This window comes from Oncorhynchus keta, chromosome 36, assembly GCF_023373465.1.
Source record: "Oncorhynchus keta strain PuntledgeMale-10-30-2019 chromosome 36, Oket_V2, whole genome shotgun sequence".
Taxonomy (NCBI): domain Eukaryota; kingdom Metazoa; phylum Chordata; class Actinopteri; order Salmoniformes; family Salmonidae; genus Oncorhynchus; species Oncorhynchus keta.
Window position 1 is genome coordinate 16654746 of NC_068456.1, and position 231200 is coordinate 16885945.

Consider the following 231200-nt stretch of genomic DNA (forward strand, 5'->3'; position numbering starts at 1 on the left):
GGAGCTCTACCAGCTCCAGGTCCACTGGAAGCAGCCGCAAGTCCATCCTGACCTGCAGGTCACAGGACACCATCAATGAGGAGAGTGAAGCGGAGGACGAAGGAGAATCTGAGGAGGAAGGCAGTACCGCCAATGAGAGAAAAGATTCTGTGGAAGAGCTGAGTGACGGAGCAGCGTCCAGGAGGTCCAGCTTACTGTCTGCTGGAGAAGGGCCCAGCCGTAGTCCCGATGCTGGAACTCCCTACTGCTCAGACTCCAGCAACAGCCTGACAGAGGCCTCAGAGGAGACCTTTGGAGGACTCTCTCCCATCACAGAGGTGGACGAGGACGCCATTACACCATCTGAGAAATCTGACGCCAGTAGCCAGGGGTCAGCTGGTAGATCCCAGTTGGGAGCCACAGAGGAGACCTCCGATACCGATTCAGAGTCTGATGGGAACGCCACAGCCTTCTGAGGGACGAGTTGGTCAGCTGTGAAGTAAGATTGGCTGGAGTGGCCTCTCGCATGGGAGTGAAGATAATACTGTGTGCTTCCCCCTGAGTGCTTCATTCTCTCTACCGCTCTCTATCTCCTGGAAAATACTTCTTGCATGGAAGTGGAATGGGTTGTTCTATCTTCAGTTTGAATTCTCTTTTCAATGGTGTTGAATCACTCTTTGTGGCATTTTTGTATTTTCTCTTTCCGTCACACTTTTTGGTTGTGTTAGAAATGTTTCTTCAACCAATTGTACATTGTGTCTCTTTACTTATAGCCATATGATGACCAAAACGTAACACCGCAATGAACATGTTTACAGAGTTGTGTGTTTCCTATCCTGTTACTGTCATAGTTTTAAAATGACTTGTGCATTGATTGGCATAATTTTATCTATAATCTGTTTGGATGCATGATGTTTGCATATTTGGAAATACTATTTTATCTGTGCATTAACCTCCTCTTTCTCTCTCCATCTTTCTTTGCATATTTTATTCTCAGCCTGGAGTGAGAAGGAAGCGGATCAAGCTGGTTGTGGACAGGGAGTATGAGACCAGCTCCACAGGAGAGGACAGCGCTCCTGAACCCCAGAGGAACCGCCTGTCTAACATCAACAGCCACGCTAACATCAATGGGAACGTCTACTTTGCCCAGAACGGGACCATTGTGCGGACCAGGAGGCCTAGCCACCCCAACAATCTCAAGGTGGGCTCCCCGGGCCGCTTGGGAAAACAGTTTAAAAAAATGGACATGCTGACTGAGACTCAGGAAGAGAAGCTTCCTCTAAACAGCGTAGGGGAACCAGTAACAGGAAATGGAACAGGTGCACTAACAGGCATTTCCTCAACCGTTGACATTAACCTCAACACCCGGCCGTCCAGCGGGTCCCTGGGGTCCATCATCACGGGCCTTGACAGTATTGGGTCCAAATCCAATATTGCCAAGGCCCTACATGACAGGAACAGCAGGAGTAACTGTTGTGTAGATGAGCAGGAGTCGTGTGTGGACAACATGGCGTCGAAAGAAACGTTGACGTCCCGCAGTGACCACACGCTGTCGGATGAGGAGGAGCTGTGGATGGGGCCTTGGAACAGCCTGCACATACCAATGACTAAATTATGACATATGGACTGCTGAGAGTTTATATTTTTCTGTTGACAAAGTTGACCCTGCATTTAATGTGTTGAGATATGGGAGCAACAAATGATTGTATGCCTCTGCTGTATAAGCGCCAACCACTGTCCAAGACTAGCAGTGTGATTGCGCTAACAGTATTATTTCATTATTCTTATGAATGATGACTTTTGATATGGTGATGTTTAATGTGTCAAATACATATCCCTGATAGAGCTATTATACAATCGGTCAACTTGCTATGAAGCAATGCTTGTCTCAAAAAAATGTATGAAAACTCATGAATGGTGATTGGCATTATCCATCAAATGTACCTCGAGGACCTTTGTCTTGCTGGATGTTGCGCAATATGTTTTATAAGTATTTTCTGGATTTAGAGGTGAAGGATTTTTGGAGCCCACATACTTTATAATACAGATAAATATAATGATGATCATTAAGAAATGATATGTATTTTGCTAAAATTGCGTTTTATTTGTAAATAATGAAATATTCTGATTTTATTATTTTGTGTTTCAATCATTTCCAATATTTTGACGTCTTATCAGAAAGTTGATGGAATTATTGTTGTCTTTTACTATCAGAGTATGGGGGAACATTTGGACTTGTAACCAATGACATAGAAGTAATGCAAACATGTCTGTCAATATTTCAACAAAGAAATATGTTAATATTGTCATCATTTAAACTATTTTGTTTTTAACAGACATGTGTATCTACATGATGTGGTATTTTCAGTCCCTTATTAATTTGATGCAAAACCATTCTGTTTCAGAAATGTTCTAAATACATCAGGTCCCTGCAGATGGGGTAACACTACCAAATAATGTTTCAATCTCAACAATAAAGTTTTAACGTGCAATTATTTGGAGAACTGGCATGAATGAAGTAGCACAACATCCGCAGGTAACTCACGTCAAGACACAGGTATTGTGTAGAATGCTGTTTACAAAGGCCCAATATTGAACTCTGAAAAAGTACACTTTGAGTGACTTTGGCAAGGACATTTGAAATTCATCCCTGTGGTTTTCATTCAGTACACTCAATATCAATAGTTTTTGCTGTTCCCATTAGCTTGTGATCTGAAAATAAGTTGGCGGTATTTGACAAACTTCCTAACCTAAGAGTATTTTTCTGAAGCATCCTCCTTATCATCTTGAATGACTTGGGTAGGCAATTGTATATGATATTAAATGCTAATCATCTTTCATAAGCTTGACTTTCTACCTAAAAGTCATCTGCCAATTTATCTTCGGACAATTGGAATTCCAGACAATAAAGAGATGAGGTAATGTGGAGAGAGGACAGAAGTGGAAACATTGAGAAGATTGAGAGGTTAACCTCTTCTGATAACCAGGTGAATTCAGGTGAAAACTATGATCCCTTATTGATGTCACCTGTTAAATCCACTTCAACCAGTGTAGATGAAGGGGAGGAGACAGGTTAAGAAGGATTTTTAAGCCTTGAGACAAATGAGACATGGATTGTGTATGCGTGCCATGCAGATGGTGAATGGGCAAGACAAAATATTGAAGTGCCTTTGAATGGGGTATGGTAGTAGGAGCCAGGCATACTGGTTTGTGTCAAGAACTGCAATGCTTCTGGGGTTTTAACGCACAACAGTTTCCTGTGTGTATCAAGAATGGTCCACCACCCAAAGGACATCCAGCCAACTTGACACAACTGTTGGAAGCATTGGAGTCAATGTTGGCCAGCATCCCTGTGAAATGCTTTCGACACCTTGTAAAGTCCATTCCCTGACGAATTGAGGCTGTTCTGAGGGCAACTCAATATTAGAAAGGTGTTTTTATTAATGTTGTGTACACTCAGTGTATGTTATGTTTGGTGCTTTACGTGTTAGGGCATATCTGAGAATTCTCTAGAGTGTGCTCTATCCTTTCAGCCACAAGATGGCGCCTAAAGCTTTATAATGGAACAGATTATTGGCCTACATTATTGACAAACCATGAAATTACACTACACTACCAATAGAAATCATTTGGACTATCTATCTATACAAAACAGAAAAATATAAGTTATAATATGTTTCTATTTACCTATTCATGGACATTAAATATTTGTTGTATGTGCTGCCAATTTAGCCTGTATTTGTGGAATGAGTATTAACATAGTTTATTCTTATTGTTAGATTGTCTAGGATTGCTGCTTCTGTATAGCTGGATTCAATGCTGATCAATTCAATACACTGTGTAGTTGGATGCAATATGGATCAATACCAATACACTGCGTAGTTGGATGCCATGCTGATCAATACCAATACACTGTGTAGTTGGATGCAATATGGATCAATACCAATACACTGCGTAGTTGGATGCAATATGGATCAATACCAATACACTGCGTAGTTGGATGCCATGCTGATCAATACCAATACACTGTGTAGTTGGATGCAATATGGATCAATACCAATACACTGCGTAGTTGGATTCAATGCTGATCAATTCAATACACTGTGTAGTTGGATGCCATGCTGATCAATACCAATACACTGTGTAGTTGGATGCAATATGGATCAATACCAATACACTGTGTAGTTGGATTCAATGCTGATCAATTCAATACACTGTGTAGTTGGATGCAATATGGATCAATACCAATACACTGCGTAGTTGGATGCCATGCTGATCAATACCAATACACTGCGTAGTTGGATGCCATGCTGATCAATACCAATACACTGCGTAGTTGGATGCCATGCTGATCAATACCAATACACTGCGTAGTTGGATGCAATATGGATCAATACCAATACACTGCGTAGTTGGATGCAATATGGATCAATACCAATACACTGCGTAGTTGGATGCCATGCTGATCAATACCAATACACTGTGTAGTTGCTGTACTGTTGATTTGGAGGGCTACTTTTCACCACTAAGTGGAGACATACTATATCTGAGCTACAGGAATGATCAAGCAAATTAATTCAAGCATTTTAGTATCAAAATACTTCGCTATCAACAATTTAAATGAACTGAAGTGGTGGAAAAATGACCCAATTGTCATACTTGAGTAAAAGTATAGATACCTTAATAGAAAGTTACTCAAGTAAAAGGGAAAGTCAGCCAGTATAATATTATTTTGAGTAAAGGTCAAAAAGTATTTGGTTTTAAATATAAGCATCAAAAGTAATTGTAATTGCCAAAATATACTTAAGCATGAAAAGTACAATTAAAAGTATAAATCATTTTAAATTCCTTATATTAAGCAAAGCAGACCACCATTTTTAAATGTATGGATAACCAGGGTCACACTCCAACATTCAGTCATTATTTACAAAATATGAATTTGTGTTTAGTGAGTCCACCAGGCCAGAGGCAGTAATGATGACCAAGTGTTCTCTTGATAAGTGCTTGAATTTGACAATTTTCCTGGTTTGCTAAGCCTTCAAAATGTAACAAGTATTTTTGGTTGTCAGGGAAAATGTATGGAGTAAAAAGTACATTAAGAATGTAGTGAAGTAAAAGTAAAAGTTGTCAGAAAATGAATAGTAAAGTGAAGTACAGATACCTCAAAAAACTACTTAAGTACTAAAGTACTTTTACTTAAGTACTTTACACCACTGCAAAATGGTAGATGTATCTTTTGTTTAGGTGTGTTGGTGGGTGCGTAGGTCACAGTATTTAACTGTACTGTTTATGTGTTCATGCACATACATGTAGGTTATCATGTAGGTTATCATGTTGTCATGTTGTCATGTGTAACATGTGTTGTCATATTCCTCATGCAGTTCTGGTCTGTCTGAACATGTGATGTTTTCTGTATGTGCCTCAATGTTAAGAAACATCACGTTCCAGGGAATGTTTGAGATGTGAGCTGGTTTCGTTCCATGTTTTGTAAAGTATATTTCTACATGAACATAAATATAACTGAACTTAATTATGTTGGTCTGGTAGGAGGAAATGATTAAAAAAATACACTCACACCATCTCAGCTTGCCCTGCCCCAGAAAATAACTTGGGAATACAGAGATACGGAAAATGGAAGCTACTCTGGGCAGACTAATTATAGCAGAAATGATTTGGATATTGCTGTAATGTGTTTAAGAGGTACCTATTTCATATCTAGCTCCTTTCATCAGTAGCATATGAGACCCTTGTTAGACAGTTATGACTGCAGACCCCTGGTTAAACATCAGCTACTGCCACTACAGGTGGATCATCTGAGCAGTATAATTAGCTGAAATACTGTAATTAGTAAGGTGTTCAATATATCAAAGCACCAGGGTTCTTCTTCTGCTTAGAGAACACTGTCATAGGCCCATGAGTCAGATGTTTTTGCATAGTAGACATATCCAGCTAGCTGCTTGTGGCAACAGACAGTTTAAAAGTAGATTGTAGAAGAATGTGGTCGTTAATTGATTTCTTTTCTCACTAGAGGCGAACAGAAGTGTCTGAGAAGAAAATGGCTGCTGTTTAGTACAAATGCACTGTTACCTTGAGGAAGACAGTCAGTTCAACTTCAATGAAACCTACTGTAATGTTTCCTTGCCAGGGTTGATTAGTTTGTCCATAGGTTGCTCATTCTTCCATTAGCATCAGAATTGTTGTAGTTCTTATCTGGTTTTCCTCCTACTGTGAGATGGGATTTGTCAGAAGAGGAGCAAAAAGGGACAGGAAGATTTGTAACGTGTAATGTGATATTTGTAATATTTGTAATGTGGCGACTGGTTTCTTCCATCTCCCTGCATATGATTCATACAATGCTGATTGGTCGGAGGGTCCACATACTGGCCTAAAGACATCTAAAGGCTGAATCAGTCTCTTATTAGAAGGCAAAGATAAAAAACCAGTAGAAACATCAGTCCTCTAGAATCAGTGGTTTTACAATGCCAGGGCCTTGTCCAGTTGAATCAGTAGAAGTTAAAAGTGAGTTTGGGCTGTGAAATTAGCCTTAATTGAGTAATGGCAACAGATTGTCTCTCTTGCGTCATTTCAGTGTTTATAGCTGCCCTATTGTGGTTGTCATTGTTTTAACTGCCCAGAATGGGCAATTTATTCAAAGTTTGTTTACTTAAGGCTCTGGCCACCGCCGTTTATCTTCCTTTTAATGGTACGGATGAAAATGTTCACAATGTTGTTTTTCGTTTGTGATGTGCTATTTATTGGATTCCTTTGGCCTGTTTGAAGTAGGAATCTGATGCTCCTCCTCTGAGCTATTTAGAGAGAATGAGGTGCTTAGGCTGAGTAGATGTAAGTCCATCATCATCTCCTCATTTCCACTTGCTATTTAGGACCATGTCCTTCCAGAATAAGTATCTCCTGACCGCTGTGTGAGCTATCTGGGGACCTGTTTGTGAGTAATTTCAGGATATTAGGATGTCCCAATTCGTTTTGTTTTGACGTCTCACCAGCTCCATCGTCTCCTGTGTGTATTTCTGTTTGCCATTTCATATAATGCCATTTTCAAGGCAATTTAAAAAAGCTTTTTGGGGTTTTGGTAACTATATATTGTACATGTTGAGTACCTTATAATTTCTATGCTGCACATTGTTATTTTAGAAATGTACACAAACCCAAATAAAGGTTTTACTGACAGACAGGGGACACACTCGTGAACTCACACACACACACCCGCACGTACCCACACACAAGCACACACACACACACACGTGCAGTCAGACATGCTGTGCACTCCATGAGCTTGTCCCTAGGACATACCCCCAAAGGTTATATTATATCTGAAATGTTGGGTGTGTATTGAAGTACATGCTCCACTGTCTGGCATATCTCTAATGAAGGGGTGTACAGTATGGCCCATGATCTTGTTTTACATGCAGTATATATGCACCATTAGATACTGTACATTTCTCTCTTACAAGATGAGAAAAGTATGCCATCTTTTGCATTCAATATTCACTATAACAAACAGATCATCAGGTGCCAAACACACTCATGGCCTCCAGACTACTAAATCAGTATTTCCAACAGAGATGGACATGATTAGTTTTAGGCCACATTGTGATGATCAAGCCTGGAAAAAAATCAGGTCTAAAATAATCAGGAGTCTGAGAGGGCCACACGTCGCCAGACCTATCAAGACTGTGAAATTTCAGCACCCACGGTGTTAATGCATAATGTCAACCCAGTAGGTAGCCTTGTTAAAAAGCAATTAAGCCAAAATGATTTAAACATCATGTGGTTTGGCTATTGGGTAGCGCAGTGTTGTTTTCTTAAAATGAGAATTTGACTGTCTGCTCACATTTAAACCGCCATTTGTGTGAGCGTAGTTCTAACCACACTTTCTCACAACCGCCAAACCCTACCAAACCACAGACTTCACACACACACACACACGCACGCACACACACACACACACACACACACACACAAATATACACACATACAAATGTACAGACACACAAACACACACAAACACGTTCCCTCATGAAGAGTAATTGAGGGGTTTGACTAGTTTTTGGTGCATTAAAACAGTAGATGCTGTTTTAAATGGCTGGGACTGAGACACACTTGGTTGTCTGTGACTGGGAAAGCCATGGGTTATTGCTGACAGAGGACGTGGCACCCAATACTGTGTCTGTGTGGTTCCCTTTTAATCCTGTTCCACAGAAAGGTACAATGATGGCTATATTGTCATGTTTCTATTGGATTTGCATGGCATCAAGAAAAAAATGAGTGTTTGGATTAAAATGACTAAGATTAAACACTGATGCATTCTGTATAAACAACCAGAAGCCTTTGCATGCCAATTACTGCATCTGGACAAATACTGTATCACCACAGCCAGTGGAGAATCCTCGGAAAACAACCCATGTTTCCATAGCAACTGGTCCCATCCCATAGTATGTGATGATTTGCTATTACGAGTGCATCAGAATAAGTCTGCTGGAGTCTAACGATATAACTACTCCTCCTGTCTGACACAGCAAACTGCTTTTAGCTCTTGCCTTTCCAAAACTGAAAAGTAAAGTGGTGAGAGTCGTTTTTTTGCTTTTGGCAGATTATTACCCCACACTGCTCTGTGTGAATGTGCTCATCACAGCCAGACGGCTTGGATGTGGTTTGGAGTGTCTGTGTGGTCCGCTGCACAGAAGACAGACAGAGAGACGGGGGGAGGGAGGGAGAGACGGATAGACCCCAGCGCTACTTTAAGCCCTCAGTTTTTCCATCACCGCTGTCGCCACTACGGTGCTTGTAGTACTTTTGAGCAGAGCCAGGGGACACAGAGAGAGAGAGTGAGACAGAGAACAAGTTAGAGAGAGAGGGAGGGAGGGGGAGAGAGAGAGAGAGAGAGAGAGAGAGAGAGAGAGAGAGAACAAGCTAGAGAGAGAGAGAGAGAGAGAGAGAGAGAGAGAGAGAGAGAGAGAGAGAGAGAGAGAGAGAGAGAGAGAGAGAGAGAGAGAGAGAGAGAGAGAGAACGAGAGAAGGAGAGCAACGAAAGACCGAGAACGAGCTAGAGAGAGACTGTGAGAAGGAGAGACAGAGAACAAGCTAGAGAGAGGAAGAGACAGCGATCGAGCTAGAGAGAGACTGAGAGTGAGCGAGAAAGAAATTTAGAGAGAGAGAGAGAGAGAGAGAGAGAGAGAGAGAGAGAGAGAGAGAGAGAGAGAGAGGAGAGAGAGAGAGAGAGAGAGAAAGACAGAGAACAAGCTAGAGAGAGACTGAGGGACTGAGTGGGGAGCCACCAGTCTGGAGTCTAGTGGATGACTTATGAGGTTGATGGTTTGGTCTGGCGGGGCTGGGGCTGGGGTTTAATGGGGCTGGTGAAGGGGGGAGTGGAGGGGCGTTGAAAATAGCCTGGCCCAAGCCTGTGGTTGACTCCGAGCCCCCCACCCCTCACCACCCCCTGCCCATACACGTGTGGTGTTTATTTACGAGGCAGTTAACCGCGTCGCGGTCCCCGCGGTGGACTGACACTAGACGACAGCAGCGTAATGTCCTGCCCTTTAAACTCAGCCCTAATGGTTGCTTTAGTGCGAGGAGCAGGCACTGGAAGAGGCGCCTAAGTGTCTTTTCATGGGGGCCCTCTGAGTAACACATCAACTCGCACATCTATGGGCCACCGTCCAGGCTTTATGAGTACCTGCTTCTGTGGCTGTGGCGCCACTATTTTTAGGCACGGCTCTATGACGGGGATAGCAGGAACACGTAGGAGAATGTTATTAATCTGTTAGACTAATAGAAAAAATTACTTTTGGAGGTGAATGTCTTTTTAATATCAGTGACTGTGACACCTGTGACATTTGAATGGCATCTAGAGGAACAGGGATTTGAAACTGAGCCCTTTTAATGCTATGTTGGGGATGGCCGCAGTACACTTAGGTTGGGTACTGTTACCCAACCTGCAATTGTTTGGGTAACAGATGTGATCGTGCTTCGTAACCGCATTGTGTTTTTAAAGAAAAGATTATCCAACCGGTGATCCGAGTTGATTGGTGTTAATTCTGACGATAGACAAGCAAATTAGATGTGTAGGACAACAGAATATTGATGGCAGTAGATTTGTGATTTGTCTGTTTGCAAGGAAATAGCTCAATTAGCAAGGAGCTAATGCGACCATTACAATTAGAGCATGCTAGTTAACACACTCTTACAACAATAACATACAAAACCACATCCCAAGAAGCCCCCAATATCTAGCGGTCAAAAGTTTTAGAACACCTACTAATTCAAGGGTTTTTCTTTATTTTTTACTATTTTCTACATTGTAAAATAATAGTGAAGACATTGAAACAATGAAATAACACCTATGGAATCATGTAGTAACCCAAAAAGTTTTAAACAAATCTAAATATATGTTTTATTTTACATTCTTCAAAGTTGCCACCCTTTGCCTTGATGACAGCTTTGAATGAGTAGGTGTGTCCAAACTTTTGACAGGTACTGTATGTACATAACCAGTCAAAAGTTTGGACACACCTACTCATTCCATGGTTTTTCTTTATTTTACCATTTTTTTACATTGTAGAATAATAGTGGAGACATACAAACTATGAAATAACACATATGGAATCATCTAGTAACCAAAAAAAGTTGGGCTGAGTGTGAAACACTTTGCTTTCATGATAGCTTTCTCTCAACCAGCTTCACATGGAATGCTTGTTCAACAGTCTTGAAGGAGTTTCCACATATGCTGAACACTTGTTGGCTGCTTTTCCTTCACTCTGCAGTCCAAACCATCCCAAACCATCTCAATTGGGTTGAGATCGGGTGATTGTGGAGGCCAGGTCATCTGATGCAGCACTCCATCACTCTCCTTCTTTGTCAAATAGCCCTGACACAGCCTGGATGTGTGTTGAGTCATTGTCCTGTTGAAAAAAAACGATAGTCCCACTAAGCACAAACCAGATGGAATGGTGTTTCACTGCAGAATGCTGTGATAGCCATGCTGGTTAAGTGTGCCTCGAATTCGAAATAAATCACAGACAGTGTCACCGGCAAAGCACCCACACACAATCACACCTCCTCCTCCATGCTTCATTGTGGCAACAACACATGCGGAGATCATCCCTTCACCTGCTCTGCATCTCACAAAGACACCGGTTGGAACCAAAAATCTCAAATTTGGACTCATCAGACCAAAGGACAGACTTCCACCAGTGTTTCTTGGCCCAATCAAGTATTTTTTTCTTATTGGTGTCCTTTAGTAGTGGTTTCATTCCAGCAATTTGACAATGAAGGCCTGATTCACACAGTCTCCTCTGTTGAGATGTGTCTTTTACTTGAACTCTTTGAATAATTTTTTGGGCTGCAATTTCTGAGGCAAGTAACTCTAATGAACTTATCTTCTGCAGCAAAGGTAACTCTGGGTCTTCCAGAGTGGCCGTCCTCATGAGAGCCAGTTTCCTCATAGCGCTTGATGGTTTTTGCGACTGCACTTGAAGAAACATTCAATGTTCTTGAGATTTTTCTGATTGACTTATCGTCATGTCTTAAAGTAATGAACTGTCGTTTCTCTTTGCTTACTGGAGCTGTTCTTGCCATAACATGGACTTGGTATTTTACCAAATAGGGCTATCTTCTGTATACCACCCCTACCTTGTCACAACACAACTGATTGGCTCAAACGCATTAAGATGGAAAGAAATTCCACTTATTAACTTTTAACAAGGCACACCTATTAATTGAAATCCATTCCAGGTGACTACCTCATGAAGCTGGTTGAGAGAATGCCAAGAGTGTGCAAAGCTGTCATCAAGGCAAAGAGTGGCTACTTTGAAGAATCTCAAATAGACCATATTTGTTGGTCAGTTTAACACTTTTTTGGTTACTTGATGTCTTCACTATTATTCTACAATGAAAATAGTGAAAATAACGTAAAAACCTAGAATGAGTAGGTCGTCACGTCTGTGGAACTTGTTCAATTTATGTCTCAGTTGTTGAATCTTGTTATGTTCATACAAATATTTACACATGTTAAGTTTGCTGAAAATAAACGCAGTTGACAGTGAGAGGACGTTTCTTTTTTTGCGGAGTTTATGTACAGGGGCGCAACTTTCACTGGGGACACATTCGTAATTGCATTTTTGTCCCCCCCCCAGTTTGGTCATTGGAATGTGACACAAAACGAGGCAACGGTGTGCTTTTGGACCATGCGGATTCCTCCAAGTGGCCGGGTAGGCTGTTTGGAATGTTTATGTGACTGGATAATTTTTTTTTTCTAATGATAATGATGTCCCCCCACTTCTAAAACCAAAGTTGCGCACATGTATATGTATGAGTTTGCAAAACATTAATATTGAGTTGCCCCCCTTTTGCCCTCAGAACAGCCTCAAAAAAGCCTCAAAGCATCAACACAGGACTAAGATCGAATTGTACTACACCGGCTCCGACGCTCGTCGGATGTGGCAGGGCCTGCAAGCTATTACAGACCACAAAGGGATGCACAGCCGAGAGCTGCCCAGTGACATGAGCCTACCAGACGAGCTAAATAAAATGCTCGCTTCGAGGCAAGTAACACTGAAACATGCATGAGAGCATCAGCTGTTCCGAACGACTGTGTGATCATGCTCTCTGCAGCCAGTGTGAGTAAGACCTTTAAACAGGTCAACATTCACAAGGCCGTAGGGCCAGACGGAGTACCGAGACGTGTACTGTAGCATGCACTGACACTGACATCTTTAACCTGTCTGAGTCTGTAATACCAACACGTTTCAAGCAGACCAACATAGTCCGTGTTCAATAACACTAAGGTAACCTGCCTAAATGACTACTGACCCGTAGCACTCACGTCTTTACCCTGGCTGGTCATTGCTCACATCAACACCATTATCCCAGAAACCCTAGACCCACTCCAATTTGCATACGGCACGAACAGATCCACAGATGATGCAATCTCTATTGCACACCACACTGCTCTTTCACACCTGGACAAAAGAAACACCTATGGGAGAATTATATTAATTGACTACAGCTCAGCGTTCAACACCATAGTGCCCTTAAAGCTCATTACTAAGCTAAGGACCCTTGGACTAAATCCTGGACTTCCTGACGGGCCGCCCCCAGGTGGGAAGGGTAGGTAACAACACATTCGCCACGCTGATCCTCAACACGGGGTCCCCTCAGTGTTGCATGCTCAGTCCTCTCCTGTATTCCCTGTTCACTCATGACTGCACGGCCAGGCACGACTCCAACCCCATCATTAAGTTTGTCGACGACACAACAGTGGTAGGCCTGATCACGACAACAATGAGACTATAGGGGAGGAGGGGAGGAGGTCAGACACCTGACCATGTGTTGCAAGGACAACAACCTCCCCCTCAATGTGTTCAAGACAAAGTAGATGATTGTGGACTACAGGCAAAGGAGGACCGAGCACGTCCCGATTCTCATTTACGGGGCTGTAGTGGAGCAGATTGAGAGCTTCAAGTTCCTTGGCATCCACATCACCAACAAACTCGAATGGTCCAAGCACACCAAGACAGTCGTGAAGAGGGCACGACAAAACCTATTCCCCCTCAGGAGAATGAAAAGATTTGGCATGGGTCCTCAGATCCACAAAAGATTTTACAGCTGCACCATCGAGAGCATCCTGATGGGTTGCATCCCTGCCTGGTATGGCAACTGTTCGGCCGAAAGACACTACAGAGGGTAGTGCGTATGACCCAGTACATCACCGGGACCAAGCATCCTGCAATCCAGGACCTCTATACTAGGCGGTGTCAGAGGAAGGCCCTAAAAATTGTCAAAGACTCCAGCCACCCTAGTCTTAGACTGTTATCTCTGCTACCGCACGGCAAGCGCTACCGGTGTGCCAAGTCTAGGTCCAAGAGTCTTCTAAACAGCTTCTACCCCCAAGCCATAAGACTCCTGAACATCTAATCAAATGGCTACCCAGACTAATTGCATTGCCCCCTCTTCTACGCTGCTGCTACTCTGTTATTATCAATGCATAGTCACTTTAATAACTCTACCTACATGTACATATTCCCTCAATTACCTTGATGTTGTTATTTACTGCTGCTCTTTAATTATTTGCTGTTCTTGTCTCTTACTTTTTCTTAGGTATTTCCTTAACTGTATTATTGGTTAAGGGCTTGTAAGTAAGCATTTCACTGTAAGGTCTACTAGACCTGTTGTATTCGGCACATGTGACAAATAAAATTTGATTTGATTTAAGATCCTCTCAAGCTCTGTCTAAAAACATACTCCGCAATCTACACACAATACCCCATAATTACAAAGATAAAAAAAATATATATATTTTGGAAATGTATTAAAAACAAAAAAAGAAATAACTTATTTACATAAGTATTCAGACCCTTTGCTATGAGATTTGAAATTGAGCTCAGGTGCATCCTGTTTCCATTGATCATCCTTGAGATGTTTCTACAACTTGACTGGAGTCCAGCTGATTGTTTGGTCATGATTTGGAAAGGCTCACACCTGTCTATATAATGTCCCACAGTTGACAGTGCATGTCAATGCAAAAACCAAGCCATGAGGGCGAAGGAATTGTACGTAGAGCTCTGAGACAGGATTGTGTCGAGGCACCGATCTGGGGTAGAGTAACAAAACGTTTCTGCAGCATTGAAGGTCCCCAATAACACAGCAGCCTCCATCATTCCTGACCAAACTGAGCAATCGGGGGAGAAGGGCTTTCGTCAGAGTGGTGACCAAGAACCCGATCGTCACTCTAGCAGGGCTCCAGAACTTTCCAGAAGGACAACCATCTCTGCAGCACTCCACTGGTAGCTTCATTAAATAGTACCTGCAAAACACCAGTCTCAACATCAACAGTGAAGAGGCGACTCCCTTATGTTGGCCTTCTAGGCAAAGTTGCAAAGAAAAAGCCATATCTCAGACTGGCCAATAAAACGTAAAGATTAAGATGGGCAAAAGAACACAGACACTGGACAGAGGAACTCTGTCTAGAAGGCCAGCATCCCGGAATCGCCTCTTCACATTTGACGTTGAGACTGGTGTTTTGCAGGTATTATTTAATGAAACTGCCAGTTGAGGACTTGTGAGGCGTCTTTTTCTCAAACTAGACACGTGTACAACATGTACTTGTCCTCCTGCTCAGTTGTGCACCGGGGCCTCCCACTCTTCCTTCTATTCTGGTTAGTGCCAGTTTGCGCTGTTCTATGAAGAGAGTAGTACACAGCGTTATACCAGATCTTCCGTTTCTTGGCAATTTCTCGCATGGAATAGCCTTCATTTCTCAGAACAAGAATAGACTAACAAGTTTCAGAAGAAAGTTATTTGTTTCTGGACATTTTGAGCCTGTAATCGAACGCACAAATGCTGATGCTCCCGATAGACAACTCGTCTAAAGAAGGACAGTTTTATTGTTTCTTTAATCAGACCAACAGTTTTCAGCTGTGCTAACATAATTGCAAAAGGGTTTTCTAACGATCAATTAGCCTTTTAAAATGATAAACTTGGATTAGCTAACACAACGTGCCATTGGAACACAGGAGTGATGGTTGCTGATAATGGGCCTCTGTACGGCTATGTAGATATTCCATTAAAAATCAGCCGTTTTCAGCTACAATAGTCATTTACAATGTTAACAATGGCTACACTGTATTTCTGATCAATTTGATGCTATTTTAATGGACAAAGAAATATGCTTTTCTTTCAAAAACAAGGACATTGCTAAGTGACCCCAAACTTTTGAATGGTAGTGCATATACACACATATATATATATATATATATCTCAGGAAAGGTACTTAGTGAACTCGTACACATTGTAAATACGTAAAGAGAATGCACTATTTCAGAACTTGACCTACTGCTTGCATGTCAAATCATAAACATCAAATACATCTTTTTGCAGTGGGTAGTGGAAACATAACCAACCCTGTTAAAGTTGCTTGACTCAATTGGTAAAGAAGTCCATCTTAATGTTAAAATAATTTCCAGTCTCATCCTTGCAGTTCAGATCAGAACAGATTAATACAGCAATACATCTCTCCTTGTTATACCTCTGTAGTACATGTGAGTGTTTTTGGGCAAATCATATATCATACTATTATATGAGAGCAAATATACACTAAGCATAAAAATACCTGGGTAAACAGCACAAATAGGACTGCATACATTTCTGTGTGGGCCTGCCAGCCCACACAATTAAACTACTTCTGAGAGGAAGCGAAGATTATCCCTTAAACCTCTCAAATTGCTCAACCCAGTCTACCAAGGTGAACATGGTTTACTGTTTGATCAACACTGACAATCACTCATTGAAAATAATTCCAAACAAACATTTACTACCGTCTATCCATCTTTCTTTGGTTTGTATTTGCAGATTTGATAACATTGGATTAAATAAGTGTAAGCATAATGGTGGAAAAAAACCTTAAACCTACCAGAGGGCTAGGTGGGACAGAGAGAAAAGAAGGAGCACATTATTCGATTGGAATCCATTGACCCTTGGAGAACAGTCTCCTATGGTCTTCTTCTTCACATGCTGGTTCCTGGATTACTTTCTGTTTATGTACCACACTGTGCTCATCGTTGCTCATTGAAGGCTACACCTCCACCATACAAATGAAAGGACCATGAGGAGTCAACACAGACCAGATCACATTAATTAGTCTATGGGGTTTTCTCGTTTGGGCAAAAGGCCATCCTCCCGTCTTCCTTCCTCTGCCCTCTCTCCTCCGTGACCCGGAAACCGATAAGTGGTGGAGTGGTCAAGGAGTGTGTCAGTTCGTATGTAGGCAAACGGAAGATCTGCCCTCCTTGATAGCCTCCTTTTGGCGAGGATGCACAAGTGTCTCCTAACAGAGTCCTTCGCAGAAAGGTTTTGAAATCTGCCACACCCCATCTAAATCAGCTTTTGTTTTGTCAGAGGATAAAAACATGAACATGTTTAAAAACAACATTATACTTATTGTTTTATCTATAAAATGTCTTGCACAACTAACTTAATTTGTCTTGATCACTATAGAAATGTATTTTGAGACCCAGCCCACGGATGTAGATTTTTGGTCCAGTCCGGACCGGCCTTGATTTGACCCAAACAAAGACGTCTATGATTGGTTCAGATTTGGTCTAGACCGGTCTTTATTTGGCCCAAACAAAGAGGTCTATGATTGGTTCTTGATTTGGTTCCATTGGTTCAGATTTGGTCTGGTCCAGACTGGCCTTGATTTGGCCCAAACTGTGGCACAAATTTGGTGTTGTCTGGACCTGCCTAATAAATATTCCATACTTTAGTCTCCAATTTGCAATTTGCTAAGTGGAAAAAAAAAACGTTGACAATTACATAATGCTATCTTCATTGACATGTAGATGTAAGTGAAATTATGTACGGTTGAAATTTGGCCATGAGAAACAATTATTAAAAAATACAGATTTTCACCACCTGTAAAATACGTCTTTCATTTTTACTTCGGGAAAAAATGAACGTGTCATCAATGTCAGTAAAATTTTGCTCACTTGGTTGTTTCCCTGTTCATGGTCTTTTCCTTTTTCCGCTCTTTTTCTGCTTCAGCTAATTGTCTGAACAGACTTTGATGATGCAAACACAGATCGAGCTCTCCTCTTGTCTCCATCTATTCAACAATGGCCTCCCACTCACAGAGGACTCTAATGACAGGATGTGGCTGGCTCAGCTTGATGACCTCATCAGTCCTAATCTGTAGGGGGTGGGGGTCAGTTGGTTCATGGAGTAGGATGAAGTTACTCCTATACACTAATCTTAGGTCAGTTGTATGGTCATGTGTATTTTTCCCCTCTAGCGGCTTTGGTTAGGATTTGGGGAAGGAAAGCTGATCTGTGTCTCTGGGGAACTTGTCCCCTGAGTTTGGATCACAATGTTTGATGAGGCACCCTTGGTCTCACTGATGAGCTGCTTGCAGCCACTGTTCTCCAGACTAGTGACTGTGGTCTAGACTTCCTCCAATCCAAGAGCCAATCCATCCCAAGACAAACAGACACAGTGATTACAATTAAGCACTGCTATTAAGGGATAGGCTTCAGGCAGATTATGGGAAAGAGTTGTGGCTAGTACTTATATATTGCTATTGCAGAATGTTGATTTTCTCAAGGATGAGCGTGAGATTGACGTGTGGTCAATTGTATTTATAGTTAGTGTAACCACACAAATTATAATCTATCAATGGTGCAGGTAAAAAAATATGTCTCTGCAAGGGACAGTGAATCCAATAGCTCCCTATGTCTTTGGCTAATTAGAGAGACAGTGAAAACATTTGGGAAGAGAAACTGGAGGTGTCCCCAGTTCCCCAGGAGGGGGTTGTGATTGAGAGGATTAAGATTAGTGGGCGTATCCCTCTGAGTGACTGACAGTACAAAGTGAGATAGGGAGGGAGGGAGGGCAGGGCAGGAGTCTGTGTGGCGGACCAGCAGCAGTTTTACTCTTCAATCAGCCAGTTGAAAATTGCCACTCCTGTCAAAGTGGAGGTGTTTACTGAATAGAGGACAAGAGAGAAAAAGAGAGACGGGGGAGAGAGTTATGCAATGTGTTGTGTATGTGTGTGCATGCGTGTGTGTCTTTGAGTGTGCACGTTTGTGTGAGTGTACGTGTGTGTGTCTGTGTGTGCGTGTGTGTGCATGTGAGCTGAAGATGAGCTGAATTTGAAAGAGTCCACGGGTTGAAATAACATTAGGCTTGATAGGTTGGAATGAAGACAATTTCACAATGATGTTTCCTGACACAAAAACAAATGATGCATTGCTAAATATGGGTGAATTAAAAGTGGAGTGAAAATCTTCCAAGAATGCCTATGAGGAACCACATCAAACAAGGATTATAACTAAGTCATTGTTTGTGGTATTTTTTCATCAGTACTATGTTGGTACAGTCCCAATTTGTATTGCATGTCAGCAGTCAAGCCTTTTGCATCATGGTGATGATGTGACTCGTGACACTTTGCTTCTTGAAAGTTCAATATCTTGAAAACATGACTGCTGACATTCCCATTTTGGGACTGTATCAACAGAGGATTACTGAAAAACTTTTGGGTTGGTTTCCCTTTAACTTAGTAAGTGTGTACGAGGCAGTGGTCTGATAATCCAATACAGACAAGAAAAAATGAAAAACTGTCTCACATTCTAACAACGTTTACTTTTTTATGTTATTCCAGGAGAGTGTAACTGCAAGTAATTTTAAAAAATGATTTTCCACTTATTTGAGACCAAACCTTAGTCTCTGAGGACTGAGAAGTGATGACATGTGGCGTTGCTGCTGACATAACCTCAGTTAACCCAGAACGAAAATCTTGCGTAATTTGGATGGACCATTTATGTTGACGTAGTCTGCCCACAAGAGATTACAGCTAACACAGATTCTCTTTCCTGTGCCTTATCTGGATTTTATCTCTGTAGAGGAGGTGGAGGGGGGTTATTTGGGTTTGGTCATGGTTGGCATTGGGGGATCCAAGGACGTTATCTGGGAGAGCCCCACCGATGACCTAGTGAATTGTCTGGGGGTCCAAGGGAATCATTTTGGGAACTCTACCATGCCAATTATATTATTGCCGTAACCCTAACCCTAGCTTCATGTCCACACCCCAGCTCAACCCTAACCCTAACCTCAACTCTAACCTCTAGCACCTGTGCAATATACTACAGCTGTAGATAGCCTATATGTTTTTTTGTGCAATTTTTGCCTTCTAAGTATGAGATCACTTCATATTTTACTCAACACAGTTAGTACCCTAGCGCAGCCGGCATATCCTAGAACTGTATACCATCCAATGCCCCCTCCTATCATCCCATGCCCCTTCCTACCCGCCCAAATAGAGAAAGAGGATAATTTTATTTGTGGCATGGTTCTGACGTCTTCATAAATCAGGCTAATGGCAGGGTTGTGGTGCACCCCTGCCTTGTTTGAATCTTTGTTAATGCCATACACATGTGACCAATGACAAGCTTGTATATATCACCAGTCATCACCACTCGCTCAGCTGTAGGGGTGGTTAGTCGTCTGCTGAGATATAGGGCGAATGACAGACGTTGTGATATTTGGCTGTGGTCTTTGGAACCAGAGACAGGCTTGGATCTGTGTTGTAAAGTACTGCCATACATTTTTGACGTTATATAGCTCCCCTCACAGGCTGTGGAATTAGTTCTCAGTTTTATCATGACAATGACTTTTTCAGGTAATTTCCTGTCGACATGGCGTAGAGCAGTGGCTCCCAAACGTTTTATAGTCCCGTACCCGTTCAAACATTCAACCTCCAGCTGGGTACCCTAGTACCAGGGTCAGCGCACTCTTCAATGTGGATTTTTTTTCACCATCATTGTAAGCCTGCCACACACACACACATACACACACACACACACACACACACACACACACACACACACACACACACACACACACACACACACACACACACACACACACACACACACACACACACACACTGTACAATAAATGTATTAAACATACGAATGAGAGTGAGTTTTTGCCACAACCCTGCTCGTGGGAAGTGACAAAGAGCTCTTATAAGACCAGGGCACAAATAATAATATAATAATAATCAACAATTTTGCTCTTTATTTAACCATCTTACATATTAAACATTATTTGTTCATCGAAAATGGTGAACGACTCACCACAGCTTAATGAGAAGGGTATGCTTGAAGGGATGCTCATAATTTTGATGAAGCTCTCTTGTTCAGATATCGGTAAGTGGACTGGAGGCAGGGGATGAAGGGGATAACGAATCCAGTTGTTTGTGTCACCCGTTTCGGGAATGTAATTGCGTGATTGTGCACCCAACTCACTCAGGTGCTTTGCTATATCACATGTGACATTGTCTGCAAGCTTGAGTTCATTGGCACACAAAAAAATCATACAATGATGGAAAGACCTGTGTTGTCTTTGTTTCTTCGGGATCGGTGTCCCTTCCATGGGACGGTTGACCTAACGTAGGCTAATGTGATTAGCATGAGGTTGTAAGTAAGAAGAACAATTCCCAGGACATAGACATATCTGATATTGGCAGAAAGCTTAAATTCTTGTTAATCTAACTGTACTGTCCAATTTAACACAGCTATTACAGTGAAAGAATACCATGCCATTGTGTGAGGAGAGTGCACAGTTTTCAACATGAAAAGTTGTTAATAAACAAATAAGCATATTTGGGCAGTCTTGATGTAAAAAATGTAAAAGTCTAAAACATTGCACATACACTGCTTCCACCTAGTGGGCCAAATCTAAATTGCAGCTGGGCTGGAATAATACATTATAGCCTTTCTCTTGCATTCCAAAGATGATGGCACAAAAAAAAATACAAAAGAAAGGTTGTTTTTGTCTTTGTATTATCTTTTACCAGATCTATTGTGTTATATTCTCTTACATTCCTTTCACATTTCCACAAACTTCAAAGTGTTTCCTTTCAAATGGTACCAAGAATATGCATATCCTTGCAGTTACAGGCAGTTAGATTTGGGTGTCATTTTAGACAAAAAAAATGTTAAAAAGGGGCGGATCCTTAAGAGTTATTAATGCAGACAGAGAAGATCTCCAACTTCTTAATCCCAGCCTCAATTTTGTCCCGCACATGAATATAGTTGCGGAGAGTCCCTGTAATCCTAGATTCAGAATATTCAGGCAAGAAAAAACATCACCCAGATAGGCTGTCACGTGTGAGAAACTCGTCATCATACACGCGGTCAGACAAATGAAAATGATGGCCAGTAAAGAAAAATTTAAGCTTGTCTCTCAATTTAAAAAAAAAAATGTGTCAATACTTAACCCCTTGATAACCAATGCACTTCTGGATGTTTTAAACGTGTTACATGGCTGCTGCCCATATCATTGCACAGTGAAGAAACTACACAAGAGTTCAGAGACCTTGCTTCAACAAAGTTAACCATTTTCACTCTAGTGTCCAAAACGTCTTTCAAGCTGTCAGGCATTCCCTTGGCAGCAAAAGCCTCTCGGTGGATGCTGCAGTGTACCCAATTAGCGTCAGGAGCAACGGTTTGCACGTCCATTACCACTCCACTATGTCTCCCTGCCATGGCTTTTGCGCAATCAGTACAGATACCAACACATCATGACCACCAAAGTCCATTTGATGTCACAAAGCTGCCCAGTACTTAAAAAATATCCCCTCCTGTTGTCCTGGTTTCCAGTGGTTTGCAGAATAGGATGTCTTCCATCATTGACCCCCATAAACGTAATGGACTTATTACCAGGAGCTGTGCCAGGTCCGCCACGTCTGTTGACTCCTCTGGCTGTAATGCATAGAAATCACTAGCTTGTATGTGAAGCAGTAATTGTTTCAAATCATCTCTTGTCATGTCACTGATGCATCGTGAAACAGTGTTGTTTGATGAAGGCATTGTCTGTATAGTTTTTTGGGACTTTCCCACAGCATTGTCCTAGCCATATACGCAGCAGCAGGAAAAATGAAGTCCTCTACAATAGTATGGGGCTTGCCTGTCCTAGCCACTCGATAGCTCACCATATAAGACGCTTCTAGCCCCTTCTTTGTAATGGTATCTTACTAATTGAAAGTTGTCTCTATTTTTCAAATTGGCATGTTTTGTTTCTAAATATCTGTGCAAGTGTGAAGGTTTCATTGAGTTGTGAGATAGTACTTTAAACATATAATACACTGTGGCTGAGGAAAGGCACTACTCCCAATATAAGTGAACCCCAAATCAATGTATTTTTCACCATATTTGCGCCTCTTTGATAGTCAAAAGTCCTTGTCTGTTATTGGTGCGTTCCCGGGTAAGGGGGCAGTAGCTCTTCGACTGCATCAGATTCACAACTGTCAGTGTCCATGCTAGCTGGGCTAACAACAAATGTAGAATTACTAATGCTAGCATGAATGTGCTCATGGAAGCAGAACAACTTTTGTCGCCGACAGGTGCAGGTTTCGTAAATCAAAATCAAATCAAATCAAATTGTATTTGTCACATACACATGGTTAGCAGATGTTAATGCGAGTGTAGCGAAATGCTTGTGCTTCTAGTTCTGATAATGCAGTAACAATCAACGAGTATCTAACCTAACAATTTACAACAACTACCTTATACACACAAGCGTAAAGGGATGAAGAATATGTATATAAAGATATATGAATGAGTGATAGTACAGAACGGCATAGGCAAGATGCAGTAGATGATATCGAGTACAGTATATACATATGAGATGAGTAATGTAGGGTATGTAAACATATAAAAGTGCCATTGTTTATAGTGGCTAGTGATACATGTATTACATAAAGATGGCAAGATGCAGTAGATGGTATAGAGTACAGTATATACATATGAGAAGAGTAATGTAGGGTATGTAAACACTATATTAAGTGGCATTGTTAAAAGTGGCTAGTGATACATTTTTTACATCAATTTTCCAATTTTAAAGTGGCTGGAGTTGAGTCAGTACGTTGGCAGCAGCCACTCAATGTTAGTGGTGGCTGTTTAACAGTCTGATGGCCTTGAGATAGAAGCTGTTTTTCAGTCTCTCGGTCCCTGCTTTGATGCACCTGTACTGAACTCACCTTCTAGATGATAGCGGGGTGAACAGGCAGTGGCTCGGGTGGTTGGTGTCCTTAATGATCTTTATGGCCTTTTGTTTTGTGGTTGATGGAGCATTCTTTTTAAAGTTTTGCTATATGCACGAAAATGGTCTATTAGCTAGCTAGCTAACTTTAGCTTGCTAGCTGAGCCAGTCACACTTCATACGAAATTAATGGAATGGTAACCAGCAAGTGCACACAATGCTGAACACTAGCTAAATGCTTCCTCCATAAGCTAGCTATCTAGCCATTGTGGCTAGTAACATTATTAATAAATCACAATTCATTTGTTTTCACAAAGTGGCTGCTTGTTCTCACAATAGTCAAACCAAGTCATCTTAGTGTGTTAGCGAATGACAATGCTAACCAAGCTAGAAATTTGTAGTAGCTGGCACTGGGATTATGGGATAATGGAGAGTGAATTCTTTAAAAAATGTCATCATCTTGCTAGCTAGTTATCGAAAAATTATAGCTAGCTAGCCAGCAAACATTTAGCGCAGCTAGCTAGCTAACATAGGCTATCTAGCAAGGTCATCGACATGCCAAACAAAGCTCCAGAAAGTAATGATACTGCCACCTTCTGGCCTGGAGTATTTAAAAAAAGAAAAGAAAGAGTGACTGCTGACATTCTGGTCAAAAGTGCAGTAACACTTTATTTGGATAGTCCCAAGTAGATGGTTTGTAGATGTTCAGTAGATGTTCAATAACTGTCAACAACATTTCAAATAACTATCTACTAACCCTAATCCTAATCGTAAAACCTTATCCAAACCCCTAAACATAAACTTAACCTAACCATAGCCCTAACCCTAACCTTAACCCTAACTCTTATTTTAAACCTAAGCCTAACCATAACCATAACCTTAGCAAGCAGTTGCTTATCAACAGATCAACAGTTTGTTGATTTTTTTGACCATCTGTAGATGGCGCTATCCAAATAAAATGTGACCAAAAGTGCTAAGTACTGCGGTCGATTGTATCTCTGAGGTTTCTGTGCTCCTAGACTTGACCCATTGGAAACAAACCGCGTCTGGGTTCCACATTCCATCATATCTCTGCTGCATTCCATGGCCCCATTCAATTACAATATTAGATGACTGTTCCTCTAAGTTCTGGCGTCCCTTTTTCTTTCACTTTATCTCTCTGGCTTCTTCACACTACCTCGCTATTGTCCTTGTTTAAGATAAAAAGATATAGTTCATTTATTTAAAGGCTCCATAGTAGACACGTGCTGTCTGAAGTGGAGACAGCGACGGTTCATACAGCTGACGAATGTTGGAATGCGTTTGGTCTTATTTAATTTGCTGACATGATCAGACCACAGCGAGGCATTCTCAAGACGCTAGCGAGACACAACCTCAGACGATGGCTCTGAAGTTTGAAACACTCGCTAAATCAATATGGCAGCTTTTTCATTTCTCACAGAAAGCCACAGAAGTGCACATGCACAGACAGAACAGCGGCGTCACTAATATTAATGGCATATTAAAATATCTGTCCAGTAAAAATCTCACATTCAAAGTTATTTTCTGTTAACTCATACTCAAATAATGTTGTTGACTCATCATATACTTGTATTTGTGGCCAAAGCATAAATTGGTGGGGGAAAAAAACACATCAAAAACCCCACCTCAAGCTTGTATCTCAAACAGACTGTTGCAAAAATGCTTGCTATTTCCTCAATAGAACATGATGTCATGTAGGCTTATGGGCTGAGCTCGCCAATCAACTCGCATGAATATTTTTAATGACCGGTATATTCCAACACAGAAAAGCTGCTTTTTAACATAATTAAATAACTTTTTTGGAAGGAAAACTACTTTAACTCATTGTTGTTAATTATAGGTCATATTTAATAGAAATCTGGGAATACTGGACAGTTACTTTAAAGTATTGAAGCCACTTTGGTTGCTAATGCAGTAAATCATGTTTGGATACACGTTGCGTTTTCAGTCTAAGGGGAGCAGTGTTTACTCTGTGCGTCAAATGGATTTGTAATGCTTTCTAAGCTTATGGGTGCATCTCAACTCAAAGTGGCTCCCTTTCCTTCAGCATCGCTGATGTTACGTGAAACAACTGAACAAGTCCATACAGCAAAATTCAACATGTGAAAGCAAAATAAGCATGTACACCATAATGCTTGAACCTAGCCTTTGTTTTCAGACACTGTCTACATATATTTCACCAAGACAAGAGCTAGTAATATCATTGATGTGTCATGTTCATCCAAATTTTTTAGAGTATGTTTAATCTCTGTTCATCTCAAGTCAACCGTTTCACTGTACTTGTTCATGTCAAAAATAGGATAATGTCAGTTGGTAGAGCAATATAGATATTAAAACTGATTAAAATCCATAGCTGGCGAAGTCGCCAACGTTTTCATTAGGCCAACCACTAGAATACATCTTCATTCTCATTAATACATAGAGCTTACATAGAATGATATACTGTATAGAATAATGTAGTTTGTAAATGATTGAAATCCATGTCTGGTGAAGTTGCTATAGTTATCATAAGGCCAACCACTGAACTAATAATAAGTCTTAGATCTCTTTAAATATGGTGACACTGGTGACAAGGGGGACTCTGTGACTGTCACTGTTTCCAGCAGTCTGCTGTGCACTGCGTACCAGTCTGGATGTCATTACCCTAATGGAGACAGTAAATCATGACGCAACGTAAGGCCAATTTGTGGTGGGCGAAAAAAAACTGGCCCTGGGTTTATGGAGTCGTCGCTGACTAAACAGGGCCCATTAACACGTGTGTGGGAGAGAGTTGCAATAGCAGCTAGAGAGAGAGAGGGGGGAGGAATGGGGGTTTAATAAAACAAGCTATTTAAGTGATATTATGTTTTGTTTCATTTCAAAACTGAAAATATAAGAAAGACAAATAGCAATATTCATCAAAATAGACCTGGATCCATGGGTAAAGCCACTTAAGAGTATTGGGATTCATCTCTTGGTCTTTCAAGTTCTGTTGATGCCAAACCATTCTCCTTTGAACTTTATACGGTTGCTTGTACTTATTAGTGAACAAAATATCAGTAGGCGGTTTCAATACTTCACCTGTATTTATGACATTAATATAACTCTCCTTTCATCTAAGGACCAGATTGTACGAGGACACACTGACTCGAAAGTTTCCACTCCGATTGGAAGCTAAGCTAGTGAGTCAGCATCAATACAAGTTTTACAGCGATCATCTCCTTTGAGCCAGCTCTACAGACCCATCAGATAAACCAGGACCCCCTCACATATCATTTTACTTGGCCAGAGGGGATAAGACAAAGCTTTCTTTCCTCAGCCCTGTCTGTCAGGGAACCTCATCTCTCTTTGTTTGTTTTGGAACAAAATATGTTGCAGAAACACAAAATGTGCGACATGCAAAATGCGAGTCCTTCCAGGTTGAAAGGGTTGGAGCACCAGGGGGTAGGCCTTACTAAGAGATGTCAACTGAATGACACATTATTCATTTGTTATTGACACAATTATCTTCCCGGAATATCCAGTGTGATACAACATGCCACAGTGTTTGGGAACAGTAACCAATAGAATTCAGCATTCAACTAGGATAGACATGAACAGCACACAATATAAGCCATGGGTGCTATTAAATAACGTTTCAAGTCTCCTTTGCCGCACAAACCATGTATAAAGGGAGAAGAAGTCTCCACCACAATCTGCTGTGGCTGTTGCTGTGTTTTTGTCTCTGCTGCTCCACTTTTCTGTTTTAACCCTTTGAATCATCCTCTCTCTCTCTTTTCTCTCTCGCTTCTCCAGGTCAAATTATTCCCTGGCTTCACAGGGAATGGTTATGCGGTGGCTCCAGTAATGGAGCTGTAATTTTGTATCTGCTTTGATGTGCTCCCGTCCCGACCGTCGTGTTACCTGAAGTCTGCTCGGTTGTGGGATGGCTGGGGCTGGAGCAGGCTAGGCTAGCTCACGGCTCCCTGCAGCCTGATTAGATGTAATTGCTCCATTTTGTAGTGGTGCTCGTGTGGAGAGGGGAAGCCTTGTAATAAGGGAGATTGCGTGAAGGGTCCAAGGATCAGAGACGCCAAGAGGAGCCACAAGGAGATGATAGGAGACAATTCCACCCCTCCTGTCGCCTCCCTTGTCCTGAGCAGACCCAGTCATTACCCCCTCCACTCCTTTCTATCTTTCCCTCTCTCCCTAGTCTCTGGCACACAGCATGGTGCCCTGGGGTTGAGTCATCAGAACTGTTTTGGGGGGAAGACATGGAGAATGTAAGGCTGCTGTCACATAAATATTTTGCATTTGTCCTCATTGTTAATGGTCTGTGTGTATACATATTCTGGTTGTGTGTCTTGTATTGACCGCACACAGCTGCACTAATCTCACTCTATGAGGGTTTCGAATGAAAACTGTTTTACAGTAATTAACACCTACATTCGATTCCACAGATATAAACTCCCACTGATTTAGAAAGTTTAATTTTTATGGTCAGTGAATTTCATAAACTACTGTTTTAAACTATTAGAAGTGGCTATTTTGCAGGATTCTTATCTTGTAGGGTTCCACTTGAACTGTTGTAGGATTCTATGTCACCAAACTGCAACGTTTTAATAATCAGGTAGTGTGTATGTAGTATTCTCCATTGAATTCTCTCATCTAGCGTCACTGCTCTGCATGAGAGCTGGGATTCTTGGAATAGTTCAGACACTTCCGGGTATCCGTGTCTGACTCAGACACTTTGAGAGGTTCTGTTTAACCCTGACTCTGACTCTGAGGAACGACAGGAGACACATTCTTTACGGGAAAGAGGAGAGGAAAAGAGAGGAAATTACAGGCCAGAAGAGGATGACATGACACAGTGGGAGATGGAAGGAGGGAAGGGCGAGAGAGAGGGGGGAGAGACAGAGAGAGCGTCTGCTTGACCATGACCCTGTCTGATGAGATGAGAGGCTGGTTAGTTGTGTGAGCTGTGTCTACAGAGGTGACTCAGACAGAGGGATGTGCTAAGATTAACCTCTCTGTTTTAAAAAGGTACTGCAGACTGACTCCGCTGTTGGAGAGATGACATTCCTTCCTCCTCTGGCTCCAAATGCCTCTCCTGCAACAGGATGTCCAGTGATTCGCTCCCCTCCTCCTCCTTTTCCTCCTCCTCCTCACCCTCCATCTCCCAGTCTTTGGTGCCAGCTCGTCTGCCATTGGGCCCATTAAGGCTAATGCGACACAGCCTCCGGATCGCATTTCAGCCCAATATGAGCCACCCGTACACCCACCTCATCCCTCACTCCATCTACATCCCCTCATCTCCTCTCCTCCTCCTTGCTGACCAGGCCTGGCCCAGGAAGCACATGTCAGACCCGGGCTGACAGATCAATAAAAACACAGGATCCCAAAAGCCACCATTTTGTGTTTTATGATCCAGGAAAGCGTGCTGTAAATGATTTCTCTGCTTGTTAAAATAGTTTTATGAAGATGTCTGGAAAATGGGTTGGATGCTGCTGTTTCAGGAGGGATGGGGTAGGGGATGGAGGGATGAGGAGGAGGAAGGATAAAGAGGAGGATGATGGAGAGAAATAAATAAATAGTGGGAGGAAGGGGGCTAGGTGCAATGTCCCAGTCAATCCCTCCCTGTTTTACTGTCTGGAGAAGGATTCTCAGCCCAGAATAAAGAGAGGAGCAGAAGATCAAAAGGTGGACAGAGACAACGTGCGGTTGGATCACACACAGTGCACGGGCCAGTCTCTCTGCTGACCCCTTCTTATGTGGTTTCTATGAAACCATGCCCCTCAGCCACAGTGTTTCCATATAAACTAAAGCAGATTTTGCAAAAACTCTGAACACTGTACTCCCGTTTACCACTGTACTAATCGCTTTGCTGTCTTTGGATGAGTGCATCTTATGTGTCATCACTTCACTGCCTTCATATCACCCAGATTTTTGAAACACCACCATGTATAAATACCGTCATATAAGTCCTATTCTATTCCCATCCTCACTTTTCCAGAGTCCTAGTGCCCCTAAACGTATACCCTTACGCAGTGCAAAGTTTATTTCTCTAAACACTTCTATCATATACACAGCGCATGTGACGTTAGTTAGTGCATCACTCTACCAGGCTAATGAGGCGGTCCTCCTATTCAGCACTGGGGGCATCAGGCAATTAACCAGTTGCACATGGTGATTAGCTGTCTGCATGTTGAATAACATTTAGCTCCCAGTTCCACATTAGTGGCTTATGGAAGCTAAGGTTCATAATTATGTCATGAATTGTATATGCTTGATTCATAATTATAGAGTCTATGTAATTATAGATGTACGCTTCCTCTGCAACCTGTTGTGACACACATTGTGCAAACGTTCGTAATTAGCTCCGTTTGAGGGAGTATTACCTACCTTGGATGAGGGAGGATTCTAGAATGGTTCGGGAATGGAAATGTTTTAGTTGCTTGCTTTTGCCAAAGGTGGATGAACTAATATGGTTTTGAATTCTGTGTTTACCTGATGAGGCTTCACACTGCCTGCTCAACCCACATAATATCACACCTACCCTACTCCTGACATAGAACCATTACTTTCATCTGCCAAATGCTGTTTGATTAGTTATCATTTCTGAGAGGGATCCATTTTTATTTCTGGGTTGATACATTTATTACTATAGCCACGTCCCACCTACGCCGGTCACCCAGGCTCTTCATTCTCTCACAGCCCCATACTGCTTCTGGAGCCCTTTCCCACAATTCCGACACATTTATGCACTTCTAAGTAGTTGGTATTGCAAGGATCGGACCAAGATGCGGCGTGGTAAGTGTCCACGGTTTTTAACATGAAAAATTCAACACGAACACAAATACAAAACAATAAACGTGAACAAAAACGAAACAGTACCGTGTGGCGAACAAACACAGACACGGAAACAATCACCCACAAAACAACAGTGAAACCCAGGCTGCCTAAGTATGATTCTCAATCAGAGACAACTAATGACACCTGCCTCTGATTGAGAACCATACTAGGCCGAACACAGAAAACCAACCTAGAAACACAAAACATAGAATTCCCACCCAACTCACGTCCTGACCAATTAAAGCAAACAAATAACACAAGAACTAGGGTCAGAACGTGACAGGTATTCAGACTTACCTTATGCAGGTGCGTAACGGGCTTTGCAGGCGTGGTTAACTTGCGTGCTGAATACATTTAATTCAACGGCTGAAAACCCTCCCACTTGCTGGCAAACAGATTTTCTCATGGAGTTGTCATTCAACAGGATTTTCAGTGCATCTATCTTAAGCCAACCCATTTAAATATGGTGTTGCTTTATTGATTCATATTTTGTCGACAGGCTAGAATACATTGAGAGAACATAGGGATCAATGAATGAAAGCCATCTACATATATGCATATTTGTCTCCATTTAAGCACCAGCTGGTAGATGAAAATATTTTAGATTAATTAGGCTAATTTTCAGGTCAGGAAAGTGCGTATGAATCATTTTTTTTAAATTGGGAGAGCCTTTATGCTTAAAATATATTGATGAATCAAAAATAAAGTGGCTTGATTCCTCCTGAAAGTTGTCATACTCAAGTTCAATCCATAAAATATTGGAAGGTGTGAAAAATGTGTTTAATATGGGTTGAACAATAGTCCTATAGATCTACACTAATCCTCACTTATCATCGAACTGTATGACAAAGATCCAGTTGTCGTGAACCATGCATCAGGCTCTAGGCTCCAGGTTTAAACTGTTAGGTGTGGTCTGAGTTCCATAATGATTAAAATAGGCTACATGTCCCAAATTAAAATCAAATCAAATCAAATCATCGAATCACATTTTATTTGTCACATACACATGGTTAGCAGATGTTAATGCGAGTGTAGCGAAATGCTTGTGCTTCTAGTTCCGACAATGCAGTGATAACCAACAAGTAATCTAACTAACAATTCCAAAACTACTGTCTTATACACAGTGTAAGGGGATAAGGAATATGTACATAAGGATATATGAATGAGTGATGGTACAGAGCAGCATACAGTAGATGGTATCGAGTACAGTATATACATATGAGATGAGTGTGTAGACAAAGTAAACAAAGTGGCATAGTTAAAGTGGCTAGTGATACATGTATTACATAAGGATGCAGTCGATGATGTAGAGTACAGTATATACATATGCATATGAGATGAATAATGTAGGGTAAGTAACATTATATAAGGTTTGTTTAAAGTGGCTAGTGATATATTTACATCATTTCCCATCAATTCCCATTATTAAAATGGCTGGAGTTGGGTCAGTGTCAATGACAGTGTGTTGGCAGCAGCCACTCAATGTTAGTGGTGGCTGTTTAACAGTCTGATGGCCTTGAGATAGAAGCTGTTTTTCAGTCTCTCGGTCCCAGCTTTGATGCACCTGTACTGACCTCGCCTTCTGGATGATAGCGGGGTGAACAGGCAGTGGTTCGGGTGGTTGATGTCCTTGATGATCTTTATGGCCTTCCTGTAACAACGGGTGGTGGCGGTGTCCTGGAGGGCAGGTAGTTTGCCCCCGGTGATGCGTTGTGCAGTCCTCACTACCCTCTGGAGAGCCTTACGGTTGAGGGCGGAGCAGTTGCCGTACCAGGCGATGATACAGCCCGCCAGGATGCTCTCGATTGTGCATCTGTAGAAGTTTGTGAGTGCTTTTGGTGACAAGCCGAATTTCTTCAGCCTCCTGAGGTTGAATAGGCGCTGCTGCGCCTTCTTCACGACGCTGTCAGTGTGAATGGACCAATTCAGTTTGTCTGTGATGTGTATGCCGAGGAACTTAAAACTAGCTACCCTCTCCACTACTGTTCCATCGATGTGGATAGGGGGTGTTCCCTCTGCTGATTCCTGAAGTCCAGAATCATCTCCTTAGTTTTGTTGACGTTGAGTGTGAGGTTATTTTCCTGACACCACACTCCGAGGGCCCTCACCTCCTCCCTGTAGGCCGTCTCGTCGTTGTTGGTAATCAAGCCTACCACTGTTGTGTCGTCCGCAAACTTGATGATTGAGTTGGAGCGTGCGTGGCCACGCAGTCGTGGGTGAACAGGGAGTACAGGAGAGGGCTCAGAACGCACCCTTGTGGGGCCCCGTGTTGAGGATCAGCGGGGAAGAGATGTTGTTGCCTACCCTCACCACCTGGGGGCGGCCCGTCAGGAAGTCCAGTACCCAGTTGCACAGGGCGGGGTCGAGACCCAGGGTCTCGAGCTTGATGACGAGCTTGGAGGGTACTATGGTGTTGAATGCCGAGCTGTAGTCGATGAACAGCATTCTCACATAGGTATTCCTCTTGTCCAGGTGGGTTAGGGCAGTGTGCAGTGTGGTTGAGATTGCATCGTCTGTGGACCTATTTGGGCGGTAAGCAAATTGGAGTGGGTCTAGGGTGTCAGGTAGGGTGGAGGTGATATGGTCCTTGACTAGTCTCTCAAAGCACTTCATGATGACGGAAGTGAGTGCTACGGGCGGTAGTCGTTTAGCTCAGTTACCTTAGCTTTCTTGGGAACATGAACAATGGTGGCCCTCTTGAAGCATGTGGGAACAGCAGACTGGTATAGGGATTGATTGAATATGTCCTTAAACACATACCGGCCAGCTGGTCTGCGCATGCTCTGAGGGCGCGGCTGGGGATGCCGTCTGGGCCTGCAGCCTTGCGAGGGTTAACACGTTTAAATGTCTTACTCACCTCGGCTGCAGTGAAGGAGAGACCGCATGTTTTCGTTGCAGGCCGTGTCAGTGGCACTGTATTGTCCTCAAAGCGGGCAAAAAGTTATTTAGTCTGCCTGGGAGCAAGACATCCTGGTCCGTGACTGGGCTGGGTTTCTTCTTGTAGTCCATGATTGACTGTAGACCCTGCCACATGCCTCTTGTGTCTGAGCCATTGAATTAAGATTCCACTTTGTCTCTGTACTGACGCTTAGCTTGTTTAATAGCCTTGCGGAGGAATAGCTGCATTGTTTATATTCGGACATGTAACCAGACACCTTGCCCTGATTAAAAGCAGTGGTTCGCACTTTCAGTTTCACGCGAATGCTGCCATCAATCCACGGTTTCTGGTTTGGGAATGTTTTTATCGTTGCTATGGGAAGGACATCTTCGACGCACGTTCTAATGAACTCGCACACCGAATCAGCGTATTCGTCAATATTTCCATCTGACGCAATACGAAACATGTCCCAGTCCACGTGATGGAAGCAGTCTTGGAGTGTAGAGTCAGCTTGGTCTGACCAGCGTTGGACAGACCTCAGCGTGGGAGCCTCTTGTTTTAATTTCTGCCTGTAGGCAGGGATCAGCAAAATGGAGTCGTGGTCAGCTTTCCCGAAAGGGGGCGGGGCAGGGCCTTATATGCGTCGCGGAAGTTAGAGTAACAATGATCCGAGGTTTTACCACCCCTGGTTGCGCAATCGATATGCTGATAGAATTTAGGGAGTCTTGTTTTCAGATTAGCTTTGTTAAAATCCCCAGCTACAATGAATGCAGCCTCCGGATAAATGGTTTCCAGTTTGCAAAGAGTTAAATAAAGTTCGTTCAGAGCCATCGATGTGTCTGCTTGGGGGGGATATATACGGCTGTGATTATAATCGAAGAGAATTCTCTTGGAAGATAATGCGGTCTACATTTGATTGTGAGGAATTCTAAATCAGGTGAACAGAAGGATTTGAGTTCCTGTATGTTTCCTTCATCACACCATATCCCGTTAGTCATGAGGCATATGCCCCCGCCACTCTTCTTACCAGAGAGATGTATGTTTCTGTCGGCGCGATGCGTGGAGAAACCCGTTGGCTGCACCGCCCTGGATAGCGTCTTCCCAGTGAGCCATGTTTCCGTGAAGCAGAGAACGTTGCAGTCTCTGATGTCCCTCTGGAATGCCACCCTTGCTCGGATTTCGTCAACCTTGTTGTCGAGAGACTGGACATTGGCAAGAAGAATGCTGGGAAGTGGTGCGCGATGTGCCCTTTTTCGGAGTCTGACCAGAACACCGCAGCGTTTCCCTCTTTTTCGGAGTCGTTTCCTTGGGTCGCTGCATGCGATCCATTCCGTTGTCCTGTTTGTAAGGCAGAACACAGGATCCGCGTCGCGGAAAACATATTCTTGGTCGTACTGATGGTGAGTTGACGCTGATCTTATATTCAGTAGTTCTTCTCGACTGTATGTAATGAAACCTAAGATGACCTGGGGTACTAATGTAAGAAATAACACGTAAAAAAAAACAAAAAACTGCATAGTTTCCTAGGAACGCGAAGCGAGGCGGCCATCTCAGTCGGCGCCGGAATTATGATCCAGTAATGCTAGCTACCCTCAGGAACAACTACGCAGACGTGACAGAGGAAAGAAAGGTAAACGGAATGGAATTATGCAAACTGTAAGCTACAAATTCAAGAAAACAAACACTAGTGACAGAAAGTGACAGATCTAAATGCATGTGGGTATTACTGACGATGGCTCCCGTTAGTGGATAACATTTAACATGACACAAATTGTGGATTATAACCTGGGTGGTTTGAGCCCTGAATGCCGATTGGCTGACATCCGTGGTATATCAGACCGTATACAATGGGTATGCCAAAACATTGATTTTTTTCTGCTCTAATTACGTTAGTAACCAGTTTATAAAAGCAATATGGCACCTCGTGGGTTTGTGGTATATGGCCAATATACCACGTTGCGTGGTGCCTAAGAACAGCCCTTAGCTGTGATGTATTGGCCATATACCATACCCCCTTGAGCCTTATTGCTTAAATAAACCGGAGAAAATCCTAGGCACATAATTCTAAAGTGCATACATAAACTCAGAAGGTTCAGCCAGAAGCCTATAGCTTGGGTCTTCAAATTTCATCCTTGCAAATTGACAGGGCATACAATACCATTTTTGGAATAATGGCACAGCTATTTATCGCCTACTTCACAGTGGAAAACGGGCCACAATATATGTCATGTTGATATGATTTTCAGTTTGCTTCCATAAGACTGTTTTCACATTAGTCTCCAGGGATCATAAGGACAAATCATCTAAACAATTGCTGTGTATTTACAATACCCTTCTCCAAATGGATAACTCATTTACCTAGCTCTTCTCAATAACTCACCCGTTTATAAATTACAGTGCATGAAGAATTCTGTTTACATACTTTTTTCACTTGGAACCGGCAGGTTCGCACAACCTTATTCGTGGTTTCCTCAAGCGTAAAGGTGGTGGAATTGTGAGTGAATTAAGTCAAGGTCAGAATATTGCGTATCTGTAGACACACCAACGCTACACCTTCATCTCTTAGATCTCCATCCCAAACAAATAGGGGGTCAATAGTATGCTATTCTGATGCTTAAGTTCAAGGTCAGAATAAGCATAGAGAGAAAAGTGCATTAAAAGGGAATTACTTTCCACTTACACGAGCTGGTCGAAATCGGCCCCATGATGTGAGAAGTTATTGCTATTTAGCCTGAATCCACCTGGATACTTGATCTGATTGAATAAGGCCCTATTAGGCACTAATATGCCATAATTGGGCATGATTCCTCCAACAGAGTATGTCTTTAGAATAAGCCAGGTTCTATCCTCTTCCCCTCTTCCTCCTTTTCTTACTCGTCATCTCCTCTATTCTTGGCAGTCATTGAGAATCCTATTCTCATCTCATTGTAATGCAACATGGACTGTGAATATATGAACATGATATTTCACACTTCTGAATCTTGGCTAAACTTCGATGAGCGTTTATCTTTTCGCTCCATAGTGAAAGCTGTAGTAGTTGTGTCGAAGTTATTGCCATTGTTTGGACTATGAAGTGTAAAATCAGCATCAGATGTGGCTCATTTAATGCTCTGATCAGGACCATATGGTGCCATATTTTACTCAGCGGGATTCAGAAATCCTTCCCGTACAGCCTGTTTGCAGTTAAATTGTTTGGAGAACTTACAACAAGTGAGAGAAATCATGTCTTTTGGAATAACAGGGACACAGAGCAGGGGTGTGCTGTGAACAGTGGAAAGGACCACCCTCAGGCAGACTGTAAATTACTGTAAATGATTTTTTAAAATTGTAGTGAGCTCACCATGCTATTTTTAAAAGAGGGCAGAATAAAGGAGACCAATGAATATGGTACAGGTTTTGTATGAGAACTGTCTTCAATTGTTTATGTCTAGGGCCACGGGTTTTTCCTGATCATGTGAACTCAGTTGGAAAAAAAACTCTTGACCCCATCTCTCCTCTGGATTAACAAATAACATGCCACTGGAGGTAAATCAAGTTCTCAGAGAGAACAAGACGACCAATCAGAGTTAGACCTGGGGAACTCCAGAGCCTGTCAGAAGGTGCCCTCAGGATACACAGGCTTGTAATCTGTACCTTATTAAAGCAGATTAGTGTACATTTGTTTAGAGACAGCCCTGTTGTGTTCTGAGAAGGCCTATTGTACTGAGACTGCATGGAGTTCAGAGAGTAAAAATACAATGACAGCAAACATGCAAATGATTCCATGGAAAATTAAAATGTAATTTCTAATTAATGTAAGGTTGGATGGGGAGAGTTGCTGCACAGCTATTTTCAGGTATCTCTAGAGATGTTCGATCGGGTTGAAGTCTGGGGTCTGACTGGGCCACTCAAGGACATGCAGAAACTTGTCCCGAAGCCACTCTTGCATTGTCTTGACTGTGTGCTTGGGGTCGTTGTCCTGTTGGAAGGTGAACCTTCGCTCCAGTTTGAGGTCTTGAGCGCTCTGGAGCAGGTTTTCATCAAGGATCAAGGGTTCCTCCAGACGAGGCGCTTGGCAATCAGGCCAAAGAGTTCAATTGTTGTCCTTATGGAAGTTTCTCCCATCTCCACAGAGGAACTCTGAAGCTCGGAACCATCAGGTTCTTGGTCACCTCCCTGACCAAGGCCATTCTCCCCCAATTGCTCAGTTTGGCTGGGCGGCCAGCTCTTGGAAGAGTCTTGGTGGTTCCAAACTTCTTCCATTTAAGAATGATGGAGGCCACTGTGTTCTTGGGGGACCTTCAATGCTGCAGACATTTTTTGGTACCCTTCTCCAGATCTGTGCTTCGACACAATCCGGTCTCGGAGCTCTACAGAAAATTCCTTCGACCTCATTGCTTGGTTTTTGCTCTGACATGCACAGTCAACTGTGGGACCCTATATAGACAGGTGTGTGCCTTTCCAAATCATGTCCAAAAAATGTAGTTTACCAACGTTTGACTCCAATCAAGTTGTAGAAACATCTCAAGGATGATCAATGGAAACAGGATGCACCTGAGCTCAATGTTGAGTCTCATAGCAAAGGGTCTGAATACCTATGTAAATAAGGTATTTTATTTTTAATACATTTGCAAACATTTCTATACGATGTTATGTGTAGATTGATAAATATTTTTATTTTTAAAATCCATTTTATAATAAGGCTGAAAAGTAACAAAAAAGGGTCTGAATACTTTCTGAATGCACTGTATCACCACTCACTCATACAAAGATATCATGAACATTTTGCCATAGAGCAGGACTGGACTCCTTAGCCTAGATGGACCCAAGTCAACACTTTTGACTGTGTTTGATAGCTAAAGTCAATAATTGTGGATATACTGCTGTAATGGACTAAAATAAGATAATTATCAAAAGGAAAGGCTACATTCTAAAAAGCAGAGGTGTTATGCATAAGTACGTGCCAGCTGCAGCTCCCCTTCGGAATTCTGAGAATTTAGCATTTTATAAATACCTGAAACAGCTTTTTCCAGTAATCAAGTGCAATAATCATTATGCCTAATTTTATGTCAAAAAGTGTGGATATTGTCCTGCGTAGGTAATCTAAGCATAACTCTTTACCTGTTCAATTGTCATTTTAATGAATTATGCACTGTCACGTTCTGACCATGATTCTTGTGTGTTTTCCTTGTTTTAGTGTTGGTCAGGAGTGAGCTGGGTGGGCATTCTATGTTGTGTGTCTAGTTTGTCTACTTCTATGTTTGGCCTGATATGGTTCTCAATCAGAGGCAGGTGTTAGTCACTGTCTCTGATTGGGAACCATATTTAGGTAGCCTGTTTTGTGTTGGGATTTGTGGGTGATTGTTTCCTGTCTCTGTGTTCTCTGCACCAGATAGGACTGTTTTTCGGGTTTTGCCACGTTTATTGTTTTGTAGTGTGTTCATGTTGTGTTTCTGTTATTAAAAAACCATGGACACTTACCACACTGCGCTTTGGTCCTCTCTTTCCCAGGAAGAAAGCCGTTACAGAATCCCCCACCACAACAGGACCAAGCAGCGTGGTAACAGGCAGCGGTAGCAGGAGAAGCAGCCAGCATCACAAGACTCATGGACATGGGAGGACGAGTCGGACGGAAAAGGACCCTGGGCAGAGCCAGGGGAATATCGCCACCCCAAAGCAGAGCTGGAGGCAGCGAAAGCAGAGAGGCGGCATTACGAGGAGCAGGAGAGGCAGCGATGTCAGGATTTCGGGACATGGGAGCAGAATCTGGACTATACAACTTGGGAAGAGATAGACAGGTGGGCGGTCGACCCAGGGAGAGTCCTGGAGCGCTGCCTGGGATTCGATGGAGCAGTGCGAGGAAGGCTACAGGAGAATGAGAATGAGACGGCGCGATAGGAAGCCCGAGAGACAGGGGGGACAGGGAGAGTGTGGCAGAGTGGAGAGTCATACCTGAGCCAACTCCCCCTGTTTACCTTAAGGAGCGAAGTTGAGGTGTGCGTCTGAGAATGTTGAGGAGGTATTGGACAGAGGAGAGAGAGAGCTGTTGGATTGGCGTAGTATTCACGGCATTTGCCCTGAGGCGCGTGTCCCCAGCCCGGTACCAACAGTGCCGGCACCCCGCACCAGACTGTCTCTCCGTCCCATCAATACAGGTGCTGCCGCCTGTCCGGCGCTGCCAGAGCTTCCGCCCCTCAGATCTGAGGCGCCGTAGCCCCTCAGTCCAGAGGCACCAGAGCCCCTCAGTCCAGAGGTGCCAGAGCTCCTCTGTCCAGCACGGCCAGAGCCTTCCTCCTCTCCAGAGCTGCCAGAGTCTCCCATCTGTACAGAGCTGCCAGAGTCTCCCGTCTGTCCAGAGCGGCGGAGCGAGTTCTGTGCCATCTCTGCCCAGGGCTCGAACGCTGCCCATTCCCCCGGCCGGTCCTGGCAATAGGACCTCAGAAACCTACCCATATCCTGGTTTAATCTCTCCACCTGCCTGTTACTCTCGGGGTGAACACCCGAGGTAAGGCTGATTGAGACCCCCAGACGTTCCATGAATGGCCTCCAGACCCTCGAAGTGAACTGGGGTCCCCGATCAGATACTATGTCCTCAGGCACCCCGTAGTGGCGGAAGACGTGCGCAAACAAGGCCTCCGCAGTCTGTAGGGCCATAGGGAGACCGGGGCAGCGAGAGTAGACAGCAGGACTTAGAGAAATGATCCACAACAACCAGGATCGTGGTGTTTCCCTGTGATGGGGGAGATCGGTCAGGAAATTGATAGACAGATGTGACCATGGCCGCTGTGGAACTGGTAAGGGGTGTAGCTTACCTCTGGGCAGGTGCCTAGGAGCCTTACACTGAGCACACACCGAGCAGGAGGAAACATAAACCCTCACGTCCTTAGCCAAAGTGAGCCATCAGTACTTCCCAATCAAACAGCGCACCGTCTAACCGATGCCTGGATGACCAGAGGAGGGTGATGTGTGGGCTCAATAGATCAGCCGGTCACGCAAAGCAGACAGAACGTACAGACGCCAAGCGGGACACTGGAGGGGAGCGGGCACTGCACGCAACGCCCGCTCAATGTCCGCGTCCAGCTCCCACACTACCGGCGCCATGGGGGTGGGATCCATGGGGGTGGGATCCATCCTCTGTGTCATAAATCCGGGACAGTGAGTCTGCCTTCACGTTCTGGGAACCTGGCCTGTAAGAGAGGGTGAAAACAAAACGGGTGAAAAACATGGCCCACCAAGCCTGGCGAGGGTTCAGTCTCCTCACCGCCTGGATATACTCCAGATTGTGGTGGTCAGTCCAGGTGAGAAAAGGGTGTTTTGCCCCCTCAAACCAATGTCTCCACAACTTCAAAGCTTTGACAACAGCCAACAGCTCCCGGTCCCCCACATCATAGTTTTGCTCCGCCGGGCTGAGCTTCCTCGAGAAGAAGGCACAGGGGCGGAGCTTCGGTGGCGAGCCCGAGCGCTGAGAGAGCACAGCTCCTATCCCAGCTTCGGACGCATCCACCTCCACTATGAATGCCAAAGAGAGATCCGGATGGGACAGCACGGGAACCGAGGTAAACAGAGCCCTCAGGTAACCAAAGGCCCTGTCCGCCTCAGCCGACCACTGCAAACGTATTTGGTCCCCCCTTCAGCAGTGAGGTAATGGGAGCCGCTACCTAACCAAAACCCTGGATAAACCTCCGATAGTAATTGGCAAACCCTAGAAACCGCTGAACCTCCTTTACCGTGGTGGGAGTCGGCCAATTACGCACTGCTGAGATGCGGTCACTCTCCATCTCCTCCCCTGAGGTGGAAATGCGGTACCCTAGGAAGAAGACAGACTATTGGAAGAACAGACATTTCTCAGCCTTGGCGTACAGGTCATGCTCCAACAGTCGACGAAGCACCTTGTGCACCAGGGACACATGCTCGGCACGTGTAGCGGAGTAGATCAGAATGTCATCAATATACACCACTACACCCTGCCCGTGCAGGTCCCTGAAAATCTCGTCTACAAAGACTTGGAAGACTGATGGAGCATTCATCAACCCGTATGACATGACGAGGTACTCATAATGCCCTGAGGTCGTACTGAACGCCATCTTCCACTCGTCTCCATCCCGGATACGCACCAGGTTGTAAGCACTCCTGAGATCAAGTTTGGTGAAGAAGCGCTCCCCGTGCATTGACTCAATCGCCGTGGCGATAAGAGGTAGCAGGTAATTGTACCTCACAGTTATCTGATTTAGGCCTCGATAGTCAATACATAGGCGCAGACCTCCCTCCTTCTTCTTCACAAAAAATAAACTTGAGGAGGCAGGGGAAGTGGAGGACCGAATGTATCCCTGACGCAGGGATTCGGAGACATATGTTTCCATAGCCACCGTCTCCGCCTGTGACAGAGGATACACGTGACTCCTGGGAAGTGCAGCGTCTACCAGGAGATTTATCGCACAATCCCCCCATCTATGGGGTGGTAATTGAGTCACCTTCTTTTTGGAGAAGGCGAGAGCCATATTGGCATATTCGGGGGGAATGCACAAGGTGGAGACCTGGTCTGGACTTTTCACCGTAGTAGCACCTACGGAAACCCTAAACACCTCCCCGACAACTCTCGCAACCACCCCGTGAGAGCCCTCCGTTGCCATGAAACAGTGGGGTCATAACAAGCTAACCTGGGTAGGCCTAGCACCATGGGAAACACAGGAGAGTCAATGAGAAAGAGACTGATTCTCTCTGTGACCCCCCTGCGTCACCATGCACAGAGGAGCGGTGGCCTCCGTAATCAACCCTGACCCTAATGGTCGACTATCTAAGGCGTGAACTGGGAAGTGCATATCCATAGGAATGATGGGGATGCCTAAACTATGGGCAAATGATCTGTCAATAAAATTCCCAGCCATGCCTGAATCGATGAGCGCCTTATGCTGGGAATGCGGGGACAACTCAGGAAAATTAACAAACAAAAACATGTGTGCAACAGAGGGCTCTGGGTGAGAATGGTGCCGGCTCACCTCAGGTGACGCCAGAGTGCCCTCCCCACTGCCTCGACCCCTAGAGGAACCAACCCGGCACCGACCGGCAGTGTGACCTTTGCGGCCCCAGATGGTGCACGAGACGGAACCTCCTTAGGTCTCCTTGTGCCAACTCCATGGGCATCAGAGCGGTGATCCTGGGGGATGGAACCAACAGACCCCGATTTGGACGTCCACGTGTAGCCAGCAGGTAATCCAGCTGAATGGACAGGTCCACCAGCTAGTCGAAGGTGAGGGTGGTGTCCCTGCAGGCCAACTCTTGACGGACGTCCTCGCTGAAACTGCAGCGATAGTGGTCGATCAGGGCCCTGTCGTTTCATCCCGCTCCGGAGGCCAGGGTCCAAAAATCCAAAGCGAACTCTTGTGCACTCCTCGTCCCCTGCCGCCCTCGGGCGGGTGGTTGAAGACTGCCCAGAATCGACGGGTGAACTCCTCAAAGTGGTCCAGCACCGCATCTCCTTCCACCCACACGGCGTTGGCCCACTCCAGGGCTTACCCCGAGAGGCATGAGACGAGGGCGGACACCCTCTCACGGCCCAAAGGATGCGGGTGGACGGTTGCCAGGTATAACTCCAACTGCAACAGGAAACCCTGGCAGCAGGCAGCCATCCCATCGTACTCCCTGGGGAGGGTGAGGCGAATCCCACTGGAACCGGGTACAGGGGAGTGAATAGTGGAGGCCCCTGTTGTACTGGCGGAGGTGCTGGAGGAACTCTCCGTCTCTCCCAGCTGTCCATAGCTTGGACGACGCGGTCCATAGCGGCGCCGAGATGGTGGAGCAACGCTGTGTGTTCCTGGACGCGTTCCTCGATATCCATACAAGAGGCACCTGCTCCTGCTGACTCCATATTCGGGTGGGGTATTCTATAAGGGGTGCGTAACTGGTGGCAGGGAAGTCAGATGCAGGAGAGCAGAACTAGGTAATAGCCAGAGCAGTTTAATTCCAAAACCAACAGCATCAAAAAAATAACAACTTGGGTACAAAACCCGACGCGCACCAGTCAACATGTGCACAAGCACTTAAAACAAACAATACCACACAAAGAAATGGGGGGAACAGAGGGTTAAATACACAACACGTAATGAGGGAATGAAAACCACGGACCTCCCATGTGATGCAGTGGTCTAGGGCACTGCAGGCTCTGTCATGGCCGGCGAAGCACAATTGGTCTAGCGTCGTCCGGGTTAGGGAGGGTTTGGCCAGTAGGGATATCCTTGTCTCATTGCGCACTAGTGACTCCTGTGGCGGGCCGGGCGCAGTGCGCGCTAACCAGGTCGCCAGGTGCACGGTGTTTCCTCCGACACATTGGTGTGGCTGGCTTCCGGGTTGGATGCGTGCTGTGTTAAGAAGCAGTGCAGCTTGGTTGGGTTGTGTTTCGGAGGACGCATGGCTTTCGACCTTCGTCTCTCCCTAGCCCGTACGGGAGTTGTAGCGATGAGACAAGAGAGTAACTACTAACAATTGGATACCACGAAATTGGGGAGAAAAGGGGGTAAAATTCAACAACAAAAAAAAGAAAAAAGAAAAAAAGAAAACCAGGTGTGTGGGAAAACAAGACAAAACAAATGGAAAATGAAAATTGGATCGGCGATGGCTAGAAGACCGGTGACGTTGACTGCCGAACAAGGAGAGGAACCGGCTTCAGTAGAATTCGTGACAATAGGCCCACCGACTTGGGAGCCAGGCCCACCCTCTGGGGAGCCAGGCCCACCCTCTGGGGAGCCAGGCCCAGCCAGTGAGTTTTTCTCCAAAAAGGGGGTTTATTACAGACAGAAATATTCCTCAGTTCCATCAGCTGTCCAGGTGGCTGGTATTGCAGGTGAAGAACGTTCCCGCAGGTGAAGAAGCCGGATGTGGAGGTCCTGGGCTGTCGTGGTTACACGTGGTCTGCAGTTGTGAGGCCAGTTGGACGTACTGCCAAATTCTCTAAACTACGTTTAGGAGGTGGCTTATGGGCTTAGAGAAATAAATATTTAACTCTCTGGCAACAGCTTAAGTAGACATTCCTGGAGTCAGCATGCCAATTGCACACTCCCTCAAAACTTTAGACATCTGTGGTATTGGACAAAACTGCACATTTTAGTGTAGCCTTTTATTGTCCCCAACACAAGGTGCAGCTGTTTAATGATCATGCTGTTCAATCAGCTTCTTGATATGCGACACCTGTCAGGTGGATGGATTATCTTGGCAAAGGAGAAATGTTCACTTACAGGAATGTAAACAAATCTGTGCACAAAATTCGAGATAAATAAACTTTTTGTGCAAATGGAAAAATTCAGGGATATTTTATTTCAGCTCATGAAACAATACTTCACATTTTGCGTTTATATTTTTATTCAGTATATATATATATATACTGTATAAAAAACACACAAATGAAATTGTGCCCCTATGTGCATGACGCTTTTGCTGAACAGGCCTCCTTCCTTGTTTCCCATTTGAGAGGATTTAAGTGGGTGCACCAGGCCAGTCCTCACTTATCAGTGCTTATGCATCTCTGTTCATTCATGACCGCTGGAATCTAAGAATTGTTATATTGCTAACATCTATCAAGTCCTTTCAGACAAAGTCGTCATGAAGTCCAAGGAGAAATGCAAGGAATTAAGCTATTCAAAGTTATTGGGACACCGAGAGTGACGTTGGAAACAAGCGTCCACTGTTACCCCTTGGATACAGGAATACAGGACTACAGGAGTCTCCAGGACCTGAAACTATGTGTTTTGAATAAGCATCACAAGGTCAAAAAGGCAGGAATCTTAATAAAAACACTTTAAATAAGAGTAGAGCTCTCTCATTAGAGTGTTAATACATCATAGGGACTTCCTGAGCTAATAATCAGAGGACAGAGACTGCATGGGTCTGCTTCAGGATGTGTCTCGGCAGAGAGACAGCCAGCCCTGTAATACAACAGCTTCAATTACACTGCATCAGGAAAGGAGGACGTGATAGAGCTCATTCACAAAGAGAAGGACACGGACACAGAAGGAAGGAAGGAAGGAAGCAGTGCTGTGTGTGCGTGTTTGAGTGTGTCACCGTGAGGATGATTCACCTTCATTTGGAATTTTGGTTGGTCTTGGGGTGGTAGTCTACAGACATTACTACAACAAGTAGTCATTCTTGGAGTCAATGCCTTGACTTTCAATTAGGATTTCATCAAATCATAAATTCTGTTAACTTGAAATGACTGACATTTTAAACTACCCCCAATCTAACTACCCCCTGCCCTGTGAGCAGAGCCAGATAATTGCTTCCCTCATGCCTTAGAAAAGCTCCAGCAGGCAGGCTGTTGTTGGAGTTATCCTCAGGAGAGGAGCTGGAAAGAATGATGCCTTCAAACAGCACTAACAGCACAGGAACATCTGTTCAATCGCTTCCATTGATAGTAATCACAACTACCGGCAAACTGCTACATCTTATCCCCCGCAATTAGCAAAATACGGAACTTCTAAAACACCCTCTGGCTCTCTCTCTCTCTCTCTCTCTCTCTCTCTCTCTCTCTCTCTCTCTCTCTCTCTCTCTCTCTCTCTCTCTCTCTGTCTCTCTCTTCCTTCCCCTATCTCTCTCTCTCCCTCTTTCTCTCTTTCTCTCTTTCTCTCTCTCTCTGTGCTTTTGAGGGACTCTTCAGATGTTTATTCCGACTCTTGTTAGCCAACATCGGTTGTAGTGAATGCCCATTGAAGGAAACTATTTTGCCAAATGCCAAAGCCATTCACATTTTCTTCATATCCTGTCAGATAAGCCACCACAAAGGCCTCTCTTTTTTTCTCCAGCTTCCAAACAATTCTTAACATCTTGACATCCTCCTCTCTTCCTCCCCCTCCCCTCTTGTTAGGCTATAGAGTTGTAATGTCAGGAAGGACACACATTCCTCTGTACGTATTCACAGATCTCAGAGGAGAAGGGGACAGATGTCATGCAATGTCTCCAGCAGATCAGAAGGGGAGATGGAAAGGAAGGCAACAAGAGACAGAAGAGGCTTCAGAGAAAGAGAGAGAGTGGGGAGAGTGAAAGAGGAAAGGGAAGAGGCCAAGGAACGAGAGAGAAACCGGGACAGGGAAAGCAAGAGAGAGCAGTCTTGATCAAAGGTCTTAACCAAACATTAAAACACTGGCTCAGGCCTCTCCAAATGAGTTTTGTTTTCCAAAGGAATCAGCATCTAATGTATGTCAAAAAATGGGACTGCTGTAGCTCCTAGGGTCAATATGGATGAAGTGCTGACTGTTAAGTCTCAGAACACACAAAAAAGCATCTGTACTGTAAATGAGTTTATTAGAGTGCACCATGGGAGTCAACAATAGCACATTTTAAGTGCATTAAATTGATTGTAAATTACATGCAGAGCAGGACAAAGCTTGAGTGTTTAAACTGGCCTTGGTTTCAAAACCTCCTTTGTGGGCGCTTTTGGATGGCTAGCAGCTCGAACGCTCAATAAAACATACGCTTGGTATTCAGACTCACACAATTAGAGTTGAAATGGGGCAGCCAACGTGAAACTGAGGCGTTAACTGCAGTGGGCCCTGGCTTTTTGACATTCTTTTGTAAACGCTGTTGTTTTTGTCAACAAGGTTGTTTGGAAGGGATGGGAAACACCTGTGTACTGTGATCAGTCAGATGACACTCAGATGCTCTGGAATCTGTCTCTTACTGATAACTACATGTAATGCTGTCAGCATGTTGGACATCCAGTGATCAAAGCTATCTACCAGACCTTAGTGTTTTTCTTGGAACTGTCATTTTTAAGGTTGCTATGGGAATTTGTATCCTTCGTTGTCTTGCAGTGTCTTGCCCCTCTTTCCCGCTCATCCTCACTGTTTCTCCATCTTTGTCTGGGTGGATCTTGACCCTATACGACCGTATTTGTCTTCAATGTCTTCACTATACAGTCTCATATTTGGTATTTATCCATGTACGACTGTCAACATATACCATGTTTTTTAAGTTGCTTCCCATGCATACAGAAAATGTGCTAGATGTAAGAGTCCCATAAACAGTATTACATATGAGAGCCTCCTGTATGACTCCTATCAAAATGACTGGGATTCCTGTGGCTTGTGATTAAGCTGTTGCAAACCACACAGCCAAGAGAGAGAAAAAAAACAACATTTAAACTCAGACCCAGGGACTGGCAGCCTAGGCAACAACAGCGGCATATTAGTGATTATGCCCCGAGACAAAATGTCCGTAATTTGTGTGTAACCCACATTGAGGCAATTCTACCTCTCAGCACATGGTATTATGTCTGGAGAGGTTTTGGGGGTGCATTTACCAGTCCAATGTATTGCCTGGAGTAATCAAAATTACTTTTTGAAAACGATAAAACTGATGTGCTTTATGGCTGCATTATAGCTGTTGAGTATGACATATACCTGTACTAAATATGACTTGTGTTTAGTACACACAACAAACACATTAAGAATGGTCCTTTTAAGGTTGTTCAGCAGAATAAATTATTGTGATGGCCAGCTTTTCTTTCCATAAGCAGGTTTTTCCACCCTTGGACAACAGTTCCTGTGTTGTTGGTGGGCTACTGTAATCCATAATAACACCATAATTGGTGTTGCTATGTCTACGATTGCCCATGAGAATTAGCAAAGCAACCTGTTTAGAATGTCCTCTAAGTGTTTACATGGACACATAAGACAGCTACAGTTATTGCAAGTCCTCTTTTGACCAGTGGGACTTGGTCCAAAGGAAAGCAGAACCAATCTGTCTGGGAAGTGTTTCCATATGGACACAGAGATGGGGGCACATTCTTGTGGAAATGAAAGCCAGTCCTTTAATCTAAGAGACATAATCAATATATGATAAGGGTTCTAGCTGAAGGACAAGAGCAGTAGTTTGAAGATAACTAAAAGACAAGATTTGTGATAGGACAGAGAGAGTGGGGGCACTATGTTGAATTAAAACATCATGCACAAGGGTTCTGGTTAGCTCCTTGCTAATCAAGGGTTCTAGTTAGCGCCCTATCAGCTGCTTAGATCACTCCCTGCAGGCCTAGTGTTGCTTGTGTTTTTAGTGAACATAGGTTTATCTTCGAGGACTGGTAATTAAAGTTGTAGAGAACTTGTCCAGAGATCTGTGACAGCAGTTACGTAATTAGTAGACCAGTAGGACAGAAATTAATCGGCATGTTGGAGATTGCCGCACATCACTAAAATGTAATATGTGTTCAGAATACCAGTACTCCCTGCGACATCAGTATGTCATGTGATTGTTTATGTTTGTGAGGGAGACAGTGAAGTGGTGCGGTTTTGGATTGTGCTGACCACCCTGCTCTAAACAGATGTTTATCATCGTCTGAATGCCAAAAGCACAATTTAAATTAAATGGAACATTTGTGAGGCTGCCAGTGTTGTTTTGGGGTTGTCAGTTAAATGCAGGGTGCCACAAAATAGAAGAGCTCTTGAATGGAGATTTAATATGTGTAATGCGATGGTCAAATGCATGCACTGAGGAATGTGCTGATACCAACAATAGTAGTTAGCATTTTAACCAAAGTATTAATATTGCTTAATCACCATGTCTTTCTGAATTTCAGAATAGGTCCAAAAATATCACCAAGGATTCTGGAGGATTTGGTGCTTGGCTAAGAGTTGATGTGACTGTGTAGTTCGAGCCAAGGGAACGGTTTGGGGTTACTGGAGAGTTAAGACATCTCTGGGACAGCATCTGACATGTAGGGACAGTTTGATTCCAACAATAACTTATCTGAAATCTGGTATCAATTGGCCATTTGGGTGGCTACCTAGTAGCATGAGAACATCACAAATACTTGCAATGTCCACAACTTCTCAAATTGTGCCAACCATTCCCATCACCACCCTCAACAGGGGGTGGTATGCATGATCAGTGTAAATCCATGTTTCTCAGCCCAAGCTGCGAGTCCAGGGCTGAGTTAGTGTGATTTATGTCCTGTTATTCACATCAGTCGTGAGAGTGACAGTAATGTAAAGTTTCCCACCCACAATGGAGGAACACACACAGGCTGCAACCTCAACACAACTCCACGGCACGGCTGTGGGGTGTTCTCAGTCACTGTAAACCTGCAGAACAGTCACACAGCATGCAGGCCATCGGGGATCAGTTATGAGTAGGGCCCTGAGTTTGTACTGACTGTATGGATTTCACTAGAAATACTCTACATCTGTAGTTTGTGTTGGTCAGGTCATGTGGTCAAGTAAACCGTAGGGCCCTAGTTATGAGTATGATTCAACTAGTAAGGACTGTGAGTGAGGATGATGCTGAGTGAAATACAATGCTTATATTTTATTTTACGTTCATAGTCCTTGAAGTTCACCAAGGAAAGAGAGAGAGAGAAAAGAAGTCTTACGAATATCAGAATGTCAGAATGTCTGCTAATGGAGGTGAACTTGACTGTTTTAGGGGAGTGGACAGTCTATTGAGTGTTCCTTATGGCACCTCATCAAGTCCCCTCAGATGTTGGTGTGAACGAATCAACATTTAGACAACGTCCTAATATGCTGGAGATGACCCAGTGAGGATAACCCAACCTTTGATTTAACCCCCTGCCACTAACTCTGTCACAGCTTAGCCCACCAGCAGGGGCCAAGACAATCCAGTCCATTTACCCCTCACGGAGATCAAGGCACCAGATCACTGCCGTCTCCCTTTTCATTCTATTCTACCAAACTCTACCTTTGTAAAGTCCCCTCACGCAAATGAGATTGTGCTCCAACCCCCTTTTTTGAAGGACTTAAAGACGGTCTTTTGATGGCAAAACGAACAGGGGCATTAATAGGTAGGAGGAATGGAGGGAGGGAGCAAAGGAGTATCAAAGGGTTAGGTGAGTGCCCGAAAGGGGTTGGAGGGGGGGATGTAGGGACGGAGGGAATCGCCCCATCCCTGCCCCCCCCCCTCCCCCATCCCTGAGGACTGCACTGTAACGGAAAATGGTCATTTATATGGTAATTTGAGGTATTATCAACAGTAACAGTTTACTGCTGCATACTGTAAATGATGGTGAACTATGGGAAAATGTAGACGGGGAAAGAATTGCTGCATTTCGAATGGTACTGTATTTTCATTCCCAGAATACAGTACCATACTGTATATTTTTTGAGCGTCAAAAACCTTTTGACCACTAGTGGTGCATGGTATTGTTGTTTCTGGCTCACTAATTAACATACCTTGAGGCGTGCCTTGTAAGAGGCTATATTTGTTGTACCCCTTAGTGAGAATTTTATACCAATTTAACTGGTATGTGGTAGTCATGCCCCATCAATTTACAATGTAAAGGGGACAGATTGGAGTGGCAGCAAGCCTTAAACTTGAAATGGTTGAGCATTCTTCGATGTTCTATTTGTTTGTTTTGCCCTGGAGTCGCTGCCAGTCTGGAAGTTTTTACAGTACAATACCATCAATTCTATGGTATTTTGCTGTGTGTCATTACACAATGCTTGCTTTGATACTTTATTTAGATTACAGTAGTTGTACTGCAATATGAAATACGATAACTTAATTACCACTAGGTAATGTCAAACTCACAGCAACCCCTTTCCAGTGTGTTAATGGGACGATGGGGGAACCTCTGAGGCCATTGCTGTACTATTGTCTAATGGGATGCTTCCCCTTCGAGCTCAGGAGGCTGCTCTGGGGCTCTGCTCTTTTGATAATACCGGACTGACACTAGGTAGGGTGAGGAGTGACATTCCATCTTTTCTGATTTCCCTGGAAAAGGGAGAAAAGGAGGGAGAAAGAGATGTGAAGAGGGAGAGGCATGGGGATAGGTATTAGGGGGAGAGTGGGGAGATGGAGAGGCAAGGTGGGGAATTATATTGTTCCATGTGCTGGGAGAGGGCAAAGAGAGATGAGAAAGAGGGGGGGGGGGGTGAGAGAGGGAGAGGCAGAGGTATAGAGAAGAAAGTAAGAGAGAAAGAAAGTGTGATAGAGAAGGGGGAGGCAGGGGACAGAGAGACAGATAGGGGAGAGAGAGGGGATGTAGACAGACATCTCCTGTCGGTCGAAGGGTTTCATAATTTAATTTCCAAAACTCTGTTATTAAACAAAGTCCAGAGACATCTATTTCCTGTTTCAGGGGAAGTGCTCTCTGTCTCCTGTGAGCATACTGAATTAGCTATGGTCACTTGTCTACTGACAAGCATTTATACCGGTTTTTGCCAAGTATTGCATTTTTGACGATTCACACTACTTCAGGCCTTCCACAAATGTGTCTGTGTCACGGATGGATATTAACTATATGTTGCCATTGAGTCAGCTGTTCTGAACACTGCCACTCCACAGGTCTACTCAATTAGAACATTATATGACAGCATAGCTTTCATTTTTACTGAGTAATGACTCTTTTCTCTGTCAGTGTTGATTTTCCAGCATAGCTGCCATTGCAATTAATCTAATCTCTTTTTACATAGAAAAATGTACAAATAATGAGTAAATTATACGTGTGAAACAGCTTTGCACAACGTGGTTGTGGCTCGGAGAGACTTTATACAGCAGCATTCATGCCAGCTTTCTGGCTGCCAACAGAAAAGGTTCTGGATCAGGGATAATGTAGAGTAGGCATTTTTATTCCTAGCCCCCCCCCCGGAGCATCTGTTTGCTGTGTTTTGTCTGGCACAGGGGGCAGACATGGCATATTGGCTTATTATTTGTATAAACAATGGGCATATTGTTTGTTTGCAGTGTATGGGACCCATCTGTGGCCGAGCTGGAATACTGGCACATCAGGAAGAAAGAGACGACGAATTGAATCCACCTGAAGAACACAGGTGTATGAGACATTCGAAACTGAACATGTGCCAAGATAGCACTTAATAATATGCTTCCCTTGCTGACATAAATTAGAAAGCCATGAAAGAAGTTAAAAGCATCAAGTGCAAATGTGTTTATTGGAAATGGAGTGCTCAAATTACAATGTATGGCTGGTAGTTTCTCTTCAAGACATGTATGGTCCTTATATCAATGTCAAGACAGCCTCTGACATTTCACATGTGATTCAACTCAATGAAATCCATTTATCTGCCAGAAAAGGGTCCACAAATCACTAGAATATGCCTGCCCTTCCTGTTTCAAGTTTACTACATGTGTTGTTAAATGTCCTTTAGCATGACATCATCAGAGTGGGACAGACCTGAGACCACAGAGGAGGCGTCGGCCACAGATGGATGGAACACCAGCCTGGATCAAACCAGACACCCAGGGGCCCCCCAGGAGAGCCAGCCCAGAGCAGCGTTCTTGGGGTAGTACAGAAAGATGCCGAGCCTCCTGGCCGCCATATGAGGAGACCTGCAGACATCACTATGGCTAAGAGAAACAGATTGGGAAAAAATACATATGATTGGAAGTATATTATATTCCATGCTGTTCAATGGAACCAATGGATTCTAATTTGCCACGGCAAAAAGTTAGGCAACCAGCTGCATCACTGTAACATAACAAAAAAAAAAACATTACTCCACTTGAGATACTACAACACTACTAGTTAGTTATTACCATTATTTTAGGACTGTTATAACTGTGGGGGGAAAGTGTAGGTCCCATCATGGCCTTTGAGGAACAAGAGCAATCAACAAGACAGACTCACCTGTTGAGGGCAGTCTACGACACACCTTTTTGTACCCAATCCAACTTCCTCACGGTGTGAAAGACTCCATCGTAATCATTTTGAATTTGAATCAGTAGGACTCAATTGTTTTCGAATGAGACGGTTAAACACACAAAGCATTGTGTATGATGACGTGTACCTTTTTAATGACAAATTTCCCAGAGATAGGGAGAGTCCCCCTGTTGCGCAATCTCTCAGATAGTCACTGCGATTACGTCACTGAGATGAATAGTGTGCATTGTGCCTCTATATGGGGCACACCGTGCCAGCGACCAACAGTATGATAACACCTCCCTGGGATAAATGTTTTGATAAGAACTTGTTTTGATCAGGATCCACATTCCCCAGATACATGCCCCGATCATGTGACAGAATAGCAGGTATTATGCATGTGTACACAGCCTCATCTCTTTTGTATTTTATCTGTGATGCGTCTCACTGCACATTTGTTTATATAGCCTTGTCATGGATGTTTTGCAAACCTTTTAGAATAATAATGATGATTACACCGGCCACTTTAGTGGTGAAATGGTTTATTGTGCTTATCAGATCTAAAAGTGAAATAAGAGATTTGAATATAGCTTGAAAATAAACGCAAGTAGGCAGTGTGTTATTATAACTCAATAAAGATTTGGAATTGATATGGGGAAATTGAAAACACACATACACATAACTCAACAGACTTATCAATGGTGGCCATCATCAGTGTTATGGTTTTATGGTCAATTGAAATTACAATCCGAGTGCACGTCATAAACAGGAGCGGCGATTCTATGATCTTCTCGATAAGATCAATAAATGTTATGGTAATGTTTAGACTTCCAGATAACACAAGGTCATAATAAAGCCATCTCAAAGCCCTAGAAGCATAAGTGGTGTTTGGTTAGTATTTTACTCATGTATAATTTTCCACTCCTAGGACATGCGAGTGGGATGTGCGAGTGTGTGGTTAGCCTAATTATGAGTGGCTCTGCAGAGACACTGATTCCAGGAACCCCAGCAAACATGCTTTAGCTCATGCTGGAGCTTTATGATGACAATACAGGAATTGGCAGTCATTTAATAGGAGCATGGGCTACTTCTTGATGTAAAATACATCTGTGTGTTTGTCAGTCTGCCAACTGCCATGCACAACTGGGGGTTGGGTGCTACATTTGCAGTGGATATGGTGAATTACCCCCAAACAATGTAAAGAGCTTAAAGACCTGGGTCAAATCACTTCTGATACTGTATAAACATCCATCCTTAACCATCATAGTGTACTGTATATGGATGGCCGTGACATGAAAGGTTACAGAGGGCACTTTGCATGGTTACAAATCAAATGTTTCCCTTTTCCACCCTTTGATCCAAATCACTGGGATGTCAACATGGGAATCCGTCTGCTAGGCTGGGCCAGAAGACACAGTCGTTCCTTTGCCATCAATCATGTAATCCACATTGTCCTAATTAGAGACACGCAGGTAGAGTTTGGTCGATGCTTATATGTTATTGCACAAGTGCAGGAAATGCGGTGTGTCACTGCCGTGCAGTGAGCATGAAGAACACTTGCATTGCGTCACAGTAAACCTAAGTCGTGTGGTATCCCCATTTCATGATCCTTCTTTAGATTGAGTTAGATAAAGTAATTAGAGAGTAAGCTCAGCTAGCTGGTAGCTACATTATCTCTATGTTCTGTTCAGCTTCACATGAAGGCTAGGAGAGGTGTAATTAGAAGTTAGCCAGAAACACCAAAGAACCAAGGAGGACACTGGGATACTTATCATAAACTATTTTCTTTGGATACAGCGTTACTGTCTTTGTAGTCCCCTGCTGTAGTGTTTCTGTCTTTAATGACTAGGTGTGTTTTTTCTACAGGAAGCAATGCATGGCCCAAGGACTGTGCCGCACCACTATGATATTTCTCTTATGGTCAAGCCCCCATACAAAGTTATGTTGTTTTGTGATAGTTGATGTTACATTTGTGTGTGTGTGTGTGTGTGTGTGTGTGTGTGTGTGTGTGTGTGTGTGTGTGTGTGTGTGTGTGTGTGTGTGTGTGTGTGTGTGTGTGTGTGTGTGTGTGTGTGTGTGTGTGTGTGTGTGTGTGTGTGTGTGTATGTGTAAAAACCATGACCAGGATAGCTGGGCCAAAAATTCTAACTCTCCAGTCTTAACCACTGATTTGTGTGGACTGGGTTAGGAGTTAAATGCTACCAAGAGCATGCCTAAATAACTCTTGCTCTCCAAAAGGGGTGGTTGTTAGCTTGGAATGCTAAAAACATTCCCTACCCCCTATCTTTGGAGAGCTTGACTGAATCATTAAGCTGTTGGACATCATTTTGGGACGAATAGTCAAAAACTATTGGCATATGGGTTGTTTTGCACATTTCCCCCGGATCACAATATCAAATACTAGATTATTGTTAGACAACCATTGTAAAACAGACAAACATGCTTTTTTCTTGTAGAACTCGAGCAGCCACACTTACAACATGGGTCAGGTTACTATAATGTTTTAATAAAACAAATATCTTTACTTTTTTTTTTACAAGTAAATAAAACAAATATACATTTTACATTAAACAGTAAATAACAATATAAATCATATTGTGTACACATTTACAATATTGGAAACGAACCACGCAGCACTGTGTTCTTATTTATCATACTGGTGTTGACAGAATTCAATAGCTCAGTTAAGTACCACCTCCAGTATAGTATTTACAATACAGTAATTTACTGCAATAATCAAGGTTAGTTTCATAAAAAGAGAAACAAAACAACTCTGCCATTTTAAATGACCTATCGATCTTTCCAAGACACATCCAATGACAACTTCCTTATTCGGCACCCTCCAGCATCCAGGGGAATCAGATTGGTCCATTTTACACCATCGCATCCCTCTGAGCGTATCACTTTTCTCTGGAATCTGTTCTTCCTTTCCAGGTGGTGTGTGTGTGTGTGTGTGTGTGTGTGTGTGTGTGTGTGTGTGTGTGTGTGTGTGTGTGTGTGTGTGTGTGTGTGTGTGTGTGTGTGTGTGTGTGTGTGTGTGCGTGCGTGCGTGCGTACGTGCCAGCATCTCTGACAAATGTGTAGGTTATGGGCAGTGTGTCAGCATCTTAGGCAGTGTGTATGTTCAGGGTGTGTGTGTGTGTCCGCGTCTCTGGCAGGTGTGTAGGTTCCGGTCTGCGGTTCTGCTGACTCCGGGGTCTTTCTCTCCTCTCTCCGGTCTGCAGGAGAGACCACCTCCACAGTCACAGCGCTGGAACAGCTCCAGGCCATGGCCACCTTTCCTACGGTGACGCGTGCACACCTGGCCCTTCGTCAGCACCGGCTTACAGATACGAGACCAGAAGTGGCGTGCACAGCACAGACCCTCAGAGCAGTCAGAGGACCTCAGGCAGTTGTCACTTTCCCCACCTAGAGAAAGAGCGAGAGAAGAGAGAGGTAAATATGACGTGTTCTGTTGGAAACTCGGCAAAGGCCTCAAAGCTGGAATTTTTACAATGAAATGTTTTCTTTCAAACCCCTTGGCTTTGTGTTTTCAATGGAAATTTAGTCCGAAGTGGACAGTGTCGGGAGGACAAATCTATAGAATATTTTTGGGTAGTGTTTGTTGTGTGGGTGTGTGCATGTGTGCGTGTGTAATACACACCTACCTTTGACAGAATGTTGTGGTTGACCTTGGGGCAGAGGCAGTCTCTTGCCATGGTGTTCCATGGTGTTGTTCTGCCTATTCCCAACACTGGTAGTGACTACAGCTTCAGCATCTTGATCACTGGCCTGACAAACACCTGAGGGAAAAGGTACACTTATCAATAAACGCTAATAAAGTTTTCAAGATAATTACAATATCTCATGACACCCCAACATTCTTATCCATAAGTTATTGTTGTACTCCCAATACCTCTCTTACCACATCATTAAAATTCAATACAAGACATCCCATGAATTAAAAGTATCATCATCTGAAAATGGTTGAAAGGATAACAACATGTAACATGTGGATATGTTGAGCTCACCATTGATGCAGCGGTTCCCAGCGCAGCACACTGAATCCCTTGCGCACCGCTTCCGGATCTTTCGGCATGGGAGGCACGCGCCTCGGATATCATTGCAGAATTCATCGGTCCCACACTCATCATCATATGTGCAAATAAGCTAAGATAAATAGACATAATAAAATATGTATTTCCATTGGAACATAAATGCAGAACGCATTTCGGTAAAAGCTGTAACGTGTCCAACAAAAGTTTGGGCATTGGTTAGTGTTGGTATTACGCACAGCTCCTAGAGCTTTCTAGAAGGGTTTCTTACCTGCAAAGTGTCCACGAATGCTTTCTGCCTGTCGCTATCTGGTGAAGACGGGCGTGGGCTCGGGCTAACCGTGTCGTTGCCACCAGACAAGTTCTTGATGGCATTAGAGTTCAGTAAAACCGCCCCGGCATAAGCATCCCCAAGGTATCCAAACAGCATGAGATACACGGCCATAAAACGAAGCACTGACAGATGAGGCATACTTCTTCTTTATGTAAATTATCGGTCTTATAAATAAATCCGTCAAATGTATTGTTAAAAAGTCCGCTTAAGTCTTGTATCCTACCACAAAGTCTCAAGAGGTTGTTGTTAGTAGGGTATTTTGAGGTATCCTGACGCATGGCTCTGCGATTTTCTCTTTATACATTTGGGTCTGTATTTATTCCCGCCCCTCGCCGCACACAACAAAGGCGGAGGGTGGAATTTCAAAGGCACTTAAAATCCACTCCACTGTACGGAAATGGGCAACTGCCCCGCCAGGATTTCGGTTCACAATGTTTGTGTGATCAACAAGTCTCTATTGGGATTGCGCACATCACCTGCCTGGAGACCTCATTCTTTAAACGATACTTAATAAAGGATGCCATTTGGATACAGCTCAGGATAACTCCTGGCTTATTATGGCATTGTAGCCAATACCACATTTCTGTCAACTGGTTAGTGTAGCCAAATGTTGATTAAATTGGCACCAAAGTTATTTACTCACATTTCAGACAGAATAAGTTGTGGAGATGCTCAAATCCAGAACTTCTAATAGACTACGCTTGACGAGCAGTTGACACGGACCCTAAATTGCTTATTTTTGGTAAGATGGTCTGAAATCTATGAACCGTTCTGGCTCGCACAAGCCGCTCATGCAAGGCTATGTACTGTTTGTACATAGTCTGAAATCTGCGCTCATATCTCGCAAATATTGTGATTTAATATAGCATTTTTCCTTATTACCACATCCTATGATTGAACTGTATCTGTTGTCTGGACACATTCTCCCATTTTTACGCTCTTTTGGGAAAGTTTGGGACAGTGGAAGGGTCTTTCCTAAAGGCGCACTATTTTTCCTTTGACATTCAAGTCGCCTAACTGTCCTTTGGCTGTGTGTACACGGTGATTGGAGCTACTTTCCGTCGATTAACTACTTCATTTGATCTCTCTGATTGCAAAGGGCGCAATTATCCTCTAAGTGTGCTTGATTACACTAGCGGCGGACATCAATATAGGATATGCAAACCATTAAGGGGTGCGAAAGTTTACTGAATTAATGGGCTTCCGTGGAGAGGTCTTTCAGGGCTGACTGGCACATTGAGATAAAAGACAACTCTGATCTTTCATGCTTGCGATCAGGTTGCGCTTGGGAAGGACACAGGCTAAAATAGGCCACCAAATCGGACAGAGTGACTCTCTGCTCTTCCCATGGCCAGTAGCTCACTCCCACACAAATAGTCTCAAAAAGTTTACAATATATCCAGAAAAGGCACCAAAACAGTTGCTGTACGGGGTGAGAAAGCGAGGCCGTAGAGAATGTGCTTGCTTCTCTTGTAGGCTACATAAATAGTTTGTCACTTGGTCCCCATCTGGTGGTTTATAACTGTATAGACAATGAAGAAGCAATGTCGACATACACATATTGCCTACCTGAACACGAACACGAATTGGCGCTAAAGTATGTCTGGTGGTTTGGTTTGATGCTTTAGCTTTTAACCAACGTGAATGAACAAGAACCCCTTTGATAGGTTCAAGTGATCACACAGAGGTGACACACCTGTCTCGTGAGTCAATTCCAACTCTGTGAATACACTTTCGATGGGTCTGATTACTGGCATCTGAATATTTACGAACTAGATAAAACATCTCTGAAAAGCTTATAAGGTCCTCCTGTCAAAGCCTACAAGTTGCTTTCATTTGAGTCAGGCTACTTTGGGGTGAACAGGAAGATGCTAACCTTTTGCACACTCTTGTGGTTGTGGATGTTTCCTTCTCTATATTATTGACTTGGTGTTTTGAATAGAAAATGTTAATTTAACTTTAGATTGGCCACATGAAGAAAAGTATGAAAAGTATGTTGTATTGACTTTTTAAAGGGTGTACACGTGGCCCTCTGAAAATGCATTTGCGGTAGAAACATAACAAAAACACAAGGAAAATACACCAGGCAACTCGGATTGTAATGGTTGGGGATACACAAATCACTGGAAATTAAAGCAGTAAGGGTCTGTCAAATTGTGAATGACAAAGTGGTGCACAAGAAACTGAAATGTTTGCAATCTTTTCTATTGGTCTCTGCATCACGGCAATTAGAGTGTTTAAAATAAGTAATGCAGACCTAGGCTACGTGTTCTTGTCTGTGCCATATAATCTGGATTATTTGTGGCTTGGGTTGCAGATGCTTGTACATGAGTGAAGATTGAAGCAAAATTCCGATTATAATCTCTTGGGCCTTTGCAAACTCAGCACTTTTTTAAATAAAATAAAAAGATTGACAGCGCTAAGCATTCCCTCTCAATTTAACAAACCAGCTGTGCCGAAAACTGCTAATCATCTTTGCCATCTCTTTATCTGATTGAAGCGGTCATTCTAAGTGGTGGTTTATCCATCACATTGACATGTGAGTTTCTGTGCCCATTATCCACAAGCGTCTCAGAGTAGAAATCGGATCTAGGATTAGGTCCCAACCTGTCTATATAGTCTTATTCATTATGATCTAAATGAGAAACTGATCCTAGATTAGCACTCCTACTCTGAGAGGCTTTGTGGATAAGGGCCCAGGTCTCAGTCTTCAGGTGCAACGACCCACTATCATGTCCAAAGGAGAGTGTACACATAATGCAGTCAGTGTTTCTACTTTGTTTCCATACCATGTGCACTCAGGTTAGGCTACATATCCCTTAAATCTATATTTTTGTAAAGGGTGAAACGGTGCAAAATACTGTTTTATACAGACTTTCAGTTGTTGTCTACAGTGTTTTTATTTTATTGTAAAAAATATATATATATATATGTGGAAAGCAGCCATCTAGGAGACAGTGTGACAACAGATGTAATGTTATGAGTCGCTTACTGTTCATGCAGTATTGAAATGATGACATGATGTTAATTGGGATGCCATTGATTTAAGGCACTTGCATTGTTCTACTGATGATGAATGATTACTGGGGTTGGACAGTCAGGTACTGAACCACAAGTGTAGAGAAAATGATGAATGATTACTGGGGTTGGACAGTCAGGTACTGAACCACAAGTGTAGAGAAAATGATGAATGAATGATTAGCGTTACTCTTAAAACATAACCATGTTGGTTGTCCAGTCCACCAACTGTTTTACAAAAACGGTTTTAAAAACAGAGCTACTACAAAATATGACTGATGCACACTTCATACTTATGACAACAAGGAATGAATAGTATTCGGTTGCTGACTGTTCTTTTTATGTATGTATCATTGTCCTCTGGAGTTGACGTTGACTTGTATGACTTGAACTAAACAAGTCATACATTAAATTAAACAGACTGTCACTTAAGTTTACAAACCAACACAATTCTCTAGAGAAAGAAAGCAAGTGCATTACAAAGTAATCAAGCACTTTAATATCAATACACAGTAACAATAACCAGTGCTCATAACATTTCATCCATTCAAATTTAATTCAGCACCTGTATTTACAATAATGTAGAAAGGGCAGCACTGAAGGCATTCAAATTCCATTAGAACTGGTAAATTAAACTACTGTGGCGTGAAAATGGGACTTACCTATTTAAAGGGATGGTATTTATATTGATTGGTTAGCAACTACATGATGAAATAGCAACTCATATGATGTGAATGTCAGACATTTGCAATATGTAAGGTTGATGTTTAGCTAAGAGCATAGAGTAGACTTTCAAAATAAATCTTTATTATCTGATCGCTCAATGCCTGTGAAATGAAAGATGGTCCGAGGATCTTCACTGTTGTTGTTGTTGATGAAGTTTGTTAATAACAGCATAATAACAAATCGCTTTCCAGAAATGAGGGATGAATATGTGTGACTGATTACATTTGTAAGCAGGACATCTGAAAGGTCATAATTTTTCCATCAGAAGCACGGAACAAAAAGGTTGCTTTTTTTTAAAGCTAACTAGCTGCTGCATACAGTGTACATGAGTAAAGTAGATGAGTGTAGCAGCCTATGTGCATGTGTGAGAATGTAACTTCAAATAATATGTACATATACTCTGTGGTTCTAAAAGTAATATTAAGGACAAACAGTAACATTCTGGTTCGTCATGAGCACTTGGTACCTGTTTGGCTTGTCAGACTCAGTTTTAAGATCCTGTATCCCTATTGAGGAGGTCCAGGTACCAGATACTGTAGGTACTAGGTACTGCTGAGCCAAACCTCAGGAACCAGCTATAGTAATAGAAGTCTTGGAGAGAAAACAGGGTGCAGAGGGGAAGCCTTCCAAACATGGACCCAGCCTGTCTGTTTGTGTCTGTAGGAGCAGTGCAGGTCTGTGGCCGCAACAGAAAACTCATCTTCCACCCTATATATTTAACTTTTTTTTTATCGTTCCTTATAGTGTCCTTACACTCTCACATACTCACATATTGTACACACACTCAGTCTCACACGCGCACTCTGCTAAAGGAAAAGGCATTGTTTCAGCTCTAGGACTCTCTCTCTCTCTGTCTGTCTGTCTGTCTGTCTGTCTGTCTGTCTGTCTGTCTGTCTGTCTGTCTGTCTGTCTGTCTGTCTGTCTGTCTGTCTGTCTGTCTGTCTGTCTGTCTGTCTGTCTGTCTGTCTGTCTGTCTGTCTGTCTGTCTGTCTGTCTGTCTGTCTGTCTGTGTGTGTGTGTGTGTGTGTGTGTGTGTGTGTGTGTGTGTGTGTGTGTGTGTGTGTGTGTGTGTGTGTGTGTGTGTGTGTGTGTGTGTGTGTGTCTGTGTCTGTGTCTGTGTCTGTGTCTGTGAGAGAGAGAGAACACTGAGGATATGCTAAGTTCATTAAATTCTAGTCCCAGAGCCACATATAGCGAAGGCATATCGGTGACCCACAGCGGTTGTGGTCCTCTTCCTCTCTTCCCCCTCTCCTCTTCCTATTTATCACAGTCTTTAGAATGACACTACATCAGGAAGTAGGCCCCCAGGCCAATGACAGAAGATAATTTGGTATTGGGGGTGGGGGGTGACGTTTAAAAATCGTTGTCCCAGCCAGAGTTGTCATCTGGGGGAGGGTCTTCATTGTCCTCTGGGAAGCTGTCAAAGTTACTTGTGTCCGTCGATGATGTCACCTGATTGACAGACAAAGACAGACAGGGAATTGAACCACTTAAACTTCTTATGAAAGCAGCTTGCTGCTGAGATCTTTGTTTGTGACTTACATTAGGGATGATAGGGGGTGTCAGAGTTCCCTTCCGTAGACCTTCCCCGTTAAAGCCCTCGAACCATCTGGAAATGTATAGAAACTGTTGTTGTAAACATCAAAATGTGGAAAGATGAGTAGAATAATATGGCTCCATATCCATGAACTTACTTGTGTTTTTGGATGTCTTTAACACCATTTTTCAAGTTTCCCAGTCTTTCTGAAGGATTGTCCCTAACATGGACACATCATGGTTAAATTCTCTACTTAAAACCAAATTATATTAAAGGTCCAATGCAGCCATTTTTATCTCAATATCAAATATTTTCTGGGTGACAATAAATTACATTAGTGTGACTGTTTTCAATTAAAATAGTCAAAAAGTTACAAAAATAACTTCTTGTCAAAGAGGATTTTTTTCAGGAAAGAATTTTGCTAGGACTGTCTGGGAGTGGTCTGAGTGGGGACAGGAGAACTGAAAATGAGCTCTTACTGGCAGAGAGGTACAAAACTCTCTTTCTTATTGGTCTATTAACTAATTTACTGTATGTTGATGTCGCCATGTAAGGCCACAACTCCGACCCACCAAAACAGATTTCAGGTAGTCTTTTCAAACAAATCTTACACTAACAGGGCATTATCATACTTTTTACAAATTCACAGTATTATTCCAACCTCGTAGTGTGGAAATATATATAAAATACAGGAAAATCACGTTTTTGATTACATTGAGCATTTAAACAATAATTGTTGAGGGTGCGACTCACCTGCATAGTTTTTTTATTAAGTTGGCAGCGTTTTTGGTAATCTTCTTTGGAAACTCAATCATATCAATGCCCCTCAGGATGATGTTATAGGTCTTCATGGGATCAGGGCCAGAGAAGGGAGGGCTGGAAGACCGGGGTAGAAGTAGACGATAACATTTCTCCCAATCTAAATTGACATCTAGCCTTACACTTTAATTTAAGAGTAATTATCAGGTTTGTCTGTATACCTGCCGGTGAGGAGCTCAAACATGAGGATTCCTAGAGACCAGTAGTCGGCTGAGATGTCATGGCCTTTGTTCAGAATGATCTCTGGTGCCACGTATTCTGGTGTTCCACAGAACGTCCACGTTTTCTTTCCAAACCCTATCTTCTTGGCAAAGCCAAAGTCCACCTAAGCAAAGAACATGGGAAAATACATTCTTAGTTGCAACCTGCAGCGTTCATAGTTCAAAGGGTTAGAGGTTTAGGTCATCAAGCTTTGAAACCACAACGTGTGTCCCTTACTAGCTTGGCGTAGCCCCTGTGGTCGAGTATAAGGTTCTCTGGTTTGAGGTCTCTGTAGATGATGCCTTTGGAATGCAGGTAGGCAAATGCTTCCACCACACAAGCTGTGTAGAACCTAGTGGTGGAGTCCTCAAACGAACCCCTGGAGAAGGAAGTGACAATAATCACTAAAATAACCATAATATTTCAAACAAGCCCACATTGACCAGCTCTTCCACAGACTCACTGAAACACATGCGAGGCACAATGAAATTAGTTGAAATATTGGCCTGACACGCTGACTATGCCACTTTGCGTGCGCGAGCGTTGCAAAATAAATGTTTAATTTCATTCAAACTGGTCGCGGGTGTCAACGGGAGTCTGCGTAGCCAGGCGCTAAACTAAAACTTGGTTTTACTTTAGAAGCTTGACACGCTGCAAGTCCCACCTCTCAAAACTCTTTTCACGAGCATACTTACCCACGTGGGTGATTGAAAGATGAATGGGTAGAGAAAATCAAAAGAACTAACTAACAAAAATAAACTAACTAGGTTTCCCCTTTTACCTGTGGATTAATTGTCGGAGTAGAGAACACATGATTTTGTATGACTCAAAATGGGTTAAAATTCTACAAAGACACCGCAAAAATAGGACCATATGTGCATTTCAGGTAAAATAACAAAACAATGTTTATCTCCCAGGACAAATTAGCTAGCAACAGCAAGCTAGCTAAATGTCCATGAATGTTTCATGTGTGTTTTGATCTGTCCCCAAATTAATATAGTTGATCCACAGTTGGTTTTGGTATTTTAACCTGCGTGTCATGAATGAGTATGGTGGGGATAGACAAAAGCAACATGCGCACAATGGTGGTTCGGTCAAAGTATAACACTCACCGGTCTCTAAGAATGGTCCACAGCTCTCCTCCCAGACAAGCCTCCATCAGCATGTAGAGATACTTACTGTCCTTAAAAGTCCTGTACAGTCTGAATTTGAAACACAGAGCACAAGGATATCAAGACAGTAGTGAGGGGAGGGTGAGTCCTCTGCAGTTTCACTGTGAATTAAAAGTGTCTGTGGACAGGTGTTGCATGAGTGTCTCTACCTGACAATGAAGTCAGAATGGGCCTCCTGCATGATGAGTTTCTCAGAGCGGATATGCTCCTGCTGCCGCGTGTCCACGATGTGACGCTTCTTCAGGATCTTCATGGCAAAAGTCTTCAACTCATCACTCTTCAGCTGGACCTGTTGACACAGGAGAGAGGAGGGCACTGTTAGCTGTAGGCAACAGTTCAATAAGACATCAATGCAATTCAACGGAAGTTGCAGCTTAGTGTGGACTTCCTACATTTGTCTCTAGATTCCAGAAGACTGAACAGTCCCTTTACCAGTCAGAATGTTGAATTAACTGTCTGCTGAGTTCGCCCTTATGCCGTTGGAAATTATAGTCAAAATATCTGTAAGACAGTAGTATTAAACCGACTTCAATATGCAGGTCTCTGTGCATGGCTCTCATGGTTTGTTTGTTCATAATCTGAGGCAGGTGCACATCATGTAAATACATTCAGACGATGCATGCATATTAACCGCACTTGTGCAGGTGTTTACATGGTTTTGTGCACGTGCCAGGTGATGGAAATTGCAACGGCAGTACCAGCATTTTAAAAAGTCAGTTTTACAATACTTTTCTGTGGATATTTTGTCTCATGTTTTGCACATGAACCATTGAAGTGGACAACTGGCAGAGAAAATTCAAATGACAGCTTACTCAACATTTTGGCTACACAATGCTATTCACGGCAGTGTTCATTAAGCAATAGCTTGCTATTAGGTCCGGAGGCCGACATATGGCCGTTGTGGTTCCTACCAGCTCTACGCGGCCGAAGCCACCAACCCCCAGTGTGTCAATGATGTTGAAGTCAGGTAGATTGAGGATGGAGAAGAAAGCGTTCTCTGCTTCGTACCTGCAGGGACAGAAAACAAGGACATGTTAACTTTGAGGTAGTTCTTATTTTTTAGTTATTTTAATTCTACACTGATTAAAACATGGGACAGATGGTGGGATCTCTGGCCAATCATTGGCATTGATCAATTAACTAACAGGTAGAAAAAAACACCTGCAGTACACCAGACCTGTTTAATGTCCTGAGTCCTGACCTCTATCACAATACAGAACCTCTCTCTCCCCTGTCTGTTCCCATTTCACCAGAGACGGAGGGGGACAGAAGTCACATGCGATGACTCCTCTGGAACCAAATGGCTAGGCCTGTCACTCCCAGTGTTCTCTCTGGTTACTGTTTAATCCTGTGGGCCTTATCAGCTCAGTAGTGTGATCGAGAGGATCAGGACAGATAGAGGCCTGAGGATGAAGGGTCAACACCTTCAGCCTCAGATGCATGCCAAAACAATCACTGTGACTGTGGACTGGTTCATACTTTTCCATGTGAAAGGGGAGAGAGCAAGGACAGCAGCTTCACAGCGATTGCAAATATCACACCTGTCCAGCCACATTAACCCATACTGGAATTTTTCTTGGACTATGTGACATTACCAGGAAACATCTGGGCCCTAGTGATGAGCTCCAATCACAGACCTCCTTACTGGAGGGCAATTATGTTTATGATGATGACTCTGTTTGTGGTCTTCTCCACAGTCTCACATGTAGAAGGTGTTGTCTAGAAGGTGTTGTCAATGGAACCAACTCTGCCAGTTGGTACAACTGTCTGTCTGTCTGCCCTGTTTCCCAGAAAAAGGACATGTTTATCAGGGGCAGTGAGGCCCACTTGTCAATGAGCACTGAGCACTGAGCACAGATCTATTGGGCTTCACTAGGCTCTCCTTTCATCACTCCGGTCTACTCTACCCATCTCCTGGAACACAGCCCAGACTGCACTCAAAAAAGGGTGGCCCGTTTACAGCTCAGGGTGACTGACAGCTGACCCCTCTCCCTGTCAAGAGTTTCACAAGTCAAGGGGTGACAGCGAGGCCCACTTGTCCCTGAGCACTGAGTACTGAACACGGCTCTATTGGGCTTCACCAGCATCTCCTTTCATCACTCCCCTCTACTCTACCCATCTCCTGGAACACAGCCCAGACTACAATCCAAAGAGGGTGGCTGGCAGCTTTACCCCTCCCACTGTCAAGAGTTTTACCATTCAATGGTGATGGGTAAGGCCAAGATAGTTTCCTGACCAAGTAACCTGAGAAGGGAAGCGTTACAGCTCATTTCAGACCTACCTCAGTCAGAAGCTAATTTGATTGTAAGACGAGTTTATGACCACAAGATGGTGACGTTGTACCATTGTCATCACAGGTAAAGGAAGTTCAACGTAACTCTTATTTATGTGTAACCTTTATTTAGGTAAGTCAGTTAAGAACAAAGTCTTATTTACAATGATGGCCTATCCCGGCCAAACCCGGACGACACTGGGCCAATTGTGCGCCGCAGTATGAGACTCCCAATCACGGCCGGATGTCATTCAGCCTGGGTTCAAAACCAGGGACTGTAGTGTCGCCTCTTGCACTGAGAAGCAGTGCCTTAGACCGCTGCGCCACTCAGGAGCCCATTTCAGTAGTTGAGAATGGAAGAAAGAATAAATAAATTAAAATGTATAGACTTATGTGGAGGCTCCTCAGAGGAGGAAGGGGAGGACCATCCTCCTTATTGAATTTCATAAAAATAAAAATAGTAAAACGTTAAAAAAGTTATGCTTTTTAAATAAAACTATACTAAATATATTCACTTCACCAAATAATTGATTAAAACACACTGTTTTGCAATGAAGATCTACAGTATCCTCAGCAGCACTCAGTAGGGTAGCACTATCGTGTAGTCGGAGGACAGCTGTCCTCCTCTGTTCTGTCCTCCTCTGGGTACATTGACTTCAATAGAAAACCTAGGAGGCTCATGGTTCTCACCCACTTACATACAGTAGACTTACACAGTAATTATGGCAACTTCTGGAGGACGTCCTCCAACCTATCAGAGCACTTGCAGCATGAACTGACATGTTGTCAACCCAATGAAAGGATCCGTTTTTTTCACCTACTCAACAGATAGCTGATATGTTCTGCACTTAAGTCCACAAGCAAAGGGAAAAGGTGAGAGGAGGAGAGAGTGTAGATCGTTGTGACATGGAATTATGTATACTGTACAATGAGTAAAGTGATCATGCTGTTTTAATGTGGCTGCTATGAAAGTGAACTGTGTTCGCGTGTGATCAGTGGTGTATTCACTCCGCTGATTCTGTTGAAAAACGTTTCTTAAACGGAGCAAATTGAACGAAACAGGGATAAACATATAATATCTGAATTTGTCCAGAGAAACTTTCATTTGCAACTGTCGGACTAATGATTACACCCTAGATCAGCTAGATGCAGGCAACAGTGTGCCAGGCGGTATTGAATGTCCCTGTCTGTCACCTTGATTCATAAAAATTGACCTGTGCACCTACGCTGTAAGTTGTCAATCATAGGCTAGGCTGTAGCAACCTCATGATGGGTACAGGGAAAATTATAATATCATGTCTAGCCTAAACCTATCGATGTTACATTGAGATGGATGAATGGAATATGAATGACAGTCATCCAACATGATGTAATAGGAATACGGCCATGCTCATAAAAAAATGATCCTCTCATCTTAAAAGGCACAAACCGCCACTGATCGAACTGCAGAAAATTGCAGATATACATAAAAGCAATCAGTTCATCTATACAAGTGTGATGAAAAAATACACACACTAGTGTTAAGAGCATTGGGCCAGTAACCGAAAGGTCACAGGTTTAAATCCCAGAGCCGACTCAGTGAAAGAAAAAATACACTTAACCTTAATTGTAACTCTAGATAAGAGCATCTGCTAAATTACTCAAATGTATAACCCGCACGTGGGTCATTAAATATTGTGTGGATGACATCTAATTGCGATTTTGATTAGAAATAGCAATATTTAAACACTTGGCGAAAACTTGGTAATTCCATCAGACATGGTTAAAACAACTGTCAAGCCAGAAAGCATCACTTCTAAAGTGAAATACGATCATATTAATGCATACATACTGTGCTAATCTTTTCCAACATTGTTATAGGCTACATATGATAATATATAGGATTATTAACATTATCATCCAAATACACTCATCAGCCAGTTCATTAGGTACACCATCCCTTTCAGTTTATTAGGTACACCATCCCTTTCAGTTTATTAGGTACACCACTCCTTTCATGAAAATCGTTCACTCCTACAGACAGTGAGTCACGTGACTTGCTATGTAAAGCAGGCAGACAGGAATCTAGGCATTCAGTTACTGTTCGATTGAATGTTAGAATGGGAAAAACGAGTGACTTTGAGCGTGGTATGATCGTAGGTGCCAGGCGCGCCAGATACAGTACCTGAGAAACGGCCCCCCCTCATGGGCTTTTCGTGCACAACAGTGTCTAGACTATGGTGCGACAAACAAAAAACCTCCAGTCAGAGCCAGTCCTGTGGGTGAAAACAGCTTGTTGATGATATATTTTAATGTGGTCACCACAAATCTGAGGTAATTTCTGCACAACACTTGCATGTGGATGACATCGGTTTGCTTGTAGCCGAAATACTGCCATAGGCCGACTCTGAAGATGCGGCCTTTCTTTGGCATCAAATCGACGTTGTCATTAGCAGCACTCATGTTTCGATGCACACACAGGTCCTCACCAGCGTGTAACTGTGCAGAGTGAGAGAGCCTGCTTGTGATTGGTCAGCATCATCTGTGCATGTAGAGAGTGAATGAACAAAGACTAGCGCATCTCATTGGAGGAGGCACCATAGTCTAGTTTTTGTTGTGTTAAGGGATGGATAAAAATGTACAGAATGGTTACTTGGAGGAAAATGGGGGAGGGTCATGCTTTTTCAATTTCAGTTAAGGAGAGGGTATTAAAATCTAGTTTTTTAAATCTAGTAATTTGTAATTGATTAACTGTCAATATTTCTCACTGTTTTATAATTAGTTGCTTATTAGGCTATACTGTATATCGTGTGCCCAATGCTGTGACTCATCTCTGATTCTCCTCTGGGTGAGCAATATCAAGTGCGCCTATAGGTCATTTAGTGTGGTCTCAGTCAAATGATCCATAGCCTATAGGCTATAGGCTACGAAGTTCATACTCCTAGAAGCACAGAGCAAAGTTATATTTTTAATATATCTGCTGGGATGGTGTAAATAAAACTAGTCTGCATTACACACTGCAATGGATATTCCAACCCCGAGCCCCGGCCTGCTCTGCTCTTGCTGATCAAAAACCTTTTTGTGTGCTGCCTAACCAATGCTGTGTTGTGTAGACCTACAGCGGCAGTTCAGGAGGCGAGTCAAAGGCTTCTTCCGAAAATACATTTTTGATGTTGCGCACAGACTAGCCTATAGACTATGTTCTGAACAGTTTGAAAAGGAGAGCACAAAGTTGAGAAGGAGGACCAGAGGTCAACTTTGATAGCTTGCTACTACTAGAATTGATTTGATTAAAAACAATATGTTTCTTGACCATGATGTATTTATCAGAGTCATTGACCTCACAATAAGCCAAATTTGAGTAACTTACATCGATTGGGGTTCTAAAACAACACATCGGAAATACATCGGAAATGGACAGCTTATGGTGTTGAATACATCGGAAATGGACAGCTTATGGTGTTGAATACATCGGAAATGGACAGCTTATGGTGTTGAATACATCGGAAATGGACAGCTTATGGTATTGAATACATCGGAAATGGACAGCTTATGGTGTTGAATACATCGGAAATGGACAGCTTATGGTATTGAATACATCGGAAATGGACAATGGTGTTGAATACATCGGAAATGGACAGCTTATGGTGTTGAATACATCGAAATGGACAGCTTATGGTATTGAATACATCGGAAATGGAAGCTTATGGTATTGAATACATCGGAAATGGACAGCTTATGGTGTTGAATACATCGGAAATGGACAGCTTATGGTATTGAATACATCGGAAATGGACAGCTTATGGTATTGAATACATCGGAAATGGACAGCTTATGGTATTGAATACATCGGAAATGGACAGCTTATGGTGTTGAATACATCGGAAATGGACAGCTTATGGTGTTGAATACATCGGAAATGGACAGCTTATGGTGTTGAAAGTAGATGCCAACATGTAATGCCAACATGTTTCAAGCTGACCACCACTGTCCCTGTTCACAAGAGCTCCAAGGAAACCTGCTGGTCACGACACACATCAACACTATCATCCCAGACACCCTAGACCCACTCCAATTTGCATACTGTCCCATCAGATCCACAGATGACGCAATCTCAAGTGCACTGCCCTCTCCCACCTGGACAAGATGGGAAATAACTATGAGAATAATGTTAATATTTACAGCTCAGCGTTCAACAACATAGTCCACTCCAAGCTCATCACCAAGCTAGGGATCCTGGGACTAAACCCCTCCCTCTGCAACTGCATACTGGACTTCCTGATGGGTCGACCCCAGGAGGTTAGGGTAGGCAACAATACCCTCGCCACGCTGACCTACAACACGGGGGACCCTCAGGGGTGTGTGCTTAGTCCCCTCCTTTACTCCCTGTTCACCCTCGACTGTGTGGCCGCGTACGACTCCAACACCATCATCAAGTTTGCTGACGACACAACAGTGGTAGGCCTGATCATCGCCGACAATGAGTCAGCCTAAAAGGGAGGAGGTCAGAGACTTAGCAGTGTGGTGCCAGGACAGCAACCTCTCCCTCAATGTCAGTAAGACCAAGCAGCTGATCGTGGACTACAGGAGAAAGAGGGGAGAGCACGCCCCCATCCACATTGACGGGGCTGTTGTGGAGCGGGTCCTTGGCATCCACATCACTAAGGACTTAACATGGTCCACATACAGTACATGTGCACAGTCGTGAAAAGGGCACGGAAGCACCTCTTTCCCTTCAGGAGGCTGAAAAGATTAGTCATGGGCCCTCAGATTCTCAAAAGATGCACCATCGAGAGCATCTTGACTGGCTGCATCATCGCTTGGTATGGCAATTACACCACCTTTGACCGCAAAGTGCTACAATGGGTGGTGCATACAGTCCAGTACATCACTGGGGCCAAGCCCCCTGCCATCCAGGACCTTTATATCAGGCGGTGTCGAAAAACTGGCAAGGACCCTAGTCACCCAAGTCATAGACTGCTCACTCTGCTACCATCTGGCAAATGGTAACAAAGCATCAGCTCTTGGACAAACAGGCTCAGAGACAGCTTCTACACCCAAGCCATAAGAATGCTAAATAGCCAGACTGCTAAATAATCAATTAATGAACTATCTGCTCTGACTCTATCTTGCACTGACCCTATGCACACTCACGAGACTTTATATACACACCATGTACACACGCCCTCTCACACATACACACACACACTTGCTGCTGTTACTCTGTTCATTATTTTACTCTTATTATTATCTATCCGGATGCCTTGTCACTTTACCCTGCCTTCATGTACATATCTACCTCAAGTACCTTGTATCTCTGCACATTGATCTGGTACTGGTACTCCCTGTATATACTGTAGCTCCATTCGTATGTATTTTATTTAATTCCTCTTGTGTTAGTTACAAGTTATTTTGTAAGTTTTTTTACTCTGCATCATTGGGTAAGGTCCATAAGCAAGCATTTCACTGTAAAGTCCAGATCAGTTGTATTCGGCACATGTAATAAATACAATGCGATTTGATTTGATTAAATTGCCTACCTCCGTGTCAGTTTAGTTAAAACCAAAACTCATATTCAGGGGGTACGCCATAGGCCTACATTTCATTAAACAAAATGGGGCAAAGCACAGACCTTCCCCTTGTTAGCTTAAGATTTTGAAGAAAATAAAAATGGTTTATTACTGATTATATACATCTGATTATATAAAGTGATCTATAACAGAGCTTTGGTCCGCAAAGCTTTATCCCAGAAACAAGCTGTGAATACGCAGGAAAGACGTTACTTTCTTTGACATTCAGAGGCTGAGCTACAACCTTCTATAGCCGAGGAGGCAAAAAATAGACATTGCTTGGGAAATAATCTAATTCTGTCACTATCAAGTGATTAAGTGACTATTCACATTCTGTACAAAAGCCAGATAGCTTTTAGGGAAAAACTTGAGTGACCTTCTCTCGTTGGGTTAAGCCACAGAAGAAGAATAGCCAGCAGTTAATAGCCAGCCTACATTTTTTTGGCATCAGTAGTTCTACTCTGTCTGGGGTCAAAAGAAATGCCTAACTTTTGAAAGTACCATGCTCAGATTCCAAATTATGCTTCAGATGTAATTATTTGCAAACAGGGATAGTTTGGTTTAAAACAAGACACACTGATTTGGCATTGGAGAAATATGATAAGATGAACACATAGGCCTATCTCTCTGTCCATTCTTAGGCTGTCATTTCGGTCATTTTTGTGGTATTAAGAAATATTCTGCTGATATGTAAAATGACGTAGAATTGCATGACATTTTTATAAAAGTCAATTTTTTCTCGGACCTGCAAATACAACGATAGATTCATGCAATGCTTTTACTATAAAGGAGATCTTTCCACCCCTACTCTTGTCCACGGTCTGTGAACCCACAACCTTCTGGCCCACAGCCCTGTGTGCTATCAAAATTCCTGCGTTGCCATGTAATGCTTACAGGGCGAAGAACTGTTTCTAAAATTGCATATCTAAGGTTTTGGTCTGTCCAAGAAGGGCGGGTAAACATTAGACATCTTCTCCGCTATCCACTTTGTTTTAATTATTATTTTAGGTATAGGGGAGGGTCACTTGTTTTCTTTCTAGCCTTTATTATAAATAACATTCACTCTCTAACAGTGTCAAAGCAAGAAGAAAATCGCAGCCTCTTGCTATATGGACATTGCAATTGCAATTTCTATCTGAATTTGATTAATCGTGCAGTCCTATTTCAACCACATAAAATATGCATCCAAGCAGAACAAAAATATTTCCTCTATTTGCGGGTTAGGGTCGGGTGAGGGCCTCAGATTTTCACTTTATCACATAATAGTCGGACTGTTACGGAAGGGTTATCAGAAATTGCAGGCAGGTGAACAAACAGCTGATCCATGCACCACTTATACCCCCATTTCTTGCAAATCTGACAAAATTAATTTTGAAAGATGAGATCCTTTATGAGTTACAACAATAGAACGCAAGCATTTGTATTGTATAGCAGTGGTGGAAAAAGTACTCAATTGTCATACTTGAGTAAAAGTAAACATACTTCAGTAGAAAATTACTCAAGTAAAAGTGAAAGTCACCCGGTAAAACACGACTTGAGTAAAAGTCTAAAAGGATTTGGTTTAAAATATACTTAAGTTTCAAAAGTAAATGGAATTGCTAAAATGTACTTATGTATCAAAAGTATAAACCATAAGCAAACCAGACAGAACCATTTAACAAAAACAATTGACGGATAGCCAGGGGCACACTCCAACACTCAGACATAATTTACAAACTAAGCATTTGTGTTTAGTGAGTCCGCCAGATCAGAGGCAGTAGGAATGACCAGGGATATTCTCTTCAAAAGTGTGTGAATTGGACCATTTTCCTAATCAAAATGTAACAAGTACTTTTGGGTGTCAGGGAAAATGTATGGAGTAAAAAGTACATTATTTTCTTTAGGAATGTAGTGAAGTAAAAGTAAAAGTTGGCAAAAATATAAATAGTAAATTAAAGTACATATACCCCAAAAAACTACTTAAGTAGTACCTTCAAGTATTTTTACTTAAGTACTTTACACCACTGGTATACAACAACCTTGAATCCAACTGCACAACCAGGGATGGAAATATTGTTGAAAACATTACCAATGTATCATACTGGACACAATGCAGAAGATTGTACGGTGAGTTCCATGACAAAGACTCTATCCACTGTCTTACTGAGACGTGGGCCTCACTACAGTGACCAACACACAGTACCTTTCTCCATTCTTATCTCTTTCCAGGATGTAAGCAAAACAGTGAAACATTATTTATATTTTGTACACAAAGAATATAATCTTCTGTAGTCCCCCCCAATATAAGAATTTCAGTATGAGAGAGGCTGACATTTCAAATGTACCATACGAGGTACACACAGCCAGGTATGGAATTACTGTATGTACTGTTTATAATGACACGTTTAAACATCATACAGACTTCCAACAAAGAACATAATACTACCAAAATAATTACCTAAGGTGTAATAAAACAACTATATTTCTGACATTAGTAGATTAGCGAACAATAGACAGATAAGATCATAAATAATTATGTCATTCTTGTCTGTGAGTGTGTGCGTGCATGAGTGTGTGCCTGGCTGTATGAGTGTTTGCCTGCATGTGTGTATCTGTATATGAGTGTATATAATGTATCAAACACTCTAGCCTCTAATACCCCCTCCAAGCCCCCATCTATTGCTCCAATGCTTGCTGAAGAGAGAGGGAGAGTGCTTCCCAAAGTCCCCCATGAGATCTTCTGATGGGACACAGCTGCCAGTACCTCCATTTTCATCACATCAGGGACTGGAGCCTGGAACAGACCAGACCCTTTCTATACACGGTGTGTCCAAGCTCAAACACACACTCAAAACTAAGTTGTAGGTTTTGCCTTTGTTACTAAACTCTGGATAGAAACACCTGCTTAAGTGACAGAAATGAATACAAATGTTCCACAAACTTTGTGGTTAAGGGAGAACTACCACCCTTACTGCATTGAGGAAATAATCAAATGATAAACAAAAAGTGTAGTGTTGAGGAAAAGGCAACTCTCCCTAATAGCGAGAAGCTGTAGTCAAGATGCGGTTGCCGTGTGGCGCCCAGCCAGCTGTGGCCAATTAGACAGGTTCCATCTCAGTGGCGGTCTGATTCGGGCTCCTCAATTTCTCCTGGCGACCGGCTCCACGGAAGTAACGAACAGGAAAGGAAACTCCGGGAATACAACAGACAGTAGCGGGATGGTGAAAAAGTCATTTTAATCAGGGTGACAAAGGCACATATTTTTGATTTGACAGACAGAGGAATTAGAGTTGCATTTATTTGGTCTTGTGTGGCTCAGTCTGTAGAGCATGGAACTATCAATGCCAAGTGTTGTGGGTTTGATTCCCTCTGAGGTCACCCATAAGCAAATGTATCCACGCATGACTGTATGTCACCTTGGATAAAAGCATTATATTGGATATATGGATACATTATATTACCACAGAGGGTATGTAGAATAGGGATATACAATAATATAACACTAGATATACCACTGTCAACTCTCTCCGAGTGTTTTGGCTGGTGACAAGCTGACCCCAGTGTTTCACTTTGCTGACAGCTTTGCGGTCAGTCTGTCCTGTGTTTCAACCACAGTTCTGGTTTCTCCTCACCTTGTCTCACAACATTACCCTGCATTGAAATGGCATCTCTTTATGCCAACAAGAACATGCCACAGCACCAAGGTGCCCCTGTGCCAGGGTGTCCAGTGTCTGGTGCTATGCTCCTGTTCTCATGGTCACAGATAACATATTGGTTCCTCCAAGGGCTGTGGTAGAGGTTACGACCTTCACTTCCATGTCTGTCACCAGAGAATTGCGTTATGTAACAGACCGAAGGTTGACCAAACCACAAAGCCAAGCAAAGCCGGTTGATAGAATGATTAATGAGTAGACAGTGAAAGAAAGACAGGGGACTTACCTAGCCTTGGCCTCAGCATCCTCACAGCCTTTACTGGACACCTCCTCCAACCCTCCAATCAGGTGCTTGAAGGAGCTGCAACACAGGAAGTGAAAGAGTGTTTGTGAAACATCACTTTTTATAGGAGTTCAAGACATTGATCCATTGCATTGATGTCACCCTCCTCCTGAAATGACATTCAATAAACTGTAGTATCTTGATATATAATTATTGTTGTCTTCAAGTAATCACGTCAGTTGTCTAAATGACAAAAAGATTGCTAATTGGCGTTGTGTTTCATTAACTGTGGTGTAACTGCTCCAGCCCCTTGATAATTGTAATTGACATGACATACTTAATAAGCGGGTCTCCATGTACCCCTAGCCACTTATTCTCCATATGACTAATCTAGTGCAGCTGTGTATTGCATCTTTATAGTACCTATGAAAACTTTATGAATGTTAAATAAACCTTTGTAAGATTGTTGTTTGTTTGAAGTGGAAACCACTTGGTCTCAATTTATAATACCCAGATTCCCCACACATATCATCTCTGTTTGGATGTGCTTGAGCCCTAGACCCATAAATCCTTAAGCAAATATTGATGAACATGAAAATGAAGGATAATAATGATAAATGTACATTTCAATTGATATATTTACAACTGAAATACCAGCTTACAACCCTGGCTGCCAAGGCTAAATCCTCATGCCAAAATACTTACATTGTGACATGCAAACACACGCGCAAGCACACACACACACACACACACACACACACACACACACACACACACACACACACACACACAGTTGATGTCAGAAGTTTAAATACACTTAGGTTGGAGCCATTAAAACTTATTTTTCCAACAATTGTTTACAGAAAGATTATTTCACTTATAATTCACCGTATCACAATTCCAGTGGGTCAGAAGTTTACTACATACTGTACATTAAGTTGACTGTGCCTTTAAACATCTTGGAAAATTCCAGAAAATTATGTCATGGCTTTAGAAGCTTCCGATAGGCTAATTGACATAATTTCAGTCAATTGGAGGTGTACCTGTGGATGTATTTCAAGGCCCACCTAACTCAGTGCCTCTTTGCTTGATATGGGAAAATCAAAAGAAATCAGCTAAGACCTCAGAAAACCTCCACCAGTCTGGTTCATCCTTGGGAGCAATTTCCAGATGCCTTAAGGTACAACGTTCATATGTACAAACAATAGTATGCAAGTATAACCCCCATGGGACCATGCAGCCGCCATACAGTAAAACGAGTCCTATATCGAAATAACCTGAAAGGCTGCTCAGCAAGAAAGAAGCCACTGCTCCAAAACTGCCATAAAAAAAATCCAGACTACGGTTTGCGACTGCACATGGGGACAGAGATTGTACTTTTTGGAGAAATGTGCTCTGGTCTGATGAAACAAAAATAGAACTGTTTGGCCATATTGACCATCGTTACATTTGGAGGAAAAAGGGGGAGGCTTGCAGGCCGAAGAACCCCATCCCAACCGTGAAGCATGGGGGTGGCAACATCATGTTGTGGGGGTGCTTTGCTGCAGGAGGGACTGGTGCACTTCACAAAATAGATGGCATCATGAGGTAGGAAAATTATGTGGATATATTGAAGCAACATCTCAAGACATCAGTCAGGAAGTTAAAGCTTGGTCACAAATGGGTCTTCCAAATGGACAATGACCCCAATAATACTTCCAAAGTTGTTGCAAAATGGCTCAAGGACAACAAATTCAAGGTATTGGAGTGGCCATCACAAAACCCTGACCTCAATCCTATAGAATATTTGTGGGCAGAACTGAAAAAGTGTGTGAAAGCAAGGAGGCCTACAAACCTGACTCAGTTACACCAGCTCTGTCAGGAGGAATGGGCCAAAATTCACGCAACTAATTGTGGGAAGCTTGTGGAAGGCTACCCGAAACGTTTGACACAAGTTAGACAATTTAATTTAAAGGCAATGCTACCAAATACTAATTAAGTGTATGTACACTTCTGACCCACTTGGAATGTGATCTATACTATTATTCTGACATTTCACATTCTTAAAATAAAGTGGTGATCCTAACTGACCTAAGACAGGGAATTTTTATTAGGATTAAATGTCATGAATTGTGAAAAACTGAGTTTCAATGTGTATGTAATGTGTATGTAATGTGTATGTAATGTGTATGTAATGTGTATGTAAACTTCTGACTTCAACTGTATCTCTGCTGGAGTTTCCCTCTCACCATTATCCCCTAATTCTCATTATCGCTCTCTTTCCCTCCCTCTCTCTTCCCCCCTGCCACCGCTAACCTCTCTCTCATCCTGGCCCCAAACCCAACCCATTCTTGTTGACGCATATGGCAACATCAGGTTTATGGGTTCAATTCCCAGGGCCATTTGTACAAAAAAAGTTGCTTTGGATAAAAGCTTATGTTATATAAGATTCTAGACCAAATGATTAAAACCATTTCAGAATACAAGAGAAGGTACTGAGGTTTTGAACACTCACTCTCTGTCGATGACCAGACATGTAACGGCCTCTGCAGCGATGACGTTTGCTGTCCTAATGTCCTCCCTGCAACAGAACACACATACGGTCATTAGTAACACATATTACACAGAATACAGCAGCACCTTTTTTTATGAAACATTAACGACCAGGTATGTGTTTAAAATGACATGGAAAAATAGTTATTACACAATAAAAATGTTGTGTTCCACATTTTGATAAATCATTCCAACACTGCTTTTGATACGTTAGGAAACACAGACTTGCCATGGAAAAATGTCATCATAGGATTATCAAGCTTTGTGTTGACATATACATGGACATTAGTGACAGTAAACAGTAACAAAAGTAAAACCAGCTTCACTCTGTATTGTTAGTGACATCATCGATATCCTCTTCTTCCGAGGACTCGTCTCCCCAGTCGCTCTCAGAGTCTGAGTTGTCCCAGGACTCCATGGCCCCTCCAGTCTAACTAGCACGACCAGTCCACACACACACACACACACACACACACACACACACACACACACACACACACACACACACACACACACACACACACACACACACACACACACACACACACACACACACACACACACACACACACACACACACACACACACACACACACACACACTACCGTATCACTGAGAACACTCAAATCTACACTTACAGCTGGGAAGGCGAGTCCATGCAAGCTGTCTACACACACTTTAACATATCTCAGGGTCAAGTGAAGACCACTCTAAGACACACTGAAACCTAACACTTAATGCGGCAGCTGGAGGAGTCCATACAGTATTCCACTTCATCCAAATTCATAACAGGAAAACTCTGTTGGAAAAAGATGAGCATACACTAAATACTGTACTAAATACAGTACTGAACAAGTAAGGGATCAAGCTTTACTCCCGGTCGGTGAGAAAGTGTATCAGCATTAGAGCTGTTGACATGTGAGTCAAGTCACACTCTCGTGTCTAAGTAGGGGAGGAATGACCCATATGTTGAAGCTGCTACACAACCTATTTCACATGGACCGAGGTGACAAGCCCTTCTCATGCCATCTAGCCTCCTCATACACCCCCCTCCCCCCACCACCACTACCCATTTTCCAAACACACACTCCCTATCTCAAAAGGTCACAGCTGCAGGAAACGACAAGGGTTTCAGCAGTGGAAAAGAGAGGAGAGGAGGCAACCATTAAGGAGTGTTGTGGTAAAGATGGGCTAAAGAGGAAAGAGAGAGGGTTTTTCCTCACATGGGCATGCACAGGGCATGTGGAAGGAGGGAGGCGGGAGGCTGAAGGGGTTATTAATTTAACTAAATCCAGTCCCTGAGTGGGTCATCCTTGTACTTGCCATCAAACACCTGCTGGGTGTGAATTGGGACTATGTGCCAAATGTAGCCTCTCTGCCATTGTGCTACTGATGTCAACAGTGTTTTGGCAGATACACCTGCCTCTCAAGGTGACAGGGTACATTGCTTTTTCCATGTCGGAAGAAAGAAACCCCCAAAACACATACGCATGCACACATTCACACACACACATACACACGGACAAAATATATTTAGCTTTCTTTCTCAGATAATGAGCAGAGACCACAAAGAGACTGAGCTGCTAGCTGTTCACTGCTAAAGGGGCAATCTGCAGTTGCTACATCCATTTTTGGACTTAAGTTAATGACGTGATACCATTCATTCTTGAAAGATATCATTTATAAATGCCTCGTGAGCTTAGTTAAACTGTTGAACCCCATCAGAACCCAAAATATAATCCTGTTTAACTCCACTGTTTAATGAATGTCAACAAAATGAATGTCAACAAACACTGTATAGCCTCAAAACATGGTGACAACTATACTTTTATATCATGGATGATGGTCAGTCCTTGCATCCATAGCTCTGTCTATGAATATGATATCCAGTCCCATCCCTCGGATTTTTACATAAACAGTGACAGGGGAGGCTTTGTTATTGTTTCAACTCCGGATTGCCCATTTAAGGGACCTCCAGGGTTTCATATTAGAGGGGGATTTCCATCACCTGCTCTCCTCTTGTTGCTGGGGTAACGTTTTTGTTGATATTGACAATACTATTTCTGCTGTCTGTTAACCTCTGCAAACAATTGATTTACTCTGATCACTGCACACCTTCACAATTGCTTGTAAACACACACACAGAGACACACAGAGAGAGAGAGAGAGAGAGAGAGAGAGAGAGAGAGAGAGAGAGAGAGAGAGAGAGAGAGAGAGAGAGAGAGAGAGAGAGAGAGAGAGAGAGAGAGAGAGAGAGAGAGAGAGGGAGAGAGGGAGAGAGAGAGATAGAGAAGCCAAATGTAGCCTCTCTGCCATTGTGCTTCATTGTGCTGTTGTCAACAGTGTTTTGGCAGATATACCTGCCTCTCAAGAGAACAGGGTACATTGCTTTTTCCATGTTGGAACAAAGAAACCCCCAACACACACGTACGTTCGCACGCACACACACATAGATGCACCGGAGGGGATGGCTGCCATTTCACTGGCTCCAAACCAACTTTGCTATTTTGTTTGTTTTTTCACATTGTTTGTAACGTAATGTTGCTGCTACTGTCTCTTATGACTGAAAAAAGCTTCTGAACATCAGAACAGCGATTTCTCACCTCGAACTGGACAAAGATTTTTCTTTAATGAGTCCAATGCGAAGGACTTACTCCCTCCCGAGACCAGGCCCTTATCCCCATCATTTGTGTGAAGAAAAGACAGGGGACGGAGGCCTGGGTGCCTTGTGAGAATTAGTTGGCGAGTGAGTAAACCATCACCACCCTTGGTATTATTGACCAAAGTCATTGGAAAACAGACTGGATGATCTACATTTAAGAATATCCTACCAACGGGATATTAAAAACTGTAATAACTGTAATAATATGTTTGTTAATATGTAACAACGACACAGACTATATAGAGCTGACTGGCTGCTCTGTTTTTCGGCAAGACAAAGCAGCTACGTCTGGTAAGACGAGGGGCGGGGGTGTGTGTCTATTTGTCAATAACTGCTGGTGTGCGATGTCTTTTATTAAAGAAGTCTCGTGGTATTGCTCGTCTGAAGTAGAAAACCTCATGATAAGCTGTAGCCCACACTATCTACCGAGAGAGTTCACATCTATATTATTCGTAGCCGTCTATTTACCACCACAAACCCACGCTGGGACTAAGACCGCACTCAACAAGCTATATAAGGCCATAAGCAAACAAGAAAATGCTCATCCAGAAGCAGCGCTCCTCGTGGCCGGGGACTTTAATGCAGGAAAACTTAAATTTGTTTGACCTCATTTCTACCAGTATGTCACATGTGCAACCAGAGGGAAAAAAACACTAGACCACCTTTTCTCCACAAACAGAGACACATACAACGCTCTCCCTTGCCCTCCATTTGACAAATCTGATAATGATCCTATCCTCCTGATTCCTGCTTGCAAGCAAAAACTAAAGCAAGAAGTACCAGTGACTCGCTCAATACAGAAGTGGTCAGATGACACAGATGCTACGCTACAAGACTGTTTTGCTAGCACAGAATGGAATATGTTCGGGGATTCTTCCAATGGCATTGAGGAGTATACCACCTCAGTCACCTGCTTCTTCACTAAGTGCATCAACGACGTCGTCCCAACAGTGAGCGTACGTACATATCCCAATCAGAAGCAATGGATTACAGGCAATATCCGCACTGAGCTAAAGACAAGAGCTTCTGTTTTCAAGGAGTGAGACACAACAAACAGACAAAGTGTCAATACAAATATTGAATCCTACTATACCGGCTCTGACGCTCTTCGGATGTGGCAGGGCTTGAAAACTATTACGGATTACAAAGGGAAAACCAGCCAACAACCAGGACAACACCTCTCTCTCAATGTGAGCAAGACAAAGGAACTGATAGTGAACTATAGGAAAAGGAGGGCCGAACAGGCCCCCATTCTCATCGAAGGGACTGAATTGGTGAGGGTCGAGAGTTTCAAGTTCCTTGGTGTCCACATCACCAACAAAGTATCAAGGTCCAAACACACCAAGACAGTTGTGAAGAGGGCACGACAACACCTTTCCCCCCTCAGGAGACTGAAAAGATTTGGCATGGGTCCCCAGATCCTCAAAAAGTTCTACAACTGCAACATTGAGAGCATCCTGACCGGTTAAATTACCGACTGATATGGCAACTGCTCAGCATCTGACCGGAAGGCGCTAGAGGGTAGTGCGTACCGCACAGTACATCATTGGAGCCAAGATCCCTGACATCCAGGACCAATATAAACTCAGAAAAAAAGAAACATCCCTTTTTTATGACCCTGTCTTGCAAAGATAATTATAAAAATCCAAATAACTTCACAGATCTTCATTGTAAAGGGTTTAAACACTGTTTCCCATGCTTAACCATAAACAATTAATGGACATGCACCTGTGGAATGGTTGTTAAGACACTAACAGCTTACAGAGGTAGGCAATTAAGGTCACAGTTACAAAACCTTAGGACACAAAAGAGGACTTTCTACTGACTCTGAAAGACACCAAAAGAAAGATGCCCAGGGTCCCTGCTCATCTGTGTGAACGTGACTTAGGCATGCTGCAAGGAGGCATGAGGACTGCAGATGTGGCCAGGGCAATAAATTGCAATGTCTGTACTGTGAGACGCCTAAGACAGCGCTAACAGGGAGATAGAACGGACAGCTGATCTTCCTCGCAGTAGCAGACCACATGTAACAACACCTACAAAGGATCGGTACATCCAAACACCACACCTGCAGGACAGGTACAGGATGGCAACAACAACTACCCGAGTTACACCAGGAGCGCACAATCCCTCCATCAGTGCTCAGACTGTCCGCAATAGGCTGAGAGAGGCTAGACTGAGGGCTTGTAGGCCTGTTGTAAGGTAGGTCCTCACCAGACATCACCGGTAACAACGTTGCCTATGGGCACAAACCCACCGCCAGGACAGGACAGGCAAAAAGTGCTCTTCACTGACGAGTCGCAGTTTATATATATATACAGTGCCTTGCGAAAGTATTCGGCCACCTTGAACTTTGCGACCTTTTGCCACATTTCAGGCTTCAAACATAAAGATATAAAACTGTATTTTTTTTGTGAAGAATCAACAACAAGTGGGACACAATCATGAAGTGGAACAACATTTATTGGATATTTCAAACTTTTTTAACAAATCAAAAACTGAAAAATTGGACGTGCAAAATTATTCAGCCCCTTTACTTTCAGTGCAGCAAACTCTCTCCAGAAGTTCAGTGAGGATCTCTGAATGATCCAATGTTGACCTAAATGACTAATGGTGATAAATACAATCCACCTGTGTGTAATCAAGTCTCCGTATAAATGCACCTGCACTGTGATAGTCTCAGAGGTCCGTTAAAAGCGCAGAGAGCATCATGAAGAACAAGGAACACACCAGGCAGGTCCGTGATACTGTTGTGAAGAAGTTTAAAGCCGGATTTGGATACAAAAAGATTTCCCAAGCTTTAAACATCCCAAGGAGCACTGTGCAAGCGATAATATTGAAATGGAAGGAGTATCAGACCACTGCAAATCTACCAAGACCTGGCTGTCCCTCTAAACGTTCAGCTCATACAAGGAGAAGACTGATCAGAGATGCAGCCAAGAGGCCCATGATCACTCTGGATGAACTGCAGAGATCTACAGCTGAGGTGGGACACTCTGTCCATAGGACAACAATCAGTCGTATATTGCACAAATCTGGCCTTTATGGAAGAGTGGCAAGAAGAAAGCAATTTCTTAAAGATATCCATAAACAGTGTTGTTTAAAGTTTGCCACAAGCCACCTGGGAGACACACCAAACATGTGGAAGAAGATGCTCTGGTCAGATGAAACCGAAATTGAACTTTTTGACAACAATGCAAAACGTTATGTTTGTTGTAAAAGCAACACAGCGCATCACCCTGAACACACCATCCCCACTGTCAAACATGGTGGTGGCAGCATCATGGTTTGGGCCTGCTTTTCTTCAGCAGGGACAGGGAAGATGGTTAAAATTGATGGGAAGATGGATGGAGCCAAATACAGAACCATTCTGGAAGAAAACCTGATGGAGTCTGCAAAAGACCTGAGACTGGGACGGAGATTTGTCTTCCAACAAGACAATGATCCAAAACATAAAGCAAAATCTACAATGGAATGGTTCAAAAATAAACATATCCAGGTGTTAGAATGGCCAAGTCAAAGTCCAGACCTGAATCCAATCGAGAATCTGTGGAAAGAACTGAAAACTGCTGTTCACAAATGCTCTCCATCCAACCTCACAGAGCTCGAGCTGTTTTGCAAGGAGGAATGGGAAACAATTTCCGTCTCTCGATGTGCAAAACTGATAGAGACATACCCCAAGCGACTTACAGCTGTAATCGCAGCAAAAGGTGGCGCTACAAAGTATTAACTTAATTAAGGGGGCTGAATAATTTTGCACGCCCAATTGTTCAGTTTTTGATTTGTTAAAAAAGTTTGAAATATCCAATAAATGTCGTTCCACTTCATGATTGTGTCCCACTTGTTGTTGATTCTTCACAAAAAAATACAGTTTTATATCTTTATGTTTGAAGCCTGAAATGTGGCAAAAGGTCGCAAAGTTCAAGGGGGCCGAATACTTTCGCAAGGCACTGTAAACACACAGAGAGAGAGAGAGAGAGAGAGAGAGAGAGAGAGAGAGAGAGAGAGAGAGCTCTGAAATGTCCTTTAGAGCAGCACGGCAGAGACCCGGCCAGCGGTGTACATTTCCAGTCGAGCGTTTGAATTAAACTGGTAATTGGATGGTGATCTGGTGTCCCAAAGGAGAGGTTATGAAAATACAGGCTGAGGTGGGACCTGAGACCAGCACCAATCATATTGTTTCCCCTCTCTGTCAACGATGTCACACTCTTTAAATAAGCTCTCATCCTCTACTGAGCGTCCTATCAACCCACACACATGAACGCACACGCACAACACACACACACTCCCCCGAAGCACAGCACACATCGTCTGCACTGTTCATGGATCTACACCTCAAATGGGAGTTCATACAAGAATGTGACATCAGATACTATGCTGGCCTATTGGGGACAACAACTATGTTTTGAGGTACCTCTGTTCCAAGAACTGCCGATAAGTTTTATGTACATGATAGACTATAACCTAAAAGGAGAGTGGAACAATTTCTGTTGCACGTAAACATGCAGACGCGTGAAAACACGTGCGCAGGCAGACACACACACACTCCAGTATCATTGCTAAGAGAACAGAATGGGATTTGCAAATATTGTAACAAAAGATCAAAGTCAGCGTCTTGAGATGTAGCGTGTCCTTCATCACACACATATTGAGTTTCATAAGCATCGACACACACCATTAACCTCTGATTAAAAACCTAGCTTGAAGCCCCCTGGTCAAAAGCATTCATTGAATTTCAATTTGGGAGGCATGCTTGACCATCAAAGCAAACGCTGTGCGGGCCGCTTTTCTCAAGATGCCCCAGAGACAAAGAATTGTTGGTAAATGGTTACAATAATAAGTGGGCACTGCGTCCCTCAGAGGATACATACAGATGGCCTTCTTAGATATCCTTAGGGAGAATACAAGAGATAAGGAAAATAAACATGATTTTGAAGAAGGTTTTCCCTGTATCTTAAGAGTGATTTACAGCAAACAGACTTTCTAAACTCCATAAAATATTATTCTGAAAGTGTCGCTATGACATATTATTTTAAACAGAAATGTGTACCGATTCCTCTTCTGGGAAAGCTATGAATCCTATTATAATCAAATGGGTCAGTCCAATATACAGTATCATAAGCATGATCATCAGAAGAGCTGGATTAATATGACTCCAAAACTCTCATTTCACAAAGGAATGTTTCACTCATTACTTTGAAATGTGGGACACTTTCTTTCTTATATATCTGTTTCACATATCGTCTTCCAATGGCAGCAGAGCAGCAGTAGCCCTATCCCATATGTCCCACATACATTTTAATGATGTCATCTTACATCTCTTATGTTCATTAGCTTCAGATAAGGAATAGACCATAATATACTCAATTTGCTACACTGCATTTGCCATATAATTACCACCTTATGTATGCTGTATTAATATCAGACAAGGATCTTATATAACTGTTTGTGTGAGAAATATGACACGCAACTGATGATCTAGACTGAAATATATCTCTCACTCCAAACGGGTAGAGATTTCTCAGTGAATTATTGCTTCCACAGTAATTGGTTGTCTGCATTACTTCTAATCAATACATCAATATGCATTGTAAATGTTTTGCTTCACACAGGTAAATAGAGCTCAATGGGGATTGTTCCTCATTCAGTCACCACAAGATGGTGCTAGCTACATTCCATCTTTTTTACTCACGTGCAGTTTGTGTGTGTGTGTGTGTGTGTGTGTGTGTGTGTGTGTGTGTGTGTGTGTGTGTGTGTGTGTGTGTGTGTGTGTGTGTGTGTGTGTGTGTGTGTGTGTGTGTGTGTGTGTGTGTGTGTGTGTGTGTGTGTGTGTGTGTGTGTGTGTGTGAAAGGGGGGGGGATCTATGGAACGTTTGGTTCCTCTTTTGATATTATCAAACCCATCCAAGGCTGAAACGCACTGGAGACTAACCGGGTGATTCTCATGAAGCCCGTTTTAAACATGTCTGTAGCAAATTGAGTTTCAAAACCATGATCCATCTACAAAAATGAACTACCATTCTGAGGACTAAGATGTCTAGTTCTAAGTGTGTTATTTTAAATACATTTTACACCTTTGTCTGAATTTTGTATATTTTCACCCCAAATTCCCATTACTGAAATGCGTCCGGATTATGTTCTCGGGTCATTTCATACAATTTTAGTTATTTTAATATAACACAAAATATGTTGTTGTAGTTTGTCCATAAATCATTAAAAAATGTATACTAGTTGATAATATTTATTATGTACGAACAGTGTCTGTGGACATCTCATTCCGTAACATTTTTTCAAGTTCCTGTAAAAATTCCAATCAGTTTTTTTACAACGTTTTATTCATCCATGATGCAACATCTAGAGGAGTAGTAGAGGTTAAGTTAAGGAAACTAGGCGTATGTCGCGTGTCACTACTTCACAGGAGAGCTGTTTGAACATAAACGTTTTTAAATGCGTTTTTTATCAGAAATGCCTTCTCGAACATATGAACTTTCATGTGCCTTTATAACAAACGTGTATGCCATCTGCAAATACGAATAAAATTGATAAATTATGAGCCTAGTTGGTTTAGCCACAGAAAAAGTTAGCAACCTTCCCGCTAGCCATGATTGGCTGAGATAATAAGTGGGCTGGACATGCCGAGAGATGAGTTTGGATTGGTCTGCCATATAGCATGCTTCTGTCTATTTGAGCTGGTCAGTATGTCTAGGTAATCCTCTCTAATGCATGTCTTTAAAAAAAGTATTGCGTAGTAAAACTGCATAAGCCTAATGTCAAGGTAAAGTGTAGTGTTAGCTAGCTAAAGTTAGGTGACTGGCTCACTAGCTAACGTTATGTGTATGCTCTCCACTTCGTGGGGACCAAGTATTTAAATCAGTGCAATTCGAGGATGTTAGCTAAGGAGAAGGAGAAAACACCTCTCTCTGGATTAAATCTTCAAACTCTGGGCAACCATGGCATCCGACAGGAGACGTGTCCATCCATGATATATTTGGGTAAGATAGCCTAGCGAGCTACATATTCCCACGTTACACGTTTCTAATTTTGACAGAAAGTGGTTTCATTTCAAGTTAAAGTGTACTGTTAGCTAGCCAACGTTAGCTGGCTCGCGAGCTAACGTTATGTGTATGATCTTATTATTCATATCTCAGAGCCATTTGCTTGACTAGTTATAGCCTAATGTTAGTTAACTAACATTGAACCTGGTTGGTTAGCTACCTGCAGATTCATTCAAGGTAGTAAAGTCATGAGTTGGCATTATGATTCATTGTTTACTTAGCTAGCTACATGTCTAAACAAAAGACTCTCGTCTGAGTGTGCCAGAGTGCAGAATAACTGATGAATTTACGAACGCTGAACACCCGTTCAATATGGCCGGTGTCAGTAAACGTCGGCAAAAAAGCATAATTAAATTGTTGCCACAAGCACAGTTACAGTCACCAACGATCTGGATAACATGAAAACAGCCTAACCAGCTCTGCTAGAGTGAATAAAATGGTCAGAGTGGGGTGTTCTCTCATTTGTGTCTGGAAGTAGCTAGCAAGCTAGCCAATGTTACCCAGTTAGCTTGGGTGCTTGACTGCCGTTGTGAGGTTAAAATGTTCGGATCAACCCTACTCATCGGCCAGAGCGTCCAGTGTGTGCTCTGAACGCTCCGCGAGTGAAACGCTCACTATATACCAGCGGTCAATCTGACAGCACTCTGACCAACGATCTGCATAACAAAACAGCCTAACCAGCTCTGCTAGGGCAAGTGATGTTCAGTGAGCTGTTCTCTCATTTCTCATGTCTGGAAGTAGCTAGCACGTTAGCTTGGGTGCTTGACTGCTGTTGTTTGTACAGAATGCTCGGATCAACCCTTAAAGAGATGGGTGGGGCTAAAGCTTAAGGGGGTGTGAATGATGCTGAATGGGTGTAGACAAAGAAGAGCTCTCCAGTACCAGTACCAAAACATTCAAAGTCAATTTTCTAAAAAGTGAGTTTACAAGTTTATCAACTTTCAAAGCAAAATTAATACCTCATTATTCCTGTAGAGTATGATATACAATTTTGAGTCTCTACTTTTATCCAATATAAAAAACACAATTTAAAATAAGACCGACTTGAGCCGGTCGGTCACATATGCCTTCAGAATGAGGTTCTTATTCTCAAACACCCCGTTTACCCCACTTGGCCTTCTCATTACTGAAACAGCTAAAAAGCTCAAATTTTATACTTTTATTTGACATATGTCTTTTCAGTGTACATTTAACTCAGGCCTTTCATTAGAGGAGCAATGTTAAAAAATATATTAGAAATTGATTTGTGTATTCCTTTTTTGTACTGTTGCGGTAATGAGAATTTTGTGGAAATTGTGGTAAAATGCATAATGTGATCAAAAAAACATAATAATCATTATGAAATACAAGGTAATAAGGAATGAAAAGAAGGCTACGTCCGACATTGGAGTCCTTTGTACAGGTGAAGTTCATGAGTACATAACTACACGTAAATACAATGAAGTACATACTGTAAGTACGGTCTTACCCAATACATTTGCGGACAATGATAATGATGCATTGGATTTATACAAGCACTTGCCAGGTTCTCAAGGTACTTCACAATGTGTCAGGGAGGAGATCACTCAGGCAATGTGATGCATGTGGTTTATTGGGGGTATGCACATAACACAATTCTGATTTAGCCATTGCCACAGAGCACCTGCCTAGAAACACGAAGAGGAAAAGAGAATGAAAGGGAGAGAGAGGGAGAGCGAGATGGACAGGTAGAGAGAAAAAGAAAGAGAAATGGAGGAAAGACAAGGAGGGAAAAGAGAGAGAGAGAGAGAGAGAGAGAGAGAGAGAGAGAGGGGGGGGGGGGCAGGGCAAAGAGTGGGAGATAGAAGTGTGAGTAGAGGGCTTATCAGTCTTACCCATGCAGGGCCTTCTCTCCGAACCAGTCTCCTTTCCCCATGCTGCGGAGGTAGACAGGATCCCCGCTGGGCTTGTCTTCCCTGGTCACATTCACCTGGACAAAGGGGTGGGGTGCCACTTTAAATCCATAAGGGGGGAGTGAGCAGTTATACATTCTGAGAGAAGGGACCTATGGGACCATGAGCTGCACTGTAAGTACCTGAAACCCTTCTGTAATGGACATTTCTGTAACTGTATGGTTGACTAATCACTACATTATTCAACATCAAAGTGAGGTTAATGCAGAGCAGGGGTGATGGACATATCTGTGCATGCTAAATCTTTGTACATCTTTGATGGACATCTTGGTGCTATGGTCTGTGAGGAACCACTAACCAGGTCATTAGCTAGCTGACAACTGAGCGATGGAGGTCCAGCAGAAATGGCCAAAGTGAAGATATAGAAGGTCGTTTAACTTAATTAAGGCTTCTATCTTCATTCATAAGAAGGTTCTATTGCAGTATGACATCACATCCACCAGAAATACATAGCTAAATCTGAGTGAAATAGTGATAATTCAACTTTTAATATGACCTGGGAAGACAAAAAGGGAAAGAAAGACCCAGGAAAAGAAACACAAAGAGAGAGCGAGAGAAAGTGTGTGTGAGAGAAAGTGTGTGTGAGAGAGAGAGAGAGAGAGAGAGAGAGAGGAGAGAGAGAGAGAGAGAGAGAGAGAGAGAGAGAGAGAGAGTTTGTTCCACTAGTTGAGACAGATGGATACTGTACATCTTGATAATTTGAATGGGGTAAATCGTTGACCTTATTTGGCTCCCTGGCTGGGACAGAAGGTAACATGTCTGGCTGAGAGCCCTATATCAATAATGTTGATGATGATGAGGGTCTCACCATTCCCTTACTGACAATGAAGAAGGTGTCTCCTGTGGCTCCCTGTCTGACGATGTACTCTCCATCCTCATAGTGTGTCTGGAACCAAAGAGGAGAAGATAAGTGAGAAGGATGAGTCACCCAGACACCTCTGTCTAATACCCACTTCACCCCAGGGTGAGACACCTTGAACACGTTGCATTGGTGAAAAGGTTTCCCCTCAGTATTGTATCTTAGTTGGGGTGCAGAGTCCCCTGAAGCAACAATCCTTTGAAAGCACACACATATTTACACACATATAAGCACATAGGCACAGCCGCACATGTATGTGCACGCACGCACACTCACACATGCACGCTCCATATTCATCACACTCTCATTTCCTGTGTTTTCTCTTGATTTGAAAGCCTCTCCTTGAACCTCATACACACAGGTAGGTGTGTTAACCTGTAAAGACAGGATTATGTAACACACTGCCATTTAACCAGGCAAAGATGGTTGAATGTGGTATGTGAGAGTGAGTATCTGGCCTTTGTAAGACAAAGCTGTGACATTTAACCTGTAGAGGGCTCAGCCAATCAATACACTGTGACCAATGTGCCACACCAGACCAACTAAACACACTGCCCATGGAAACAGATGCTGACCTTTGTATATTATGGTCATCCAATCTCAAAACATAGAGGTTACATTGTCTTCTTGTTTTTCAGTATAGCAGTCAAATCCTGGGTGGTGTTCTAGCGATCTGCCCCAATATACACGTACCTGTTAGCAACAGGGTTTAAATGTGTGTGTTTTTTTCCTCATCCATCTAGACACACTATCCCATAATGAAAAGCCTAAACAGGTTTTTAGAAATGTTAGCAAATGTATAAATAAATCCCAAACTGAAATATCACATTTATATATAGGGCAGGTAATCAAGGAAGTGATGGACTCTTGATGAGTCTGACAACGCACAGATGTGCGTAACGATGGAGACAGGTGTGCGCCATAACGAGCAGCATAGTGAAATAGAAGCCGGAGAGGGAGCACACGTGACATCTTGTGTATGACACTACAAGCTTGGCATACCCTGTATTTGTTGAGTTTCTCCCATTCTTCTCCACAGATCCTCTCAATCTCTTTCAGGTTGGATGGGGAGCGTCACTGCACAGCTATTTTCAGCTCTCTCCGGAGATGTTTGATCGGATTCAAGTCCCGGGCTCTTGCTGGGCAATTCAATGATATTCAGAGACTTGTCCCAAACCCACTCCTGCATTGTCTTGGCTGTGTCCTTAGGGTTGTTGTCCTGTTGGAAGGTGAACCTTCGTCCCAGTCTGAGGTCCTGAGCGCTTTGGAGCAGGTTTTCATCAAGGATCTCTCAGTGCTTTGCTCCATTCATCTTTCCCTCGATCCTGACTAGTCTACCAGTCCCTGCCGCTGAAAAACATCCCCACAGCATGATGCTGCCACTACCATGCTTCACCGTAGGGATGGTGCCAGGTTTTCTCCGGGACGCTTGGCATTCAGGCCAAAGAGTTCAATCTTGGTTTCATCAGACAAGAGAATCTTGTTTCTCAAAGTCAGAGTATTTAGATGTATTTCGGTAAACTCCAAGTGGGCTGTCATATGCCTTTTAATGAGGAGTGTCTGGCCACTCTACCATAAAGACCTGATTGGTGGAGTGCTGCAGAGATTATTGTCCTTCTGGAAGGTTCTCCCATCTCCACAGAGGAACTGGAACTCTGTCAGAGTGACCATCACCTCCCTGACCAAGGCCCTTCTCCCTTGATTGCTCAGTTTGTCCGGGCGGCCAGCCCTATGAATACTTTGGTGGTGCCAAACTTCTTCCATACAAGAATGATGGAGGTCACAATGTTCTTGGGGACCTTCAATGCTGCAGACATTTTTTAGTACCCTTCTCCAGATCTGTGCCTTGACAAAATCCTGTCTCGGAGCTCTAAGGACAATTCCTTTGACCTCATGGCTAGATTCTTGCTCTAACATGCACTGTTAACTGTGAGACCTGATATAGACAGGTGTATGCCTTTACAAATCATGTCCAATCAAGTTGTAAAAACATCTCAAGGATGCACCTGAGCTCAATTTCAAGTTTCATAGCAAAGGGTCTGAAAACTTAAGTAAATAAGGTATTTCTATTTTTTATTTTATACATTTGCAAACATCTATAAAAACCTGTTTTCACTTTGTCATTATGGGGTATTGTCACGCCTTGGTCTTAGTATTTTGTGTTTTCTTTATTATTTGGTCAGGCCAGGGTGTGACATGGGTTTATGTTGTATTTCGTATTGGGGTTTTGTATTATTGAGATTGCGGCTGAGTAGGGGTGTTGTATGGGCTTGGCTGCCTGAGGCGGTTCTCAATCAGAGTCAGGTGATTCTCGTTGTCTCTGATTGGGAACCGTATTTAGGTAGCCTGGTTTCGCTTTGTATTTCGTGGGTGATTGTTCCTGTCTCTGTGTAGTTTCACCAGACAGGCTGTAATTAGGTTTCACGTTCCGTTTGTTGTTTTGTATTTTGTATCGTTATTTCATGTTTCACTTTTTCTATTAAAGTCATGTAACCACTACGCTGCATTTCGGTTCGACTCTCTTTTGACAAACGAAGAACGCCGTTACAGGTATTTCCACAAAATGTGGAAAAAGGGAAGAGGTCTGAATACTTTCCGAATGCACTGTATGTCTCAGTCTATCTCAGACAAATCAATACGACAGCACCTGATTGACATTAGAATAAACAGTACTTTGGTGAATACAACATAGTATTGAATGACACAGAGGGGCTCTCAGAAACATCATTTTAACATGTTATTTTGGTTTGTGTTTGGCAGTCAGTGTATGTCCCAAGCATTAGTCAGATGGTCTGTTATTTTTTTAAATGCATTGATTCATTTCACCACTGTAGTCACAAAGGTTCTCATTTTGTACGAAATGGCAAGCCTTATACACACATTGAATAACATGCACAAACAATATTATAGCTTTAAAATGAACTTTAATGATTGTGAAATAATTGTTGAAAGAAACTAAAATGGAATAGGAAAAACCTTAAGTTGTAGAGCGTGCATAGATTTTCATAGTTTAGCATAATTGATAGATTTTTCTGTCCTTGTGAAGTGAACACTTTATGGTCAACATTGGGACCACTTCATGGTCATTATCTACACACACACACACACACACACACACACACACACACACACACACACACACACACACACACACACACACACACACACACACACACACACACACACACACACACACACACACACACACACACACACACACACACACACACACACAGAGGAATGCAAATGCTACAGGCTTCTAAAAGCCTGCAGGACAAACTAAATGTAAAAAGCAGTTTCAACTGGAGAACATATCAAAGGAAAAAGGATAACAAATAGTTTAAATGGAGCTCAGTAGTGTAGTGCTAAAAAAATCATTGCTATTGCAATGTCAGAAGAAATCATATAACCTTTTACAAAACCACCAGAAGTCTGAAATAATTCATAGAGGAAACCGAAACAAAAAAGGTAAACCAGAGAACATGTACAATATATACATTCCTCTGGGCAAAAGTGGTGATCTGACCATCTTTGACTGGTGAGATTCCTCCAAAAATTTAAATTAGTCCTTCAAGAAGTTCAATTATATTTAAATTGTATGTGTTGTCACATCACATACAAGTTCATCAACACCATACCCAGTTGCTCAGAACTCTCAAACCTCCTCTGCCTTCAGCATAGCAAGAACATCCTCAACCCGTAGGCATCCATTATTTATTCACGCAATGCTCTTTTGTTTCCATAGAAATGTGTATCCTTGGCGAACACATTTCTGTACATAAAAGGCTTTCAAAGGAGGACCTACCTCCTCAAGGACATCAGCCAGCTTGCTTAGTATCTCCTCCGGAAGTTCATGGAACGTTGGAACACTGCAGGAAGAAAAGAGTCAGGAAGTCAAGGAAGAATAGGGATCCACAATGCTACAGGGCATTGATGCTATTAGACATATACACTGAGTTTACAAAACATGACATAGACTGACCAGGTTAATCCAGTCGAAAGCTATGATCCCATACTGATGTCACCAGTTAAACCCATTCAATCAGTGTAGATGAAGGGTAGGAGACAGATTAAATAAGGATTTTTAAGCCTTGAGACACAGAATGTGTACTGTATGTGTGCCATTCATTGGGTGAATGGGCAAGACAAAATACTTAAATGCCTTTGAATGGGCTATGGTAGTAGGTGCTAGGTGCACCGGGTTTGAGTGTCATGAATTGCAACAGAGCTGGGTTTTTCACGCTCAACAGTTTCCAGTGTGTATCTAGAATGGTCTACCACCCAAAGGACATCCAGCCAACTTGACAAAACTGTGGGAAGAATTGGAGTCAACAAGGGCCAGCATCCCTGTGGAACACTTTCGACACCTTGTAGAATCCATGCCCTGATGAAATGAGGCTGTTCTGAGGGCAAAGGTGGGTGCAACTCAATATTAGGAAGGTGTTGCTAATATTTTGTACACTCAGTATACGGTCATGTAATATCGGCAGCTTAGCCTGAATAGAGTTTCTGTTATTACGCTCGCTCATTTTTCTTAACGTTGGTGAAAGTATAATCCAGAAATGAACCTATATAAATACACTACACATTTACTATGTGTGGTTTTCTGTATGTGTACACACACACACACACACACACACACACACACACACACACACACACACACACACACACACACACACACACACACACACACACACACACACACACACACACACACACACACACACACACACACACACACACACACACACACACACACACACACACTCTGAGGTTGAAGAGGCTTGATGTTTGTTCTGTGCGTTTCCTTGCAGTCCTCTGAATCCTAAATCCCAACTGCTCGTTATCGACATGGTCTAAAGAAAACTGGCCAATGTTTATCAGAGGGGAGAGAAAAATAGCACCCAGGCATTGGAACAAAGGCTTTTATCTCTCTATATCATCTCTCTGTTTCTCCATCTCCAACTCCCTCTCGTTTTCCATGCTTTATTAAAGTAATCTGAACCATCTCGCCCCAGCACTGACTCCTGGTGCTGAATTTCCTCCATGGACCCTGGCCAGAAAATGGCTTGTCAGATAGTTCCTTACAATGGGAAACATATGTGACTTTAGGCCCCGAGCCGTGAAACAATTCCGGCAAACAAAAAGCCTCTGTTATGGAAAGTTATGCATCCAACGACTTAATTGGGTTGTAATAAAATGGTAAATTTGATCATCATGTTGTTAGGTTCAAAACTGTTCAAGTGGAATAGGATGGTGTTTACAAGTGTCTTTGTGTGTGTGTGAGGGTTTGCATGCACGTGGCTTAGACTCCAGTCTTCTAAAATGTCTCGCTGATTTTCATTCCCCTTGGCCCTTAATTGATCAATTCAGGTAATTGTCCCCAGTGTCCCCAGTCCACCTGACTGTGCTGCTGCTCCAGTTTCAACTGTTCTGCCTTGTTATTATTCGACCATGCTGGTCATTTATGAACATTTGAACATCTTGGCCATGTTCTGTTATAATCTCCACCCGGCACAGCCAGAAGAGGACTGGCCACCCCACATAGCCTGGTTCCTCTCTAGGTTTCTTCCTAGGTTTTGGCCTTTCTAGGGAGTTTTTCCTAGCCACCGTGCTTCTACACCTGCATTGCTTGCTGTTTGGGGTTTTAGGCTGGGTTTCTGTACAGCACTTTGAGATATCAGCTGATGTACGAAGGGCTATATAAATAAAATTTGATTGATTGATTGAGGTAATTGATTTGCTGGAAAATGGGTTAGCCAGGTGTTATCAATCTCTAATTGAATGGCAATGATAAAAAAAGGGTTGGGGTCAATTCAGGAAGTAAACTGAAATGCCACCTATTTTCAACAATTTCTCCATAAACTGAAAAGGAGAAGCTAATTATTTTAAAAATATATATATTTTTGAATTTAAAATTCAAATCACTTCCTGAATTGACTGACTTCAATTCTAATTGGCAAAAACCCTGTATGAAAAGCAGCCGTCACTCCAGGACCTGAATTACACCCCCTTGCTAACAAACTAGAACATCTTGGCTCCTGGACCATGTCTATGCATTTCAAGGCTGCGTTGAGACAATGACTTATCATTGACCTAAGCCCTGCTCAGATAATCCCTACCATTGTGTCGCTGAGTTGCTGCAAATGTACATTGTCCCAGGGGCATTGGCAGTCATCATTTAAGTAACCTAATTTAACTCCGCTGAATGCCTCTGTCTGAATCCTACGCTGTAATCATGTGCCTAAGAACCTATACTGTTAGCACTGAGGCGGTATGCCCTAGTAGGAAGTCAGTTTGGGGCCAACTCACCCTGCACTGAATCAGCTCAAACATAAATATCACTGTCATGTCTACCTCTCATAAGCCTCCCAGTAAATTCTAATCAAATCAAACTTTATTTGTCACATGAGCTGAATACAACAAGTGCACACCTTACAGTGAAATGCTTACTTACATACAAGCCCTTAACCAACAGTGCAGTTCAAGAAAAGTTAAGAAAATATTTACCCAATAAACTAAAGTAAAAAATAATAAAAAGAAACACAATAACACAACAATAACAAGGCTACACGGGGTACCGGTACAGAGTCAGTGTGCGGAGGCACAGGTTAGAGGTCATTTGTACATGTAGGTAGGGGTGAAGTGACTATGCATAGATAATAAACAGTGAGTAGCAGCAGTGTACAAAACAAATGGGGGGAGGGTCAATGTAATAGTCAGGTGGCCATTTGATCAATTTGTCAGCAGTCTTATGCACTCCGGTACCGCTTGCCGTGCAGTAGCAGAGAAAACAGTCTATGACTTGGGTGACTGGAGACTCTGACAATTTTACGGGCATTCCTCTGACACCTAAGAAACAAGGTTCTTGAAATCGAGAACTTGCCAGGAACAGATAATATTCATATACTGACATATATCTCTGAAACTCACTAAGATAATACCTTTGATGATACATGGTTTGAACATCTTCAGAAGAGACAGGAAAGCCAATGGTGGAGTTGTTGCCGTTTATGTTCAGAGTCATATTCCTGTAAAGCTTAGAGAGGACCTCATGTTGAATGCTGTTGAAGTTCACCTGCCTCACCTAAAGCCCATTCTTGAGGGAAGCTGCTGTAGACCACCAAGTGCTAACAGTCAGTATCTGGATAATATGAGTGAAATGCTTGATAATGTATGTGATATCAACAGAGAGGTATACTGTATTTTCTGGGTGACCTTAATATTGATTTAGTTTCATCAAGCTGCCCACTCAAGAAAAATCTTCAAAATCTAACCAGTGCCTACAACCTGATTCAGGTTATCAGTCAACCTAACAGGATATTTACAATGAAACACATCTTTACTAATGCTGCAGAAATCTACTTTAAAGTAGTATCCAAATCCATTGGATGTAGTGATCATAATATAGTAGCCATATCTAGGAAAACCAAAGTTCCAACAGCTGGCTGGAATATAGAGTATAAGAGGTCATATGAGTAATTTTGTAGTGTTTCCTATTTTGAAGATGTAAAGAATATTTGCTGGTCTGTGGTATGTAATGAGGAGAAACCAGTCACTGCACTTGACACATTTATGAAAGTCTTTATTCCAGTTACTAATATACATGCACACATTAAGAAAATGACTGTAAAAACGGTTAAATCCCAGTGGATTGATAAAGGAATTTTAACATTTTATGGGCGACAGGGATGAGACAAAAGGAATGGAAAATAAGTCCCATTGGCAAATGTACTGTAAATTGAGAAATCATGTGACTAAACTGATCAAGAAGAAGAAACTATACTATGAAACAAAGATAAATCATATATAGAATGATAGTAAAGCTTTGGAGCACCTTAAATGACATTGTGGCAAAAATGGTCAACTTGGCTCCATCATTCATCACAAAACCCATTGATATTGACAACCACTTATATTTTTTTCATTGGCAAAATTAGAAAATTTAGGCATGACATGCCAACAACAAATTCTGAACCTACACACCCATGCATAACTGACCAAATTCTGAAATACAATAATTGTAATTTTGAATTCTGTAAAGTAAATGTGGAAGAGGGGGAAAAAATCATTTTCTTGTTCAAACAGCCAACCAAATCAGCCTGTTACCAGCCCATAGTAAACTTGTTTCAAAATAATTGTTTGACCAGACACAATGCTATTTAAACAAATTAACAACAGATTTTCAGCAGAATTAAAGGGAAGGGCATTCAACATGTACGCACTTACACAAATGACTGATGATTGGCTGAGAGAAATTGATAATGAAAATATTATGGGAGCTGTTTTGCTTGACTTCAGTGCAACTTTTGACATTATCAATCATAATCTGCTGCTGGAAAAACGTATGTGTTATGGCTTTACATCCCCTGCTATGTTGTGGATCGAGAGTTACCTGTCTAACAGAACACAGAGCGTGTTCTTTAATTGAAGCCTCTCCAACATAATCCAGGTAGAGTCAGGCATTCCCCAGGGCGGCTTTCTAGGCCCCTTACTTTTTTCAAACTTTACTAATGACCTACCACCGGCTCCGAGTAAAGCCTGTGCGTCTATGTCTGCTGATGTCTCAACTCTATACACGTCATCTACCACAGCAAGTGAAATCACTGCAACACTTAACAAAGAGCTGCAGTCAGTTTCATAATTGGTGGCAAGAAATAAGTTAGATCTAAATATTTCAAAAACTAAAAGCATTGTATTTGGGACAAATCATTGACCAAACCCTAAATCTCAATCTTGTAATGAAAAGTTTGGAAAATGAGCAGGTTGAGGAGACTAAACTGTTGGAGTAATTCTGGATTGTAAACTAATGGGGAGAGGCCTGTCCATAATAAAGCGCTGTTCTTCTTTCTTAACAATGCTATCAACAAGGCAGGTCCTACAGGCCCTAGTTTTGTCGTACCTGGACTACTGTCCAGTCATGTGGTCAGGTGCCACAAACAGGGACTTAGGAAAATCGTCCCAGAACCGGGCAGCACGGCTGACCCTTAAATGTACACAGAGAGCTAACATTAATAATAAGCATGTCAATCTCTCCAGGCTCAAAGTATAGGAGAGAAGGACTTGTATTTGTGAGAAGTATTGACATGTTGAATGCACAGAGCTGTCTGTTTAAACTACTAGCACACAGCTCAGACACCCATGCATACCCCACAAGACATGCTACCAGAAATGTCTTTAAGGTCCAGAAAAGACTATAAGCGCACAGTACAACATAGAGCCATGACTACATGGAACAATATTCCACATCAACTCACTCATGCAAGCAGTAAAATCAGATAAAAAACGGATAAAAATAGACCTTATGGAACAGTAGGGACTATGAAGAGGTACACACACAGACACACACCTACACACACATGATAACATACACAATATACACATATACACGTATATTTTTGTTGTTGTAGATAAGTGGTAGAGTAATGGCCTGAGTGCACACACGTAATGGGAAATCTGTTGTGAAATGTAATGTAATGTTTTTAATTGTATATAACTGCTTTCTGGACCCCAGGAAGAGTAGCTGCTGCTTGGCAAAAAGAGGGAAAGATTGTGAAAGACAGAACAGGGGGACAATCAGAGGGACAGACAGCAGAACAGAGAGAGAAAGCAGTACATTTCCAATGCACCTCATATATCCTGCTTGATACATATGACACGCTCCTCTCCCTCCATCTTTTGATGAGGACATATTTTATCCCACGCTGTATGTCCGTGCAACAAAATTCTGCCTTTAATATGATAATAGGCTTCCCTGTCTTCAGCCCGTCTCCTCTGCCAAACCCTATGCTAATGCCAACGTCAGATAGAGAGAAGAAAGAGAGCAGGAAGAAGGGATAATAATTTTTCCGGTAGAGTGGGTACTTCCAGATGCGTAACAAACTTGAAGGAGACATTGGGCTCTATTTTAACAAACCAAATGCAATGGAAAATCTATTATCACTGGTGGTAGGGCTATGAGTCCTGGGCTGTGTAGGACATATTGTTGCTAAAAAAAAAAATATTGTGTGAATTAAGGCTTGGTTTTGATTAATTTACATTCTTTGGGTTTTTGATTAATTAAGAGGTCTCATGAGTCAAACCCTTTATGAAAGGTTTGACTAACTGTCGAATGCATTGGTCATGACCAAAAAACAGCCTTCATTGAGAGGAGGGGAAGCTTTGCTTGGTTTTTAATCAAATTAAACGAAATGTGAACAAATACTTGTTTTTATGTTTCTAAATACAAGGTTTACGGGAACAAAAAATAAAATTAATCTTGTTCCATGTTGTTACATTCCCCAGTTTCTGTGTTGTAGTTGGTGTATTTGCATGTGTGTATTTCAGTAAATGGCTTCCTGAAATCCCTCAAGCAGCTGATTGGTCGACTCCATGGCTAATTGGAGAGCTGACCCCGCCCCCTCATCAAGATGCAGCTGTCTCCAATTACCCATTCCTTCTGAAGCTATATAAAAGACTGTGTTCTGTTCAGATGAGAGATCATTGCTGGAAGATCATTGCTGGAGAGATTGATTGTGATATAGATTGTGATATAGAGAATTCAATTGCTGAGAGTGGTGTTGGTCGTTTTTCAGGGAGCTGAGGGTTATATAGTGTTGGTTGTTTCTCAGAAAGCGATTTGGTGTGTACTATGTTAGTTGTTGCTGAGGGAGCTGATTGGTTATGTCTGTTATGTGTCAATAGGACGCACTGTTTTGATTATTGAAATTGTTTGTGTTATTCTGTTTAATTTGTTCCCATGGGGGGAAGGCACCTAGGGAGTGCTTAGGCAAGAGTAGTATATTCACTGTCTAGGCACACTAGGTAAGACCTGGGCGGACCACCCCCTGTATTTTGGTTAGCGCACAAGGTGGTGCTAAGTTAGATAAGTAGTGACTAGGCAGGTAAGATAGGAGAGGGGGGCTTTGACATTTACTTTCTTTGCTTTGGTTCCGTCCAGCCCCTTTTCCCCATATTACCGTGTGAAGGAATAAATTCCTAGTAAGGGGTAAATTCTGCCTTTTGTCATCCTTACTCGCACCTACAGTCCACACCTCTTTCGCTTCACAGAGAGTTGAGTTGTAGCAGGGTGTTGCGTTCCCACTTCACAGAGGCGTGCGTAACACATGTGGTTGTCATGGCTGGACAGGCTGCACTTCCACTGTCAGAATCCATACCATAACCAACCAAGTTACTGCTAACACCAGCTTTTGGTTGGTCTTAAATATCCCCACCAGTGCTGCCTGAAATTGTCACTGGTATATGTTTTTATAAGGACACACCTCAGATACTGCCACCCCTCCTACCTCAGTGCAAGAGACTCATATAAGACAGACAGGTCAATTAACAAACCTGGCACTAGGGTTTGAAAACAGAAGGGCACCGGCTCTAACAGGTCGAAATTGCAAACAAGCATGCATTTGACAATTGCACCGGTTAACTATCATTATGTAACTGGATACAAATGGGGAAATGTGACTTCAATGTTAAATCACTTCAATGTCGCCAACCCTAGGTCGTATGAGTCTGGTATATTGATAAATAATTAAATGTTATAATGTAATCAAATCCAATGTTTTTCATCACATGCACTGAATACAACTGGTGTAGACTTTACATTGAAATGCTTGCTTACAAACCTTTCCCAATGATGCAGAGTTTAAAAATAATATCAAATAGTAACTAACAAAACAGGAATAAAATAAAATACATAAGAATGTAGCTATATACAGGGAATTTATAGTATTTCTGTTCCTCACCTTTTTAAAAAGTCCATGTATTCGGTGTGTTTGATCAGGCCCGTCCTCATCATAATAGTCTGAAAGCATTGTCGGTCGATGGCCCATAACTTCACATTGGTGAGAGCTGGAGAGGGAGAACATGGAGAAGAAAGGAGTGATCAGAATAGTCCGGAAGAAACATGGATACCAGGTCATGTTCACAATATAATGAGATATCATCATTAACCAGGTGTCTACTTGGACAACATGAGTGCACTTTTGAGAGAGATGAGGAGAGAAAGAACTTAAACCGGCCCAGGCTATCCCATAAGAACCCACCGCAGAAAGGCTATTAGAATGACTTCCATCACTGATGAATGGATTCATTTGGCTGACCATGTCTGTGCATGTTCATCTGTTTGTTGCTTTGCCTGTTTGTTCTGATCCTGACCTGTCTACTTGGATGTCTGTGTCACTGTAACACTGACTCCTCCTCTTCTAATCAGAACACACACAAACACCAATTAATTGACAAACATACACTTAAGGGTAGGCAAGATAACACACACACACCCACCCACATACTTCCAAGGAGCAACAGTTAAGCCCACTGTTTTCTGTGTGATCAAACACTGCCAGACCACAGGAGAGATTCTCTCATTAGATGGTCAGGCTCTTTTTAGTCCCAGTTAGATCAGTTTTCTTCACAGGCTGAAACTGTCTGCAGACCTTGTACCAACTAATGAGGAAGGAGACTGTGCATCCTTTTTTATTATTTTTATTTTACCACCTTTTCTCATCCAATTTCGTGGTATCCAATTGTTAGTAGTTACTATCTTGTCTCATCGCTACAACTCCCGTACGGGCTCGGGAGAGACAAAGGTTGAAAGACCTGCGTCCTCCGATACACAACCCAACCAAGCCGCACTTCTTCTTAACACAGCGCGCATCCAACCCAGGAGCCAGCAGCACCAATGTGTCAGAGGAAACACAGTGCACCTGGCGACCTGGTTAGCGTGCACTGCGCCCGGCCCGCCACAGGAGTCGCTAGTGCGCGATGAGACAAGGATATCCCTGCCGGCCAAACCCTCCCTAACCTGGCCAAAGCTAGGCCAATTGTGCTTCGCCCCACGGACTGCGATGCAGTGCCCTAGACCACTGCGCCACCCGGGAGGCCCACAATGCATCCTTCTTTAAGCACTAAATAACGAAAACACATTCCAAAAACCTATTTCTCTTGGGCCTAGATAACTCACAAACACGGAGCTGAAACACTGGTTAAATGGACGCAATATGGCAGATGGAAATTTCACAGTCTAGCAGAAGTCTTAGTGAAGCCACAGTATCACCCTTTTGTTGTCAGCTTTCCAGTACTATCAGGCTGCATGAAATCAAGGGATCCAACCTATGATTACTAGAGAACAGACCGCCATTCCAGACCTCTGAAACCCAAGCCTCGGAGAAGAGGGCTAGAAAATATTTTGGAGTAACATTCCTGTTAGGCGCTAAAGCAACAGCTGTTAAGAGGAGTGACGTAGTTGTGTAAACACAGAGCCAACAGAGTGCTACGGCAGTGAGTGGGCAATTCACAGGGCATGGAGAAATCAGATATTGAGAGGCCAGGAGCGCATTGCAGTGAGGGTAAGTGGGTTATTTGGAGACTTGACTAAATTGCAGTGAGACTTAGGGAGCTAGTTAGCCTGCAATGTGTGTAGATGAATGTCTTAATGCTTGTGGGCCGTTTAGCCATTAGCTCGACAGCGTACTAAAGCCACTCCAGACCCTGGGTTGACAACAGGCAGGGATGGAGGTGGAATGTGAAGGGTCTTGAGAAGTGTGGGAGTCTGGTAGTGAGGGAATTATATTGAAGCAGACTGAGAATACATGCATGATGCATACTGCATATAACGTACTAGCAAAAATGTGTGTTGATCTCTAAGCACACGCACCAACGCACACACAGGCACGCACCCTTGGGAGCTCATCCCTTAAAGAGATTGGAACAACACTATTGCAACCACAAAAAAGGTGTGTGATCAAGTCTGCTATGAAGGCTCATCAGGATTTATGTTCCCCACAGCATACAAAGTGTGATCTTTCAGCCACAGTCTCCTCTTCCTCTACCTTGTCCTTGACAGGCCCAGACATATTTCATTTTTTCTACTTTCACCCCTTTTTCGTGGTCCAATTGGTAGGTAAAGTCTTGTCTCATCGCTGCAACTCCCCTACGGACTCGAGAGAGGTGAAGGTCGAGAGCCATGCGCCCTCCGAAACACGACCCTGCCAAGCTGCACTGCTTCTTGACACACTGCTTGTTTAACCCGGAAGCCAGCCACACGAATGTGTCAGAGGAAACACCGTCCAACTGGCGATCACAGTCAGCTTGCAGGCGCCTGCCACAACCACAAGGAGTCGCTAGAGCATGTCGAGACAAGGAAATCCCAGCCGGCCAAACACTCCCATAACCCGGACAACACTGGGCCAATTATGTGCCGCCTCATGGGTCTCCGTGGCCCATACACCCCCCACACTTTCCCTATCTTAAAAAGGCAGTAGCTTTGCCCTGATAGTTTGTAGTTGTTTCCCCTCCCCCTTCTTAATCTGTCCCACTTGCTCTTGGGAAGTTTCCTGTTATCATGCTAGCAAGTAAAAGTGCAGTGATGCCACCATCCCTTAGAAGCACCTGTTCATAGAACATCTGTTCTGATTCATATTAGGCATCATCCAAATTAAAGAGTATTGTAAGGTCAATGTTTCCCTTAACATTATCTGGCTCTTTCCCTCTTTTACTTTCACTTGAACTGTTTCCCATACAAATGTGATCGATTGAGCTGTTGATTGGGATTATCACAAAGCCTGTGTGTAATCAAGGATGTGTGTAATCAAGGATGTGTGTAATCAAGGATCAGTTGATTTGCCTTGTGTCACCCTCAGGGAGAGAACAGCTTTGTTTAAGCCCTTATACATCAACTGAGGTCAGAGCTCTGTTTGTCAGTGGCTGGAGAGAAAACATCACAGAGCAAAAGGAGAAAGGATTGAACAGAATTACTTTGTCCAAAGTCACCAGAATAAAAAAGTATTTGAATATCTTTACAAATCTGAATGTAAGTCGCACCATTTATATACAAGCGGGGTGACTGCCAAAATGATTTGTAATGTAATTCAATACAATAGAATAATGTCAGTGTAACTTTGTTTTTTAATAGAAGGCAGCGAATAATTATATGTTTTAATTTGTGTACTGGTATTGTTCAAAGTTTTAAAAAAGAAGCACCCAAATGTTAAATCATCACACCATTGTACTCTCATGGTGAATGTTCTCTATGAAGTTGAAAATTACTCCAGTATCTTTGAAACACAGTCCCTCTCTGGTCCCGGGTGGCTGTGATACACAGCGCTGCTGCAGTTGCTTTGTAAAGCTGTATGGCACCAGGATTATAATGAGTTGTGACACCCCCTCATGTCAGTTTCAGAAGAACAAAGACAACCATGATAAAATACACATAAATAAGCAACTTTGTGAATATTCTTACACAGTTCAAGTCACATAATCCTGACTGTCCAATGGAGGGAGAACAATACAATAGCAGGGAGAAGAGACACACAGCATACATACAACTGGGGAGGGGAAACCGGGTTATATCCTTCCTGTTTGGCCCTGTCCGGGGGTGTCCTCGGATGGGGCCACAGTGTCTCATGACCCCTCCTGTCTCAGCCTCCAGTATTTATGCTGCAGTAGTTTATGTGTCGGGGGGCTAGGGTCAGTTTGTTATATCTGGAGTACTTCTCCTGTCCTATTCGGTGTCCTGTGTGAATCTAAGTGTGCGTTCTCTAATTCTCTCCTTCTCTCTTTCTTTCTCTCTCTCGGAGGAGCTGAGCCCTAGGACCATGCACCAGGACTACCTGACATGATGACTCCTTGCTGTCCCCAGTCCACCTGGCCGTGCTGCTGCTCCAGTTTCAACTGTTCTGCCTTATTATTATTCGACCATGCTGGTCATTTATGAACATTTGAACATCTTGGCCATGTTCTGTTATAATCTCCACCCGGCACAGCTAGAAGAGGAAAGGCCACCCCACATAGCCTGGTTCCTCTCTAGGTTTCTTCCTAGGTTTTGGCCTTTCTAGGGAGCTTTTCCTAGCCACCGTGCTTCTACACCTGCATTGCTTGCTGTTTGGGGTTTTAGGCTGGGTTTCTGTACAGCACTTTGAGATATCAGCTGATGTACGAAGGGCTATATAAATACATTTGCTTTGATTTGATTTGAACTGCATCTCCTGGGGAACACAGCAGAAAAAAGCATACCAACAAAGGGTGGAGGACAATTGTTCATATCCGACTCTAAGGACTATGAAAAAGAGTGCCAACTTGTACCGTTCTCATTAGGAACAAAAGTCCAGAGTGCCTGGGTATAGAAAGGATACTGAGTTTATGAACCTAGACTCCTATAGGCACTGTTTCACTCAGAAGTAAGGGAGAATTAGATAGTCACACTTTGAGAGTTAAAGGCCACACATTGTATAGTGGACTGAGGGTTTTCTACAACAGTCATACCCCACTATTATAATGGAGGATAGACTGACTGTATTTCTCTTCCTATCTTTCTCTGATTTTGCCTCTTTAACTCCCCCCTCGCTGTCTCTCTATCAACCCCCCCCCCCTCTTTCTATGAATCTCTCCCCTTTCTCTCCCTGTAGCCCCATTTCCCCTCATCATACTCTATAATTTTATCACTGTGGCATGGAAAGGCAAATGTGTTGGAATACTGAAGGAATATTAATTAACATGCATCTTTATCCGAACCTTCGGAGCAGCAGTGGTCATTAGGGTATTAGCTACTCTGAGAATTATCATAAGTCCCTCTCTGTAATTAACCTGATGATAGATAGGCAGCTCTGAGAGGACAGGGGGCTTGTATGTCTCAACTACTGCTGCTGTTGGGCACAAAATGTGGTCTGAACATTCACAATGAGAAGTGGCATGCTGTCATACTATTGTGGTGTACGACATGGAGGAGCTTTCTGTTGGTATACATGTTCATTCTCTTCATTCACTCTTACTTTGTGGCTCACACCGCATATCACCATCTTTCACTATTGTCCTCTCTTGTCCCTCTCTCTCAATTCAATTTACATTTTTAAGGCGCTTTATTGGCATGGGAAGCATTTGCTTACATTGCCAAAGCAAGTGAAATACAGAAACAAAAGTGAAATAAACAAAAGTAAACATTACACTCACAAAAGTTCCAAAATAATAAATTAATTTCAAATGTCATATTATGTCTGTAATGATGTGAAAATAGTTCAAGTACAAAGGAGAAAATAAATAAAGGTTGTATTTACAAAGGTGTTTGTTCCTCACTGGTTGCCCTTTTCTTGTGAGAGCAGATCCAAAATCTTGCTGTTGTGATGGCACACTGTGGTATTTCACCCAACAGATATGGGAGTTTATCAAAATTGGATTTGTTTTTTAATTCTTTGTATGTCTGTGTAATCGGAGGGAAAAATGTGTCTCTAATATGGTCATACATTTGACAGGATGTTAGGAAGTGCAGCTCAGTTTCCACCTCATTTTGTGGGAAGTGTGTTGTGTCTGTCTTCTCTTGAGAACCAGGTCTTCCTTTGGCAGCCTTTCTGGCTATGCTCACTGAGTCTGTACATAGTCAAAGTATGTACATAGTCAAAGATTTCCTTAATTTCGGCTCTGCATGCATTATTTGTTGCTTTACGTTGTACACAGGATATTTTTGCAGAATTATGCATGCAGAGTCTGAATTAGGTGTTTATCCCATTTTGTAAAATCTTGGTTGGTGAGTGGACCCCAGATCTCACAACTATAAAGGGCAATGGGTTCTATAACTGATTCAAGTATTTTTGCCAGATCCTAATTGGTATGTCAAATGTTATGTTCCTTTTGATGGCACAGAAGGTCTTTCTTGCCTTGTCTCTCAGATTGTTCACAGCTTTGTGGAAGTTACCTGTGGCGCTGATGTTTGGGCCGAGGTATGTATAGTTTTTTGTGTGCTTTAGGGCAACAGTGTAGATGAAATTTGTTTTGTATGGTCCTGGCAACTGGACCATTTTTGGAACACCCTTATTTTTGTCTTACTGAGATTTACTGCCAGGTCTGACAGAATCTGTGCAGAAGGCTTAGGTGCTGCTGTAGCTACTCCTTGGTTCGGGACAGAAGAACCGGATCATCAGCAAACAGTAGACATTTAACTTCAGATTCTAGTAGGATGAGGCCGGGTGTAGCAGCCTGGTATAGTGCCCTCGCAAATATGTTGATATACACTACCATTCAAAAGTTTGGGGTCAGTTAGAAATGTCCTTGTTTTTGAAAAAGAATCAAATTTTTTGCCAATTAAAATAACATCAAATTGATCAGAAATACAGTGTAGACATTGTTAATGTTGTAAATGAATATTGTAGCTGGAAACGGCTGTTTTTTAATGGAATATCTACATAGGCATAAAGAGGCCCATTATTAGCAACCATCATGTCTGTGTTCCAATGGCACGTTGTGTTAGCTAATCCAAGTTTATCGTTTTAATGGGCTAATTGACAATTTTGCAATTATGTTAGCACAGCTGAAAACTGTTGGTCTGATTAAAGAAGCAATAAAACTGGCCTTCTTTAGACTAGTTGAGTATCTGGAGCATCAGCAATTGTGGGTTCGATTACAGGCTACTCAAAATGGACAGAAACAAATACCTTTCTCCTGAAACTCTTCAGTCTATTCTTGTTCTGAGAAATGAAGGCTATTCCATGTGAGAAATTTCCAAGAATCTGAAGATCTGGTACAACGCTATGTACTACTCCCTTCACAGAACAGCGAAACTGTCTCTAACCAAAATAGAAATAGGAGTGGGAGGCCCCGGTGCACAACTGAACAAGAGGACATGTACATTAGAGTGTCGAGTTTGAGCAACAGATGCCTCACAAGTCCTCAACTGGCAGCCTCATTAAATTATACCTGCAAAAAACCCGTCTCAATGTCAACAGTGAAGACACGAGTCTGGGATTCTGGCCTTCTAGGCAGAGTTGGAAAGAAAAAGCCATATCTCAGACTGGCCAATAAAAATAAAAGATTAAGATCGGCAAAAGAATACAGACACTGGACAGAGGAACACTGCCTAGAAGGCCAGCATCCCAGAGTCGCCTCTTCACTGTTAAAGTTGGTGTGTTGCGGGTGCTATTTAAACTTTTGAAAGGTAGGGTGTGCAGGGTGAATACGTGGTCTGTTGTATGGTAATTTGGTAAAAAGCCAAATTGACATTTGCTCAGCACATTGTTTTCACCGAGGAAATGTACGAGTAACAATAATACAGGGGATTTTCCCAAAGTTGCTTTTGACTCATCCCACGGTAGTTATTGGGGTCAAATTTGTCTCCACTTTTGTGGATTGGGGTGATCAGTCCTTGGTTCCAAATATTGGGAAATATGCCAGAGCTGAGGATGATGTTAAAGAGTTTAAGAATAGCCAATTGGAATTTTTGGTCTGTATATTGTATAATTTCATTTAGAATTACCATCAACCTCACAGGCCTTTTTGGGTTGGAGGGTTTGTATTTTGTCCTGTAGTTCATTCAATGTAATTGGAAGATCCAGTGGTTTCTGCTAGTCTTTACTAGTTAATTATAAGATTCGCATTTGATCACGTATAAGTTTTTGCTGTTTGTTCCTTGTTATAGAGCCAAAAAAACTGGAGAAGTAGTTTATCCATACATCTCCATTTTGGATAGATACAGTTGAAGTCGGAAATGTACATACACCTTAGCCAAATACATTTTAAACTCAATTTTTCACAATTCCTGACATTTAATCAGAGTAAAGATTCCCTGTCTTAGGTCAGTTAGGATCACCACTTTATTTTAAGAATGTGAAATGTCCGAATAATAGTAGAGAATTATTTTTTTCAGCTTTTATTTATTTCAACACATTCCCAGTGGGACAGAAGTTTACATACACTCAAATAGTATTTGGTAGCATTGCCTTTAAATTGTTTAACTTGGGTCAAACGTTTTGGGTAGCCTTCCACAAGCTTCCCACAATAAGTTGGGTGAATTTTGGCCCATTCCTCCTGACAGAGCTGGTGTAACTGAGTCAGGTTTGTAGGCCTCTTTGCTCACACATGCTCTTTCAGTTCTGCCCACAAATGTTCTATAGTATTGAGGTCAGGGCTTTGTGATGGCCACTCCAATACCTTGACTTTGTTGTCCTTAAGCCATTTTGCCACAACTTTGGAAGTTTGCTTGGGGTCATTGTCCATTTGGAAGATCACGCTTTAACTTCCTGACTAATGTCTTGAGATTTTTCTTCAATATATCCACATAATTTTTTCCTCATGATGCCATCTATTTTGTGAAGTGCACCAGTCCCTCCTGCAGCAAAGCACCTTCACAACATGATGCTGCCATCCCCGTGCTTCCCGGTTGGGATGGTGTTCTTCGGCTTGGAAGCCTCCCCCTTTTTCTTCCAAACATAACAATGTTCTTTATGGTCATTATGCCATTTATGTTTCATCAGACCAGAGGACATTTCTCCAAAAAGTACGATCTTTGTTCCCATGTGCAGTTGCAAACCGTAGTCTGGCTTTCTAATGGTGGTTTTGGAGCAGTGGCTTCTTCCTTGCTGAGCGGCCATTCAGGTTGTGTTAATATAGGACTCAATTTACTGTGGATATACATACCTTTGTCCCTGTTTCTTACAGCATCTTCACAAGGTCGTTTGCTATTGTTCTGGGATTGATTTACGCTTTTCGCACCAAAGTACATTCATCTCTAGGAGGCAGAACGTGTCTCCTTCCTGAGCGGTATATGACAGCTGCGTGGTCCCATGGTGTTTATAATTGCACACTATTGTTTGTACATATTAACGTGGTACCTTCAGGTGTCTGGAAATTGCTCACAAGGATGAACCAGACTTGTGGAGGTCTACCATTTTTTTATGATGTCTTGGTTGATTACTTTGGATATTCCCATGATGTCAAGCAAAGAGGCACGGAGTTTGAAGGTAGGCCTTGAAATACATCCACGGGTACACCTCCAATTGACTCAAATGATGTCAATTAGCCTATCAGAAGCTTCTAAAGCCATGACATAATTTTCTGTTTAAAGGCAAAGTGAATTTAGCGTATGCAAACTTCTGACCTACTGGAATTGCGATATAGTGAAATAATCTGTCTGTAAACAATTGTTGGGAAAAATGAATTATGTCATGCACAAAGTAGATGTCCTAACCAACTTGCAAAAACTACAGTTTGTTAAAAATAAATTTGTGTAGTGGTTGAAAAACAAGTTTTAATGATGCCAACCTAAGTGTATGTAAACTTCCGACTTCAACTGTAACTATTTGTGTTGTTGTTTGTTTAGAATTCCAATTTTCCCAGAAGTGTTTGGACTCTATAGATTCTTCAATTAAATTGAGCTGATTTCTCACGTGCTGTTCCTTCTTTTTCCGTAGTGTATTTCTGTATTATTTTAGTGATTCACCATAGTAAAGGCTCAGGTTTTCTGGGTCTCTATGTTTTTGGTTGGATAGGTTTCTCAATTCTTTCTTAGGTTTTTGCATTCTTCATCAAACCATTGTCATTGTTGTTAATTTTCTTAGGTCGTCTGCTTGAAATTTTTGATTTGATAGGGAAGCTGAGAGGTCACATACACTGTTTAGATTTTCTACTGCTAAGCTTACACCTTCACTATTGCAGTCAAACATTTTGTCCAGAAAATTGTCTTGAAGGGATTGAATTTCTTGTTGCCTAATAGTTTTTTGGTAGATTTCGACACTACTTCCCTTCCATCTATAGCATTTCTAAATAGTATTCAGTTCATTTGACTTTGATGACTCCTGATTCAGCATAGCTCTGTTCAAGTAGAGTGTGATTTTGCTGTGATCTGATACGGGTGTCTGTGGACTGACTGTGAATGCTCTAAGAGACTCTGGGTTGAGGTCAGTGGTAAAGTAGTCTTGCCATGCCCTGATCTGTTTCACCTGTCCTTGTGCTTGTCTCCACCCCCTCCAGGTGTTGCCCATCTTCCCCAATTATCATCTGGGTATTTATACCTGTGTTTTCTGTGTGTGCCAGTTCATCTTGTTTGTCAAGATTACCAGCATTTGACCTGTCAGCGCATGTCTTTGTCCAGAAGCTTTTTATCGTCCTCCTGGTTTTTGACCCTTGACTGTCCTGACACTGTATCTGCCCTCCTGACCACTCTGCCTGTCCCTGAGACTGCCTGCCATCCTGTACCTTTGCTCCTACTCTAGATTATCAACCCCTGCCTGCCTTGACCTGTCGTTTGCCTGCCCCTGTTAAAATAAACATTGTTACTCCACACAGTCTGCACTTGGGTCTTACCTTGATACCTGATAGTCTACAATTTTACTGCCAAGAAATGAGCTATAGGTGTACCTATCAAAGGGGTTCCCTCGAAGCCTACCATAGACTATGTACATACCCACCGTCCGACAGCTGCAGGAGTTGGAGCCCATTTTTGTTGGTTATGTTGTCGTAATTGTGTCCATGGGTCATATGGTGGAGGGAATGCTGTCACCTCCAGGTAGGTGTTTGTCCCCCTGTGTGCTGTGGGATTCAGGTTCTTGTCCAGTTCTGTTATTTCGATTGCCACCGACTAGTACATTTCCCTGGGCCTGTAAATTGTCCTCTAGGATGGAGAAGCTGTCATAGTTAACGTATGGGGATTCTAAAGGGGGGATATATGTAGCACACATGATGACATTTCTCTCTGTGATAATTTCCTTAATTTCTAGCCAGATGTAAAATGTTCCTGTTTTGACTAATTTAATAGAGGGGTTAGGTCTGCTCTATACCAAATTAGCATTCCCCCTGAGTCTCTTCCCTGTTTCACACCTGGTAGTTTGGTGAATGGTGTTTTTATGTGGTTTAGGCCAGGACCATCACAGTAGGAGTGAGCAGAGCATGTTGAGCATCTGATACATACCTCTTAGGTTGCAGGATGGGGCTTGGGGTTGGGCCTGTTACTGTGCTCACGGCCTGGGTATATGTCTGCTGTCATGTTGAGGTTCTTGCCGCAGGGGCGAGGGGCATGGGGTGGGCAGAAGGGGCATAGGTCTGATATGGGGGGGCCTATATAGGATTTTATTTTATTTTTATTTTATTGAACCTTTATTTAACCAAGTAGGCTAGTTGAGAACAAGTTCTCATTTGCAACTGCGACCTGGCCAGGATAAAGCATAGCAATTTGACACATACAACAACACAGAGTTACACATGGACAAAACAAAACATACAGTCAATAATACAGTAGAACAAAAGAAAACAAAAAGTCTATATACAGTGAGTGCAAATGAGGTAAGTTAAGGAAATAAATAGGCCATGGTGGCAAAGTAATTACAATATAGCAATTAAACACTGGAATGGTAGACCGGTAGAAGATGAATGTGCAGGTAGAGATACTGGGGTGCAAAGGAGCAAAATAAATAAATAAATACCAGTATGGGGTTGAGGTAGGTAGATAGATGAGCTGTTTACAGATAGGCTAAGTACAGGTGCAGTGATCTGTAAACTGCTCTGACAGCTGGTGCTTAAAGCTAGTGAGGTAGATGTGAGTCTCCAGCTTCAGAGATGTTTGCAATTCGTTCCAGTCATGGGCAGCAGAGAACTGGAAGGAAAGACAACCAAAGGAGGAATTGGCTTTGGGGGTGACCAGATAGATATACCTGCTGGTGCGCGTGCTACGAGTGGGTGCTGCTATGGTGACCAGTGAACTGAGATAAGGCGGGGCTTTACCTAGGATGTGGCAAGGGTTGGGGTGGTCTTATCTGGTTCGGGTGTGGCTGGTGATGCTGTGCTCTGGGTGTAGGTCCTCTTGGCGTGGGTCTCTCGGTGCAGGTCCTTCAGGAGGGGGTCTTGCAGTTCTGGGAGGGTGTCTCGCTGGTCTCGGCGGGGTGTCCGTTGCTCTGTTGCTCCTGTGTGAGGTGCTGGGGCTACGGTTGAGGGTGATGTCCTTCAGGGTCCTGGCAAAAGTTAGGATTGCTACCTTGCAGAGGTGGACCTGGTCGTAAAGGCTTTTCAAGTTCAGGGTGGAGTGGTGGGCCAGGTAGACATTAGGTTTTGAGTCACAGCCTTGCGAAATGCTTGCATTCACCCGCTGCATGGTAGCAGGCTGAACGTATTTTCGTGGTTCCAGGGTGGAGATAACCACTTGTGCGTTGGGGAAAGTGGAAGTAGCTTTTTCAATCACTCCCTTGAGTGCTGAGGCCACCCTTTCCTCCTGGGCCCTCAGGTCATTTGTGCCGTGTGAATTATGATGTAGCTGGGGGACCCTAGTCTGTCTCCTGACAACAGGAGGCATGCCTAGTGTTTGAGCACCAGAGTTCAGCCACTTTGTGTTTCTCTCTCTCCACACCACACTTCCCTTAATCTCTCTCTTTCTCACTATCACCCCTCTCCACTCCTCCACTCTCCTTCTCTCTCTCATCTCAGGGGAAGATCCTAGGGCATTAACCGTAGGGCCAATGGAGTCTGTCTGAGAGCCGTAGGGTGTAAAAGACTGCTTGAGAGGCTTAATTTCCTCCCTCCCCAAAGTCATTAATAACTCCAGTCTTATTTGATTATATCTGCATGAGTTTTTAAGAGCGTGAGAAATTTTGACAGGCCATTTTGACCAGGCAAAGTAGAACAGAGCAGAAAACAACGCTAATGGAAAATAGAAAGCATCTTACTAACAATGCACACTGAAATGTTGGGCTATAGTCTCAAACAATGGATTGACTCTTTGCTGAACAATTATGGATGGTAACACTTGAACTGTAAGAATGTGTATTTTGAATCATTTGTGACCGAAAGATAACATATAACCTTTGATTTACTGTGAATGCATAGCTCCCACTTTCAGTGTCAAAAACTGGTTGCACTAAAACTTTATCATAACTTAAATGTGCTTGTTACTTTGTCACAGGTGACTGACTGAGTGACTAAATCAGAAACAAAAGGAAGACAATCTCCCTGCTGCAAATGTTCTCCCCATGTGGGAGAGAGGAATCTATGGCCCTAGAGTGGAGAAACTGCTAGAGAAAATGTGCCACTGTTCTTCATCCTACCACCACCCACACCCAACCACCATTTACCTGACTCAGAATACAAAACACTACTGTTCACCACCACATCACATCTAACCGTCTCTACACCAAATGCAAAAACTGCATACTGCACAATACATCCAGCTATCCAACTGATAATGTATGTCATGCACATAAGCTAGCTGTTAAAAAAGCTCTCCGTTTGGCAATGGTAACACTTTGTTCACTCAAACTGTATGACAATTAACACAGGAAATGATTTAGCCTGAGCTGAAGTGATACTGGCTTGCCCATCAGACATGTTAATCACACTGATGTTCCAACTCCATCAAACTAGTGACTATTTTTCTGGGGTAAGACCAAATAATATTGTTCTTGTACTTAGAGAAGTCACCCTTCGGTTCATGTAGTCAATAAAACACATTTAATGAACTCACAGGAAACTGAACTGGATGGTTAGTGTTTTCTCACAGTGTAGGAGGAATGTTGTTTTGCCCCGGAAACGACCAGTTGTCAGTGTTTGATTGAACAGGGCCCTGATTTTTATTACATGGTGGAGACATGGCTTCAACAACCCCACCTGTATAATATTAACAAGACCTCCAAGCCTGCAGTCATCATGTAACTTTGGAGATGTTTTGGAAGTTCACCATTAACATTTTCCCATTACCGGACCAGGTACTTGTCAATGTAAAGTCAGCGTTATCGTAGAAGCAGAGTGGCCCTTCTGAAAGTAGTTTGCAGCATGCCCCATGATTGCAGGTTTGCTAATGTTATTCATGGCCCAGGGATAACACATTACCTCACATCTTGTGACAACAAGATTGCCTTTCTTTTTTTTTCTTTTTACATTGCACAGTGAGTTCGGAATATTCTGGATATTGACCAAACCTCACTACCAGTAGCCAGTTACTGTTCCAATATAGAGGATTGTCAAATTAAAATCATTCCTCTATCTAAGGTATTTTTCTCTCAGAATCAGGGCCCTAGGTTATATCTTTTATAACATCAAATTAAAATGTTAAAGAAACACTTTCACCTGCTCAGTACTATAAATTGAAAAAGCTTGTACAGCAGCACACTGCATCCAGCTCAGAAGCTCTGGGGTTTTATACCCCTTTGCAAAAATATGTCAAGAAACTGACCAGGGAGCCTGGACAGTGACAGTGATTGGACAAGTTTGTGGCCACAGCTAAGAAGAATGAGGGAATTAATTAATGATGAGAAAGAAGTGGTTTGAGGGGGATGCGTGGTTTGAGGGGATGGGTGGTTTGAGGGGTTGATTGGTTTGAGGGGATGTGTGGTTTGAGGGGATGGGTGGTTTGAGGGGACCTGTGATCTGAGTACAGTTGAGATAGGCTGATAAGTGATTGACTTGACATTTGGTGTGTTGATAGCTAAAGGCCAAACTTACTGAGGTGCAAACTCTCCACATTTGCACATGCCTGCTATTAATAAAGGAAATGAAAAATGAGAGGTAGGACAAAAGTGCAAATGGGGTGAATGTTAAAACCAAGGCAAAGAATATCTGGTATCTATTATCTATCTTTCCATGGAAAAGATCTAACATAAGAAATAGCATATGACCTCATTGAGACTAACAAAAGGTCCCCAGGTGTCAGACACCAACCCCATATCGCTGTCTAAACACACGCACGCACACACACCTCTGACATCTGGGGACCTTTTGTTAGCCTCAACGAGGTCATATGCTATTTCTTGGGGGTTTAGGGTTAAGGTGAAAATTAGTGTTAGGGTTAGAATTAGGTTTACGGTTAGGAGCTAGGGTTAGTTTTAGTGTTAGGATTAGGAGCTAGGGCAATGTTTTGGGTTAAGGTTAGATTTTGGGTGTTAAGGTAAGGGTTCGGGTTAGGAAAATAGGATTTTGAATGGGACTGAATTGTGTGTCCCCGCAAGGTTAGTTGTGTGTGTGTGTGTGTGTGTGTGTGTGTGTGTGTGTGTGTGTGTGTGTGTGTGTGTGTGTGTGTGTGTGTGTGTGTGTGTGTGTGTGTGTGTGTGTGTGTGTGTGTGTGTGTGTGTGTGTGTGTGTGTGTGTGTGTGTGTGTGTGTGTGTGTGTGTGTGTGTGTGTGTGTGTGTGTGTGTGTGTGTGTGTGTGTGTGTGTGTGTGTGTGTGTGTGTGTGTGTGTGTGTGGCTTGGCCCTTACTTACAGAATGTGCTCTATGTCACCTGGGGCTGCATGGCAAATGGCCCATCAAAACACAAAGGACGATGCCCAAGGACTAGTCAGCCCTCCCACTCCGAGGGGCCAAAATGTAAATCTCTGAAACAGTATCCAGAGGACTGACTATTGAATGTGTGACCGAATAATACTATAGCATCCATGTCTGAAATCTATCTGAAACTTGTCTCCTAAAGAGGACTCTGAAGCTACAGTATATATATATATATCTCTCTGTGGTAACTTGTATCTCTGTACAGTGTGAACTCTGAATTACTCTGTGCAAAATGGTTTTATGGACCTCTCAAGAATTCTGTCTTATTTACATTGGTCTTATCCCCCACACAAGCCTTTACATGCTGTGACACCCTGTGGAGATATGGCCTGGTGGTCAGGTTAATGTCAACTTGGTATAGTTTGATTGGTCAATGGTGTTTGGTTTTGGGTTGAAACAGTTAGACCTTCAGATGTTCTAAATGGAAATAAATGCCTTTGTTATCTCTTATCCTGTAGCCAGTCCATGGAGGAAAGTTGCATGATCAATTCTAATTTCCTCTGGCCTCTTTATTCATATTTTGTCTTGTAAGTTAAAGGGATAATTAGGGATTTGGTGATTTCCTACTTACCCAGAATCAAAACGAACTCATGGATACCAATCCAAAATTAAATCTAGAATCGGCTTCCTGTATCGCAAAAAAAGCATCCTTCACTCATGCTGCCAAACATACCCTCGGCCTTGTCTCAGGATGGTAAGTTGGTGGTTGAAGATATCCCTCTAATGGTATGGGGGCTGTGCTTTGGCAAAGTGGGTGGGGTTATATCCTTCCTGTTTGGCCCTGTCCGGGGGTATCATCGGATGGGGCCACAGTGTCTCCTGACCCCTCCTGTCTCAGCCTCCAGTATTTATGCTGCAGTAGTTTATATGTCAGGGGCTAGGGTCAGTTTGTTATATCTGGAGTACTTCTGTCTTATCCGGTGTCCTGTGTGAATTTAAGTATGCTCTCTCTAATTATCTCTTTCTCTCTTTCTTTCTCTCTCTTGGAGGACCTGAGCCCAAGGATCATGCCTCAGGACTACCTGGCATGATGACTCCTTGCTGTCCCCAGTCCACCTGGCCGTGCTGCTGCTCCAGTTTCAACTGTTCTGCCTGCGGCTATGGAATCCTGACCTGTTCATCGGACGTGCTACCTGTCCCAGACCTATTATTTGACTCTGCTGGTCATTTATGAACATTTGTACATCTTGGCCATGTTCTGTTATAATCTCCACCTGGCACAGCCAGAAGAGGACTGGCCATCCCTCATAGCCTGGTTCCTCTCTAGGTTTCTTCCTAGGTTTTGGCCTTTCTAGGGAGTTTTTTCCTAGCCAACGTGCTTCAACACCTGCATTGCTTGCTGTTTGGTGTTTTAGGCTGGGTTTCTGTACAGCACTTTGAGATATCAGCTGATCTATATAAATAGATTTTATTTTATTTAAAACTGACCATCCTACCGATCCTCGACTTCGGTTATGCCATCTATAAAACAGCCTCCAACACTCTACTAAACAAACTGGATGCAGTCTATCACAGTGCCATCCGTTTTGTCACCAAAGCCCCATACTCTACCCACCATTGCAACCTGTACGCTCTCGTTGGTTGGCCCTCGCTTCATACTCGTCGCCAAACCCACTGGCTACAGATCATCTATAAGTCTCTGCTAGCTAAAGCCCCGCCTTATCTCAGCTCACTGGTCTCCATAGAAGCACCCACTCGTAGCACACGCTCCAGCAGGTATATCTCACTGGTCACCCCCAAAGCCAATTCCTCCTTTGGTCGTCTTTCCTTCCAGTTCTCTGCTGCCAATGACTGGAACAAACTGCAAAAATCTCTGAAGCTGGAGACTCATATCTCCCTCACTAGCTTTAAGCACCAGCTGTCAGAGCACCTCACAGATCACTGCACCTGTACATAGCCCATCTGTAAACAGCCTATCTATCTTCCTACCTCATCCCCATACTGTATTTATTTATTTATCTTGCTAATTTGCACCCCAGTATCTCTACTTGCACATTCATCTTCTGCACATCTACCATTCCAGTGTTTAATTGCTATATTGTAATTACTTCACCACCATGGCCTATTTATTGCCTTAACTTACCTCATTTGCACTCACTGTATATAGACTTTTTGTTTTCTTTTGTTCTACTGTATTATTGACTGTATGTTTTGTTTATTCCATGTGTCACTCTGTGTTGTTGTATGTGTCGTTTTGCTATGCGTTATCTTGGCCAGGTCGCAGTTGCAAATGAGAACTTGTTCTCAACTAGCCTACCTGGTTATATAAAGGTGAAATAAATAAATACATTTTTATGTCTCTGCATGCAGTTTGAAGGAAGTTGAAGATAGCATTATCGTTAGCTTAGCACAATTTCTGGAAGTCAATTGATATGTACTAGCCAGGTATGTACCAAAGCTGTATGGCTAGCACTTTTTACACTAAGTATTATTTACAAGTATATATACAATTATAATATTTTGAAGCATTTCTTTTTGTATAAAAAAATAAATATCTCAGAACTACGCATTTCATTCATCCGCTGTGATGGTGGGCAAACAGATAGGCTGTGTGCGAGTCTGAACACATTTGGCCAGCTGAGACAGCAGGACAGTGGCAGTTAATGAGTCCGCTGGATATCAAGTAAGACAAGTTTGGGAAGAATACATTAACAGAATGCCATTGCTTTTCCAAAGCAATAGTTTTACCTCGCAACCATGACTGAAGATTGTTGAAACTGCTGGAAGTACTTTCAAGCTATTAGCTATCTTACATTAAGTAGCTAGTCAGCTAGCCCACGTAGCTATTTAACTGTGGTGAGACATGCTACATCGATGGACTACTATCCCTTGTCCAATATGGTTTGTGTGTGTGCTGTTTGCAAAAACAAACCAAGGACGTGGTTGGTTAAAATGTTTCACAAATTTCCATTGCGGGATCCGGATCAATTTACACTATGGCTAGTTGCTCTGAATATAGGTAACAACACTCCAACCGATAACCTCAGAAAGGAACTAGTTTTCTCTGAAACATTTTAGATGGGGGACTTCATGGGAGGATGGAACTGACAAGCCGTTTCATGAGGTATACAGTGGTCCCACCAGTGGGCATTCTACACATGCCAGAACAAAGACTGGGACTAAGTGTGACATCATCTGATTGAATAGCAGCTCTTCTCATGATACAATGTGATAGGTTTGTCAATTTTCTGGTGGATACGCTGTCCATGTCAAGTAGCATGTGTCACACAAAGCAATTTGGATGCAATTTCTGTTGCAGGTGCAAGTTGGAAGTGACAACATCTCAGGCAAATTTGCTGGTACACGAAGCAACTCAAACGCAATTGAAATTGCATGCAACATCCTATCTTGTCATACACCACATCTTGGTTTCACTAATTATTCATTTATCCAATCATTTTGTAATTGTAACAGCATTTATAGGCTGTATAATTTAGATACCTAACTCGCTAGTGCAGTTTATGATGGACAATTATAGTTGAAACTGGATGGAGAAAGGTCTGGGTTAATTTTTAAAAATTACATTTTTTGATTGTCAGACCATGTACATACACCATGAGTAAACATACTATCTAGAATTCATTATACAATACATATTTGGCATGTCTCTTTTGACCCTGTTTTCAGCAGCACTGACAGCTGTGTTGACATGACAATTTATGTAAACTTTTTTCGACTTTCTACTGAAATTGCATACAGTCAGTTGTGTCAGTTGCTTGAAATAGGGTTGATTTCTATCTCTTACAATTTATCCAGATTGCTTAGAGTGACATAGTGTGACATCGTGTAACTGTAGAAAAATAACCCCACTAATGTCTCACTCTCCTCAGCTGGTCTCAGACTACTTTGTAGTGTTTGTGACAGTATCCAACAACCTGCTCACCCTGACAGCCTCCATTCTTTCACCACTTAATTTCCCAAAACAGTGTGCCGATAGCAACAATGCTTTTCCGTTGAACTCATGCCTATTTGTGATCAAATGTCATTTTCAGGATTTAAAGCGCAGGTTCAAGTCAATGCTCCATCACATCTGTGGAGTCCATCGCTGGGAAGAGGACAGAGTGGAAGAACGCTGTTACCATGGACAGCTAAGAGAGGACCAGCAGAGGAAGCCCTCTACTCAGACGACACTGTTCAAGCACACAGGTTTGTTCCCCATTGAATTAGCATGCATATCAAATGAAACACATAGACACTTTCCTTTTCACAGATGAGAAATGCTTTCTTAGAATCTACTGTGCTCTGATTTGTGTGAAGGTGTTCACAAGCTAAATACTTAGCACGTAATAACTATTTGGTACTAGTCATGCCTATGTTACTTCATGCTCCATCTAAGGTTGTCTCTCTTCTCTTTTACTATGTTTAACCAGGAACACGTATATGTTGAAATACTGTCAAAAGCGTCTCCACTTCAAAGACTACAGCATGAAAGCCCGAACCCAGTTGACAGTTTCGGACCACAATGAGAATCAGAACTGGAATAGAGGACAAGCCTCAACTGTTGCTGGTAACTATGCCATCAATGTTCTGATTTACACTTTAGCACTTCCTTGGTCATATTGGGATGGTAATGCAATCATTGGCCTGTCCAGACAGATCTATTCTAACAAAAGGCCAGGTGAATGCCCCTCCAAGATAATTTGGATGACTTGGGGAAAGTGTGGGGTTTCTTTGGGGGATGGTGCTCAGAGACACCCTTTTTTTCTCTGTGGGATGTGTGAAATCTCTCTCCACTGCACTTATCTGATCATTTGCATCCAACATGTATCTTGGAGTGCAATGTAGGAAACCAATAAGTGTCCTTGTGTTTTATATTGTATTCACTAGTTTATTTTCTTATCTTTCCTAATTTCAGGCAATCCAAGATACAGCATTGTTGACCCTAAACTCAAAACAGTGGATTGCCTGGCCAATATATCAGCACACCACTCAAGGATTCAGGAATGACCTGATGTAGCACGTCCTGCAGAAACGCATGGACAAATTAGTGAAATACTGGGAACCAAAATTCTGTGGAAGTGGCCGTCATCTGGCTGCCAACATAGCCCCATCCCAAAACCCAGCAAGGAGGTTATAGCAGCACACACATTAAGATTCAAGAACACTTGAGTGCCATTTTGAGAATGCCCTGTCTATATTGCTCATTATGTGCAGTGATTTACCTTCAGTATTGAAACGTTACTGACACAGTGATCTGACTGTTTTATTTAATACACAAAACTATCGTGTGACACTGTAATATACCACATATAGTTGCTAGTAACAAAACAGTTGGTACTGGTTCAAATAATGTAATTTATTACTATGACTCGACAGAATTGTAACAAAATAGAATGTAATGGTTTAGAGTGATTTGACAAAATGAGTTGGTTAGGCAATGTCTGGCTGTGAAGATGAGTCATTGTATTGTAATTACAATAGGCCCATCACATTCTCTGCCTCCATGAATCCCACATAGACACCTGTTGGCGAGGGTTATTTGCGGCGAATGGCACAAACAACACATGAAGCTCATTCAAGCACCGATAAGAAATCAACCTGTGTTGACTAAGAACACAAATTGTTTATTCACGAGTAGCTAGATAAAAATGATCTAATCACAAGAAAATGTTTGATTTGATCAGTTCAAAAACTGCAAAAGTGATCAATATATTATCTTTCTTACACTTTGTTAGTGTGTGCCGGGACAAGAAGAATAATGCCACTTACTCGATGGACAGCTTTCGGTCCAGCAGGTCTAGGCTGCTTCCTCCAATTTATTTCCGGGACATGGAAGGATGACTCTATACCACCACGATTGATGAACACAGAAAATTCCTTTGATTTGTTACACTGTCGAACGTGCGCTGCGTTCTTCCCTGGAGATATCAAGCCACCCAATCGATAGCAGTAACAAGTCCCACTCTGTGAAGCACAAACACTCATCATCCGTTGTCATGAGTTGTCATTTCCCGCAGTTGCACCACCAATCCCCCTTAGACCTGGCTCTCCAGTTAGCTTGTGTACCGGCTCCACCACTGATTCAGGCTCAAATAAATACGGCTCTGAATAAAAATGGTCTTCTTCTACCTCAAAGTCCGACATGATTTTTCAAGTGTTATGATGATTTGCCAATAAGAAAGAAAGTAAGCTAGGTAGCTATGTTAGCTACTACAGTAAGTGCCAACAATATTATGGTTCAAATAAAATATACTAATTGATAAAGAAGACAATATTTTTAAAGAAAAAACACTGTATAATCTTTAGAAATGATATCATAAATAGGACTGGTGGAGTTGTTACACATGCAGCAAACAAAAATATATGGAAATGTCTGCTCTACTCAAAATGACAACCAACTACTTGCAGCATTATCACAAAAATGGAAGAGGCAAGTGGAAGGGGGAGAAATTAAGGAACTTGTCTGTTGGCCCTGCAATTAAGACCAAAATTGGTTTAAAAAATTGTGATAAATACAAAAGTAGACCAGTTTAATTTTAGGACCGAAAAATTGATTACAAAATAGTTTGGAAGAGATTTTCGATGTACCGATTCCATGACACATGGTTTATGAACCGACACACAAAACAATGCTGGGTTCAAAACTTAGAGTTTTTCTTTTTACAACCAATAGAATGTTATATATGGGGGATACAACCATCCCAGCATTGTAGATTTTGTGGCAAAGAGACAGAATCATTAGATCATTTGTTTTGGTACTGTCCACATGTAGCTTGTTTTTGGTCACAGGTTCAGGAATGGCTGAAGAATTCCAACATTTACCTGGTGCTGCAAATAGCACTGCTGGGTGATTTAAAAAGTCATAGTCAGTTGATCAATAATATAATAATACTCTTAGCAACAATGTCTATCTTTAATTTACAATCTGTAGACACTATGAGAATATAAAGGTTCAGAACTTTGTGAAACATCACAGCCCAGTGGAAAAATACATTGCAAATAGAAATCAAAACTGGGTGGTCTTCAGAAATAGATGGGAAGAGTTGAGGGTAGCTGAAAGATGGGACTAAAAACAAACAAAAAATAACTATTGTAAAATATATGGTGTCCGTAAAATGTATATAGTATGTATACGCTGGAAGTAGAGACCTAAGTGTTGTTGTCCATTAGTTTACTCCAATTAGGGGAGGGGTGGTGGGGTTAGGGGTTATTTTAAAATATATATATTTACCAAAACAATATATGGAGGATTGGATATTATGCAGACAATGACATTGATGGAAGCCACAATCTATCTGCAATATAAAAGCTAATCTTCCCCTTAATTTTTAAAAATAAAAAACATTTGACCTGCATATACATATCTGGGCATCTAGATTGACGAAAATCTCTTTCAAAAAGCATGTTGGCCTCCTGAGTGGTGCAGTGGTCTAAGGCACTGCATCACAGTGCTAGCTGTGCCACTAAAGATCCTCTTTCGAGTCCAGGCTCTGTCGCAGCCGGCTGCGACCATGAGACCCATGGGGCGGTGCACAAGCGTTGTCCAGGTTAGGGGAGGGTTTGGCTGGCAGGGATGTTCTTGTCCCATCGCGCACTAGCGACTCCTGTGGCGGGCTGGGCGCAATGCATGCTGACACGGTCGCCAGGGGCACAGTGTTTCCTCTGACACATTGGTGCGGCTGGCTTCCGGGTTAAGCGGGCATTGTGTCAAGAAGCAATGCGGCTTGGTTGGGTTGTGTTTCAGAGGATGCACGGCTCTCGACCTTCGCCTCTCCCGAGTCCATATGGGAGTTGCAGCAATGGGACAAGACTGTAACTACCAATTGGAGATGATGGGGAGAAAAAGCGGTAAAAAAAATATATATATATTTGTAAATAGCGTGTTGATCATTTAGTTAATACATTTGCACTATGCTTTATTACAGACAATAGGTTCAGTACACATCACTGCATTCTGTATCAGAAAGTAGGCTGGCTCTCTTTGAAGTCTTGTAGACTGATGCATTACACTCTTTTTGTTTATAAAGCCTTCCTGAAAACACTTTCGCCGTACCTTACTTCATTGTGAACTTACAGACTTATGAGATACCTGAATCATTCTCAGGGATGGCCAACTCTGGAGATCCCTTCAAATCTTAGTTAGGTTAATCTGATTTGAGTTTTTTTGCACCTTACTTGTGGAGTAATCTCCAAGACTCTAAAAGTGGATGAATTGGTGCCTTTAGGGCAATTCAAAAGAATGATTGAGGAGCTTTTTACTGAAGAATGTGTTTGTTTTCTATGATTATGTTTTGCATTTCATGTATTGATGTGAATATTGACGTGTACAGTTTATAGATGTGTATATTAATGTGTGTTGTGTGTATTGATGCGTATACAGGGCTCATCTGTAAAACAGACCTAGGTCTCAGCATGACTTCCTGTCAAAATAAAGGTTCAATAAATACAAATATCTGAGAGTTTATTTAAAGAGCCTTTTCAGCCAGTCTCAGTCTTCTCTTTCTTCTCTTCAATTCTCAATCAAAACAGCGAACAATGAGAAAGCTTAGTAGCTGTGATGATTTTGCTTCCCACTGGTGCAGAGTGCAGAGACAATATTGTCCGTCCACCATAGACTGTTTCCTTGGAAAATAAATGGTAATTGTTTATTTTCCACGTCATTACAGAAAATCATCCAAACAATAATTCTCCACCAGGAAATCTATTGGAGTGACCTGGTATATTTTAGTCTGGTCGTTCTGAGAAAATCATACAGAGAACATGTTCTCATCTATTCATCAATAGATGCGTTATTCTAATCTGGGGCCACAGTCTTCTCATATCTGCTTTCACATATCTCCAACTCAATTGACTTAGTTCCGTCACATTGTCGATAGCCTGCGTCACATAGCAGGGTTGAAGAAAGGAAAGGGACATTGTGTCCAAGTCCTTGCAGCAGGACACTGAATGGGTTTGTTCATCAGCTCAAGAGGGAAAACTGCTTCAAGATTAGACCATCAGATGTTGAATACAAATAGACAAGTAGGTTTATTGATAAAGACTAATAGGTTTTTAGGAAAGCTTTTTTACCATTGCTACCACAACCGTTTCATGCATCTCTGTTGCCAAAGAAGATGTCATTCCTGGGTTGCACTTTAGAAGCACATCAATGTACCAGCACCTTCCTGAAATAACTCCAAAATGTACCAAACATTTCAGAGGGAGATATACACAGCGCCCACAGCAGCATTGTTTTGACCTGTGTGGGTCTATAGGTAATTTATGTGAGCATCTAAGCAATATGCATCGTTTCTCATTCCTCCTTCTAATAGCAAACCTTAGCACTGGATTAGCCGAGCCTCAACCGAGTACCAATAGCCACCAATGCCGCACCCCCGGGGCATATTTTCTCAGAGTCTAATCCATCAATTAAATATACAATTAAACTAAATATACTAATATACTATTTTGATTAGGCATGTTCTAAAGGAATAATCCACTCAAAAGCTATATTTTGGTATTTTTTTCATTAGTCCAATGTGATACCGTCCCAAAATGTTTTGCATGTCAGCAATCAAGTTTTCAAGATATAGGACGTTCACATCATCATGATGATGTGGCAAGTGACAATTAGCTTTTTGAAAGTCTTATATCTTGAAAACTAGATTACTGACACGCAAAATATTTTGGGACTGCATTAACAGTAGACGAACAAATATCGTTTTTGAGTGGATTATTACATTATGATGCCAAGAACAAATGTATTTCAAAATAACAGAAAAGCATATTTTGTCCTCCTAAAGCTGCTTCCTGTTTGTGTTATCAAAATACTAACAACGTCAGTGTGTTAAATAGACGTATTTAGGAAAAGTCAAGGACAGAGAGGGACATGACTTTTAAAATGACAGAGATATGTAAATGTTTTATTCACATGGCATTCAAAAGCCATCGTTGGCGGTTCTACTGTCCTACAAATTAGTTGCAATGTTTGTGTAGATAGAACGAGGTAGCTGATTCTCATAAGCCTCATCCTCTGACAGCTCGGGTACGACACTTCCCCCCCTGAGGCAAAGTGGAACAATCATCAAAACTCTGCTCCAAAAAAATAACCCTGGTGCCACAGTAACAATTCTTCTGGTTTTGGCAGCTTATGATGAGTGTCTTGGTGTAGTGTGGTGAGAGAAAGCATCCCACTCTTTACAGAAACACCAATGACTCTGACGAAGAAGTTTTCTATCTCAGCGGGGGCTACACGTCTGTAAACCCATGTGGGAAATAGCTCATTAAGACGAGCAACCAACCATGGTTCAAATCACCGTGAAAAAGAGTGAAATGCGAAAAGTTTGAGTGGAAACTTTGCATTCACTCTTGTTTCAATAGTGACTCAAAACACATTCAATGTTCCCTACGGTTTAGCTGTTCTTATGGGATACTAACAGTTTAATCCCAAAAATATGCACAGACACATGCACACAGGTGCACACGCATTCACAAACACACATAGACACACACACTTACCTTTTGTCTAGTTGAATCTTAATGATGACTCACATGTTATTTTCACTATCGTGTATTTCCCCGAGGGAGAGATGCTAGTTCATATTACCATGCCTGTTTCCGCATTCACAAATATTAGCATAGAAATGTCCATCAAACATTGTTTAAAGAGACAGCTGCAGGGTTATTCTCTCACTGTAATTCTGGAGGTCTCTTTCTCTCCCTGTCTTCTCTTTCTCTCTCCCTTTCCCTCCTCTCGTCCTCCACAGCGCACTCTTACTAGGTGAAGAGTGCCTGAAATCCTAATGCAGCCTCTGGCTCACATACATTTCTAAACCCTCTCAGATATAAAGTCATACGCAAGCACAGATCTGTATACGCACACACCATCTGCAGTCTGGCTAGGGTCTGAGTGACCTCCACTGTACTGATCACCCCGATCCCCTTAACCCCCTCACCTCTGTCCCTCCACTGTTCCCACGCAGGAGAGGGTTACCATGGCAGCCAATGGAAGCTGAGGGCTTTTGATTACCACTCATGGAGGATGTAAAAACATCTTCCTCCTCATCTTCACTTTCCATCTTGTTGTCTCTCACCATATTTCTGTCTGTATCTTTCTCGCTCCCATCTCTCATTTTAATTTACCTCTATATCTTTTTTTCATTGTCTGCAGCTCTCTGACCCCCTATCTCTATTTCTTTCTCTCTCTCTCTCTCATCTCTCTTTCGAGGGCAGACACACCAACATAAAGACTCCTGTGTGTGGTGATAAGAGATGTTTGTGACAAGTGGAGACACAAAAACACAGGACACCTCCTTCCGAGAGTCTGCCAGTGCTCTCCTTTCACTACCTCCCTCAATTCTGAGTGCCCTCTTCTCCACCAGAGTCCCCATTTAGTCACACTGCGGGAGAATATACAAATGTTTACAATATCCAAATTGCTATCGATTTCAAATAGCACTATCATTTCCTATAGAATGGTTAAAAACAAATGTACATCAGGGAGAAGACGAGCCCCAATCACACAAGCATTTACAAATTAGTGGACATGTGATTGAGTGGGACACATTATCAGTGATGCCTGCTTTAATCAAGTCGATATTAAATCATTTTACCCTCGCTCATACCTTAGCTCTTTAAGGCTAAAAAACATGATTAGTATTCTGGGTCAACCTCTCTGTGAGCAGAGCAGGCAGTCTGAGAAGGACAAGGAGAGGAGACAGTTTAACATTGTAACAGCTCGCTGCTGAAACTACAAGGTCAGTGTCATATGGAGGTTGACTATAGTCTGAAACTCACCACTCAACTGCCTGTTGACATGGAGAACATGAAATATGTTGTTTACACATGGATGTGGAAGTGTTCTGGGAAGTCTTTTTGTGGTTCATAACCAATTGTATAAGCTCTGCACATACATTAATGTGTGGTATACAGGGTTGGGTAGGTTACTTTCTAAATTTAATCGTTTACAGTTACAATTTACCTGTCCAAAATTGTAATCAATAATATAATTTTTGGATTACCCAAACTCAGTAATGTAATCTGATTACATTCATTTACTTTTAGATTACTTTCCCCTTAAGCAACATTAGAAGAAGACAAACATTATTGTTACCAATTAAACGACATATATTGTAGAATAATATTGCAGAATAATTCAACGTTAAAGTTTACATCGCTCAAATGTTACTTTATGAGTTGGTTATGTAGGCTTCTTCTAACCCATTGCTTTCTACTACGTATAATAATACGATTCAATTATATCTTTACATTAAAAACCAAAGTCTATCAGAATTTCAGTCATTCCAATAAATGGTATACCCCTTGATCTTCAAGAATAGGACTTGGAAATATGGAAGTATAGATTAGCGTAATTGTTTTACCTGAGCATAATCCCAAAACTAAGGATTAATTAGCCAGCCCTACTCTTTAGTTTATGATTTTGTCGTTATGGAGGACTAATTGGGCTCATTGATTTGAGTTGAAAATTAAATGCTGCGCTCATGGAATGGCATACTCAGCAAGAAACTAGAATGGTCCAAACACACCAAGACAGTCGTTAAGAGGGCACGACAAAGCCTATTCCCTCTCAGGAAACTAAAAAGATTTGGCATGGGTCCTGAGATCCTCAAAAGGTTCTACAGCTGCAACATCGAGAGCTGGTTGCATCGCTGCCTGGTACGGCAATTGCTCGGCCTCTGACCGCAATGCACTACAGAGGGTAGTGCGTACGGCCCAGTACATCACTGGGGCTAAGCTGCCATCCAGGACCTCTACACCAGGCGGTGTCAGAGGAAGGTCCTAAAAATTGTCAAAGACCCCAGCCACCCCAGTCATAGTGTTCTATCTACTACCGCATGGCAAGCGGTACTGGAGCATCAAGTCAAAGACAAAAAGGCTTCTCAACAGTTTTTACCCCCAAGCCATAAGACTCCTGAACAGGTAATCAAATGGCTACCCAGACTATTTGCATTGTGTGCCCCCCCCAACCCCTCTTTTTACGCTGCTGCTACTCTGTTTTTCATATATGCATAGTCACTTTAACTATACATTCATGTACATACTACCTCAATTGGGCTGGCCAACCAGTGCTCCCGCACATTGGCTAACCGGGCTATCTGCATTGTGGCCCACCCACCACCCGCCAACCCCTCTTTTACGCTACTGCTGCTCTCTGTTCATCATATATGCATAGTCACTTTAATCATATCTACATGTACATACTACCTCAATCAGCCTGACTAACCGGTGTCTGTATGTAGCCTCCCTACTTTATAGCCTAGCCTGTCTTTTTACTGTTGTTTTATTTCTTTACTTACCTATTGTTCACCTATTACCTTTTTTTGTACTATTGGTTAGAGCTTGTAAGTAAGCATTTCACTGTAAGGCTGTTGTATTGGGCGCACGTGACAAATACACTTTGATTTGATTTGATTTGAGCACAATTGAAAAGTGCTATTTACATTTGAAAAATGAATGCCATATGCTGCATTTGCTCTAGGCCTATTGTCATGTATATTCCATCTCCGGCGCACGAGGTCACCAGGCTGATCAATATTACACACAACTGTCACCAACATTACGCACACCAGCATCTCATCAGACTCACCTTATTTACTAAGATTAAATGTCAGGAATTGGCTAAGGTGTATGTAAACTTCCGACTTCAACTGTATGTCACTCCCTTCGGTTCTTTCCCAAAGCGTTAATTGTTTCGGTTTCAGTGTCTCGTGTCTGTACACTACTCGTGTTCCTTGTTTTGTTCCTTGTGTTATCTATTATTAAAGTCACTCCCTGTACTTGCTTCCTGACTCCCAGCGTACACGCTACACCTATTGTTTACATTTTTGTTGGTGACACTTTGATATGTTGATAATATGCAGCTGTTTAAAGGTCAAATCCACAGATGAAACAATAACAAAACGTCTGACCAGACTCTGTTCTGGTAAAAAGCTGAAGAATGGGCCTAGAGAAATGTAACAACTCTCAGATTAATAGACAGAGCTATGGATGCAAGGACTGACCATCCATGATATTAAAATAGACAGTAGTGTCAACAACGCAGCCACTGCCAGCTAGCCTACAAAGTCAACAACGCAGCCACTGCCAGCTAGCCTACTTCAGCAGTACTGTATCATTTTAATAATTTTAGTCAATAAGATTCTTGCTACGTAAGCTTAACTTTCTGAACATTCGAGACGTGTAGTCCACTTGTCATTCCAATCTCCTTTGCATTAGCGTAGCCTCTTCTGTAGCCTGTCAACTATGTGTCTGTCTATCCCTGTTCTCTCCTCTCTGCACAGACCATACAAACGCTCCACACCGCGTGGCCGCGGCCACCCTAATCTGGTGGTCCCAGCGCGCACGACCCACGTGGAGTTCCAGGTCTCCGGTAGCCTCTGGAACTGCCGATCTGCGGCCAGCAAGGCAGAGTTCATCTCAGCCTATGCCTCCCTCCAGTCCCTCGACTTCTTGGCACTGACGGAAACATGGATCACCACAGATAACACTGCCACTCCTACTGCTCTCTCTTCGTCCGCCCACGTGTTCTCGCACACCCCGAGAGCTTCTGGTCAGCGGGGTGGTGGCACCGGGATCCTCATCTCTCCCAAGTGGTCATTCTCTCTTTCTCCCCTTACCCATCTGTCTATCGCCTCCTTTGAATTCCATGCTGTCACAGTTACCAGCCCTTTCAAGCTTAACATCCTTATCATTTATCGCCCTCCAGGTTCCCTCGGAGAGTTCATCAATGAGCTTGATGCCTTGATAAGCTCCTTTCCTGAGGACGGCTCACCTCTCACAGTTCTGGGCGACTTTAACCTCCCCACGTCTACCTTTGACTCATTCCTCTCTGCCTCCTTCTTTCCACTCCTCTCCTCTTTTGACCTCACCCTCTCACCTTCCCCCCCTACTCACAAGGCAGGCAATACGCTCGACCTCATCTTTACTAGATGCTGTTCTTCCACTAACCTCATTGCAACTCCCCTCCAAGTCTCCGACCACTACCTTGTATCCTTTTCCCTCTCGCTCTCATCCAACACTTCCCACACTGCCCCTACTCGGATGGTATCGTGCCGTCCCAACCTTCGCTCTCTCTCCCCCGCTACTCTCTCCTCTTCCATCCTATCATCTCTTCCCTATGCTCAAACCTTCTCCAACCTATCTCCTGATTCTGCCTCCTCAACCCTCCTCTCCTCCCTTTCTGCATCCTTTGACTCTCTATGCCCCCTATCCTCCAGGCCGGCTCGGTCCTCCCCTCCCGCTCCGTGGCTCGACGACTCATTGCGAGCTCACAGAACAGGGCTCCGGGCAGCCGAGCGGAAATGGAGGAAAACTCGCCTCCCTGCGGACATGGCATCCTTTCGCTCCCTCCTCTCTACATTTTCCTCTTCTGTCTCTGCTGCTAAAGCCACTTTCTACCACTCTAAATTCCAAGCTTCTGCCTCTAACCCTAGGAAGCTCTTTGCCACCTTCTCCTCCCTCCTGAATCCTCCTCCCCTCCCCCTCCTCCCTCTCTGCAGATGACTTCGTCAACCATTTTGAAAAGAAGGTCGACGACATCCGATCCTCGTTTGCTAAGTCAAACGACACCGCTGGTTCTGCTCACACTGCCCTACCCTGTGCTCTGACCTCTTTCTCCCCCTCTCTCCAGATGAAATCTCGCGTGCTTGTGACGGCCGGCCGCCCAACAACCTGCCCGCTTGACCCTATCCCCTCCTCTCTTCTCCAGACCATTTCCGGAGACCTTCTCCCTTACCTCACCTCGCTCATCAACTCATCCCTGACCGCTGGCTACGTCCCTTCCATCTTCAAGAGAGCGAGAGTTGCACCCCTTCTGAAAAACCTACACTCGATCCCTCCGATGTCAACAACTACAGACCAGTATCCCTTCTTTCTTTTCTCTCCAAAACTCTTGAACGTGCCGTCCTTGGCCAGCTCTCCCGCTATCTCTCTCAGAATGACCTTCTTGATCCAAATCAGTCAGGTTTCAAGACTAGTCATTCAACTGAGACTGCTCTTCTCTGTATCACGGAGGCGCTCCGCACCGCTAAAGCGAACTCTCTCTCCTCTGCTCTCATCCTTCTAGACCTATCGCCTGCCTTCGATACTGTGAACCATCAGATCCTCCACTCCACCCTCTCCGAGTTGGGCATCTCCGGCGCGGCCCACGCTTGGATTGCGTCCTACCTGACAGGTCGCTCCTACCAGGTGGCGTGGCGAAAATCTGTCTCCTCACCACGCGCTCTCACCACTGGTGTCCCCCAGGGCTCTGTTCTAGGCCCTCTCCTATTCTCGCTATACACCAAGTCACTTGGCTCTGTCATAACCTCACATGGTCTCTCCTATCATTGCTATGCAGACGACACACAATTAATCTTCTCCTTTCCCCTTCTGATGACCAGGTGGCGAATCGCATCTCTGCATGTCTGGCAGACATATCAGTGTGGATGACGGATCACCACCTCAAGCTGAACCTCGGCAAGACGGAGCTGCTCTTCCTCCCGGGAAGGACTGCCCGTTCCATGATCTCGCCATCACGGTTGACAACTCCATTGTGTCCTCCTCCCAGAGCGCTAAGAACCTTGGCGTGATCCTGGACAACACCCTGTCGTTCTCAACTAACATCAAGGCGGTGGCCCGTTCCTGTAGGTTCATGCTCTACAACATCCGCAGAGTACGACCCTGCCCCACACAGGAAGCGGCGCAGGTCCTAATCCAGGCACTTGTCATCTCCCGTCTGGATTACTGCAACTCGCTGTTGGCTGGGCTCCCTGCCTGTGCCATTAAACCCCTACAACTCATCCAGAACGCCGCAGCCCGTCTGGTGTTCAACCTTCCCAAGTTCTCTCACGTCACCCCGCTCCTCCGCTCTCTCCACTGGCTTCCAGTTGAAGCTCGCATCCGCTACAAGACCATGGTGCTTGCATACGGAGCTGTGAGGGGAACGGCACCTCAGTACCTCCAGGCTCTGATCAGGCCCTACACCCAAACAAGGGCACTGCGTTCATCCACCTCTGGCCTGCTCGCCTCCCTACCACTGAGGAAGTACAGTTCCCGCTCAGCCCAGTCAAAACTGTTCGCTGCTCTGGCCCCCCAATGGTGGAACAAACTCCCTCACGACGCCAGGACAGCGGAGTCAATCACCACCTTCCGGAGACACCTGAAACCCCACCTCTTTAAGGAATACCTAGGATAGGATAAGTAATCCTTCTCACCCCCCCGTTTAAGATTTAGATGCACTATTGTAAAGTGACTGTTCCACTGGATGTCATAAGGTGAATGCACCAATTTGTAAGTCGCTCTGGATAAGAGCGTCTGCTAAATGACTTAAATGTAAAATGTAAATGTAAAATTATTGTTTTAATCGTGTTATGGAGGCTATACAGTGTTTGTTAACATTTACAATGTTTACAAACATTGGAGAAATACAAGCTCATGAGGCATAAGTTATATTCTTCATGAATCAATGGATATACAGTATATATATATATATATATATATATATATATATATATATATAGCAACTACAGACTGCCCCTTTAAGTCTATCAAAAGTGTGTTAGTTTGAGCATGTGTCCATTAGGCCTATGGATTTATTTTTTTATCACATTGAATAAGATTGCAGCTGCAAAAAAAGTTTGCAAAAGGGCATTTTTCACTGGCTGTCCACTGGTTTCAAAAACAATGATTGATTGGCGGCTTATTATTGGATTCAAATACACATTTAGATTTGTGAACTGCCATCCACAACAACCACAATCTGTAAGGCGCAAATAACTAAATGAGAGTGCAGCAGTGTGATTCACATAAATGCACTATGTAGATATCAATATTAAGTGATATCTGAATCGCCGTAGACTACACCACTGCTGTCATCCTTACCTCCAAGCTGTTATTCAAGTTGGATCATCTTTGGATGACAACAGCAGCCACACCATTTGAAGACATAGCTTGGACTGCAGCCCACAAAAGCCTATTCCTGCTCTTTTCCCATGATCCAACAAACACATTTGGTGTGTCATCATAGTGGTCTCTGACTTGTGGTCAGACTCGCTCAGGTGGAACAAACTTAAACTTGCGCATTTTTTCAATGCTGATTTGAATGTCATTGAGAAAAACAAAGTGTCAAAGATTTTTTTTCCCGCAAACATTCTTTCTGAATGTAAAAGTAATCCTCAAAGTAATCATCTTGTTTTTCAAAAGTATCTGTAATCCGATTACAATATTTTTGCTGGTAACGTAACAGATTATAGTTACCGTTTTTTTGTAATCCGTTACATGTAACGGTTGACATGTAATCAGTTATTCCCCAACCCTGGTGGTGCACATACCGTACATCTACAAACACACCAGGGTTGGGGTCAATTTGAATTGAAGTCAGTTGAAAAAATGGAAAAACCTTTGAAATAAAAAGCTTCTCCTTTTCAGTTTATTGAGAAATTGTTGAAAATAGATGCCCTTTTTACCATTATTGAATTGGAATTTCAGTTTACTTCCTGAATTGACTGACTTGAAACACAGACACCTGTATAGAAACACACATGTGAAGACACATACATTAACTTACTTAAACACACACACAGAGCCTCTCCCAGCCTCACACATACACAGGAATCTGCCACAGAATTCCAAACAACAAGTTTTATGATTTAAACAGTGAGTCCCTAGTGAAGCTACCACTGTTAGTAGAAAAGTTTCAGTGTTTAGTTTCATGCCTGTTCTCCTGAGGTCAAACCTGTAACTTCCAACTCCTGTCATAACAAAAGCCCAGTAATTTTGGACAGGGTGAACTGAGAGAAAGCCCAAGCAGGGAACGATGAGTCTCACTAAACTGTCCAAACCTACTAATATTTATCAGACAGACAGACAGACAGACAGACAGACAGACAGACAGACAGACAGACAGACAGACAGACAGACAGACAGACAGACAGACAGACAAGAGCTTGGTCATTCACTGAGGAAAGGCTTTTCATACAGCTCAACTCTCCAAACAATGGAGCCTCTAAAAATGACGACACTGCATTGCAGCCTGACAAAGGTTCATGTTGAGGTATATTTTGGTTTATGTGATCAAATCCACAATAGCTTAGAAAAAGGGTCAGGAATCAACATTACACAAGGATTACGGGTAGAGAGAAAATATGAATCATAGTATCATAATATCACTGGGTGAATTTCTCTTTAAAGTCAGAGTTTAGCTGGAAACACTGTAGAGTGGCAGATATCTCAAGGTCTGAGCTATCTTGTTCTGTACTGCACTGTGTTCTTCAGTGTTGTGCTAATGAGCAGGCTGGACAGCTTTTTCCTAAATGCCACTACCCTCCAGTTCTGGGGGAAAAGCACTGCATATTTTTGCAACATTTAGGCATGCATCTCTCATTCCTTTCCTTGTTCCCATCCTTGCTTTCTCTATCATTTCCTTACTTCTCCATCTCTCTCTCTCTCTCTCTCTCTCTCTCTCTCTCTCTCTCTCTCTCTCTCTCTCTCTCTCTCTCTCTCTCTCTCTCTCTCTCTCCTCTCTCTCTCTCTCTCTCTCTCTCTCTCTCTCTCTCTCTCTCTCTCTCTCTCTCTCTCTCTCTCTCTCTCTCTCCTGGTCTTGAGATGGTAACCTCTTTAAAACCATTCTTAAAGCCATTTGTCCTTAATAGGAGAGAAAGTGATGCATGACTTGTTTGCGTCCTAGTGGGAAAATAACATTGTTTACAGATATGACCCGCAGGAACTTATAAATCCTTTTCAAATGTGTCTAATAATTCTCCAGGGTCTGTAATGTGTAATCTTAGAGCATGGAACATACAATCAGAAACATATGAACTGAGAATAGCCCTGGAGTGATTTGGCTAGCTTTAAGAATTGTCTTCAGCTCAAATGTATTTGACTGTAGTCTCAAATCTATTCATATTTAATACTCAATGTATTTATATTTGATAAGCTGATGTTCCTTCAGTGTGTATATTTAATTATAAGTCTACATGATCGTGACAATCTCTCTCTCTCCTCTAACCCCCCTCCCTCACTGCCAGACCCAAATCTCTCTATCCTTACAGCATGGCATGTGATAATGAGTGTTAGACGTCAAACAAAGAGAGATCTCTGCAAACCTGTAGTCTGTACTTCAACATAGAGACAAACACTCTTGGATTTATGTAACACTTTATGTAGCGATGTATGTGGTGCTTTTCCAGATGCTCAAAGAGGCATGACATTGTAATTGAGTATTTCTTAAGAAAAGCCATCATCTATAATAACAGCACTCTTGTGAAACAGTTATTGTCCTCAACTTCGCATATTGCTTCATGATTATGCCATGTAATCCACAGATATGCAATTATGTTTCATGTTGTCGGTACATTTAAAGGAGGGAGGTGGTGGGCGGGTAGCAGGTTGGGTTTGTATTATGGAGAATCTTTATTGACAGGCTCATTTAACATCTGAAGAAATGCTCCTCAAATGCCAAGTCATAATTACACATGCAAATTATACTTAAAGGAGCGCACACTGGAATAATCCCTTTGAAGAACATGTACATATGCATTCCTAGATGCTTCATAATGGCAGCACAATGAATTGGTTGATTAGATAACATACACACACAAACTTCCTCATGCACCTAGATAAATTCAACAGGTCTTATGTGTGAGCAGTGGTTGTGGGAGACATGTGAGTGGGAGTGTAGGGAGTCAGGGGACTGTGATGGTTGAGACACTCTGTAACTGTTGTGTAGTAGATCTAATCCCTCAGATACTCAGCCCCAACCCTCCCTTAGAACTACTCACCATGGCAACAGAGCCACGAGATCCAACACTTTGGAGGAACCAGAGGAACAGATAGGAGGTGGCAGACTGACTGATAGCGTGACGGCCTCCTCACCTCTCATCTTTCCATTCCTCACCTATCTCACTTCTTTTCTGCCCCTCACCTCTCCCTTCTCATCACTTTCCCCCTCATGCCCTCCCCGCATCTCTCCTCTCAGCTCACCCTTCAACTCTCTCCCCCCAACCCCCTTCCTCCCATCTTTCTCCTCCAATCTCAGCCATCACCTCAGGGACTCTATATCCTTCACACCTTGGCCACTGCACATCCTAGGGGCCTTGTCACCAGCCACCACCTCATGAAAATCCATCAACTGTGTGAGTAATTGATTAATGAATCAATAGTTGTTAAGTTAAGTGATTTAAGGGATTTTATGTGAAGCTGACTGGGACCTGTCAATTAAACTGTTTCAGATACAACATTCTTCAGCTGTGGTGTACAAAGGTGTACAGTACGTGAGTATGGTGCAAACGTGTGAGAAGAGAGTGCTTGCATCCCCTGTAAATGTCCTAACACACAGTTCTATGTCGATCCCGTGTTATTCATATCCAACCCTACAGCTCCAGCCTGTACCCATTTCCTCTTTGCTCCATAAACACACATTCCTCATTCTGACACACTCTCATAACACACACAGGCTCACTGAAATATGGACACAGACTTAGAAACCTTTCTGTCGGTGTATGTATACATTCATGTGTGTAGGCCTGTGATGATAAAACCTGAGGTGAAAACTAAAGCACAACCATTAGGATAAAAAAAAATGGTGAGCTGCATGTCAAATGCACCACTTTGGGTGTTCTGAGCTACTCAACCAGAGTAAAATCCAACGTGTTGTGGCTAGAGGGCTGTTTCACCTTGACTGGAACAATGCTATCAGTGTGTTCCTTGCTTCTGCTAGTACATAACAGGGTGATTCCTTCCTATGTCTACTGAGGGTCCGGCAGGTCCTGACTGACTCCACATTGAGCTCTCTCTGTCTGTGTGTGTGTGTGTGTGTGTGTGTGTGTGTGTGTGTGTGTGTGTGTGTGTGTGTGTGTGTGTGTGTGTGTGTGTGTGTGTGTGTGTGTGTGTGTGTGTGTGTGTGTGTGTGTGTGTGTGTGTGTGTGTGTGTGTGTGTGTGTGTGTGCTTGCGCATGTGTTTGCATGTCACAATGTAAGTATTTTGGCATGAGTGTTTAGACAGCGATATAGGGTTGGTGTGTGTAGACTCACTCTTGACAGTTGCTGTCCTGGTACAGTTGTAGAGTATGGCCAGCTCTCCAAACACCTTCCCAGGTCCCATGGTGCACAGCTTCACACTCTCCTTTGTCACCTCCACCCTACCATCTGAAAAACACACACACACTTTTAATATTTCTGGAAACACACGTACAAATACACAATCTTAATAATATAACTGAAAATACAGTTATATATCCCTTGTACTTGACTTTGCACATCATCGCGGCCCATCTAACGAAGTACATCAGAGCAGGATGCTAATAAACTGATAGAGTAGAGGTTCAATCTCTGTATGGATCACATACTATTATCCCCTAATTTGCATGACTAAGCAGTAAGATACAGCATAAAGTAGACTGTGAAATCACACAGTTCACAATGGCTTGGCATTAAGCAGCAACAGTATGACAGATCAATATGAAATATTAAACCCAAACCAAGGAAATAGTTCAGAGACAACGGGTTATGTCCTGAAATTGTGCAGTTTAAGTACATCCTTTCTGTGTAATTGGGGCCTGTGATGGGTGATGGGTGTGATTGCCCAGCCTGTTTGTCTGTGATTGGAGCAGAGTATAGCTATTGTGTTTGGATGCACCTCATCACGGAAATATCCATACTCCGGAAGGAACTAGAGCTCTGATTGGGTAAAAAAAGGGGAATTGGGAAAAAATACTGTGGTGATTGGCAGGTACCTGATGAAAATAACTGAAGCAAAAGATTAGAGAGGAGGTGAGAAAAGGAGAATAGAATAGTGAGTCACATTCTGGAAGTTGAACTTTCAGAAGCTCTAGTCCCAAACACCTGTCAGAGTTTGTGATAATACAAGGATGACAGACATGCGTATTTGATGTACACATCTCACCACCTCCAAAAAACAGAACTTTCACTTTGCAAAACAATTACATTTATTTATTTTTTAAACGTACAACTTCTTTACTGCTCAGCAAGAACATGAGGTATGGACATAGGTGCGTGTTTTTGTGTGTGTGTGCATGTGTACAACTGCTAAAACTCTGTGTTCCACTTAACTCTTTGCACTGCCCTCCTTCAAAGCTCACTTTGTGTTACGACCTTTGTGTAAACTCATCCTCTTTCGCTAAGCAGACAGAGAGTCAGCTGGAGAAGAGGATAAACCAGAATGCTCCACCATAAAAAACACACTACCTCTTATATGTTAAGTTACCTATTTGGGGGGCTTTAAGTGGTTCTGGACTGGTTCCAACTAACATTTTGGTGTACAAAGTGCTCTGTGAATGCTCTCCACTACCACTCAGCAGAGTTGACTTGAAGTGTCAGGTTTCAGACCCCACATTTGCATAGGGAGTGACGTGTCATATTTTCTGGCCTATCCAGTCAAAGAATCAATTTGCTCTTCCTCTGAGCGATGGAGCTCAGTCTGGATGACAGTATATTATGCAAGGCGACAGTTGAGCGAATCCAAAAGTTGAGGGTTCATCTCGCTGTGATATTCTCAGACGGATTTAGTGCTCTCAACATGAAAAACATGGTTCCTCAGCAAAGCTCAGTGGATGTTTAGGAGAAAATACTCTGTCGTCAGTTATATGAAATGGTGGCAATGTTGTACCGTCACTAAGTATGATAATATTTATTTTACAGTTATAAGAGAGGTAAAATCTTATAGTCAATTCAATTTTATAATTTAAAAAAATAATTGCAGTCATTTCAAGCCCTATTGCCCCACTTTTGTTGAATAGGAAAAAAAATGTTACTTGTACAATATTTGTACAATGTAATTGAGCTTGTGTCCTCAAAAGTGAATACACCTCAGCAATGTGTAAATATTTTTACAAGAAAGGTGAGTTCCAGTGTCACGCCCTTGTCAAAGTATTTTGTGTTTTTCTTCATGTATTTGGTCAGGCCAGGGTGTGACATGGGTTTTTGTATGTGATGTGTAGATAGTGGGATTGCAGCTTAGTGGGGTGTTCTAGGTTAGTCTATGGCTGGCTGAAGTGGTTCTCAATCAGAGGCAGGTGTTTATCGTTGTCTCTGATTGGGAACCATATTTAGGCAGCCATATTCTTTGGTTGTGTTGTGGGTGATTGTCCTGAGTGTCTTGATGTCCTTATGCTGTGTTAGTTGACACAAGTATAGACTGTTTTCGGTTTTCGTTTCGTTTATTGTTTTGTAGTGTTTGTGTTTATTCGTGTTTACGTTGTGTGATTAAACATGGATCGCAATATACACGCTGCAGTTTGGTCCGACTCTCCTTCACCACATGAAAACCGTGACATCCAGACCTTTCTAAAACTAACAAATTATTGTTTATGGCCATCTCATGAAATAATTACGCTTCGCTATGTCTATTTAGGCAGAAATCAAAATTTTCCCGAATATTAAACACTGCAATGGGTTCACCCCGCGCTATCATTGCATTCTAATCAAACCGAAGGCTAGCCAACAAACCACCATGGCTCAGTCTGTAAGGACAGATGCTGGGAGACAAGAAGCAAGTACAGGGAGTGAACACATAATAGATAACCGACATAAAACAAATAAGGACAGCGTCTGGACAGGGGAATCATAACGACAATAAGGCTGACACGGGGAACAAACTGAGGAACAGACAGATATAGAGGGGACAATCAACAAAGTTAAGGAGTCCAGGTGAGTCCAATATTGCGGTGATGCACGTAATGGTGATGATAGGTGTAGATAATGATAATGCACCCTTGAGCGCCAGGGAGGGGGAACAGGCATGACAGTACCCTGCCCCCCTGAGCCTGACAGGCCGGCCAAGACATGGGAGTCGGATGAGCCAGCTGAGGTGTGGAAGCCCGACAAGCCGGCTGGGACGTGGGAGCCTGACGAGCCGGCTGAGGCGTAAAAGCCTGATGAACCGGCTGAGGCGTGGGAGCCTGGCAAACTGGCTAAGGCATGACGTGGGGTGGAAGCAAGACGAGCCAACCCGAGGAACCCCCGGTTTCTTCGGCAGCGGCCGCGGACCCGACTTCACCAACCAAAACAAAAAACTTGCTTTGTCTGCATTCTGCAAGGTCAGGCGCTGGGAGATGAGAAGCAAGTACAGGGAGTGAACATAAAGTAAATAACTGACATAAAACAAACACGGACAGCGTCTGGACAAGGGAAAAATTACGACAATAATGAGGAACAGACAGATAAAGAGGGGGCAATCAAGAAAGTGAAGGAGTCCAGGTGAGTCCAATATTGCCTTGATGCACGTAATGATGGTGACAGGTGTGCGTAATGATGGGCAGCCTGGTGCCCTTGGATGCCAGGGAGGGGGAGTGGGAACAGGCGTGACAATCTGTTGAAAACGCATAATATTCTAATGTCACTCCTGCACGCAACACTGCCTTTGTCCACAGTATATAAAACTCCCATTTAACCCCTTAGTTATTCTGATCGAACATATCAAACTCCCATTAACTCCTAAACACAGAGTTGCTACTTCTATACATAGGCTATGTAGTTGGCTATAAGAAGGACACATAGGTAGTTAAAAAAATAATCTGATCTGCTGGAAATGTGTTTTTTGCAGTCTATGGACCATGAAGGTCAAAATATTTATTATTATGCAGCGATGTGAGAAGACACTTGGACACCTGAACTTATAGGCTATATCCAGTGGATATAAAATGTCCACGTAAATTGGTACCCTAGCCTAGATGATAACATTCTATGCAGACAGGTGACAGGTGAATCCAATTCAATATTCTATGGTAATAGAAGCAGTCAGTCAGTTCAAACAGGGAGTATGTTTTGGGTGAGTTCATCTGATGACACAATGTATGATTACTGTGCGTTGTAGGCAAATAATGCATGCACTAGAACAGTGGTTCGCAAACTCGAGCGTGCATGGGTCAGCATTTCTATTATTATGTTTTAAAGGAACTCAGTCTGGCTTTAAACTTACTCTTGAACATTGTAATAGTAGAATGCACAAGGTGAAATTTTGAAATCGGGTAGTGCAGCATCAGTTCCTCTTGTCATGTTAGTCTTTGCATACCTTAATAAAGAGCTATTGATAACTTGTCAGAAATGTCCAGATCAACTAGCCCATGTCAAGCACTATTTTTTATAGGTTTTTTAGCCCATAGATATTGTTGTATTTTGTTTCAATCAAATATCACATGAATACACATCAGGCATGGAAAAATGTATAGAATTGCAAGAACATAAGCTTTAAAACTACAACATTTTCTTTGCACCCCATGACAAAATGTGTAGAATTATTTTTAAACCTGCAAAATTACCTCCACCACCAAGAGGGTTGAGAACACTTTGTCTCATGAGCAGTGCTTGTGCCCATAGAAACAGATATGGCATGTGTGTGCTGGGGGTGGCGCGGGATGTTCCACAATGATGGAAGGGTGGCGGAGAGTGAAAAGGTTTGGGAACCACACTCTAGAATACTCTTCAAGAATTCAACAATGAAATAATACCCGAGGGGTATTTAGTATTTAAGCAATAAGGCATGAGAACCTGGTGATTATCATGTAAAAATGCCTGAGTAATGTAATGAATACTCAGGGAGAAAAAGGTGTAGATTCACGCTCAGAGCGCGGTAGGTGTTTATTTCGCCTTCACAAGAAGGCAGGAATCGTTATCACAGGCAGGCAATGGTCATACACAGGTATGCAAACAGGCAGGTGGAAGGTGAACCTTACAAGTAAGGGCTGTTCTTAGGCCTGAGGGAAGGTCTGTTATTAGGTCAGGGTTCGAGGGCCTTAATGCTTTTATAAAACGGTTGCCAACATACTTATAAAAATATTCATGACATTTCATCAGTAAAAAGCATTATTTTAATGAGTACATTTGTTTTTGCATTCTGAAGTTGCTGGTCAAGCAGGCTGGTTGTTAGTTATTTTCAAGCCTCTTCACAAACAGGTTTCCCTAAAACAGGAAGCCTGGGGAAGTTCCATGGCAGAAATCAGCTAAAGAGGGGTGGTAACCCGGTGTAAATCAGTGACGCCTCGTAACACGTCACACCAATCAAATGCCTTGCTTGGGCGGAGCTCCAAAGATGCTCACCAGATTAGTGCTACAGGATCAACAGTGCAAATAATTTCAACAAAACAAGCACTGGTGACAATTTTTATTTTAATGTTTACAGCACGCTGGTTTGCACAGCATTTCTATGTTATTTCGAGGTGAGCTAAAGCTGCAGCATGAGGGGTGAAATGGTCTACAATGCTGGCCATATCAATATTTTTTGTTTAGATGTTTCTGAAGTGATATTTGTCTGAAAAGGCGACCATGAGGGACAAGAAGTAGGTAGCCACAATAGGGTTTGCTTTGGGAAAAATCAGCTAACCTAGGTGTAACTAATCATACCGTGTCTACTGGTATCATTTTAAATTGAGCTATTCTCTGCTTCAGATGACAGATGCCCATACAGCCAGCAATGCCATCAAACTGTAGGCCAATGGCTGCATGGACGATGCATCCTATATGATAAACTGGAAAATCGATTCACATAGCATATACTGTGAGAGAGTGACAATCAAATAAAACAGATTGGAGAACTTACAACTAGACAAAAGGAAGAATTTGAGAATACAACACAGAAACACAGACACATGGAATACATAACTGCACTTTATTACATGATTGTGTTATGTGATTAATCAACATCCACACTAGTTCATTTTGAATAATAGTTTAAACACTTCACTTCAAAGAAGCAACACTTCATCACTTCAAAATGTACAAATAAGCTAACTTGTATGTAAAGATTATGTCACACCCTGATCTGTTTCACCTGTCATTGTGATTGTCCCACCCCCTCCAGGTGTCGCCCATCTCCCCCATTATCCCCTGTGTATTTATACCTGTGTTCTCTGTTTGTCTGTTGCCAGTTTGACTTGTTTGTCAATTCAACCAGCATTTTTGTCTCAGCTCCTGCTTCTCCCCAGTCTCTCTTTTTCACACCCTCCTGGTTTTGACCCTTGCCTGCCCCTGACCCTGAGCCTGCCTGCCGTCCTGTACCTTTGCAGCACCTCTGGATATTGACCCCTGCCTGCCTTGATCTGTAATTTGCCTGCCCTCCTGCTGTAATAAACATTGTTACTTCGACACAGTCTGCATCTGGGTCTTACCTTCAAACCTGATAGATTAGACATCTTAGTGTAAACAGCAATATATAATTGAGTAGTAACAAGTAGGGTATTATTACTAAAGCATCATTTTAGGTGAACAAATAAACTCCATAACAGCGGTGGCCAACCTTGCTCCACAGATCTCTGATCTACTGGGTGAGCAGACTTCAGGTGTGTTATTGCTGGGCTGAAACAGAACCCTGCACACCCAGAAGACCTTGAGCAGGGTTGGCCTGCTGCAATTGTAATAGGTTGATACATTGTGTTTGATGTTTAATGTTTAAATGTATTTTTGTATATAACATGTGCTAACATAGGTAGGCCTACACATATAACCCATGGTCTAGGATATACCCTTAGTCTCTTGGGACATTCATTGAGACCTCTTTCTTCAGCTGAAAACAGGCTTTCACAGCTTTCCATATCTGAGGACAGAAAGCATCACAAAGAAGCAGGCTTCATTATACTCAGACAGCACTGAATATAACAGTGCCTTCAGAAAGTATTCATACCCCTTGACGTATTCCACATTTTGTTGTGTTACAGCCTGAATTGAAAATAAATTAAATATTTTTTTCTCACCCATCTACACACAATACCCTATAATGAAAAACTGAAAACATGTTTTTAAAAATGATAGCAAATTTATTTACAAATAAATACAGAAATATAATATTTACTTCGTAGAAGCACCTTTGGAGCAAAAGAACATTCAATGTTGTCTTGGTAAGCAACTCCAGTGTAGATTTGGCCTTGTGTTTTAGTTTATAGTCCTGCTGGAAGGTGAATTAGTCTCCCAGTGCCTCTCAGATTTTGCCTGTACTCATAGCTATATTCTGTTTCTTTTTATCCTAAAAAAACTCCCTAGTCCTTGCCGATGTCAAGCTTACCTATAACATGATGCAGGCACCACCATGCTTGAAAATATGAAGAGTGGTACTCAGTGATGTGTTGTGTTTGCCCCAAACCTATGGCTTTGTATTCAGAATAAAAAGTTCATTTCTTTTGCACATTTTTTGCGGTACTACATAATGATCGGACCCTTTTTAAAATGTTTTGCCTAAAATGACATACCCAAATCTAACTGCCTGTAGCTCAAGACCTGAAGTAAGGATATGCATATTCTGTGCAGAGACACAGCAGGGGTTCAAACTGTAGAATCCAGTTCCTACATTTGAATATAAAAATGTATTTTCTCAAACAAAACTATGCTACATTTTATCTCTGAGACCCTCAGGATGAAAAATCAGAGAAAGATGACTAAATGTCAGTACATTACTTACCTTCAGAGGTGAATGTATCAAACCAGTTGCCGTAATACAAGTTTTTTGTTGTTGTGCACTCTCCTCAAACAATAGCATGGTATTTGTGGGGGTTGGCAGATAGCCTAGTGGTTAGAGCGTTGGGCCAGTAACCGAAAGGTTGCTGGATTGAATCCCCGAGCTGTCAAGGTAAAAAAAATCTGTTGTTCTGCCCATGAGCAAGGCAATTAACCTACCTTTCCCCGGGCCCCGTGGATGTCGATTAAGGCACATCTCTGATTCAGAGGGGTTGGGTTAAATGCAGAAGACACATTTCAGTTGAATACATTCATTTGGATGACTGACTAGGTTTTTCCCTTTTCACTGTAATAGCTACTGTAAATTCAACAGTGCAGTTAGATGAACAATAATTTAAGCTTTCTGCCCAGATAAGACATGTATATGTCCTAGGAAATTCTCTTGTTCGTGCTAATCACATTAGCGCACGTTAGCTCAACCGTCCCGTGGGGTGGGGACCGATCCCGTAGAGGTTAAGTGACTTGTTGCAAATAGGATGAATGCTTTGGAATATTTTGTATTCTGTACAGGCTTCCTTCCTTTACACTCTGTCACATTATGTTAGTATTGTGGAGTAACTACAATGTTGTTGATCCATCCTCAGTTTTCTCATATCACAACCAATAAACTCTGTAACTGTTTTAAAATCACGATTGGCCTCATTGTGTCACTGAGCAGTTTCTTTCCTCTCCGGCAACTGAGGAAGGACACCTGTATCTTTGTAGTCACTGGGTGTTTTGTAAGTCGCTCTGGATAAGAGCGTCTGCTAAATGACTTAAATGTAAATGTAAATGTATTGATACACCATCCAAAGCCTAATGAAAAACTACCAATCAATGCCCTTCTTTGCAAGGCATTGGAAAAACCTTCCTAGTCTTTGTGGTTGCATCTGTGCTTGATATTCACTATTTATCGATGGACCTTACAGATAATTGTATTGTATGTGTGGGGTACAGATATGGGGTAGTTAAAAAATGTAACAATCCTGTGAACCACTATTATTGAACACGGAATGAGTCCATGCAACTTATTATGAGATTTATTAAGCACATTTTTACTCACATTTCATTTGGATTCATTTTGGTTCTACAAACAAAATACCACTGGGACATTATAGGATATTGTGTGTTGATCAGTGATCAGTACATTTAAATTCAGGTTGTAGCACAACAAAACAAACGTGGTACATGTGCAGGGGTTTGAATACTTTCTCAAGGCACTTTTTATTGCTATCATCTCTCTGCCCTCATAGTTTCCCCTCTATGGACTGGAGAATCTTTTTATAATGTCACAAAATAACCTTCCCTATCCAATACAGTAACCTACACTCTCCCTTTACTGACAGCTGAAGCTGCAATTTCACCCGTGTCCATGGCTGCTGTTTACAAATACATTTGGAAACTGTGTTTTTAATTGACAATGATTTCATCAACATTCGTAGCTAACGTTAGCTAATAGGAATTTAGATAGCTGATGACACTTAATTAACTTAGCTTAAAGTTAGTGTAACCAGCTAACCTAAGTTAACTTAACCTACAAAGTGGCCTACTGTAGCCAGCTTTAAAATCTTGCCAGTGTACTGTTCAAACCCTTTTTGCAATACAAAATTCTCCAGACCTCCAAGGGAGGCATGACAACGATGTGATTTGGAAGGTATGGCGAGACAAATTTTTTTCTCATGTTTTGACCAAGTCATTAATTCTAATCATTCTAGTCATTTGATGTTGCTATGCTAAACAAATAATTGGTGTGTAGCTAGCTAGCAGAAATCCAATGATGATGATAGACAAGAACTTCAATAAATAATGATTTAATAAATATCCAATAGGCTTACATAGGCGAAAATGAGCTGGTTAATGAATTCATGGAATTCTGAGTGTTTCCGGTTTCCATGGTGAATTATTAGTTTCACGTTCACTCTTGGACTAGATAGCCTACTGGCACATGAATGGTCGCATTTGTAAAATGATACATTGTTGCACAGGTATTATAGGCAGTCAGTTGGGGCGGCAGCGTAGCCTAGTGGTTAGAGCGTTGGACTAGTAACCGGAAGGTTGCGAGTTCAAACCCCCGAGCTGACAAGGTACAAATCTGTCGTTCTGCCCCCAAACAGGCAGTTAACCCACTGTTCCCAGAAAATAAGAATATGTTCTTAACTGACTTGCCTGGTTAAATAAAGGTAAAATTTAAAAAAAAAAATACAATCCCCAACTGTTGTAAATCAAATAGTAGCATGGAAAAATAATGTGCAGGAGCTTTTATCCCCAAGGGAGATGAGGTTTTTGAATTTCCTGCCTGGGCTGCTGTACAGTGTAATTATGACATAAACACATCATGGTATTTTGTGGCATATCAACCAATCATCCAGAATCCCCAAAAAACGTTTTATAAATGGTCACAAGGGCTACGATGCCTGAGCCTACTATCCGTTTTACAATAGAGAAAAAGTCTGCAGGTAAGACTCGTGTTTTGCAAAACATTATGAACAACTGCTCTTTTTATGACTTAGACTGACCAGGTGAATGCTATAATCCCTAACTGATGTCACCTGTTAAATCCACATCAATTAGTGTAGATGAAGGGGAGGAGACAGGTTGAAGAAGGATTTTTAAGCCTTGAGACAATTGTGGCAAGTGGATTGTGCACGTGCGTCATTCAGAGGGTGATTCGGCAAGACAAAATGGGTATGGTAGTAGGTGCCAGATGCACCTGTTTGTGTCAAGAACTGCAACACTGCTGGGTTTTTCTTGCTCAACAGTTTCCCGTGTATATCAAGAATGGTCCACCACCCAAAGAACATCCAGCAAACTTGACACAACTGGAAGCATTGAAGTGAAAATGGGCCAGAATCCCTGTGGAACGCTTTCGACACCTTGTACAGTCATTGCCCCGAATAATTGAGGCCATTCTTTGGCAAAGGTGGGTGCAACTTAATATTAGGAAGGTGTTCCTAATGTTTTGTGCACTCAGTGTATATAGACATGCAGGCATTATACATTTGTATCTTATAGTACTTTACCATTTACTGAATGGTTAATTCTTCCCGGCCAAGATGGTCCAGCAGCTTATTGTTGATCCAGTGTAATTTGTTGGGATTGTTCAAGCAGAACTACATGCATGAATACATGCTGATCTAATTAGCTAAAATCCACAAAAGTTGTTTGTTCAGTGAAATTCCATTAGCTCAGACAGATCACAAAAGTTGCTCTCTTCAGTGAAATTCCATACACACACACACACACACACACACACACACACACACACACACACACACACACACACACACACACACACACACACACACACACACACACACACACACACACACACACACACACACACACACACACACACACACACAGAGCCTATTCTTTCATCATTACATTCATTTGGACATTTGTTTTGAGGATCTGTTAAGAGGACGTGGTGTTGAGACACTGAGGTCATCTAGATCACTACGTCCATGCAAACCCAACGGCAGTGCTATTCAAATCCCATTCAAATAGAACTGCGCTGTGATGACCCCGTTCACTGCCTATGAGGACCATACTGTAGAACAACTGAACATCAGTATGTCCATTCACCACCCCAGTCACTGAATTACAGGTTGCGCTAGAGGGCCAATAAAATACTTGATATCTGAAGTGAAAATGCAAAGTACCATAAAACACTTATCTACAGTGCTAGCTAAATGTAATCAAGCTTTGTACTCATATTTTATTGGGGCACATCCCGTTCTCTTGCTTGCCTATTGTATATACCCTCATTAATGTGGGTTCACATTTTAATGTGAGTGATAAGGGGGACTTCAGGGCTCAGTTGAAGGCAGAGGAAACACTGGCTGCATTCCAAACCAGAAGCCTGCTGCTTTTCCTTTGCCCTTGATGACCGGGGTAAGAGATTTGGCCTCTGCTCCACCCTGCCTACTCCTAAACGGTAAACGACACAGGTCTATTATATCCATATATCCACCCTCGTCATCACAAGTCCGTTTGGATGAGTAATACAAATGGTTTAGTGCAAAGGGGAATGCTTAGTATACCTTGGGAAAGAGGAGACACTTGAGACAGTACCGTTTAAAATGGTTTGTAGCAAGGCCATTGTCTGGGCGCCATTCAGTGAAATTTCATGCAATGCTTATTTATTACTATAAGTAAACCTAATTTGGAAAAGCGTCAGTTCATTTCCTGCAGGCTATTAGGTAATGAATTTGAAGGAGTTTGAAGGGTCATCCATGGGGTACAGTGCAATTATTTCTTTATGACAGATTTTTTTCTCACAACACAACATCATGGACAGGAAATGGGGGAGGATTTGTCCCATAGAGGATAACACATAGCCACAGTTGACAGTCCCACTTCTATGCTCGGGGTAGAAGGTCCCCCAAGCCACAGATCTAGGATCAGATTACCCTTCCTCCGATGTGTAACCTTAAAATAATAACATCTACACACATCTAAGATCAGTTTATCAAATATAATTAGATTGAATATGAAATTTACATTTAGCAGATACTCTTATCCAGATTGAGTTAGAGGAGCAATTAGGATTAAGTGCCTTACTCATGGGCACATTGACATATTTTGATCTGGTCAGCTCAGGGATTCGAACCCCCTTTGGGTTACTGGCCCAATGTTCTTAACTGCTAAGCTACTTAATATGAAGAGATTTGAAACTATAGTCAAAGATAATTGAGCAGAAGATTGTTTCTGATTGTATGGGCCGTGCTCTAATTAAGTTTAGTCATTACAGACCCTGGTGAATGATTAGCCAACTTGGATAATGTTTTATAAATTCCTCCTGATCATATCTGTAACGTCAACAATGAACCATGTTATTTTTCCATTACACTTCAGCAAAGAAGTGCCATATAGAACCTAAAAGGATTCTTCGGCTGTCCCCGTAGGAGAACCCTTTGAAGAACCATTTTTGGTTCCAGGTAGAATCCTTTTGGTTCCAGGTAGAACCCATTTGGGTTCTATGTGGAACCGTTTCCACAGAGGGTTATTTTTAGCACGCTACGACATTAGTGGTTAGTGCCGCATATTATTGTGACATTTAAAGTACATTAATGGACCGACTTCATTTTCTTCCTGGCCCGGCGAATCAGAGCGCAGACATCGCTGAGGCTCATTTACCAAGGGGATTCAATTCCTCTGTCTATTTCAACATAGTGCCGGACGCACACACACAAACTCACACACACTGTTGGCATACTGAAGGGATGACAGGGTGACATTACATGCCGTGTTAACACATGCAACACGCTAGCCTATTCTAGCAAACATAAAAGATTTGACATGATAATTTCACAATTGTCAAATGACATGGGCATACAAAGGAACACAGCAGAGGGTGTATTTTATTTTACGCCTCAGGGCAGCCTAGATTTCATGCCTTTTGGGGCAGCTTCAGCACAAGGAGACTAAAAAACGGCCTTTTACCTATCTTTACCATGCTTGTTATCTCAAAAAAAGGGCTTGATTTAAGTGGCAAACCTGACTAATGGGCTATATTATTTTGAACATTCTGAAACCCTATTCAAATATGTTCTTCCAAGTACCTTGCCCTAACATCCAGAGCACGGGAAATGCAATTACCGAAAATACCATACAACAAAGGTCAGTGCTTCAAAGCTGGATATTTTCACATGGCGGTAATGACTGCTGCTCTCCATACAGCCATGATGTTTTGCAGCTTCCAACAAAGCCAAAAAAGGTCTTAATGCATGCTGAACCTGAGCAAAAAAAGAGAGAGTAAGCCAGCCAGAGCTCCATCAGTCTCTTCCCTAGACTAGAACATAGCCTACCTCACACACTCTAGTCAAACAGGCACATATAGACCCCCATACACACGCACACACGCACACACACACGCACACACGCACACACGCACGCACACACAGGCCACAGTCACCAGTCCCACTCATACTTTGGGGGTAGAAGGTCTCCTAAACCACAGCTCAAGGATCAGATTACCTTGCCTCCAATGTGTAACCTTAACCTTCTGGGTGTGAAAAACTAGCTGACCCTGTATCAATGGTTAGGGGAGGAGGAGAAGACATGGCCTCTAAAGATTATAGTTAGGAGAAGGATTAAGTCGCCCCTGGACACTGACCTTATTTCTGTATTTTGACCCTTATAGTTAAGTTTAGGATTGGGGGAGGGTAATCCTAGATCTGTGCCTAAAGCAAACTTCAACACTGGGAGGTTATAGAAACTCATGACCCACTTTTCAAAGAGGAGTTCAAGAAGCTTGAGGTTGGCACACATATACACACATGCAAACTTTACGAAGTGTAAATGTATCACCTTATTATTGAGGAGCTCTCAACAGCAGGTTTATACAGAGTGAGAGTTAAAGACTCAGGGATCTCGCACAAATGACTCATTAAGTCTCCCTCTAAAGCATATTCATCTAACCCCCGGACTGGGAATATGAATCAATATAGCCACCTGGGATAAATACTAAACATAGAGAAAAAGAAAGACGGGGGCTGACAGAAAGAAAAGACAGGAAGTGGATTGAAAGGGAAAAGTGGGACAGATGGATACAGACAGATATGAATAATAAGGACAAGGAAACATTAGGGTAAAAAGGGAGGAGGTCAGAGAGTGACAAAGAGAAGTTGGGAATGATAGGTGAAACGAGACCAGACAGTTCTCATTGGGTAGATGAAGGACGGAGGAAGACAGGAGGACAGAGAGAGGGGAAACAGAATTAGAGAGAGAGAGGGGGGGTTACTCTCTGTGTTGCTATTCTCAGTCTGTTTGGTCATGTGCATGTGTGTTCATTCCAGCAAGCAAATCAATAATAGCACATTGAATGGAACATATAAAGTTTATATAACCTGTCCTTTATCTTACCATGAACTCTTTCTTTCTCTGCAAAAAGCTTATTTTCTTTATCACACTATTTCTGAAATTACATTCATTTTTTTCTACAGAGCACAGATGTCATGCATATTTTACAAACTGCAAATTAACTTTTTCATTCATATATATATAAAGGAGAAAAGTGTATTAGAGAGAAAAAATAATATATTTTTCGTACCTCCTGATTAAATCAGCAATCCAATCTCAAGGAGAGGACACACACACACACACACACACACACACACACACACACACACACACACACACACACACACACACACACACACACACACACACACACACACACACACACACACACCTCAGAAAGTATTCACACTCCTGGACTTATTCCACATTTTGTTGTGTTCCAGCCTGAATTAAAATTGATTAAATTGAGATGTCTCACTGATCTACACACAATACCCAATCATTTAAAGTGGAATTATGTTTTCGAGATGTTCGTAGATTTATAAAAATTGAAAAGCTGAAATGTCTTGAGTCAATAAGTATTCAACCCTTTTGTTATGACAAACCTAAATAAGTTCAGGAATAAAAATGTTCTTAACAAGTCACATAATAAATTGCATGGACTCACTCGGTGTGCAATAACAGTGTTAAGCATGATTTTTGAATGACTACCTCATATCTGTACCCCACATATACAATTATCTGTAAGGCCCCTCAGTCGAGCAGTGAATTCCAACCACAGATTCAACCACAAAGACCAGGGAGATTGTCCAACTGCGTCACTCCAATCAAATACCATTGAGAGCATACGTCACTGACAGAAAATTGTTTGCATATCATTGTGTTGTTGTCCTCCGGTGGCTAGCTAGTTAGCTAAAATTGTCCCTTTCCTAAATTAGCCATGGATGGAGATAGGGGTTTTACTTAATTCTCCGTGTTGGCCACTGATTATAATGGCGATTCTGATCCAAGGGGGGGGCTTTACTTGGCTCAACTTTACTTGGCTTTACTTGGCTCTTGCGACTCCTTGTGGCGGGCCGGGTGCCTGCAGGCTGACCACGGTCGTCAGTTGAACAGTGTTTCTTCCGACACATTGGTGCAGCTGGCTTCTGGGTTAAGCGAGCAGGTATTAAGATGCGTGGCTTGGCGGGTCATGTGTCAGAGGACGCATGATTTGACCTTCGCCTCTCCCGAGACCGTTGGGGAGTTGCAGCGATGAGACATGATTCTAATCACACAAAAAATGGGACAAAAAAACATTGTCTCTGCCTTTAGGCCTATATATCATGGTTGCAAAGTATATAAAGTAACAGGTTATAGAACAAACAACGCAATTATCACAACACATGGGGGAGGGTTTGGCTTCCCCAGTGATTTAAATCGCTACTGGGATGGTGTATCAATACACCCAGTCACTACCAAGATACAGGCGCCCTTCCTAACTCACTTGCCGGAGAGGAAAGAAACAGCTCAGTGATTTCATCATGAGGCCAATAGAGATTTTAACCCTTTGACACATACCAACACAGAGGTGTGATCATTCTACAGTGGTCCCTGCAGCGCACACTCAAACCGGTGGGATCAGACTGCTTATTTAGAACGTCCAGCTACGATTGACGCAACAGTCAGCATTTGAGCAGGAAGAACAGTTTTTTTCACAGAACCATTTTGTACAAATAGTCCTTACAACGTTATGTCCTGAATGTAACCAGTTTATTGTTGGATGAAATGATCAGACATTCACAGAAGAAGCATAAGAGCATTACACAATCATCTAAACAGGAAAATGTAGGCTACATTAGTCTTAGTGCTAAGTGAGGAAAGATAAGACATAAGATTGACATAAGATTGACATAACATAAGCAGTCATATTTATCTAACTCTCAGCTGGTGTTCTAATCACACCGGTTTGAGCGTACACTAAAGGGATACCTAGAATGGCGCCGGAGGGAATGGCTGTGCTATTTTAAATTTTTTATTCAGTTTACTTAATTTAATTTAATTTGTACATAATGTTGCTGCTACCATCTCTTATGACCGAAAATAACTTCTGGACATCAGAACAGCGATTACTCACCTCGAACTGGACAAAGATTTTTTCTTTAACGAGTCCGACGCAAAGGATACAGTTGAAGTCGGAAGTTTACATACACTTAGGTTGGAGTCATTAAAACTTGTTTTTCAACCACTCCACAAATTTCCTGTTCACAAACTATATTGTTTTGGCAAGTCGGTTAGGACATCTACTTTGTGCATGACAAGTCATGACAAGTCATGACAAATCATTTTTCCAACAATTGTTTACAGACAGATTATTTCACTTATAATTCACTGTATCACAATTCCAGTGGGTCAGACATTTACATACACTAAGTTGACTGTGCCATATAGAAAACAGACTACAGTTTGCAACTGCACATGGGGACAGAGATTGTACTTTTTGGAGAACTGTCCTCTGGTCTGATTAAACAAAAATATAACTGTTTGGCCATTATGATCATCGTTATGTTTGGAGGAAAATGGGGGAGGCTTGCCAGCCGAAAGACACCATCCCAACCGTGAAACACAGGGGTGGCAGCATCATGTTGTGGGGGTGCTTTGCTGCAGGAGGGACTTGTGCACTTCACAAAATAGATGTCATCATGAGGGAGGAAAATTATGTGGATATATTGAAGCAACATCTCAAGACATCAGTCAGGACACTAGTGGAGAAGGTGGAACGTTTTAAGTTCCTCGGCGTACACATCACGGACAAACTAAAATGGTCCACCCACACAGACAGCGTGGTGAAGAAGGCGCAACAGTGCCACTTCAACCTCAGGAGGCTGAAGAAATTAGGCTTGTCATCGAAAACACTCCGCCTGGTACGGAAACTGCTCCGCCCACAACCATAAGGCTCTCCAGAAGTTAGTGAGGTCTGCCCAACACATCACCGGGGGCAAACTACCTGCCCTCCAGGATACCTACACCACCCAATGTCACAGGAAGGCCAAAAAGATCATCAAGGACAACTACCACCCGAGCCACTGCCTGTTCACCCCGCTACTATCCAGAAGTCGAGGTCAGTACAGGTGCATCAAAGTTGGGACCGAGAGACTGAAAAACAGCTTCTATCTCAAGGCCATCAGACTGTTAAACAGCCATCACTAACACGGAGTGGCTGCTGCCAACATACAGCCTCAAATCTCTAGCCACTTTAATAATTAAATATATTACTGCACAGTCGAAACTATAAGCACAAGCATTTCGCTATACTCACATTAACATCTGCTAACCATGTGTACAGTGGGGCAAAAAAGTAGTTAGTCAGCCAACAATTGTGCAAGTTCTCCCACTTAAAAAGATGAGAGAGGCCTGTAATTTTCATCATAGGTACACTTCAACTATGACAGACAAAATGAGAAGAAAAAAAATCCAGAAAATCACATTGTAGGATTTTGAATGAATTTATTTGCAAATTATGGTCTCTTGTCTTAAATTCTCTTGTCTTATACGGTGTCCTGTGTGAATTTAAGTCTGCTCTAACTCTCTTTTCTCTCTTTTCTCTCTTCTCTTCGAGGACCTGAGTCCTAGAAACATGCCTCAGGACTACCTGGCCTGATGACTCCTTACTGTCCCCAGTCCACCTGGTAGTGCTGCTGCTCCAGTTTCAACTCTTCTGCCTGCAACTATGGAACCCTGACCTGTTCACCGGACGTGCTACCTTGTCCCAGACCTGCTGTTTTTGACTCTCTCTCTCTACCGCACCTGCTGTCTGTATCTCTGAATGATCGGCTATGAAAAGCCAACTGACATTTACTGCTGAGGTGCTGACCTGTTGCACCCCCTACAACCACTGTGATTATTATTATTTGACCCGGCTGGTCATCTATGAACATTTGAACGTCTTGGCCATGTACTGTTATAATCTCCACCCAGCACAGCCAGAAGAGGACTGGCCACCCCTCAGAATCCGGTTCCCCTCTAGGTTTCTTCCTAGGTTCCTGCCTTTCTAGGGAGTTTTTCCTAGCCACCGTGCTTCTACATCTGCATTGCTTGCTGTTTGGGGTTTTAGGCTGGGTTTCTGTATAGCACTTTGTGATATCGGATGATGTAAAAAGGGCTTTATAAATACATTTGATACATTTTCTGGTAGGCTTGATTAACGACAACAATGAGACAGCCTATAGGGGAGGAGGTCAGAGACCTGGCAGCGTGGTGCCAGGACAACAACCTCTCCCTCAACGTGAGCAAGACAAAGGAGATGATCGTGGACTACAGGAAAAGGAGGGCCGAACACGCCCCGATTCACATCGACGAGGCTGTAGTGGGGAGTGTCGAGAATTTCAAGTTCCTTGTTCTCCATATCACCAACAAACTATCATTGTCCAAAAACACCAAGTAAGTTGTGAAGCGGTGACAACAACACCTTTTCCTCCACAGGAAACTGAAAAGATTTTGCATCGGTTCCCAGATCCTCAAAAAGATATACAGCTGCACCATCAATAACATCCTGACCAGTTGCATCACCGCCTGCTATGGAAACTGCTAGGCATCTGACCGTAAGGCACCTCAGAGGGTACTGCGTACGGCCCAGTACATCACTGGGGCCAAGCTTCCTGCCAACCAGGACCTATATACCTGGCGGTCAGAGGGAAGCCCAAAAATTGTCAAAGACTCCAGTCACCCAAGTCATAGACTGATCTCTCTGCTACCGCACGGCAAGTGGTACCGGAACGCCATGTCAAGGACCAAAAATCCCCTTAACAGCTTCTACCCCGAAGCCATAAGACTGCTGAACAATTAATGAAATGGCCACCTGGACAATTTACATTGACCCCCCCAATTGTTTTTACACGGCTACTACCTGCTGTTTATTATCAATGCATAGTCACTTTACCCCTACCTACAGTACGTGTAAAAATTGCGTAGACTAACCTGCACTCCTGCACATTGACTCAGTTCTGGTACCCCCTGTATATAGCCTCGTTATTGTTATTTCATTGTGTTCCTTTGTATTATTTTTTACTTTCGTTTATTTGGTAAATATTTTCTTAACTCTCTTGAACTGCATTTTTGGTTAAGGGCTTGTAAGTAAGCATTTAACGGTATGTTCTACCTACACCTGTTGTATTCGGCGCAAAAATGAATAATATGAATTAACTAATAGAAATTACTATTTACCATTCATCACATCACGGGTGAGCTCACCATTCAGCAAAGTAATTGAGTAAAACACTTTCTAGAAATCTAAAGTCATCAGACAATGGGTAGTTTGTGCAAGCCACCATGTTTGTTTTTTCATATCAACCAAAGATAAGAAGAGGAGACGAGATTAGTTTTTGCAGTATGCATGTTGAAGGGGGTGTGTTGTCTTCCATCATTCACTTCCAGAAGTTCACTCAAAAGACGAGTGAACCATCCCTTCATAATTTTGAATGTTCCATATGTGTTATTTCATAGTTTTGATGTGTTCACTATTATTCTACAATGTAGAAAATGGTCAAAATAAAGAAAAACCCTTGAATGAGTGGGGGTGACCAAACCTTTGACTGGTACTGTACAGTTGAAGTCGGAAGTTTACATACACTTAGGTTGGAGTCATTAAAACTCGTTTTTCAACCACTCCACAAATTTCTTGTTAATAAACTATAATTTCAACCAGTTTATGAAACTGGTTGAGAGAATGCCAAGAGTGTGCAAAGCTGTCATCAAGGCAAAGGGTGGCTACTTTGAAGAATGTTAAATATATTTAGATTTGTTTAACACTTTTTGGGTTACTACATAATTCCATATGTGTTATTTCATAGATCTGATGACTTCAATGTTATTATACAATGAAGAAATTAGTAAAAAATAAAAATGAACTTTGAATGAGTAGGTGTGTCCAAACTTTTGACTGGTACTGTATATAAATATGTTTTTTTATTCTTAATACATTTGCAAGAATTTCTAAAAACCTGTTCTCGCCTTGTCATTATGGGGTATTGTGTGTAGATTGCTGAGGATTAAAAAATATATTTTTAAAATTAGAATAAGGCTGTAGCGTGACAAATTGTGGAAAAAGTCAAGGGGTCTGAATACTTTCTGAAGGCACTGTATGCATATTGTACATCTAGCCATGGTGGCTTTACCAAGATTAGAAACCATTAAAAAACGCCTGTACTCTCACCAAGACGTTTGGAGTGGACAGGTAGCCATTGATGCAGAGAGAATGATTACATCAGGCTTGAGGGATATTAGGGAGTAAAGACTTACAAGTGGTGGATTAAATGCTAACAAAATAGGCGACTACTCATGCACTTCTTGGTGGGGGCATTGTCTTTCATTCTTCCAGGTGATTCTGTTTTTTGGTCCACCACATTTACCTTTTTAACACACAGTAGAGAGGGAGATTTGAAACTGTCTTCAGATAGGCTTTAGGAAGACAAGTTGAACTAATTTTTAAAAATTGCAGTACAGCAAATATGAATCAACTTTCAGATAACTCATTGAAATGTGTTTTTTTTCTGTATGTGTTATGGACTTTGTTATGGACTTTGTTGTATGGCTTCTTATCCACAGAGGGCCAGTGTGGGTGCAGGTTTGTGGAAATGGAAAGGGGATACTTAGTCAGTTTCACAACTGAATATATTCAACTGGAATCTGTCTTCTGCATGCATCAGAGAGGTGTGAGGGGCTGCCTTAATCCATGGCCAAGCAATAACACACCTGATTCAACTAATCGTGTCTAGATTCAAGTCTATGATTAGTTGATTAGTTGAATCAGGTGGTCGGCAATAACAAAATTCTAATTCCACATTTATCTCTATGGATATGATTGGACACCCCCCTGTTATGATTGCTACTTCTATTATGAATAGTATTGATCTGTTTATTTTATTAACTTTAGATTAATATAATCACATTTTACATAAGAAATGTCCGTTTGTAAGTTTTGAACATATGGAAATGAATTTAAAAGTATTATTTAAGAGATGGACTTATTTGGAAAACCCATGGGCTTAAAGGGTACACTTGGTACCCATTAAGCCCGATCTGGACATTTCACATATTTTATCAAATATTTGTATGTCTTAAAACATGCTGTAAGTAAAGACATTAAACTTAATTGGGTGGTGTTCTCTGAGATTCATTTAGAGCTTGAAGCCAGGGTTGTCTTCACTTCACTGAGTTGTGATAAATTGGTTTGTGTGCCTTTTAGAGAGTTGGGCTTGGTGCTCAATGGCAAGGTTGACTCCATGAAAACCTACATCTAACAACAAATATCCACCAATTACTCACATGTGTGTTTTCTCATCAGAAATGATTGTTTCATGTTTGTAAAATATTACTGTTCTCAGATTTTTAATTTATAGTTGTGTATGAAAATACGTTTGATTTTTTTACTAAATGCTACCATTATTGAGATTGTTAAGCTGCGCTGGAATGTTCATATCCTGTATATTTGAGTTTGATATGTGGTTGTCTCCCATACTGCAGCTATCTTATGATGAATAGACTCTGGATAAGAGCATCTGCTGAATGACTAAAATGTCAAACGTAAATGTTTTACATACAGAGCTCATATTACTGTTTTGTCACACCCTGACCATAGTTTGCTTTGTATACTTCTATGTTTTGTTTGGTCAGGGTGTGATCTGAGTGGGCATTCTATGTTTTCTGTTTCTGTGTTTGGCCTGATATGGTTCTCAGAGGCAGGTGTTAGTCATTGTCTCTGATTGGGAATCATATTTAGGTAGCCTGTTTGGTGTTTTGTGGGTGATTGTTCCTGTTTTGTGGGTGATTGTTCCTGTCTCTGTGTTTGCACCAGATAGGGCTGTTTTGGTTTTTCACATTTCTTGGTTTTGTTAGTCTGTTCATGTATAGTATCTTTATTAAAGAACCATGAATAATAACCACGCTGCGTTTTGGTCCGCCTCTCATTCGACACAAGAAAACCGTTAGTTTTGAATAATTATTTTTAAATATTGATGTATCATTTGACAGTTCTTTATTAAAAATGTAGTCATTTGTTATATTTGACTGTGCAAAACCTTGCAGTATTACTTATTTATCTGAGAGAGGCAGATACTGTCACACTCCTCTGACAAGGAGGAGTAGTAGGAAGGATCGGAGGACCAATGCGCAGCGTGGTAAGTGTTCATCTTGTTTATTTGCCTGAACAGTAAAATAACGAGAGAATGAACGAAACAAACAAAACAGTCCCGTGTGGAACAAACACTGACACGGAAAATGATCACCTACAACTCAAAAGTGAAACCAGGCTACCTAAGTATTGTTCTCAATCAGGGACAACGATTGACAGCTGCCTCTGATTGAGAACCATACCAGGCCAAACACAGAAATCCCAAATTATAGAAAAAGGAACATAGACTGCCCACCCCAACTCACACCCTGACCATACTAAAACAAAAACAAAACAAAGGAACTAAGGTCAGAACGTGACAGATACATAGCGTTTTTCTCAAAAATATAAAGTGATAGATTTTAAACAAATTGATGTCTCTCAATGAACAACCCCATGCCATGATAAAATCATTTTAAAAAACACACCAATCTCTTTCATCATTTCTTTAAACAATTCAAGTTCAGCTACACAAATACATCATTTATGACAGCGAATATCACACATAATAGTGTACAGGAACAAGTATTTGTCTTTTGGCATTTCAAGTCAATTGCATTGAGTCTATGAGATCAAGTAGCCTATAAGGTGACATGGAGGGGAGGGGATGGCAGGGAAACTAAGGGGTGTAGCCTATCACATTGATCAAATATGCATCATAGAATAAAAAGTGGAAAAAAAGTAAACACCTGCATCATTTTCTGATTGTTTTTATATTAGATTAATATGCAAACAAAAACTAGAAAAGGAAAAGTTAACCTCTTGAACCTCTGGGGGCAGTATTTCCTTTTTGGATGAAAAACGTTCCCGTTTTAAACAAGATATTTTGTCACAAAAAGATGCTCGACTATGCATATAATTGACAGCTTTGGAAAGAAAACACTCTGACGTTTCCAAAACTGCAAAGATATTGTCTGTGAGTGCCACAGAACTAATGCTACAGGCGAAACCAAGATGAGATTTCATACAGGAAGTGAGCCAGATTTTGAATGCGCTGTGTTCCAATGTCTCGTTATATGGCTGTGAATGCGCAAGGCGCAAGGAATGAGCCTACACTTTCTGTCGTTTCCCCAAGGTGTCTGCAGCATTGTGACGTATTTGTAGGCATATCATTGGAAAATTGACCATAAGAGACTACATTTACCAGGTGTCCGCTCTGTGTCCTCCGTCGAAACTATTGCGTAATCTCCAGGTGCGTGCATTTTTCCATTTTGTTCAGAGGAGAAACCAAACTGCCACGAGTGATTTATCATCGAATAGATGTGAAAAACACCTTGAGGATTGATTCTAAACAACGTTTGCCCTGTTTCTGTCGATATTATGGAGTTAATTTGGAAAAAAGTTTGCCGTTGTAATGACTGAATTTTCGGGGGTTTTTCTTAGCCAAACGTGATGAACAAAACGGAGCGATTTCTCCTACACAAATAATCTTTTTGGAAAAACGGAACATTTGCTATCTAACTGAGAGTCTCCTCATTGAAAACATCCGAAGTTCTTCAAAGGTAAATTATTTTATTTGAATGCTTTTCTTGTTTTTGTGAAAATGTTGCCTGCTGAATGCTAGGCTTAATGCTATGCTAGCTATCAATACTCTTACACAAATGCTTGTGTAGCTATGGTTGAAAAGCATTTTTTGAAAATCTGAGATGACAGTGTTGTTAACAAAAGGCTAAGTTTGTGAGCCAATATATTTATTTAATTTAATTTGCGCTTTTCATGAATAGTTAACGTTGCGTTATGGTAATGAGCTTGAGGCTATAATTACGCTCCCGGATACGGGATTGCTCGTCGCAACAGGTTAAGGAGAGCACATATGAATTGGGGTATATCAGCACAATATCAACTAGAGTGTCATAGGAAAACTTAAGGTATTTCACAACATTAACAATACAATCATGCGTCAAGCAAAGTTGACCTTTCGGAAGACTTAGAGAAAAGGAACAACAACAAAAATGCAAATGCTCTGTTATTTGACGTCTTTCAAAGGACTATGCATAAGCCTCAGACAGTGTGTATTATTTGCCAAAGTGTGTCAGTTTTTATCTGACTGGTTCTGAACGTGGTGGTGACATCTAAAACAGACCTTCAATCCAACAACTGAACTCTAATAGGAACCAATACATCACAATGCAACATTTCTCATTTCTTAAAGTGTGGTAGAAAAACATAATAGGGGAGTGTGTCCGATTTGTGTCAACACAATGCTAAATCCCTCAGGATATGCCATTAACTTTAAATCCCCTGAATCCAATAGTGTAGATTTGAACTAGTCTCATAGAAATTTTGAAAAGAGGGAAAGAAGGGAAAGTCTGGACAAACTTGGGATCAAGAGAGACGGATTCAGCTGAGGCCCTCTAAGTAAGTGAGAAATGTATGTATGATTATAACAGATTTATAACTTAATGGGAGTTGTAAATTGCATTGTCAAGGAAACACTTGATAATAATGGGATCTAATTACCTCCATTATTATCCCCATTATCAACCTATAAGAGCGTTCAGATCCCAATCACCCAATCAGAACCCCCAGTGTTCAAGAGCAGCTCCATGTCAACTACACTGGACCAGAGACTTATGTCAAACTCATTCATTTAGGCCATTATTCATCAAATTAACAGCACAGTAAGTTTACCTCAGCCCAAGTTCTGCAACTATTCAATCCTCAAAAAACTGGTTCCATTTTAAAGGGCTGAATGTACACTCCCCATCCTGACCTCAAGGCATTAAAGAGGGTAGTGCGTACGGCCCAGTACATCACTGGGGCTAAGCTGCCTGCCATCCAGGACCTCTACACCAGGCGGTGTCAGAGGAAGGCCCTAAAAATGGTCAAATACCCCAGCCACCCCAGTCATAGACTGTTCTCTCTACTACTGCATGGCAAGCGGTACCAGAGTGCCAAGTCTAGGACAAAAAGACTTCTCAACAGTTTTTACCCCCAAACCATAAGACTCCTGAACAGGTAATCAAATGGCTACCCAGACTATTTGCATTGTGTGCCCCCCCAACCACCCACCCCTCTTTTTACGCTGCTGCTACTCTCTGTTAATCATATATGCATAGTCACTTTAACTATACATTCATGTACATACTACCTCAATTGGACCGACCAACCAGTGCTCCCGCAAAGTGGCTACCCGGGCTATCTGCATTGTGTCCCGCCCACCACCCGCCAACCCCTATTTTACGCTACTGCTGCTCTCTGTTCATCATATATGCATAGTCACTTTAACCATATCTACATGTAGATACTACCTCAATCAGCCTGTCTAACCGATGTCTGTATGTAGCCTCGCTACTGTATATAGCCTCGCTACTGTATATAGCCTGTCTTTTTACTGTTGTTTTATTTCTTTACCTACCTATTGTTCACCTAATATCTTCTTTGAACTATTGGTTAGAGCCTGTAAGTACGAGTTTCACTGTAAGGTTGTTGTATTCGGCGCACGTGACAAATAAACTATGATTTGATTTTATGCTGATGAGCTATCCCCTGCTGGAGAGTGGCTACCCCGGGGCTAACGGTTAGTCACAAACACTGATACAATTGAGTTACACCAGTAGGCTGTTACGGTTTTCTTCTATCTCCTCCTCTGACGAAGAGGTGCAGCAAGGATCGGACCAAAATTTTAGTGTGGTAATTTTCATACATGTTTAATAACGAATAAACCCGAACAATACAAAAACAGTAACACGAAAACCGAAACAGCCTATACTAGTGCAAAGTAACACAGGAACAGGAACAATCATCCACGAAACACTCAAAAAAAATATGGCTGCCTAAATATGGTTCCCAATCAGAGACAACGATAAACACCTGCCTCTGATTGAGAACCACTTCAGGCAACCATAGACTTTTCTAGAAAACCCCACTATACCACAATCCAAATACCTACAAAAAAAAACAGGACTAAATACACCACATAATAAACCCATGTCACACCCGGGCCTGACCAAAATAATAAAGAAAACACAAAATACTTAGACCAGGGCGTGACATAGGCAGGTTTCCATTGACCCAGGTTTATTCGACAAAAGCATTGTAAACTGCAGATATAGGAGACGTTTTCAAAAGATCAACAACATTTTTATCCATTTGACATGGGTGGGTTTTGTTTACTTTTATTCTGACAAATGATGAGAGAAACTGTGTTTTTCGAAATAAATTATGATTTGAAGGTACGCAGAACACATGATGGATGTCAAGACGTCGGTATGAAGCTCCACTCCACATTTAATTCTAAATGCCTACTGCCTGCTAAATATACTTTCAACTATAAAAATGATCTTTCTTTGCAGGATCCTTGTCCTGACTTTAAAGAATGGATGAATGAATTTGCCTTGCTTTTCTGGATGGCTGGATGCAAGTTTCCCCATCCAATTAGTGCAGATCTACAGGAGGGCAAGTTTCCCCATCCAATTAGTGCAGATCTACAGGAGGACAAGTTTCCCCATGGCATGGGCCGTGAAGATAAATTGGCACATGAGAATTATTAGAACATGGCAAATATTTGTAAATTATTGCAATTTATCTGCTGGCTTTTACATCACTATGTCCAGCTGTTTTTATCAAAGCAAAGATAGTTAAAGGGAACGCACCATAGCAGGCAATTTTCAAATCTATTTTCTATGCAAAGTTTCTAAATGTCGACAAAAAAAATCATTGGACAAGTTAATGGAAACATAGCTACTGACAGCAGAAATAAAGGCCAGAGGATGCTGGCTGTCAAAGGCTTGGCAAGGCCACGGCCAGCAGTCCTGTCGACAGTCCTGCTTAAAGGTCACAGACTGGACCTTTTCCCACTTAAATCAACGCTCTTGACCTCAGGGTGAAACTCCTAACATTTACCACTGGAGCAGATTGAGTATAGGTAGAAACCTACAGCTGAAGTAAGGACAGAAGGTTAGGAGAGGTCTCCTACACACAAAAGAGCTCAGGTAAGTCATTAAAATTGAAGATGTCAAGAAAGAGCTGAGAAGTGGTTGAATGAAAGGAGGGAGCAGGGTAAATAAAGGCTGTATCCAACACCGTTTTAATCGCCTTTCATTCAAATAAAGGTTATATTTAAAACGTTTAAATGTCAAAGTATCAAGCCTCTCAAGCCAATTCATAAACCTTTTATTGAGAAAGCACCTTTTACTATGTGTTTGTCACTGAGAAAAACCCAGTCTCCAAACAAACCCTCTGAAGCATGCTCCACATCATCTGTCTGAATGTGTCCATCCTGTGAGGAGATGTATTATCATGTGGTGAGGGAGACACTTGCACTCAACAGGAGATCCAACTCTATTGATGCAGATGGTGATATCGAATACCACACACACAGTGAAAAATGCAGACACATAAATACATACACACTAGTGTGTGTGTGTGTGTGTGTGTGTGTGTGTGTGTGTGTGTGTGTGTCTTGATTTCAGAACTAGTTTGGTGTCTAAGTCAAACTAATGGGAAAGTATAGGTGGTATTGATCAATGAGGTACATGTAACTGCCAAAATAAAGGAAACACTTCAGTAAATGAGGGGTGCTGATTATGTTGAAAGCTGGTCCTTCCACACAGGTGCTATTCCTGAGTTAATTAAGCAAGTAACATCACATCATGCTTGGGGTCATGTATACAAATGCCCTCTTGCCCATTATTTTGGCTACCATGCCTAGAAGAAGGGATCACAGAGACTTTGAAAGAGGGGTCTCAAATAAGCATATAGGGGGGGTTAATTAAAGGGTGTGTGTGTCCGCGCGAGTGTGTGTGTAAAACACCAAATTATGAAATTCCCCATGGACATATGGTGTCGCATCCCTCAAATAGAGTTCCAGACACTTGTAGAATCTATGCTAAGGTGCATTGAAGCTATTCTGGCAGCCCGTGGTGGCCCAATGCCCTATCTATACACAGCCCACCTTGAGGCAAATTACCCCTGAGTAGATTCCACCTACATCACACACACCCATCCTATATATAAACAATACAATCTGAAAACATCTGCACACCCACAATCTCGCTGATGCTGTCAATCTGATGAAGGCTAACCTTCTCATATACATAATCAACTTTAAATGCCGCAGTGCTGATATCTACCTCTTGAGGTGTTCATATTATAAGTCCACAGGCGAAGAAACGAGCTGTCTCTCCTAAACTCAAAGTAACATGTGAGGAGTTTATTTTAGCAGCCTTCCTGTTGAAGAGCCGTCAATGTCAGTGACACTGTGTCAGTGACAATGAGACAGCTCAGTCAACATAGTGTGCTTCCTTCAACACATGCCACTCGTCTTTACAGGTGGAGAGGATTAGCCGAGCTAGAGGACCACAATAGAAATGTGTACCAGACTTTTTTCCCCAATATACTCAATTCATGTACACTATGTGCTGCTATTTCAGAGATGTTCTGACTGTATTGATTTTATATTGTCAAATATATTCAGTCAGCATTGGCCGTGATGGGGATTCCAGATCTAAAGAGAGCAAAAGCCTGTTTGGGTTCATTTAAATTGACAACACAATGTTTACTGCATGACAAAAATAAATTAAAAATCTTACCAAATGTTTATCAAATAAGGCACCTAGAATCCATAAAAGCTGCTGCAGATGACATAATTTAAATCAGTGGGCTGCTCCTCCACTGGCGTCAATCAATAATCGCTCTAATTAACTTTAAATGCCACACTAACTATTACACACACACATTTATCTCTGAGTAGTATCCCCCATAGACAAGCAAAGATAACACTATTGCAAACAGATATTTAATAATGTTTCAAATTACTATTGCTAAGGGTCGGTAGAGGTTTATAGTGCAGGGCAGTGGCTTTTTCATTGACAAGATCACTTAAATTCACTTATCTTTCCTAAAATTTTAGACACAAACATTTGTCTAAATTGCCCCATTCCAGAATCCTAGAAGTCAAGCCTGTGGTGATTACGGAAAGGGAAAAGTGCTCTGTGAAGGTTTTATTTGTGTAGGACTTTTTTAACACAATGTCATTGTGGTAAAGCATTAAACTAAATGGCACATTCCAAAATCCCTTGAGATCCAGTTTGGACAGAGGGGTCAAGCCCTGATCTCATAACTGTAACTGTAACTGTAATTCCCAATAATGCTTGTCATTTCCTGTTTCAAACAACATTTAAGAGCTTCAAACAACCCCAATACCAGACATACACATCACAGTGTGTGACGCAGGGAGAGAGTAAAGCTACGGTATTTACCTTCCATGACGTAGACCAGTGAGCCCACGTCACCTTCCTTGATGATACAGCTGTCTTTGCCATACTCCACAGGGTACATGCAGTCCACGATCTCCTGGATCTGAGACAGCTCCAGGTTCTTCATGAAGTCATTATCCAATATGGCTTCCTTGATCAGGTCCTTAGACCTGGGGGTTAGAGGAGGAGGAAGTAGGGAAAATGGGATTAATATGGTAATATGTAATTGTAAGGAATTTGTGTTTTCCTTAGCATTGTTTAGGTGGAGTGGATACCCTCTAGCCATTTCTTCGCCTCTTTTTTACACCTTAATGTGCCTAAAAAAGCAAGGTGGAAACACATAACGATTGCATAATACCCTACAAAAAGTTGACTTAATTTAGATTCAATGTCTACTGTGGTGTATTTTGAGCCTGCTGAATTTGAAATCCTTTTTCAAATGAATTTTCAGGAAATAACCCATTAAAAAAACATGTTCTCAATTCTGTGGTTTCAAGGTGACAAGTATTTGATTGGCTTCAACAGCTGGGACAAGAAACACAGGAAATCAATGCCGAACAGAAGTGGATTGATCTTATTAAAAATACACTTTGTAAAGACTAATTTGCTTAGACTTTTCTACAATGGTAATCCACATAGCTCGTTTAAGAGATGTGAACACAGTTATTTTATGCTACAAATATGCTGTGCAACCTCTTGCTAAGGGATAGTATGAGCCAAATAAATAATAAATGTCAGGGGTGTATTCATTAGTCACACACCGTAGCAAAGTGTTTTGCAACTGAAACAGTTAAAACCTCTTAAGGATCCACCCCTTTTTTTCAATTTTAGCCTAAAATGACATACCCAAATCTAACTGTCTGTAGCTCAGGCCCTGAAGCAAGGATATGTATATTCTTGGTAGCATTTGAAAGGAAACACTTTGAAGTTTGTGGAAGTGTGAAAGGAACATAGGAGAATATGACACAATAGATCTGGTAAAAGATAATACAAAGCAAAAAACAACCTTTCTTTTGTATTTTTTTGTACCATCTTTGAAATGCAAGAGAAAGGCCATAATGTATTATTCCAGCCCAGTTGCAATTTAGATTTTGGCCAATAGATGGCAGCAGTGTATGTGCAAAGTTTTTGACGGATCCAATTAATCATTGTATTTCTGTTCAAAATTTGGTATTAAGACTGTCCAAGTGTGCCTAATTTGTTTATTAATAACTTTTCATGTTCAAAATTGTGCGCTCTCCTCAAACAGGCCGTCATTGAAAATAAGAATTTGTTCTTAATAACTGACTTGCCTAGTTAAAGGTTAAAAAAAACTAAATAAAATAAAAATAAAACAATAGCATGGTATACTTTCACTGTAATAGTGGACAGTGCAGTTAGATTAACAAGAATTTAAGCTTTCCGCCAATATCAGATATGTCTATGTCCTGGGAAATGTTCTTGCTACTTACAACCTCATGCTAATCGCATTAGCCTACATTAGCTCAACCGTCCTGTGGAAGGGACACCAATCCCGAAGAAGTAAAATACAGAAAATGTTTTGCACAGAAAACAAATATTTATATTGGATAAATTCCGTCCCTGTTATGTTCTGTTTGCTTCCGTTCTGTTTGTTTGTTAGTGAATAGGCCTACACCCCTGGTGTTTGCATGAACCAAAAAACACAGAGTACAAGGCTAATACAAAGTTTTCTATTCTAAACTGCCTCATTTTCCCAGCTGCTTTAGAAGCTAAATTCAAAGAAAGCCAGAGAGAATAACATAGTCATATCAAAAGAGATGGGGACAGGGAGGGATGTCAATTTAGGCAGAGCCAAGCTGAACAAATGCCCAAAATCTGTACAATCCTTTCAGACATGAGTTTGCAGAGAACAGTTTGTTGATTTAGTATTTTCTCAGAATGAGGTTCAGAAAAAGTGACAGATGGAGAGAAAGTGAAATGTACATAGAGGTTGACCATTGAGAAGAAAGTAAACGAGGGGGGGAAAATGGGAAGAGGAAGGAGGGCAAATATGCAGGGAGGGGGAGCAGTGCAGGAACCGGGGGGTAATGCAGAAACCCATAGGTGAGCTTGAGGTATAGCACCCAAAGAGGAGTGTAATGACACTTCTGACATTCCACTCCAACGCATTTCCCTCATCTGGCGCCAACCACAATTTGCAAATCATTGCTGTTTGTTCATTTTGCTAGCATTTTCAAACATATTCCTATCGCTTAACATGTCCAACAGTTATTTCACAAAATATCACGCACGAGAAGAAATATAAACATTGTTTGATAGAGTTTAAAGTATTGTATCGCCAGCCCCTACTCACCACTGCGGATTGTGTGAGTGAACTGCACGTTCTCATTATGGATAACTATGCGAATGTGACCGGCACGCACGCTCAGTAATTAGAATGTTGAGGGCTATTTTCATAATCGTTATTCGTTAAATGCTTTTTATGTAATATTATGTCCTCATATGTTGAAATGTACTATGGTATTGAACATTCACGTTTAAATTATTGTGAGTGATCCGATTATAGAGTGACATTTAATTGATGTGTTCGGTTCTAAATGACAGGGTAAAAACTATTAAAAGCTCAAACCAAGTTTATTCACCCAATGGGTCAGACAGCTGAACAGACCAAGATGGTGTTCCCAACAGCACAAGTGTATATATACCCCAATTTAGATTAAGTCTCCTCCTTCCCTCTAAACATTAATTATTTATTGCTAGGCAGGAAGTTAAGTGATGTGGGTAATAAACTGCTCCTTCTCCCTTAATGTGACCTGACCTGACCTCGGCCACCATTCCTCTCTAATCCACAACTCTCCACCCTTATCAGTGACCACAACCATGTGATTGCCTATCCCTCACACAGTAACATTCCAATCCCCTGGCTCATATCCAACCTTAATTGACTCCACCATATGCATTCCTCCTACAGACAACCATTAACTTCTGGTGTAACAACCAGACTGTGGCCCTTCTCCTTTCCATAGGATACCTGATGATTAACTATTTTTGAAGTTTATAAATCAGAACCCATCAGATTAAATACCTGTGAAGGTGCATTTTGGATAATACTATTGATATTATTGTTTTTTATTTTAAGAGTCTCTGTTTATATGTCAGTGTTAGTTAGCATCTTGTTAATATCCATGGTCCCAGCTCACATTCTGCACCTAAACACCACAATTTTGCACCTGATTCCGTCAAATAAAACCCTATTCCCTAGTGCACTCCTTTTGAACAGAACATAGAATTAGATTAGACAAGATTGGGTGTAATGTGCTGTATACTGAGATGTTCTGTGTCTGTTATGTGCTGAAATCCTTCCACAGGGAAGCAGACAGTGTAGTGTCATGCGGCTCTCTATCATCCAATTCTGTAAAAGAGGCTAATCACATGTAACAGGGTTAATCCAACGAGAACTGCTGTCTTCAAAGAGAAGCTTGGATAAAATAGGGACAGGAAACCCTTTCTACCTCTCAAAGGATGCTGAGAATAGAACTCACAAAAGGGAGACGGTTTGAAGTGTTGCCCGAGCTTCTAAAGTCCCGCCCAGAATTCTGTGGCAACACACCACCAAACACCCCTCTGTTCCTAGCCTAGTGGTTAGAGTGTTGGGCCAGTAACTAAAAGGTTGCTGGATCGAATCCCCGTTCTGTCATTCTGGCCCTGAGCAAGACAGTTAACCCACTGTTCCCTGGGTGCCGAAGATGTGGAAGTCAGAGGGGTTGGGTTAAATGCTGAAAACACATTTCAGTTGAAGGCATTCAGTTGTACAACTGACTAGGTAGTCCCCTTTCCTCTTTAGGAGTGACCACATACAGCCAGACTGACAAAATATAATACAATAATATGTGTAATTTAGCAGACACTTTTATCCAAAGTGACTTACTTACAGTCATGCGTGCATACATTTTATGCCTATCCTTTTTAGATGTTATGAAGGTATAAAAGGAGCATACTTTAAAAACAACACTATATTTCAATCTACTCTTTAATCGTAACCATGAGAGAGTAAAGAGAAGCACAGTAGGGAGGGGTAACATTTTAGCATACCTCCAGAAGCTTCTCTCCTTAACCCTAACCCTGACTTTGACAGATTTACACCCAGGAAAGGAGTGAGGGTTCCTGGCCTCCCTACTACACTACGGACCCCAGAGTGAAGGAGCCTGCAGTCCAGTAACATCTCTCTGTTTCATGTCCTCTATACTCTAGCCAGCCACCCCATTACACACCCAACCTCCTCTCCTCCTCCTCTCCTTCCTCTTCTCTTTCTCTCCATTGGAAGGGAAGATACACACACTCAGTCAGGTTTGGGGACTGAACACGGTCTGTCTTCCTTAAAAGGAGAAAATATGCTCTTTTAGAAGAATAAGGGAGAGAGAGGCTGAGCGAGTGAAAATAGAGATAGAGAGAGAGACCAACAGACATAATCCAGAGAACTAGTTTTAAATATAAAGAGAGTAAAACTGGGAGAGAAAGAACAAGGCCATTAATATACCTCAGCATTTTAAAGGCCACATCTTTTTAAAAACAGGTTTTCTAAACCCTCTGATGAAGGCCAATAGGCCGACACATACGCCGAATAAACAAAGTATTACTGACAAGAGCAGTCTGCTGTTTTTTCTTTTTTTTCAGCTATCTAAACCAATACAGACAAATAAATAAATATTGAAAGTTGGTCAAACAGAGGAGAGATATTGATTTCCAAGCCATTGAGTAAACAGCACAGCTCTGTTCTAATTGATAGAGGGGCAGCTCAATTGAAACTCATTACTCAATGGTTGTCAAAGGCCTCTGTGTTGACAACCATAAATGTTTGCTTGTTCAAGACAATGACTATGATGACAATATGCTTTTACTTAAAAAATGTGCCAAAACTGTTATGAAGTTGTCATAAGGTGAATGAAAGTGAAGTATTACCTTTCAAACACTGACAGTACAAAAATGTTCACATTAAGTAATTGTCATTCACACGTTTCAGAGATATCATATAGAGACAAAGGATGTGGCATACAGACTTTCCAAGACGTAATTTGATCCCTACTTGCTGACACCAACACAGATAAGGGGAAGGAAAATAAGGGAATTTTTTTGGCCACCGTCTCGAGAGTGTCCTCATCTGGCACCAGGACAGATACCCAGCTGACCAACACAACCAATTTAATGTGCCTCACTGAAGAAAAACAAAGGAATGAGGTCAGAGGATTAAAAGGGGCTTTGGGTGATATGCTGCACAATGCTGACAGATACAACTAAGAAAAAATACTTTTCCCTCTTCAAATAATAACCTCCCTTCATGTTGACTCTTCCTCAATGAAACCCTAAAATCATATTACATGTGCAGCAGGCCACCAGGACAGAACCATTCTTATCTGGCTTCAATGGAAACAGCTGGCCACTCAGCAAGGCTTATTATTCAGCTGATTTCTATGCGTCTTTGATGTTTCATGTAGACTAAAAAACCTTTTATAGCTACAGGTACCACACATCTGATAAGCCTATCAGGATAACAGAAAATCTGAGAAAACATATCATCACCACCACAATCATATTCTCAAGGTAAGTGAGTTCCAGGCTTTTTAAATTGATTAAACCTCAATTTTGAAGACAGTAAATAATTATAGCATCAATAACCCTTTTTGTTCAGGGTTTGATTTCCAGAGACAAGCATCAAATGTTTCTCATCCACCTTGAGGTGTGTATTGATTTTGAGTGGTATGTTAGACAAAGGAATGTGTCTCTAAATGCATTAGACCACACACAAGTTTGTTGGAGAGAGAGGTGAGTGTTGATTGTGTACTGTACGTATGTGCATGTGTGCAGAGACAATAAGAGGAGTGTGTGTGTGTGTGTGTGTGTGTGTGTGTGTGTGTGTGTAGAGAGACAGAGATTTTACTGAGTTACAGTTTATATAAGGAAATCAGTCAATTGAAATACATTCCTTAGGCCCTAATGTATGGAATTCACATGACTGGGAAAACAGATATGCATCTGTCGGTCACAGATATTTTTAAAAGGTAGGGGCATGGATCAGAAAATCAGTCAGAATCTGGTGGGACCACCATTTCCCTCATGTAGTGCGACACATCTCCTTCACATAGAGTTGGTCAGGTTGTTGATTGTGGACTGTAGAATGTTGTACCCCTTCCCTTCAATAGCTGTGTGAAGTTGCTGGATATTGGCGGGAACTGGAACACCGTGTTGTACACTTCGATCCATGGCATCCCAAACATGCTCAATGGGTGACATGTCTGGTGAGTATGCAGGCCATAGAAGAACTGGAACATTTGTGTACAGAGCCCTGTGACATTGGGGCCTTGCATTATCATGCTGAAACATGAGGTGATTGCAGCGGATGAACGGGCCTCAGGATCTCGTATGTGGTCTGCGGTTGTGAGGCTGATTGGACGTACTGCCAAATTCTTGAAAACTATGTGGGGGGCAGTTTATGTTAGAGAAATTAAGATTAAAATCTCTGGCAACAGCTCTGGAGGACATTCCTGCAGTCAGCATGCCAATTGCACACTCCCTCAAAACTTGTGACATATATATAATTGTGTAGTGTGACTAAACCGTTCATTTTAGAGTGGTCTTTTATTGTCCCCAGCACAAGGTGCACCTGCGCAAGGATCATGTTGTTTAATAAGATTCTTGATATGCCACACCTGTCAGGTGGACAGATTATCTTGGCAAAGGAGAAATGCTCACTAACAGGGATGTAAACAAATTTGTGTACAACATTTGAGAGAGATAGTATTTTTATGTGTATGGAAGATTTCTGGAATCTTTTATTTCAGCTCATGAAACATGGGACCAACACTACATGTTGAGTTTATATTTTTGTTCATAATCCTAGATTTCAACCCATACCGTAATGGGAAAGTGTATTTTATACAGTAATTTTAGGAATTAACAACAGTAAAAAAAAACTCAGCATTCAACACCATATACTATAGTACCCTCCGAGATCATCATTAAGCTTGGGGCCCTGGGTCTGAACCCTGCCCTGTGTAACTGGGTCCGCCTCCAGGTAGTGAACGTAGGAAACAACACCTCCACTTCTCTGATCCTCAACACTGGGGCCCCACAAGGGTGTGTGCTCAGCCCCCTTCTGTACTCCCTGTTCACCCATGACTGCGTGGCCACGCACGCCTCCAATTCAATCATCAAGTTTGCAGACAACACAACAGTAGTAGGCCTGATTACCAACAATGATGAGACAGCCTATAGGGAGGAGGTGTGATGCTAGGAAAATAACCTCTCACTCAACTTCAACAAAACAAAGGAGCAGATTGTGGACTTCGGGAAACAGCAGAGGGAGCATCCCCCTATCCACATTGACGGGACTGCAGTGAAGAATAGGTTGACAACTCCATTGTGTCCTCCTCCCAGAGCGCTAAGAACCTTGGCGTGATCCTGGACAACACCCTGTCGTTCTCAACTAACATCAAGGCGGTGGCCCGTTCCTGTAGGTTCATGCTCTACAACATCCGCAGAGTACGACCCTGACTCACACAGGAAGCGGCGCAGGTCCTAATCCAGGCACTTGTCATCTCCCGTCTGGATTACTGCAACTCGCTGTTGGCTGGGCTCCCTGCCTGTGCCATTAAACCCCTACAACTCATCCAGAACGCCGCAGCCCGTCTGGTGTTCAACCTTCCCAAGTTTCTCTCACGTCACCCCGCTCCTCCGCTCTCTCCACTGGCTTCCAGTTGAAGCTCGCATCCGCTACAAGACCATGGTGCTTGCCTACGGAGCTGTGAGGGGAACGGCACCTCAGTACCTCCAGGCTCTGATCAGGCCCTACACCCAAACAAGGGCACTGCGTTCATCCACCTCTGGCCTGCTCGCCTCCCTACCACTGAGGAAGTACAGTTCCCTCTCAGCCCAGTCAAAACTGTTCGCTGCTCTGGCCCCCAATGGTGGAACAAACTCCCTCACGACGCCAGGACAGCGGAGTCAATCACCACCTTCCGGAGACACCTGAAACCCCACCTCTTTAAGGAATACCTAGGATAGGATAAGTAATCCTTCTCACCCCCCTAAAAGATTTAGATGCACTATTGTAAAGTGGCTGTTCCACTGGATGTCATAAGGTGAATGCACCAATTTGTAAGTCGCTCTGGATAAGAGCGTCTGCTAAATGACTTAAATGTAATGTAAATGTAAGAAGGTGGAGCGCTTTCAAGTCCCTCTGCGCACACATCACTGAGAAAATAGATGGTCCACCCACACAGACAGCGTGGTGAAGAAGGTGCAACAGTGCCTCTTCAACCTCAGGAGGCTGAAGAAATTTGGCTTGGCACCTAAAACCCTCATAAACTTTTACAGAATCACAATTGAGAGCATCTTGTCGGGCTGTATCACAGCATGGTACGGCAACTGCACCACCCACAACCACAGGGCTCTCCAGAGGGTGGTACGGTCTGCCCAACGCATCACCGGAGGCAAACAACCTGCCCTCCAGGACACCTACAACACCCAATGTCACAGGAAGGCCAAAGCGGCCATAAAGGACAACAACTGCCTGTTCACCCCGCTATCATCCAGAAGGCGAGGTCAGTACAGGTGCATCAAACCTGGGACCGAGAGACTGAAAAACAGCATCTATCTCACAGCCATCAGACTGTTAAATAGCCATCACTAGCGCATTAGAGGCTGCTGCCCTATATACATAGACTTGAAATCATTGGCCACTTTAATAATGGAACCTTAGTCTATGCCGCTCTGACATTGGTCGTCCAAATATTTAAATATTCTTAATTCCATTCCTATACTTTCGATTTGAGTTTATTGTGTGTATTGTTGTGAAATTAATTGATAGATATAACTGCACTGTTGGAGCTAGAAACCCAAGCATTTCACTACACCCCCAATAACATCTGCTAAACACGTGTATGTGACCAAATACAATTATTTGATTTGATTTTGAAACCATTTACTGCAGCATACTGTAAATGACGGTGCATTGTGCATTATTCATTAAAAAATTACTCAAGCTCTGTCACATTGGTTGTTGATCATTGCTGGGCAGTCATTTTCAAGTATTGCCATAGATTTTCAAGCCAATTTAAGTCAAAACTGTAACTAAGCCACTCAGGAACATTCAAAATCATCTTGGTAAGCAACTCCAGCGCATATTTGGCCTTGTGTTTTAGGTTATTGTCCTGCTGAAACGTGAATTTGTCTCCCAGTGTCTGTTGGAAATCAGGTTTTACTCTAGGATTTTGCATGTGCTTAAATCTATTCCATTTATTTTTATCAACAACAAAAAAACTCCATAGTCCTTGCTGATGACAAGCATTCCCATAACATGATACAGCCACCACTATGCTTGAAAATATGGAGTGTGGTACTCAGTGACATGTTGTGTTGGATTTTCCCCAAACTTTGTATTGAGGACATGAAGTTCATTTCTTTGCCACATTGTTTGCAATTTTACTTTAGTGCCTTATTGTAAACAGGATGCATGTTTTGGAATATTTTTATTCCGTACAGGCATCCTTATTTTCACTCACTCATTTAGGTTATTATTGTGGAGTAACTATAATGTTGTTGATCCATCCTCAGTTTTCTCCTGTCACATCCATTAAACTCTAACTGTTTTTTAAAGTCACAATTGGCCTCATGGTGAAATCCCTGAGCGGTTTCCTTCCTCTCCGGCAACTGAGTTAGTAAAGATGCATGTATCTTTGTAGTGACTGAGTGTAGTGATACATCATCCAAAGTGCAATTAATAACGTCACCATACTCAAAGGGATATTCAATGTCTGCTTTTTTTTATTTGTACCCATTTACCAATAGGTGCCCTTCTTTGTGAGGCATTGGAAAATGTCCCTTGTCTTTGTGGTTGAATCTGTTTGAAATTCACAGCTTGACTGAGGGACCTAATTGTATGTGTCGGGTACAGAGATGATGTAGTCAAAAATCATGTTAAACACTATTACAGCCAGAAGAGGACTGGCCACCCTTCATAGCCTGGTTCCTCTCTATGTTTCTTCCTTGGTTCTGGCCTTTCTGGGGAGTTTTTAGACACTAGACACTGTGCTTCTACACCTGCATTACTTGCTGTTTGGGGTTTTAGGCTGGGTTCCTGTACAGCACATTGAGATATCAGCTGATGTAAGAAGGGCTTTAAAAATACATTTGATTTGATTTGATTTACTGCACAAAGAGTGAGTCCATGCAACATATTATGTGACTTGTTTAGCACATTTTCACTCCTGAACTTATTTAGGCTTGCTATAGCAAAGGGGTTGAGTACTTATTGACTCAAGATATTTCAGCTTAATTTTTGTAATTCATGAATTAGTAAATATGTCTAAAAACACAAATCCACTTTGACATTATGGGAAATTGTGTGTAAACCAGTGAGTGACACAAAATGTTCCACAAAATGTGGAAAAAGTCAAGAGGTGTGGATACTTTCTGAAGGCACTATATGTGTTTATAGTGCCCCATCAATTTAAAATATATAGTGGACAGATTGGAGTGACAGCTAGTCTTGAACCTTAAATGGTTTTCCCCATATCCTTTTGGTCTGTTTTGCACTGTAGTTGCTGCCAGTTTGGAAGCGTTTGCTAAAGCCTCTAGAAGAGCAAGTGACATAAAACACCAAATATTCATTAATATGATGTAATGTGTAAATACTTTACCTAGTAGCCAACCTGCTTGCACCAATCCCTTGTAAGTACATACAAATATTGTGAAATACAAACCCCTCCCCTCAATGAATTTTTTCTTTTTTACAATATAATACGTTTTTACGGTATTGTACTGTGTGTCATTACACAGAATTTGCCACAGAGCTGCCTATAAATGACTGTTGAATTCATGGTAATCCCTTTACAGTGCATCTGTTGGGTGTCAGACAGAATTCATCTACAGAAAGCTAAATGAGTTTATTATTCAACATAAAAAACTGGAATAAAGCTGGTATTTTCTGCCCTCTATCTTTCTCCTGTTTATGTACTCACCCACATACATTTTCATATATCCTACTGACTGACTCTGCCAGGCTGGTGTGTTTGTGTGTGTGTGAGAGAGCGAGAGAGAGCGAAATTGAATTAAAGATGCAATACATAACTTTTTGGGGACCCACAAAATTCACATAGAAATTTGACTTGAAGAGCTGTCACTCTCATTGAAAGCAAGTCTAAGAAGCATTAGATCTGCTCTATGTGCAATATTTATATTCTTCCCGTTTTTAAGTTTTGTTTTGTTTTTGCTCTTTTACTGTCGGTTTTGTACACCAGCTTCAAACAGCTAAAAATACAATATTATTGTATATGGAAAAAATATTTCACAGCGGTTTAGATGGTACAATGGTTCTCTACACTATACGTGCTTGTTTTGTCATAAACTGAAAATATGCGAACTATTAGAATTTTAGCAACCAGGAAATAGCAGACACATTTCTGCATAGTGCATCTTTAATATTAATGGTTGGGTGGATACGTGAATTAATTAATTAATTATTTGACATTCTTCTTTCGGCTTCTAAAGAATTTACTCACTGAGCCATTACAGTCAAATAAGGTATATCATTTGATACGCAATGGCAAAGTGTATAAAGAAAAATCATTCAATGTGGGAAACCCTTGATTTGAAATGGCAAGAATATGACAGATCTCACACCTGATGCGCCATACGCACACTTAAAAGAGGGCACAATGGATAAACACAGCCACGGGCTGTATCACATAACGTCAAAACATGATACAGTAATGCAGAAACAGGCACCCCTGTTGTAACTGTACACCTACTGTGGACTTTTGGGGTAGAAAGGCAGCGTGACATGGCTAAGATCATGGATGTCGAATGCGGTGGGTTCGGCAGATATCGCCTGTCTCTTAGTTCGTTGGTGCTCGTGCAGCTCCGTCTGTTTGACGACCTGTTGAGTGGCCGGTTTGATAACGGACCGGTATTTATCCAGTTCGTTCTGTAGTTTTTGTATCAGTTCATCTTTTTGGTCAAGCTCCAGTTCTAGCTCATCAATGAGCGTGTCCCGCTGCCGCAGCTCCTCAATCTTCTCCTGAAGCGCGTATTGGAGGTCGCGCAAGGTACCCATGTTAATCCCAGACGCCAAGGGAACTTCAGAAAACTTTATCCAAAGCTATCCAGTTGATACTGTAGCCTATTCCTTCTCCTCTTCTACCCTGATTGAAAGCTGTATCCCGCATCAACAGCTTTAAACATATATCCTCCCTCCAGTCCTTGATTCCCAAACGGCTTGCTCTCCGTTGATGATAGAGTTTGAATATTTCAAATAGGCAAATACAGTAGATGAGGCGACACTGAAGGTGAACCGCCGAGAGCACCGCAGTCTGGAAATGTAAAGTTTGTCTTTATATGTCTAGATGAGAGTATCAGTGGTCAGGCAGGCTGGTCCTCCCCGAGTGCGTCAAACTGCGACCTGGAGAGAGCGCAAGGCGAGAAGGGCGCCTACAGGAATCCGAGGTACAATGCAGCCTGTGCGCACATGAGTGAATCCTGTGAGAACAACATTTACAGGGGAACTGGACCAGTCTTTGGCTAAGGTAAATTGTCATTGAAATACATACATAGAGGAAGAAGTAGGGGTGCTGAGGGTGCTGCAGCCCCCCCTGAAAAAATCAGAATCCCCCAAAATATGAATAAAAAAGTAATTTATTAGTGGACTGCTGTAGCCATCTGTAGTGCAGGCAAACACTTTTTTTCAAGGTCACCCTCCCATCACATTTCCCATCATCAATCATTAATGATAATTCTTCAAGTTGTACCTGTGAAACGTCTCCATGCCAACCATTTGATCTCAATCATTTTAATGGAAATATGAATGTAGATCTTCTTGAGTTATGTACAGTGTTGTTTCAAAGTACCATGATGTTTAGAACTATGTACAGTGTGCTAATTTTAGAGCAAAGAGTGTTAACAAACTGTAGAATAACTGTGTTTTGTTTCAATCAAAGCACATACACTGAGTGTACAAAACATCAACAAGAATGAGTAGAAGAGAGACTGCTTAAAGTAGAGAATTCTGCACATGCGCAGAAGCTTCGAACCTTCAGCTGTCGGAAAGAGGGTTCCAGAGAACTCGGATCGGCAGCCACTCCAAAAGATGTAGCGTTATTACAATATTGCTAATATGCTATAGATAAATAAGTATGTAGACACCCCTTCAAATGACTCGGCTATTACTTGGCTATTTCAACCACACCCATTGCTGACAGGTATATAAAATAAAGCACAGAGCCATGCAATCTCCAAAGACAAACCATTGCAGTACAATTGGCCTTACTGAAAAGCTCACTGACGTTCAACGTGGCACCATCATTGGATGCCACCTTTCCAACAAGTCAGTTTGTAAAATTGCTGCCTTGCTAGAGCTGCTAAAGTCAACTGTAAATGCTGTTTTTGTGGAAATGTCTAGGAGCAACAACGGCTCAGCCGTGAAGTGGTCAGCCACACAAGCTCACAGAATGGGACCGCCGAATGCTTAAGTGTGTCCTCGGTTACAACTTCGTGTGTCCTCGGTTACAACACTCACTACCGAGTTCCAATCTGCCTCTGGAAGCAACATCAGCACAATAACACAATAACTTAGTCAGGAGCTTCATGAAATGGGTTTCCATGGCCAAGCAACCACACACAAGCCTGCAATGCCAAGCATCGGCTGGAGTGGTGTAAACCTCACTGCCATTGGACTCTGGAGCAGTGGAAACACGTTCTCTGGAGTGATGAATCAAGCTTCACCATCTGGCAGTCCGACAGACGAATCTGGGATTGGCGGATGCCAGGAGAACGCTACCTGCCCGAATGCATAGTGCCAACAGTAAAGTTTGGTGGAGGAGGAATAATGGTCTGGGGCTGTTTTTCATGGATCGGGCTAGGCCCCTTAGTTCCAGTGAAGGTAAAACTTAACGCTACAGCATACGTTCTAGACCATTCTGTGCTTCAAACTTTGTTGCAACAATTTGGGGAAGGCCCTTTCCTGTTTCAGTATGACAATGACCCCGTGCACAAAGCGAGGTGCATGCAGAAATGGTTGGTTGAGAATGGTGTGGAAGAACATGATTGACCTCCACCAGAGCCCTGACCTCAACCCCATCGAACACCTTTGGGATGAACTGGAAGGCCGACTGCGAGCCAGGCTTAATCGCCCAGCATCAGTGCCCAACCTCAGTAATGCTCTTGTGGCTGAACGGAAGCAAATCCCAGTAGCAATATTCCAACATCTGGTGGAAAGCCTTTCCAGAAGAGTGGAGGCTGTTATAGCAGCAAAGGGGGGACCATCTCCATATTAATGCCTGTGGTTGTGGAATGAGTTGTTCGATCAGCAGATGTCCACATACTTTTGGTAATGTAGTGGACCGTTTTAAGTCCTTTCAGATGTCTGATGCACGAGGGGTCAAAAAGCTATAGAAGTCTTGATTCATTTACACCATATCAAGGCAGAGGGATGGGGGGTGATAATGAGGATGATGGTGACCTGAGTGGGAGGTAACTGTATCCCTCTGGTGAGGTAATGACCAGCACCTTCCTTATCTAATCTGCAGTCTTCGCTCTGAGCTGTGGTGTCCGCTTGTGTTATGTCATTAATGCATCTAAAACACACTGAACTTCATTAGACCTTATGCTCACTGGTCTCATCCAGAAGACCTTACATCACTGATGAAGGCAAATGCAGATTAAGGTTTATGTTAAATCAAAATGCAGGGATGTGTTATATTGTAAAATCAAAGGGTGGTAGTCACTAGATAGTCATGTCAGAAAGGCCATTGTAATTTCGTCACTAATGACAAACAAGTAGCCTACATTAGCTTTTTATTCTTAAATTAGTGGTAGGGTCAGGCTTAAGGTCAAGGTTGGGGTTAATGGTTAGAATCGTATTTGTGGTTAGAAAGAGCTGTAGCTCTGATCATTCCACCATGGCCAGTCACCAGACAGTATGATGACCTGAAAAAAAGATCAAAGCTGCCCTCTTGTGGTTGTATGTGATACCAGTGACTGAGCAGTTAGGGAGAATATCTGACAGCTCATAGAATGTCTGGTGCACACACTTCTGTTCAATGAAACTCAGAAACCAATGATCTAGAGAAATCCCATTATTGGATCCTTACCATTCTGAACTATAATATATATCTTAATAATATTATTCATAATATTTCATTAATAATAATAATAATAATATATAATAATATATGCTTTTAGCGGCTTACAGTTATGCGTGCATTCATTTTACATACGGGTGTCCCGGGGATTAGAACCCACTATACTGGCTTTGCAAGCGCCATGCTCTACAAACTAAGCTATTGAGGACCACAAACTGTGATCACACCACAAACTGCGTCTGAAGGATCCTTCTCCATGTTTTCGAAAGGTCTAGATAGAAGAGTTTATGCTGCCCAACCATTCAACAGCTGTTTTTACCATGTTATTATGTGCTATGACAATGCTATTACAGCTCTATTATCACACTGTAAGACTGGCTATGATACGGTGACAGTGATATATCATATTGGCTGTAATAGTGTGGCGATGAGAGTTGGCTTGAAGATCAAGAGCCTGAACCTTTTAGTGGGTGCTTCAGGGACAACACAGTTTAAACAACTCGGACATAATATATGATATGGTAAAACAAGAATGCTTATCACTTATGCAAAGGAACAGTTTAAGTGCCAAATTTGTCCTCGTTTCCCTTTTAGCTTCAGATGTCATTTGTGAGGAAATAAAGTATTAGTGTAAACAAAATACTTTACTGAAGACCATATTACACAAACCTACATACCTACACATTCAGGATCTTAATTTGATCACCCTGTTGCAGGATAACTTTTCTGAAACTTTCCAGGAAATGTAAAACGTGTAGTGTATTTGAAGTTTGAAAAGGCTTCTGAAGTTTGTCATTTCCACTTTGAAATTCCAGACTTGATTTTCCCTTACGAAAAATGTATTAACCCCTAGAAAAAATGTTCAATAATTATAATCCACACAATAATTCACATTTCTTGTGGCTGCAGGATTATTTTCCTGCTGTAGCAAACTGGCTCAAATTAAGATCCTACAACTGTATGAGGCATTCTAGGTACAGGAATTTTTCCTGGCCAAGTAATATGACCAGGAAAACATGCCCTGCATCCCAATACTTCCCTTTACGGGAAAAAAGACTGGAATAAGAAGTATAGTGGATGAACACTCAGTCTATGTCCCATGCTTAAACCAATGCTTTTATATTTGTAGGGAGTAGGGCACTGATCACATCAACTCCTGGCCCTAGGAATTATTTACATCTTCTGGATGGCCGCTGTTTTGCAAACTCTGACCCAACTTTGGTATTTTGTCATTTATTTCTACTCTATTTTCACGAAATGTATCCGTTATTGTTTCTTACAACCGACAAGACCTCTTGAACATTAGATCGGAAGTTACTTACACCAATTCCTGCTTCTACTTCGATTCATCGGCCCTGGACTCTCTGTAATTCCAACCCAATTTCCGGGCTACCCAAGAGGAAGAACTGGTGTTACAGAGGCAAGAGAGGGGGATCCTGGTGAGATTAAGGCAAAGGGAAAACCGGCCACCTCTTCCCTCCATTCTACTGGATAATGTACAGTCACTAGATAATAAGATGGATGACCTCCGATCGCGGATTGGCTTCAAACGGGACTCTCGGAACTGCAATATTCTTTGCTTTTCAAAAACCTGGCTCTCGGACAAGATAACCCCATGGTTATCCAACTCAATGGATTCTCCATTCACCGGGTGGATAGGACAGTGAAGTCAGGGAAATCAAGAGGGGAGGGGTTTGCCTCTTCATCAACTCTAAGTGGTGTGCTAATTCCAGTGCGGTGGACGTGTCAACCCACTGTTCAACCGTTTTGGAATACCTGATGGTCAAATGCCGACCCTTCTATCTCCCGAGGGAGTTTTCAGCTGTTATAGTGACTGCTGTATACAGGACAATAAAAATAACAAGCTGGCGCTTAACAAACTACACAAATCTATAAACAAGCAGGAAAACCTATACCCAGAGGCTGCCTTTCTGGTTGCCGCAATTTTAATTTGGCGTTACTAAGACATGTGATGCCCTATCTTCCATCAACAGGTCTCCAACGCCACAAGCAGGGATAAAGTCCTAGACCACTGCTATTGTGCATGAAGCAAACTTGACAATGAAGCATTAGGTACACCTCTACTCCACAATGATGGTCAATAGGTCAACTTTCAGCAACCAGATAAGTAGATAATAAGCAAGCATACAAGGCCCTCCCTTGTCCGCCATTCGGTAAATCAGATCATTACTGCAGACTTTGACTTCCTGTTTACAAGCTGAAGCTGAAACAGAAAGTACCCACTATTCGCTCAGTTGAGCCAGAATCAGAATCAGAGGTTATGCTACAGGACTGCTTTGCTAGCGTTGATTGGAATATGTTTTTCGGGGCATTGGAAATGAATCAGCAGCGTTGTACCCATGGTGAGGGTTTGCTGCTTCTCCAATCAAAAGCCCTGGATTAACACTGAGGTTGGTGCTAAACTAAAGAACAGGGCTACCGCACAGAGAGCTTTGTCCTGGCCAAGTGATATGCTACAGCAAAAGACTGAAATAAGTACAAGAAGGCCTGCTATTTCCTTTGCAGAGTCATCAAATGAGCAAAAGGACAATTTAGGAATTAGGTGGAATCATATTGCACAGGCTCCAACACCCACCGCATGTGGCAGGGGCTACAGCCCAATAAGGATTATAAAGGAAGACCCAACCGTGATCTGCCTAACGATGCCTCTCTACCAGACAAACTCAATGCATTTTATGCACGTTTTGACAACAACAACATCGAGACAGGTGTGAGGGCTGTCACCGACCCAGAGGATTGGGTAATGTCGCTCTCTGAGGCTGAAGTGAGAGGGTCTTTAATTAGGTCAACACCCGCAAGGACGTGGGCCCGAAAGGTATTCCAAGGTGCATTCTCAGAGCATGGACAAAACAGCTGGAAGGCATATTCAAAATAATTTCCAACCTCTCCTTGTCCCAGTCTATAATCCCCACAAGTTTTAAGATGACCAAAATCATTCCTGTTCCTAAGAACTCTGAGGCTTCAAGCCACTATGACTACCTCCCTGTAGCAGTCACTTCTGTAATCATGAAGTGCTTTGAAAGGCTTGTTATGGCACACATTAACTCCACCATCTCAGCCACCCTAGACCCACTCCAATTAGCATACCGCCTCAACAGATCCATAGACGACGCAATCTCGATTGCTCTCCACACTGCCCTCACCGACCTAGATAAGAGGAATACCTTGTGAGAATGCTGTTCATTGACTACAGCTCAATGTTCAACACCATTGTCCCCTCCAAGATTGTCACCGAGCTTAGGACACTGGGTCTGAAAACCTTGCTCTTCAACTGGATCCCAATGGGCCGACCCCAGAGGGTGAGGGTAGGCAACATCACCTCTGCCACGCTGACCCTTAACACAGGGGTGTGTGCTTAGTCCCCTCCACTCCCTCTTCACCCACAACTGTGTGGCCACGCACGACTCCAACACCATTATCAAGTTCGCTGACGACACAACGGTGGTAGGCCTGGTCACCGATGACGATGAGTCAGCCTACAGGGAGGAGGTCAGTAACCTGGTAGTGTGGTGCTGGACCAACGACGTCTCCCTCAACGTTAGCAAGACCAAGGAGCTGATCGTGGACTACAGGAAACAGGGTGGGTGAGCAAGTCCTATCCACATCGACTGGGAGGCAGTAGAGCAGGTAGACAGCTTCAAATTCCTCTGTGTCCAAATCACTAAAGAGTTAAAATGATCTAAACACACATGCACAGCTGTGAAGAAGGTGTGACAGTGTCTCTTCCCCCTCAGGAGGTTGAAAAGGTTTGGCAAGGGCCCTCAAATCCTTAAAAGGTTCTATAGCTGTACCATTGAGAGCATATTGACTGGCTGCACCACTGCTTCGTTTGGCAATAGCACCGCCCTCGATTGCATGGTGCTACAGAGGGTTGTGCAGACAGCCAAGAACATCACTGGGGCCAAGCTCCCTGCCATCCAGGACATCTATATCAGGCGGTGTGAAAAGAAGGCCCGGAAAGACTCATCAAAGTCTTCGTACACCCAAGCCATAGACTATTTTCTCTGCTGCTGCATGGCAAGAGGTTACAGGTGCATCAAGTCTGACACCAACAGGCTCTTGAACAGCTTCTATCACCAAACAATATTGACTGATACATAGCTAACAAATTAGCTACACAGACTATCTGTACACCTTGCATCTTTAATGACCTCTTATTTTATTAAGCACACTCACACACATCACACCCAAACACTCCATCATTTGTTCACTCACATATAATATGCACATGCATTTATACTCACTCTACACAACCGCACACCCAGTCACATACAAGCTGCTGCTAACCCTCTCCATACAGTGCATTCGGAAAGTATTCAGACCCCTTTACTTTTTCCACATTTTGTTACGTTACAACCTTATTCTACAATGGATTTTTTTTAAATAAATCCTCATCAATCTACACACAATACCCCATAACGGCAAAGTGAAAATAGGTTTTAGAAAATGTATTCAAAATAAAAAACAGAAATACCTTATGTACTTAAGTATTCAGACCCTTTGCTATGAGACTCGAAATTGAGCTCAGGTATATCCTGTTTCCATTGATCATCCTTGAGATCTTTCTACAACTTGATTGGTCATGATTTGGAAAGGCACACACCTGTCTATATAAGGTCCCACAGTTGACAATGCATGTCAGAGCAAAAACCAAGCCATGAGGTTGAAGGAATTGTCAGTAGAGCTCAGAGACAGGATTGTTTCAAGGCCTAGATCTGGGGAAGGGTACCAAAAAATATCTGCAGTACTGAAGGTCACCAGGAACACAGTGGCTTCCATCATTCTTAAATGGGAGAAGTTTGGAACCATCAAGACTCTACCTAGAGTTGGCCGCCCGGCCAAACTGAGCAATCGGGGGGGAAGGGCCTTGGACAGGGAGGTGACCAAGAACCCAATGGTCACTCAGACAGAGCTCCAGAGTTCCTCTATGGAGATGGAAGAACCTTCCAGAAGGACAACCATCTCTGCAGCACTCCACCAATCAGGCCTTTATGGTAGAGTGGCCAGACGGAAGCCAAAAGGCACCTAAAGGACTCAGACCAAAGAGAAACAACATTCTCTTGTCTGATGAAACCAAGATTGAACTCTTTAGCCTGAATTCCAAGCGTCACGTGTGTAGGAAACCTTGCACCATCCCTGCGGTGAAGCATGGTGGTGGAAGCATCATGCTGGGGGGGTGTTTTTCAGTGGCAGGGACTGTGAGACTATCAGGATCGAGGGAAAGATGAACGGAGCAAAGTACAGAAAGATCCTTGATGAAAACCTGCTCCAGAGCACTCAGGAACACTGGGGTGAAGGTTCACCTTCCAACAGGACGACAACCCTGACCACACAGCCAGGACAGCGCAGGAGTGACTTCGGGACAAGTCTCTGCATGTCCTTGAGTAGCCCAGCCAGAGCCCAGACTTGAACCTGATCGAACATCTCTGGAGAGATCTGAAAATAGCTGTGCAGCAATGTTCCCATCCAACCTGACAGATCTTGAGAGCATCTACAGAGAAGAATGGGAGAAACTCCCCAAATACAGGTGTGCCGAGCTTGTAGCATCATACCCAAGAAGACTCAGGACGGTAATCACTGCCAAATGTTCTTCAACAAAGTACTGAGTAAAGGTCTGAATACTTATACAAATGTGATATTGCAGTTTTGTTAGTATTTTTGCTAAAATGTCTGAAAACTTGTGCATGAAGCAAACTTGACAATGAAGCATTAGGTACACCTCTACTCCACAATGACGGTCAATAGGTCAACTTTCAGCAACCAGATAAGAAGATAATAACCTAAATGGCAGCTGACAATACTCCGTCTGGCTACATCTAGAAGTTTCATCCACATACTTTATGGCCAAATTTACATTACACATTAAACATGTGTTTCTCCCTTTGATTTTCCTCCTCTCATCCCCTCCTTTCCCCTCCATCCCTCCCAGCTTTGCAACCTCCCTATGCCCTTCAAACCAACTCTGTGTCGGAGACAGGCTTTAAATTTCATCTCCCCTTACTTCCAGCTCAGCTCTTTCCTATGGCGATCAATAGGAACAGGATCCATTGCTCCAGGCTCTGTAATCCGATGATGGCTGGTGCCAGGTTCTGACACTAATAGAGGTCACTCCGTCTCAGAGTCTCGGACCCCTAGCAGAGCCACGAGCAGGTAGACAAAGCCAGATCCGTTAAATAACAACACACATCCCATCCTCTAACCAGGAATGAAGACATGCCATCCTTTTCATCAGCTAACTGTGGCCTTGGACCACTACTGTATCAGCAACCCGGAAGGTATTCTTCTTAATAGAAGAGAACAAATACCAGAAGACTTGAAAGGAATTATTTTTCACTTTCATGGCATTACTCTTTATGGATAATGACATTGTCTTCTGACAAATGGCGTCATGCTAACTGTTTCCAGAAGCCAGCTGCCTTGCAAACTGTGGAAAAATCGCAATTTTGTTCATCGGCATGATACAAGTTACTAACTTCTGAAAATCACTGAGCTTTCCCATTGATCGCTATGGAACACCAGCAGACCTAAAGGCCTGAAAACATTTGTTATCAAAACATTATTTCTAAACATTTCTTCATTATTCTTATTTTTTCAGAATGATCATTATGGCCTGACAGAGCACTGTATAATTCATTAACACTCATGTCATCTTCTTGTCATTTAGTTCTTTCAGAGCAATTTGTTTGTGTAAAAATTTTAATTCCTTTTATCTGGTTACCTGACAGTCAGTTTATATTGGCCTTTTATTGCTTGTGCAGTGGGGTCTGTTTCCAATCTAATCCAGACCCACATAATGGTTAGTATTTGATAACTGTAGGCAGATAATAACCCAAATCTAGTCTTGAGTTTCAGTAATGTAAATTAACCATGACAAGAGACAGTGGAAAATTGTCTCGCCACAAATTAGCTCATGTTAACACAATTTGGCTCTGTAATTTCACTGTGCACATCATGTTGGCATTGAGTCGTTCCATGTCATTTCAGCAAGTCATAACACCCACCATCTCAGATTGTTCTAAAATAATTTAGGTAGTTAGAAACAGGTAAGATAGGCATTACTGAAACATTATTTTGTTGAAATGTAATTTGATCTCTTGGAAATTAAGCTAATTAAGTGCATCTAAATTGGCCATTTTAATGTATAGCATTCAGATCATATTCAATAAATATAGTACCCAAAATCCGATCGGGACCAAACTTCTTCCTACAAATGAACACATGAGAAATCAAATGAAATGGTCAAAACATTTTTACCTGTTCAGAGATATTAGTCATTGAAGTCACTTGCATTATTTACCATAAATTAGTGTGAATGTACCAGGTTTTGACCACTAGATGCAGCGGTTCCTACTATACTGCCACACTCCTTCATACATTCTGCTTATTTCTTGAGTTTATTTTTAGATAATAATAATCAAACAATAATAATTTATTTAACTTGTTTAGCGCTTTTCATTCAATTAAATAATCTCAAAGTGCATAAAAAGCGAAACAAACAACACATTTAAATTGAGATGGTACAGATGGAGATTGAATGTCTCTATTTGGCTCGGGATGAAAGGCTGGGAACTGAGGCAGTTTGGATTGGAAAGTGTAGCTTCATGAGAGGGGGCATCGATGGTACAGCCAGAGAGAAACAAAGACAGTCTGACAAACAGTTCACAACGTCTGCTTCTCTAATAGTCAGTTCCTCTATTGGACCACTCCTCTGTAGGTTCTGGTCCTCCATTGCTGAACATGTGGCACCCACTAGGCTGCTGTAAAGCGCACAAATAAACACCACATCTTGGCAGTGGTCAAGAACAGTCCATGAGCCTCTTCTGCCATCTCTAGAAACAGCATGCAGTACTTGTTGTATTTCTTCCCGGCAGATTAAACAACAGAGCCGGGGATGCATTATTTGAATCAAAACAGCCAGCCAGCTATAAGCCAATAACACTGTATATACTTTCCAATCACAATTCTGCAACTCTAAAAGTCAAGATCACGAGATGTAAGTGATCAACCCCCAGAGCAGTCAAACCCCAAAACATCTATAGAAAAAAATGCTACAAACATCCGATAGATCACAACATTTTTTTTGCAACTTTGTTTAGAAAACCAATAGCTTTTGTTGATGATGAAAATACATTTTGTGGCCATCATTAACTTTCAAGCAAGTTCTCCATGAAAGCAATTCAGTTTGTCCTTCTCTTAGAAACCTAATTCTTCAACCCCAACTCTACTTGAATAGTCCAACACATAGAAGATCTCTGAGATTGGGGGGATTATTAAACTGTATGAAGAATTTTGCTACAAGCCCAAAACTTTGATGGAGAAATGGGCTAGGGGGTAAAATGTGGCGACAACCCTAAAAAAATTTAAACTATTATAAACCATTGCATGGCAGTCGTATGTTTTTCAATAAAATTCTTAGAAAGCAGCTCCATCTATAGTGTTATTAGTGACATTTACTATTAAACCCAACCCAGCCCAATACCATTACTGTTGCAAAACAATATACAGTGTGCATTTGGGACTGTTTCCATTGAAGAGCATTATAGGCCATAACATTGAAGCCATTAGAACTGCGGTAACTTAAGGGTTTGCTTGTTCACCGTGAATGATCTAGCACACACAAAGAGGCCGTGGACACAGATGAAGCATAAGAGAAGGAAAAACTGAATTGATTTTATGGAAGACTGGTATGAATTGTCGGCAGAAGCTACTGGTTTTCTAACCAAAGTTGCGAAACCAGCAAAATGTATAAAAGAGTGTGGCAGTATAGCAGGAAAAGCGGCATCTAGTGGTCAAAATCTAGTACTTTCACACTAATTCATGGTAAATAATGCAAGCAACTTGAATGACACATTTCTTTGAACAGGGGGAAATAACCTTCACCAGACTCACAGGGAATACATTACATACAGTTTCAGTCAAAAGTTTGAACACACCTACACATTCAAGGGTTTTTCTTTATTTTTACTATTTTCTACATTGTAGAATAATAGTGAAGACATCAACGCTATTAAATAACACATGTGGAATCATGTAGTAACCAAAAAAGTGTTATTCAAATGAAAAAATATATTTTTTAATTTTACCTTTATTTAACTAGGCAAGTCAGTTAAGAACAATTTCTTATTTTCAATGACGGCCTAGGAACAGTGGGTTAACTGCCTGTTCAGGGGCAGAATGACAGATTTGTACCTTGTCAGCTCGGGGATTTGAACATGAAGTCCAACGCTCTAACCACTAGGCTACCCTGCCGCCCCCTATTCAAAGTAGCCACCCTTTGCCTTGTTGACAGATTTGCACAGTCTTGGCATTCTCTCAACCAGCTTCACCTGGAATGCTTTGCCAACAGTCTTGAAGGAATTCCCACATATGCTGAGCACTTGTTGGCTGCTTTTCCTTAACTCTGCGGTCCAACTCATCCCAAACCATCTCAATTGGGTTGAAGTCGGGTGATTTTGGAGGCCAGGTCATCAGGTCATCTGATGCAGCACACAGCCTGGAGGTGTGTTGGGACATTGTCCTATTGAAAAACAAATGATAGTCCCACTAAGCGCTACCCAGATTGGATGGCGTATCACTGCAGAATGCTGTGGTAGCCATGCTGGTTAAGTGTGCCTTGAATTCTAAATAAATCACAGACAGTGTCACCAGCAAATCACCCCCACACCATCACACCTCCACCTCCATGCGTAACGGTAGGAATCACACATGCGGAGATCATCCGTTCACCTACTCTGCGATCACAATGACACAGTGGTTCGGAACCAAAAATAACACATTTCCACCGGTCTAATGTTCATTGCTCGTATTTTTTGGCCCAAGCAAGTCTATTCTTCTTATTGGTGTCCTTTAGTAATGGTTTCTAAGCAGCAATTCAACCATGAAGGCCTGATTCACTCAGTCTCCTCTGAACAGTTGATGTTGAGATGTGTCTGTTACTTGAACTCTCCAACGAACTTACCCTCTGCAGCAGAGGTCAATCTGGGTCTTCCTTTCCTATGGCGGTCATTGCTTTAAAAAGTAACTTTTCTACTATGGGGGAGAGTAGATTGAAATAGGCTAGTGCTTTTGCTGTTCATTAGGCCTACTCATCATGTTGACTGACAAAAAGTAAATGTAGACAGTTCTTCCAATATCTTCAATATGCGCCATGGAATTGGATAAGGACGCACGCAGTTGTGTCCCCGATGTGTCTGTCTTCACTTGTAGCCTTTGAGACAGACCCGATCATGCGACGGGCCTTGGCTAATAATAATTGACCTATTTGAGAGAGCCATGTGAGTGAGAGGGGCTTTGAAGCATCCAGCCAGGAGAAGGGATTTATAATTATTATATTCAGCCCAAGGGCACAATGGCCACTGGCCGCAAAAGGCATGTTTTTTATTAAGGGGCATTATGGCCACACAAAGGGGATCCCGCCGGGAAATTTGAGGCATTATCAAATTGTGAATGAGAGACTGATGAAGTGTGTACAGCCTAGAGGTTGACCGATTAATCGGCATGGCCAATTAATTAGGGCCGATTTCAAGTTTTCATAACAATCGGTAATCTGTATTTTTGGATGCCGATTATGGCCGATTACATTGCAATCTACGAGGAGACTGGGGGCAGGCTGACCACCTGTTACGCGAGTGCAGCAAGGAGCCAAAGTAAGTTGCTAGCTAGTATTAAACTTATCTTGTAAAAAACAATCAATCTTAACATAATCACAATTTAACTACAAATGGTTGATGATATTACTAGCTTAACTAGCTTGTCCCACATTGCATTTAATCAATGCGTTGCCTGTCCATTTATCATCGAATCACAGTCTACTTCGCCAAACGTGTGATGATTTAACAAAAGCGCATTCGCGTCAGGGTATATGCAGCAGTTTGGGCCACCTGGCTCGTTGCGAACTGTATGAAGACCATTTCTTCCTAACAAAAACCGTAATTAATTTGCCAGAATTTTACGTGATTATGACATAACATTGAAGGTTGTGCAATGTAACATCAATATTTAGACATAGGGTTGCCCCCCTTTCGATAAAATACGGAACGGTTCCGTATTGTTTTCGAAATGATCGTTTCTGGATTTGACCATATTAATGACCTAAGGCTTGTATTTCTGTGTGTTTTATATTATAATTAAGTGTATGATTTGATATTTGATAGAGCAATCTGACTGAGAGGTGGTAGGCAGCAGCAGGCTGATAAGCATTCATTCAAACAGAACTTTCCTGCGTTTGCCAGCAGCTCTTTGCCATGCTTGAAGCACAGAGCTGTTTATGACTTCAAGCCTATCAACTCCCGAGATTAGGCAGGCAATATTATAGTGCCTATAAGAACATCCAATAGTCAAAGGTATATCAAATACAAATGGGATAGAGAGAAACAGTCCTATATTTCCTATAATAACTACAACCTAAAACTTCTTAACTGGGAATATTGAAGACTCGTGTTAAAAGGAACCACCAGCTTTCATATGTTCTCATGTTCTGAGCAAAAAACGTAAACGTTAGCTTTTTTGGCACATATTGCACTTTTACTTTCTTCTCCAACACTGTGTTTTTGCATTATTTAAACCAAATTGAACATGTATCATTATTTACTTGAGACTAAATTGATTTGATTGATGTATTATGTTAAAGTTAAAATAAAAGTGTTCATTCAGTATTGTTGTAATTGTCATTATTACAAATATATATATATGTGAAAATTGGCCGATTACTCGGTATCAGCTTTTTTTGGTCCTCCAATAATCGGTATCGGTATTGGCGTTGAAAAATGCTTTCATGCAGCTTTTTTCAAATCATTAAAAATCTAAACCTATAACTAAAGTTACATAAATAACTCTAAATGAAGCATATAGGAGTACCTGTTTCTTTGTTAGCCGCTCAACACAGAAATGTCGCATGTGCGCACTCCCTCAAATCATTTGGAGAAAATATCCTTTCTATTTTATTCAGCTGTGTTTAACTGTATTCTTAACACTATAAAATAATATAAAACAATGTCACGGAATTCTAAGCAAATCTTGTCTGTTAAATTATCTAGTGTAGCCCACAGCCATCTGGCATAGCCGGATCAGGGCCTAACATAAGGACAACTCAGAGTATGCTATACTGTGCTTCTGCAATAGACTGCATTTTATTCATATCATGTTTCTTTAGACCTGTCTAAAATAAATCATGGATTTATTGTGACGGTGTAGGCTACATTACATGGATGTATTAGACTTTTTTTATTTAAATGTTCCAAAGGTCTGCCTCAAAGGCTTGTAGGCCATGTGTGGAAGACGGGCGATGCTAAATGTGTTTATGTTCATTAACGGTCAATTACCGTGAGACTGGCAGTTATTTGCTTGACAATCACCGGCTGACAAAATTTCATGACAGCCACAACCCTAGGTGGGGGGTGCATGGGTGGCTTTTTGACAACAACAACAACAACAAATCCTCATGTCTTACTCATTGGTAGTAAGAAGTCTGGTCCAAATTGGATATTTTTGACCTCTATTTGTTAAATATTAGCTGGATCCTATAAATTAAAATGGCTAGTTTGGGTGCAATCAATAAACTTAATTTCTCAGAGATCTAATTCAATTTCAACAAAATGTTTCATGGATTCAATTTGATCTGTTATTAACTACAGAAGCAATTTCAGGACAATCTGAAATGGTGGGTTTCAAAATCCTCTTTCTTGTGCTTTTTGAAGTGGAACGACCCTATTACAAGCCATTTGTCCTGATTAACTTGTATTACTGTACTGAGGATATGTGATGTGTGTGTGTGTGTGTGTGTGTGTGTGTGTGTGTGTGTGTGTGTGTGTGTGTGTGTGTGTGTGTGTGTGTGTGTGTGTGTGTGTGTGTGTGTGTGTGTGTGTGTGTGTGTGTGTGTGTGTGCGTGCGTGCGTGCGTGCGTGCGTGCGTGCGTGCGTGTGTGTCAATATCACAGGAACAACCTTCAGAGAGTAAAAAGGAAGTGACAGTGAAATCCACAGTGAAACAGACTTTATGAATGAGCTTGTGTTGTTCAGGAAGCCTATAAAATAACAGAAAACTAATGTAGGTGCTATTTGTGCATGACTGTGGTATGTTGACTTGCCCTTGTTAAATTGTCAGGAATATACTCAAATATTTTGATCAATACTTTATCTGAAGTGTATGCTTAGTAACTTCTTAGGCCGGATATCAATGAATCAATCTGATTAGGCCTACAGAAGAGGCCTTCATCCCATTCTAAAATAACAGATCTGTATCCATTAATTTCCTCTGTGTTTCCTATCAGGATGTCAAATTTCACAGTCAGTTACCAGACCAAGGGAGTCGGTACTTCAAAGAATGAACCCTAATATTTTAGAACATCAAACACTGAAGCTACAAAGGCGCAAAGCAAGGTGATGAGGAGAGCATATTGTCAAACAAAGAGTTATCTATTGGAGTATTTAAGGGATAGTTCACCCACATTTCAAAATGAAATTGGTTTCTTTACCCTGTAGGCAGCCTATGGACAAGGTATGACAGCAATCCATGCACTGGTTTTATTTCCCTGGTACTGTTTCCAAATGCAAATGTTTAAGAATTTTTGGCACAAATCCCATTCAGGTCATGGGACCAATATTATCATTTTTTATGTCTAAGCCAGCCGAAAGTATCTCAGATGTATTGTGAAGCTCAACAAAGTCCCTTATTATAGAAAGCAGTTTAACATATATTAATAAAAAAATATATATAAATAATTGCATTTTTATATTAATAATGATATTTTATATAAAAAAGTATTTATCAATATCAAAAATGTGAATTGTTTATATAACATTTTCAATTGTCAATATGAATTGTTCAAATGTTTTATATCTATAATTTAATTATTGATATCAATAATGTATTTATATCAAACATTTTATTATAATGACCTTTTTATTTTATTTATTTAACCTTTATTTAAGTAGGCAAGAAGAAAAATTGTTATTTACAATGACGGCCTACCCCGGCCAAACCCGGACGAAGCCCGGCGTCGTACGCCGTCCTATGGGACTCCAAATCATGGCCCGATGTGATACAGTCTGGATTCAAACCAGGGACTGGTTCATGGGGGCGGGATTACATTTGCATGCTCCTACAAAGTCACTGTCTACACACCCCTTGCAGTCTTCCCATTTTGCTACCTTAAAATTAAATCAAAACATTTATTAAATTTGATATTTTTCCTATTGATTAAATCAAAACATGTATTACATTTGATATTTTTCCTTGAAATTAAATCAAAACATTTATTGAATGATATAATTTTCCTGCTGATGTACACAACCTACTCCACATTTTCAAAGTGAAAGAAAAATGATAGAACATTTTCCAAATTTATTGAAAATAATAAACTAAGATGTCTTGATTGCATATGTTTCCACACCCCAGAGTTAATCATTGGTGGAAGCACCTTTGGTAGCCATAACAGCTGTGAATAATTTTGAATAACATTATACCAGCTTTGCACAACTCTTATGGCAACATATATGCATCGTTTTTGTCAAAATTGCTCAAACTCAGTAGATTTGGTTGGGAATCACTGCAATATTCAATGATTGTCACTGATTTTCAATCAGATTAAGGTCAGGACTGAGACTACTAGACCATTCAGGAACACCCAACACCTCTTAGAAAGTCATTCTGGTTTGTCTGACATTAGAATTTGTGTAAATGTTTAGCTGAAAAATGATCATTCTTATATCAATAATTCGAATTATTGATATCGATTATAAACCTTTTGATATCAACACTTCTAATTATTGACATAACATTTAAATTACTAATATAAAAACGATTTCTCAATTGAATCCTATGGGGATCTATTGGAATTAAAAATGCAATTATTGATTTGAAAAATTGTAATTATTGATATTGAAATTCCATTATTGATGTAAAAAAATACAGTTATTGATATAAAAAAATATAATTAATATATGTTAATACGGCTTTCCATACACTTATAGATGATTTCAACATGATTAACTAAAAATGATAATATCGGTCCCATGGCTTGAATGGGATTTGTGCCAATGCTAAATTGGATTTGTGCCACAATTGTATTCTGAAATAGTGCCAGGGAAAATAAACCAAAAAATATATTTCTGTCATACCTTGTCAATACACTGCTTACAGGGTAAGGTAACTGATGCCATTTGTCATTTGGGTGAACTATCCCTTTAAATATCCTCAGACGTGCACTTCGGGCGCTCAGCATCCAGCTACTAAAACCAATAATGCATCGTGGTTCCTCCACTCTACCTCCGGTGGGAATGCAAAGATGGATCGGATCAATCATAAACTTCTCTCGGAAGCCTAATTTGGCGCTACGCCATCCGCCCCAAGAATGAACGCGCTCGCGCTACCCCATTCACGGAAGCGCGTCTCCATCTCCACAGTAGGAGGGCTCAGCCCTGTTGTGATTGTGAATGATTGGCATCCAATGGGCTGACATCACACTCATGTCTACCTATCTGTTTCAAGTAGGCTAGTCTAAATGCAACCCGTACCATTAGGCTACATTTGTTCAGTTTTTTCTAAAAAGCATCAATTGCACACGATGGATAAACATACTAGTTTTGCGGTATATAAACCCTAAATTAATCGACACCAACAACAACCACTTTATACTCTCTTACCAGTCGGACTTGACATATTTCCGAAAGGCTTGTCTCGACAGGTCTTGGTAGTTTTGAGGCTCCGCGGAGATGCCTTGCGCCCGAGTCCTGGTCCTCGGTCCTATAAGTTGAGCGCTGGGCAATACGGACTGACATTTGTGCAGTTTCCTCTTCAATTCTTGGATCTCGTCCTCCCTGTCCGCCAGACGCCTCTCCAAGTCCCGTATCCTGTCCTCCTTCAACATTAAAATATTGGCAAAGTCCTCTTCCAGGTCGCTCATGATGAAATCTGACTTCACTTGTTTCCCCTCGAAAAACACAATTCCGATATTTACGGTCAGAATTCCGTTGTTTACAATGGGATAAACGAAGCTCCGCGGTGCGTATTGAGAAGGATCCCTTTGTAATCCACGTGTTTTTTCGGAAGGTGCTGAGAAGAGGGGATTTAAATCGGTGTTTAAAACAGTCGAGCCGGCGGTTGATAAATCCAAGAAGCACTTGTCCACATACAGAGACCCTGACCCTCCAGGGAAGTTGGGAACTATTGATGATCCTTCATTGACAAACCAATTAGAGCAGCCCTTCCTCTTTGGGGACGCAGGCCGTCATGCTGCAGAGAAACTCGGTTTGCGCTCCAGACTGTAACGGCGACTCTGCATCACTGACTGCCCCAACACAGCCTAGAGATTTTTTTTGCGTTGTCAAATTCTCACCGTTACAATCACCAACACAAAGCTTCTGGAACGCCCTTTGATCCAAGAGGCTGACCCAGCCCAGTGAAACTCGATCTGGCTAGGGATCTGATTTACAAGGTTGCTAGATTAGAGTGCTAGTTTGGGCACTAGTTTGGGTTTTGTCATTAGACTAGCCTATATGCAACTCCTTTAGGCAATAACAACCCATGCAATTACTTTAGACATGGAATTTGTGGTTCCATACAAGGACCATTTCATTATTCAATCAAACATTTAGAGTCCCTCCAAACAAACACAATGTTTTATAGAATAAACTGTAATATCTAAACTGTAAGCAGCACCTCACTGTCACAATCCTTGGTGGTCTGTAGCAGAGTAGTACCCCTGCAAACATGATGTGGGCCCAATGTAGGCTACAATATTGGCCTCACTAGGCTTCCAACATTTGGCAAATCCAATGTGCCTTTGCTCATCAGCCTCACATTGGCCCCCAAGGCATTGGCCCAGTGTAGCCCAGTGTGGGCAGCCCATATCAGCCAGCCCTCACTTTGCCTAAAATAAGCCCATATTTTCCCAGCAAACATGCCCATATTGCCACGATGTGGGCCCAATGCAGGTTAAAACACTGGACCCATGTAGGCTGCCCACATTGGGCCGATATGTCTTTGCGCATCAGCTCCTCATTGGCCCCATGGCAGGTGGCCCCAAGGACAGCCCTCACAACGCCTGAAATTAGTATTGGAAATCAAGACTTTCTGAAGGCTTTTCACCAAATTGTTTGGAAAAACGGTTAATTACTCGGAGCTTCATTATCTGTTCACAATGCAGATTAGTGACATCTACTGGGCAGCAATACATAGCAGCGTGTGATTATCATATGGACATGTTTTTCTGCTCTGTTTTCAGCAAATCCCCATGGGGCAGCGGTAAGTCAATTCCGTTAGCAGCGTTTCATACTATGGTATTGTTGGAAACTTGTTTCTTATTGGCTTGAAGGGCATTATAGGGCATGCATTATTTCCCTATATAAACTGGGTGGTTCGAGCAGAGTATGACCAAACATTTATTATTACTGCGCTAATGACGTTGGTAACCAGTTTATAATAACAATAAGGCACCTTGGGGGTTTGTGGTGTATATGGCCAATATACCACGGCTAATGGCTGTATCTAGGCACTCATGCAGAAGAACAACCCTTAGCAGTGGTATATTGGCCATATACCACACCCCCTCTTGCCTTATTGCTTAAATATCACACAGTATATTGACACATTAGAATCTAATGGCTAAAGTTAATTCTTACATGTTTTGTTTGAGCTGCTTTTTAAAGCAAATGTTGAATTGAAAAAAATATGGGAATTGTTGAATTTGATATTCATAATGACGAGCTAGGACTGATGGTTTGGTTAGCTAAACTAGCAAGTCTGTTTGTTTGGTTATCACAGCAACTACTGTAGCTATCTAGTTAACTTGCTAGCTAATTCAGTGGATGTTGAAAACATTCCTACCAGCAAATTAACACATTTCTAGTGGCAAATGTGTTCAATTATAGCCATGGTATAAAAGGGATAATCAACTCGGGCCTCTATGTGTTCTCTAGAAATTAATGCAACTCTGTGTGTCGTGGAACACACCTTCCACGTTGTTCATTATTTTCAATAGAATGCATAGTTCCTCGTTTATTATCTTTTAAATAATGAGTTGGAATATCAGGTTAGCATCTTAAATCATGCTGCACTTTTTTGCCTTCAAGTTGACTATTTTTTTTAAACGGAATCTATGGCATTATTTAGGATGCTTAAGACAGAAGCTTATGCTATACTAAATGTTCAACAGTGCAGAAAGTGTAGTTTCACATAAAAACAAATCTAAATAGCATGCATTAGACAGGATTCAACCTCTTACCCTAACAACCCTGAATGTGCCATAGTTTCCTACTCTACCTGTTAAACTACCAGTCAAGTGAACCTTTTTGCACAAAATCATATTGATACTGAACAAAAATATTAATGCAACAGGCAAAAATTTCAAAGATTTTACTGAGTTAAAAATCAAATCAAGCGACAGTTCATATAAAGAAATCAGTCAATTCAAATAAATTAATTTGGCACTAATCTATGGATTTCACATGACTGGGAATACAGATATGAATATGTTGGTCACTGATATATTTTTAAAAGGTAGGGGAGTGGATCAGAAAACCAGTCAGTATCTCTTGTGACCACCATTTGCCTCATGCAGTGTGACACATCTCCTTCACATAGTGTTGATTGTGGAATGTTATCCCACTCCTCGTCAATGGCGGGAACTGGAACACACTGTCGTACACATCAACCCAGAGCATTCCACCCATGCTCAATGGGTGACTGTTGGGTATGCAGGCCATGGAAGAACTGGGACATTTTCAGCTTCCAGGAATTGTGTACAGATCCTTGTGACATGGGGCCGTGCATTATACAGATATGATCTTGATGCCATCTAATGCACATTCAAATGTCATAAATCAACAGTGCAGAGCTCTCCCTGTCCTCTGTTGTGCCTTGATTGTATTACTGTTGATGATATCTGGAAATGTGCATGTACACCCTGGCCCATCTACTGTTGCTAGCCCCAATTCTGACTTGTGCTCTGATATCTGTTTCACTGATTTCTGCTCTCGTAAAAGCCTGGGTTTTCTGCACGTTAACACTAGAAGCATATTACCTGAAATGGATAAATTGAAAGTGTGGGTTCACAGCTCCAATCCAGATGTGTTGGTCATTACTGAGACAGGGTTAATGTAGGAGAATATAACACATTCGATCTGGTCAAAGATAATACAAAGCAAAAACATGCATATATATATATTTTTTTGTACCATCATCTTTGAAATGCAAGAGAAAAGGCCATAATGTATTATTCCAGCAAAGGCGCAATTTAGATTTTGGCCACTAGATTGCAGAAGTGTATGTGCAAAGGTTTAGACTAATCCAATGAACCATTGCATATCTGTTCAAAATGTTGTATCAAGACTGCCCAAATGTGCCTAATTGGTTTATTAATCCATTTTCAAGTTCATAATTGTGCACTCTCCTTAAGGAGCAATTCTCCCTCTGTGGGACTAACCCCAGGAAGTTCTGGAAAACGGTTAAAGACCTGGAGAATAAACCCTCCTCCTCACATCTGCCCATGTCCCTTAAAGTTGATGATGTGGTTGTTACTGACAAGAAGCACATTTTTTATATTTGTATATTTTATTTATCTGTTATTTTACCAGGTAAATTGACTGAGAACACATTCTCATTTGTAGCAACGACCTGGAGAATAGTTACAGGGGAGAGGAGGGGGATGAATGAGCCAATTGTTAACTGGGGATTATTACGTGACCGTGATGGTTTGATGGCTAGATTGGGAATTTAGCCAGGACACCGGGGTTAAAACCCCTACTCTTACGATAAGTGCCATGGGATCTTTAATGACCTCAGAGAGTCAGGACACCCGTTTTAACGTCCCATCCGAAAGACGGCACCCTACACAGGGCAGTGTCCCCAATCAATGCCCTGGGGCATTAGGATATTTTTTAGACCAGAGGAAAGAGTGCCTCCTACTGGCCCTCCAACACCACTTCCAGCAGGCGTTCACTGAGTCTGAGGTGCTAAAGGAGCTCCATAAACTTGACCCCAAAAAACATCTGAATCAGACCCTTTCTTCTTTAATGTTGCTGCCCCTATAATCACCAAGCCTATCTCTGACCTTTTTAACCTGTCTCTCCTCTCTGGGGAGGTTCCCATTGCCGGGAAGGCAGCCATGGTTTGTCCTTTATTTAAAGGGGGAGATCAAGCGGATCCTAACTGTTATAGGTCTTTTTCTATTTTGTCCTGCTTATAAAAAGTGTTGGAAAAACTTGTCAATCAACTGACTGGCTTTCTTGATGCCTATAGTATTCTCTCTGGTATGCAATCTGGTTTCCGCAAAGGTTATGGATGTGTCACTGCAACCTTAAAGGCCCTCAATGATGTCACCATTGCCCTTGATTCTATGCAATATTGTGCTGCTATTTTTATTGACATGGCCAAAGCTTTTGATAGGGTAGACCATTCCATTCTTGTGGGCCAGCTAAGGAGTATTGATCAAGTTTATTCATAAAGCCCTTCTTACATCAGCTGATGTCACAAAGTGCTGTACAGAAACCCAGCCTAAAAACCCGAACAGCAAGCAATGCAGGTTTAGAAGCACAGTGGCTAGGAAAAACTCCCTAGAAAGGCCAGAACACTGGAAGAAACTTAGAGAGGAACCAGGTTATGAGGGGTGGCCAGTCCTCTTCTGGCTGTGTTGGGTTGAGATTATAACAGAACATGGCCAAGATGTTCAAATGTTCATAGATGACCAGCAGGGTCAAATAATAATAATCATAGTGGTTGTTGAGGGTGCAACAGGTCAGCACCTCAGGAGTAAATGTCAGTTGGCTTTTCATATCATTCGGAGTATCTCTATCACTCCTGCCTCTAGAGAGTTGAAAACAGCAGGTCTGGGACAGGTAGCACGTCTGGTGAACAGGTCAGGGTTCCATAGCCGCAGGCAGTATTGATGTCTCTTGAGGGTTATTTGGCCTGGTTTGCTAACAACCCCTCTCAAAGAGTGCAGTGTATAAAGTCAGAACATCTGCTGTCTCAGCCACTGCCTGTCACCAAAGGTGTAACCCAAGGCTCGATCCTAGGCCCCACGCTCTTCTCAATTTACATCAACAACATAGCTCAGGTAGTACGAAGCTCTCTAATCCATTTATATGCAGATGATACAATCTTATACTCAGCTGGCCCCTCCCCGGATGTTGTGTTAAACACTCTACAACAAAGCTTTTTCAGTATCCAACAAGCTTTCTCTACCCTTAACCTTATTCTGAACACCTCCAAAACATGTGGTTTGGTAAGAAGAATGCTCCTCTCCCCACAGGTGTGTCTTGGGAGTATGGCTAGATGGTACACTGTCCTTCTCTCAGCACATATCAAAGCTGCAGACTAAAGTTAAATCTAGACTTGGTTTCCTCTATCGTAATCGCTCCTCTTTCACCCCAGCTGCCAAACTAACCCTGATTCAGAATGCATATACATGATATATATGAATGCATATACATGATTTATGAATGCCTATGCATTCGAAAATCAAGACCTTTCTTGAGTTGGGCTCTGGGATGAATGTTAGAATGTTGAGAATGAGAATGTGTTGAAAATGCGAGCCTATGGTTGTGTGGGGGAAAAGGGTTGAGTGTGCATGAGTGTGTGGGTGTATGTACGTATCCCACAACTGTTGCGAAGGAGTAAAAGATGTTAGCGACAATTTACGATGATTCACAACAATTGTTTGCTAATATAATAATTGCTTGCAATAATGTCATTTTGGTAATGGCGAGACTGGTGAAGAGGTAAAATCCTTTGCATAAATTGCCTACATTACTACAAATATTAATAGCTAATTATGGAAAATAAGAAACATTATTTTTTAAATATATATATATTATGGCTATATATAATACAGATTGAGGTGATGGCGATGGAAATGCATTTGGCGGTTGATCTACTTCTGTTCTGTAAATGGCACTGTGTGCTCTTTTTGAAGGATGGATCCCAGTCTCTTCAGGGCTATGGGATACGGAGGGTTGGACGTGGTCTGCCTGGAATTGGGATGACAACCCAACTCGGGATGAGGAGGGCTTTTAAGCGGGTGGAATAGTGGGGACCAATTGGAGGTTTACTTAGTAGCAATGCAAATATCATGGTACAGCTATATAGACACTCAATCATCATGTTACTTTTTAATGGTATGTTTACAAACATATTTTGATAAATAGAATGGAAAGTTGCGTCTCATTATGGTAAGTGGTGACATAAGTATAGCCAGTTACAAATGTAATGGCTTGCAGATAATAAGAAAAGACTATCTGTTTTTACCTGGCTAAAAGAGAAGGAATATAACATCTATTGTTTACCAGAAACCCATTAAATAATTTTAGATGAAGTTTTGTGGAAAAGGGATGGGGGGGGGCAAAATATATTTCTCCCATGGGCAAAGAAATTCAAAAGGGTCAATGGTATTAATTAACAGTAATTTTGATCCAAATGTGCAAATTGTCCAAACAGATCATCAAGGTAGATGGATTATTTTAAATATGTTATTGGACAATAAACAGATATGGCTTATTAACCTATACGGTCCAAATAATGATGATCCAAGCTTCTTTGAAAATATATAGAAGAATGTATTAACTCTACAAGCAACACTAGACTCTATTATTATGGTGGGAAATTTTAATACGGTCTTAAATACCTCTATGGACCGTAAAGGAAATTACACTACAAACTATCACCCTCAGGCACTTAAGGAAATCATGAATGTCATGGATATATTGGAATTAGTGGATATAGGGTGACTTAAATACCCTGACCTAATGAGATATACATTGCGGAGGCTTAATCAAGCTAGTCATTTTGACTACTTTCTTATGCCATTCTCTCTGGAACCAAACGTTTAAAAAGTGTTGATAGGGGACAGAATGCGATCGGATCAACACATAATTGGCATATAAATTACACTTACAGAATTTCCACATGGGCGAGAATATTGGGAATTTAATCAAAGCCTACTAGATGATAAATTGTTTAGAACTAGGACAGAAGAATTTAAAAATGACTTTTTCAGACATAACATAGTTACAGTAGATCCCCTTATTGTATGGGACACTTTTAAATGTGCCTTTAGAGGCCATGCAATTCAGTACTCATCTATAAAACAAAAGCAATTTGGATCAAAAGAGTCCATATTAACAAAGGAAATTGAAGAACTAACAGTCCAGTTAGATAGCAATACAAACTGTACCATAGAGGCACAGAATAAGTTAGAGGAAAAACAAAAATAAATTGAGGAACTTATTCAAGAAAGATCCAGTGTAATATATTATAAAAAATAAAGCGAAGTGGATGGAATATGGGGAAAAATGCACAAAATTATTTTTCAATCTTCAATATAGAAATGATCCAGTCCATTTACAAATTGGAGGCCTCTTACACTTCAGTGTTGTGATGCAAAAATCCTAGCGAAAAGCTTGCTGCATAGAATTAAAAAAGTATTGTCAGATATTATTCATCCTAATCAGTCAGTTTTTTTACATGGATGACAGATTGGAGATAATATAAGACAAGTACTGGAAACAATAGAATACTATGAAATATCGGGGACACCAGGCCTTGTTTTCATAGCTGATTTTGAAAAGGCTTTTGATAAAGTACGACTGGAGTTTATATATAAATGCCTAGAATATTTCAATTTTGGGGAATATTTTATGAAATGGATTAAAGTTATGTATAGTAACCCTAGGTGTAAAATAGTAAATAATGGCTACATCTCAGTAGGTTTTAAACTATCTAGAGGAGAAAAAAAAGGTTGTCCACTATCGGCATATCTATTTATTATTGACATTGATATGTTAGCTGTTAAAATGAGATCCAACGATAATATTAAGGGATTAGAAATGCGTGGCTTAAAAACTAAGGTGTCATTGTACGCTGATGATTCATGTTTTCTTTTAAAACCACAATTATAATCCCTCCACGGCCTCATAGAGGATCTAGATACTTTTGCTATCCTCTCTGGATTAAAAACGTGTACTATACTACGTATTGGATCACAAAAAAATGCAAATTTTACATTACCATGTAGTTTACCAATTAAATGGTCTGACAGAGATGTGGACATACTCGGTATACAAATCCCAAAAGAAAGAAATGATCTCACTCCAATAAATTTTGATAGAAAGTTAGCAAAAAATAGATAGATAAGATCTTGCTGCCAAGGAAAGGAAATACCTGTATATTTGTGGAAAAATCACCCTGATTAACTCTTTAGTCATATCACAGTTGACCTATTTGCTTATGGTTTTGCCTACACCTAGTGACCTAGTGGCTTTTTAAATAAATGAACAAAAAATATTCAATTTAATTTGGAATGGCAAGCCGGACAAAATTAAAAGGGCCTATTTATATAACGAATATGAATTCGGAGAGCAGAAATTATTAAATATTAAAGCATTAGACCTCTCATCAAATACATCAGTCATACAAAAGTTATACTTAAATCCAAACTAGTTCTCTAGTAAATTGGTCGGAATGTCTCATCCTATGTTCAAGAATGGCCTTTTTCCCTTTATTCAGATTACAACTGCTCACTTTCGGTTGTTTGAAAAGGAAATAATCTCCAAAATATCAGTCTTTTTAAACAAGCTTTAAAAAGTTGATTGCAATTTCAGTTTCATCCACCTGAAAAGACAGAACAAATAATACAACAAATATTGTGGTTAAACTCAAATATACTAATTGATTAAAAAAAAACATATTTTTCGAAGAAATTTTTAAAAAGGGTATAATTTCAGATAAAGATGACAGCTTTGGCAGAGCGGAGAGCCTCTGTGAGACAGAGGAGAGGGATCTCAGTTGAGTGAGCCGCCTTGAAGCTTGACAAGTTAGGGTCAAGCAGATCTTAGGCCTCACTCTCCCCTATCTGAGAAATCTGCCGCCCTCATCCTCCCTCATACAACACCTGTTCTGCCAGTCACATTCTGTTAAAGGTCCCCAAAGCTCACACATCCCTGGGTCATTCGTCTTTTCAGTTCGCTGCAGCTAGCGACTGGAACAAGCTGCAACAAACACTTAATCTGGACAGTTTTATCTCAATCTCTTTATTCAAAGACTCAATCATGGACACTCTTACTCACAGTTGTGGTTGCTTTGCATGATTTATTGTTGTCTCTACCTTCTTGCCCTTTGTGCTGTTGTCTGTGCCCAATAATGTGTGTACCCTGTGCTGCTATCATGTTGTGTTGCTACCATGTTGTTGTCATGTTGTGTTGCTACCATGTTGTTGTCATGTTGTGTTGCTACCATGTTGTTGTCATGTTGTGTTGCTACCATGTTGTTGTCATGTTGTGTTGCTACCATGTTGTTGTCATGTTGTGTTGCTACCATGTTGTTGTCATGTTGTGTTGCTACCATGTTGTTGTCATGTTGTGTTGCTACCATGTTGTTGTCATGTTGTGTTGCTACCATGTTGTTGTCATGTTGTGTTGCTGCCATGATATGTTGTTGTCTTAGGTCTCTCGTTATGTAGTGTTGTGTTGTCTCTCTTGTCGTGATGTGTGGTTTGTCCTATATTTTTATTTGATTTATTTTGTATTTTTAATCCCAGCCCTCGTGCCCTCAGGAGGCCTTTTGCCTTTTGGTAGGCCGTCATTGTAAATAAGAATTTGTTCTTAACTGACTTGCCTAGTTAAATAAAGGTTAAAAAAATGTTTATACAATTATAACGCCGAAACATGAGGTGATGGCGGCGGATGAATGACACGACAATGGGCCTCAGAATCTCGTCACGGTATGTCTGTGCATTTAAATTACCTTCAATAAAATGCGATTGTGTTTGTTGTCCATAGCTTAAGCCTGCCCATTCCATAACCCCACCGCTACCATGGGGCACAATCTTGATATCAGCAAACCGCTCGCCCACACGACACCATACACGTGGTCTGCAGTTGTGAAGCCAGTTGGACATACGACCAAATTCTTTAAAACAACATTGGAGGCGGATTAGAAACGAATATTCATTTCTCTGGCAACAGCTCTGGTGGACATTGTGTTATGTGACAAAACTGCACATTTTAGAGTGGCCTTTTATTGTCCCCCAGCACAAGGTGCACCTGTGTAATGATCATGCTGCTTAATCAGCTTCTTGATGTGCCACAACTGTCAGGTGGAAGGTTAATCTTGGCAAAGGAGAATGCTCACTAACAGGGATGGAAACAAATTTGTGCACATTTTAGAGAATTTAGCTTTTTCTGCGTATGGAAAATTTCAGGGATCTTTTATTTCAGCTCATGAAACATGGGACCAACACTTTACATGTGTTTTATATATTTTTTCAGTGTATATTTCCAAGTATGGTGTCCAGTAGAGGTCGGTGTTTTAAAGCAGCTTGGAATCGAAGAAAGCACCAGATCCACAGTGAAATCAGTGGGATCTCGCATTTTGCAACACACGATTTGAAAAACTTGTGATCAAATTAAGCTTTAGACGTCATCGATGATGTACTTCTAATAGTGATAAACGCATCGGCACACTGCTTCAAAGTTAGCTGCTTAGAGATTTTGACATATGCCTCGGAGCTCCAGTACCAAACATAACATCACTATCTGATACATTGTATCAGAAAGACAACCATAATAACAGTTGCACCAAAATAACCTGTGAACTATAAGGTTCTATCTGATAAAAGATTATTCAGAGATAACTGGCTTTAAAGTTCCGAACCCTCTATGGTTTGAATGGTGCCAGCAATTTTTTAACATAACAACATGAATTGGATTGTTTGCTAACCACGCCCCCAAATATTATAATGAGCCCCGCTTCTACATTATGAAGTAGCTGGGCTTGGTGTTGGCTAGCCTGCGCAGGGCTTGATGTGGGCTAGTCTGTGTTGGGCTGGTGTGGGCTTGGTGTGGGTGAGCCCGTATTGGGCTGATGTGGGCTAGCCTGTGCAGGGCTGGTTTAGGCTAGCCCATGTTGGCCTGGTGTGGGCCTGGTGTGGGCTTGGTGTGGGCTAGCCTGTGTTGGGCTGGTGTGGGCTAGCCCGTATTGGGCTGGTGTAGGCTAGCCCGTGTTGGGCTACTGTAGGCTTGGTATGGTCTAGTCCGTGCTGGGAGTGGTGTGGGCCAGCCCATGTCGGGCTGGTGTCCGCTAGAACGTGTTGTGCTGATGTGGGATTGCTGTGGGCTTTGTGTGGGCTAGCCCCTGCACACAATGGGGTCATGTTTGCTGGGAGGCTATGTTGAATTTTGCAATAGGTAAATGTAGAGAAAGACCAATGTTGTCACACACACACACACACACACACACACACACACACACACACACACACACACACACACACACACACACACACACACACACACACACACACACACACACACACACACACACACACACACACACACACACACACACACACACACACACACACACACTCTGTAAGCCTAATCTTCAAACAGAGCCAACCATTTCTCTGCATTATTTTTCATCCTCTGACTAAATCCATTTCAGCTCAATGAATTCATCGAAAGAGTGACTTGGGCTGCAGGGGGAATGTTTCATTAATATTCTGAGATAAAAATAGTGCCAGGGGATCCATCATTTGCATGTGGAGTTCATAGTATTATGCCCCTGTTTTCCTACTCTCCTTCCCAAGTCCATAGAGTCTGGGTGGCTCAAAAGTAATGCAAGTGACAGGAAAGGTAGGCTGCTTTCCAACTACTACCACAGACATAGACATCTTTGCTCATCACTTTTCCTTTTAAATTAGAATTCCAATCTCCAATGTTTTAGTTTTCAAAGTGAGGAGAAAGTACTTCAAATGACTCACACTGAAAAAGACTATGCTTTGAAGAGCAATACCTTTTGATATACTGTGCAAGTGCAAGAGATCACTTATAGACATTCTTGAGACCTTGGCCACATGAGAAATATTCTTGGCGTGAAGGGCACATCTTTACAGACATTCAGCTTTCTTTACGTGGGGTAAAGCTGTGTCAGTTACATTTAACATTTTTGTCATTCAGTAGACGCTCTTATTCAGAATTACGTACAATGGGAGGGGGACGTCGGGGGCGCAATGAAAGTTATTGAAGACACTCTTCAAAGAGGTAGGGATTCAGACATTTTAGAAAGATTGGCAGTGACTCTGCTGTCCTGACTTTAGGGGGACACTTGTTCCCCAATTGGGGTGCCAGGACAGAGAAGAGCTTGGACTGAGAGTGCTCAGGTTGGAATGTCATTTTTTTTAGCATAGCCTGAAGGTAGGGAGTGGCAGTTGATGCTAACTTCGACTGGAAGCCAGTGTGCGGAGCGGGTGACATGGGAGAACTTAGGAAGGTTGAACAGCAGGTAGGCTGTCACATTCTGGATAAGTTTCAGTGGTTTGATGGCACAAGCCGGGAGAACAGGATCTGCGCCACTTCCTCTGTGAGCAAAGGTCATACTCTACGGATGTTGTAGAGCATGAACCTGCAGGAGCGAGTCACTGCTTTGATGTTTGCTGAGAATAACAGGGTGTTGTCCAGGGTCATGTCAAGGTTATTTGCACTGTGATAGGGGGATACCGTGGAGTTGCCAACCATGATGGAGAGTTATTGGAGTAGGCAGGGCTTCCCCTCGAGGAAGAGCATCTCAGTTTTGTGAAGGTTGAGCTTGACATGGTGGGCCCACATCCAAGCTGAGATGTCTGCCAGGCAGAAGGGGGGAAGAAGAAGAGTAGTTTAGTGTCATGCGCAGAGCAATGTTAGGAGAGACCATGTGAGGATATGACAAAGCAAAGTGCCTTGGTGTAAAGAGAAAAGAGAAGAGGGCCTGCAGGAGCGAGTCACTGGTTTGATGTTTGCAGAGAATGATAGGGTGTTGTTCAGGGTCACACCAAGGTGCTTTGCACTCTGGGAGGGGGATGGAGAGGTCTTGGAGCGGGCAGAGCTTCCCCACGAGGAAGAGCAGCTCAGTTTTGTCCTGGGAGACACCAGTAGTGAGAGCATGTGGTGCAGTCAAATCAAATCAAATTATATTGGTCAGATACACATATTTAGCAGATTATTGCGGGTGTAGTGAAATGCTTGTAGAAGCAACCTGCCAGGTAGGATACAATCCAGGAGTGTGCAGAGCCTGAGACGCCCGACCCTGAGAGGGTGCAGAGGAGCATCTGATGGTTCACAGTGTCGAAGGCAGCGGATAGATCAAGGAGGATGAGAACAGTGGAGTGAGAGTCAGCTTTGGCAGAGCGGAGAGCCTCTGTGAGACAGAGGAGAGCGATCTCAGTTGAGTGAGCCGCCTTGAAGCCTGACAATTTAGGGTCAAGAAGATCATTCTGAGAAAGATAAAGAGATAGTTGGTCAGGGACAACATGCTCAAGTGTTTTGGAAACAAACGAATGATGGGATACCCATCTGTAGTGTTTGATGTCAGAGGGGTCGGGTGAGTTTTGTTTTTTTGAGGAGGGGAGCGACTCTGGCCGTCTTGAAGTCAGAGTGGATGCAACCAGTGGTCAGGGATGAGTTGATGAGTGAGGAATGAGAGAAGATCTGGAGAAGGGTAGGAGGGGATGGGTTCAAATTGGCCGGTTGTTGGGCAACCGGACATCACTAGTCACTGCATTTCATCTGGAGGGAGAGTAGAAAAAGGCCAAGTCGTGGCGTAGTTCTGTGTGAGTGGGACCAGTGGACTCAGTAAGCTGATTGAATGAGGAACAGATTACGTCAAACTTTTTATCAAAGTGGTTGACAAAGCCGTCCGCAGATCGGGATAAAGGAGGGGAGGAGGATTAAGGAAGGAGGAGAAAGTGGAGGAAATAGTTTGCCAGGGTTGGAGGCAGAAACTAGAGTGATAGAAAACGGCTTAAGAAGAGGATGCAGAGGAAGAGAAGGTGTGGGGGGGGGGGGTGCAAGGATGATAGGTCCTCCGGAAGTTTAGTTCTCTTCCATTTCCGCTCAGCTACCCGCAGCCCAGTTCTATTAGCACGCAGTGAGTCACTCAGCTATAGATATGGTCTACGGACTGTGATCCAACTGGATGTGACAGGTTCTGGGTGATAGGGTCATGACTGGAACAGTGCAATGGGCAGCGTAGATAAATCAATCATAGTTTAGTTCCTAACTGTACCCATTATCCCACTGGCAAATATTCTCTACATTTACAGTATCTAGGGCACTCCAGTATATCCATATTGTTGATAGGGATGAAAGAATGTTCATCCAATGACATTTGTACATAGGCCTGGGTCTGACATTTCGAGGTCATGTCAGGGTAATTGAGAAACGGAGTGTTGTTTGTGGCAATTTAAAGCATTGAACATCAGTTCTGAATGTGTTGAGTATGCCTAGTTTAGTCTCATTGTTTGTCTCAGAGATTATGACTGGATGTGAGTGGTACCATTGTTATCAAGTGATTTCACTTTGAGCCATTGTATTGCTGTAATGCATGGTTTAGTCAATGTTATTGCAGTGCTCCCAAAGCGTCTGGGCAGACTAAGCCCTCCCGATAGCCTTGGGGACAGATCAGTTTACAGATGAGCGGGGCAGACATTCGTCACTGCTTTCCTGTAACACGCACACACACACACACGCACGCACGCAGGCACGCACACACACATACACACACACGAATGCACACACATATGCACGGATGCATATACTCATAGGCACAACTTTACATGTCCACATTTACAGTATACTGGCACAGACATCCCCATAAATCCTTCACCACCCCCTACCACAAATATTTACTAACGCACACACAACCTCTAACACACACACACCTTCATGGCTGCCTGCCACCCATATGGAAACCCTAGAGTGGTTGAGGGTGATGGTGGCGGTCGATAAGGTGGCTGCTGGTGCCTGTGATGCAGTGATGCCAGCACCTGGTTGGAGGCTGGGGCGTCTGCCTCAGAGGAGTCCGAAGAGGGGACGGGGACATGGAGAGACTGCAGACTACTGAGCTACCTGTCTCTGAGCCTCAATACCCACATCATCACATCACACCACAGCAAAGAAACCCTGACATGGGCCAAGGGAAACAGAGCCAATGTTCTCTCCTCTGGAATTTGAGAGCATTGAAATATGATACTTAAAGCAAAATTATGTTTTCCATGATAATCAGCTTTAGGGTGGACAGATGCTCTTGTATTGTATTTACAGAACAGTTGTGCGAGATGGGTGTCTAGAGAGACACACACAGGGAACAGGCATGTGAGATGTGCAACAGTTCAGAGGTCAGAGGCTGGAATGTTCCCCTCCCCTCACCATCCAGGTGTGCCATGTAACTGGCTAAATGACCCAGATGATGTGACCGCAGGCCCAACAGGATCCAGACGGATGGGGAAAAACAAGACGACAGAGTAAATGCTGTACTATATACTCAAACATCTGTTAATTTCAGGTCAACATACCATGTTGGGCCATATGTGATGGCAATATTACTTTAGTCCTTATGCAATTATTGTAATTTTAAGTGCATGCTATGTATAGCTAAAACAATACAACAGTGACGTGCAGTCAGGATAGACAGTGCTCACACTGTGATAATCTAATAAAAAAGCTGTTATGAAAAGACAAATAAAAAATACAATTATATAAAAAATCATTCTTTCTTGTCATCTATTGTTTTTTCTCAATTTTTCTGGTGGTTTTTGTGCTCAAAGTCTAAACATTTGCTAAAACTGCATCAAAAGCTCAGGAAAGGCACTAGGGTATTCATGTCTTTCATTCCATCCATTCGAATCCATTAAAATCCTTGACGCATGCTGCCTTTCCTGACTCCAGTGACTGTCAATGAACAGGGTCATTGCCTAGCTTGAAGTAGCTCGAGCCTATTTTATATTTTGCACATTCGTATTGCCTAAAACGTGTTGTTTTAGGCAAACGTTGTTGGCTATTGCCTGGGGTAGGCTGTGCAAATTTGAGCATGTCTACAGTACATCATTTGGCGCTCACATCCCTTGGCTAGAACTGAAAAATACTAGAACAACCTGACAAATTGACACTACTATACTGCGCCTCAAACTATTTTCCAAGTTGTAATAGTCATGTAACGTGCCGTTTGAAGGGTTTGAAGAGTGGAACGCAACTATAATGAAAGGTAGGACCAGACAGAGGCAGCATACAGCATAAAATATATGACTTAATAGGAATAGGAACGTTGACTGAATAATCTGCTTTCTACTATTTAGCGAGAGGCAGGACCTATTTCTATAGAAGAAGCCCATTTATATTCTAAGCTTCTTAACTAACTCATCAATATACTTTTTAAACAACAGTTTTCCAGGACACATTCAGCACCCGATGTCACATGAAGGCCAAAAAAATCATCAAGGACATCGACCACCCGAGCCACGGCCTGTTCACCCCGCTATCATCCAGAAGGCGAGGTCAGTACAGGTGCATCAAAGCTGGGACCGAGAGACTGAAAAACTGCTTCTATCTCAAGGCCATTAGACTGTTAAATAGCCATCACTAGCCGGGTACCGCCTGGCTACTGAACCCTGCACCTTTGAGGCTGCTGCCCTATACACATATATATGGAATCACTGGCCACTTTAAATAATGGAAACTAGTCACTTTAATTATGTTTGCACACTGCTATACTCACCTCATACATGTATGCATATACTGTATTCTATTCTACTGAATTTAGTCAATGCCACTCCAACATTGCTCGTCCTAATATTTATGTTTATATATTTCTTAATTCCATTCTTTTAATTTGGTGTGCATTGTTGTGAATTCTTAGATACTACTGCACTGTTGGAGCTAGGAACACAAGCATTTCGCTACACTCGCAATAACATCTGCTAAATATGTGTATGTGACCAATAAAATTAGATTAGATTTGAAAATCATCAAATTTGTTTTTATGCGCTATAGAGAACAACATATACTTAGTTTTACCTACATTCAGTACTAATTACAGGTCAATTAAGTTATTCTGTAATATAATGAAGGCAGACGGTAGTTCAGATAGAGCCTGGTCAACCGTGGGGGCAATAGAATACACAACAATATCATCAGCATCCACGTGCAGGTTACAGTTTTTTCGACAAGTCGATATTGTTAACAGTAAAAAGTACAGGACCAAGAATCGACCCCTGCGGGACACCTTTCGTAATATCCAGGAAACCTGAATTAACACCATCAGTAGATCTACATTGAGTTCTATCTGTCAAGTAATTTTTAAACCAGTTACAAGCAGCCTGGTCTTGGCCAATAGAGGACAGCCAGTGGGTGATCAACAGTATCAAAATCATTTGACAGGTCAATGAAGATGGCAGCACAATGTTGCCTATTATCCATACAGTTAACCACGTCATTTACAACTAGGGATGCAGCAGAGATAGTGCTATGACCTGGTCTAAAACCTGACTGACGTACATTTAGAACACATTTCATCTTAGCTGAGAATTAATCAAGTATTCTATTATTTTAGCCAAGCAAGAATGTTTAGAAATAGGCCGATAATTATTTAGGTCACAAGGTTCACCACCTTTTTAGAGGGGGAGTACATGGGCCGCGTTCCAAACTTGGGGATAGAACCAGATATACAGTCAAACATATGGGTTAATGATTTAGCAATGAGAGAGGCAGAGAACTTCAGCAAAATTTGATCAAGCATCAGCTCCAGTGGATTTTTTTTACATCAATCTTCAGCAAGGCATCTAGCACATCACAGATAGGAAATTGTTGAAATTAAAACAAAAATTCACTAGAAGTTGACGGGTTAACCCTCGAGTCAGCTAGAGGCTGGCAGAGGCAAGAGCAGTCGATTGACTGACCAGGGTCAACTACACCACCGTTTCTCTCAAATAAAATTCCTGCCGAGATAAAACGATAGTTAAAATAATCACTTATCCCATTCTTCTCAGTTATGATGCCAGAGTCAGACAGAACTTTCTTAGGCAGGGAAGAAGAAGAATTTGTACACTTCAGTGCATTTAATGTTTTATAAAATGTTGAAAGATCACCAGCAGAGTCAGAGACAGAGCTTAACGAATAGCTTGATATGGCTTTCTTAATCAAGATAGTATATCTTTTGCTTACAATTTGTACAATTTAGCACACATTTACCTTTGCTTTGTGGACGTAGTCAAAATCAAATCAAATGTATTTATATAGCCCTTCGTACATCAGCTGATATCGCAAAGTGCTGTGCCGGGTGGAGATTATAACAGAACATGGCCAAGATGTTCAAATGTTCATAAATGACCAGCATGGTCAAATAATAATCACAGGCAGAACAGTTGAAACTGGAGCAGCAGCACGGCCAGGTGGACTGGGGACAGCAAGGAGTCATCATGCCAGGTAGTCCTGAGGCATGGTCCTAGGGCTCAGGTCCTCCGAGAGAGAGAAAGATAGAGAGAAAGAGAGAATTAGAGAGAGCATACTTAAATTCACACAGGACACCGGATAAGAAAGGAGGAGTACGCCAGATATAACAAACTGACGCTAGCACCCCGACACATGAACTACTGCAGCATAAATACTGGAGGCTGTGACCGAAGGAGTCAGGAGACACTGTGGCCCCATCCGATGATACCCCCGGAAAGGGCCAAACAGGAAGGATATAACCCCACCCACTTTGCCAAAGCACAGCCCCCACACCACTAGAGGGATATCTTCAACCACCAACTTACCATCCTGAGACAAGGCCGAGTATATCCCACAAAGATCTCCACCACGGCACAACCCAAGGGGGGGCGCCAACCCAGACAGGAAGATCACATCAGTGACTCAACCCACTCAAGTGATGCACCCCTCCTAGGGACGGCATGAAAGAGCACCAGTAAGCCAGTGACTCAACCCCTGTAATAGGGTTAAAGGCAGAGAATCCCAGTGGAAAGAGGGGAACCGGCCAGGCAGAGACAGCAAGGGAGGTTCGTTGCTCCAGAGCCTTTCCGTTCACCTTCACACTCCTGGGCCAGACTACACTCAATCGTATGACTCACTGAAGAGGTGAGTCTTCAGTAAAGAGATAAAGGTAGAGACAGAGTTTGCATCTGTCACATGGGTAGGAAGACCATTCCATAAAAATGGATCTCTATAGGAGAAAGCCCTGCCTCCAGCTGTTTGCTTAGAAATTCTAGGGACAATTAGGAGGCCTGCGTCTTGTGACCGTAGCGTACATGTAGGTATGTACGGCAGGACCAAATCAAAGAGATAGGTAGGAGCAAGCCCATGTAATGCTTTGTAGGTTAGCAGTAAAACCTTGAAATCAGCCCTTGCCTTGACAGGAAGCCAGTGTAGGGAGCCTAGCACTGGAGTAACATGATACACCTTCTCCTCCCTCCTGAATCCTCCTCCCCCTCCCCCCTCCTCCCTCTCTGCAGATGACTTAGTCAACCATTTTGAAAAGAAGGTCGACGACATCCGATCCTCGTTTGCTAAGTCAAATGACACCGCTGGTTCTGCTCACACTGCCCTACCCTGTGCTCTGACCTCTTTCTCCCCTCTCTCTCCAGATGAAATCTCGCGTCTTGTGACGGCCGGCCGCCCAACAACCTGCCCGCTCGACCCTATCCCCTCCTCTCTTCTCCAGACCATTTCCGGAGACCTTCTCCCTTACCTCACCTCGCTCATCAACTCATCCCTGACCGCTGGCTACGTCCCTTCCGTCTTCAAGAGAGCGAGAGTTGCACCCCTTCTGAAAAAACCTACACTCGATCCCTCCGATGTCAACAACTACAGACCAGTATCCCTTCTTTCTTTTCTCTCCAAAACTCTTGAACGTGCCGTCCTTGGTCAGCTCTCCCGCTATCTCTCTCAGAATGACCTTCTTGATCCAAATCAGTCAGGTTTCAAGACTAGTCATTCAACTGAGACTGCTCTTCTCTGTATCACGGAGGTGCTCCGCACTGCTAAAGCTAACTCTCTCTCCTCTGCTCTCATCCTTCTAGACCTATCGGCTGCCTTCGATACTGTGAACCATCAGATCCTCCTCTCCACCCTCTCCGAGTTGGGCATCTCCGGCGCGGCCCACGCTTGGATTGCGTCCTACCTGACAGGTCGCTCCTACCAGGTGGCGTGGCGAGAATCTGTCTCCTCACCACGCGCTCTCACCACTGGTGTCCCCCAGGGCTCTGTTCTAGGCCCTCTCCTATTCTCGCTATACACCAAGTCACTTGGCTCTGTCATAACCTCACATGGTCTCTCCTATCATTGCTATGCAGACGACACACAATTAATCTTCTCCTTTCCCCCTTCTGATGACCAGGTGGCGAATCGCATCTCTGCATGTCTGGCAGACATATCAGTGTGGATGACGGATCACCACCTCAAGCTGAACCTCGGCAAGACGGAGCTGCTCTTCCTCCCGGGGAAGGACTGCCCGTTCCATGATCTCGCCATCACGGTTGACAACTCCATTGTGTCCTCCTCCCAGAGCGCTAAGAAACTTGGCGTGATCCTGGACAACACCCTGTCGTTCTCAACTAACATCAAGGCGGTGGCCCGTTCCTGTAGGTTCATGCTCTACAACATCCGCAGAGTACGACCCTGCCTCACACAGGAAGCGGCGCAGGTCCTAATCCAGGCACTTGTCATCTCCCGTCTGGATTACTGCAACTCGCTGTTGGCTGGGCTCCCTGCCTGTGCCATTAAACCCCTACAACTCATCCAGAACGCCGCAGCCCGTCTGGTGTTCAACCTTTCCAAGTTCTCTCACGTCACCCCGCTCCTCCGCTCTCTCCACTGGCTTCCAGTTGAAGCTCGCATCCGCTACAAGACCATGGTGCTTGCCTACGGAGCTGTGAGGGGAACGGCACCTCAGTACCTCCAGGCTCTGATCAGGCCCTACACCCAAACAAGGGCACTGCGTTCATCCACCTCTGGCCTGCTCGCCTCCCTACCACTGAGGAAGTACAGTTCCCGCTCAGCCCAGTCAAAACTGTTCGCTGCTCTGGCTCCCCAATGTTGGAACACACTCCCTCACAACGCCAGGACAGCGGAGTCAATCACCACCTTCCGGAGACACCTGAAACCCCACCTCTTTAAGGAATACCTAGGATAGGATAAAGTAATCCTTCTCACCCCCCCCCCTTAAAAGATTTAGATGCACTATTGTAAAGTGGCTGTTCCACTGGATGTAATAAGGTGAATGCACCAATTTGTAAGTCGCTCTGGATAAGAGCGTCTGCTAAATGACTTAAATGTAATGTAAATGTAATACATTTTTTTGGTTCTAGTCAGGATTCTAGCAGCCGTATTTAGCACTAACTGAAGTTTATTTAGTGCTTTATCCGGGAGGCCGGAAAGTAGAGCATTGCAGTAGTCTAACCTTGAAGTAACAAAAGCATGGATTAATTTTTCTGCATAATTTTTGGACAGAAGGTTTCAGATTTTTGCAATGTTACGTAGATGGAAAAAGCTGTCCTTGAAACAGTCTTGATATGTTCGTCAAAAGAGAGATCAGGGTCCAGAGTAACGCCGAGGTCCTTCACAGTTTTATTTGAGACGACTGTACAACCATTAAGATTAATTGTCAGATTCAATAGAAGATCTCTTTGTTTCTTGGGACCTAGAACAAGCATCTATCTCTGTTTTGTCCGAGTTTAAAAGTAGAAAGTTTGCAGCCATCCACTTCCTTGTGTCTGAAACACATGCTTCTAGCGAGGGCAATTTTGGGGCTTCACCATGTTTCATTGAAATGTACAGCTGTGTGTCATCCGCATAGCAGTGAAAGTTAACATTACGTTTTCAAATGACATCCCCAAGAGGTCAAAACCATTCACAGAGACAAACTGATATCTTTCCGACAGATAAGATCTAAACCAGGCCAAAACTTGTCCGTGTAGAACAATTTGGGTTTCCAATCTCTCCAAAAGAATGTGGTGATCGATGGTATCAAAAGCAGCACTCAGGTCTAGGAGCACGAGGACAGATGCAAAGCCTTGGTCTGATGCCATTAAAAGGTAATTTACCACCTTCACAAGTGCAGTCTCAGTGCTAATGATGGGGTCTAAAACCAGACTGAAGCATTTCGTAGTGGGAATGGGGCTTCATCTGTCACTCAATGCGGGCCCGAGCCTTGGCTTACACAAGATAGATGTGCCTAAATGCACTACAACCATTATATGTGCATGGCTGCCATACTGTGTGCATGCAAAATGCAATAATGGACATGGGGTTCTGCTGTGACTTCTACATCGCTTTCACCGAGAGGGACAGACAAATTGACTTAATTTTACAAGTAAAAGTAGGCCTAAATGCATTTTGCGGGTTAGGCTACTTTTGAATCTTGGGAATAGACAACATCCCTTTGAATGGTTTTGATTTATCAAGCTAGAATTTCATTTTGATGAGACACTTTTTTTTAACGTTTTGAACTGCATTTTTCAGTCATTTCGATTGTTGATATGGACATTTCGTTAGAAAACTTTTTTGTTATATATGTTTGTGTAATGATATTTCACATAATAATGATATTATGTGTGTGTGTGTGTGTGTGTGTGTGTGTGTGTGTGTGTGTGTGTGTGTGTGTGTGTGTGTGTGTGTGTGTGTGTGTGTGTGTGTGTGTGTGTGTGTTTACGCATTGGAAAAATTGTAAATCTATTGTAAAGCCTATGGCGTTTGCGTTGCGAATTATTTGAATTTAGTATTTTAGTGCCACCTATTGGGTGTAGCTGTGGATGCTGTGTTCGTCTATGGCTAAGCTGAGTTGTCATTTTGTCAGATGATATGATATATGCCTCCATCAAAGGCTAATGTGTATCTAGGCTACAATGGTATTTACATTCGCAATATCTTTTTTGTCCGTTTCAGTTAATAGTCTATGCCACTCTGATTGTTGGACCTATCTGTTGTATGGTGAAATTGGGCTTCATCAACGTTTATTTGTGAGTAAATCTGGCTCTGATAATAGCCCGTGCTTACACAGCCACCGACCTCACATCACTGGAATACAATGTTATGACCTCTCTACCAATTAGCTGCTTAAAAACATCATGTTTGGGAGGCATTTGTGAATATTACAGTAAGAAGTGAAGTAAAGTCTGTAACTTCGATTCTCATACCAAAAATGGACAGGTGTATTCACTTTGCCACTGCTGTATGTAGTCAGTCTCAGTGTTGATGCTGTCCTCTGATGAGGACATAGGGTTCTTCAGCGTAACCTCAGAGGGGTAATATGAAGTGGCAGCCTCATCAGTCTGATTCTGCTCTGTCATTTTCTCCACTCAGCCCCAAGTTATTCACATATCGTCTTCTTTTTGAGGAGAGGCGAGAGTTTCCTCTCTGTGTCCGCTGAGCTGTGAATAGGATTATTTTGGGCCCTGCTTCTCCAATTGCTCCTCGATCTCTTTTCCTACCTGTCCCAAACTGTCTGACACTGCTCCATCAGGGCAATGGTACACTGCAGTGTCGTTCTGTTTCTTTTTCATTCAAAGAGTGACTTGGGCTGCAGGGGGAATGTTTCATTAATATTCTGAGATAAAAATAGTGCCAGGGGATCCATCATTTGCATGTGGATTTCATAGTATTATGCCCCTGTTTTCCTACTCTCCTTCCCAAGTCCATAGAGTCTGGGTGGCTCAAAAGTAATGCAAGTGACAGGAAAGGTAGGCTGCTTTCCAGCTACTACCACAGACATAGACATCTTTGCGCATCACTTTTCCTTTTAAATTAGAATTCCAATCCCTAATGTTTTAGTTTTCAAAGTGAGGAGAAAGTACTTCAAATTAATTGCACTGAAATAGTGTATGCTTTGAAGAGCAATACCTTTTGATATACTGTGCAAGTGCAAGAGATCGTTTTGAGACATGCTTGAGACCTTGGCCACAGGAGAAATGCTCTTGGCTTGAAGGGCACATCTTTACAGACGTTCAGCCTTCACTACGTGTGGTAAAGCTGTGTCAATAGGCTTGATATGGTGGATATGATCTGGTTCTGGGTGACAGGGTCATGACTGGAACAGTGCCTTGGGCATCGTAGATCAATCAATCATAGATTAGATCCTAACTGTACCCTTTAGCCCACTGGCAAATGTTCGGTGCATTCATTTCGGGCTCTCCAGTATATCCATGTTGTTGACAGGGGTGAAAGGACATTCATCGTTCTGTGTCCTTTTCAAGGTAATTTACTAGGTTTCTTCAGGACAATCATTTGGTTTCAGTGTCCTTTCAGGGTACTTTTTACTGTACTCCAACATGCTTTTTCACCATATTTTCCATGCTGTCGTAAAATCAGTGTTTTCAAATAACTATATTCTTCAACTGCTCTATCTATGGTCCTAATATTGGTCTTTGTCCATCTGCTTCTGCTTGTTCTCTCAAAAACAGCACTCTTACATATGTAGCAGAATTTTAAGTCTGCACTGTTGGGCTAATACTTGGGAATTTATTTATCGAAATGTGGTATCCTAATTCTACGATTTTACTATTACTATTTCTTATATCTATTCTATCTGAATTTATTGTTGGTTGTTCTGTTTGGCTGCTCCAGAAAACCAGAAAACCCAATTCTCATACGCGCGTGCGTGTGTGTAAACATTTGTCTGGGTAGGGTAAGCAGCCGTTTGAAAAGGTCACCACCCATACCATACTGTTTTAGTCTCAGAGAGCGAAGCTGTCAGGGAAGAGAAGTTGCTGTGTATTTTACTGGGAGAAGGAAACATGTGGCAACACTGGTGGGGAATACTTCTCTTCTCCAGAGATGCTCTTACGTAATAGGGACGTAAAACACACCGGGTGACTCATGGAGCATTAGGTACCATGCTGTGTTCTGAGTGTTTGCTATGGTTGATGGAGGAATCTCTGTTGAAGATTGTGGAAGATAAACACTGTATACGTGGAGTACACAACATGATCACTGAACACCTGGTTTGCAGTAGGCGGAATTCCATTTCAGTTGTAGTCAATTGCAGGTATTCTTGCAAAAGCAGGAAGAAATATTGTATTTCAAAACACAAGACTAATGAAAGTAGTTCTGTTCCACTCCAGCACATGCCTATCTCTGTTGGCCACCTTTCATTCCGAGCAAGCCTCCCTCCAACCAGCCAAACATGCCCACCATGACACTGTTAAGAAGCAGGCATTCCGGGTATGTTTATGCAAAGGTAGGAAATTACGTCAGTCACGGCAGAGGCCCTGTTGCGAGCGGCTGGGGTCGGGCCTGCTTGCCATCTCTGCCACAGCAGGCCTTCACTTAAACACTCTCATAAAAGTCTGCCTGGCTAAAGATAGACGCAGGCAGTCTAAGGGACAGACGTAAATCAGAAGGCCCCTGCTGCTGCTGGGAAAGACTTGTATATGGGGGAAAGTCTTCCACTGACCTCCAACCTCTGCTAAAGTGAACCCCGTCTCTTCAACACGTCTGTAGTGCATTAGTGAGCTACAACCCAGGTGCTTACGTGTACCTCTCTTCTACTGCTGAACAGAGGCCATAGCTTTGCTCTAATGTTTCTCTGTTGCCAGTGAACCTATTTCAGCGTGGACTTCTGCAGGGACTGTACAGGTGGACTGTATTTACTGTGTTGGGATATATGGGCTAGTTCTCTTACAAATACGTCTGTCGAAACATTGTGTTTGCATTTCAAAATGTTGTTTACATTGCTGAAAGCTGAATTGAACATCAGTTGTTGGGCCTGGAAAAAATGTGAACGGAATAGACATTACAACATTTATTTTAGTTGTCCTTTTTTGTCTCGGTCCTGTGCCAAGTGTGGATGTATGTAAAGTAAACACTGTGTTTTAGTAACGCTTCTCTATCCCCCTCCCCGTCCCAGGCTGTGAAGTTGATCTCAGCTATCCCATGCCCAGAGGGTATCCACATTCCTGCGTTAGCTTGACACTCAGCAGGCCACCACCTGCACGGTGTCAACAACCCAGAAGTTAACTACCCAGGGTTAACTATTTCCCCTCTGTATTTCCTGGCATGTTTATAACTGCTACCAGTTAGAAGTGGTAGTAAATGCTAAGGGGAAAATGTGATAGTTAACTGAAATTTCTTCAATGTTTGAAGAGAGAGGGATAAGACTGTGTGACTCATAGTATTTAACATACAGTACAATGAGAGAGAGAGAAAGAGAGAGAGAGAGAGAGAGAGAGAGAGAGAGAGAGAGAGAGGGTGATTTATAGACAGGGGGAAATAGAGGGAGTCAGAGGAAGGCTAGGAGAAGTAGAGCGAGAAGGACAAGGGCTGGGAAGCAAGATAGAAAATGTAAGACGGGAGAAGAGATAAAGTTAGGGAAGAGATAGAAACAGATAGAGGTACCAGAGAAACAGAGAGCCAGGTGGGGAGAAACCTGGGGAGAGATGTGTACTATAGAATAATATGAGTAAAATAACCTGAAATACAGACTAATCCTGCATAATGTGGTCTGTGATGAAATGTCACACTGTTCTACTCCTCATGTTTCTATCCTCATCCTATAAACAAGAGTGATGTTTCCCAGCCTGAGGTAGTGTGTGATTAAGATGATGAGAGCAGTTGGAGACATGGCGTCTTCTTTGTGTGTGTGTGTGTGTGTGTGTGTGTGTGTGTGTGTGTGTGTGTGTGTGTGTGTGTGTGTGTGTGTGTGTGTGTGTGTGTGTGTGTGTGTGTGTGTGTGTGTGTGTGTGTGTGTGTGTGTGTGTGTGTGTGTGTGTGTGTTTGGGTGAATCTGCCCGCCTCAGGAGGATGGTCAGTCTAGTTTATAAGTCAATGTCTAAACCTCAAAGCATTGCATTGACTACTCTTGACAAGCAATCACTGTCAGTAAATGTCATAGGGAGCAATTGCAACTACTCTCTATCAGTCAACTGTTATCACTTGAATTTAGACAATGCATATTACAGTTGTGTTTGCTCTACTGTACACATCAGCCCCGACCTTGATATCTCAAGAAATTTTAATGTGGGAGATGAAGCTACATGTTTCCTTGCTAATCAAGTGCAAATGTAATTACCTGCACAGGCATTTGACTTCACACAGTGCCAGCAAAGCTCACCTGGAATAACAAAACAGGCCTTCAGAGACAACTGCTCGCTAATGTGATTCGCGTAAATTGGACTGGCAGTGCCGACATCTCACGGATGGAGAGATGGGGGACGGGGGAGAAGAGAGGGAGGGAGAGAAGAGATAGGGAGATTCCTTGGAGTTGCTTGGGTAATTTGTTCATGTATTGCATAATACACTCACATTGAATGTCTCACAGGGATGTCTCACAGTAAAGTGGTGTAATACAGTATGGGGAGTAGTAGTACAAAGGGTGGTATATGGATTCAAAAGTTTTAGCAGGCTTATTGCAAAGCCTCTAAGCATTGGCCTAATGGACCTGGTAGCTTCATGACCATAAACAGTTATAGACTCCTACATCCATTTAAAGGAATGTCTATCCTCCTTGTGTGTAGTTTCTACTGGCATGACCTCACTAGTCCACAGCTATGTCACAATAGTTGTATTATTATTCCAGGGCTGTGATTGCATGTGCAATTGCAACATTTTATGTTATTGGTTATTCTCCCACAGCAAACAACTCCCATCATTCAAAATCGACACCTCATTGCAGTCAGTGGAGGGGTTCAGTAGATAAATCACCTTCAACTCCAATAAAGTTAAAGACTCTCCCTAACCTGGGTCTTACTGGTTCTGTAACCTCCAGTTAACCATTGGGAAGAGCCAGCAGCTCTGTCGGTTACAGAGTATAGCGTTTCAATAGATATTTTCACATCAGAGATTAAATCATATACAATGAATCTTTGGTCCTTTGACCCTAGAGACATCAATAACCCAAATGGCCTACATTCATAAAACAATGTACCTGCTCTCTGCCAATATGATTACTGTATGTTGGGTTGTTATTCTTATTTCTATATGAAACATACAGATGTAGGATCTTAATTTGACCACCCTGTTGCAGGAGAACTTTCCCACAATGCTGGAAATGTAAAAGTTCTAGTGTATTCGAGGCATAAATAGGCTTCTGAAGTTTGTAGTTTCCACTTTGAAATGTCAGACTTGATTTAACCTTGTGAAAAATGTATCAACCACAACAAAAAATGTCAATGAATTATAATCCACATAATAATTCACATTTCCTGTTGCTGCAGAATTATTTTCCTTCTGTAGCAAACTATCTCAAATTAAATTAATTATCTGTATAACTCTTGAGGGTAATTGGGTGTTGCACAGCTCTAGAGCTTTAAGAGCTTTTGTTCTCGTTGAAGGATCCTCATAAGAGTATGAAATACCTTGATTCCTAATGTGATGGTTCTAATCCCAATAAGAGCTAAAAGACTTTCAACACTGACCCACGGTGCATACCCACTAGAAAATCAACATGATTTATTTATTTCAGAAATATACACTACCAGTCAAAAGGTTTAGAACACCTACTCCTTCAAGGGTTTTTCTTTATTTGTACTATTTTCTACATTGCAGAATACTAGTGAAGACATCAAAACTATGAAATAACACATATGGAACCATGTAGTAACCAAAAAAATGTTGAACAAATATATTTTATTTTTGAGATTCTTCAAAGTAGCCACCCTTTGCCTTGATGACAGCTTTGTTTTATCATGTATCTCTTGGAACTGCCTAAGGGCCAATGTCTGGGTCTGAGACCACATGTTGAGAACCACTGTGGATTGAACACTTAGCTAACTAAACTAGATCATTACTCAAACTGCCCATTATATACAGTACATACAGTACATACAGCATGAGACAGATGTGTCAATTGTAGTCACCACTATAATCCATATGACCGTGAATGATCCATACAGGAGAGCAGCCAGCTACAGCTACTATGACGCATTGAATTAGAGAGCATTTCATTATAGACTAAGCTGTATTATCTAGGCGACACTCTGACAAACACGCTCTGACAGGCGTCACTGGAGACCAGACAGACATTCTGACATCTGCTCAGACACTGTCAGAAACATGTCCCATTTCCACCCTCCCCAAACCAAAAGAAACCCGCTAACAGCCAGAGATGAAACCCAGAGCCAGAGATGAAAGTAGCCTTCTGGTAAAGGATGATATATGGAGGAAGTCACTTTCCTTGGCACCATAAGATTGTGGAGGACAGGAGCATGTTTAGTTTCACTGATTCTGAGAATCTACAAGGTAAAAGTGTCTCTACTATAAGACTTTCTACTTACTCTGTCCAGGCATAAGTGACATACGTGGATGATTAGCCCCCCCCATTTTAATATATATACACTACGTATACAAAAGTATGTGGACACGCCTCAAAATAAGTTTAATCGGCTATTTGGTGTATAAAATCAAGCACACAGCCATGCAATCTCCATAGACAAACATTGGCAGTAGAATGGACTTACTTAGGAGATCAGTGGCTTTCAACATGGCACTGTCATAGGATGCCACCTTTCCAACAAGTTCCTCAAATATCTGCCTTGCTAGAGCTGCCCTGGTCAACTGTAAGTGCTGTTACTGTGAAGTGGAAATGTCTAGGAGCAACAATGGCTCAGTGAACGGGACCGCTGAGTGTTGAAGCGCGTAGCGAGTAAAAATCATCTGTCCTTGTTGCAACACTTACTACCGAGTTACAAACTGCCTCTGGAAGCAACGTCAGCACAATGACTGTTCGTCGGGAGCTTCATGAAATAGGTTTCCATGGCCGAGTAGCCGCACACAAGCCTAAGATCACCATGCGCAATGCCAAGTATTGGCTGGAGTGGTGTAAAGCTCGCGCCATTGGACTCTGGAACAATGAAAACATGTTCTCTGGAGTGATGAATCACGCTTCACCATCTGTTTTTCATGGTTCTGGCTAGGCCCCTTAGTTCCAGTGAAGGGAAATCTTAACGCTACAGCATACATTGTCATTCTAGACGATTCTGTGCTTTACAACTTTGTTGCAACAGTTTGGGGAAGGCCCTTTCCTGTTTCCCCATGACAATGCCCCCGTGCACAAAGCAAGGTCCATACAGAAATGGTTTGTCAAGATTGGTGTGGAAGAACTTGACTGGTCTGCACAGAGCCCTGACCTCAACCCCATCGAACACCTTTGGTATGAATTGGAAAACCGACTGCGAGCGGGGGGGCTCAGTTAGGTCTCAATTTACTGTTGAGAATTAGAATAGTAGAGTACACAAGTTGCAATTTCAAAATTTGGTTGTGCATCACCAGGTTTTGTGTTGTTATGTCAGTTGCTGACAGTCACTCAATTACCCCTTGTCAGCTAACATTTTTTAGAATGGTAAGTTAGTTGGCCGCTAGACTATCTAAACTTGTAGTAATCATGGTCCAATTACCAACCGGGAGGGCACCCATTGATATCATATTCAAAA

General features: G+C 42.2%; 2 protein-coding genes across 3 annotated transcripts; both read right to left on the reverse strand.

Moving 5' to 3' along the window:
• Nucleotides 1-55296: 55296 nt before the first annotated feature.
• On the reverse strand, nucleotides 55297-57479 carry LOC118369913 (dickkopf-related protein 1-like). Its single transcript, XM_035754686.2, has 4 exons — nucleotides 57117-57479; nucleotides 56822-56960; nucleotides 56459-56593; nucleotides 55297-56219 (listed from the first exon to the last, which is right to left on the reverse strand). Exons 1-4 carry the CDS (start codon nucleotides 57315-57317, stop codon nucleotides 55936-55938), a joined length of 759 nt encoding a protein of 252 aa, XP_035610579.1. The 5' UTR covers nucleotides 57318-57479; the 3' UTR covers nucleotides 55297-55935.
• Nucleotides 57480-60673: 3194 nt separating this feature from the next.
• On the reverse strand, nucleotides 60674-201343 carry LOC118369715 (cGMP-dependent protein kinase 1). Of its 2 annotated transcripts, none has more exons than XM_035754346.2 (18): nucleotides 200686-201343; nucleotides 169935-170101; nucleotides 140376-140489; nucleotides 103169-103274; nucleotides 95233-95296; nucleotides 91377-91454; nucleotides 90491-90585; nucleotides 78883-78948; nucleotides 76392-76466; nucleotides 65564-65660; nucleotides 64802-64941; nucleotides 64593-64682; nucleotides 63718-63859; nucleotides 63441-63604; nucleotides 63214-63336; nucleotides 62618-62680; nucleotides 62466-62532; nucleotides 60674-62375 (listed from the first exon to the last, which is right to left on the reverse strand). In XM_035754346.2, exons 1-18 carry the CDS (start codon nucleotides 200943-200945, stop codon nucleotides 62277-62279), a joined length of 2010 nt encoding a protein of 669 aa, XP_035610239.1. In that variant the 5' UTR covers nucleotides 200946-201343; the 3' UTR covers nucleotides 60674-62276. The 2 variants fall into 2 exon arrangements, with proteins under 2 accessions (XP_035610239.1, XP_035610238.1); XM_035754345.2 differs by lacking the exon at nucleotides 200686-201343 and adding an exon at nucleotides 181697-182334.
• Between the last annotated feature and the right edge of the window lie 29857 nt (nucleotides 201344-231200).

Bases quoted from the DNA above. Each gene is read 5' to 3' on its own strand.
- LOC118369913 (XM_035754686.2), bottom strand. From the start codon at position 57,317: ATGCCTCATCTGTCAGTGCTTCGTTTTATGGCCGTGTATCTCATGCTG. The intron at 56,594-56,821 runs GTGAGCTCAACA...CTTTTCCCTCAG, and splicing joins TGGGAACCGCTGCATCAATG to GTGTTTGTCAGGCCAGTGAT. The intron at 56,220-56,458 runs GTAGGTGTGTAT...CTCTTTCTCTAG, and splicing joins ACCACAACATTCTGTCAAAG to GTGGGGAAAGTGACAACTGC.
- LOC118369715 (XM_035754345.2), bottom strand. From the start codon at position 182,001: ATGGGTACCTTGCGCGACCTCCAATACGCGCTTCAGGAGAAGATTGAG. The intron at 95,297-103,168 runs GTGAGGAACAGA...TTCTTCCTGCAG, and splicing joins TACATGGACTTTTTAAAAAG to TGTTCCAACGTTCCATGAAC. The intron at 64,942-65,563 runs GTAGGAACCACA...CTGTGTCAACAG, and splicing joins GCTTCGGCCGCGTAGAGCTG to GTCCAGCTGAAGAGTGATGA.